The sequence below is a fragment of the Rana temporaria genome, chromosome 4, assembly GCF_905171775.1.
Source record: "Rana temporaria chromosome 4, aRanTem1.1, whole genome shotgun sequence".
Classification (NCBI taxonomy): domain Eukaryota; kingdom Metazoa; phylum Chordata; class Amphibia; order Anura; family Ranidae; genus Rana; species Rana temporaria.
The window spans coordinates 263,190,590-263,478,947 of record NC_053492.1 but is presented as its reverse complement, the minus strand read 5'-3'; the positions used below and the strand labels follow the sequence as shown (position 1 = coordinate 263,478,947).

General features: G+C 43.8%; 2 protein-coding genes and 2 long non-coding RNA genes across 4 annotated transcripts; 3 read left to right on the top strand and 1 right to left on the bottom strand.

The window, feature by feature from the left end:
• The first annotated feature begins 75,195 nt into the window (after positions 1–75,195).
• Positions 75,196–88,406, top strand: SESN1 (sestrin 1). Its single transcript, XM_040350209.1, has 10 exons — positions 75,196–75,433; positions 78,579–78,644; positions 80,833–81,033; positions 81,565–81,747; positions 81,838–82,074; positions 82,675–82,822; positions 84,102–84,211; positions 85,359–85,549; positions 86,034–86,178; positions 87,328–88,406. The coding sequence occupies exons 1-10, from the start codon at positions 75,350–75,352 to the stop codon at positions 87,412–87,414; spliced, it is 1,452 nt and encodes a 483-aa protein (XP_040206143.1). The 5' UTR covers positions 75,196–75,349; the 3' UTR covers positions 87,415–88,406.
• Positions 88,407–92,358: 3,952 nt separating this feature from the next.
• Positions 92,359–253,488, bottom strand: ARMC2 (armadillo repeat containing 2). The gene is given in 19 exon segments (XM_040350207.1): positions 92,359–94,096; positions 94,373–94,533; positions 105,378–105,510; positions 108,929–109,042; positions 112,280–112,402; positions 114,392–114,710; positions 138,123–138,222; positions 140,121–140,266; positions 148,268–148,488; positions 152,508–152,610; positions 153,702–153,877; positions 161,007–161,108; positions 173,125–173,201; positions 192,890–193,058; positions 195,129–195,297; positions 201,545–201,617; positions 250,430–250,517; positions 250,520–250,659; positions 253,396–253,488. Coding segments are annotated over 18 exon segments (2,541 nt in total). The 5' UTR covers positions 250,638–250,659; positions 253,396–253,488; the 3' UTR covers positions 92,359–93,947.
• Positions 176,873–177,384, top strand: LOC120937193. Its single transcript, XR_005748685.1, has 2 exons — positions 176,873–176,909; positions 177,088–177,384. It is a non-coding gene; the product is annotated as an uncharacterized LOC120937193 (long non-coding RNA).
• Positions 253,489–253,490: 2 nt separating the features above from the next.
• On the top strand, positions 253,491–269,640 carry LOC120937192. Its single transcript, XR_005748684.1, has 4 exons — positions 253,491–253,618; positions 254,939–255,067; positions 267,441–267,533; positions 268,234–269,640. It is a non-coding gene; the product is annotated as an uncharacterized LOC120937192 (long non-coding RNA).
• Positions 269,641–288,358: the final 18,718 nt, after the last annotated feature.

The following is a 288,358-nucleotide window of genomic DNA, read 5'->3' as shown; positions in this document are numbered from 1 at the left end:
CATAAAAGCAGTGCTTGTATTCTTTTCCCAGCTGGGATTTCTTTACATGCAAGATTGGGCAGGTGTCTCACAGACATACATGTGTGCTTTAGAAAGCTACCCTTCAACACCACACAATACCCACATATAACCTTCAATTTAGGGTGAGTATTAGAAAGACTAAGTTTGAAAAATTGGTTTGGTGTATTTAAAGAGGAGTTCCAGTCTCCGCCCCCAAAACAATTTAAAGTCAGCAGCTACAATACGATACTGTAGCTACTGACATTTAATGTAAGGACACTTACCTGTCCAGGAATCCAGTCCTGTCCTCTCCCGAGCCGATTCTTCAGTCAGCTTCAGGTCCAGATGCCGGCATCTTAACTAAGGTAAACCAACTTCACAGCCGGCCTCTAATGCCCTGTACACACGATCGGGCTTTAGGCCGACCAAACTCACATCAAAGGAATTCCATTGGAGGAAAAGAGAACATGTTCTCTATGTAAACTCCGATGGAATTCCTCGGAATATCCGATGTAAAAACTCAGATGGGGCTACACACGGTTTGAATTTCCGATGGAAAAAATCAGTCAGACTTTTTCCGTCGGAACTTCCGATCGTGTGTATGAGGCATTACTCTGCATGCTTTTTGTTAATGGTCCTGCAGTCTTTAAAGGGTTAAATATGTGCCTAGCCAGTGTTTTTGTGCACTGTGGCCCGGATTCACATACATCGGCGCATATATATGCCAGCGTAGCGTATCTAATAAACGCTACGCCGACGCACCGCAGAGAGGCAAGCACTGGATTCACAAAGCACTTGCTCCCACTCGCTCTTAAAGATATGCTGGGTTTCCTCGGCGTAAGCCGGCGTAGGTGGAAGTGGGCGTGAGCCATGCTAATGAGGCGTGACCCCATGCAAATGATGGGCCAAGCGTCATAGAAGTACTTAAAATGAACGGCGCATGCGCCGTCCCGTGGCCACATCCCAGTGCGCATGCTCAGAATCACATCGAAACAACTGCCTAAGATACGTCGAATCACTGCCTACGACGTGAACGGAACCTACGCCTAGTCATATTCACGTACTACGTAAACGACGTAAAATACGATAGCTGTGTTCCCTGGTCCATACCTTTGCATGGGTTGCGCCTCCTATATGGGGAATAACTTTACGCCAGACGTACGACTTACGCAAACCGCGTATATTATGTGCCGGGCATATTTATATGTACATAGAAAATCTATGGGAGCGGAAAATGCGCCCAGCGTAAATATGCGCCCATGATACGATGGCGTAGGCAAGTTACGTCGGTCGTAGATAGCCTATTTTTAGGCGTATCTCAGATTGTGTGCACGGCGCATAGATACGACGGCGCATAGTTATACTTACGCGGTGTATCTCGAGATACGTCGGTGTAAGTGCTTTGTAAATCCGGGCCAAAGTGTGTTGTTTTTAACTATGGGATGTGATGGATTTTATTCCCTACTTTGCTTTGCAGGGAAAGAAAATCCATCACATCCCTGCTGACAGAACAGAACGCTGCCTTGTTTGCATAGGTAGAGCTCCCTCCTGTGTCTCTCCTCGCTGATCAGCTGGTGCCGGCGGACATCCATTTGCCGGTACCCACTGATGGACTTGTGCTGTGTCTAATTACAGCACAGCCACTGTGCATGAAGTGACTGTACCCCCTATCCAGAAGTGCCGGATTACGTACTAGGTACGTGATCCAGATCAGGTGAGACACTCTGTTATACGGCCACTAAGTGGTTAATTAATTACTGTGCCACAATGAGGGTCTTACATAGTCTTTTATGCACACAGCCTACCTTAGAGAAAACATCAAGAGTATATTAGGTATTCACAGTGCAGTGTTGAAGAAATTTGTCAAATAAAGCCGAACATATAGGGTGCAGTGGTCAGGAGTATGAAATGTACAACATAGTGTCTATTTTGCAGGGCTCAGGAGTGCATAAGACACAGGGTGCAGAGGTCTACAGTACTCACCACACAGAGCACAGGGGTCAGGAGTACATAATCCGCAGAGTGCAGGGGTCAGGAGTGTGTAAAGTACAGAGTGAAGGGGTCAGAGGTACATAACACACAGAGTGTAGAAATCAAGAGTGCTTATAACACAATGTGCAGGGGTCAGAAGTGGTCATCGCACAGAGTACACAAAGCAGCAGTATGTAGTTCCAACAGTGCAGGGGTCAGAAGCACATACTGCATAAAGTGCAAGGATCAGCCGTGCACAATGCATGCAGTACGGTGGTCAGGAAAATGTAACTCAGAGAGTTATCTCCCCGAGCCTTTTTACGTCACCCCCTCCCCAATAGTCCCAACTTCCCACCCAGCACAAGTTCCCCCCCACAGCATAGACTCTCCCACCCCATCCATCAGTGCAGACCCCCCCCGTACAAGCCACTCCTTCAGTACAGACAGAGACCTCATCGTATTGGTCGGGAGGTCTACAGAAACAGGCCAAATCAGTTCTCTGCTCATGGGTATCTAAAAAAACATTGCACAATTCAGTATTTGTTTTCTTGGCTGTCGTAGAACTGATGTATAAAGACTGGAAAAGAACAAAGTATCAGTACTGGTCTACCGAGAATTCAACTCCTTGTTATCTGGTACAGAATAGAAAATGACAGCAAATGGCTATTTGCTGTTGCTAACATTTTTTCTTTTCTTTTTCTGCAGTTTTTATACAGGGCACTATTTTGTGTGCAATGCTGTCTATGTCATAAGGCTAGAAGGAATGGAGCCCATATACTGTATGTGAAGTTTGCATTACAAAATTGCATATACTGTAAAAATGATTTACCATTAATAATCTCCTTTACTTGTGTCATATAATGATTCAAAAAGCCAGGAGGCTCCTATTGGACAGACAGTTGAAATGTCATCAACAATTAGCATAAACTGGAAAAGATAGCTCTTTATATTCAAACATTATGGGCTAGATTCAGGTAGACTTACGACGGGCGTATCAGTAGATACGCCGTCGTAAGTCCGAATCCGCTCCGTCGTATCTTTAAGCGTATGCTGAAATTGAGATACGCTTAAGGGCTAGATTCAGGTAGACTTACGACGGGCGTATCAGTAGATACGCCGTCGTAAGTCCGAATCCGCACCGTCGTATCTTTAAGCGTATGCTCAAATTGAGATACGCTTAAATGTTGCTAAGATACGACCGGTGTAAGTGTCCTACGCCGTCGTATCTTAGTTGCATATTTACGCTGGCCGCTAGGGGCGTCTACGTCGATTTACGCAGAGAATATGTAAATGACGTAGATACGCCTATTCACGAACGTACGTTTGCCCGTCGCATGTAAGTTACGCCGTTTACGTAAGGCTTTTTCCGGCGTAAAGTTACCCCTGCTATATGAGGCGTAGCCAATGTTAAGTATGGACGTCGGGCCAGCGTTGAATTTTGCGTTGTTTACATCGTTTGCGTAAGTCATACGCAAATAGGGCTGTGCGTAAGTTATGTTCACGTCTAAAGCAATGACTATTTGCGGCGTAATTTGGAGCATGCGCACTGGGATACTTTCACGGACGGCGCATGTGCCGTTCGTTAATAACGTCAATTACGTGGGGTTACGACTATTTAGCATACAACACGCCCCCTACCAGCCTATTTTGAATTAGGTGGGCTTACGCCGGCCCATATACGTTACGCCGCCGTAACTTCGGGCGCAAGTTCTTTCTGAATACGGGACTTGCCTCTCAAAGTTACGTCGGCCTAGCGTATATGAGATACGCTACGCCGGCCTAAAGATAGGCGCTTGTATGTGAATCTAGCCCTATACCTTTTTTTAACAGAACTTCATTACTACCTTATAAATGAATAGCTCTTGATGATTGAAATGTACAAGGATCACAACATTGCCTTTTTTTGTTGTTGTTTTCCATCACAATTGTGTGGGCTGTGGTGCGCTCCTCCAAAATAATGCAATCAATCTTGTCAAGATTTGCGCCACTCCTTGTGTGCTCTAGTTGGACTTTGCTTTCACTTCCATGAATGTATCTTTCGTGGCATAATAAAATCAAGAAATAAATAAACTGTGGTTAACAGCTGCATGATCAGGACATAATGTCCCCGGCGTAGAATAAAAATAAACAAATATGTTTTGTAGCTAAATTAGAGAGTTACGTGAATACTGAAAAGCTCCTTTGTCAGTATTATTTCACATGTAATATTTGTGCACGGATGAATGCTTAGAAAATTAGAATGTACCGTACACACTGAGAAGTTCCGTTTTTAAATTTCAATTAAACCAGATGAAATTTGTATCGGTTTTCTTAGGAGGATCAATTTTGTTCAGTTTCTTTTTTTTTATGTTTGTTTATTTACATTGCGACAACATTATCTAGGGGGCTTTAATTAAAAAATATGTAAACCAAACATTTCATATTCCTGATATGTGTGTGCTGTACCATGAATTTGTATGGATAAGTATCATGTTCTCTTTGAATTGCTTCCTTTTTGTGAAATCTTGGGCCGCAAAGCCAGTCCCTCTGCCTTCCTATTAAAAACTGACCACACTAGGCATTAGAACACATTCTGGTCAGTTCTCTATCTGTGCTGGGAACTCAGTCTTCTCTGCTTCAATGATCTAACTTGTGCTGACACCCCCTTCCCCCCACCCCCACCCTCCTGCACAGTCATTCACTAGGAAGATCAGTGTGCTGCGGTTTTTCCTCCCCCAGCTCTTATGTAGCTGAGAACAGAGGGAATGTGATCACTTATATAAAAGGGAAAACAGTGTTTATAATTTCTTTTTATATCTATACACAAAAGTGTTGCCTTTCATTTCTATTTCAAACTGAATGGGTTGTTTTACAAAGTGAGGGTTTAAATACACTTTAACATGGTTCTAAAATCAAAAGGCTTCTCTAACCTTAATGCATTTTATGCAGTGAGGTAGAAAAAACTTTCAGTAGCTGTTCAAACCCCCCTCTATAAATACTCACCTGAGTCCTGTATTGATCCAGTGCTGTGCCCTTACAGCAGTGTTTTCCAAAGGAACCAGTCATATTCTAGCTTCTGTTTGTCTAGTCCCCATAAAAAATAAAAACGGGGATCTGGTTGTTTACTTTGGGTGTCCCCCCTATTTTTCATGTCCTTCAGTTTTAAAGCATGCAGTCATATTACTTTTAGTAGGGTTAGGTTTTATTCGGTTGTTGGTCTGAAACTTCAAGAATGGTGGTATTTGATAAAATGTCTTGTGTAGTTCTGGTGACTCTGGCCATTGGCTCCTGCTGCTGTTAATCATAGGCAATGAGCCAGTGAGGAGAGAGAGGGGGGAAGGGCTGAGCCGCAGCTCAACTGGACATGCAGAGCGGCAGCCCGGGACCTGCTTGCTGTGGGGGCACTCGGCAGGAAGGAAGGGCCAGAAGCGCAGGCAGAGGGCCCAAGAAGAGGAGGATCGGGGCTACTCTGTGGTAAGTTTAAAGCAGAATTCCAGTCATTTGTTTGTTTATTAAATGTGAGCAGCTACAAAAAGTGTAGCTGCAGACTTCTAATAAACAGCCACTCACCTGTTCCATGGTCCAGCGGTGTACTCACCACAGCTGTGTCCTCCCCGTGTCCTCCCTCGGCAGCACCGGCATCTCTACTATGGGCAACCGGCTGTGACAGCTTCCAGCTTCACAGCCTGGTGCCCACTGTGCATGCTCAAGTGGCACTGCGGTCTATGACTGGCTCTGAATACTTCTAGGACCTGCTATATGTCCCAGAAGACTTTAGGAGGGAGAGCTTCTGTGGAAGCGGGATCAGGTACCTTCTCTCCTCCTCCTCAAAAGCTCTGTTTCACAAACAGGAGTCGAGGAGGAGGCCTTAAAGTAGAAGTTACACTTTTGGGAAAAAAACAAGCCTTTATTACCTCTTTAACTTTGTGAGATGGAAAAGAGGGACATCCTTTATTACAAAATGTGTAGGTAAAGGTTGTACCTCTTTCCATGGCCCCATTTATGAGGCCCATGAAAAACTAATAAGCAAAAAAAAAAATTGGCTAAACCCAAAAGTGCTTTTTTTTGTGTTTCGTTTATACTAGAGCTATAAAATAATGGTATTTATTATATTGTAATATAAAGGCCTATACATCTGTCCAGAATGAGGGACAACTGAGAAGAAAAGAGAGGTCCAAAATGAGGACAGCCCTTGCAGATGATCCTTAATTTTCAGGGATGTTCCTCTTTTAGAGGATCAGTTGGGAGATATGCTTCTGTAGCACTACAAGTCCTATTATTATTATTATTATTATTATTATACAGGATTTATATAATGCCAACAGGCTTTGCAACATAAGGGCAGACAATACAATTTATTACAGTAGGAATCAGAGGGCCCCGCATTATTAGAGTTTACAATCTCATACCTCCCAACTTTTTGAGATGGGAACGAGGGACACTTGTTAGCAAAAGTATTTAGGCATAGGACACACCCCCTGCCACGCCCCTTAAATGAGAATAATACAAAAACAATATTAGTTAAACCCACAACTGCTTTTTTTTTTCTTCCTCTACTATTTCTTTATTTTGGCTTCTGAAATTTACCAATACAGCAATTTAGAAATTGGATGAAGGGTTTAGCACTGGGAAGCACGTTTTGAAAGATAAATAGTGCATTTTATATACAACTATATAGATCAGACCAAAATGAGGGACACATGGGGAGGAAAGAGGGACAGAGGGACATTGCTCCAAATCAGGGATAGTTGGGAGCTGTGCAATCTACGACACTATGGGGGTTACTTACGAAAGGCAAATCCACTTTGCACTACAAGTGTAAACTACAAATGCAAATTGCACTTGAAATTGCACTGAAAGTGCACTTGGAAGTGCAGTCGCTGTAGATCTGAGGGGTAGATCTGAAATGAGGAGAAGCTCTGCTGATTTTATCATCCAATCACGTGCAAGATAAAATGCTGTTTTTTATTTCCCTTGCGTGTCCCCCTCGAAACTACAGCGATTGCACTTCCAAGTGAACTTTCAGTGCAATTTCAAGTTCACTTTGCACTTGTAGTGCATAGTGGATTTGCCTTTAATTGATTGATTTAATAGATTTATAATGCGCCAAATACTGACCCGTCGTTAATAAATAACCCCCTATGACTTGCATTTCTTGTGTCTCTATAGAACTACAAATCCCAGCACTCTTTGCATTGCATGTCTCCTCTCTTCTTATACTGGTCACTATAATGTGTTCTGTGAAGATTATTAGGCAGCACTATTCTTGTTTACTGCATTACTAGACTTGGTTATGAAATGTATAAAGATTTGCTGACTTTTCCTGTCTGGGTTATAATTATTAGCCAAGAATGACTGTGTAAGTGTTCTTCACACTGTGCTCTGCCTTTGCAGTTCATGATAAGGGATTTGTTTCCCTAATGAACAAGCTCACCTTGTTTTCCTGTATGGTACAGTAATCACAGCAGTGATACCTAATAACAGTCACAGACCAGTCAGTACCTTTCCCATTAAAGGGGTTGTAAAGGTACACAGTTTTTCCCCCTAAATAGATTCCTTTACCTTAGTGCAGTCCCCCTTCACTTACCTCATCCTTCCATTTTGCTTTTAAATGTCCTTATTTCTTCTGAGAAATCCTCACTTCCTGTTCTTCTGTCTGTAACTACACACCGTAATGCGAGGCTTTCTCCCTGGTGTGGAGTGTCGTGCTCGCCCCCTCCCTTGGACTACGGGAGATATGGACTCCATTGACTCTTAGGAGAAACAGACTACACATCCCACAATGCCCTGCGACATTGGAACATGTGACACCTCCGCACAGACTTATGGGGGAGGCTACTTAAAGAAAGGGCGCGGCTGATCTCGCTCTCTCAGGACCTGCAACTTCTCCTCTGCGGAACGGCTGACATAGCCCAGCCGTGCGACTAGGCCACAAGCCTGGGCCTAAATTCACAGAGAGACCAGCCATCCAGAAGGAAGCAAGACTCCAGTATCCAGCCCGTGTTCCCAGAGATCGAAGAGGCAGCCCAACTGACAACTGAAACAGTGGAACATCCTCGTCCGGAACCCTTGTGCTGTGGAGTAGTGTTCTACCAACGCGCCCTTCTGAGACGAATTCAGGCGGATCGGCCTGTCGGGTGAGAGAGCACATGCTCGAATTTTGACTTCCACCTAGACAGACACCTTAGTGGCACCTCACAGGCCGCAGACGCACGTTCGCCTCCGGCTGTAGTTCGGAAGCCCAGTTAACTGCTTAAGTGTTCATAGGAGTGACTGACGCTGACGAGCGATCAGCTCACCAACGTTGCTGGTTCCAGATACTTTGTTGTTTAATTCCTTTCACTGATCACCACTTGTGGATTACAAATTTAATGTGCACCGACCGGCCGCAACGTGGACATTAACTGTTCTGCAGAACTGCTCGTTAGAGGGAGCTCGCGAACATAGACTTCCTACTTTAGCTTAAGGTAAATAGTACTATTCTCTGGTTTAAACTCTTATCATTAATGTTAATTGCTGGTTCCTGCAAGGGCCCTTGCGGAATCAGTGAGGTATTGTCTAACAGTTATCTATTTGTGATCTGAACTTACATTTGCTTCTTCAAGTTCACCCAAAGTAAACTCACCTTTCTGGTTTAAATATATTCACTGTGTGGAGTGTAATTTTTTCACCTGAGGGACCTTCCATGAAAGCAGGTAATGCTATTGTTTTATTGTCATTATATGCTGTGTGCCTGCTATTGTGACCCCCAGCCCAGCAGAGGTCACAATACCTTCCCTACCAGACTTCTGATGTGTCAAGGGAGGGTTCGAGTTAGTTAAACAGGGGCGAGCAAAACCAAAAGAGAGTAGATCCCAACAACAAATCGGCGGCTCCTTCGGGGGTAGCGCTACACAGGTTTTCCTCTAAAGCCCTGTACACGCGATCGGATATCTGATGGAATCTAATCCGATGGATTTTTTCGTCGGATATCCGATGAAGCTGACTTTCATCAATCTTGCCTACACACCATCAGTCAAAAATTCGATCGTTCCAAAACGCAGTGACGTACAAAAAAATGAAGTTTAATGCTTCCAAGCATGCGTCGACTTGATTCTGAGCATGTGTAGATTTTTGTCCGATGGAGTTCCACACAGACGATTGGAGTTTTCTATCGTTTTTTTAGCCATAGGAAAATTTTAAAACAAAACGTTTTGGAAAAAAAAATTAATGAAGACTTCTACCTGGTAGAGTAGAGGGTGTCAATCATCTGTGCCCAGTTTTGCCACAAAGAGTTAATCCAACTCTGGGCAAACCTCTTATCTTTTTTTTTCTAAGATAAAAAATGACACACAGATAAATCTGTTTCTCACTTCTCCCACTGCTGTGACTAACATCTGATTTCCTTATCTCATGAATGAGTATGAGAGCAGAGAGTGTCTATGCTTATGCTTAACTTATGCTTATATTCACAGAGACTGATCAAACCCCTCACAGAGTGTAAACCCCTTCCCTGCCAGTGACATTTATACAGAAATCAGTGGCTATTTTTAGTTCTGATCGTTGTATAAATATCAATGGTCCCAGAAAACCTGTCTGCCGCAATGTCGCAGCCCTGCTAAAAATCACTGATCACCGCCATTACTAGTAAAAAAATAATAATAATAAAAATGCCATAAATCTATCCCCTATTTTGTAGACACTAGGGCGCCGTCGTAACTCCTCATCTGGCCCCGGGTATCTATGCGACTGATTCTTAGAATCAGTTACGCATAGATACCCATTAGATCTGACAGGCGTAAGGCTCTTACGCTGTCAGATCTTAAAAGCAATTTTTTTTCCCGCCGCTAGGTGTCGCATCGTCGTTTTCCCTGTCGTCTATGCAAATGAGGTAATTACGCGAGATTCCCGAACATATGCGCGGTCGACGCTGAGAATTTACGTTGTTTCCGTAGCGTACGCGACGCGTAAGGTTGCCCCTGCTATTAGGAGGGGCAACCAATGTTAAGTATGGGCGTCGTTCCCGCGTCAAATTTTAAAAAAATTACGTTGTTTGCGTAAGACGTCCGTGAATGGCGCTGGACGCCATTTACGTAAAGTCTAGGCAAATGACGTTGGGGCGACATCATTTAGCGCAATGCACGTCGGGTAATTTACCCGACTAAGCATGCGCAGTACGCTCGGCGCGGGAGCGCGCCTAATTTAAATGGTGCCCGCCTCATTTGAATTGGGCGGGCTTGCGCCGAGCGATTAAACGATACACCGCCGCAAGTTTACAGGTAAGTGTTCTGAGAATTAGGCTGTAAACCTGTAAACCTGCGGCGGTGTAACGTAAATCACATACGTTACGCTGCCCAGGAGCAACGTAAATGTATGAGAATCTGGGCCTATAACTTTCGCGCAAACCAATCAATGTACGCTTATTGCGTTTTGTTTTTTTAACCAAAAATATGTAGAATATTGGCCTAAACTGATGAAGAAATTTGTTATTTTTTATTTATTTTTGGGGATATTTATTTTAGCAAAAAGTAAAAAAAAAAAGATAATTTTTATTATCGCTCCTTTTTTGTTTATAGCGCAGAAAATAAAATTGATCAAATACCACCAAAAGAAAGCTCTATTTGTTGGAAAAAAAAGGACATACATTTTGTTTGTGTACAACGTCGCATGACCGGCAATTGTCAGTTAAAGCGATGCAGTGCCGTATCGCAAAAAATGGCCTGGTCATTAAGGGGGCAAATCCTTCCGGTCCTTACAGTCCAGGCACCTGGCAGATCCAGACTTCATTGTCATGATGACGCGGTGCCTGGACTGATTCCAGTGACGTCAGCAGAGAGCGGACTTCAGACCACTCTCTGCTGAAAACGGGTCACAGGAGTACAAAACGAATTGCACTCTTGTGACCCAGAGGAGAAGCCCAGCCAAACGAGCTCAGGCTGGACTTCTCCTTTAAGTGGTTAAAGAAGCTGCAGTTGAATAATTTTATAAATACCTGTATAGTGGTAAATCATGTTGCATGCTAGGTTCTTTACAGCTATGTGGTATACTGATATGTAAGGGAAAGTACCTACTACTTATGAACTTTTTTATGAACGCGAATAAATAACTTCTGGGTTAACCAACAGTGATCCCAGCCAAAGTGCATGTTTAGCTTTTCACTTTTTTTCCTTTTTTTGATAATAACCTGTGAAATGTATCACATGTTTTATGAGGTCTGTGTGAAGGAAAAGTGTCAATAATATTTGCAGAGAAGATTAACACTCTCCTTTGAAAATACAGAATTCATGTGTGAGCTTTGACTTGTAATTACACAGCCTTGTATTGTAAATTTAGGTTGTAGAACATTTCTCTTGTGTTGTTTTCAGATGTTGCACAAGTGCATTTTTTATTATTTTTTATTTACTATAAGGCTTACCTTTTTTATGTTGTGTAGCATTACACTCTTCTTTGTTTAGCCACTCTAGATCTAAGGTTAATCCAACAAAACAACAAAAAAGCAAGAAAGCAGGAACTGTTTACAAAAATAGCAATATACTCTAAAAAATCTGGCAGTAATTTTCACTTGATTAGTGGATTGTATGTACAATAATCCAGCTGCATTTAGACAATAAGTCTGAAACTCACTAAACTCCATAGAACAATTAGTTTCACTTTTTAACACTGGAGAATGAGCATTCCAGCATGCTAACACCCTCTGCCCCCAGAGCAGTGGCGGCCTGTCCATTAGGGGTGCCCGGGCATCGCCCCCTCTATCCATGCCACCCCCTATATGTATAATAGATAGATTCATGTGTAGCACCCCGATGTTTAGGCAGGGTTTCTCCTAAATTTACTTGCCAGGTATAGTTGCCTTGGCCAATTGTTAGGGTTCAATTGATTTCACACTAAGTCTGGAATTGCTGCACATTTCTCTTCTGTCACTAGGTGGCTGGGTACTTGGTGGCATTAGCGAAGACAAGGACAATGCAAGGACAGATTAGGAGTATATGGGGTATCTCAGCCAACGGGCAGGGGTTTTAATTAATCCCTTGGCCTGCTGGGAGAACCTATATATTTGGGTGGAGTCAGGTAAATTCTGTTCTGTGCCACCTGGACAGCTGTCTGGGTGGACGTGTGTTGTACTGTCCTGGGCTGCTAGGCCGGAGTTTGGGCCTATCCCGGGGACATCTGGCTGCTAGGCTGTCTGAGGGCCTGTCCAGAGGCAGGAGAGCAGCGTGGAGTTGGGATTGCAGTCCAACCAGAAGTGACGGTTCTGTCAGACAGAGAACCTGTCGCGGTCGGTGGTAGAGGGGAAGCTATCGCCACTAAGGGACCATCCACGTTATTACCAGGGACCACAGTGAGAAGCTGAAGCAAGTACCGGAGCAGTATTCTCACCAAGAATTGGGAAACTTCAATAGGTGTCAAGCCAGGGACCCAGTCAGTGGAGGTGATGCTTTCAGAGCAGCTTTGTGTGCCAAGCCAGGGACCCAGTCAGTGGAGGTGATGCTTGCAGAGCAGCTTTGTGTGCCAAGCCAGGGACCCAGTCAGTGGAGGTGATGCTTGCAGAGCAGCTTTGTGTGCCAAGCCAGGGACCAAACAGGTCAGTGGGGTGATGCTTGAGAAGTATTTAGAGTGCCAAGCTAGGAACCCAGCAGGGAAATGGGGGTGACGCTGGAGGAAGATACTGAGTGAGAGGATTGGAAGAGCTCAGGAGGTTCAGTGGCAGTGGATCAGCAAGTCTAGTGAGAGAGACTCAGGCGCTCAGTTGAGTGAAGATCTGCAAGAGGAGATTGTACAGGGAATGAAGGAGTTCATTGGACCCTTTGTTAGGAACTGTTCAAGATTGTTGGCATATGAGACGTGTCTATACATGCAGATGTGGTGTCCAGTTGGGTACATTTACCTGCATGGCTGTCTGCCTATAGAAGTCTCGGTGTCTGCTAATTAGCATTGCATCTACTAAAGGGTGGCCCTAATCTCTTTCTCCCACAGTTCTGTTTAAGAGAAAATAAATCTGCATTCAAGAAGTGTCTGTCGCCCATGAATCTATCTTGCATTACACCCACCATGCTTTGCAACCCACTATATACAGAAGGATGTTAGCTGTCCCTGACTCTGGAGGTTTTCATTAGACTAAAGGAGGCCTGGGACCTTGTTAAATATGCATAGCATGAATCTATCCACAGCCACCTCCTATTCGTGAGTCCGGCCCCTTTCAGGACGCCGGGCGCCTGAATTACAGCAGCTGTTGAAACACTGATCCTCAACCCGGCCAATCAGAAGTGGGTGTGAGACCCGTTTTCCGTTTGGCCAAAAATAGAGGACTCCCAATTGGCCACCAAGGAGGAGGGAGGAAGACGCCGCCACTGTGATGATGGCATACTGTTAGCCACCCCCCAAAAAAATTACCACTGGCCGCTACTACCCCAGAGGTAAAGAATTTGTACAAGGGACCTAGGGAATCACGAAAGTCTAACTCCAGCTATTTTTTAATGTCGTTTTGGATAAAATGTGGACAAGTAACCATTCCTGTCTTATTAAAATAGAAGCACACAAGGTCAATACAGAGGACAAGGGGGCTATTGTTACATCTGGAGGAAAAGAGAATTAACCCCCGCATATGGAAAGGCTTCTACATAGTAAGAGCTGTGAAAAATTGGAAAAGACTCCCTCAATAACTGGTTCTGTCCAGCTCAGTAAATAATTTTGTCAAAAAGCAGGATGCATTTCTAAATCTACAAAGTATTGTAGCATTCAAACATTTATAAATAATAACACTAGAGATTGCTGATCCAGGGAATATCCAATTGCCTTTAGGGAATCAGGAAGGATTTTTCTTTTTCCTCGCTAAAACAAATTGTACTATGTGTCATGTGTTGTTTTGTTTTTGCTTTCCACTGGTATAGGGTTCTGCATATATTGGTTTTCTATTAAGTTATGTTTTTCTAATGCTTGTCTCAAACAGAATCTACTTACTTCCTCAAAGGTAACATCCCAGATATAAAAACACCCACCAACAGTAATGGGGCTTTAAATGTACCCAGGAGGAAAGTAGTAATCCAAAATTGCAAAATCACATGTACATACTTTACATTACAAAATAATGTAATTTTAAGTATGCACATATGATGTTGCAATTTTGGGTTACGACCTTCTTCCTGGGTTCAATTAAAGTCCAGTTATTGTTGGTGGGTGTTTCTATTTAACATTTCTGTCACAGTTTTTGTTTCTATCTAAGACAACATTTGTGGGATTGTGCTTCGATTTCCTTGAAGAAGTGAGGTGATATATATCACCTTTCAGCAAGTAGGGGAAGCTGACAGAAATAAAACCAAACAGACGTTCTGATCCTTCCCTGTTGTATCTGTAATGGAATAAAAAATATTTGGCTGAAGGAGGTCTGACTGTGGTCCTGGTTGTAATGTGATATGTGCCTTTCATGCTGTCATTTCTTGCCTGTTGGCTAACAGCAGTCAGATGTTCATTGCTGATTAAAAATAAAATGAAATTCAAAAGAATTCTATTGTTTCCACTGCACATTACCACTGAAATTGGATATTATATAGCAGCAGTATGTGTCCGTAGGTTTGGGCAGTGCTGTGTTATGACTCTTGCATCAGTTAGGACTGTGGTATTTTCCCAGAAGCTTTAAGGCGTGCTTGCTGAATTAGCTTGACAACATATGCAAGCTAAAGAATGGGCCACCTCATCAGATTTTCCCCTTTACATCAGCTGTCCCCGTCAGAGTCCTCCTTTACATCAGGTGTCCCCACATCAGGGGGACAGCAAGCAGCTTTATGGCATGCTTGCTGAAATAGCTCGACGACATCTGCAAGCTGAAGAATGGGCCACCTTCCTCTAATAAGGCTCCTTTCACACGGTCGGACCATTTAGGTCCGCCTTTCAGTTTTGTCAGCGGACCTGAGCGGCCATTCCATTCTTCTCTATGGAGCGTCGGATGTCAGCGGAGACTTGTCCCGCTAAAATCAGACGGATGGCGATACGTCGACATCAGTCCATGGTGGATCAGATCAGGTGAGATCTGATGAAAACGGACATGCTGTCCGTTTTCATCAGATCTCTCTATAGGAGACAGCAGTGCTGGACAAGCCCCTCCCCACTCAGTGAGCAGACAGGGACTTGTCATCCGCCGGCTCAGCCTAAGGCCCCTTTCACACTTGTGCGACCTGTCTTGCGACTTGGGACTGCAAAGCCACATGACAAGTCGTTCCCTATGATTTCCAATGATAACCATTCATATATGTAAGACTTCAAGTCGATGCCGACTTCAAAGTAGTCCCTGTACTACTTTGGCCCGACTTTCAGGCGAGTTGAGGTCCATAGACCTCAAGTTTACACAGGCATTAAGGAAGTATCACTCTGTAGAAGGCACACATCACCTGCTCATGGCTAGTATCTATAATTATTCTGTATATTAGTACTGAGCTGTTAGACTAGGTAACTGTGATGCCATGGCTGCCACATTTTTGGAGTATGCATACATCTGTTGCTGTGGTGACCCTTGGAAATTTACTTTTTTCCTGCTACTGGTGTCGCATACCATTGGCATTAAAGGGTCAGAGCCCTCTTGGTAATTGTTACCTTTTAATGTGATACTTTTTTAAAACTGCTTTTAGAACCATATATACTGTTTCATTAAAAAATATATAAATAATCTTAATGCAAATTGTTTGTGTAAGCAATAATAAAGCACTGACTAAGTGTTTTTCCTCTTTGCCTTGGAGATTGGAAAACCTTGTATGCTAATTTGTCAATATTCTTTCCCAGACAGTACTTTCCTGTGTAACTCTACTAAATCAGAAATTGTTGACTCTTTTGGTTCCTCATTTTACAAAACCAAGGCATCTACTTGTTCTACTTAGGCTGCTTTCACACTGAGGGGCTTTGCAGGCGCTATTGTGCTAAAAATAGCTCCTGAAATGCGCCCTAAAAGAGCCGCTGCTTTCTATTCAGTGTGAAAGCCTGAGGGAGAGACTGTACCATATTTTGTGCGCCATCTCGGCTGATAGGCTAGTGAGATGTAATGGGGTTTGTAACGGGAGGGCCCGTGGAACCCAGAATCCTTTAGAAAGTATGGGATACCCTTGCTTCAGATCCCCATGCACCTCTTATGTCTAAATCACCTTATGTCCATTAGGGGCATTGGGTGACTGAGAAAATATATCTCGGGCTACTTAAAATGGGACAGTAATATTCATTAATAACATCTCTCAAGAAATATGAGGATGTTATCCCCTGTACACTGTGAGGGCTATGCCCAGGAAGTATAACTCCTTATTTGGGCATTCCAGGAAGTTCAATGTAAGAGTCGTTAGATCCCCACTGTTGTTTGTGGTAATTAACTCTGCTATTATGTGAAGGAGTTCTGTGTTGATTTGTGATAATGTTGATTGTGTCTTCTGAGCTACCAGACGGCAAGTCTAGCCTAAAGGTCATGTCTCTGAGTCATCTTGGCTGCTTAAAGGGATTAGTTAATTAGCTCATGTTAATTAGGTCTGGTCACAGGTGTATTTTTAGAGTAATATGAGCAGGATATGTATGCACCTCCTCTTTTACTGTATATAAGCCTGTAGTCTTTCAATAAAGATTGTGATTCCTGCTTGAACCTCATACAGAGCCTCGTCTCGTATTTGGAGGGGAATTATTTGTATGGGTTTCTTGTTTGGCTGGTTGGAGTGTCCGGTAGCTGCCTTTGTGTTCGGAATGGAATATCCTAAACGACTTTAACCCATACATGGGGTGTCGTTACAGGGTGAAAGATAATTTGTAGTTGTACCACAACTGCTGTAGTGCTGTTGGGGTAAATGACACCCAAACACACATACATGGATCGAAATGTGGATAGTTCAGCAGGGCCAAATGTATGGGCAGGCATGTTGACTTGTGTACAACCAGCCTATTGAGTTTTTCCTGAACGATCAGTGCCATTGACTATAGCTTGTAACACTAATCATTGTATTTTGATGGCCTGGAAGAATCCCTGCTATCAGAAAAAAAAACACAGTGGGAAGGATTCCCCCATCCACATGGAATATGTCGATGATGAAATTGGATAATTCATTTTGTTCAACCTGCTCGTTGAATGAAAAAGATGATCAATGTATCTGCACTGCAGAGCTCTACTATGCACCTGCTGGTCATGTTTGATTTGGCAACTCATTCAAAATGAAAGAGCTGCTTTTACACAACAAACGTGAACACACTGCAACACAGCGTTGAAAGCTAGGCATTGTCTCTAATATTATATAGGTCATTAGATGCCTGGCCTGGGAATTATCATGGCCTACTCTACATGCTCATTGCCCGGTTGGTGCAGTGATCTCTAAATCCAGTGACTGAGTCTCTGTGTAAAAGTTGTTGAAGTGGCCTATACTCTCCTTTTTCAGGCCCATTTATAATTTGGCAAGATGTGTTGTATTTAATTAAGAATATCATCCAAAGAGATTTGAATGGATAAATGTGAATACATTAGGACTATGGTGCCATGGCAGTTCGACAAGAGGCCAATACCATGTAGACCGGGGTGTTCGAGGGGCGTGGTGTTATTTTTCATTCAATTTTTTCTGAAAAGGTGAACTAATCTTTGGATATAGGTAATGTTTTAACACATTTTGGTTACTTTACAAAGCTAAGGGTGAAATGTATATTATAGTGGGCGTATGCAATTTTCAATATTCATTTTAAGACGCATGTAAAATTCCTGCACAGGGTACAACTTTACACAGGTGAATTTACACTTTAAAGTTAAGTGCTGGGTCCAGCTTGCTAGAAGGTGCTGATTGCATCTTGTTACATCTCGGTTCATACTTCCTGGTCTATGGTGATTTTATCAGTCTTCCTGATTCCCAGTCCTGGTTCCACATAGAGCCTTGAATGTCTGAAGTCTTATGAAACTTTTATTCAGGGAAAGATGAAACCAGGAAGTATATCTACCTTTATGTTGTCTAAATAGTCAGTTATGATAGCTCCAGGATTCATTTCACATAAGGAAGGCAGTCTATTAGCTGGATTCAGATAGCGTTACGCCGGCGTATCAGTAGATATGCCGACATAACTCTGAATCTACGCCGCCCTAAATTTAAGCGTATTCTGGAAACCAGATACGCTTAAATTAGGCTAAGATACGAGCGGCGTAAGTCTCCTACGCCGTCGTATCTTAGGGTGCAATATTTACGCTGGCCGCTAGGTGGCGCTTCCGTTGAGTTCGGCGTAGAATATGCAAATGACTAGATACGCCGATTCAGAAACGTACGTGCGCCCAGCGCATTTTTTTTACGTCATTTACGTACGGCTTTTTCCAGCGTAAAGTTTATTTGAACAAATAGCTGGCCTAGTCAATGTTAAGTATGGCCGTCGTTCCCGCGTTGAAATTTGAAATTTTTACGTCGTTTGCGTAAGTCATCCGTGAATGGGGCTGGACATAATTTACGTTCACGTCAAAACCAATATGTCCTTGCGGCGTACTTTGGAGCAATGCACACTGGGATATGTACACGGACGGCGCATGTGCCGTTCATAAAAAACGACAATCACGTCGGGTCACCAATCATTTACATAAAACACGCCCCCCTCATCCTCATTTGAATTAGGCGCGCTTACGCCGGCCCCATTTACGCTACACCGCCGTAACTTAGGAGGCAAGTGCTTTGTGAATACAGCACTTGCCTCTCTGACTTACGGCGGCGTAGCGTAAATACGATACGATACGCCGCCTGAAAGATGCGCCGCCCTACCTGAATCTATGTGATGACCAGACAGCAACATTAGTACAGGCATACCCCACTTTTAAGTACACAATGGGACCAGAGCATGTATGTAAAACGAAAATGTACTTAAAGTGAAACAATACCTTTTTTGACTTATAGGGCCAGATTCACGTAGCGCAGCGGATCTAATAGATCCGCTCGTTCTACGTGAATTAAGATCCGCTCCCGCAAGTTTAGGAGGCAAGTGGCTAATTCACAAACCACTTACCTCCAAACTTGCGACGGCGGATCCTAAATCCCCCAGCGGAATTCAAATTCCGCGGCTAGGGGAGTGTCATATTTAAATCAGGCGCGCTCCCGCGCCGATTTAAATACGCATGCGTCGTCCGGGGAATTTCCCGGCGTGCATTGCTCCCACTGACGTCAATAGGACGTCAGTGGTTGCGACGGGAGCTAGACTTGCGACGCGCGTGTTCGTGAATCGGCGTACGCAAACGACGTAGGAAATTTCAAACTCGACGCGGGAACGACGGCTATACTTAACAATACTTACCCCTGCTTTTAGCAGGGGTAAGTATACGACGGGTACCGCGCTACGGAAACGACGTAAGAACACTGCGTCGGGTCCGCGTACGGTCGTGAATTTCGCGTATCTCGCTGATTTACATATTATTCAGTGTAAATCAGCGGGAACGCCCCCGGCGCCATTTTTAATTCAAAAAAAAGATCCGACAGTGTAACACAGTGTAACACTGTCGGATCTCAGCCCTATCTATGCGTAACTGGTTCTATGAATCAGGCGCATAGATAGGACCTGAAAAAAGCTGAGATACGATGGTGTATCTGAGATACACCGTCGTATCTGCTTCGTGAATCTGGCCCATAGGGTGTAGTGGGGGGTCAGGGGGTGTAGTGGGGGTGTTAGGAGCTGTAGTTAAGGTCTCAGGGGCTGTAGTGGGGGTGTCAGGGGCACACTGGAACAGGGCAGGCTATGCTCTCTGAGCTTCAGCTCCTTCTATTGCGGCTGCAAAATGTCTGTACAGTGCTTGTAAGGCACTTTACATACACTTGTGGGTATGTCCTTACTCGCGAGTGTATGTAAAGTGAGTGTACTTAAAGCGGGGTATGCCTGTATGTAATTATATTAAGCTGAATTGAATATTATTTAAAGGTAAGGGACTGATCATGGTCAGTGGTTTCAGTTTAGGAATATACTGTATGCCAGTAAAATAAAGACTGGGTGCAGATTCCTTTACTGTGTGAGTTTGGTATTTACAGTACATTTTATATATGTAGCACTACCCCCCAAGGAGCTGCTAGTTTGTTTTGGGTTGCATGTTACCTCGTGGCTCTTCCGCCATCCTAGGGGTGTATGGTGCATAAAGCAGTAACGGAATGTCCACGACAGGTGTCTTTTTCTCTGCTCTTTATTACCCAGCCGGGTAAAAACTTTAAAACTTGTGATGAAGAGTAAAGAAGAAGTAGCAGACTCAGGCGCAACAATAGGGAAACAGTCCTGCTCCCAACAATACTTCATGTTCTTCGCCACTCTCGCCAAAGTGGGTATAGCGTACCTGGACAGGCCCACTCTCACTGACCTGTCAGCCAGGGTATCGCTCGGACTTGAAGGAAAAGTCTCTGCCACAGACCCTCCTGAAATGGACTCAGGGAAAAGCCTCTGCCACAGGCCCTCTCTGTGATTATGATTACGGAGATGATCCTCCTTGATAGAATTGCGCCTGGATCTCCTTCAGATAGTTTCCAGGTACTGAATGACTGGTGACCAACCTCTCAGTGTCCGGCTACCGGCTACCTTGATCCCCGGTAGTTTGTCAAGACCCCACTGGATCGCCAACCTCTCAATGGCTCTCCTCAGATGGACTCCCCACCATACAGCTATCTCACTTGGGATCTTCAGAATTGGGAACCCAGTCGACTACTGGGCTCCCGGCCACAGTTCAAATTTTCCCGGACCAACATGGTCCCGGGAACCAGGAACACCGCGTGGCATGCGCACCCCGGCCTGGAAGACCATTTAGCCGGGGAACCGTGATGCACAGTCACCCTAAAGGTGGGTGCCGCACTCCGAAGAAGACCCAGACTAAATGGCGTCTGCCCCATAAATTCCCTCCCCCAGCATGCACAGTGAGAAAAACTCCTCACTGATTGGCTGCTAGGGAAAGGCACCCAAACCTCGACTCTACTGCTGCCACCTATCGTGCTGGGGTGAGAAGAGCACCCCAGGAACAACAGAATAAGCCCACAGAGACAGAGACCAGTTTTGAACATAATAATTGGATCAGAGTCAGTTAACACTCTGATCCCCCTCTTAATTTAACTAGCACCGGCACTTTTTAAGTAACCAGGCGCTACATATAGTTGTATTTCTGCTAGTAGCATTTACAGTTTAAATAACCTATTTGCTTGGCATTACGTATCACATTTAGCACAGAAACTTTTAGATGAGGAAAATACTTTATCTGTAAAGCAAATCAGCATGCAACAGATAAGACTTCATTTTTTTCTTCCTCCACTATAAGGCAATACATAAACAAGGAAGAAAATGCCGAACACAAAGGGTAATTTCAAGCTCTAGAAGCTCTAGATTGCATCAGAATCTAATCTGCTCACTGCCTTCAAAATCTGATGTGCTTTGCAGTTAGAGAGGTTTAAAATAAACCTAGATGAAGCAAGACTATGACTGTTCATAGCAGACATTAGCCACTTCAAGAAATGACTCAGGCAATTTTTACGCAAAATTAGGCATGGTAGTGATTGCACTCACTAACCTTGGCAGAGAAGACTACATGTCTTCCATATACAGTACTTGGTGAAGTTCTCCATCTTTTTTTTTTAGACCTCGGCTTGCATTTTCTATTAGCCCTCTGCTTGCATGAGTTGTTTAGATATTTGGTACTTCTGCTGGAGGGGTCACAGTATGGGGCCACTTTCTTGAGACTGCGGCCTCCCTAGCTTAGGTTATGGGTGGTAGTTGTTTAAGGTTTAATCAAGCAGCAGCTGTCCCTTTGATGAGCAAGGTGTGAGCGCAGCTGGAAGAGCCAATAGGGTTCCAAGGAATGTTCTGGTTCTGGGGAAATTGTCTATAAAAGGTGCTGCAGGTGTGGGGCTCTTCCTCTTTGCCGGTGGACAACGGAACAAGCTTGAACTTGAACTCACTCGTTTGACCTGCGAACGGTTCTTACCTGATTGAAGCTCTGATAAGGCAGCTCCTGGAAAAGGCAGGCAGCGCGGGAGGAGAAGCATGGCTCAAGCAGTGTCTAGCTGCTGCCCCGGAGAAAGACGCGCAGCATGCGGTTGGAGAAGGGGGCGGTGCGGCGGTAGGCGGAGAGAAAGTAATGGAGGCGGCAGCATGTGAAGTCTCTGAGCCTGCCCAGCGCGTCAGGACAAGGAGGAGCGCGCCACCGGAGAGGTCGGGTCTGGCTACGGAAGCAGCCGAAGTTGTCTGTTTGTCCCCGAAGCAGCCCGAGAGCGATGGAGTCGGAGGGGTGACGTCACACGGCCGTCGGGACACTAAGAAGAGGCGGACTGTTTCCCCGTCGCCAGCAAGAAGCAGCAGTCGGCTCTCACAGCCGCGGAAGACAGCAGGCACAAGAGGAAGACAGCCTGATCTGCAGGCTCCTGAGCTACAGGTTTCCACGGGCAGACAAGGCACTCAGCAAAAGGAGGTGTCAAGTTTACAAGCACCGCTTGTTCAGGACACTTCACTGATGGAGCAGGTGACTCAGCAGCAGGTGTAGCCTCCAGCAGCTGGTGAGTTGAACCAACTATCTGTCATATCTGGTCTGGTAGGCTCACTGTCTTCTTTAATACATTATCTATCTAATGTGTCAGTACCCTCTGTGCAAACTACTGCTGCTGTGGCTTTACCAGTTAACCCTTCAGTGTCTCCTCTTTCTGTCAGCTCTCCTCAGCTTTCTAACATGTGGAATATGGGTTTACAGCCTGACAGGTTAGCCCCTGAGTCATTACAGTCAGCTGCACAATTTAGAGCCAATTTCCCTGAGTCCTACATGAAAGAGGTTATGCCATGCAAGATGTCTCCGTTGGGTTACCATTTCAATAGTAACATTAAAGAAGAAATTTGGAAGGGTGATTACATAGACATTCTCTCGCTCTTGCCTGCTAATAAAGATCTCCCGGTCAGAACAGACAGGAGAGGAGAGGAGAGAGGTGAGGAGGAGAGGCGCAGGTCGATCCCTAGGTCTTTCAATAATTGGCTTCAGGCCTTTTGTATCTATTCAGGAATAATGGCTGAGAAGCACCCGGATAGGTGTGGGGGGCTTTTTCAGCACCTGGATCACATTCTAGAAGCTTACAAAAACTTTGGTGGCCTAGGGTGGTTCTACTATGATGGATCATTCCGGCAAAAATTAGCCATCCACCCGGCCCTTAGATGGGGAATGAAGGATGTGGGCCTGTGGCTTAACTTAATTTTGCCACAAAAACAGGTGGCACCTAGACCGCCCCCCCGGTCACCTCGGCCACGACAGCCTTTAGAAAAGGCTGCTGCTTTGCCTTTAATGATAGCCAGTGCCGCTGGAATAACTCATGTAGATACAGGCATGAGTGTTCAATTTGTGCGGGGACGCACCCAGGGGTAAAATGTTTCAAGAGGAATGCAGTGGCAGGCCCTAGTCAGCCGCAGCATATTTTTTCTAAAAGCCTGCATGCCAGTGAGGCTGGAAAAGTTACGCCCGTGGCTGGAAATCTACCCAAGCAGGGAGAAGGCATGTTTACTCAGTGAGGGTTTCGGTCAAGGATTTTCGTTACCCCCCTTTTTAGGGGAAGGTTGTAAAGTGGTTGATAATCTGAAGTCTGTGGCTCTACCTTCGAGGAGGCAGTTGGTAAGATCAGGTTGTTTGGTGCAGGGGCGTTATTGGCTAAGGCCTACATTAAATGGGCACTAAGGCTATTGCCCGTCTCCCCGGCAGCCTTTAATTCATTGGGTTTTTATTTTGAAGGTAACTATTTCTTTGACATGTGCCTCCCAATGGGTTGTTCTTTGTCTTGTGCATACTTTGAGTCATTTTCCACTTTTTTGCATTGGGTGTTGGGCGTTAAGTCTGGGTCTGATAGTATAGTACACTATTTGGACGATTTATTGCTCATTGGTCCGACTGATTCGGCGAGCTGTGCGGCATTGTTGGAGACTTTTCAGGGTATGTGCCTGGATTTTGGCGTTTCGTTGGCTGAAGAAAAAACCTGCTTGCCCAGCACAACATTGGAATTCTTGGGAATCGAGATTGATACCTGCAAGTTGGAATTTCGTTTGCCATTGTCAAAATTGGCCAAATTAAAATTTTTGATCGCATCAGTATTGCGGAAAAAGAAGGTTCAACTGAGAGAGATACAGTCACTCTTGGGGGCCCTGGCCTTTGCATGTAGAATCATGCCAGTTGGCAGGATTTTTTCTCGACGGCTCTACATGGCCACAGCTGGATTGAAATCCCCTTTGGACCATGTTAGGATAACTATACCCATTATTGGTTTGGTTTAGTTTTCTCGACAGCTATAACGGAAAGTCCTTTTTTCAAGACGAGTTTGTAGTGGCACGTGATTTTTGTTTATTTACGGATGCAGCTGGCTCCAAAGGCTTTGGCGCCATTTGGAGGACGCATTGGTGTTGTGTGGCCTGGCCAGAGGCCTGGGTGAGTTCTGGAGCTACCAGGAATGTTGTTCTGTTAGAACTATTTCCAATCTTGGTGGCGCTGGAGTTGTGGGGCGCTGAGTTTGCCAACAGGCGGATCCTGGTAGAGACAGATAACAAGGGGGCTTTGTATGCAGTGAACTGCTTATCTCCCAGCTCTTGGTTTGTAGTCAAGATCCTGCGGCAGGTGGTCTTTAGATGTCTCAAATTTAATGTGAGGTTGAAAGCGAGGTATACCCCTGGGATTTTGAATAACATTGCAGATTCTTTATCTCGCTTTCAGGAGGAACGCTTCGAACTCTGCTTCCAAAGGCGGACGTGTAAGGCACCCCTTGCCCGGCCCATCTGTGGGAAATGATCTGAGTGTAGTAATTGATGATATTAAGGGCTCCTTAGCCCCCAAGACTTGGGCAAGCTACTCGGCAGCTTGGAGCAGCTGGTTAAATTTTGCTAACAATGAAGGTTTTCAGTATAATAGGCCCTCTGAGGGCGCTATCTTAGCCTTTTTGGCCAGTCTAATGAGGCAACATTTTTCCAGCAGTCATGTGTCAAAAATGTTGGCCAGCGTTTCCTTTTTCTTCCACTTATTAGGCTTAAAGGCTTGTTCTTCTTATTTTTCGGTTAAGCAGGCACTGAAGGGTTACAAGAAATCGAATTTTGTATCAGATGACAGAAGACCAATTTCACTCGACATTCTTAAAGGTTTGTCCAAGGTTACTTCAGTTGTCTGTTTTACCTCTTATAAAGTTTTACTTTTTAGGACAGCTTTTGTGCTCGCATTTTTTGGAGCTTTTCGTATCTCTGAGTTGGTTCCGAATAACAAGAAAGGGGGCTCAGAGATTTGTTTCAAGCTGGTGCTGGTGGATCAATCAGGTGTTCACATATGGTTACAGCATTCTGAAACGGATCAGCTTGGCAGGGGTAGGTGGGTTGATCTAAGAGAGCACGAGGAAAGCTTCCTGTGCCCGGTAGCATTGGTTAAACAGTTCTTAGAATTTAGGCCCTGCGGGAAGGTTTTTTTTCTCATCCATGATACTCACCTTCCCCTTACTAAGTTCCATTTCGAAGCTGTCCTGAAGAAATGTTTGGTTAAATTGGGTTTAAATAACTTTAGGTTATCAACCCATTCCTTCCGTATAGGTGCAGCCTCAGAAGCGGCCCGGTTGGGTTTCCCAGAATCTGAAATTAAGGCAATGGGGAGGTGGAAGTCGAAATGTTTCAAAGTATATGTTCGTCCTAATCCGTTCATTTGATTTTTAGGTACCCAGAAAACAGTCTGGATACTGGGGCACTCTTTTGTTTACTGGGTGCAGAAAAGAGCGGCTCACCGAAGTTATTCTACGAATTTATCATTTCATCCGGATTCATTTTGCTTATTTTGGAAAGGTATAAGAGGCCTTCAATGGCCGCAGTTGAACTTTCATTTAACAAGATTGTGTCAAGTTTGGCCGTTGCCATCTATTTTAATAATTCACTTGGGAGGGAACGATTTAGTTAAAATTAAGACTTTAGATCTGTTATTTATGATTAAGAGTGATTTACAGCGTTTCTGTACAACCTTCCCAGATACAATTTTAGTTTTTTTAGAAGTAGTGCCTCGTCTTTCGGAGGGTCACGGAAAAAATGAGAAAAAGAGTCAATAGGGCTCTAGAGAAGTTTATGCCCCAGGTGGGGGGATTGTCCTACCGGCATGTGGACCTGGAGGGGGGTTATCCCGGGCTTTATAGGCAGGATGGTGTCCATCTATCTGAAGTGGGCATTGACATATTTAATGTGGGTTTACAAAACGTTATTGAAAAGGCCGCGACGCTTGGGGTGGGCCGGTCTTGATGCTCAAGTCCGGCTTGTGGGGACTTTATTATATTTGAAGTCAATCTACTGCTCGAGTTCTAAAAACTGAGCAGGTAGTAATATGTTATTGATGATTTATTGAAGTTTTGATGTGAATAAAGTTTTATGGATTATTATTTGTGAAAAAACAATAAAGGTGTCGCGGCCAAGTTTTTGCCAGTAAAGAAATGTTTTGAGTATTTATTAATTATTGTGTCTGGGAAATTTTTGGTTGGGCGTGTGGGGCCTGCAGTCTCATGACCTGTGGCGTATGACAACAGCCATAGAAAGATAGCGATAAGAAGGAAATGTCTTGTTTGTTTATTGTAGAGCCCTTATATTACTTCTCATACTTTCTTGCATACCAGGAAATGAGTGGAGCCAGTTTGGATGCCAAACCACAAGCCAATGCTTTACTGCACAGTGCTGTTAAGCCTCGTACACACGTACAGGGTTTCCAGTCAGGAAAACTGCCGGGAGAGCTTTTGGCTGGGAATCCCAGCCGTGTGTATGCTCCATCGCAGTTTTCCTGACAGGAAAACTGCCGTGAAAAAAAAGAGAACCAGCTCTCTTTTTTCCCGCCGGGTTTTTAAGCTGGCAGTTTTCCTATGGGAAAAGACTGCGGTGGAGCATACACACGGCCGGGTTTCCCGACCAAAGTTCTCATGGCAGTTTTCTTGTCGGGAAACCTGGTCTTGTGTAGGGGGAAAAAGTAACCAAGCAGGTTTTCAGTTTTCCCCTCGGGTTTCCCGGCGGTAAAAAGTCTGCCGGGAAACCCGTATGTGTGTACTAGGCATTAAACACTGGGAACTTGCTTACAGGGGAGGCATGGAAATAATGTACTTAGTATGTTGCTACTCCTGCATTGTCCATGTCAGAATGCATGGGATAGGGAGGTGGACAAGGAAGCAGAACTTCAACAGGCAAATTGACAGACACTTCCAAGATGCATGTTTTTCATTAACATACTTTTGGGGAGGAAGGGTGTTGAACCTAGGACATGGAGCATACATGGTACCATAGCAGCAAACTAGAGCAAATATTGTTTAAAGCCTCCCTGTCTCTATAGATTAGTTACTTAACCAAGGCATACCAGTAATAGATGACTGCAAATAATTCCCTTCCCTGCACCAAAGAATGCTGATTCAATCCTGACAAATGGTCCCTCTAAGCTCGCTGGGAAACTAACAATTCTGAATCTCCTGGGTACCCCTGAAGCTCTTGGGTTCCTCATGCTGACCTAAACAGCTGTAAGGTGTCCCAAAGTGTAAATTTCCTTGCAGACTTTTAGAGATGATTTTTCAAGAGTGCAGCTGAGTTTGTCTGGAATTGGCAATGGGAAAGGTAGGTACAGTCTTATATTACAGGTACCTTGTTTGAATAACTATTCTACAGAGACAGGTTTGGCTTGAGTTTACAGGGGATCAATAAACAGCGTGGCTGTTCATAACTGTTTAAAACTGCATGTTATAAAAAAAAAAGTTGTTGACTTGTCCTGTTTATGCACAGCACTTTCCACATACGGTAACTGAATACGTTAAGACAGGTGCAGTCAGCACATGATTTTGTCCACAAACTGGTTAAAAATACAAAGCACCACATCTAAAGAACTTGAAATTGAAATACTCAGTGCAATTTAAAAGTTTATTTTTTCCCATTCCATTTCCACAAATCAGCTGCAAAATGTATCAACATGTTCTTTCTAAAGACAGTTATTTCTTAGCACAAGTCAGCATGGGGCTTGCCCTGAAAGTTTTACCCTGATTGATGGCAGTGTGGAAAGAACGCTTTCTTAGTTAGAACATGTTGTTATAAGAGGCCCACAGAACATTAGAGATCCCACACACTACATATTCTCAATGAACATTGAGGGACTTTGTCCCTTCTTCCAATTCATGTCTTATTAGTGTGCAGCCAACGCTGTGTTTGCACCACAACATAGATGGCATGTCTGGCCTATTTTGAGTGTCATTGTTCTGAACCTCCAACTGAGATAAGCTGTAACTGAAAATAAGGGAAGTCAGAGAACAGTCATATGTCAGCAAGTGGTCCCATGGTTTTCTGGTTCTCTGATTTTACCCAAATCAGTATAGATGGAGGTAAGGCCCTCTTGAAGCTTCACCTTATTCCTGCATGTCAATTATGCTTTTATCAAGTAAAAACTAAAGGATAGAGCAAGGGAGAGTTATAACTCCTGTCAGATCTTTTTTTTACCAATCGTGTCCCATTACAAAGCTTTTCCTTCACTTCCTGTTCCATAGCCAAACAGGAAGTGAGACAAAATCCCTGCAAATGAAAGGAATTCCTTGAGGACCCCCAGGTCACAAGAACCAGTGTCCCCATTGGAAGATTTCCCCTCTAATTTTTTTGGGAAAACACAAAATTTGGGATTTTCTTTACTTTCATGCCTTGTACACACGACTGGTTTTCACGACGAGAAAACTGCAATTTTTTATATTGGTCGTGAAAACCGGTCGTGTGTATGCTCCCTAGCAGTTTTATTGATGAAAAAACTGCCCGCCAACAAATTTAAACCAGATCTCTTTTTTCTTGTTGCATAAAACGGTCGCATGCTTTGCCGAGGGGAAAAAAAACATGCATGCTCAGAATCAAGTATGCAGCCCAAAAGCAGCCCAAATGGTGGCTCCATTTAAAAGGAACTTTCCCTTTATAGTCCCGTTGTACGTCAACGCACTTTGGTCGGACATTTTTCTGCATGAACGTGTGTATGCAAGTCAGGCTGGAGAGGAATCACGTCGGGAAAAACATTGTTTTTTTTTCCTGCCGAGAAAAATGATCGTGTGTACGAGGCATCACTTTCAATGATAATGGTAAACAGGACAAATAGAGAGGGGCAATCTCTCTAACGGGGACAGCAAAAAAAAACTAATAGACTTTCTAATCTATCTAATCTATTTTTGTAACATACATGACGTAGCAAGGGCCCAAGCAAATATGACAGTTAACATTAACAGCATGTCGGGAAATTAACTGTTTTTTTGAAACTGTTAAATTGATGGGTTTAGTTCCACTTTAAAGTTGATAGGATAGGGATCTCCCCTGCCAGGTAAATTTTTTGCTGTCTGTGTCCTGGTTGAGGAGATTTCCCTTTACCTCCTGTACCAGAGACGCAAACGGAGAGGAAACCGCCCTGGGAAAGCTAGGGGAATTCCAATATGACGCAGCTGTAAGATGATTAACCCTCACCTCTTTCTGTCGTAACAACTCTCAAAATGTTGCATTTGCTCTTACTTTCTGTTTTGGTGACAATAATCACCAGGACATACAGAGGGGTGAATCTCCCCAGCCGGGACACAGACAGCAATAACAAATTTAATGAGGTCTAACTCGTCGCTCTCTATTCAAACCAAAAATGTTACTTTGACATAAACTTTAAGTTATGTATGCTGGAAATTTTTGAATGTATATAGGAGGATGTCTATTGACATTTGGGGTCCTCGCTGTAGCCGTCATTCAGCTATAGCGCGGGTACCAAGTGGTTAAACTGAATGGATTGTTTTACAAGGTGATTGTTTACAATCACTTTAATTTGTCTTACCAATACTCCTCTCGTTTTCTAACTGCTAGGGCAAGTTAGTATATCCAAGGGAAAGGCTGATTGTTTCCTAGGAGGGAAACATAAACTTTTCTTAAAGTGGTAGTAAACTACACTTAATACTCAAAGGTAAGCTTATAATCAAGCTTACCTGTAGGTAAAATGAATGTCTCCTAAACAGTCAATGTTTAGAAGATATTCTAGCAAGCAGCATCTGGTGACGTCACATGCATAGCTGTGTCGGTCCTTTAGAGCTGTGTGTTGTTGCTGAGACTTCCAAATCACATGTGCAGGGGTGACATCATTGCGGCTCGGCCATTCAAGTGGCCACAGCCAGCGAACCCGGAAGGAAGATTGGGTGAAGCCTTAGCAGCTGTAAAGGTGCAAAACTGGAGGGCTTTTGTTTCAAGGTAACTCTTTCATAATGTGCTAATATGAAATGCATACTAGCACATTATAATATTGCTTTGCAGGAGGAAACCTTTTTTTTTTTTAAGAGTTTACTGCCGTAAATTTAGATACCGTAAGGTCAGATACTTTACGCCTAATGCCTATGATTGGTTTCACATGGGTGCCGGATGCACAAAAGGACATCTCTGTACCAGGATGAATGAACTGTGCATGTGGGCTGGAGTTGCATCATTCTGCTCCAGCCAATCTAGACAGCTGAAGACCCTCTGAAGCAGACAGGAAGAAGATGTCAAGGGAGCTTGCTGACATTGTATAGCTGGAGGGGAGGTATTTGCAGTCTTTACTTCCACTTTAAAGTGAAACAAATATGAAATAACTCTACTACTATCCCTCTCAGTTTGGAGTTTCTCTCACACAAAAGGTCCACAGGTTTTTCCTATGGCTTTTCCAGCTGGGAGAGCACCCTAGCCACAAGCTGGACATGGCCTGTAAAAGAGCATTGCTTTGGGTGCTGCTTCATGTATATCATGAAGGAGGCCAAAGTCTGCCTTAGGCCTCGTACACACGATAGGTTAACCAGAGGACAACGGTCTGATGGACCGTTTTCATCGGTCAAAACCGATCGTGTGTGGGCCCCATAGTTTATTTAACCATCGGTTAAAAAAAAAGCCAACTTGCTTTAAATTTAACCGATGGATTCCTAACCGATAGGTCAAAAACGATCGTTAGTAGGCACAACCATCGGTTAAAAATCCATGCATGCTCAGAATAAAGTCGACGCATGCTTGAAAGCATTGAACTTCGTTTTTTTCAGCACGTCGTTGTGTTTTACGTCACTGCATTCTGACACGATCGTTTTTTTAACCGATGGTGTGTAGGCGCGACGGACCATCAGTCAGCTTCATCGGTTAACCTATGACAACGGTCCATCAGACCGTTCTCATCGGATGGACTGATCGTGTGTACGAGGCTTTACACCATCCAAAATCTCAGAAAAGTTTGGGCTGGCTGTATTATATGTATGGTTTTATTGTATACTGTGGTTTTAACTGTGTAACAATTTGAAAAAAAAGTTTTCTCATGACTGCCTAAATGAACCTTATGATACCAATTTCATTCACTGAGACAGTATCTTACTTGGTTATCACAGTGTGTGCATTTGTGTCAGATTTGTAATACACACTCCGGAATGCAGGAGACTGATGTAATACAACTAAGTGATTGCTCATGCTGATGCATTGATCATATCCTTTGACGTTTTTTCTTTCTACAGGGAGTGTAGACTTTAAACTCATTACATCTGTAATATGGTCTGTTTCACTAAATCATTTACATAATGCTGAATTTGCAAATAGAGTAAGAAAATAAAACGGTTTTTGGAGATACTCCTTTAAAAACTTCAGCTCATTTGCTATTAGGAACAGTGGCAGCTACTGTAAAGACTTGTACCAGATTAGAAAAAAATAGGGTGGGACTTTACATGTAATTTGCAAGGTCTAATAAAAACACAGATCATAGAGATTTGTGTAAAAATAAACATATCTTTATTCTATACATACACGTAATTGATAATAAAAAAAGTTCTAAAAGAACTAGTTAAATACAGTTACAATAAGGTTGTCCAAGATGTTGTTATCCCAACTGGAAAATCCGCTTCATCAGGGCCTCGGATTATAACACAGATTATCTATATACTGTAATGATATATTATTATTATTATTATACAGGTTTTATATAGCGCCAACAGTTTGCGCAGCGCTTAACAACATAAAGGCAGACGTTACAGTTACATTACAATTTGGTACAAGAGGAATCAGAGGGCCCTGCTCATTAGAGTTTACAATCTAAACATGTTATTAACACAAAAATTCATGTAGGAAACAAATACCAAGAAAAATATATACGATCATTTTATATTTCAACAATATTAATAAATTATATCACATCTAATTTACGTCACTTTTAATGATCTGTGATCTGGGATGCTTATTTGATATCTATGATTCTTTAAGGCAGGCATGTCCAAAGTCCGGCCCGAGGGCCAATTGCGGCCCACATTCTGGTTTAATGTGGCCCCCCTGGTCATTTGGATATACATATCTTTTGTGGCCCCCACTGTATTTATCAGTGCTGCCTGGAAGGGGACAGGGAGGGGGTGGGACAAGCGCCATCAGATTACATCTAGGAGAATCTCCTGTTTACTCTGCAGTGTCTGTAATTGGAAGTCCTGTATCCTGGGCTGCCAGTGGATGACTGTTCTGTCTATCATAGGAGGCAGGACTTTGTATTAAAGAGGTCGCCATGTAAATAGGAGATTCTCCTGTATGTAATCTCTCAGCGGTCGTCCCGCCACCCTGCCTGTCCCCTCCGAGGCTGCAGAGGGCATTAATCAGGCTGCACTGATGGCAATGGTGAGGCTGCACTGATGGCAATGGTGAGGCTGCATTCATGGCAATGGTCAGGCTGCAGATGGGCACTGATTAGGTTGCATTGATGGGCACTGACCCTTATTTTGCTTCACAGTTCTTTATTTAAAATTTATGTTTTTTCCTGAAACTTCCCCCGTAAAGTGAAGGTGCGTGTTACACGCCGATAAATACGGTATATCCAAATAACACGCCCAAACTCATCTCTTCATCACACACAGCCACAAAGGCAGGAGAATTCTTGTTGGGCAGTGTATTAGTGCCGACAACAAATGTTCGATGCAAGCTTGTTGTCGGAAAATCTGACCGTGTGTATGCTCCATCGGACATTTGCTGTCGGAATTTCCGACAACAAATGTTTGAGAGCTGGTTCTCAATTTTTCCGACAACAATTTCCAATTGTATGTAGCCAATTCCGACGCACAAAATTTCACACATGCTCTGAATCAAGCAGAAGAGCCGCACTGGCTACTGAACTTAATTTGTCTTCACTCGTCGTAGTGTTGTACGTCACTGCGTTCTTGGCGTTCGGAATTTCCGACAACATTTGTGTGACCGTGTGTTTGCAAGACAAGTTTGAGCCAACAGTCCGTCGGGAAAAAATCCATGGTTTGCTGTCGGAAGGTCTGATCGTCTGTACGCGGCATTAGACTGCATTTTAATGGTTCAAAGAATGTCAGGCAAAATGGTTGGCCCTCACGCATGTTCACTTCATCAAATCTGGCCCTCTTTGAAAAAAGTTTGGACACCCCTGCTTTAAGGTAAGGTTTCCTTACTTTCTTTCCTTTCCCATCTTTGTTTGTTTTCCCTATCCCTCCACCCCCTTCCCCATCATTCCTTTTTCTTTCTCTTCCTTTCTCTCCCCACATTTCCTTCTCCCCCACCTTTTCCTTTCCTTTCTTACTCCCTTTTCCCCTTCCCTTCCCCTTCCACTCCCCCTTTCTCTTTCCATTTCTGCCCTCTTTCAACCACCTCCTCCCCCTTCCCTTCACTTAATTTCCCCTCTCCTTGCTCCCCCTCCCCAGTTTTTACCACCCCCCACATATATTGTTGGAAACCCTCAACCCCTTATTTACCTTCCCCCATTTTTAGACATAACTGCCAATCCTACCTTTATCATTCAAAAACCCCATCAATATATAGGAGCATCCTTCCTTGTCAGGGGGATCAATTACATATTTATCGGCGTATACCGCGCACTTTTTTGCCCTGAAAATCAGGGCAAAATTGTGGGTGAGCGATATACGCCGATACCCGCTTCCCGCGCTGTGTTTGAACCACTGCGCCGACATATACCGAGCGCAGTACACTCGGGTATAGTCGGGCAGGCTCGGCTTCAAGTTCGGGGGGTGCGCGCTATACGCCGGGGCGCGTTATAGCAAGATAAATACGGTATGTTTTTTCTTTTCCTTGTTTTCTCTTTTCTTTGTTTTCTTTTTTTTTTTTTTATATATTTTTCAAACTACTGGTAGTTACATTATAGAATATGTGGGCACTTTGGTATAGGTGCTTATCCTGTTCCTCGCTCTCTCTCTTTCTTTCTTTTAATGTGCCATAGTGCATGTAACAAGCTTTATTGAATTATATTTTGTAGATTTATCAATTGATCATTAAAAGTGATGTAAATTAGATGTTATATAATTTATTAATATTGTTGAAAAATACAATGAATGTATATATATTTTTCTTGGTATTTGTTTTCTATATGAATTGATTCTGATTAAGCGGGTTATCCCACAACACGCGTAGGCCATATACCCGGATTTTTCAGTTGGGATAACAACATCCTGGACAACCTAACTGTTTTTAACTAACTTTTTTTATAATCAATTACGTGTATGTATAGAATAAAGTTAAAGCGGTGGTTCCCCCTTAAAAACAACTTTTTTTTATTCCACTGGCCCCCCACATTACAATCGAATTAAGGCTATTATTTTTTTTTTGCTGCTGTACATACCTTGATACAGCATCTTCACCCGTGCATCCGGGTTGCGAGTCCCGCGGGAGTGGGCGTTCCTCACATGTGTTTGATTGACGTTTTTCGGAAAAACGAGCTCCCCCCTGTCGCGTAAGCCGCGTCACGGTTGGCGAAAGGAGCCGAACGGCGAGTCGGCGCTATACTGCGCATGCGCATCGCCGTTCGGCTCCTTTCGCCAATCGTGACACGGCTTACGCGACGGGGGGAGAGCTCGTTTTTCGGAAAAACGTCAATCAAACACATGTGAGGAACGCCCACTCCCGCGGGACTCGCAACCCGGATGCACGGGTGAAGATGCTGTATCTAGGTATGTACAGCAGCAAAAAAATAATAATAGCCTTAATTCGATTGTAATGTGGGGGGCCAGTGGAATAAAAAAAAGTTGTTTTTAAGGGGGAACCACCGCTTTAATGTTTATTTTTACATAAATCTCTATGATCTGCGTTGACCTTGCAAGGTACATGTAAAGTCCCACCCTATTTTGTTCTAATATGGTTTATGTCTATTTTTTGGTACCTTAGTAAGGTCATAATTGTCTCACACTTGTCCCCCGTACCTCTTTACTACTGTATAGACTTGGCTCCTTTTTTCCCTGATACTTTTTTAACTACTTCCTGTCCTTAGGATGTACCCATAAGTCCCTCGATGGAAAGGGGTAATATCTCGGTCATCACTGCAGCTGCAGAGATGATCAAGGTATCATTTTTTTAGGGCCAGTGATTTCCTACAGTGCCTTGAAAAAGTATTCACACCCTTGAAATTTTCCAAATTTTGTTGTGTTACAACCAAAAACGTAAATGTATTTTATTGCGATTTTATGTGACAGACCAACACAACTGGCACATAATTGTAAAGTGGAATTAAAATAGTAAATGGTTTTCAAAATGTTTACAAATAAACATCTGAAAAGTGTGGCGTGCATTTGTATTCAGCCCCCTTTACTCTGATACCCCCAACTAAAATCTAGTAAAACCAATTGCATTCAGAAGTCACCCAATTAGTAAATAGAGTCCATTTAATAGAGTAATTTAATCTCAGTATAAATTCAGATGTTCTTTGAAGCCCTCAGAGGTTTATTAAAGAACCTTAGTGAACAGACCATCATGAAGGCCAAGGAACACACCAGGCAGGTCAGGGATAAAGTTGTGGAGAAGTTTAAAACAGAGTTAGTTTATAAAAAATATCCCAAGCTTTGAACATCCTACGGAGAACTGTTCAATCCATCATTAAAAAATGGAAAGAGTATGGCACAACTGCAAAACTATCAATACACGGCTGTGAAGGATATGCTTCAGTGTAATTCTCCCTGCTTGTTTAATGCTGTGTGTGTGTTAGAGGGAAGGTGATTTCAGGTGGGACTCACTCCTCTGCTAACAGGCTGTTAAAATGTTAATGACCCTTCTTCAGCCAGCCCTATGTTAAAGGGTAATTGATCTATTGTGTGTGTGTGAAGGAGACCTGTGTTTACTGTTTACTATGATTAGAAGGGGCTCATGTTAATTATTCTGATTGCTTCATTGTGGTAATTATCTCTTCTATATGCGGGGCCAGGCTGTCTAGCTAATGTATTCTGTTACAACCAGTAATTACCTTCACTGATGTCATTATCTAAAGAAATGTCTTCAGGGTCGACTCCGAAGTGTCTGCCTATAATCTGTATGAGAGCCCCACTGTGTGAGGGGGCAGAGATTGTCATTGTAACAGTTTTGTAAATTACATATAAGCTGTGTGTTGTACCATTAAAGTCTGTCTTGTTCCAGCAGTAAGCTCTGACTCATGTGTGGCTTATTGGGCGATCCCAGGAATATTCCTCCTCGTGGAATATTGGGGTGATTTGCTTTTATGGGAAGAAGGGAATGCTTGACGGGGATATTCTAATACCGTCACAATAGCCTTCCACCTAAACTGACAGGCTGACCAAGAAGAGCATTCATCAGAGAAGCTGCCAAGAGGCCCATGGTAACTCTGGAGGAGCTGCAGAGATCCACAGCTCAGGTGGGAGAATCTGTCCACAGGACAACTATTAGTCGTGCACTCCACTAATCTGGCCTTTATGGAAGAGTGGCAAGAAGATAGCCATTGTTGAAAGAAAGCCATAAGAAGTCCCGTTTGCAGTTTGCGAGAAGCCATGTGGGGGACACAGCAAACATGTAGAATTTTTGGCCTAAAAGCAAAACGCTATGTGTGGGGAAAAACTAACACTGCACGTCACTCTGAACTCACCATCCCCACCGTGGATGGAGCCAAATACAGGGCAATCTTAAAAGAAAACCTATTAGGCCCCGTACACACGGTCGGACAAAACCGATGAGAATGGACCGAGGTTCAGTTTCATCGGTCCAAACCGACCGTGTGTATAGCCCATCAGTCTGTTTTCCTTCGGTCCAAAATTTTAAAACATGCTTCAAAACCGAACCGATGGACCGCTGCCCGATCGGTCCAAATCGATGGTTAGTACAGAAAAGCGTCGGTTCAAAACCTGCACATGCTCAGAATCAAGTCGACACATGCTTGGAAGCATTGAACTTCGTTTTATTCAGCACGTCGTGTGTTTGACGTCACCGCGTTCTGACCCGATCGGTTTTTGGAACGATGGTGTGTACGCACATCAGACCATCAGGCCACTTCAGCGGTGAACCGATGAAAACGGTCCATCGGACCATTCTCATCAGTTTGGAACGACCGTGTGTACAAGGCCTTAGAGTCTGCAAAAGACTTATGAGTGAGGCAGAGGTTCACCTTCCACAACGATCCTAAACATACAGCCAGAGCTACAATGGAATGGTTTAGATCAAAGAATATTAATGTGTTCCAATGGCCCAAAGTTCAGCCTAATTCAATTGAGAGTCTGTGTCAAGACATGAAAACTGCTGTTCACAGACACTCTCCATCCAACATGACAGAGCTTGAGCTATTTTTCAAGAAGAATGAGCAAAAATGTCATTCTCTAGATGTGCAAAGCTTGTAGAGACATCCCCAAAAAGACTTGCAGCTGTAATTACAATGGAAGGTGGTTCTACAAATTATTGACTCATTTATCATTTTCCTTCCACTTTACAATTATCTGCCACTTTGTGTGGGTCTATCATATAAAATCCTAATAAAATGCATTTACGTTTTTGGTTGTAACATAACAAAATGTGGAAAATTTCAAGGGGCATTTATTTGGGGTATTAAACATCAAGACTTACATACAGCACCTTTCATTTGTGGTTGTGAATTGTAGAACATAGCTCCCAGCTCTGTGTCTCCGCTTTTTTCCCAAATCATCAGTATTTGCTGTGAATAACTCAAAACTGACAGTAAATGGCATCAGCCTTGTTTTAATGCTAAAATACACTATCTTTGCCACTTTCTTGCAAAGAGAAACTTTGTGTAGGTAATATTTAGGACCTCCAGTGGAAAGTGCTTTGTTGTTTTTTTGGTAAGCTTTATTGAACGTTTGCATTACATATTGAAATACTGACACAACATTTGTTAGGATGTCAAATATTAAATTGTGTATTATTATAGCTACTCTTCTTTTTTGTTTGGAAAGTGGCAAATAAAAAGAGAATTGTGGGAATCTTACCTAGATGGATGCAGCACTGATCCCAACTGCTTCTAGACCAAAACTGAGAGCTCAAAGACTGCTAATTGCTCAGCTCTCGGTCTTCAGTGAGCAAAGAGTCGTTCACTGGAGCTCCGGGTTGCAGAACGGGGACACGAGCTGAGTCACAGCTCCCTGTGTCCATTCAGACACGGAGCTGTGGCCTGGCCCTGCAATCTAAAAAACAAACATACATATTCACCTAGATGGCCGCAGCATGGATCTGATGCTGGAGCTGTCCCCTGCTGGCTATATACTGAGAACTGAACGATTAGGGACTGCTGATCCTTCATTTCTTTTTCTTTTTTCCAATTTTTTATTTATAACAGGGACAGGGCCCAACGGGCCAATACAGTACAGAGAATGCGTATTGTAATACAATAATCCATATACAGAACATAATAAGTAAAATTATGTCAAAGAGGACAACATGTCCGACAACTATGTACTTTATGACGGGCTACATCTATACATCCTGACAGTGAGGTGTCTTGCATGCCCCTGAAGGTTGTCTAGACATTACTTCTGACTGGAACATGGGATGCTAGCAGGAAAATACCTCCTACTCAAGGGAGGGTGTATATGTGACTGTTCCTATTAGGATACCGGGCCCCTGTGTCCAATCCCCTTATTTTCTCTTTTTTATCAGTGAGTGGAATAGAGAAAGGAGAAGGAAGTAGATAAGGGTGGTAATCAGATTCTAACGAGAGGGGGAGACAGAGAGAGAGAGAGAAAAAAATAAAAAAGGGGGTTCTGGTCCCTCCCTTGAAAGGATGCCAGGGGGGAAGCTAAGGTCATCCGTAGTAGCAATGTCAGGATGTGAGAAGAAGCAAGCTGTGTGCATGTTCACACGGTAGCAGCTGGTTCTCTCAACGCCTGACCCTCAGCCGAATATATGAAGATGTTCCACATCTGCCAAGTGTTCTTAAATGTTTCCTGTCTATTTTGTGCTGTGAGAATAAGATCTTCCATGTGCTTTATTGCTTCCACTTTTGTGAGCCATAAGGACACTGTTGGTGGATGTGTGGCTTTCCAGAGGAGTGGTGTGCAGGCCTTGGCTGCATCCAAAAGGTGTCTTATCACTGACTTTTTGTATACTTTCTCCAGGATGGTAGATGCATGAAGGAAAAATAATGCTGGCTCGTCTGGGATGGTGCGTTCTGTGAATTTCTGAACCACCTCTCGTATCACTTGCCAGAAGTGTTTCAGACTGGGGCAGGACCAGAAAATATGTACTAACGTGCCCTTGTCTGCCCGGCAGCGCCAGCAAATGTCCGACGTCGCTGGGAAGAATCTGTGGAGCAACGCAGGGGTCCTGTACCACCTTGACAAGAGCTTATAATTTGTCTCCTGTGTTTTGGCACATATGGAGGACTTATGCGTAAATCTCAGGATACGCTGTCTTCTGGGCTCATTGAAGTGACAATTTAGGTAAATTTCCCATTGGATGAGTCCCGGGGGTTGGAAGTCTACCTGTGGCGAGTTTAAAAGGCTGTAGGCCAGGGAGAGTGTATGTGTTATGGCGCCCGAGGTGTTACAGAGTTCCTCCAATGTTGTAAGGCCTCGTACACACGACCGAACATGTCCGCTGAAACTGGTCCGCGGACCAGTTTCCGCGGACATGTCCGACCGTGTGTAGGGCCTAGCGGACAGTTTTCCAGCCTAGCGGACAAACGTTTCTTAGCATGCTAAGAAACTTGTCCGCTGGAAAGATGTCCGTCGGACATGTCCGATGGTTAGTACGACTCATCGGACATGTCCGCTGGTTATGACGTACAACCAGCGGCCAGAAATCGCATTGCACTTCCGGGTTTGAGAACGTCGGTGTCGTCTACGTCACCGCGTTCTCTGTCTGCAGGGATTTTGGTCTGATGGTGTGTACACACATCAGACCAAAATCTCCCAGCAGACATGTCCGATGAAAATGGTCCGCAGACCGTTTTCATCGGACATGTCTGATCGTGTGTACAGGGCCTTAGAGGTTGGTCGTTGGCAGCAGGGGATCCTTCATTTCTTAGTCTTCAGTAAACAAAGAGCCAGTGGCTGTCAGGCACCAGCTCTCTGATCTGCCCCTCGAGTGCTCACTGGAGCGCTAGACTGTGGAGGGCCTGGAAGCAGCTGGCTCAGGCTCTCAACAGCCCACTGAGAGGCTGAGCAAGCTGTCGGTCAGGCATCTGGGTGAATCCCAAAATTATTATTGAGATCCCTGCAGGCCTTTAACCGGTTCTGTGACATCAGCCGACATGAGATTTTAGCCCTTTGTTGGCCGAATCTGGGTCACAGGAGTGCAAAATGTGCATTCCTGTGACCCATAGGAGAAGTAAGAGCTTTGGCCAAACTGTTTTCTCCTGATTTGGGTAACACTCCTTGTTGGTTATATATACCTCTTTGTTTTGAAAGAGAGAGCACAGTTTTAACTTAGTGTCCTAGGAGGTCCAAGTATTACAAAAGAAAAGGCTGGCTACATGAGATTTAGGAAGGAAAATTGTCTGACAAACACCTTGTAACCAGCACAAGTTTGAGTCATTGTCCTAATGCAGGTGTTGAGTTTTCATTTTCCTTACAGCACATGATGTTTGTTCAGTGATGTAATTGTATGCAAACTCACTGGGACAACTTCTGTCTTCCTGCATACCTCATTCACCTGTTCACTTCCACAGCCAAGATCAGGTCACACTTAATAAATATGGACAAACATTAGATGATCTCATGATCTCAGTTTTACTGTAAACAGTTTCTCAGAGCAAATTCATTTTTACAAATTGCATTAAGCTCTTAATACACCCCATATGTAGGTCTTGTATTGTCCATATCAACAAGTATTCCTTTGTGTTATTCCAACTCCACACTTTAGAGATTCATTGAAAATAGGTGGCCCAGTGGACCACTGTTTACTTAGTCCCCGTCTGGAGCCTAACGCCCCGGGGGTCAGGGTTGGGTCCTTTTCGGAGGACCACTTGACGTTGCACCCGTCGCACTTTTTTGTGTATCACTCTTTATGTGTGTGCACATTTTTTCTGCACCGGGTGAAGTTTTTGGGTTGTGTTATGCACGCCACAGGCTTTTCAATAGAAAAATGTTATAAAACTTTAAAAGTAGCTCTGGCTGTAATACCCTCCTCCCTTCTGTTACTGTTCTCTGCAGACTCCACTCTTGCCCAGCATCATTCAAACTTGAGCCCTGGCAGTCGTGGATGCCTACCTTGGGGTATGTCATAATCCTGCCCAGGACTCACAGTACTGGTGGACATCCTGGAGCTATCACATCATTACGTGAATGCCATACTATCCAGATGAAAAGGAGGAAAGTCCACCCACAGCTACCAAAGAAAAAAGCCCTGTGATGTCGCTGAACCAACCTAAAGACTGCAGGAAACATGTAGCTAACAATATTCTCACTAAATATATTACACTACCTACAAAGGCCCCCATGGATTTTGGTTTCAAGAGGTTCCACAGGGACATAGGGAACAATGTAAACACCAACACAGGTATTTGCAGGCACCACAAGATACATTTTTTTTTATCTCAAAGAACTTTATTGAGCAATTGAAGTAAACAGTACAAAGTTCAGAGCATATACAGTTTTGCTCATAAGTTTGCATACCCTGGCAGAATTTATGATTTCTTTGCCATTTTTCAGAGAATATGAATGATAATACAAAAACTTTTCTTTCACTCATGGTTAGTGTTTGGCTAAAGCCATTTATTATCAATCAACTATGCTTACGCTTTTTAAATCATAATCGCAACAGAAACTACCTAAATGACCCTGATCAAATGTTTACATACCCCAGTTTTTAATACCATGTATTTCCCCCTTTAACATCAACGACAGCTTGAAGTCTTTTGTGGATGAGGCTCTATATCTTCTAGATGGTAAAGATGCCCATTCCTCTTGGCAAAAGGAATGTCAATTCTTGGGCTGCCTTGCATGAACTGCACATTTGAGATCTCCCCAGAGTGACTCAATGATATTGAGGTCAGGAGACTGAGATGGCCACTCCAGAACCTTCACTTTACTCTGCTGTAGCCAATGACAGGTCAACTTGGCCTTGTGTTTTGGATCATTATCATGTTGGAATGTCCAAGTACGTCCCATGCGCAGCTTCCTGGCTGATGAATGCAAATGTTCCTCCGGTATCTTTGATAACATACTGCATTCATCTTGCCATAAATTTTGACCAAATTTCCTGTGCCTCTGTAGCTCACACATCCCCAAAACATCAGCGATCCACCTCTGTGTTTCACAGCAGGAAAGGTGTATCTTTCATCATAGGCCTTGTTGACTCCTCTTCAAATTTAGCCTTTATGGTTGTGGCCAAAAAGCAAAATTTTGGTCTCATCACTTCAAATGACTTTGTGCCAGAAGGTTTGAGGCTTGCGCTGTTTGGCGTATTGTAAGTGGGATACTTTGTGGCATTTGTGTAGTAATGGCTTTCTTCTGGCGACTCGACCATGCAGCCCATCTTTCTTCAATTGCCTCCTTATTGTGCATCTTGAAACAGCCACACCACATGTTTTCAGAGAGTCCTGTATTTCACCTGAAGTTATTTGTGGGTTTTTCTTTGCATCCCGAACAATTTTCCTGGCAGCTGTGGCTGAAATTTTAGTTGGTCTATCTGACCGTAGTTTTGTTTCAACTAGGTTTGTCCCAATACCGATACTAGTATCGGTATCGGGACCTATACTGAGCATTTGCGTCAGTACTGGAACTCGCGCAAATGCTCCCGATGCTTCACCGATACTTTTTTTTTTCGGAGAGGGGGCTGAAGAGTGAGTGGAGAGGGGGCGGAGAGCGGGCGGAGAGAGCTGCTGCCGCTGTCTAGTCCCCAAAGAGAAAGCCAAGCCCTCCCCCCTGCCACCGCCGTCTAGTTGATCAGCGCGGGGAACATAACAGCTTTCATTTGAATAGCTGTGTGTTCCCCGCCGCGCCTCATCATATATGGCCCCTCCCCCTTGTCCGGGCACTTTGATAGACAGATCACCCAGGATGGGTGCAGCCTTGGCTTTCTCTTTGGGGACAAGGCTGCATTTGGGGACAAGGCTGCATTTGGGGACATGGCTGCATTTGGGGACAAGGCTGCATTTGTGGATAAAGCTGCATTTGGGGACATGGCTGCATTTGGGGACACATGGCTGCATTTGGGGATACATGGCTGCATTTAGGGACACATGGACACATTTAAAAAAAAAGTATCGGTAATCGGTATCGGCGAGTACATGAAAAAAAGTATCGGTACTTGTACTCGGTCCTAAAAAAGTGGTATCGGGACAACCCTAGTTTCAACAGAACCCCCCACTTCTTGATTAGAGTTTGAACACTTCTGATTGGCATTCTCAATTCCTTGGATATCTTTTTATATCCCTTTCTGTTTTTATACAGTTCAACTACCTTTTCCCACAGATCCTTTGACAATTATTTTGCTTTACCCATGACTCAGAATGCAGAAACGTCAGTGCAGCACTGGATGAAAGATGCAAGGGTCTGTCAGGAGTCCAGGAACTCATTGACCTTTTATACACACCTCTGGGAGAATCTAGGATGGAAAAGGACCTTGAGGTCCTAGTAGATGATAGGCTCAGCAATGGCATGCAATGCCAAGCTGCTGCTAACAAAGCAAACAGAATATTGGCATGCATTAAAAAGCAATTAAACAATAACTCTCCCGCTCTACAAGACTCTGGTCTGATTGCACCTAGAGTATGCTGTCCGGTTCTGGAAACCAGTCCTCCAGAAGAATGTACTGGAAATGGAGCGAGTACTAAAAAGGACAACAAAGCTAATAAATGGTCTGGAGGATATTAGTTATGAGGAAAGGTTGTGAGCAGTGAACTTATTCTCTCTGGAGAAGAAATGCTTAAGAGGGGATATGATTTAAATGTACAAATAACGTACTGGTGACCCCACAATAGGCATAAAACGTTTTTGCGGAAGGGGGTTTAACAAGACACGTGGCAACTCATTAAAATTAGAATACAAGAGGTTTAAGCTTAAACTATGTAGAGGGTTCTTTACTGTAAGAGCGGCAAGAATGTGGAATTCCCTTTCACAGGTGGTAGTCTCAGTGGGGAGCATCGATAGTTTAAAAGAACTATTAGATAATAGACCTACATATGGGGTGTATTAAGAGCTTAATGCAATTTGTAAAAATGAATCTGCTCTGAGAAACTGTTCACAGTAAAACTGAGATTATCTAATGTTTGTCCATATTTATTAAGTGTGACCTGATCTTGGCTGTGGAAGTGAACAGGTGAATGAGGTATGCAGGAAGACAGAAGTTGTCCCAGTGAGTTCGCATTCAATTACATCACTGAACAAACATCATGTGCTGTAAGGAAAATGAATTCCCTTTCACAGGTGGTAGTCTCAGTGGGGACCATCGATAGTTTAAAAGAATTATAAGCACCTGAACGACCACAACATACAGGGATATACAATATAATATTGACATATAATCACACACATAGGTTGGACTTGATGGAATTTTTTCAACCTCACCTACTATGTCAGGGCTCAAAATTTCAAGCCCTGAGCTACTAGCCAGGCCTCAAGAGTTACTCGCCACCAGTTGCCCCACCTAATTCATACACTGCTTCACGCCTAATTGCACCCCTAAACATGCCCTCGTAGATTATCTCATGGAATGACACTGTTAAATGTTTTATGCAGAATCAAGTTACACAATTAAATATTACCAAAAACAACTTTAACAAAATGGGACAGGGCACTGGGGGCAGACCAGAGGGACAGGGCACTGGGAGCAGACCAGAGGGACAGGGCAGGGCACTGGGGGCAGACCAGAGGGACAGGGCACTGGGGGCAGACCAGAGGGACAGGGCACTGGGGGCAGACCAGAGGGACAGGGCACTAGAACTGGATCTCTTCCCCATTCTCTTGCTGTCTCCTCTGCAACTCCCATCCATCCATCCTCGCTCTCCCTCTCCTATTCATCACATCATCAGGAGCCTGTGTGTGCGGCTCCACACTTGCATGTCCCCACTTTCCCCTTTTATTCAGGCTGGCAGAGAGGAGAGGAGCTGCAGCACAGCGGGGGGGGGGGGGGGGGAGTGCAATTCAGCGCTGTGATCCACACTACACAGCCATTGATACCATAGCACAGCGCACACTGACAGCACACAGCACACATTGAGACCAGTCTGTTCACAGTGCTCAGGCTAAACTGCTGGACACTTACATAGAGTACAAGGAGAAGAAAACTGCACAAACTAGAAGGCTGACGCTCTCATGTCAGGGCAACTTTCAGTGAGCGCTGCACTGCCTACCTGGGACACCCGGAGTGGTAATTTTCGCAATCCTCCACCTGACTCATTACTTCCTGCTCCCTGCTCTCTGATCTCCAGCTACATTGGTCGGGGGAGGGGGGCAGGCTCAGAGAGGTCATACTGTTAGGTCCCATGGCTTAATAAGAATTGTAAGGAGAGCACCTGTGTACTGCTCTGCCTGTGCGCGGCTCACCAGACTACTTTTCCCGAGCATGCACCTTTCCTCTTCGGCCGCCAATCTCATCGGGACTCTAAGTGTAGGCACAGATTGCAGGGAGATTGGTCATGCAGCCCTGGCATCACTCGCCCCCAGCTTAAATCCACTCGCCAAATGCTAGCAGGCGAGTGGAAATTTTGAGGGCTGTACTATGTAACTATGTAACACACACAGGCCCAGATTCACAAAGACTTACGACGGCGTATCTCCAGATACGCCATCGGAAGTCCGAATGGCCGCCGTCGTATCTATGCGCCTGATTCATAGAATCAGTTACGCATAGATTTGGCCAAGATACGAGCGGCGTAAGTCTCCTACGCCGTCGTATCTTGGGGTGCATATTTACGCTGGCCGCTAGGTGGTGCTTCCGTTGATTTCTGCGTTGAATATGTAAATGAGCAAGATACGCCGATTCACGAACGTACGTACGCCCGTCGCAATTAGTTACGCCGTTTACGTAAGACATACGCCGGTGTAAAGATAAAGCAGGTCTCTAGGTGGCGCGGCCCATGCAAAGTATGGACGTCAGAACAAGCGTATATTTTTATGTTGTTTGCGTAAGTCGTACGCGAATAGGGCTGTGCGTAAGTTACGTTCACGTCGTAGGCAGTGTTCGACGTAGCTTAGCCATTCTATCCGACGCTTGCGCACTGGGATACGTCCACGGACGGCACATGCGCCTTTCGTTCAAAACGTAATTTACGTGGGGTCATGCTTTATTTACATAAAACACGCCCACCTCTTCACAATTTGAATTAGGCGTGCTTACGCCGGCAAATTTACGCTACGCCGCCATAACTTAGGACGCAAGTGCTTTGTGAATACAGCACTTGCCTCTCTAAGTTGCGGCGGCGTAGCGTAATTACGATACGCTACGCCCGCCCACACTTACGCCGCCCTACGTGAATCTAGGCCACACTAATTACAAGCAAACAGATCACAGATGAGAATGGATACCTTTAATAGCCATTCAAATCCCTTTGGCCCCGTACAGACGAGCGGACAGTCCGATGAAAACGGTCCGCTGGACCGTTTTCATCGGACATGTCCGCTCGGAGATTTCGGTCTGAACACACCATCAAACCGAAATCCGCGCGGACAGACAGCGCGGTGACGTGGCCGCGCCGTTGCCGCGACGATGCGCGACCCTGGAAGGTCAATGCTTCCACGCATGCGTCGAATCACTTTGACGCATGCGAGGGATGGTGGCCCAGCGGACATGTCCGGTAAGTCGTACAGACGACCAAACATGTCCGACGGACAGGCTTCCAGCGGACATGTTTCTTAGCATGCTAAGAAACATTTGTCCGCTGGAAACCTGTCCGATCCGCCGGACATTTGTCCGGTCGGCCGTACACACGACCGAACATGTCTGCTGAAACTGGTCAGTGGACCAGTTTCAGCAGACATGTTCGGTCGTGTGTACGAGGCCTTTGTGTCAACTTGTGTTGTGTTCAGGCCAAAATCACCAGGGTATGTAAACTTTTAATCAGGGTCCTTTATGTAGTTTCTGCTGTGATTATAATTTAAAAAGAGTAAAGACAGTTGATTGATAATAAATGGCTTCAGCCAAACATTAACCATGAGTGAAAGAAAAGTTTTTGTGTTATCATTCGTATTCTCTGAAAAAATGGCCAAGAAATCATAAATTCTGTCAGGGTATGTAAACTTATGAGCACAACTATATATCACACAGAAACAGCACCGATCTGCATCTTACATGGAGCATAATTACACCAGTAATAATAAGAAATCATCCAGCAAAATGTATAGACAAGTAAATAGGCATATCGAACAAACATATAGAAGGCCTCTGTGGTATGCAGGTGCAGCCCCAGCTCTATTAAACTAGCAAAAGGTCAATAAAAGTAGACAATTTATTTTGGCCAAACGCTTCATAAAGGAAAATTGTAACACCACCAAACTTGTTTGACTATCAGTCCAAAAAAAAAGAATGTCTGATTTTGGTAACTTGAAAGATGTTCAGTTTTATGTTTGTCAATCAGAATTTGATGTATAAAAAAAATAGCCAGAATGGCTGTTCCTAATCTGTCTGCTGGTTTAGCAGAGCCTGTTCTTGTACAACTGCAAAATCCAATATTCTCAAAAGCTGCTTAACCATGTCCTAATTTTTGTCTTTTGTTTTCAAAATAGTGAGAGCTTTAGTTAATAGTTTGGTATTAACATCTAAATTTATGTAGTCGGTAAATCTGTGCAGCTACAGTCATTATAAAAAAAAAGTTTAGTAGCATGGCAAGGACCCCTGGGAATGTAAGGTGGTAATGTTTGTTTTATATGCAGAAAAGAGCAATGAAAGAAGCAGCGAGTACATGCAAGTTTACAGGGTACTTAGTAAATCCTCAATGACGTCAAGGAAGCAAGTGACACTATATGAAAGTTTTGTCCTAACAAGCTTTATTTCAGCGCACTTTCACTAATTAACCCAAAAATCGTGCTACAAAAACTTAAACTAAACTAATATGATGCTATTTCTATTACAGTAAAATGTTATTTAGCTTGTAGGGCGATATGACCCATTTATCATGGCCTGTTCCCAATTCTTGAAAGCCTTGCACCATTTTCAGTACAGATACTGATACAGGAACCAGATTCTTGTAGTTCTTACCAATGCTGTATCTTGGCCTAGGCCAACAAGGCCCAGGCCTAGGGCAGCACTTTGCAGGGGGGCAGCACGAAAAGAGTCCCCGTAGCTTGAGCTACACTTTTAGTGTAGCGCCAGGCTTTGGGGGAATGGGCCGGGAGGCAAATCAGTCTAGTGCGCCCATAAAGCGACCACACTACTATCGGTATAATGATACTGGCAGGGCCACCATCGGGGGGGCCAGCCCATACAGGAGGCTAGGGAGTCAGACCCCAACCAATGAGTTGTTGTGTGGGCGGGTGGCCTTCCGCAACTGGGGGGCGGGGCTTTGTGTTTCTTCTAGTTTTGACTGTCCTATCATAACAGTGGACCTCCCACCTGAGTTCTCAGCTAGAGCAATGCTGTATCCTGTCCTAGGCCAACAAGGCCCAGGCCTAGGGCAGCACTTTGCAGGGGGGCAGCACGGACAGTGTTCCCGCCGGCTTGCGCTACACTGTTAGGCAAATTAGTTTAGCACCCCCATAAATCGGCCACACTGCTTTCCAGTATGTGGGCGGTTGGCATTCTGTAACTGTGGGGGGGGGGGGGGCGTCACTTCTAATTTTTTACCATCCCTTTCCCATTGCAGAGATTTCCCCTCACTTCATGTCCCATAGCCAAACAGGAAGTGAGAGGAAATCTATGCAAAATAAGGGAATCCATTGCCCCCCCCCCCCCCCAGGCCATCAGAACTAGTGTCCCTACTTGAAAATTTCAGGGTTGGTCTTAAACTGCAAGGGGTGTGGCCTTGACAGGAAGGGGTAGATCATATTTAAAATAGGGGGTGCACAAGTTTAGTCAGGCCTAGGGCAGCACAAAACCTAAATACACCCCTGAGCTAGAGAGAGACAGATGCCATGTCAAACAGTCAGCTGACGGGCTCCAAAGCAAGACAGGAAGTCAGAGTAAATCCCTGCAAATTTGGGGACTCTACTGCCCCCCCAAGGCCTTCAGAACTAGTGTCCCCACTGGAAAATGTCAGGGCAGGTCTTAAATGGGGGTGTGACCTTGGCAGAAAAGGATGGGAAGCTGTGGGTCATATTTAAATTAAGGAGGTGCACGAGTTTCGTCAGGCCTAGGGCAGCACAAAACCTAAATACACCACTGGTTCTTACTACCACCACTCTAAAGGCCCGTACACACGATCGGATTTTCCGATGGGAATTGTGTGATGGCAGGCTGTTGTCGGAAAATCCGACCCTTTGTACGCTTCGTCGGACAATTGTTGTCGGATTTTCCGCCAACAAATGTGGGATAGCATGCTTTAAAATTTTCCGACAAAAAATATGAGTTGTCTGATTATCCGAGCGTGTGTACAGAAGTCCTTTCTGAAAAAAATCCAAAGTACAAACACACATGCTCAGAAGCAATGCTAACCATGACACAACATTAGCAGAAGTTGCCCAAAGGGTGGTGCTAAAGAGCTGACAATTCATTGCGTCTGTATGCAAGACAAGTTCGTGGCCAACGCGCTTCGGACAAAAGTCCTACACTTTGTCCGCGGAAAATCTGATCCTGTGTGCCAGGCTTTAGGGGGAATCTAAGAGACTAGATCCTTATCAGCTCCACATTGCCTGTGATTGACAGTGGAGAGTGGTGGGCAGATTCCATAGCCCAGGGATATGCAATTAGCGGACCTCCAGCTGTTGCCAAACTACAAGTCCCATAAGGCATAGCGAGACTGACAGCATCAAGCATGGAACCCAGAAGTAGAGGCATGATGGGACTTGTAGTTTGGCAACAGCTGGAGGTCCGCTAATTGCATATCCCTGCCATAGCCACTGTTAAAGTGGATGTAAAGCCACTCTCATCCTTTCTAAACTACTGCCATAGTGCTGATCTATAAGGATATACATGCCTCCTGCATGTATCCTTACGGCCCCATACACACCATAGAATCTATCCGCAGATAAATCCCATCGAATGGGTTTCAGCGGATAGATTCTATGGTGTGTACACTCCGGCGGATATTTATCCGCGGATATTTCCGAATTCCAGCAGATAGATATTTGTCGACATGCACAGAATATCTATCCGCTGGAATCGGATCCCACAGATGGATCCGCTGGTCTGTACAGACTCACCGGATCCATCCGTCCAAAGGGATTCCCCGCACGCGTCGTAATGATTTGACGCATGCGTGGAATTCCTTATATGACAGCGTCGTGCCCGTCGCCGCGATGGCGCGACACGTCATCGCCAGAGGATTTCGGCGCGGATTTCAATGGGATGGTGAGTACACTCCATCGCATTAAAATCTGCTGAAATCCTCGATGATTTATCCGCGGAAACGGTGCACTGGACCGTATCCGCGGATAAATCCTCCCGTGTGTATGGGGCCTACCTGTCAAATGTCTCCCCTCTGTCTGTTATAAGAACTGAAAAACTGCAGATCCTGTGGGTGGATCTGTTGTCTGGAGCTCTGTGGGTGGAGTCATGATGTCAGTAGACTCCCCGCCCTCCTCTACACTCCCCTTGTCAACATGCATTTTTTCCTGTGTATTTCTTGCACTGAATTCTGCTATGATCACTAACATCCTATCAAAATCCAGAAAAGTAACCACATGACTTCAGAAAAGGAGTGGGGGTGGGAATTAAAAAAATAATGCCTGTCTCCAGGCTAGTGCATGAGATATGTAAATAACCTGTCACTCACAGCAAGGGGGTGGAACGGACTAAGGTTTTTCTCTGTAAGTCCGTTTTATTTCACTGAAAAATAAAAGAGGATTGCTCAGAGCTGGATTAACTCTGTGTGGCAAGACTGGGCACAGATGATAGGAAATCTTATACCCTAAATTGTGACATAAAAAAAAAAAAAAAAAGTTTCGGGTTTACATCCACTTTAATGCAATTTTAAACCCAAAACTAAAAATGTAATATATTGCAGCTTATCAATCTTTAGATGTGGTAGCTGCATCCGTTTTCTTTTCTTTGGCTTTTCCCCTCTGTTTTCACCTGGTTATCTGGCAGGTAACACATCCCCTATAAAGCCACGTACACACGATCGGACATGCCGACATCAAAACCGTGGATTTTTTTCAGACGGATTGTTCGCTCAAACTTGTCTTGTCTACACAAGGTCACACAAATGTTGTTGTAAATTGCGAACGTCAAGAACGCGGTGATGTACAACACTACAACGAGCTGAGAAAAATGAAGTTCAGTGATTTCGAGCATGCGTCTAATTGATTCCAAACATGCGTAGGATTTTTGTGCATCAGAATTAGCTACAGACTTTCCAGGGGGAACTTTTGTTGTCGGAAAAATTGAGAACCAGCTCTCAAACATTTGTCGGAAATTCTGACCGTGTGTACGCGGCATAATAGTGGGACACAACTCTGGAGGAATGAACAAAGGAGGCACAGCTGACAGTGGCATTGTCAGTCTGGGGGGGAGGTGAATGTTAAATGTCTTAGTAGTTTTAGAGCCACTAACAAATTGAAGCCAAACTCCAGCTCACAGTTTGTAATCAGTTACAGCAAACAGTTTTTTCCTTTTGGGATAAAGGTTTTGCATGAATAAATAAAAGCTAATCATTTGAATCACCTATGCCAGTGTTAAGTGGTTTGTTTCATCTGTGTAACTGATACATTCTGCTGGAGGGGCAGTTCACACTGGTGCAATACTAGACATGGAATGTGATTCCCACCGCATTGCTGTGCAGATCGCATGCGATGCCTGTGTGATGCAAATCCAGCCATACAAACTGTATGGCTGAATTTGCATTGCATTTGGACCAAACTCGTGCAGGACCCTTTTTTTGTCCGCACCAGAATCCATGTGATCGGATACCTGTCTGAATTTACAGTTCGCACTGTGATCTGCGAACTGATCAGGGGGTGTCAATAACTTTGTATTGACACCCACAGCGGTTCGCAGAGGGCAGTGTGAACCGCCGGTGATTCAGGTGTGATGCCGCACTGGATTTGCAGGGTTTCCTGCATCGCACCGGTGTGAACCGGCCTGGAGAGTTTTTGCTGTGAAAAACAACAGACTTCCTGGCTGGAGTTCCAGAAGAAAGAAAGCCTACAAAAGGAAACTAATACAGACAATCACATCTAAGCTGAAATATAATAAATGTTTGCTTTTGGGTTTAATACTGCTTTAAGTCCAATAGTGGATTTGAAATCCACCCAATGCCATTCGCTGTCATCAGTGGAACTGATGGGGAACTAATCTCAGGCCTCGTACACACGACCGAGGAACTCGTCGGAAAAGACACATCGTTTTCCTCGACGAGTTCCTTGTTATGCCGCGTACACACCATCACTTTATGTGATGAAAAAAAACGACATTTTTAAAAACGTAAATTTAAATGACCGTGTGTGGGGGAAAAAAGAGATTTTTAATACAGCTTACCTGTAAAATCTTTTTCTTGGAGTACATCACGGGACACAGAGCGGCATTCATTACTATATGGGTTATATGGAGTACCTTCAGGTGTAGACACTGGCAATCTCAAACAGGAAATGCCCCTCCCTATATAACCCCCTCCCATAGGAGGAGTACCTCAGTTTTGTAGCAAGCAGTATGCCTCCCAAAATGGTCCTCAAAAAAGAGGGGTGGGAGCTCTGTGTCCCGTGATGTACTCCAAGAAAAAGATTTTACAGGTAAGCTGTATTAAAAATCTCTTTTTCTTTATCGTACATCACGGGACACAGAGCGGCATTCATTACTATATGGGATGTCCCAAAGCAATGCTTACAATGAGGGGAGGGAGAACATCTCCAAGACAAAAGGATTTAATTTAGAGATATACTCAAATCATAATAAATCCAACTTAGTTGAGAAAAATAATTTTAAATTTTAAATTTAACTCAAAAAAGAGGAGCCCCCGGAATCCGAGGGTCTCAAACTGCAGCCTGCAGCACTGCCTGCCCGAAGGCAGTATCAGTATTCCTTCTTACGTCCAACTTGTAGAATTTTGTAAACGTGTGGACAGAAGACCAGGTTGCCGCCTTGCACACTTGAGCCATAGAGATCTGGTGGTGTGCTGCCCAGGAGGCGCCCATGGCTCTAGTAGAATGAGCCTTTAATGATACTGGAGGAGGCAACCCTTTCAAGCCGTAGGCCTGAGTGATTAATTGCTTAATCCACCTAGAAATGGTGGACTTTGCAGCTGCCTGCCCCTTCTTGGGCCCATCCGGTAGAATGAACAGCACATCTGTTTTCCGGATCTTCTTTGTAGCTTTAAGATAGGCCTTCATGGCCCTGACAATATCCAAGGTATGCAGCAACCCTTCCTTTCTGGAAGTAGGTTTAGGGAAGAAGGATGGTAATACCAAATCCTGGTTCAAATGAAAACTGGATATGACCTTCGGTAGGAAGGAAGGATGAGGGCGGAGAACGACCCTGTCCTTATGAAAAACAAGATATGGTTCCTTACAGGATAAGGCCGCTAGCTCCGAAACTCTTCTTGCGGAAACTATGGCAACCAAAAATACTAACTTCCTTGTCAGTAGAACCAAAGGAATTTCAGCCAACGGCTCAAACGGTTGTTTCTGTAAACTTAAAAAAGAAAAAAGAAAGAAAAAAACAGTGCAGCGCTAGTGAGTGATATTGTGCTCATATAAATTAATAATAAACAAAAAAAGTCATTCTGGAATAAACTGAAAATATAGCCAGAATAGGAAAAAACATAAAAATGCATCTGCATTTTTATGTTTTTTCCTATTCTGGCTATATTTTCAGTTTATTCCAGAATGACTTTTTTTGTTTATTATTAATTTATATGAGCACAATATCACTCACTAGCGCTGCACTGTTTTTTTCTTTTTTATGTTACCAAGTTGTTGTACACAATTTAGTGCTAGCAGCTATTTACATTTATAATTCAATATTTAATTTAGCGCAGCGTCAACCTTTTGGTTTTTGTTTGTTTCTGTAAACTTGACAGAACAAGATTTAAATCCCACGGACAAAGCGGGGATTTAACTGGAGGTCTAATACGTAAGACCCCTTGAAGGAAGGTCTTAACCAGCGAGTGGGTGGCCAGCGGCCGCTGAAACCACAATGACAGAGCAGAAATCTGTCCTTTGATTGTGCTTAATGCCAATCCTTTATCCACTCCTAGCTGGAGAAAACTTAATACTCTATCGATGGTAAATTTGCGAGAAAGCCATCGCTTGGACTCACACCAGCCTACATAGGCCTTCCAGACCCTGTAATAAATCACCCTAGAGACCGGTTTCCTGGCTCTGATTAGGGTAGAGACTACTTTCTGAGACAGACCTCTACCCCTGAGAATCAGGGATTCAGCTTCCAGGCCGTCAAATTTAGATGCCGTAAGGCAGGGTGGAGGATCGGACCTTGCGATAGCAGGTCTGGCCGTAGAGGAAGAGTCCAAGGGTCTCCCACTACCATCTTTAGGATGAGTGAGTACCATGCCCTTCTGGGCCATGCTGGAGCTACCAGGATGACTGGTATGTGTTCCACCCGGATCCTGCGCAGCAGGCGGGGTAGTAACTGGAGCGGGGGAAACGCATAAAGAAGTTTGAACTGATGCCAAGGGCAAACCAACGCATCGGTTCCGCAGGCCATCGGATCCCTTGAGCGGGATATGAACCTGTCTAGTTTCTTGTTGAGTCTCGATGCCATGATATCCACGTCCGGCACTCCCCATCTTTGGCAGAGTGCTTGAAGACTTGTGGATGCAGAGACCATTCCCCCGGCCATAGAGTCTGGCGGCTTAAGAAGTCCGCCTGAAAGTTGTCCACTCCTGGAATGAATATTGCCGATATGCAGGGCACATGCGCCTCTGCCCATAGGAGAATCAAGCTCACCTCTCTCTGAGCGGCTTGACTCCTGGTTCCCCCTTGGTGATTTATGTATGCCACGGCCGTGGCATTGTCTGATTGAATTCTCACCGGGAACCCCTGCAATTTTGACGTCCAAGCCCTGAGGGCTAGTCGAGCAGCTCTGAGCTCCAAGATGTTGATGGGCAACTGCTTCTCTGGCTTTGCCCAAGTACCTTGGCGAGTGCAACCATCCAAAATTGCTCCCCAGCCCGTCAGGCTGGCGTCTGTGGTCACTATCTTCCAAGCCACTGGGCTGAAAGACTTCCCCTTCAGTAGATTCTGAGGGTCTAACCACCAACACAGACTTTGTCGGACTCTTGATAAGAGCGGCAACGGGATATCCAAGGCCTGTGGCCTTCTGCTCCATGCTGACAGGATGGCTGCCTGTAGGATGCGAGTGTGGCTCTGGGCGTATGGTACCGCCTCGAACGTGGCCACCATCTTGCCTAGTAACCTCATACATAGGCGAATAGTCGGTTCTTTCTTGCTTAGAACCAGTAGGATTAATTCCTTGATGGCTTTTACCTTCCTCAGAGGTAGGAACACTCCTTGTTGTTCTGTGTCTAATCTAATGCCGAGATATTCCAACTGCCTTGTGGGCTGGAAAGCTGACTTTTCTCGATTTAGGACCCAGCCGAACCTCTCGAGGTATTGGACCGTGAGGGCCACTGCTCGCTCCAAGCCGGGAGACGAGTGGTCTATGACTAGGAGGTCGTCCAGGTATGCTAGGATCGTGACCCCTTGGATCCTTAGCTTGGCTAGGATCGGAGCTAGGACCTTCGTGAACACCCGGGGGGCCGTAGCCAACCCGAAGGGAAGCGCCACGAATTGGAAGTGACGCGAAGCCACCATGAAGCATAGATATCTTTGATGTGGCTGATAAATTGGAACATGAAGGTAGGCATCCTTTATGTCTATGGACGCCATGAAGTCGTCCTTCTGGAGTGTGGCAGCTGCTGACCGCACGGATTCCATCCGAAATGAGCGGATCTTTAGATATGCATTTACCATCTTTAGGTCCAAAATTGGCCTGACATCTCCATTGGATTTTTGGATGATGAATAGGTTGGAGTAGAAACCCAGCCCCTGTTCCAGGACTGGCCGGAATCCGAGGCGGATCGTTTGGAATCCTCGACTCCTGGAAATGAGGAGGAGGAAACCTTAGGAAATCTAATTTATAGCCTGTGGCCACGGAAGACCGTACCCACTCGTCGGGAATGCTGGCTTCCCAAATCTCTGAAAAGAGTCGCAGCCTTCCCCCCACCTTCGTGGGTGGGGGCGCCCCTTCATAAGGTTGGCTTGGGGGCTGGTTTTGCTGGTTTGCGAAACCACTGCCTTTTGCCTCTAACAGCCTGTCCTTGTGATTTGCTGTTGAAGCCGAAGTTTGCTTTTGCAGGAGGCCGTCGATACTGCTTGGCATTAGAGGGCCCCTGCCCAGGGGAATACTGTCGTTTAAACGCAGGCCCCTGAACCTTCTTCTTAGTTGGCAAGAGAGTACTCTTGCCGTTTGAAATGGTCTGAATGTATTTATCTAGGTCTTCTCCGAAGAGTCGTCCTCCATGGAAGGGGAACCCTACCAGGAGATTCTTGCATGGGGGCTCAGCCTCCCAGCTTTTTAACCATTAGAGTCTTCTCATATGGATAAGGGATAACGATAAACGTGACGCTTGCTGGATAGAATCCTTGATTGCGTCTACCGTAAAACATATGGCCTTAGGGACATCCGAAAATTCTTCTGCCTGCTGGGCAGGAATAAGTTTAAGCATCTGCTTAAATTGATCCGATAATGCTTGAGCGACCCCAATCGCAGCCACAGCTGGCTGTACTACTGCCCTTGCAGTAGTGAAGGAGTTCTTAAGTAGTGCTTCCAAGCGCTTATCAACTGGATCCTTGAACACCTGTATGTTTTCTACAGGGCATGTTAACGATTTGTTAACACATGAGATGGCTGCGTCCACTGCAGGAGTAGCCCATCTTTTGGAAAATTTTTCTTCCATAGGATATAGGACAGAGAACTTCTTAGGTGGTAAGAAGATCTTATCTGGCTTGTTCCAATCTTGGAACAAAACTCCCTCTAATAGAGGATGGATCGGAAACACAGCATTGCTTTGAGGCGCCCTCAGTGAGCCCAAAGCTGAAACCGTCGATACCTGGAGATCTGGTACTGGCAAGTTGAATGCCCTATGGACCAAGTCCGACAATCCTTGAATCCACCAGCTCTCCCTCAGGGAGACTGCCCCAGACTCCTCTGTATCCGGATCTTCGATCCCTGAACCTACTTGGTCCTTGTCCAAGAGGTCGTCCAATTCCCCTGAGGAAAGGACCTCCTCTTCTGAGGGTCCGCGCTCGGGCGACGGAGATCTATTCCGCTTACTGCCCCGCATAGCTGCGGCTATCATTTTTCCCATGCTTTTCTGCATCTCTTTTAAAGAGGTGAGTAATACCTCCTCCGTGACCATCTTAGGGTTGGACTGACCCGCGTCAGCTCCAGCCCCAGATCCCGATGGCCCCAAGGCTCCCTGTGGGGAAAGCAGCGGCATAGCTTTGTCCGAGACCTCAGACTCTCTGGGGGAATCCCCACCTCTTGTACCCTCGTTTTTTGATGCCATGGTACAATACCGAGGTACACCTGCTACTTATTGGTACCTGGGACTTATAAATAGTTAAATGCCCAAACACCTGTTTGGGGGATAAAAAAATGCTTCCTCTCCCCTAGATGACACTTTTTTTTTTTTTTTTTTTTCAAAAAAAATCTTTTTTTTTTTTTTTTTTTTTTTCAAATCTAGGAAAGAAAAAACATTCTGTCCCCCTGAGTAGTATTGCAAGAAAAACTATGAGATGGAAAAGAAACAGCCTATTCCTAGGCTTGAAAACAGTCTTTCTGAAGACTGCAATATTCTTTCTGGCCACTGTGTGTCCTCGGCGCCCCGTGCTTGCCGTTCTGGTCTTTCCTCCTCAGTTCCAAAGTATTGAATGAGCTATATGGAACAAACAAGGAAGGGCCGCCCCTTCCTTAAGCCACTGACCCGCCCTTCCCCCCCAGCAATCTCAAACAGGAAATGCCCCTCCCGACAGGGGGGGGGTGGGGTTGGGAGGAAGGGACCTCTCTGCTCCAGCAAACTGCAGCCTGGAACCATGAGGAGGTCAGCGTTTTGCCTGCTTTGCAGGCCGTGAGGAGGAAGACTGAATGGAGCATCGCCTGGAGGCTTGCAGGTAAGCACAGCTCTCTGACACACACATATACTTTTATATCACACAGGCCCCACTCAATGCTTTTCCAACACTACAAGGGAGGTCACATCTTATGGGGAATAATACATATAGAGCCATCCTATCTTTATGATATGTGACTAGTTTGCCAGATGCAGTGCATAACTTTAGGCATGTCCCCTGTGACCCCCCAGAAAAAACCTGCTAAGAACCAAGTTCCGCAAGTTTTCCCCTCACTTACCTGCTCCATGCCGCAGGACTTTGCCAAGCAAGAGGCCCAATCTTCCCCCATCTCGGTGGGGATGTCTAGACCTTCAGGCCCTGGGTTCCTATGAAGGATCCACTGTCCTGGGCCCATATAGCACTCTGGCAACAGAAACATTAGGCACCCAAAGGTTTCTAAGTTCTGGGCCCAGGGTCCAGCTCTCTAAAAAGAAAAGCATTATGGGCTATACCCCAAGGGTTTGGGGTCCGGTTACTGACCACTTTAGCGCTGAGGCTTTTTTGGACAGAACCGGTTAGCTCACCTAATCCCAAGGATGTGGAGGCAAGCTAAACCATGACTAACACCTAAGACACTGGCGGAAAAACTGAGGTACTCCTCCTATGGGAGGGGGTTATATAGGGAGGGGCATTTCCTGTTTGAGATTGCCAGTGTCTACACCTGAAGGTACTCCATATAACCCATATAGTAATGAATGCCGCTCTGTGTCCCGTGATGTACGATAAAGAAACGTAGTTTTATGTCTTGTGAAAAACGACAAAAAAAAATTGAAGCATGCTTCAATTTTATGTGTCGTTTTTCAAAACGTCGTTTTTTGTTTCACAGAAATTGACCGTGTGTAGCAAAAAACGATGTTTAAAACGACGTTGTTAAACCCACGCATGCCCAGAAGCTAGTTATGAAGCGAGCTTCAATGGAAAAAAGTGCTGAACGTAACCTCACTTTGCTAGAGCATTGTGAAAAAACGATGGTGTGTAGGCAACGTCATTTTTGAAAATTGAAGTTTCAAAAACGTCGTTTTTTACTTCACGGAAAATGTTGTTTTTTTCCTTCACATAAAGTGATGGTGTGTACGCGGCATTAGGCTTGTCGAGAAACTTGACAAGCTTTCTTTGCGTACACACGGTCAAGAGCAAATCTCCTTGTTCTCAAACGCGGTGACATACAACACATACAATGGCAGGGGAAGTTCGATTCCACTGGCACAACCCTTGGGGCTGCTTTTGCTAATCTCATGTTACTGCGTGTTAAAGTGGAGGTTCACCCAGGAATGTTAATTTTTAACATTAGATTCAAGCTCACTTTGTCAAGGGGAATCGGGTAGTTTTTTTAAAACCCGAAGCAGTACTTACCGTTTTAGAGATACATCTTCTCCGCCGCTTCCGGGTATGGGCTGCGGGACTGGGCGTTCCTATTTGATTGACAGTCTTCTGAGAGGCTTCCGACGGTTGCATCTATCGCATCACGATTTTCCGAAAGAAGCTGAACGTCGGTGCGGCTCTATACGGCGCCTGCGCACCGACGTTCGGCTTCTTTCTGCTACTTGTGACGCGATGTATGCGACCGTCGGAAGCCTGTCAATCAAATAGGAACGCCCAGTCCCGAAGACCATACCCGGAAGCGGCGGAGAAGATCGCTCTCTAAAACGGTAAGTACTGCTTCATTTTAAAAAAAAACTACCCGATTCCCCTTGACAAAATGAGCATCAATCTAATGTTAAAAAAAAAAATTCGGGTAAAAGTTTGGTAACAGACGATTTGCACTTATCAGTCTGTTACAGCGTGACAAATGTGTTATCTCCATTACAAATGCTACTTCTACTCCCGTCTCATACTTTATTCTGAGCAAGCGCGGGTTTTTTAGCATACACACGCTCGAGTTTCTCGTCGAAAACCAGCCCGACGAGGAACACGACGAGGAAATTGAGACTCCCGTCGAGGAAAAAGAGAACTTGTTCTCTTTTTTCCTCGTCGAGTTCCTCGACAGTTTCCTCGATAAAAAACATACACACGACCGTTTTCCTCTGCAAAAAAGCTCTGCCACCAAGTTTCTTGATGGATTCTGTCGAGTTTCTCGGTCGTGTGTACGAGGCCTTCGAGTTTCCCATCAGGATCCGCTGTGCCTGTTGGGTGGACAGAGCCTGCTAGGGAAATCTAAGAACAGTTCCCTCTCTGGACCTCCATGCTTGTGATTGACAGTGCACGGAGGTGGGCGGATTCAAAGGCCACTATTGGAGTTAATATCGGCTATCGTTCCACCTACTGCTGTGGATTGTCAATCAAAGTAAAGCGGACCTGATGGAAAACTGGTCTCTAAGGCCCCATGTACACGAAACGCTGCTAAACTCGAGTTCAGAGGCATTTGGGCATTTTTTTCAACTGCCCCTGAACACATTTAATGTTATCCTATGTGTCCATGCACACAATCAAGTTTTTTGGCGTTTTAAAGCAGTTGGGTTTATGTCCGTTTTTTCAGACACAAAATTTTGGGTTCAGAAGCGTTTTATTTTTGCGTTTTAAACTTTGGGATGGTCTACAATGTCTTTGAGATGAGCGCTGACAGCCGCAAACGCGGTAAAACGCTGCGCAATTCGCGGCAAAATGCTGCGCAATTCGCGGCAAAACTGGGCGTTTTAAACGCCGTTTTTTGCCTTTGAAAACGTGAGTTGCTTCTCGTGTGCATGGGGCCTTAGTTCTCCATCAGGCTCCGCCCAACCTTAGTGCAAGACTCCTCAACCATGTGCCTGTCAGTTTGATGGGTGTAGTGGCTGGGGAGGGAGGGCATACAGGTACTGAGGAAGGTATGTCCAGTATGGACACTCCACCCTCACTGCCGTCACCACCAGATTCCTATACATGATTCTGATAGGTACATGAATTGGGTGCACGAACTGCCCCTGACAGAGTTCCAAAGGGTGTCTACCACACCCTTTATAACTGTGTTATGGGTGCGTATTACAGGAGCTGTAAGGCTTCTTTCACACTTGCGGAGCCTACCTGCTCGACAGGAAATATGTCCGCTGATTTCTGCTTTTCGGTCGGATTGCTGGCCTGTGTCTGCTCTGCTTATGCAGAGTGGACACAGACACAGCACACTCTCCTCTATGGGGTTAATAAAGGTGGTTTTGAATATTTAATCCCTAGTTTATAAATGTTTTTTGTATTACTCCAGAAATAGGAATTTGCCTTGCCCTGCCCCACATATTACATTTAGTCAAATCCAGATGTATTTTGTTAAACTATGCCTCTTTTCATGCCTCAGAAAACACACGTTTCCCTTCTAGAGACAGAAACTTATTACTTACCGTATATCTTTTTCTTTTTTTTTTACTCCTAAATACAGGAACTTTTCTTTACAGATAGCTACTCGGACTTGCTCAATAAAGTGTTCCTTCCATAACTGCAGGGAGGAGATATGACAAAAAAATAAATTAAATAATTGTGGAATCTCATTCTTAGCGCACCTCACAAGTATTTTACCTACCGTAAATGTCACTTCTGCTCCAGCTGCTTATATTTACAAATGCCTTATGTAGGTGCACCGTCTTGCTTTTTTACTACATATTTGTAAACCAACCCCAATGTAACTGTAGTATGAGGTCTTTTACTTTACTTAGAGTCATTTGTTAGCAGTGGGGAAAATAAGCAGACAGTGATTTTTTTCTCCATCATAAAATATGCATGCTATTTTGTTCTGTGTGTACTGTGTTCAGTTCATAAATCTCAGTTACCTGGATTACTAAATTGTATAATTCCTGTCAGATTAGACAGCCTAGCATCAAATATTCAGGTGCATCAAAAATTTGTTGGTAACATTTTTCTGATAAGATCAATATCCAGTTACTTAATAGAGCTCTAAGCCAATGAACAAAGATTTCAGTCTGCCAGTTTCGAATTCAGGGATCACTTCCCTCAATCTTTCTTCCAAGTGTTTGGTAGCGTAGTTGGCACTTGCCTGTAGTAATAAACAGCATTTGAGTGAATTATCATGTTTTGGTGAAAAGTTGTGTCCACATTTTCTATGAAGAAACATTATCGGAAAAACATACAGTACATGTGAAAATTATATGAGCCATCAGTTGGAGGGCTAAGCCTTAGATGTTTTCATGGGCTGAAAAAACAATCAGCTTAATGAATTAATAACATTTAAATAAATTAATACTTTTTTAGCAGCATGATATGATTCAGAACAGCAGGAAAAGAACTTTATAAAACAAAGTAAATAAACCCCAAATAAACTTGCGCCATTAATAAAGGTCTAACAAAATTATTTCAAACTGCATCTTTCGCATCAGAGTACCCCCTCACATCAGTGTCCCCATCAGAGGCTCTCCTTTCATTAGGATTCCCATCATTGTCCTTGCTTACATCTGGGTCCCCATCAGAACCTCTCCTTTCATTAGGATTCCCATCAGTGTCCCCGCCTAAACCAGTGTCCCCATCAGAACCTCTCCTTTCATTAGGATTCCCATCAGTGTCCCCCCCTACATCAGGGTCCCCATCAGAGGCTCTCCTTTCATTAGGATTCCCATCATTGTCCTTGCTTACATCAGGGTCCCCATCAGAACCTCTCCTTTCATTAGGATTCCCATCAGTGTCCCCGCCTAAATCAGGGTCCCCATCAGAGACTCTCCTTTCATTAGGATTCCCATCAGTGTCCTCGCTTACATCAGAGTCCCCCCTTACACCAGGGTTACCATCATAGCCCCCCCTTTACATTAGGGTGCCCATCAAATTCCCCCTTTCATCAGTGTCTTCCTTACAATAGAGCCCCCCCCCCCCCGCCTTACTTCAAAGACCTCATCAGAGCCCTCACTTTTATTGGTGTCCTCAACAGTGTCTCCCCTTACTTCATGGTACCCTTCAAAGTTCCCTTTTACATTGGAGTCCCCATCAGACTTCCCCCTGGCATCAGAGACCCCATTAAAGTTCCCCCTTACATCAGAGTTCCCTGTTACACCAGGTCCCCTAGCAAAGTCCCTCTTATATCAGGGTCCATACCAGTGCCCCCTTACATCAGTGTCTCCAGCAGAGTCCCCTTTTACATCAGTGTCCCCATTAGAGATGCAAAGATTGTGCACATCCACTGTTGGGGGAAGGGAGAGCATAAACTGTGCACCAAATAAAATCTTGTGGTGGGCCACATGTGCCCCCTTGGCCGTAGTTTGAAGACCCCTATTTTACAATGAAATAAATCAACATTTTGCTGTCACAATTTGATTAGAGTTGTTTAAAGTGCAGGGACAACGAGAAATGTGCCTGTGCTGCAAGCACATGTGATACTATTTGGCAAGGAAAGGATACATTGCACACCCTTCCTCTGCTGCTGAAGTAATTGACCTTCCACACAACTGTTGCATGAATACAGAGCTGAAAGGGAAGCACCTTTGGTCTAGTCAGGATATTGAACCCAAGCAACACTCTAGGAACTCAGCAGTTATATTCAGCTCTCAGCTGGGCCTCTCACTGTACTAAGAATATAAGGGTATAACATATAAATGGCATCACATTTTCTGCTTATCTATGTTTCTTCACAGCATTAAAGCTATTCATATCTTGAGTAAAGCTATGTAAGTGGCAGAAGAACCATATAGCAAGTCTGGATCCACATCTACATGTTGCAGTAATCTGTGCAAAAACCTGCCTTTAACGTAAGGTAACACATACTTTACTTTACATAGCAACAGTAGGAAACATGCACCTGCACTATAGCTCAACGTAATGCACCGATGTGAATACTCTATGGTTGTGGTGGGTTGCATTGACAAAGAAAATGCAGGTGCACTATTTAGTGCCCTGACAGCCCATTCAAAGTAAAATGGCTGCACTAACACAATGCATGCAAAGCCTTAAAAGGGCCTAATTGATGTCTGGCCATGTCCCTGATCAATGGTGAGGTACACATTGCAATGGATTTGGCACAGCTCCAACTATAGGATAGCTTTAGGTTCTCCTATCATTTCATTCATGTAATCCAAGTTTCGTATGTGCTATGTTTTCTTGCTTGGAGTCATACACTTCTTCATTATTTCCTTGTAGTTATCAGTTTACCTAAGAAGGAGTCAACTAATCTAGATTACTGAGAATGTATCGTGCACTTCCATTTTAATGCTTGTATGTTTGAACAAGGAAAGGAGATTTAATGCTTCTGAAGGATTTCAGTGTGGTCATTTGTCTTCAACAGGGGTGCCCAACCAGTGGCCCGGGGGCCACATGTGGCCTGCGGAGCCCTCTGATGTGGCCCGCGACCTCCTGCTCGGGGATGGAATAGAATACTGTTATGAAAGATAGGTTTATTATTAAAATCAGGAGTGTATATTTGGGCATATCTGTTCTGCAGTGGTTACTGGGCTGCTTTCAAATCTATCCGCACTGAGCCATAGACTTCTATTTCCTGTGAGTTTGGTTTGCTTTCTGAAAGTGCAATATACCTACAGGATATAATAGAAGTCTATGGCAAAGTGCAGCTAACCTGCAGGAAAGCCACAGGTGAACTGTGCTGCATGGCTGTCTTAATGAGAGGGCACACCTGGGCACTGCCCAGGGGCCCCAGCTGCATGGGGGGCCCCTGCACTTTCCCCAAAGCAGGGTGTAGAGCGGTCAGAGTGCTGGGGGGGATATCTGGGGTGTAGAGGGGTCAGAGTGCTGGGGGAATATCTGGGGTGTAGAGGGGTCAGAGTGCTGGGGGGATGGATATCTGGGGTGTAGAAGGATCAGGGTGCTGGGGGGGATATCTAGGGTGTAGAGGGGTCAGAGTGCTGGGGGGATATCTGGGGTGTAGAGGGGTCAGAGTGCTGGGGGGGATATCTGGGATGTAAAGGGGTCAGAGTGCTGGGGGGATATCTGGGATATAGAGGAGTCAGAGTGCTGGGGGGATATCTGGGGTGTAGAGGGATCAGGGTGCTGGAGGGGATATCTAGGGTGTAGAGGGGTCAGAGTGCTGGGGGGATATCTGGGGTGTAGAAGGATCAGGGTGCTGGGGGGATATCTGGGGTGTAGAGGGGTCGGAGTGCTGGGGGGAATATCTGGGGTATAGAGGGATCAGAGTCGAGGGGGGATATCTGGGGTGTAGAGGGATTAGAGTGCAGGGGGGATATCTGGGGTGTAGAGGGATCAGAATGCAGGGGGGATATGTGGTCTGTTTACCTGCGCTGTCTCCATTGTAGGGGCCCCAGAGAATTACTTTTCCCAGGGGCCCATGATGCTATTAAGACAGGCTCCAGGGACTACCCTGCTGGGCGGCTGCGAAAAGGCTGTGAGTGTTGTGTGGTTCAGGAACAGCCCAGGATTTGGTGACCCCTGGCAAGTTGTCATTTGATCCCCGAGGGGGTCCCGACCCCCAGGTTGAGAACCACTGCCCTAGGGTACCACATGAATAGATGCAGTGTTGAAGACTGTAGTTTCTGTCCTCTTTGTCTTATAGGCTAGTTAAATGTTTTAGCTTGTAACTATAGGGTGGACATGGCTTTTAAATGTATTTAAAATTATTATTTGATTATGATTTTAAAAAAAATTTAGGTTTTTAATAAAACTGATTTCTGCTGTATCTTATGCATTTATTGCACCACACAATTAATTTATGTATGTTTTACTAGTCAACAGCTCCAGTAGTGATACAGTGGGGTTCAGCCATGTCATGTTGCTCTTTTTGTGCCTGATACTTTATAATCACATCAGACACATTGCACCAGATCAAGAGGGCAGAAAAGTTTAGTTACATGCCCTATTAGACCATATTTGATTGTGTCTTATCTATGGCTGCAAACATGTATGCTGAGAATGAGTGTCAGAATTCTATTTTATCTATGCTTGTTCCAGGGCAGGGGCTCAGAAAGCACAGAATCCAAAGTATCTCTGTGACAGCTAGGGAATTCACATTTTCAAAACGAGAGGACAGCATACATAATCTAGTGACAAATATGCTTTAAACTGCTGTATTTCAGCTTCTACATTGTCAGCACCACCTTCGGCTTGGATTTACTGTGTAGCCCATGAAATATGGCCAAAGTTTCAGGTTATAGCGGGGGTGTCAAACTCCAGTTCATCTCAGGTCACATTGGCAGTATGGTTGCCTTCAAAGGGCTGGTTGTATCTGGGGTGTATTACGTACAGAGCGTAAAGTTCAGGGGTGCATTATGTACAGAGTGCAGGGTTCAGTGGTGCGCTGTGTACAGAGAGCAGAGTTGAGGGTTCTCTGTGCAACTCCACCCCGCCTCCTCATCTCGTCTGTAGTGTGGTGTCTCCTCTGTTTTGTGGTTCCTGTGGTGTTTCCTCTGTAGTGGGGCCCCTGTGGTGTTTCCTCTATAGTGTGGTTTCTCTTCTGTTTTGTGGTCCCTGTGGTGTTTCCTCTGTAGTGGGGCCCCTGTGGTGTTTCCTCTGTAGTGTGGTGTCTCCTCTGTTTTGTGGTCCCTGTGGTGTTTCCTCTGTAGTGGGGCCCCTGTGGTGTTTCCTCTATAGTGTGGTTTCTCTTCTGTTTTGTGGTCCCTGTGGTGTTTCCTCTGTAGTGGGGCCCCTGTGGTGTTTCCTCTGTAGTGGGGCCCCTGTGGTGTTTCCTCTGTAGTGTGGTGTCCTCTGTTTTGTGGTCCCTGTGGTGTTTCCTCTGTAGTGGAGCCCCTGTGGTGTCTCCTCTGTTTTGTGGTCCCTGTGGTGTTTCCTCTGTAGTGGGGCCCCTGTGGTGTTTCCTCTGTAGTGTGGTGTCTCCTCTGTAGTGGGGCCCCTGTGGTGTTTCCTCTGTAGTGGGGCCCCTGTGGTGTTTCCTCTGTAGTGTGGTGTCCTCTGTTTTGTGGTCCCTGTGGTGTTTCCTCTGTAGTGGGGCCCCTGTGGTGTTTCCTCTGTAGTGTGGTGTCCTCTGTAGTGGAGCCCCTGTGGTGTTTCCTCTGTAGTGGAGCCCCTGTGGTGTTTCCTCTGTAGTGCGGTGTCTCCTCTGTTTTGTGGTCCCTGTGGTGTCTCCTCTGTAGTGGGCCCCTGTGGTGTTTCCTCTGTAGTGGGGCCCCTGTGGTGTTTCCTCTGTAGTGTGGTGTCTCCTCTGTTTTGTGGTCCCTGTGGTGTTTCCTCTGTAGTGGAGCCCCCTGTGGTGTTTCCTCTGTAGTGGGGCCCCAGTGGTGTTTCCTCTGTAGTGGGGCCCCTGTGGTGTTTCCTCTGTAGTGTGGTGTCTCTTCTTTTTTGTGGTCCCTGTGGTGTTTGCTCTGTAGTGGGGTCCCTGTGGTGTTTCCTCTGTAGTGTGGTGTCTCCTCTGTTTTGTGGTCCCTGTGGTGTTTCCTCTGTAGTGGAGCCCCTGTGGTGTTTCCTCTGTAGTGCGGTGTCTCCTCTGTTTTGTGGTCCCTGTGGTGTCTCCTCTGTAGTGGGCCCCTGTGGTGTTTCCTCTGTAGTGGGGCCCCTGTGGTGTTTCCTCTGTAGTGGGGCCCCTGTGGTGTTTCCTCTGTAGTGTGGTGTCTCCTCTGTTTTGTGGTCCCTGTGGTGTTTCCTCTGTAGTGGAGCCCCCTGTGGTGTTTCCTCTGTAGTGGGGACTCTGTCCAACAGCAGCGCAACTCCTCAGTAGACTCCACCAATGAGCTGCCGCTAAGGTTCTGACCAATATGGGTTATAGGGAGACATGAAAACTCCCCCTGGGTCTCCCACAGTGCTTGCTAACAAGGGGGCAGGGGCCCCAGAAAGGTGGTATTTGTGTAGCATTGTCAGGAAGCTTTAGACATACATAGACAAGGGCTTTGATAAGGTGCCTGCAGTACAGCTTTGGTCTTAGTTTGATTTATGTAATGTTGATTTGGGTTTACTATCAGAAGGAATATTTTGTGCTAACATAACAGAGAGCATGATTCTGCCCTTAGGTCTAGGTCTGTATTTTGGCCTAGCCAGGGGAAGAAGATCAACCTAGTTTCTTTAAGAGCCCTTTCACACTTGTGCGTTTTTTCTGCGTTTTCGCGGTGAAAATAGCGCTATTAAAACGCTCCAAAAACGCCCCTCTCCATTGAAATGAATTGAAAATGCTGTAAAACGCGGTAAAAACGTGGTAAAATCACAGTAAAAACACAGTAAAATTGCGGTGTTTTACCGCTATTTTAACGCTCCGCTATTAGCGTTTCCAGTGTGAAAGGGATCTAAGGGAACCTGTACTTTTGGAGATATGTCAGCTTTTGCTGGTGACATCCTCCCCTGGCTGTTATAATGATCAAGTGGAATCAGATGTGGGAAGGAAAGCAGCAATAAACAAAATACAATAGTCAATTATTAGAATTTCTTTTTCTTGATTTTTATACTTAGCAGGTTGTTTCTTTATTTTCTTTGTCGAATGTAAGTAGAATGAAAAAGGAGATTTTTTTTCAGTTTGGTGTAGTTTTAGTTTGTTGTGTTTAGACCCTTTGTCTGGTTTATTGCTGTCTGTATCCTTTAACACAGATGGCAATAAAACCAGCCTGACAGATGTTCTGCACTCCTACTTTATCCAAAGCAAACAATAAAAGTTTTGGGTGGAGTTTCACTTTAGCCTATTAACACGTCACCTTGCTGTATTCGTGTTTATAAGCATATGTAAGTCAGTGTACTAGTTAGGATCAGACTGTATAACCATTACTCGACAAATACACAGTGCTGACTCACACCTTACCTGCAGGCTATGTTTCAACCCATTCCTACCTACCTAAATTCTGCTTGTGTTGCTGTTTCATTATGACAACCATGTTACAAGGGACACAGGGCTATCATATTGAAGAGAGATGCATGTTATGTTAAAATCTGCAGCCATATTACACGTGACTGTGAGGCTCGGTTCACGCCTAAACCGGCCGCAGATCGCACAGCAGCTCTGTCTGTCCCTGTTCTCCGTTTAAGGGACAAATCAGGGCAGAATCTTTGCCTGAAACTGAGGCAAAGACGCACAGCGTTTCTGTACAGTGCGCTCCGCAGCCGCCTCAGAGACATGTGAACCGGCTCCATAGAGAGGCGGTTACATTCTCCTGCTATGCAAATTGGATGCAGGGAAAACCACATCCAATTTGCATAGGTGTAAACCCAGCCTTAGAGAGTGTTTCCTAGTTACATGAAACTGCTAAAGACTCCATCCAAATTATAGCCAACGTTTGCCATACCACAAGAATTTAGTAGGCTGATGTTAGAGCCTAATGCAAGGAAACCTGTCATAAGGGAAACCAGGAGGCTGCCATTGCTGAGGACATTGGACTTTACTTTCCTCATCTGCATACCTTTTCCAGGTCAGTGACTCAGAAAAGTACTGAACCACAAGGTCAGAATAACAGCCAGGCAACTAGCACTTCCAGATGGAGGCCAGAAATGACAGCTCCTCTTATTTCTCTTCTGGCAGGTGTACTGTAAACCAAAGCAGGCTCTGGTTCTGACTGGCCTGCAGAAGTACTATACTGTAAAGACACCCTTGGTCAGATTTGTCAACAACATTTTTACAACAAGATACTGACTTGGCATTGCACGGAACCTGTAGTTGCTTAAAGACGTAGTAAACACTGCTTGCTCACTTGTACAGTACCTACAAGGAAGCCTATAATAAAGCTTACCTGTAGTTATAAGAAATATCTCCTAAATGTGCACCGTTTAGGAGATATTCACTACTTCTGCAACCGGTGATGTCACTGGGACATGCGCTCTGGAGGGACAGCGTGACGTCTCTTTAGGGCGCTGAGCTGCGATTGCAACAGGAGTGATGTAATCGCAGCTCCGTTATTCAAACAGCCGGAGACCATGAACCCGGAAGGAAGACTGGGTGAAGATGGTAGCGGTGACAGTGCGTCGCTGGAGGGCTTCGTTTTAAGGTAAGTCTCTCATAATGTGCTAATATGAGATGCATACTACACAATATGACATTAACTTACATTGGGAAAGTTTTTATTTTTGGAAACTTAACTACCGCTTTAAGGGTTGTAACGTTCACATCATCAAAAGAGAGTGACAGCTGAGTCAGGAGTATTTCATGTATGAAAACAGCTAGGAGTGAAGACTGAATCAAGGGTAAACTGCATGTTTCATAGTTAGGAGTGAGGGCTGAATCAGGAGTACTTCATGTATGAAAACAGCTGGGAGTCAAGACTGAATCAAGGGTAAACTGCATGTTTCATAGTTAGGAGTGAGGGCTGAATCAGGAGTACTTCATGTATGAAAACAGCTAGGAGTCAAGATTGACCAGGAGTACTTCATATATGACAGTTAGGAGTGAGAGCTGAATCAAAAGTACTTCATGTATAAAAACAACTAGGAGTGAAGACTGAATCAGGAGTACTTTGTGTTTGCCAGTTAGAATTGAAGGCTGAATCAGGAGTACTTCATGTATGGCAGTTAGGAGTGAAGGTTGAATCAGGAGTACTTCATGTATGAAAACAGCTAGAAGTGAAGACTGAATCAGGAGTACTTCATGTATGGCAGTTAGGAGTGAAGGCTGAATCAGGAGTACTTCATGTATGACAGTTGGGAGTGAGAGCTGAATCAGGAGTACTTCATGTATAAAAACAGCTAGGAGTGAAGTCTAAACCTGGAGTACTTCATGTATAAAAACAGCTAGGAGTAAAGACTGAATCAGGAGTACTTCATGTATGGCAGTTAAGAGTGAAGGCTGACACAGAAGTACATCATGTATGATAGTTAGGCGTGAAGGCTGAATCAGTAGACCTTCATGTATGACAGTTAGGAGTGAAGACTAAATCGAGAGTACTTAATGTATGAAAACAGTTAAAAGTGAAGACTGAATCAGGAGTACTTCATGTATGGCAGTTATGAGTGAAGGCTGAGTCAGGAGTACTTTGTGTATGGCAGTTAGGAGTGAAGGCTCAATCAGGAGTACTTCATGTATGAAAGTTAGGAGTCAAGGCTGAATCAGGAGTACTTCATGTATGGCAGTTAGGAGTGAAGACTGAATCAGAAGTACTTAATGTATGACAGTTAGGAGTGAAGACTGAATCAGGAGTACTTCATGTATGAAAACAGCTAGAAGTGAAGACTGAATCAGGAGTACTTTGTGTATGGCAGTTAGGAGTGAAGGCTGAATCAGAAGTTCTTCATGTATGACAGTTAGGAGTGAAGGCTAAATCAGGAGTACTTCATGTATGGCAGTTAGGAGTGAAGGCTGAATCAGGAGTACTTCATGTATGGCAGTTAGGAGTGAAGACTGAATCAGGAGTACTTCATGTATGAAAACAGCTAGAAGTGAAGACTGAATCAGGAGTACTTCATGTATGGCAGTTAGGTGTGAAGGCTGAATCAGAAGTTCTTCATGTATGACAGTTAGGAGTGAAGGCTAAATCAGGAGTACTTCATGTATGGCAGTTAGGAGTGAAGGCTGAATCAGGAGTACTTAAAGTAGTTGTAAACCCTTACAGACCACTTTATGCTACTGGTAAGTCTATAATAAGGCTTATCTGTAACTATCCAGGATATCCCCTGTCCCCTACATGTGCCAAAGCAATTGCACGTATGTGCCGTTGCTTCAGAGAGCGCGCCGTTACCTGCGGCTCCCACGCATAACGGAGGTGGCATCATCATGGCTCCAGCCAATCACAGCGCTGAAGCCGCGATACCCAGAAGTAACCCCCGAGAGAGAAGTCGCCGGCCAGAGGGGGGTACAAGGACCGCTGCAGGGGCATCGATATAAGGTAAGTAATTCATAATAAGCTAGTATGCTATGCATACTAGCTCATTATGCCTTTGTCTTTTAGTTTGTTTGTTTTTGAGGGTTTACAACCACTTTAATGTATAGCAGTTAGGAGTGAAGGCTGAATCAGGAGTACTTCATGTATGGAAGTTAGATGGGAAGGCTGAATCAAGAGTACATCATGCATGACAGTTAGGAGTGAGGACTGAATCAGGAGTACTTCATGTATGACAGGAGTGAGGGCTAAATCAGGAGTACTTCACATGTGACAGTTAAGACTGAGGGCTGAATGAGGAGTACTTCATGTATGACAGTTTAAGAGTGATGACTGAATCAGGAGTACTTCATGTATGGCAGTTAGGAGTGAGGACTGAATTAGGAGTATTTCATGTATGACAGGAGTGAGGGCTGAATCAGGAGTACATCACGTGTGACAGTTAGCAGTGAGGGCTGAATCAGGAGTACTTCATGTATGACAGGAGTGAGGGCTAAATCAGGAGTACTTCACATGTGACAGTTAAGACTGAGGGCTGAATGAGGAGTACTTCATGTATGACAGTTTAAGAGTGATGACTGAATCAGGAGTACTTCATGTATGGCAGTTAGGAGTGAGGACTGAATTAGGAGTATTTCATGTATGACAGGAGTGAGGGCTGAATCAGGAGTACATCACGTGTGACAGTTAGCAGTGAGGGCTGAATCAGGAGTACTTCATGTATGGCAGTTAGGAGTGAAGACTGAATCAGGAGTACTTCATGTATGAAAACAGCTAGAAGTGAAGACTGAATCAGGAGTACTTCATGTATGGCAGTTAGGAGTGAAGGCTGAATCAGGAGTACATCACGTGTGACAGTTAGCAGTGAGGGCTGAATCAGGAGTACGTCACGTGTGACAGTTAGCAGTGAGGGCTGAATCAGGAGTACTTCATGTGTGACAGGAGTGAGGACTGAATCAGGAGTATTTTATGTATGACAGGAGTGAGGGCTGAATCAGGAGTAATTCACGTGTGACAGTTAGGAGTGATAGCTGAATCAAGACTACTTCATGTGTGACAGTTAGGAGTGATAGCTGAACCAGGAGTACTTCATGTATTGCAAAGCTGATCATTGTAAGCATTTGAAAGATAAATGGTGCTTTGTATATACAATTATATAGATCAGAACAAAATAAGGATGAAAGAGGGAGAAAGGGACTTCACTCCAAATCAGGGACAGTCCCTCGAAATCAGGGACAGTTGGGAGTTATGCAGTAATAGGGTGTACCTACAACAAGCCTGTACTGTACTGGGGTGAACCTACACCAAGCCTGTACTGTACTGGGGGTACCTACACCAAGCCTGTACTGTACTGGGGGGTACCTACACCAAGCCTGTACTGTACTGGGGGTACCTACACCAAGCCTGTACTGTACTGGGGGGTACCTGGACCAAGCCTGTACTTTACTGGGGGTACCTACACCAAGCCTGTACTGTACTGGGGTTACCTACACCAAGCCTATACTGTACTGGGGGTACCTACACCAAGCCTGTACTGTACTGGGGTGTACCTACACCAAGCCTGTACTGTACTGGGGGGTACCTACATCAAGCCTGTACTTTACTGGGGGTACCTACACCAAGCCTGTACTGTACTGGGGTTACCTACACCAAGCCTGTACTTTACTGGGGGTACCTACACCAAGCCTGTACTGTACTGGGGTTACCTACACCAAGCCTGTACTGTACTGGGGTTACCTACACCAAGCCTGTACTGTACTGGGGGTTACCTACACCAAAACTGTACTGGACTGGGGTACCTACACCAAGCCTGTACTGTACTGGGGTTACCTACACCAAGCCTGTACTGTACTGGGGGTACCTACACCAAGCCTGTACTGTACTGGGGGGTACCTGGACCAAGCCTGTACTTTACTGGGGGTACCTACACCAAGCCTGTACTGTACTGGGGTTACCTACACCAAGCCTATACTGTACTGGGGGTACCTACACCAAGCCTGTACTGTACTGGGGTGTACCTACACCAAGCCTGTACTGTACTGGGGGGTACCTACATCAAGCCTGTACTTTACTGGGGGTACCTACACCAAGCCTGTACTGTACTGGGGTTACCTACACCAAGCCTGTACTTTACTGGGGGTACCTACACCAAGCCTGTACTGTACTGGGGTTACCTACACAAAGCCTGTACTGTACTGGGGTTACCTACACCAAGCCTGTACTGTACTGGGGGTTACCTACACCAAAACTGTACTGGACTGGGGTACCTACACCAAGCCTGTACTGTACTGGGGTTACCTACACCAAGCCTGTACTGTACTGGGGTACCTACACCAAGCCTGTACTGTACTGGGGTGTACCTACACCAAGCCTGTACTGTACTGGGGGTTACCTACACCAAAACTGTACTGTACTGGGGTACCTACACCAAGCCTGTACTGTACTGGGGGTACCTACATCAAGCCTGTACTGTACTGGGGGGTACCTACACCAAAACTGTACTGTACTGGGGGTTACCTACACCAAGCCTGTAGTGTACTTGGGGGGTACCTAAACCAAGCCTGTACTGTACTGGGGTACCTACACCAAGCCTGTACTGTACTGGGGGTACCTACATCAAGCCTGTACTGTACTGGGGGGTACCTACACCAAAACTGTACTGTACTGGGGGTACCTACACCAAGCCTGTAGTGTACTTGGGGGGGGTACCTAAACCAAGCCTGTACTGTACTGGGGGGTACCTACACCAAGCCTGCACTGTACTGGGGGTACCTACACCAAGCCTGTACTGTACTGGGGGTACCTACACCAAGCCTGTAGTGTACCTACACCAAGCCTTGGGGGGTACCTACCTACACCAAGCATGTACTGTACTGGGGGGTACCTACACCAAGCCTGTACTGTACTGGGGGGTACCTACACCAAGCCTGCACTGTACTGGGGGTACCTACACCAAGACTTGGGGCCCCATGTTCTAGGAACACCCAGAATGAGAAGTGAGCAGAGCCTGGGCCTACAGAATAATAACAAGGGCGTCTCTCCTCGTTTCTCTGCCTTGTTTTTCTATGCAGTCTCTTTGTTCCATGTATTTCTCCCAATCCTAGGCAGACCGCAGTGTGGAAGGAGTTAACCCCGCACAGCACTGTTTGCAGAGCCTGGTGTTTTTCAGAGCATCTTGTTTTTCACATACTGAAGTTACACCCCCATTACATCAGGGGACTGATAACCCCGCCCACACCGCATCAGGCTGTCGCTGAGCCCCAATTGGCCGCCCGGGCCACCCTCATTGGTCAAGCCTCCAAGGTAGGCGTGTAGGAGGCGCAGAGCCTGCCTGGCTAGGACTTGTTTATGAAGCAGAGTGCGGGGCATTGGCTGGCTGTGTGCTGAGAGTGCGGGCACTGAGGAGAACATAGTCCCGGCTACAAGTCACAACAATAGGAGAAGCGCCATCTCTCTACTCACTGGAATAAAGAGTCTTCTCTGCCTATAGGAAGCATGAGGTTGTCACCACGAGCAAGTGTGCCGGTCCCTGAGATCATGTGCAGCCGCTGCAGGGGAGTGTGCAGCAACAAGGCACAGGTGAGCCTACCTACCATTCATTGCAGAACTCTGCTCTGCCAGTCATCGGTCCTGGCTCAGGTTCCTCATTGTACTCTGCTGTGTGATCGGGGTGCACAGAGATCTGCCTGTGTGTGGTCACATCATTGTTATTCTACTGTATTGTCCCTGCAATCAGACCTGTTTACTGCGAGAGATAGGCCCCTCCCCCTCTAATGGACACAACATGTATGGACTTGTCTGGGCTGCCCATATAGTGGGGGGTCTCATAGTGCCAGTGCATTTATATCAGCTTGGTATCTCTTCCCATTGTGCCAATGCATTGTAGCCATTCAGTGTTCCATTGCTTTGCATGCATTTCTGCTAGATAACTTGTCTTATTATTATTATTATTATTATTATTATAATACACTATTTTATAGAGCGCTAATAGTTTACACAGGACTTTACAATGTATATGGGGGGGGGGGGGGGGGCACAATTACAGTACAGTTCAATACAGGAGATATTGTAGAGCTTATATTCTAAAGTCAAATATACTTTAGTCCTTGCAGTACAATTATCCATGCATTGATTGTTGCAGGACAGTAGCACACGCAGCGAGCGTTGCAGGACAGTAGCGCACGCAGCGAGCGTTGCAGGGAAGTAGCGCATGCAGCGAGCGTTGCAAGAAAATAGCGCACGCAGCGAGTGCTGCAGGAAAGTAGCTCACGCAGCGAGCGTTGCGGGACAGTAGCGCGTGCAGCGAGCGTTGCGGGACAGTAGCGCGTGCAGCGAGCGTTGCGGGACAGTAGCGCGTGCAGCGAGCTTTGTGGGACAGTACCGCGTGCAGCGAGCGTTGCGGGACAGTAGCGCGTGCAGCGAGCTTTGTGGGACAGTAGCGCGTGCAGCGAGCGTTGCGGGACAGTAGCGAGCGTTGCGGGACAGTAGCTCACGCAGCTAGCGTTGCAGGACAGTAGCACACGCAGCGAGCGTTGCAGGACAGTAGCACACGCAGCGAGCGTTGCAGGACAGTAGCACACGCAGCGAGCGTTGCAGGACAGTAGCCCACGCAATGATTTGTACATATACATTGATCTGAATGTCGTGCATGCACTGGCGATGTGAATAATAAATTGGCCCAGACAAGGACAGAAATGTTCCCCATGTGAGCCCCCACTTTGTATTGGGGTGTAGAGTCCTGGTGGTGCATTGCTCTGCAGCGGGCATCATAACAGGAGCTACCTGTTGGGAACAAAGGCATCTGCAGAGGCTTTGTCTTTGTGCGGAGCGTACCTGTGTTCAGCACTTACCAAGTCACTTAGGTTGGCTACACAGTGTACACTTTTCTTTGGCTGTAGTGTAGGGCTGCCTGATTGCGTACTAATTGAAAGTGTTTAGATTTCACCTCATATTAGATGGTTTTGGTATATTGTATAATGTATGGCCAGTGTAACTGCTACTGACCTCAGTAATGCGCCTGTATTGTCTATTTTTTGTTTTTGTATCAATGACTGGCAGTTCTTTGTGTACGCCAGTGATTTATATATATATGGAATTACACGAGTGAGTGTGAGCGTTGAATGAGGCACAGCCAGCGGAGCATCTATATATATATATATATATATATATATATATATATATATATATATATATATATATATATATATATATATATATATATATATATAGATGCTCCGCTGGCTGTGCCTCATTCAACGCTCACACTCACTCGTGTAATTCCAAGAGTAGTCATCTATCTATCTATCTATCGTATGTTCTTACAATTGAATGATTGGCCAGTCTTTCATATCGATCTGGTCCAGTAAAGACCCATTTCTGATTGGTGACTTGCAAAAGCCCAAATGGATGTGATTAGTATTCCAAGTACATGTCTGGGCAATGAGCAGGGAAAACATTTCTTCTTTGTATGAGTTGGCCTGTTCAATGCAGAGCTAGGCATCCGAATGTTTGCTTCTGCGAGTAATCTTCTGTCCCTACCATTATTCTTGGGTTATGGCACGCTGGGTGGGCATGAAGAATTTTACCTCTTCTAACTACTGGAGCCCGAGGTCTTCTGCAAATACACATCTAGCTAGGGGAAGGCTGCTTGCTGCATCGCAAATGTTTAGCTCAGGGAATAGAGTTCACAGGGTACGGAAGTGCCACTTGAATATGAATGGAAAAAAAAAATTGATTTATTTTAAAAAATTGTTCATGCAATGGTACTCGCCTTAAAAAAAAACAAAAAAAAACACCCCCCCCCCCCCAATTTTTTGAATAAAAAAATGAATAATAAAAAAATAAATAATAAAAACAAAAAAAAAATCTTATTTAAATTAGTTTTTTTAACAATTTAAATGATTTTTTTTTTTTTTTGTCTTTTTTTTTTTATTATTTAATTTTATTCATAATTTTTTATTTATTTAAAATTGGGGTGTGTTTTTTTTTAAAAAAAAACACCCCCCCCCCCCAATTTTAAATAAAAAAAAAATGAATAATAAAAACAAAATATATTATTTAAATTGTTTTTTTAACAGTTTTAAATGACTTTTTTTTTTTTTTTTTTTTTTTTTTTTTTTTATTTATTTAAAATTGGGGTGTGTGTTTTTTTTTTTTTTTTTTTAAGGGGGATACCTTGACCATTTAGGAGGAATCCGAGAGAACATTGGGCTTGATTAACTAAAACTGGAGAGTGCAACTCTGCATAGAAACCAATTGGCTTCCAGCTTTATTGAACAAGCTGAAGTTAGAAGCTGATTGGCTACCATACACAGCTGCTCCAGACTTTGCGCTCTCCAGTTTTTTTAGTAAATCAACCCCAATGTGCATTAATTGCTAGGAGAGTGTCCACGTTTTTAGCTTCTTTTTTTTTTTGGACTGTTCTCTTAAGTGCAATTTCTTAGAAATGAAGATTTTAGTGTCTGGTGTTCTTGGTTGGAAACTCCCGATGTCGTCATAAGAAAAGTGCAACATGCCAGGAAAATAAAGTGAAAGCAGCACACAAAGCGTTTCCCAAGTGTATGAATTGTCCTCTGCATTGGAATTCCAAGTCATAGAGCAAATGGATTTTTTTTTTTTTTTATATATAATTTAATTATGTTTTATTTAAAAAAAATTTGTCATATGTAAGATTAGTGATGTGTGCTTTTTACATTTGTATGAACATGGTGACTTTTTCTTGCAGGAAATGGCAGTCCGAATCCCTCGCCCCTTAGGACAAGGTCCCAGCAGATTCATCCCTGAAGAAGAGGTTGGTGCCATTTTTGTGTCCCATCATGTGAAGAAGGTCCTTATTCCTTAGCTGTCTAATTCAAGGATCTCCAAACTAAGGCCCTCCAGCTGTTGTACCACTACAGGTCCCATAAAACTCTGACATGACTAGGCATGGTGGGAATTGTAGTTCTGGAAACACTGGGGGGCCGTAGTTTGGAGACCCCTGGTCTAGTTCGTACACCTTTTGAAGGAAAATCTATATGTGTATGGCCAGCATAAGTTTGGTTAGCAACTTGCAGGCTTTGTTTTCCAAGGCTGGTTGGATCCCACTAATGCACACATCTTTAGTGTAGGATCTTCACATCGCCTACTCGGTCACAACCTAAGCAGACTGCATTGGAACTTGGTTTTCCAGGATGTAGGTCAGCGCCATTCTTGTAGCGGTCTCCTTGCACGTAGTTCTATTTAAGTAATGCATTTTCTATTCCGAGCACATACACATTCCCTTTCAGCCATTAAGAAAAGACAGTTATTTTGGGAAGGTATTTTTGGCCTGTTTTACCTACTGAGGGATTTGTCATTTTAAAACCATTTAATGATTCAGAAAGCACGGCCATTGGCAGAGCCAGTTCTGGCACTTAAAGGGGTTGTAAAGGTACAGTTTTTTTTTCCGCCCCCCCTTAATGCCTTCCTTCACCTTAGTGCAGTCCTCCTTCACTTACCTCATCCTTCCATTTTGCTTTTAAATGTCCTTATTTCTTCTGAGAAATCCTCACTTCCTGTTCTTCTGTCTGTAACTCACCACCGTAATGCGAGGCTTTCTCCCTGGTGTGGAGTGTCGTGCTCGCCCCCTTCCTTGGACTACAGGAGAGTCAGGACGCTCTCTACGTTGCAGATAGAGAAAGGAGCTGTGTTAGTGGGCGTCCTGACTCTCCTGTAGTCCAAGGGAGGGGGCGAGCATGACACTCAACACCAGGGGGAAAGCCTTGCATTACTGTGTGGAGTTACAGACAGAAGAACAGGAAGTGAGGATTTCTCAGAAGAAATAAGGACAAAATTGAAGGATGAGGTAAGTGAAGGAGGACTGCACTAAGGTAAAGGATACATGTAGCACGCAATGGCCTGGATAGGACACGTTTCGTCTGCTAAGACATCATCTGGGGGAATGTTGTATTAGTATACACCAGGCATATGCAATTAGTGAACCCCTAGCTGTTGCAAAACTACAAGTCCCATCATGCCGCTGACTCTGGTGTCATGCTTGTGGCTGTCAGAGTCTTGCTATGCATTGTGGGAATTGTAGTTCTGCAACAGCTGGAGGTCCGATAATTGCATATCCCCGGTATACACTAATCACTTATATTGATATGTGTTAGTTTGTGATATGTATAAGGCCCCTTTCACACGGACGGATAGAATGGTGCTTTTAGCTGCGGATTTTCTAGTTTTTCTACTGCAGCTAAAAGCACACAATGCTTTCCTATGGCCCCATTCACACACAGCTTTTAGCTGCGGTTTGGTGCGAATAGAAAAAATAGAATTGAATGCGTCCAGGTGCGATTTGGCGCAGCTGTATGCACATAAGAGCAGATAATCGCAGTCTTTTGTGTCAACTGCGGATAGCAGCATGGGAAAAAAACAAAACAGGAAGCACATCATAATCCCAAAAAATAAAAAGGGTTGCTATGGGAATGACTACCGCAGCTAAACGCGGCCGCATGTAATCGCAATGTACAATTGCAGCTAATCGCAGTGCCCGGAGCCTTGCATTTCACAGAACATATACATGCTTTTAACTGCGGCAAAACAGCCGTCCGTGTAAAAGGCGCCTTAGTGTTTCCACGCTATATATTGTTTTTATTTGTATGCAATAGTGTTTTCACACTAAATTGCTTTTAATAGCGCTGCACTTTTATAACAGAGTTTCTTTGCACAATGTCCGTTGTAATGTTAGCGGCTACAGATCTTTAAATTAGTTTTAGAGCTGTATTTTCCACAATGGAAACCTATAATGCTCTTTAGACTTCATCTATAACTGTAATATACACTTTTGTGTGGACTTGCTCTTTAATTCTCTTATCATAACGTAATAAATACTATAATGTTTACAACTCACTTGCTGACATTGAAGTACAGTATATTGGGAACCACATTTTTTATTCAGTGTGAAATTTGCGTTAAAGTGCCTAGGTGAAAAGCCCATTTCTTTTTTAATATATCCACAGATTCTACAAGTGGGGAATGAAAATTCAAATATGCATTCAGTATTTGCCGATGTGTTTGCTGACTTGGGCCGCCTGGATAACATAACCCTTCTGATGGTGTTCCACCCCCAGTATTTAGAGAGTTTCCTGAAAACACAACATTACTTGTTGCAGATGGATGGTCCCTTACCTGCCTATTATCAGCACTACATAGGGATCATGGTGAGTTTAGTTCTTTGTGTTTACTTGTCTAAGAGTGATTATGGATGGAAGGAATTGATGCCCCCAATGTTGAGCATTCTTGGCCAGTAATGAGCCCCTTTGGGGAAATTTCTCCTCAAAAGAGCCCAATCAAGGTACTGCATGTTCACTGCTGGTCCTCAGACTGTTAGAGGACAAACAAGTATCCCACCCCCTGTTCTCTTATGCCGCGTACACACGATCAGGCTTTTGCCTGGCCAAATCGCATCGGAATTCCATCGAAAAAAAAATAGAACATGTTCTATATCTAAACTCTGATGGAATTCATCGGAATTTCCAATGAAACTCCGATGGGGCTACACGTGATTGGAAAGAGTCCATCAGACTTTTTCCATCGAAAATTCCGATCGTGTGTACGGGGCATTAGAGATTTCTTCTATAAAAGACTGAATATTTTCACACACAAAAATTGTGTTGGGTGCAGTTTTTCCAAGTTCATCCAAGCCATCAAGAGGCTTACAGTTCATTTCATGTAAAATGTTTTTGTTTCAGGCAGCAGCCAGGCATCAGTGCACCTACCTGGTTAACCTGCACGTCAATGACTTTATCCATAGTGGAGGGGACCAGAAGTGGTTAAATGGCCTTGACAATGCTCCACAGAAGCTACGTAACCTAGGAGAACTAAATAAGCTACTGGCACACAGACCTTGGCTGATCACAAAAGAACACATTGAGGTAAATGGTGGCTGAGTACTGACATTGGCATTGTGTGATGCGAGATAAAACAGTTTGATAGACCGACTTGTTATAATTTTGTATTCCCAGCAACTGCTGAAAACAGGAGAGCACAGCTGGTCCCTAGCGGAGCTGATCCATGCTGTAGTCCTTCTTGCACACTACCACTCCTTGGCTTCTTTTACGTTTGGCTGTGGAATAAGTCCAGAAATTCACAATGATGGAGGCCACACATTCCGTCCCCCTTCCGTCAGCAACTACTGCATCTGTGACATAACAAATGGCAATCATGGGGGGAATGAGAGCCACCAGACAACAGGAAGTATGGTAAGTTAGTACATTACTAAGCTTTATGTATAGGTCCTTTCAGAAGCACCAGATCTCTAAAATCTGTCTTGAAAGCCTCGTGACCTCATGTGGTTGGAACTGTTGAAGTCCTAAGTAATTCAATAGAAAGAGATGGGAAGAGTTTAACATTGCTGGTGGTTAATTATTCAAATCATGAAGTGCCCTGAGATATAGAGCTAGATCAATGGTCTCCAAGCTGCGGCCAAATGTGGCCCCTTGCATGCTTCTATCTGGCCCTTGGGGCACTATTCCATCCACATCTAACACTAAAGATGGGGCATCATTCCTCCCACTGACATCAGTGATGGCTCCCTCTTCCTTCCACAGACACCGCTGATGGGGTGGTGTTATTCCCACTGATGCCAACAATAGGGCACTATTACTCCCACTAAAACCACTGATGGGCACTGTTTACTCCCACTGAAGCCGAGAGATTTTCCCACTGGCCACAGTCTGACCCCCTCTAAACTCTGAAGGGCTGAAACTGGCCCTTTTGTTTAGAAAGGTTGAGGACCCAGATCTAGATTCTGGTAGCGGTAGGCAAATATCTGATAGTTTCTGTATCTCTGACTTTTGCAGGGCTTAGATTCTTCTTGTGAAGTTGAAGTTTTGATGGAGAAGATGAAGCAGCTCCAAGAATGTAAAGATGAAGAGGAGGCAAGCCAGGAAGAAATGGCCACGCGCTTTGAGCGAGAGAAGACCGAAAGCATGCTGGCTTTTGCTATAGGTACATTTAACTTGAAGCTCCACTTATGCCCTGGTGTTGTATGTTCTGTTCTAAATCTATAAGCCTTACTGGTTAAACTTGGCACAAAACTTGTTAGAAGTTTAACCACTGAATGACCGGAAGGTTTTACCCCCTTAATGACCAGGACGTTTTTTGCAATACGGCACTGCGTTACTTTAACTGACCATTGCGCGCGAAGCTGGACCCAAATAAAATTGTATTTTTATTTATTTATTTTCCCATAAATGGAGCTTTCGGTGGTATTTGATCACCTGCGGTTTTTTATTTATAAAAAAAAAAGACGGGCAATTTTGAAATGAACAATATTATTTAACTTTTTTGCTGTAAATACATATCCAAAAAAAATATATATATATAATCTAATGTATTCATCAGTTTAGGTCAATATTTATTTTTGGTAAACAAAATCCCAATAAGCATATATTTATTTGTTTGCAACAGTTATATGTGTACAAAATGGGGAAAGATTTATGGCTTTATTTCTTTTTTTTGCGGGACAGATAATGCAGCGTACAGATCAGACACTTTTAACATTATTACAGTGACCAGTGCTAAAAATATGCACTGGTAGGGTAGAGGTTAACATCAGGGACAATCAAGGGGTTAATTGGGTTCCTTGGGTGTGTTTACTAACTATATGGGGGGGCGGTCTGCCGGGGACAACAGAGTTCCGTCTTTCTGCATAGCAGGAAGGCAAGATCCTGTGTCATCCCCTGTCAGAACAGAGATCTGCCTTGTGTACATTAGGCATCTGCTGTTCTGTCTCTGTAGGGAATGATTGTGGGCGGCCATCGCGTCCGCCGATTGGCTTCCCGCTGGGCAATCGGCACGCCCGCCCGCCCACACAGGCCAGTGCATGAAACGTTATACCACTTGCCGCAGTATAACGGCGGTGGGTGGTCGGGAAGTGGTTAAAGATTATGTTTGATCATAAAATGTTTTTTTGGGAAAAGCTATCAAATATTAAGTTATTGACTAAAAACTAATACTGGTAGGGTCTAATGAGTAGTATGTTATTCTCACTCGTACTAAGGTAACAGTAAAGCTGAGCCCTCTAGCTCTGGGATTGTGACAGTTGCAAAGTCCTATCTATTGTGATAAAACCTGCTAATTCCTACATCACACAGTATTCTGCAAAGATACCCCTAACCCTTGTATTGCTCAGCTTTCTAGCATGGTATTGTTAGCCTTTCTTATTGGAGTCTAATCATTGGTACATGATGATAAATTGATTTTGTATTGATCTGTTTCCAACAAGATGAGGACCCTCCGCCAGCACGAGAAGTCTCCAGACATTTTGAAGACACAAGCTATGGTTACAAGGACTTTTCTCGGCGTGGAATGCATGTTCCCACCTTTCGAGTGCAGGTAAAGGGCCATCTTTTTTTTATTGTACAGAAAAATTGCTCAATTCCTTATTTAAATAATGCGTACTCGCACCTAAATCATGGTTTGAATGAATACCAGATCGTTTTTAAGCGATGTAAAAGTTTACAATGATTCTGCTGTACATACACTAATATTTCTGCCGGCTGGTCTGTCTCGGAGGACTGGGCAAATAGCATTTGTATTTATGGAAACTGAACACGCCAGAGAAGTAAAAACTCTTTAAAATATAATAGAGCATATTCTAGCTTCTTTAACAATTTGTAGAAAGAAAGTTTCCATTAGCCATCAAACTCTCTGGTTTCTTTGTGCAGCAGGGATATATATACATACACACACACACACACACACACACACACACTTTCTTGGTTATTAATATTGTCTGGAAGCTGTATTGGTGTGGGGCAGGGATTTGAGATCGACTGTTCCTCTGTGATGTTTATTGGTGATATCCTTAGACATTAATGTGTAGGGACTACACCGCAAAGCAATGCAACCAAAGATTGAATGGTGTAAACCAGGGGCCTCCAAACTTTCTAAACAAAGGGCCAGTTTACTATGCTTCAGGTTTTGGCGGAGCCAGACTGTGGCAGTGGGAGTAGAAAATCTCCTGGCGTTGGTAACGGAGCCCCATCGTTGGTGTCAGTGGGAGGAGTAGTGCGCCATCATTGGTGTCGGTGGGAGGAGTAGTGCGCCATCATTGGTGTCAGTGGGAGGAGTAGTGCGCCATCATTGGTGTCAGTGGGAGGAGTAGTGCGCCATCATTGGTGTCAGTGGGAGGAGTAGTGCGCCATCATTGGTGTCAGTGGGAGGAATAGTGCACCATCATTGGTGTCGGTAATTGTGCCCCATTGTTAATGCCAGTGGGATGAATAGTGCCCCAAGGGTCGGATAAAAGCAACAGTTTGAAGACCACTGGTGTAAACTATATATATATATATATATATATATATATATATATATATATATATATATATATATATATATATATATATATATATATATATATATATATAAAATTATACCCAGAGACTTGCAAATCTCTATTTACAATATGTTACTAAAAAAAAAGCATTTTCTTTACTGCAATTTTGTGTTTTTAAAACCCATTTCAATGATTTTGTTGTAGGATTATAGCTGGGAAGACCATGGTTACTCCTTAGTTAATCGTCTTTATCCAGATGTTGGGCAGCTACTTGATGAGAAATTTCACATGGCATATAATCTCACATATAACACGATGGCCATGCACAACGATGTAGATACCTCAACGCTAAGACGGGCCATATGGAATTATGTACATTGTATGTTTGGAATAAGGTGAGGTCCTAACTGGTACTATTTTGTATTGAGAATGTGATTTTAAACTTTGGTTCATATAACATTTGAAATTGACATACGTCGGTAATCTACCCTCCTATGAAGTAATGGCTGTCTTAGACAGGGATATATATTCTTGGCTAGCGCATAGTGTAAAGGTACCTGTACAAGTTATGCTTTTTAATGTAATGATTCAGACTTAGCTGGTCAAAGACGGCCATAACTTTGGGGTTTTGCCCATGCGTAGTCGGCTTTGGACTTGCAAAGGGGTCAATTTACTAAAGGACTTGAGACTCTTCACTCAATAAATTGTAGCTGTGTTTGCTTTCAATACCCGATCATGTGCAGATGACATTAACAGAAGTTTGATACTTGAAGTGAATCGTCACTCTTTTCTTTAGCTTGTGAAAACTGAATTTAGTTTAATAAAACTATAGCAATAGAATGTTGTTCATTACACCTTTTTTTTGTCTTTTTGCGGCAGATATGATGATTATGACTATGGAGAAATAAACCAATTATTGGACCGAAGCTTTAAAGTTTACATAAAAAATGTGGTGTGTAGTCCACAAAAGACGACAAAACGAATGTATGATAGTTTCTGGAGGCAGTTCAAACATTCTGAGAAGGTGAGTACAAATGAGATCTGTTTTTAATGGATGCATATGTAATCTTTCTAGCTGTAAAGGAAATCTGTGACACAGCAGTGCCTATTAACAGGGCATAGTGAATACATGTCGCAGAATTCAAGTAAACGTGTGGGGATCTTTACAAACTTTAAGATTGATCAGATTAGGAGTAAGGTAGCAATATAAAAAAAAAAAATGATATATAGAAATTTATATATCATTTTACATTGTGACCTTTTTGATGCACTTTATTTAAACAGTCACTTATTTATTTACAGATGCAGGACAGGCAGACAAACTGTTTTGTCAGGGTATTCTATATGTTTAAAATATGTAAACACTAGGTTCTATATACATCGATTTTCCAAAAATGTAATGTGTATTGGCAGTCTCTGCCTAAAATGACCACAGCTTTACTACAAACACCAAAAATCCTGGACCATATAAATATCTGTCATGATTGTAAACAAATGCCATTGCAGCATGGGACCAGTTGTACATGATTCTCTGACCTCTTCGGACTTGTACATATGTCTCATATTCTGTGGATCCTTTTATGAAATCCAGCTTAGGGATAGTAAAAGAAGCAGGTGGAGACCAACATATGGGATAGAAAAGTATCTCTGCAGAAAGAAACAAACGTGCACTAAGAGCCGGTTCACACTGGGGCGGCACGACTTTGGGGGCGACTCGGCAAGGCGTTCAGAGGCAACTTGCAAAATGACTTCTGTATACAAGAGTCGTACAAGAACCTTTTTCTAAGTCGGAGTGACTTGCGTCGCTCCTATTAGAACGGTTCTATTGAATAGAATGGGACGCGACTTGTCAGGCGGCTGAGTCGCCCCAGTGTGAACCGGCTCTAAGGAAACCTGTGCATATTCTGGGTTGGTGACCATGGACTCCAGAGCCAGGCAGGACTTTCATGAGGGTCAACAGCAGAAACATTTTATCAGTATAGGGTGGGGGTTGTGATTTTATTTATTTTTTTCTTGGCTTTTAACCAGTAAATGTCTTCATGGTGACCTTTTTGCTTTATTTTTGTGCTGCTTGCAACTTCTTCACAGAAGCTTTATGATGGTGCCTAGCAAAATATAGCATTTGATTTTAGAAGGGAATTTTGATCTGAAAACTTGTCTTTCTGTATCGCAGGTCCATGTTAATTTGCTTCTTATGGAAGCGAGGATGCAAGCTGAACTACTGTATGCTCTGCGAGCAATCACCTGGTATATGACCTGATTGGTTTATCTGAAGCGGTCGCCCGAAACGAATGTTCAACGGGGAAATCTGCTTTCTGCACTGCCGACTTCCCATGCCTTTCTGGTAGTTAACTTTTCTCAGAAGTCCATTGTGCCATAATTGCCATCATATCAGCTGTTTGGTTTGTGCTCCCGATTTCTCACATTGAACTGACATTTGAATGTCCTAAAAGAGATGATGCCTTGCTATCCTGCTTCGAACACCTGCAAGTCTGGTCTTTGCCATCCAGTGATGTTGCGTGTCTTTGCAGTGATGGACACTTACGAAGTATTGAAGATAAGGGGCGGAGGAAACGTGCACTATGATTTCCCATTCGGTCAATAGTGGTGCTGCTGATGTGTTTGATGAGACGCGGGCCTCCCAATTAAGCTATATAAATAAATGTACATGAACACTGCTACAACCTGAGCCTTGTTATAGAACTACACACCGAACGTGTGCATTCCCATACATTTTGTGCATGTTTTCTGCAGCAATTAACCCAACATATGTTGCTGATTTCAGTTATTGGCTTTATATAGCGCTGGAGGAAAAAAAAAAAGCTGTGATCAGTGAGTGTATATTATATATCAACATATTATATATGCTCAAATTGTCTTCCTGAAAATCTTCTTCTTTTTCCAGTCTTCAGAAGGTATGTTACCATTCTCTGACAACAGAGAGTGAAATACCCCTTTGGTTGTGGGGTGCACACTTAGTTGTATCACACTGCTGTCTGTATAGCAGTGCTTAGGGTGGAGGGATGTAGGTAGCTTGTGTGGCTTAACCATTCATAAAGTCATTTGCAGCTGCTGAAATATCACCCGCAGTTTACAGTTTCAAACTTGATCAAGATGTGAATGTTAAGTTTAAGAAAAAAAAAAAAAAAGTTATTGGAAAACTAATGTATGGAAGGGTTTGTATTATGAACGTAAATATCTTTTTCAGTATTAATGACTTTTTGTTTTTTTATTAAAGAACATACATGTTGATTTGTTTGTTTTTATTCTTGACCACTGGGCACTTAAACCCTTCCTAACCAGACCAATTTTCAACTTTTGGTGCTCTCACAATTTGAATGACAATTACTCAGTCATACAACATTGTACCCATTTGAAATTTTTGTCCTTTTTTTCACACAAATAGAGCTTTCTTTTGGTGGTATTTGATCACTTCTGGGTTTTTTATTTTTTGTGCTATAAAAGAAAAACGACAGAAAATTCTGTAAAAAAATAAAAACTTGTTTCTGTCATATTAGCAGGTTATTTCTCACACACAGCATATGCATACCACAAATTACACCCCAAAACACATTCTGCTATTCCTCCCGAGTATGCCGATACCACATGTGTAAGACTTTTACACAGTGTGGCCACATACAGAGGCCCAACATGCAGGGAGCACCATCAGGCGTTCTGGAGCACCCAAGCCAATACTGACATTTTTCTCCTACATGGAAAAATCATCATTTATTTGCTAGAAAATTGCATAGAACCCCAAAACATTATATATGCTTCTTTAGCAAAGACCCTAGAGAATACAATGGCGGCCGTTACAACTTTTTATCTCGCATGGTATTTTCGCAGAAATTTTTTGAACGCGTGTTTTTTTAAAAAAAACGTGTTTGTGCTTAAAAAAAAAAAAAAAACAGTAAAGTTAGCCCAATTTTTTTTCATAATGTGAAAGATGAAGTTACGCTGAGTAAAAAGATACCCAACATGTCACACTTCAAAATTGCACACGCTCGTGGAATGGCGCCAAACTTCGCTACTTAAAAATCCCCATAGGCGACGCTTTAATTACTTTTACATGTTTTTAGTTACGGAGGAGGTCTAGGGCCAAAATTATTGCTCTCGCTCTAACGTTCGCAGAGATACCTCACATGTGTAGCTTGAACACCGTTTTCATATGTGGGCGGGACTTACGTATGCGTTCGCTTCTGCATGCGAGCTCACGGGGACAGGGGCACTTTAAAAAAATTAAAATTATTGTTCATTTTACTTTATTTTGACACTTTTTTCCCCAAAAATATATTTTTTTTTATCACTTTTATTCCTATTATAAGGAATGTAAACATCCCGTGTAATAGGAATATAGCATGACAGGTCCTCTTTACAGTGAGACGTGGGGTCAATAAGACCCCACATCTCACATCTAGGCTGGGAAGACTGAAAAAAAAATATCCTGGCTTCGATCGTAGCGGTGAGTCTGTAAAAGCACCGGACGTATTGGTGGTATTGCAGAGTATTGGTGGTATTGCAGAGTATCGCGCAGGGTATTGCAGAGTATTGCTGGGATGGATGGCTGGATCTGTGACTGCAGTTGTCACAGATCCAGCCACAGCGCTGCTGCTGACACCCCCTCTCCTCTCACGCCGTACCGAACGGTACAGAGAGGAGAGGGAGGAACCGGCGTCATCAAATGACGCCGGTTTGTTTACAAGTGATTGCTCCGTCATTTGACGGAGCGATCACGTGGTAAACGGCCGCTATCAGCGGCAATTTTCCGTGATGCACCGGGTCTTCTAGACCCGGCGAGCACGGACACTTCCGCGAGCGCGCCCCAGGGGACGCGCAAACGCGGAAGTGCACGAAGACGTCGTGTCACAGTAACTCGACCGCGCTGTAGCAGGATTTTTGCTATAGCGCGGTCGGCAAGTGGTTAATGAGAAAAAAAAATTATATTTTTATAATATTTTATATATATATATATATATATATATATATATATATATATATATATATATATATAATTTTTTCTTTCATTTGAATGAGTTTACTTAAGTGTCATACTATATAATGGTTGTGTATAATTGTTTTGAATGTGGTGACTGAGAAGAACAATATTTCAGAATTTAACCTATGAAGAAAAGATCTGAATAAAAAAAGTCCACTAGTGTAGTTTAAAAGGAAGTATATGTAAAGTTGGCAAACCCATAGAATAAGACCTACTTACCCACAACTGTATTGCAGATAAAAAAAGTTGCCTTGCAACAGAGGTTCATCTTTATCAACAGGATGCTTTGGCGCAGGGAACAAAGAAAGGACAGTGTCCTCATTAGAGCCCTTTCACACTGGTGCGTTTTTGCGGTAAAAATATTGCTATTGACCTTCTGAGCGGTGTTCCCGAGTCTGACTCGGGGTGAGATTTTTTTTTGTCTACTATCGGTAACCCCGAGTCAGACTCGGGCTCGCCTCGCAGAATCCACAGGCATGGTTTACTCACCTTGTCCCTGGATCCAGCGATGCCACTGTGCTGTGTGAGCGAGGAATTGAAGGACCTCATCAAAGACGAGTGGGAAAAAAACAGACAAGCGGCCTGGTCTGTCCAATAAACTAGCTAAGTTATACCCTCTGAAGGAGTCTAAAGTTTCCTCCCTCATCAACGCTCCCATCGTTGATTCATCCCTAATGCGGCTCGCCAGGCATGTCACGCTGCCTATAGAAGATGCGGTCTCGTTCCGAGATGTCCTCGACCGCAAGATTGATTTGGAGCTAAAGAAGGCATACTCTACGGCAGGGGGAGCATGCAGACCAGCCATTACCACGGCGGCTGTCGCCAGAGCCATTTCCACATGGGCAGCCAATGCTGAAAAGGCCCTCCTGGAAGGTACCGATCAGGGGGAGGTGATATGCACTTTACAGGAAATCAGACTGGCTGGCAACTTTGTGGCAGGGGCTTCAGTAGATGCCATTCGCTCCTCGGCTAGATCCATGTTAGCCTCAGTGATGGCCCGCAGAGCCTTATGGCTGAAGCCCTGGGTCGCTGACACAACATCGAAGTCAAATTGGTGCAAGATACCGTACGATGGCACAAACCTGTTCGGCGCTAAATTGGACTCAGCGATCTCCAAGGTCACAGGAGGAAAGTCCCTGTTCCCTAAGTCTAGCCCTCTCAACCTCCAGGCTGTCAAGTGGAGCCTGTCTGGAGCCGGATGGAGGAGCTGATCTTGGTGAAGGAGGTCTGCTGAGACCGGTAGGTGGATTGGAGGTCGGGTATTGAGCTGCAGGAGAGTCGTGAACCACGGTCTCCTTGGCCAGAATGGTATTATTGCGATCACTGTGGCTGATGACCTTCGGAGCCGGGATAGAAACCTTGCTATCAAGGGAGTTGGGGGAAATATCCCCAAAAATATATATATAAAAACATTTTTTCCTCAGTTTAGGCCGATACGTATTCTTCTACATATTTTTCGTAAAAAAAAAAAACACTAAGCGTTTGATTGGTTTGCGCAAAAGTTATAGCGTCTTCAAAATAGGGGGTAGTTTTATGGCATTTTTATTAATATTTTTTTTTTTACTAGTAATGGCGGCGATCAGCGATTTTTATCAGTACTGCGACCTAATGGTGGACACATCGGACATTTTTGGGACCATTGGCATTTTTATAGCGATCAGTGCTATAAAAATGCATTGATTACTATAAAAATGCCACTGGCAGGAAAGGGGTTAACACTAGGGGGCGAGGAAGGGGTTAATTATGTTCCCTGTGTGTGTTCTAACTGAAGGGGGGGGTGGCACTGACATGGGGAAATGACTGATCGCTGTTCATACATTGTATGAACAGACGATCCGTCATTTCTCCCCCCGACAGGACCGGGAGCTGTGTGTTTACACACACAGCTCCCTGTTCTCGCTCTGTAACGAGCGATGGCGGGTGCCCAGCGGTGATCGCGCCTGCCGGGCACGTGCGTCAGCACCAGGGGCGAGCTCGCGCCCCTACTGGCTGAAATGCGAGATGACGCATAGCTACGTAAACTCGCGCAGCCGAGCCGACCTGCCGCCGTATAACTGCGGCGGCTGATCGGCTAGTGGTTAATTCAGCCACCTGCCATTGCTCTAATTGTGACTTGCAGTGGAAAAGTATTTTGTTCCCTTTACTTTTAGAATACTGTAGGTCTGAATACAATGCATAATATACAGTGCTTAGATAACAATACATCAGCATTGAACAAAATAAAGTTTTATTTCTTAACACCACCAGAAAATAATGCATTTAATTTAAATTAGTTATTAAAGCGGAACTTTACCCATAACAACATGATAAAAACAAAACAAAAAAAACAACGTTCTTTAGCAAAGAACATACATTCCACATTAATTATGCTACCAAAACTAGTGTGTGCTGTAAAGTGTCTCCAGCATTGCTCCAGTCTGTTCTTGCTGGAAACTGCCATTTTGTTGAAGCCCAGAGCCCCTGAACAGCAGTAAATTGTATAGTGGAACTAAACCCATCAGTTTAATGGTTTAAAAAAACAGTTACATTCCTGAAATGCCTGGATTGCCAACTGTCGTCATATTTGTTTGTGTCCTTAACCAAACCATCAAATGGCTGGTGTCTTGTGATCACACGTGGAGTACCATGGCAGTTGAATAGAAGGATTTAATTCCGCTTTAAATCGGTCAGCAGATCGGCCTCCTCAAACTCAGCAGTGCCTAAAATATAGATAAACTGAGCATGTGCAGAGCAGGGTGAGAGAGTGTATTATTGGGTGTTTTTTTGTTTTCAGGCCTGCAAGGCAAGGGCATAATGTGCTATCACATAATAGCACATTATGTGAAACTTACCTGAAAACAAAGCCCTCCCGCAATGCAATGTGGAACGGCAATCTCTGTGTTGTCCCAGTTAGCCCATCTTCCAGTTAGCTGCTGGAGGCAGCGTCCATCTTCACCCTTCTTCCTTTTGGATCCATGGACTCCGGCAGTGTGACTGGCCTGGAGCCGCAATAACGTCACTCCCAAGCGTTCGCGAGCTAACCGTCATTCACGGCACAGGTATCTGAAGGAAGAGCATGGGTGGCCGTTTCTTCAGAGCTCATGCGCCAATGACATCATCGGCTGCATTCAATGTAAATGTCTCCTAAACGTTGCACGTTTAGGGTATATTTACAGTACCTATAGGTAAGCTTTATTATAGGCTTACCTATAGATACATATTATGCCTTTGAGTTTACTTCCACTTTAAACAGTATAGACACTTATTTTTAATAGTTTACATCCCCATACCTGCAAAGGGGGCCAGCCTTAATTGATCTAGCATGATTCAATTTTCCAACTATAGCTCCACTTTAAATAGTAACTTCTCTGTTTAGATTGTATGAAAAAAAGTGCAGACTTCCAGAAAAAAATATTTCCGTTAAACAGCAGCCAATATCAATTTGAAACTTTTAGGCTGGGTTCACACTATTGCGAATTGGATGCAGGTTTTTCCACAGTCAATTCGGATAGAAGCAGGAGATTGTGACCGACTCTCTATGGAGCCGGTTCACACATACCAGTAGCTCCAGTGCGAATTGCACAGGAGGCCTGTGCGTCTTTTCTTTTTCGGACCAAAATTCCGAATGAAATCGGACCTGAAATAGTGAATGGAGACGCATCAGACTCCTGCTGTGAGCCGCTGCGTTCTCAAGTGTGAACCCAGCCTTAGGGTTGAGAAGACTGAGCATGTACTTGTAGAGTCACTTCATTTTATTAGGATTTTTTTGAAAAATCTCCACAAATATTTCCAGTACACATGTGCAATCAGTAAAAAGTCTAGAAAGGCAGAGGTTCCAGATGGGAATGATGATGGTGGATTTTGTCCAAGAGCTTTATGGCCACAGGTTTAAATTCTACTTCCCAGCATGTTCTCTGATATTCCAGTAAATCTACATTCCAGCAGCAATCCTCAGCGATTTGTTCATCTTAAGAAAAAAAACAAACAAACAAAAAAAAACACAAAATATATAAATTCTACTTTAAATGTAATTTCAAATAAAAAATATGGCAGAACTACTTTTACAATTCACTTAAGTATTTAAAACAATTTCTACATAATTACATGCCCGATAATGCATTTATCTTTTCATGCGGTTGTTAGATTGGGGGCCAGGTTTTTATTATTGCAGAAAAAAAAATCACTTGGTTTCTGCAACACTACCTTGTTAGACCACAGAGTATATAAATGGTGCTTTACTCACCAAGAAAAGAAGCCAAGAGGTTCAAAAGTGTATTGGTTTCTTCATTACCAATAACCATTTCTGCCTCATTTACGTCCTCATTGAAGTTCCATAAAGCTTTGCATACCACTGTGGCCAGCTGCCAGTCTGAGGGCCCAAAGTCTCGTAAACATTCCACCAACCTTTATGAAGTACATTAAAGTGGACATATCATTACAATTCACACTTTATACATCAGAATCAATAGGGTACGTAAGTATTATCACATTCATTCTTTCCTGCCATGAATTAAAACAGGTTACTTCCTTGTGTAACCTGCCGCTTAAAGTGGAGGTTCACCCAACAAAATCAATTTTTAACACTAGATTGAGGCTAATTACGGGAAGCAGAATCTGGTATTTTGTTTAAAATCAATGCAGTACTTACCGTTTTAGAGATAGATGTTCTCCGCCGCTTCCGGGTATGGGCTGCGGGACTGGGCGTCACCAATTTCGGAAAGTAGCCGAACGTCGGTGCGCAGGCGCCGTATAGAGCCGCACCGACGTTCGGCAACTCGCGACGCGCTGTATGCGACCGTCGGAAAGGCTGTCAATCAAATAGGAACGCCCAGTCCCGAAGACCATACCCGGAAGCGGCGGAGAACATCTATCTCTAAAACGGTAAGTACTGCATTGATTTTAAACAAAACACCCGATTCTGCTTCCCATAATTAGGCCCAATCTAATGTTAAAAATGTTTTTTCGGGTGAACTCCTGCCTTAAGGATACCCTGTAAGGACTTTATAACTGTAAAATCATTATTCCCCTGCAATAGAAAACAGCAAATACTCACCCAGTTTTCCAAACCAGACTGTAGCCTTGGAAAGCCTATTCATCATTCAATATTTCCCAGAGCATAGGAGGCATGTGTTCCCTGCTACAAGTTGGTCCCTTTCACTAACCCTCCATAAGGGTCAAAGGACACTGTATTCTCACCTATCACCTCTGTCGGTCTGGGCCCCTGGCCTCAAACTTTTTCAGTGCTTCAGCCTACGCAAATCAGTTTGCGCATTCTGCACTCCCTGCCGGATACTGCAATTTCTTCCTCTGTGCCCTCTAGGATTTAACAGTTATGCAAGGTTTGGAAAGAGGACCCATATAAGTAGGAGACACAGGTCACTAGTGAGGTAAATCTGCAGTGTCTTCTCTGCAGGGAACGCTTTTTCCCAGATGGTTCAAGTGACAATAAATAATATGTCACAGCATATCCTCAAACGTATTATATCCAATACTAACCTTATAAAATTTACTCTCCCTTGTGCCCCCTCAGCTGTGCCCTTCTCAGTTGAGATCAATGGCACAGCTATCAGTCCCTCCCCACATGCCAGAGTGCTACGTGTAAGCCTGTACTTTGAACTTTCCTTTCAGCCCCTCATCCAATCACTGTCTTTCATTAGTCCATCTTAAATGCTGCTGACAGGCTCACCCACCTTACCAACCATTCATTGTCTTCTACCTCTCTCTACCAATGCTTTTACTGACTTTTACTCGCCCAACAAATAAAATTCAAACAACCACCTACCAAGCCATCCAAAACTCTGCACCTAGCTACTTCCCCCAACCCTCTCTCAAAATACCAACCAAACCATCCTTTCTGCTTCACTCAACACCTTCTGCTCTCTAGCTCCCTTGTCACCTCTTTCCACGTTTTCTAACAGGACTTCTCCAGAGCCTCTCCCTTCATCTAGAAATTCATACTCCAATATGTCTGACTATCTCCTACTCTAGCTGCTTGGAGCAATCCCTGAAAACCCATCTTTTCAGAGAGACCGATCTTGTCTCTTAACGAATATTAGTATACTTTTACCTTCTCAATCAGTTAACTCTGTTCAGTTTTTACCGGTTGTATTGCTTAACCCTTTCTTTCAGATTGTAGTCTCTAAAGAGGAGAGCCCTTTGATTCCTCTTGTGTTAAATTGCATTGTAACTGTACTGTCCCATTTTGTTGGTGCTATATAAAGCCTTATTCTCCAAAACTATTTCATACACCACTACTACTTAATGGTCCTCTGTGAGCTCCTGAATGTCTCCTTTTCCCTCCTCACTTCTGTTTGTTTGGAATAAGCAGTGGATGTTCGTTGCAACCATGTACACTGCTCTATGTACACTTCACATCCCATAATCGCTAGTTGTTGTCCATCTCAGGAGGTGGGAGCAAGAGAGGTGCTACATACGGATGGGGAAAAAACATTGCCATCCTCAAGTTAAATCACAGAAGAAACACACACACACTCACTTGGAGGGTGATGAGAGCAATTTAACAAAATCATCAATTGAACATTTTTGTTTAAACTAGAGTTTATCATCACTTTAATGGGATGACAGAACAATATTTAAGTTTTAAAATCAAAACGTAATGTAAGCAATGAAACCAGACAACAAAATTCTGCAGATCCACCTAGAGAGAAAAATCCCATAAACACACGGGCCTAGATCCACGAAGAAGTTACGTCGGTGTATCTATTGATACGCCGCGTAACTTCTAGGATGCTCCGGCGTATTTTGTTTTGTATCCACAAAACAAGATACGCCTGAAGCTGGGCTAGATCCGACTGACGTACGTCTTAGTACGCTGTTGGATCTAAGGTGCATATTTACGCTAGCCGCTAGGTGGCGCTTCCGTTGATTTCCGCGTTGAGTACGCAAATTAGCTAGATACAGCAATCCACAAACGTACGTCCGCCCGGCGCATTTTTTTTTTACGTAAGGCTTTTTTCGGCGTAACGTTACCCCTGCTCTATGAGGCGTACGCAATGTTAAGTATGGACGTCGGGCCAGCGTCAAATTTTCCGTCGTGTACGTCGTTTGCGTAAAACGTTCGCGAATAGGGCTTTGCGTAAATTACGTTCACGTCGTCTAGGCATTGAGCGGGCGTAATTTAATTTGAAAATTCAACGTGATACTGAGCATGCGCCGTACGAAAAAAAGCGTCATTTACGTGGGGTCAAGCTTATTTTACATAAAACACGCCCCCCTGTTCCTCATTTGATTTAGGCGCGCTTACGCCGGGAGATTTACGCTACGCTGCCGTAACTTTAGAGGCAAGTGCTTTGTGAATACAGCACTTGCCTCTCAAAGTAGCGGCGGCGTAGCGTAACTACGATATGCTACGCCTGCCTAAAATTACCCGCGCTACGTGGATCTGGCCCACTGGCTTTACATCTACTCATCCGAATATTATTCTCTACATTTAATGTCACTACCCCTGTGCCAACAGTATTGTTTATGTTGATTTTTGACATGTTGTGAAAACTTGGTTTTAAGTAAATAAGCCAATGTGTTCTCTATGAAAACTGAAAAGTACTACGTGATCTCAGATTTATATTTAGCCAGCGGAAGAACATATGGAGCGGTTTCTTAACATAGCTACTGAGGTAAATAAATGAGGAAGCATTAATACTAAAAAGGAGAAAATGACAACAGGGAAATTGGTACTTTGAAGAACATAATGGATTCTATGTTTTAAAACCAACGGCAGCAAACACTGTATTACCTTAGGAAAAAAAACAGGATGACAATAAAATGTGTTTTTATTAGGGCCAGTGCACACCTGAATCAGACAGGACCACGGCCCGCGTTCCTGTGCAGCCAGCAGCGATCACCATAGGTCATTTTCTTACTGTGCAGACAGCTGTGAATACCTGCGGGCACCGACGAACTATCATTATAGTGAACAGGGCTGGCAGCCGTACCAAGCTGCTCAGAGTCGCAGCAGAAATCAGAAGATTCTTGTGCTTCAATTTGCACTGGCCTAAATCGCAAGTGTGAATGTAGCCCAAGAGAGCCTTAACCACCTCAAGACCAGACACTTTCACCCCCTTCCTATCCAGGCCATTTTTCAGTTTTCAGTGCTGTCACACTTTGAATGAAAATTACTGTACCCAAATTAAATTTTTATCATTTTGAAACAGGTTACCAAATTGTTAACACAATGGTCCTCTATCCCCTTATCCTTAACAGGCAAAATTAATGTAATCTAGATGGACATTTTACCCAAATTCTTATACCTTTTTAGAGTCCTGCCCATTTCAGTACATCCCATTTCTCACGACATATTCAGCGTAGAATTATCTCCTTTATCTGGGGCACAGCTAAACCGAATACCTCTAAATCCACTCTATCTTCCACAACAACACGGAGGCTTAGGTCTCCCCAACTATTATCGTGCAGCTCACCTTGCACATTTACAGTACCTTAATACCATGCAGTGAAAGAAGTTCCGCTATAGGTAGCAATTGAATCTGTCGACTGTGACCCTATCTCAGTAGCCAATTTGTTATGGTTACGTCCAGTTGATCGTACCTGTATCCGCAATCCTATCACAAAACACTTTATCCATCTGGGAATCGATTCAAAACCACTCTCGGCCTTCAAATCGCTCCATATACCACGATTACCCTGCAGCTTGTTTTCACGGCTGTTCAGATCCTGGCACCCAACTCCATATAGGGTGGGATTGTAATAGCCCCAAAATTTTGGAAGGGAGTTTTTGATTTAGCTTCTAAAATGTTCGAAACTTCCATACAACCTATTACTGCTATAGCTCTTCTGAATATAAAACCAGACTGAATTACACAGAATCAATGTTGCCTTCTTTACAGCTCTTAAAGCGGTTGTAAACCGCATATATAATTTTTTTTTTTTTTTTTACCTGTAAGGCAAAATGCATAATCAGCTAGTATGCACCGCATAATAGCTGATTATGAAATACTTACCTCAAAACGAGGTGAACGACACTTACCTGGTTCACGCCGAGCGAGATGTCATCTTGCTCCGGCGTGTCTTCCGGGTATCGCCGCTCCAGCGCTGTGATTGGCTGGAGCGGCGCCGCTCCAGCGCTGTGATTGGCTGGAGCGGCGATGACGTCACTCCCGCGCATGCGCGCGGGAGATTTAAAATCGGCAAGGTCCGGCGGCTGCCGGATCTTCCGCCGTGGATCCCTCCTGCGCATGCGCCGCCCGCATTGCGAGGGGAATATCTCCTAAACCGTACAGGTTTAGGAGATATTCTTTTTACCTACAGGTAAGCCTTGTTATAGGCTTACCTGTAGGTAAAAGTGCAAATTTAAGGTTTACAACCACTTTAACAGCCACAAAACAAACCATAGCTATGGAATGGCATACTCAAAATTTGATTGTAGCCAAAACCATTCACAGAACCAATAGAGCCCTCATCCATGCTAAAATGGAAGCAATTGGGAGTGAAATTTGAAAAAGTTTGGCTACCTTGGGTTAAACATTGTTTGCCTCCAGACTTTGATGACACTTTACTATTGCCATGGTAAGAATACTTAATTTACCCTTTCATCACCCTTCATTCAGTTGAAGCCACACTACCTCTATCAAATTTAACCTTTACTCCCACTATATGTTTTCCCTCTCTTTACTTCTTACTCCTCTTTCACGACCCATTCCCTTTTGCCTAGGTTCACACTGCTGCGAATTCAAAATTGCGGTAAAATGCGCGATTTTACCGCAATTTCGCGGCCGCGATTTTGGCCGCAATTTAATGTAAATCACGGCCCGAAATCGCAAAAAGTAGTACAGGAACTACTTTTTGAAATCGCAGATGCGGCGTCGCACTGATTAGGACAGTGCCATTGCCGACAATTGCAGGCAAATGCCGCCGATTTGAGATGCGATTTGACATGTCAAATCGCATCTCAAATCGTTCCAAATCGTACCCAGTGTGAACCAGGGCTTTATCAGTTCTTATGTGGTACTCACAGGGTTGTTCTCCAGACCCATTAAAATGTACATTTGCTTTACTTATTTATTAACCACTTCCGTACCGTAGGATGTCATATGTGGGGGATATCTGAATGATGCCTGCAGCTACAGGCATCATTCAGATATCCTTCTCTTCAGGCGGCGATTCTGCGTACCATAAGAATGATCATAGCGGCGGTTCTGACGCTTGATTGTTCTTACAGGCGGCCGGAGGGGACATCCCCCCCTCCCGCCACCATCCGGTGCCTCTCCAGGCTCTCCTGTGCCATTGGAGGCCCGGAGAACGAATCGGCCACCGCCGGATGAGGAGGATAGAGATCTCCGGTGAACATTTCTTTCACTCATGGTTATTGTTTGGCTGAAGCCATTTATTATTAATCAACTGTGTTTATTCTTTTTAAATCATAATGGCAACAGAAACTACCCAAATGACCCTGATCAAAAGTTTACATACCCCAGTTCTTAATACCGTGTATTGACCCCTTTAACATCAATGACAGCTTGAAGTCTTTTGTGGTATTTGTGGATGAGGCTCTTTATCTTCTCAGGTGGTAAAGCTGCCCATTCCTCTTTGCAAAAAGCCTCCAGTTTCTGTACATTCTTGGGCTGTCATGAACTGCACGTGGCTCAATAATATTGAGGTCAGGAGACTGAGATGGGCACTCCAGAACCTTCACTTTATTCTGCTGTAGCCAATGACAGGTCAACTTGGCCTTGTGTTTTGGATCACTGTCATTTTGGAATGTCCATGTACGTCCCATGAGTAGCTTCCTGGCTGATTAATGCAAATGTTCCTCCAGTATTTTTCGATAACATGCTGCATTTATCTTGCCAACCATTTTGACCAAATTTCCTGTGCCTTTATAGCTCACACATCCCCAAAACATCAGTGATCCACCTCCGTAACATTCATCATAGACCTTGTTGACTGTTGATTGTGGCTTTGTGCCAGAAGGTTCTCTGCGCTGTTTGGCGTATTGTAAGCAGGATGCTTTGTGGCATTTGCGTAGTAATGGCTTTCTTCTGGTGACTCGACCATGCAGCCAATCTCTCTTCAAGTGCCTCCTTATTGTGCATCTTGAAACAGCCACACCACACGTTTTCAGAGAGTCCTGAAATTTCACCTGACGTTATTTGTGGGTTTTTCTTTGCATCCCGAACAAATTTTTCTGGCAGTTGTGGCTGAAATTTTAGTTGGTCTAACCTGACCATGGTTTGGTTTTAACAGAATCCCTAATTTTCCACTTCTTAATTAGAGTTTGAACACTGCTGATTGGCATTCTCAATTCCTTGGATATCTTTTCATATCCCTTTTCTGTTTTATACAGTTCAACTACATTTTCCCGCAGATATATTAACAATTATTTTGCTTTCCCCACGACTCAGTTTCCAGAAACATCAGTGCAGCACTGGATGAAAGATGCACTAACCATGAGTGAAAAAAATGTTTTGTGTTATCATTCATATTCTCTGAAAAATGGCCAAGAAATCATAAATTCTGCCAGGGTATGTAAACTTATTGTAACATTTTATCTTATGTATCACAAAACTCAACCAATTGTCTCAAAACCAAATGTCATGTTTAGGGAACATACAGTTAGATTTATATATATTTGGACACCGGCACAATTTTAGATTTTTACAGGTATTTACCAAAACATATTCAAGCTATAGTTCTGTAATGAATATGCAAATACCACAAGGTGCAAACCATTCATAAGCCTGAAGAATAGAAAAGCCAGATTCGACTTTGCCAAAAAACATCTAAAAAGTCAGACCAGTTCTGGAAAAGCATCCTCTGGGCGGATGAAACTAAAACTAATCTGTACCAGAATGACGGGAAGAAAAAAGTGTGGCGAAGGCTTGGAACAGCTCATGATTCAAAGCACACAACATCATCTGTAATACATGGTGGAGGCAGTGTGATGGTATGGGCATGCATGGCTTCCAGTGGCACTGGGTCATTAGCATTTATTGATGATGTGACAGAAGCAGCCGGATGAATTCTGCAGTGTTTAGAGATATGCTATCTGCCCAGATTCATGCAAATGCAGCCAAGTTGATTGGATGGCATTTCACTTGCCGAAGGAAAAACTAAAGGCAGAAAGACCCACAAACAAAGAATAAATGAAAACAGCTGCAGTTAGAGCCTGGCAAAGCATCAGAAAGGAGGAAACCCAGTCTTGTAATATCCATGGGTTCCAGACTTCAGGCAGTCACTGCCAGTAAAGAATTCTCAATAAAACTATTAAAATTAACATTTTGGGGGGCGGAGCCAGTGGCCAACACGTAAGCAGCACTGTGAATGAGCTCTGGTTGGGACAAAATCTCCTGCTAATATCCTGAATGCCAGAGACACCGATCCTGCACCACACCGGACACCTAACACTCCACAGAGCTGGCAGTACTAATTGATATGGTGAAATACAGACCAGCACCCATTTAATCCGCTGTGGAACGTCTGTCCAGTTATGCCTGGGGATCCCAAGATGGCAGCAACCATGGGGAGGAGGCTCAGGGTCCCAGCAGCACACAGCGGAATGGAGCCAATTGTTCACCCACTGACCCCAGGTAAGCCCGCTGCCCCGCAGGGTTCATGGGCTGAGAAGGGGCTTCTGACTGGACAGACTATCCCAAAAAGACCCGGGGAACATAGCACTGACAAAGGAGGGCACAGAGCCCGCTCTGAAACAAATTATGAAGGCTATACACACCTGCCAATCTACCCTGACTAAACACATAGATGGCATGAGGGCTGAAATGTCTTTCCTAAAGCAAGATGTGCAGAACATTAGGGAGAGGGCCACAGAAGCTGAGCAAAGAATCAGTGATCTGGAAGATGTAGTCCGTCGATTAGAAGACACAGTGCAAACTATACAGAGAGAAGTCAATGCACACACTGACAAATTAGGAGACATGGAAGACCGCCAAAGAAGAAACAATATTAGATTTGTAAGATTCCCTGAAGGGGCAAAGGGTAAACAACCTCAAGTTTTCCTGGAACATTGGCATGGTGGAAACCACTTTCTCCCGCTTATTTTCTATTGAAAGGGTGCATAGGTTCCCTTCCAACCCCCCCCCCCCTCCTCAGGGGCGCATCCTACATTTTAGAGATCGTGAGAATATCCTCAGTGCCGCACGATCCATGGGCGACTTACAGTATAATGGCAATTACGATTGTAACCTTTAATTTTTTCTTACTATATATGTACACTTGGCAAATAAAAACGTTTAAAAAAAATTGTGCCTGTGTCCAAATACGGTTCAAATCTGGACCGGTTCAGCAAAAAACTAACGAGATTCGAACCATGCATGGGCAGGCTGAATGTACCAAGTTGATTGATCAACTTGAGTACAACCAGCCTGTCATATTTTACGTCCGTTTGTCTTTTCCCTTGTGGTGACGCCTTCCCTCAACGTCCCCGCCAGTAGAATACAATGACTTAGCGGGAGGGATCCCCCTGTCAACACTGTCCGTGGTTGCAGGAAAGAAATTTACTCCATGTATCGCCTGCCTTAGTGTAGCATCACCTATAGCAGTCCCAGTTTCTATAAGCCACAGGGGATGGCTGGGACTGGTGTCTGGCAGGAAGTGCAGATGGGTCAGTTCAGGCTGCAGGCAGAGACATGGTCAGCAAACAGGCAAAGGATCAATTCCAGACAGCAGGCAGAAACGTGATCGATAAACAGGCCAGGTTTAGTACAGGCTGCAGGCAAAGGAAACAGCTGCACTGCTGTGGCGGTGATCAGGAAAACAGCTACTAACTTACACTGGTCTGGTGACATTGGGACTGGTGTGGCGACAATCATAGACACGGTTGCTGGCTTACACTGGTGTTTTAGAAACTGTGACTGGTGTGGTGGTGATCAGGCATAATACGACTGGTGATGTGGCGGTGATCAGAGACAATGTGACTGGTGTGGCAGTGATCAGAGGCATCGAGTGGTGCGGCAGTAATTAGGGACATGGAGTGGATGGTGGCGATTAGGGACACTGACTGGTGAGGCAGTGATTACGGATATTGACAACACTGGTCTGGTGACATTGTTCTGCTGTGTCAGTGATCATAGATAATGGAGGGGATATCAGAGCATCCAGCCATTATACATGATCAATGCCACAGCAGTACGATGTCACCATAGTGACACTGCATTTGCTCTGATGACAGTATGTAAAATAATAAAAAATATATTTTTAACCCGTGCGTTCTCCCGGAACAAAGCTTGTCCTGCCTGGCTGTATATGTAGTGGCTAGGTGGAAACTATTAAGCCCTTGTTGACCTTTCTAATTGAGCAATGTGAGGGCCACACCTTTCAAGCACACCTGTGCCCTGCACATACCAAGTGGCAAGCAGTTGTTGTGAATGAGAAGCTAAGGGAATGGAGGCAATCTGCTTGCTTTATTCTAGGAAACTACCACTTAAAAGTGTTTGTAAAACCCAAATCTATTTTAAAGCAGAGCTCCAACCCAGAGGGGAAGCTCTGTTTGTATGCCTCCTCCTCCTCCAGTGGGTTCCTGGTTTTGACTCCCACTTCTGCCTGAGCTTGCGGCGGCAAACTCAATTGAAAGTTCGGCCCTCCTTCTCCTTCCCATGTCGGCAGTCTATTCACAAAGCGCATCGCAGTAGGGAACCGGCTGTGAAGTCACAAGACTTCACTGCCGGTTTCCCTTAGCCGAGATGGCGACAGCAGCACCCGAGAGTGGACTGAAAAACTGGCTTGGGTGAAGACACCACTTTATTCGAGGACAGGTAAGTATCCCAATATTAAAACTTCAGCAGCTACAGTATTTGTAGCTGCTGACTTTTCATTTTTATCTGAAGAAGCCTAGAGTTATGCTTTAGGTATGCTTGGCCTTATGCCTCACTGTATACAGCTTTAAGTCTTAACCCTATTTTTTATTTATTTTTTGCGAGGCAGTGGTTTGACTTTTTTAGCTTGAAATAGAAAGTGCAAGAGATTTTGCAACAGTTTTACAAAAATGATTTGCATAGGAAAACTGTATGCAGTGTGGCAAACATACTGCAACATACTGTACAGTGGGTTTACATACACTTTAATAATCCTTAACACTGACAATTACAGAGTATAACCACGGACTCCTGGACCACAATACAGGGCCAAAAACAGATCCACATTCCACCACTACAAATGCCACAAGCCCTTCACTTGCTCACTACTATTAAAGTCTCCAATATGATATCTAGAAAAGCTAATAGCTTCCAAAATAGAATGCAGATAGGAGTACATTTCCTTACCTGGTAATTGTCCCTTCTTCTTTCAGTAGGATTCTACCAATGCGGTCGGAGGTCAAATTAGTCAGTACCCCACAGGCAAAGTAGCAGACATTTTGGTGGCTAGAGTCCAGTAAGGTAACTAGGAATTTATACACTAGGATAGGAAATAAAAAATAAACACTTTTAGGAATCGCATTAAAAATTACGTTTTAGTGATGTCCTCCTATCATCAAATGACTACAGTGATGCAGTGCTTCAAAAGGAGGAACTAATAGATAAAAAAAAAAAAAAGAAGCAGAAACTTTAACTGTATTCATCTGAAAGATAAGCAGTAGTAATACTACACAGAGTCATATTATTTAATTAGAACTCAGTAAAAAGATGCTCACTTTATTGTTCATTGAGGGAAACAGGTTTGAACAAGTCTTGCACATATGGGTTATAATGCCGCCTACAGAAGATTTAGGTAACAGCTTAAATAACCATTAAGCCAGCCCCCATATAACCCTGCCTTGAACCACTATGTTTTTGCTAGTGTCCTGCAGTGGAAAACTCAAATTATATTTTTTACTGTGATTTTTATTTTCATCGATAATGTCTTTGAGAACTTCAATCAAGACCTCAAACATGCTGCTTAAGCCAGTCTCTTCACAGCAGCCACCTGTATTGGTAAATCCTCAGAAACACCTTTTGGAGGCCATACCTGTACCCTGCTAGACTGAACATTGTGGGGCTAGCCTGGAATGTGACCTTCAGGCACTAGGCTCTGCATTTTGGCATAATCCAGACCTTACTGTAACGTACGTTATCCACTAGGCTATTTTCAAGTCCAGAGCTGTGTCAAAGCCTCTAGTGTCATCCAGAATCACTTTGTGAGTAAGCCTATGGACATGGCAAAAGATATGATTGTTGTATCATCATGGAGCACTGAGTTCTGCATTGTGGTACTTTGTACACTGTCAGCTGTAGAGTATTTTATCCAGGTCTAGAGCATACCCACTGGTGTGACCCAGTCTCTGAAGACTCACTTTGCACATAAAGCCTTCAGATTTCATGTGGATATTTCCTCAGTATAGCTATAGAAGTCCGACTGGTACTTTGCAGGTTAGTCTGGTGCATGACCTTCACTCACTAAGTTCTGCAACCTTTGGGCACTGGACTTTGCTTAGGACACTTCCCCAAATTTAGTATACTGTTTCAACTACAAATGGTTTTCAACTTCAACTTCCAGGTTCAGAGCGAAGGCATATCCTGCAGTGTGCCAGTCTCTAAGAACTAAAACAGTGAGTATAGGTAGGTCAGACTGAAGCACTGGAAGCTACTTCGCAGTTGCAGACTTTAAAAATGTTTCCACCATCATTACACTGGTTCTCATGTTTAAGGCCAAGATAAGGAGCACTGAGGTTGACTACAAGTTAGAGTGTTAGGATTGCGCAGTTCACATTCTTTCTCCCACATTTGAGCTTAGAAGTGCACTGTCCTGTTGTGGCTCCAGCTTCTCTGATATCCAGTCTCTAATTTGGCTCCACTGCCTGCCTACAGTGACTTGGTCACCTCTGGCCACCTGCAACCCTTAACACCAGCTGTTAGCAATAGTCACAAAGCCAGGTAATTCCTCATTTTGGGCCTAGTTGTTCTCTGCTACTTGTGGCAACAAAGATGCACTGAGGACAGTTCTGCTACAATGGGTGACCTTAGCCCATATCCCTTGATTGCTAAAAGCAGCAACTTCTTTTTTTTTTTTTTTTTAAGTTAAAATCTTTTTCTGAGCCAAGAAAAAAGATAAACAAGATTAAATATGAACTGGGCCCCGGATGTAGCTCCTCCACAACTGGCCCTAAATAGATTATTGCAATGCTGATTATTGGGATAGATGGGCCATCAGGTGCTGACCAGCTCTAATGCCCCGTACACACCATCACTTTATGTGATGAAAAAAAAAATGACGTTTTTGAAACTTCAATTTTAAAAGACGAAGTTGCCTACACACCATCGTTTTTCTCACAATGTTCTAGCAAAGCGAGGTTACGTTCCACCACTTTTTCCATTGAAGCTCGCTTCATAAGTAGCTTCTGGGCATGCGCGGGTGAAAAAACGTCGTTTTAAACGACGTTTTTTACTACACACGGTCAATTTCTGTGAAGTAAAAGTTGACGTTTTGAAAAACGACACATAAAATTGAAGCATGCTTCAATTTTTTTTGGTCGTTTTTTAGAAGACATAAAACGACGTTTTCCCCCACACACGGTCAATTAAAGTGACGTTTTTAAAAACGTCATTTTTTTTCATCACATAAAGTGATGGTGTGTACGCGGCATTAAGGTTACAGGATGGGTGGGTATTGGGTCAGGTGGTTTGAGAAGTGCTTTGCTGGTATCGTCAGGTTGAGGTGGTTTATGTTTTGTTTTTTCCCCCCTTTTTTATATATTTTTATTTTTTATGCCTCGGTTTCTCCTTTTGCAAGCTAAAGTGAGGGGTATGCTGGAAGTTGTGCTTGGTACTTATTTCAGGGATATTTTTGTGTTTATATAGTGCTCCTTATATTTGTACGACTGTCAATGTATCCTATGCGGCCCTTCTTTTCCTTTTCTTGGCTGCTGACTTGTTATGTATGTGCCCTTTTACTTTTCTACAATGAAACACCTTTTTTGATTTAAAAAAAATATGAACTGGGCAAAGAATCTATCCTCAGTAAGATATGGTAACGGTTACATTTTTTCTTGCAAGTTGAGGGGTTCTGGGTTCAGCTTTCACCAGGGGTTCTATGGGCATGTATCAGTTATAACCAGGGCTTTTTTTCAGGGGGAACTTGGGGGAACTCAGTTCCACCACCTTTGGCTCAGACCCTTTGATGCCTGCTCACCACAATCACTTGTAAACACAGAAGTCTGGTTACTGTGTTTACAAGTGACAGCTTTGTAATCTGCTGAACTCTGCACTCTGTATGTAATGCAATTCTGGTATTTAATGCCCCTTTAAGACCCTTCTACTGTTTGTGAAATCTAAACGGGTCGTGGTTGAGTTCCTGCACCTATTTTCTGAGAAAAAAAGCTCTGGTTATAACATAAGGTAAACCTGGTGAGTTTGGCATGGAAATATTTTGGATTCTCATAAACATGTGCAGAGATCACACAACTGACAAACCCTGACTGCCTGCATTTGTACTTGAGGATACTTTGTGTAATTCCCTATCTGAAAAAAAAAAAAAGCAAAATACATGTTTTAGCAGAAAAATTTCACATAAAAAGATGTCACCAGACAAATGTCATAACATAAAGGGATTTACATATGAAACGTAGCTGGTATAGCTGAGAGGGCCAATAGTGTATGTAAACTACAAGGAGGAAAGTAGTACACAAAAAGGTTTACTGCAGAATGAAAAAAAATAAAGGTTTTGGTTTCAACTCAAGCTAACACAATAGGACAAAGATTATTTTCCAAAAAGTAAGTTCTCAGCTTAGTCAAATCAGAACTGTTCTTCTGTTAAAGCTTTGTGTATTGATCTTATTGTATGGCAAAATTACATAACATATTTTATGTTGATAGTGGGTAACGCAAGGCATTGGACATACCTCTGTTCTCAACAATGAAGTCCCGAACATCTTGGTAGTGAGAGAGATTGGCAAATACTCGGGCTGCTTCAAGAATTCCCTCCATGTTATTTGAAAGCAGCAGTTTGAACATCACTGTTGATTAAAGAAAAATGTTTCTTTGCGTGTTCCCAAATCTTCAAAATATAAAATATATAATTTGGTTCTATGCCATTTCAGTATACTGTATGTCACATTTCACAGTGGAACACATACAGCATAGTTGTCATTTCATATGTCTGCACCTGGTATAGGCTGCTCTTGCTCCAATCAGGAGGAGGGTAGATCGATGCCTATGCAAGAGCCCCTGCTAAGATAAGGCCAAGCACTAGCATACAACTCCACCCATACAGTGACCCCGCCTCAAACACCATCTCGTCTCCCACTATCTTTTCCCCCAAACATTCTGTCACCCTCTCACTCATTATGTGTGTTGCAGCTGGTCATATCAGTTAAAGACCCTCATGGGAAGAAGAAGAGCATTGTGATTAAAGGATTAAAGTGGTTCTAAAGGCTGAAGGTTCTGCAATAAGGTAACAAACAGAGTGCAGCCCCCCCCCCCAGCCCCCCTTATACCGCGTTTCCCCGCAAATTAGACCTACCCCAAAAATAATCCCTACTGTGATCTTCAGCCCTAGTTTAAAGTGGTTGTAAAATCCTAAAATACACTGCATTACAGTATTCTATAATGTAAACTGTATGTTTATGTAATATATTTGTGATAATGTGATAAATACCTTTGTTACAGTGTCGCTTGGCACTCAGCTAATTCCCCTGCTGCTCTCCTCCTATTCTGGCAGCTGTCATTGGGGGATCTCGGCCCCCCTCCCTGCAGTGCTCAGAATGGGGAAGAGCGATCAGGCGGGTCACGGAAGCGCCGAGCGGCGTTATAAGAGGGTAGATTACAGAAAATTGCACAGTTTACATGATATAATACTGTAATACAGTGCATTTTAGGATTTAAAAGCATTTTTACTCAGTTCCACTGGCGATTCCTGACAGGCAGGGAGGGAGATGGGGAGAGACAGCACATGACAAGCCCAACCCCGAAAATAAGCCCTACTGGGTCTTTTGCTGCCAAAATAATATAAGACCCACGCTTATTTTCGGGGAAACACGGTACAAACCTGAGCCTGATCTCAATCCAGTAATGTGCACGGAAGCAACAGCTCTCTCCCTCCTCATTGGCTCAGAGACAGCAGAAAGAGCCATTAGCTGTTACTGACTGACTGCCTGTGAAGAGGCACAGCCGAGTCATGCTCTGTGTCTATGGAAACACAAAGCCAGCACGGGAGCAGGCCAGCACAAGTGTCCCATAGTGAGCAGATTGATATGGTGGGTGCTCGGTGGGGAAGGGTGAGGAGGAGGACTGGGGCTGCTCTGTCTAAAACCACTGCACAAAACAGGTAAATAAAACAAGCAATATACTGTTAAAAAAATAATAAGCGTTTACAATTACTTTAAAGTGTCACCAGCTTTAGTTTACATTTCATTTAGAATAGAGGGTTTGCAGAGTCCCTTACATAATTGTGTTGTTTGACACTTCATTTAGTTCCATGTGCCAGGGTGTACCCTCTGTTGCAAAAGTCAGGCACCCAAAATCAGTACTTTACTGCTGGAGGGCCACGGTGCCTAATGCATAAGGGTCTAAAGAACTGTGTGCATTGTCCAGACAATATACGGTATAACTGATATACTGTATAACCTATAAACAGATACAGTATCTCAAAAAATGGAGTACACCCCCTCACATTTTTTGTAAATATTTTATTATATCTTTCCAACACACAGCCACTAATGTTTAAACCGCTGGCAACAAAAGTGAAAATGTCCAAATTGGGCCCAAAGTGTCGATATTTTGTGTGGCCACCATTATTTTCCAGCACTGCCTTAACCTTGTTGGACATGGAGTTCACCAAAGCTTCACAGGTTGCCACTGGAGTCCTCTTCCACTCTTCCATGATGACATCACAAAGCTGGTGGAAGTTAGAGACCTTGCGCTCCTCCACCTTCCATTTGAGGATGCCCCGCAGATGCTCAATAGAATTTAGGTCTGGAGACATGCTTGGCCAGTCCATCGCCTTTACCCTCAGCTTCTTTTGCAAGGCAGTGGTCATTTTTTAGGTGTGTTTGGGGTTGTTATGTTGGAATACTGCCCTACAGCCCAGTCTCCGAAGGGAGGGGATCATGCTCTGCTTCAGTATGTCACAGCACATGTTGGCATTCATGATTCCCTCAATAAACTGTAGCTTCCCAGTGCCAGCAGGACTCATGCAGCCCCAGACTATGACACTCCCACCACCATGCTTGACTGTAGGGAAGACACACTTGTCTTTGTACTCCTCACCTGGTTTATCTTGGTCTCGTCAGACCACAGGACATGGTTCCAGTAATCCATGTCCTTAGTCTGCTTGTCTTCAGCAAACTGTTTGCAGGCTTTCTTGTGCATCATCTGTAGAAGAGGCTTCCTTCTGGGACGACAGTTATGCAGACCAATTTGATGTAGTGTGTGGCGTAAGGTCTGAGCACTGACAGGCTGACCCCCACCCCTTCAACGTCTGCAGCAATGCTGGCAGCACTCATATATCCATTTCCCAAAGACAACCGCTAAATTTGACGCTGCACTCAACTTCTTTAGTCGACCATGGCGAGGCCTGTTCTGAGTGGGACCTGTCCTGGTTAACCGCTGTATGGTCTTGGCCACCATGCTGCAACTCAGTTTCAGGTTCTTGGCAATCTCCTTATAGCCTAGGCCATCTTTATGTAGAGCAAAACATTTTTTTTCAGATCCTCAGAGTTCTTTGCCATGATGTGCAATGTTCCAGTAACCAGTATGAGAGAGTGAGAGCAAAAACACCAAATTTAACACACCTGAGACCTTGTAACACTGACGAGTCACATGACACCGGGGAGGGAAAATGGTTAATTGGGCCCAATTTAAACATTTTCACTTGGGGGTGTACTCACCTTTGTTGCCAGCGGTTTAGATATTAATGGCTGTGTGTTGAGTTATTTTGAGGGGGACAAAAAATGTACACTGTTATACAAGCTGTACGGTCACTACTTTACATTGTAGCAAAGTGCCATTTCTTAAGTGTTGTCACATGAAAAGATAATAAAATATTTACAAAAATGTGAGGGGTGTACTCACTTTTGTAAGATACTGTATGTCTTTTGTTTTTCTAGAGCACAAAAGGTACAATGTTATGGGCTGCTATGGGAGGCACAGCCAGTACTTCAGTTTATTTAAAGAAGGGTCATTTTCTCTATATTCTAGATGGGAATATTTAAAATTACACTGTACATTACATCACCGTACAAAGGAAGACTCACATTTGGAAATCTCAAGTCTCCTCTTGGTAATAGCAGAGCTGTCATTTTCATAGAAAGATAAATTACTGAGCGTTGCTACAGTATTGATCACCAGTTCCTCACATTCATCTATCGACTTGTACTCTAATTGTAAAAGACAGCCAAGAGCAATGTAAAATGTGAGATCATTATAAACACAGAATATAATCCAAGGTTAAGCAATAAAATAACAAAATCAAAACAAATATGCAGAATCTGGCTCCAGCTGAGAAAAGGGACCTGAAGCATTTACAGAAATAAGCCATGTGATCAGCACAAGCTTTAGCTTTATCAGGCTTTTCAAATCAGCAAAAAAAAAGCATGTTGTGTATTATCAACTTTCTGCACATCACAAAGCTTCCTGTTTTTCATTTATTTAAAAGTAGAGGTATAGGAAGAAAAAAACGAAACAAAAGAAAACAAAACAACAGCCATACTCACCTCTATGGCTGCAGCAGGTCCCCGATCACACATGACCAATGACAGCTCAGTTCTCAATGCATTCTAAGAAGAGAGCAGTGACTGGTCACCGCTCTCTGCTCTGCCCCTCAAGCGCTCACTGGAGTGCTGGGCTGAAGAAGGGGTGGGAGAGGCTGAGCCAGCTGACGATCAGGCATCTGGGTGGATCTCAACATGATTGTCGAGATCCTTTTGGAGCCTGGAGAGGCTCCGTTATGTCAGCTGATAGCGGGCTATAATGCTAATATCAGCGTGAATTATAAAGGTCCGATGTCCAGAAAAAATAGTACTATTAATATGAAGACATAATTAAAGTCTAAATTAAGCTAAAGTTTTTTTACTTGGCTAGAGTAGGGACAAGTTAATATTTATATTAAGGCTTTTACTCCTGTGATTCCAACAGGAAGATTTTCCTCTGGTTTGTATATTTGAAAATTCCCCATAGCCTTCTGTGCAAGTATGAGATGAGGTATGGAGATGTAGAGCTGAAAGCTTGCAGGGAAACTTCAGAATGAGAAGTGACAGAGCAGGAGTTGCAACCATGTCATCCTAGGGCACAGCACCAGGTGGAAAACAGGTTTTATAGAGAGGTCCTTTAAGACAAATTTGCATGTGGGACATTTTTTACTTTTTTAAGTTGTATGTTATCCCCATAAACTTGAGAAGAGGTGACCCAAAGATTGTTAGGCCAGCCAAAGACAGCTTGAATCAGCAGGAACTGACCGATATTCAAACAGTGTATGGGCAGGCTGAATACCAAGTTGATTGTTCAATCAACTTGGGTACAACCAGCCTGCCAGATTCACTTGTGATTATCATTAGCGGCTGCTATAGCCACTAGCAATAATCATTGTCTTCTCCCGGCGGGGACAGCTTCTTCCACGAGCAGACAATAGTTTAGCAGGCAGCATTCTCTAGTCAGCACTGACTGTGTTAATGGGGGAATCGCGCAAATTTCTTTGGTTGCAGGAAATAAAATTGTACCCGCTATGGCCTGTCTTATTCAACCAGGACTTTCATTTCTCTGTATAAATAGACAAGCTCATCATCTGCTGAGATTAACCTACATATGGCTTTTTTTTAATGGGTTCAGTGTAAAAGGGCCACTAATTTAATCAGATATTATCAGGAACTGCTTTTTCACCTGTAGAGGGCATTGTAGCAGCTGCTAAAGAGCTGTAGCAGCCTCGTTACCACCCCTTGCTGCATATTTACTGCAGTTAATAAGATAAAAGTGTTTGCATTAGCAGCAGTGCTCGAGTCTCTGGCTGTGTACTTATAGCACCAAGGGGTAGAAGTCTGTCTTCCCCTTACTTAAAGGGTCATGTTTAGCCAGACAAAAGATTATTCCCACTGTGAGTTAAAATTACTATTTGTACATAATGCTTTAAGTCATCCAATTGTTAATTCAAACTTGCACTTGAGCAATTTGTTGTTGAGGAGCAGAAACAGAACTAAATCATACACTTAGAAAGGAAGTGCCTCCCTTAGACATGTCAAGAGCTCTTTCTTCTATGAAGCAAAAGAGGTATAAAAAGGAACAGGTTTACAAGTGATGGAAATATAAAGGAGGAAAAAATGTATTAAACAAAAGTAAAAATATTAACATTTACTGAGAATTTTCACAGGACTCACCTAGAACCTGAATTAAATGAGAAATACAGTCTTGATCAGCAGCCAAATATTTGCCAACGTTTGGATGAACAGACAGGTTGGCCAACAGGTTTACTAATTTTATCAACATATCCTCAACTTCAGAAGGTTTTTTCTGTTTTTTAGGGTTCTCTTGTTGAATAGATTTTGTTGGTTGCATCTTTACATCAAGTTCACAGTAAAAATGTAATAAACGTATAAGTGTTGTAATGCTTCCTTTTACTTTATAGAAATCCTCACGTGCTGTACTTGTCTTGGCAGTTAAGTTACTAAGCGTGAATGCTATCCGAACAACAAGGTCCTAAAAAGAATGGAAATACATTTTAAATATGGATATTACTTTTGAGGAAAAGAGCTACAAGATAGGGTTCCTTGTTGTTTAGCACCCAAGTTGATTTAAATCCCATGTGCCCGTTGACACCTGATATCACCAAGAAAGTTCATATTTCATGCATTTCAATGTGCATCCGACATTGAGGCCTCTCATGAAATCACATTTCTGGCAATAATTCCTGGGTTAATTTCCAAAATAAAAATGGCATCCTAAGACACTGCCCCCCCCTCTCCTGGAGTGGGTCCATATTCTCAACAACATCACGTGATGGAGATGCTGGTGGCAGAATATAGTGTAGAACCTGAAAAAAAAAATCTTTATGAGGTGAACCTGTTGGTGGGCCTTTAGTGATACGGCGGACTTTTGAGCCCTTATTACACAATAACCTATCCAGCTTATCTGATCTCCGTCAGTCTCCAAATGCCTCTGGAATCCTTTTAACTCCCATCATTCTTCAAATCTCTGTTATCTTGGGTGGACCATGTATGTGTCTTCCAAATAGTTTCCCTCTCCTGTCATTTACATTGTTACTTTCTCTTGTTCCTTTTTTTTTTGTTTAATTATGCCCCCCCCCCCCCCCCCAGGTTCTGAAGTGGCCTTCTAATACTTAGTACTTCTTGCATTTTCAAATGTTTTCATTTTCAAATGTCTGAACTTCCCCAAACAGTTATTTAATGGAACCATTTGTGTATTGCTCATTTATTGCAGTATGTATGTCTGTTGACAGTATTCATTGTATTTTTAAAACTACTTGAATAAAAAAGTTATTTGACAAAAAAAAAAAAAAGATATAATTATATTAAAAAATAAAGACTATTATGCAATGACAAATTGATTACCGTATACAACTCACAAACTGAATCTTAAATATGAACAATGGAAGCATATTTAAGCGAAGCTTGGAATTCATTCTCATCACACTGAAAACAGACTTGTCTGTTAACTAAAAATAATGAACAGGCTACAATTCTAAAATATAGGTGAATAGCGATCAAAGCACATACTTGCAGATGTATTTATCAACAGTCTCTGTAATATTTAAGTGGCATCTGCTCCTTTTGCAAACGAGTAACCAAGTTGATGGGTCATAAATAAACAATGTTTATTAAAAGTAGCAATTGCTCAGCTTACACCGAGGTCTTAGAACAGAGGTGGAGAGGTGAGGACAATCTACACAGAGAGCAGCAGCACGAACTGTAAATAGCAAAGAGCTGGATAGTGGGGAGGTGGACCGTGACAAGAAATGCAAGCCGCCTGTCAGCATGTGTGAGGTGGTGTCTGCCTTCCGAGGTGAAACCCGAGCCGCAACAGCGGTGGACCGCATTCACTGGCACGATGATACCAGGGGGCTTGAGACAGCAAAGAACAATTCAGGACTTGCCGGGCAAGGATGTTGTCAGACATTAATGGGACCAAACCTCAAACTACATCCATGGTATGTCCTCAAGCACACTGTGTGGGGGATTGTAGTGGGTTGGCATTAGCGTTTCAGGGCACCGCCCCTTTGTCAATGTCATCCCATTACAGTGGTTGTTGGGAGGAATACTGTATTTGGAGGAAAAATCCCTTTGCCATACACTTGGTTTATTTTGGAAGATACATAGATGATTGTTATTATCTGAGATGGTTCCCTGAAGGAGGTTGAGGCCTTTTCCCAGCACTGCAACGACAACCAAATGGGTTTAAACTTCAGTCATGTTTATGATTGGGATACCTTGACATTTCTGGATCTTGAGTTAAGTCATCAAAACCACCAATTTATATCCAGACCACACTTCAAGATCACAGCTGCCACCATCCAAAATGGATTTAAAACATTCCGAAAGGGGCAAAAAACACTGGGTTGAGGAGAAACTGTACTTTTGATACAAACGACACCATTCAAGGAGCCATACTTAAAACCTAATTTTTAGAAAAAGATTATGATGAGGACTCAATCTGTAGGTCTAGCTGGCCCAGCTTCCAATGGAGATTAAAAATAGTTCAACCCTTCCAAAATGATCTGAAGTTCATCACCAATTTTCGCTATAAGTACCGGCAGGTGGAAATGATAATATTGAAATAGTGGACCATCCTAACTAAAGATCCCAAACTCAAATCAGTGATATCGGTAAGATCTTGTTTTGTATACAAAAAAGCTCCCAGTATAAAAACATCATAGCCCCCCAGTAAACTTAAGAAGACCATATAACAGTACCATCCCCTGGCAAAATTTTCCAACACACAGTGTAAAAATAAGCCCTGTAAGGCTGGATTCACACCTATGCATTTTTTGTGCTTTTTGCATTTTGGCGATTTGCACCACAGTCCATTTAACATGGTTTCCTATGGTTATCGAACAAATTCCAAGTGGTATCCCGTTTGTATAAAGGTTCCAAAAACATCATCTATGTAAATCATTCTGGATCTTCACACTTAACACTTTGGCACTGAAAGGGCTGAATGAAGAACTTGAAATTTACACCATTCTCCTTCTTTTAGCCTTGTTTACCATACCTTGCTGGTACAGCCCTCTCACACCAATTTGTGTATTGTTACTAGTTTGTTATTACATCTGATGTGAACATTAAACATATTCAGTGATAAGATATTTACGAGAGACAGACCTTTTTTCTTTTCCTTTTTCTCTAGATCCAAAAAAACCCCCCCAAAAAAACAAAACAAACATATAAGTTGAGAAAGACTGAAGCTGGACCTCAGAGTGGTGGCCACATCTAAGAACAGCTGAGTATTTCCAGCCAGAGCTGCTTGTGTACTATTACTGTTTTTTAATGATACTAGAATCGGGCTTTAATGTTTAATACATTTCAAAGACAAAAAATATGTTCCTTTCCTAAACCGTAGATATAAAGCACATATTTTATTCTGAAAGCTGTGCAATTTGATCATGACACCAATTGGTACAAAGAGGCCAAGATATTAAAAAGAGAAATTACGTATTTTTTTTTACTTTCTTCCTATTGTCGGTAAATATTAAAGCGGGAGTTCACTCATAAAACAATTTTTTCAAACAATCCCCTTAAGATGGATGCTCATTTTGTCTAGGGGAATCGGCTAGTTGTTTTAAAATATGAGCTGTACTTACCGTTTTCGAGATGCATCTTCTCCGTCGCTTCCGGGTATGGGTCTTCGGGAGCGGGCGTTCCTTCTTGATTGACAGTCTTCCGAGAGGCTTCCGACGGTCGCATCCATCGCGTCACTAGTAGCCGAAAGAAGCCGAACGTCGGTGCGGCTCTATACTGCGCCTGCGCACCGACGTTCGGCTTCTTTCGGAAAATCGTGACGCGATGGATGCGACCATCGGAAGCCTCTCAGAAGACTGTCAATCAAAATAGGAACGCCCAGTCCCACAGCCCATACCCGGAAGCGGCGGAGAAGATGCATCTCGTAAACGGTAAGTACAGCTCATATTTTAAAACAACTAGCCGATTCCCCTAGACAAAATGAGAATGAAGCTAAGGGAAAAAAGTGTTATGTACGGGTGAACCCCCACTTTAAAGACATATGAAAATGAGTCTGACATGAATGGGTTTGGAGGACTGGTATTTAGGCAAGGATGGACATTTAACAGCTAATTTTTTTAACCTGTTTGGGCAGACACAGGGTGACCAAAACTAAAATTACTTCTCATAGGTGACACATTTGAGTTTTTACAGCAAAAGGCCAACTTGGCACATAGGCTATTGACATTTTATCTTATGAAATTTGTTTTATCACTTTTTCAATCACAGGTTCAATCATTTGTTTTTTACTCATTTTTGTATTTTTGTATTTACTAGTTCACCTGTGTGGGTCAGTCACACTATAGCGCTGTTTATATATTTTGAATTCAAATCACTTTGTTTGAATACACTTTATACACTTTTTCTATTGACATTTTATGACATCACAAAGAGCAAATATTTCAGTAAATGCAATACATGTCTCATGTTTTTAGTTTGGGGATGCTTTAAGTTATATAATACACCATGTTTAAGTCATATGCTAAATCAATAGTCTATTACTGCCAATTTGTTCTGGCTAACATTTTTTTTTCTCCCTTTTAGCAATCAGAACAAGCATGGATGAGCACCAGTTTTCCACAAAGTGAAAAGAAACGCCAGCAGAAGGTATGCAGTACATAATATTTTCCTTGTACACTCTTCCAATAACAAACGGCAGATATTCTTGGACTCTGAAGATATACATGATTAACATCTGCCCTGACCACAAGTGTCAGTGCGCCCAGGAAAATGTTGCGGTAAGATGGGATGAACCAAAACGAGTTGCCTAAGCTTATTTAACCTATAACATTCCAGGATTATAGGAAACATTTATATCGTTTTCTATTTAACACATAATGTTACATATTTTAGGTCTCATGTAAACACTTCTACTATTTCAACTTTCTCGTCATTTCTTTTACGTTCTGGTCACAAACTTCCTTATGAACATAAAACAATCACAAATGCAAATGGTTCCAATAGGATGGAAGTTTTAAAATTGACACCAGAACTAACGTTTTTTTTTAATGCCAACACTAAGGGCCAGATTCACAGACATTTGCGGCGGTGTAATGCATCGCATTTACGTTACACCGCCGCAAGTTTTACAGGCAAGTGCTTGATTCACAAAGCACTTGCCTGTAAAGTTGCGGCGGCGTAGCGTAAATCCCTCCGGCGCAAGCCCGCCTAATTCAAATGGGGCGTGGATCATTTAAATTAGGCGCGTTCCCGCGCCGAACGTACTGCGCATGCTCCGTTTTGAAATTTCCCGCCGTGCTTTGCGCGAAATGACGTCGCACCGACGTAATTTTTTGAACGTCGATGTGAGTTACGTCCTTTCCTATTCACGGACGACTTACGCAAAAAAAAATGTAAAATTTTGATGCGGGAACGACGGCCATACTTTAACATGGCAAGTCTAAATATAGGCCAAGAAATAGCAGCTTTAACTATACGCCGGGAAAAGCCGACTAGCGACGACGTAAGAGAATGCGACGGCCGTGCGTACCTTGGTGGATCGCCGGAAAAAGCTAATTAGCATACCCGACGCGGAAAACGACGCGAACTCCACCCAGCGGGCGCCAAAGTATTGCACCTATGACCCGAAGGCGTACAAAGCCGTACGCCTTGTTCGGATCGAAGCCAGAAGCTGTCGTATCTTGGTTTGAGGATTCAAACTAAAGATACGACGCAGCAAATTTTAAAATACGCTGGAGTATCAGTAGATACTCCGGCGCATTTCTTCTGTGAATCTGGCCCTATAATTGTAAGTTTAAGTGTTTGTAAAGGCAGACTTTTTTTTACTTTCAATAAGTTTTTATTAATATTTCAGTTAGGATTACAGTCATCATATATACTTTTCAAAAATAGATATGGCCCCTAGGAGCAATACTTAGCAGACTGCTAAGAAATCTTGAAACAGTAAATACAACAAAATAAAATAATTCCTGGGGGAAAGAACAGAGGAAATATTGATTGCCCGGTAGGCTAAATAAAGTTGAAATAGTTGCTACCCTCAGGACCTAAGAAGGTCAATCCAAGTAAACTTTGGCTCGGATTCGAGGGCAACTCGGAGTCCAGACCCTCAGCACCCCACTTGGGAACCTGCTGTGCTAAGGGAAGGGTCCCCGACCCCCGTTCCTCGCCATCCCCCCCCCCCACCACTCTCACTAATGTGGGCGGGGGGAGTGCAGTGGGATAGGAAGGGTCTACCATGCACTTCCCCCCACAAAACATGCCACAAATAAATGAGTCTAACAAGATATTAAAGTGTCAATACCATCGACCGTAACCCTGTAAAGATCGCTTGGGTAATAAATCAAGAGGATCCTGTACCAAAGGGATAGCAACATAAAGGAAAGAGGTTAGGAAATAGAGAGAAGAAGAGGGATAGAGGGCAGGGAAGGGTGGGGAGCTAAGATGTCTAACCTATATCTATACGGCAGTCAAGCTTTGACATAAGCGGGTGCCAGAGGAACACCAATATAGTCAGCCCAAGGGCCCCAAGTTTCATGAAACCTCTCAGAAGAGTCATCCAGTATGCTGGATAACTTTTCTTGGGTCATGACCCATGAAATTTTTTGCTTGGCTACCGAAACCAACGGCTTGGGTTGTTTCCAGGATTTTGCAATGGCAATTTTGGCCCCAAGCAGAATAAAGTGCAGTAATTTTTGAGTAGGTTTGGCCAGGAGAGGGATATGGGCATTCAGGAGAGCCACTTCTGGCGTCCTAGGAATCCGGCTCCCTGTCACTTTGAAAATCATGTTGAAGATGATTCGCCAGAAGGAGCGGATCCTAGGACACTCCCACCATATATGAGCCATAGTGCCTCTCAGCTGACAACCCCTGAAACAATTTGGGTCTCCACCTGGATACATGGCCGCTAATCTGGAGGGTGTGAGATACCATCTAGTAATGACTTTAACACTTGCCTCAATCAAGGACGTTCCCTGGATACCTCGAAATGATCTAAAGAATGCTTTATGCCAAGATTCTTGGCTAATGTTCAATTGAAAGTCAGCCTCCCAAGCCTCCATATAGGATGTTTTGGTTGATGGGTGAGTGAGGGTCGCATAGATTGCCGAAATACCACCTCTCCGCTCCATGGCCTGACCGCACCAGATCTCATATGAGGTAAAGTTAGGGGGTAAAGGCTTAGATTTCCAGATGGCATGCAGGAATTGTGAAATCTGCTGAAAGCGGGCTTTCTCCGATTCAGGAAGTTTCAGGGTGTGAATACAGAAAGATAGGGAAATAGGACCACTAGAGGTAAAATACTGTCCTATCCGATACAGCCCCTTATCCATCCACCACCTAAATTCCTCAGGTCGTAATCCGGGAGGGAAATCAGGGTTATTAAAAATATGGGCTAAAGGACGGATAGGGGAGGTAAGGCTGGTGTTTTGTCTAAGGCAATCCCATAGGGCAAAGGATTGGGACAACACTGGGGATAAGATAGCTGGGCGAGATTTGCTAGGGATCCAAAGAAGGCAGTCCAGAGGTGTAGTGGGAATCGCCTGTTCCTCTATGCTGACCCAATCTGGTATATTGTGTTTGTCATATATAGATGAGAGCTGTGCTAATCTAGCTGAGAGGTAGTAACTGTGAAGATCGGGAAGTCCAAGCCCTCCTTTGCGTTTGTGTCGAAAGAGTGTGTCCTGAGGTATACGATACCCCGATGAGCCCCATACGAACTTAAGCAGTTTACTTTGAAAGGACTTTAAGTGATTCCTTCTGATTGGGATAGGGAGGGAGCGAAAGAAATATAGGAGTTTAGGGAACAGGGTCATTTTGATCGAGTTGATCCTACCTATCCAGGATAGGTTAAATTTAGACCAAGTAAGCAGGTCAGTTTCTAATTTTTTGTATATGGGGGGATAATTAAGGTTATAGAGAGCCTCGGTCTTGGCTGCTAAGGTGACGCCAAGGTATTTGATATTTGACTCACTCCAGGTGAATTTGAAGGACTGTTGGAGGCCCTGAACTTCTTGGGGACTTAGGGATATATTTAGTGCTTGCGATTTGGAGTAGTTGACCGAGAGACCCGAAATTTTAGAAAAGTCGTCCAGGGTACGACATAGGTTGGGGAGGGAGGAGATGGGAGAGGTCAAGAACAATAGTATGTCATCCGCAAAGAGGGCACATTTATGGGTCTGTTCCCCACATTTGACTCCTAATATATTGGGATTCTGTCGTATGGCAATAGCAAGAGATTCTATTGCAATAGCAAACAATAATGGCGACAGAGGGCAGCCCTGTCTAGTGCCTCTCTTAATTTCTATTGGTTTGGAGTAATGACCATTAATCCGAACCAGCGCCCTAGGGTGTGCATACAGGGCTCTGATAATACCCAGAAACCCGGTCCCAAATCCCCAGCGTTCAAGAACGCTGAAAATGTAGGGCCAGGAAACAGAATCAAAGGCCTTCTGGAGGTCCAATGACAATAAAAAGCCCTTCTGGGGGGTCCCTCCCGTCCAATTGGTTTGTAGGATCGATATTAAATCTATTGCACGTCTAATTTGGTCTGGGCCTTGTCTGCCCGGTATAAACCCTACTTGGTTCCTGTGTACATATTGTCCAATAAACCCCGCCAGTCTGTTGGCTAGTATTTTAGTTAGGACCTTAAGGTCGTTGTTGATAAGGGAAATTGGACGGTAATTTTGGACATCTTCTGGGTTTTTGTCAGGTTTGGGTATAACTGTGATGAAAGCCGTGTTAATCTGGGGATCAAAAGGGTTGCCCATGGTTTTGGAGTTAAAGAATTTGACCATATGCGGTGTGAGTATATCCACAAAGGATTTATAATAAGGAATGGAGAGACCGTCCGGTCCTGGAGCTGACCCCTTGCGGAGACCCTTGATCACCTCCCTTACCTCATCGTCTGTAATAGGGGAATCCATTATGTCCCTGTGAGCCCTCGAGAGAGAAGGGATGGGGAGACCATCAAAAAATTGTGAATGTAGGTCCGTCGAGGGCGGTGTATGAGAGTCATAGAGGCTTGAATAGAAGCTGTGAAAAGCCTCTAGAGTCTTGGAGGGATTGGTCGTGGGAGGATCCCCCCCTATTTTGATTTTAGGCATGGATATCAGTTTGGTTTTGGGGGAAAGTTTAGATGCTAGCATGGTGCCGATTCTATCGGCTTTGGTAAAGAATTTGTGTGCGCCCCATCTAAGTGCTTTTTCTGCACGGGTCGTCAGGGCTAGGTTCAGCGCCAGTCTGGCATTATCAAGCAGGGTAGTCGGGACCCCAGTCGGATTCTTTTTATGCAGTTCCTTAAGAGAAGTATATTCCTTTTCTAATTTATCTATGTCTGCTAACCTTTCCTTTTTAACACGCGATGAGATCTGGATAAGCTTACCCCTGATAAAGGCTTTGTGGGCCGCCCAGAGTGTTTCTTCGGAGACTTCCCCAGTGTCGTTGAGCTTAAAGTAATCCAATAGGGCTGCACCTATCTCCTTGACTCTGGCCGGCTCAGAAAGTAGCGACTCATTCAATCTCCACAACGTACGCGATCCTTCCCTGATGCCTAGCTTAAGTGAGATAAAAACTATGGAGTGGTCTGATAGAGCGGAGTCCCGTATGGATGCAGACAAGACTGCCGGCAAAATGGTGGAAGGTGTAAGAATGTGGTCAATGTGAGCATAGGTAAGTTGTGGGTGGGAGAAGTGGGTGTAGTCTCTCTTAGAGGGGTTGAGTTCTCTCCAGGCGTCCGCTAGGCCAAAGCCATGCAGAAGCCTGGCTATTTTAAGACTTTCTCTCGTTGGGCGTATCAGTCTGGACCCAGGAGGTTTAGTTTTGTCCAATCCTTGGTCCAAGGCCATGTTGGAATCCCCGCCAAATACAATAGTGCCTTCTAAATTAGGGGATAGGGCTTCTAACATTATTTTAAAAAATTTTGCTTGCCCCCTGTTAGGTGCGTAATAGGACACAAATGAAAATAATTGATCCCCTATTGTGCCTTTTATTAATAAAAACCTCCCATCCGGGTCAGAGATGTCGGAAATCTTAACGAATGCACATTTTTTGGAGAATAGAATAGCAACCCCTTTTGTTTTGTTTTCTGCACTGGCTAAATAAAATTGGGGAAAATGCTGATGAAGAAAAGTAGGGCTGTATCGGATAGGAAAGTGAGTCTCCTGTAACAAAATGACATCAAAATGGAGAGCTTTATAGTGATCCAATACCTTCCTTCGTTTAATCGGGGAGTTTAAACCTTGGACATTGTGGGATGCGATGCGGAGCTTAGAATCCAAGGAGTTAGCCATGGAGTTCAGAGGTGGCTTCCCAGCACGAGCACCCCACACTCACCTGCTGCAGTGTCGGGTCCGGGAAGGAACTGGCCCCAATCGCAGGTACCGTCATGAGGTCTGAACCCCCTGAGTTTAGTCGGATAACTGAGGGACCAGAAAGCATGATACATGTTAGACAAGCAAAAAGATACATAGGGATCAAGGGAAGAGGGTGGGGTAGACAGAAAAGAACAGAACCAGAAAGGTCTCCTGAAATAAGGAAAAGGAGCGCTAGGGAGGAGAAGCCCCAGTCACTCATGACAATGAATTCGTAAATAGCTCTCCCTAAACCAGGGAAAGCCGTCCATCCCTCGGAGACCATAAGGCGTCCGAAGGCTGGAAGGAGGCGCATAGGAGCCAGGCCCAGACCGGGCGCCCATGAGAAAAATATGATCACAGAAGATTAATTGAATTGGTGCACGACACACAATAAATCCTGCACAGGGGTGTAAGAGCGAAAAATCCCCGACCGCCGCCGCGGACCCCCCCCCCAAAAAGGGGAACGGGGGGAACCCGCCCCGGCCACTGGGGAAACCCAGCAACAAAACTTCGTTTCACCCCCATAACAATACGAAAGAGTCTTACCAACTGCGGGAGAAAAAAATAAGAAACCCCGTAATATTCCGGTAGTAAACTAAAAAAAAAAAAAAAATATGCAACCTCCCTAAAACCCAAAGGGTTTAGCTTTAGTTAAAAGGCCGGTACTTAGTAATCAGGGGGGATACATATGATATAGATAACAATTCTAGCATATCTGGGAGTATATATTTCACACTTAAATCCGGAATCTACATTACAGTAGAGACTAGGATAAAATAAAAAAAAAAAAAAAAAAAAATGGGAAGAGAAAAACACCACACAATGGAGGAAATAGAGTTAGATAAGTCAAGTCAGAATATTCAGCTCAGCCAAGGCTCAGCTTGACGTTGAACAAAGACCTGCTATTCAAGAAGGTGAGGCACTACTTCAGGTTTCTCCATCATCCTTAGCCTTCTTATTTTTGTTCTTCACCCATAATGGAGATGGAGGGCTAGTAGGAATGGCTCGTCTATTAGAACCCTGTCCAGTGTTGGAAGTGTCCATATCTGCTTCTTGTGCAATGATCTTCAGGCGTAGGAGTAAGGCCTCTCCTTCTGACAGATTGGAAAAAGCGTAGGGCTTGCCTTTAAATTCAAACTTGACTGCGAATGGGAAGGCCCATTTATATTTGATCACTTTCTGGGTTAGAGCTAGGAGTAGAGGTTTCAAGGATCGACGTCTCTGGATGGTGGATGGAGAAAGGTCGGTGAAAAGTTGTACCTGATGTCCCTGGCACATTATGTTCTGATTAGATCTTGCTTGCCTCATGACCTCCTCCTTTATGAAATAATGATGGGGTTTGGCAATGATATCCCTAGGGAAACCGTCTTTCCTGGGAGGTCCCAGGGCTCTATGAGCTCTATCCAGCTCCAAATGATGGGGAGCAACAGAAGGGATGAGATATTTAATAAGGTCCTGCACTGCCTCTGGCACATTTAGAATGGTCTCAGGGAGCCCGCGGATTCTTATATTCGATCTTCTCGATCTGTTCTCGAGGTCATCTATACGAGACATTGCAATGTCCAATTGGTCTTGTAGTGTTTGTATTTGGCTGAAGTTCTGTGAAGTTGCAGCCACTGTCTCCTCCATTTTGCTTTCAATAGCTTCAATTCTGGAGCCTAGGGAATGGAAGTCTGCCTTTAGGTCCCCTGTTATTTTAGCAGCAGTTTGAGACAGTCCTCTCTCCAGAAGCATAGAGAATTTGAGGAATAGGTCATCCATTGATACTGCAGAGCCCTGTAGCTGCGTGTCATGGCTGAGGGAATTTTGTGTTAGTAGTATATTAGCCCCCATTAGTAAGGGAGGTGATTCAGCCCCCTCTGGCATTTTTAACAGGTTGAAGGCTTCCTGGGATAAAGAGCTCTTCTGAGGGGAACTTCCCACTGCCTCTGGGGAAAACTGCTGGGGGGAGAGGAAGGGCTGCACCGGCCTGTGTGTCCCTCTTTCAGTCAGGCTGTGTGTGAGGGCTTTAGACTGCTGCGTGGCGGCCATCTTGGATTTACCTCACGGCTCCTCACCTCTCATAACTGCCCAAATCCTCCTCCTTTTCGTCCGCCGATGGCACCAAAATGTGCCCGCTAGCCCGAGGAGTCCGCTCGTACTGTCCGTGACGAGCTACGACGGCCGTGGACCGAGCTAGGGGCGCCGCTGTCTGAGCCTGGAGCGGAGCGCACGGATCAGGCGTCCATCACCGCCGCTCGCGCATGCGCACTCAGGCAGACTTTTTTATCTTAATGCATTCTATGCATTAGGAAAAAGCCTTCTGGGTGCAGCAGCCCCCCTCAGCCCCCTTAATATTTACCTGAGCCCATCTCAATCCAGCAAAGTTGTACAAGAGATTCCTCAGTCCATGACTGTTCCTCCTCATTAGCTGAGACAGCAGCAAAGCGCCATTGGCTCCCGCTGCTGTCAAAGTCAGTGAGCCAATGAGGAGAGAGGGGCGGGGCTGGCCACTGCTCCATTTCTGAATAGACACACGGAGCTGCGGCTTGGCTCAGGTGTCCCCATAGCAAGCGGCTTGCTGTGGGGGCACTCAACAGGATGGAGGAGCTAGGAGTGCCAAAGAGGGACCCGAGAAGAAGAAAAACAGGGCTGCTGTGTGCAAAACCACTACACAGAGCAGGTAAGTATAACATATTTGTTATTTTTAACAGAAAAAAAAACAACACTTTAGTATCACTTTAAAACTAGTGCATGTATGCTAAAATCCCAAACTGTGCTTTTTGCGGCATTCTTAGTTGGTCTTTTGGCTGCAGTGCCTTAGGCTGGCCATAGATGGTTCAATATTTTTTTTGAACAGCCAGTGGGATGACCGAAAAAAAAAAAAAAGGAATCCCATATCCCCACATGTGAGGTAGATGGAAGAATCCTCACGGCTGTGCCATTGTATACTGACAGACTCTGCTATCAGAATACACAGATCCGTGGCTGCAGCCAATCAACAAAAGTTTCCCATTCAACAGAAGTCGGTCATTTGATCGACTTCTTATCAGCAGAAATGGCCATAGATGATCGAAATTCACCCAGTCTTTACTGGGCAGCAAAAAGTGGAGTTTCACTCGTTTTTCAGTTTATTAAAAGTCAGCAGCTACAAATAGTGTAGCAGCTGACTTTTAATAGACACACACTTAACTTCGACCTCCTTAATGCTGGAGTTCCTTCCACTTTTGGGTGGAACTCTGCTCTAAGATTCTCTACGACCTCTGGTTTACACTGGCATCAATGACTACAATTGGTATTTGAACTAAAACTTCTTAAAGGGGTCTTAAAGGTTTGTTATTTATTTTCTAAATAGCTTTCTTTAACCACTTCATTACTGGGCACTTAAACCCCCTTCCTGCCCAGACAAATTTTCAACACTCACGCACTTTGAATGGTAATTGCACGGTCATACAACACTGTACCCAAATTATATTTTTTTCATTTTTTCCCCACAAATAAAGCCTTCTTTTGGTGGTATTTGATTACCTCTGCGGGTTTTATTTTTTGCGCTATAAACATAAAAGTCTGAAAATTTTGAAAAAAAATCAATATTTTTAAATTTTTGTTATAATAATATCCCAATTTGTTTTAAAAAAAATTTTTTTCCTCAGTTTAGGCCGATACGTATTCTTCTACATATTTTTGGTAAAAAAAAAAATCGCAATAAGCGTTTATTGATTGGTTTGCGCAAAAGTTATAGCGCCTACAAAATAGGGGATAGATGAATTTTTTTACTAGTAATGGCGGCGATCTGCGATTTTTGTCAGGCCTGCGATATTTTGGCGGACACATCGGACACTTTTGACACTATTTTGGAACCATTCACATTTACACAGCGAACAGTGCTCTAGTAATGCACTGATTACTGTATAAATGTGACTGGCAGGGAAGGGGTTAACACTCGGGGGCGAGGAAGGGGTTAAATGTATTCCCTGGGAGTGATTCTTAGTGTGGGGGGAGGGGACTGACTGGGGGAGGTGACCGATCTGTGTCCCTATGTACAAGGGACACAGCATCGGTCTCCTCTCTCCCTGACAGAATGCTCCAAGTCCCTGCTCTGTCACTGCCGATCGCGGGTACCTGGCGGACATCGCGGCCACCAGGCTCGCGCATCACCATCTCAGCGATGCGCCGTACACAGTTTTTACCCCGATGCGCGCCCCCAGTGTCGCGCGTGGGGAATGCAAATAAAAGGACGTCCACCGGCAGTTGAGACCTGCGCTGTGGACGTCTTTCGTCTACAGGGCGGATCTCAAGTGGTTAAGCTAGTGCATTGTTGGTTCACTTACCTTTTCCTTCAATTTCCCTTCTAAATGTTTTTCTTCTTTGGTTTTCTCTGTCTGAATTTCTCACTTCCTGTTCTTCCACAGTAAGCTGTTCTAAATGACTTTCCACCGCTCGGATGATGGTGGAAAGCTTACTGAGAAGAAACAGTAAGTGTGAAATTCAAACAAAGAAAAAAAACATTTAGAAGGGAAATCGAAGGAAAAGGTAAGTGAACCAACAATGCACTAGCTTAAAAGGAACCAATTTAGAAAATAAAAGACGAACCTTTACAACCCCTTTAACTAAATTTTCTGAAAGCAGAGGTATGGTCTTTGACACATGTGTCGAACACCAGGCCTATTAGTGAATCCATTTCATGTTGCCCAAGCACACCAAGAACAAAAACATGCTCTGCTTCAAAAAAGGTTCTGAAGCTTCTCTGGGGCGCTTGTTGCATGTAGGGCAGCCCATAGAGATATGAACAGGGCCTGACAATCAAGTGTCTCTGTCCACTCCGACCTATGTACTTGTATAAAGATGGCCATACACTATGCAATCGGATGTACAATTTCCTTAATATTTACCAGAACTATTGAATAGGAGGACCCACCCAAACAATCCATTCTATTTGTATCAAATAAGGTAGTTCCTTGTACTACATAGCTGATGGGAGATCTAAAGGAGATGGTACAATCAGAATGTATAGGAAGTGAGTGGAGGGTGGTATTGTATTGAGGCAGGTGTGGTCCAGAGTGGTGAAGACACCCTATCACACCCTCTTCTATGATGCAAGGAAGTGAAAGCTTCTCAGAGATGGCCTACAGGAAGTGAACGCTGAGACAATCTAAAAGAAGTGATGGAATCTGAATTAAAAAAAAAAAAAATCATATAAACTGACAAGAATTTAAACCTCCTGTGGATAAGGTAAGTAAAATATAAGCACATTGGGATGGCTGGGCCAGAAATGGCACTGGAAAACACTTCCAGTTCTTATGAAAAGTGAAATTTGGCCCGAAAAGGTCAACTTAAATCTTGGGATTCTCCCCTGTCTGCAAGAAAAGGGTAAGAATAACCACTGCTGTGCAGAAAAGGTAGACAGTGCTTGTGATTTGCTCCTTGTGCATTTCAGTACGTGATAATAAGACATTGTAAAGGTTATGATCTTAGCAACAACCAAATGCATGGAAAAAAAAATACCCTGGTGTAGAAAAAACTAGAAACATTTTGATTTCATTCAGCTCTACTTCATGACATTAAATCAACCTGTAAGTGGAATACATGTTTGTTATACCTGTCCCAGCACCATTTACTGGTTAAGATTTAAATTTAAATCGATCACACAAGCATTCAATAATAAAGCCCCACTCCCTGTCATTCTCGAGGGTCTCACAAAGCTCAACTCCTGGAAGCAACAAATGTCTCTTTCCATATACGACAGTTATGCCAGTCTCTCCTCCTTGCCATCAGCCTACACAGTATGTGATAAATGAAACTTACTTCCAACTACATCCCACAACACCCACACAATGTTAAATGTCAGCTGCGTGTGTTTCTCTGCACCTGTGACACACATAAATAGCATATATCTAAAAAATAATATGCACATAATTACTTTAACTGTCGATATTCATTGTTTGATAGAAAGAAAGAATACTCGTTATGTCATGTTATATGGGAACTGAAAAACTGCTAATGTCACACCATTCAAGGACAGAAAGATCATTAAAGCTGTTAACTTTTAGCAGTAATACAATACACTGCCAACATTTCTTCAATTTCTAGGAAATGTTTGTGTCTGTCTCCAGTGCTAGCAACTTTTTCAACTCTGGCTTTTCTTCTGCGGGAGATCCCATCTCGACTTTATTAAATGCTAGCAGATGTATTGCTTCCCATAATTCTGTTGATGTTGTTTTTGTTGGGACGCTCAGAGGCTAAGGGCAGGGTGTGGAATTCAGCGTGAATTTAAATCTACTTGCGAACATATTATGCACAAATGTCTTTTCCAAAAATATTCTGCATGTCATGCATAAAATCATAAGTATGGCTTCATGCACATGGCAATACAGGAACATCATAACATGCAGAGCCTGTGCAATCACTTTCCTAGGACCTGCTGTGTTGTCTGCCTATGAGATGAATGACGCACCAAGAGTGGTGTAGAGCACCCAGGGCCGTCTTTAATATGGTTTGGGCCCTGGGCAAACATTTTTTTTGGGCCCCCCTCCAGAATATTTTGGGCCTGGCTGGTTCACATGTATGTTTTGGCGGCCCTCATTTGTGCAGGCACAGCAGCCCATTGATTTGAATGGGCTGCCATGCCTTAGTTTCCTGCAGAAAAAAGGTGCATTCAGCATTTAAAAAATACAGTTGCCTTGAAATCCATTCTGCTTTTGCACCATGCTACTTACCTGTAGTTCTTGCACACACAAACGCACTGTGTTTTTAAAAGCGTGACCTAAACGTCTAAAAATGCAGCAAGTTTGACAGTGCAGGAACTGCAGATAAGTCACAGCAGACAGCAGAATGGACAGACAGTGCTGTATTTCAGTGCTTGATGGGCATAGACGTGCCGTGTGCGCAGCCTATTACATGAGGCATGCGCTTTTCTTTGCAGGAAACGCAGGCATGGCATCCCATTCAAATGAATGGGCTGCTGTGCCTGCGCAAATGTGGGCCGCCAAAACACATACATGTGAACCAGCCAGGCCCAAAATAAGCCCATCAAGCAGTTAAATACAGACAGTAATGCCATGTGATCTGAGGCCTTACTCAGCCTGGACTGCAGGTCTGGTCTGTGATTTAAAGAGTTCCTCTATTTTACACATGGCATGGCACGGGGTCCCATGGTGCTACAGCAGAATGGACAGAAGGTGCTGTGACCCCCATGCCATGCCATGTGTAAAATAGAGGAACTTTTTAAAACACTGACCAGACCTGCAGTGAATCATCAAATATTATAAAGACTTTGGGCACACTCTACAGAAAACTTCTATTTACAATATAGATTAGCAAACAATGACATACCTTGAGGAGCAGGACATGAAGAAGTCAGCCTCGGGAAGAGCAAACTGGGGATGTTATAAAATCACATTCTAATTCACTTTTATATACAAGCAGCACCCAGTGGCAGGAAGGGAGAAGTGCACGTCTAAAGGGAAGCCAGGGGTGCTGTACATTTTAAAACACTGGAAAGGGAAGCAGTACTGTCACTGGCTGTGTGCCGCTGATGATTTTCAGCCTGATTTGTGGGCAGCACAGGGGCTTAACGGGCGGCAGGGCCGCCATCAGGAATTATGGGGCCACTTACACAGCTTCAGGCATGGGCCCCTCTGGAGCAGAGAACCGGGGGGGGGGTGCTGCCGCCTGAAATTGAGAAGCGGTGGGGGGCTGCCACGAATTTAGAAGCGGGGGGCCCTTTACAAAAAAAGAAATAAAGAAAGAAAGAAAGAAAGAAAAATATATTAAAAAAAAGGGGTGTAGCCATCCGGGGCCCTGGGGACCTCTGGGCTCTTTAATAAAAAGAAAAAAAGAAATAAAAAATATATATAAATATATATATATATATATATATATTTTTTTTTTTTTTAAAGGGGGTTGCCATCTGGGGCCCTGGGGACCTCTGGGCCCTTTAATAAAAAATTTTTATAAAAATAAATTACAAAAAAAAAGGGGGTTGCCATCCGGCAAAAAAAAAATATATATAAAAAAAACATTTATAAAAAAAAAAGGGGGGGGGTTGCCATCCAGGGCCCTGGGGACCTCTGGGCCCTTTAATAAAAAATAATTAAAAAAAATATATAAACAAAAATAAAAAAGGGTGTTTGCCACATGGGGCCCTGGGGACCTCGGGGTCCTTTAATAATAATAATAATATTATATATATAATAATATATAAATATATATATATAAAGAAATAAAGAAATATATAAAAAAAGATTTTTTTTATAAAAAAAGGGGGGTTGTCATCCGGGGCCCTGGGGAAATACGGGCCCCTGGGGACCCCCAGACCTTTAAAAAAAAAATTGGCCCTTTAATAAAAAATAAAATAAAAATATATTAAAAAAAATATATTTTTTTATTTAAAAATAAATAAAAAAGGGGGGTTGCCATCTGGGGCCCCAGGGGGCCTCCGGGCCCCTGGGGACCCCTAAAAAAAATTGTCCCTTTAATAAAAAAACCTCTAAAAAAAATTAGGCCTTTAATAAAAATTAAAATAAAAATATATTAAAAAAATATATTTTTTTTATTTAAAAATAAATTAAAAAAGGGGGGTTGCCATCTGGGGCCCTGGGGACCTCCGGACCTCTAAAGGGGGTTGCTTTGGGCCCCCAACAGTGACAGGGCCCTGGGCAGCTGCCCCATTTGCCCTGTGGTAAAGACGGCCCTGAGAGCACCCACATGGATGTATTCTCTGAACGTGTATCATCTACGTTAATCGCATATGTCCGTTTATGTGCTTTTACAACCCCGGGTACATAATTGCATACAGCTGCATCTTCTAATCCATTGCCGTGGGTCTCGGGAAAGTGAATATGCAGGCTTTGCACGCTGTGCAGCCCCTGTATGGCCATATTTATGAGACCTATAAATCATGATTTCCTACATGAAAGCAAATTACTTTTGACATTTACAAAACTCAAGCTAAAATTAGCCTAGGGTGCACTACTTACACACTGAAAAAATAATTAGGCCCAGATGTGTGGATAGGCTACACAAAATATAAACTTAAGGACAACACTTAACTTAAAGTGGACATTCAATCAGGGACATCAGGGTTTAAGCTAAAACAGATTGAAATTTGACGCCAAAATGAACACTAGTGGGGAATCAGAAAACCAACACTCCTGAATGTGTTGAATGAAGAGAATTCTTTGGCTACTATAGCAAAAACAGAAGATCGCCAGCATGAGCAGTGGGACAAGTAAGTATAATATCTCTTCTTTATAGGGAAACCTTTGTTTTTAATTTATTTTTTTATTTTGTATTTACATTTTTTTAAAGTTTTAAAATTTAAAGTAGAAGACAAACAATCAGATTGTCAGTTGCATGTACAGAAAAAAGAAAATAGATTCGGAGGGGCTCCATAAAAGACAACAGGTCTTGTGCACAACTTAGTTAGATCTTTTAACAGCATATACATGTATATGCAAACAAGTATAAAAGTCACATGGACCAGATATGCAGTACTTATAGCTACAAAATTCTGCAAAAAAAAAAATCGAATTGTTGTTATGGAGGTACAGCGACCTCTCTTTTCTACCCAACAGTTTACACAGTTGGACCTCCTTGCATAGATACTTGCCAAGATCAGGAAATCTCATGGAATATCATTAATATGTAATTGGGTACAAGGAAAAGCTTAAATAGACTTTAAAAAAAAAAAAGAAGTGAAATATTAAGCGAATGTGAGGGAACAAGAAAACGGAGACATAGGAATACAAGGAGAGTTGTAGGATGTAGTAGGGATAGATTGAAATGTGTGTGTGTGTGTCACTTCATGGCAATCTCTGGAAAGTACTCAGGAGAGTTGTATTTTGCTGTAATTTGGATATCAAACCAAGATTCAAACAGTCAACGGCTGGCCTTACTTTGCCAGCTTTTTGTTGCCCTATCCCAACTTTTTTGAGACATGTTGCTGCCATCAATTTCAAAATGATCTTATTTTTTTTTCTTAAAATGGTACATTTTCACAGTTTAAACATTTGACATGTTTTCTATCGTAAATAACATTTGGGTTTATGAGATTTGCAAATCAATTTGCAATTCTGTTTTTATGTAGACTTTACACAGCATCCCAACTTTTTATAGAAATTGGTTCTGAGGTCCCCAAACCAAAGAACCAAAGAAAGGGGGGGTTGGGCCATTGTTGGACTATCGCGGTACTGGTAACATAAATATATGATGTACAAAAACAAGTAAATGATATGAAAAAACATTTTTATTAAATACAGTATCAGTGAAGACACAATGGGGGGTACAAAATTAAAAGAATTAACGACCAACGCAACACCAGTATAGTAATCCCCTGGAGGGGGATAATAATAGTGGGTTGAGAGTCATGACGAACATCTTGACTAGTTTCGCAGGCGGGCGGGGCGGGTGCCACCACACACAGTCCCGCATGGCAACCAGGGGGCATGCATATGAATGGATGGACCTACTTGAGTACAAGGGAAAGTGTTACATGTAGGGGGCCCCGGGAACGGGAGCCCAGGTTGAGACCTGTGTGTAGAGCCACATATGACCTCCACAGGGAGTGTTCATGGCAATGGACCAAAAAAGGAGGGGGACCGCATTGGGTCCCAGGGTGGCGTCAGGATGGTGACACCTACCAGTGGCACTGTGGACTGGGTGAGGCCACAGGAGTCCCGGGGTCTGGCATCCATTAGCAATGGGTGAAAGTGGGTAGGATGGTTGTGTCAGATTCTTTCCCTCTTTTGGGATGACTGTAATTGTGGCCTTTAAAGTGTCATGTGGGCAATGGTGTCTCCATGCATTGCAGTTCAATGCTTTTACAAAGGATTTAGCTAAAAAAAAAAAGTCTCTCTCAATTTTTATTTTGCAAAATGGTCATTTTAATTTGGCCCTCCCAAGCAGCATATACTCACCTTCCTTTCACTGCCCCTCTACTGGGTCCAGCTGCCAGGAACAAAGGAAGTCCTTTGTTACCTACAAGTTACCAGAGGCCTCAGTTACACAGGGCTATGATATTCTACGTGACAGTGCCAATTCACCCAGCTCTGTCATCACAAGTGAATCACATGAACCTAAAAAGTACCAAGCATTTCCTTTAGCTCCCCCCTCTGAACAGATCAACAGGGAACTGAAGGAAAGGCAAGAATATGCTGTTGGGGGGAGAAGGATTAAAGAAAACCTGGTGCTTTGACCTGAATGAACAAGGCAGATATGCTTTGTCCACATACACAGTCATCCTGGCACACAAGCAGTGTGCCAGAATGTAAACTGAGCTGCGCATGTGCAGCTCAATGTACATTCTGCAAAGGATTGCAAACAGGCAGATAAGTGTATTTCATTGCAGAAGAGTTATTGCATGTCTCTTCTGCAATAAAAAGCATACCTGCGTGCAATTTTTAAGTTTAGTTCAGCTTTAACCACTTAAGCCCCGGACCATATTGCTGCCTAAAGACCCAAGGGGTTTTTACAGTTCGGGACTGCGTCGCTTTAACAGACAATTGCACGGTCGTGCGACGTGGCTCCCAAACAAAATTGGCGTCCTTTTTTCCCCCACAAATAGAGCTTTCTTTTGGTGGTATTTGATCACCTCTGCGGTTTTAATTTTTTGCGCTATAAACAAAAATAGAGCGACAATTTTGAAAAAAATGCAACATTTTTTACTTTTTGCTGTAATAAATATCCCCCAAAAACATATATAAATGTTTTTTTTCCTCAGTTTAGGCCGATACGTATTCTTCTACCTATTTTTGGTAAAAAAAAAACGCAATAATCGTTTATCGGTTGGTTTGCGCAAAATTTATAGCGTTTACAAAATAGGGGATAGTTTTTTTGCATTTTTATTTTTTTTATTTTTTTTTACTACTAATGGCGGCGATCAGCGATTTTTTTCGTGACTGCGACATTATGGCGGACACTTCGGACAATTTTGACACATTTTTGGGACCATTGTCATTTTCACAGCAAAAAATGCATTTAAATTGCATTCTTTATTGTGAAAATGACAGTTGCAGTTTGGGAGTTAAACACAGGGGGCGCTGTAACATTTAGGGATCACTGTGTGTGTGTTTACTAGTGTAGGGGGGTGTGGCTGTAGGAATGACATCATCGATCGGATCTCCCCTATAAAGGGGATCACCCGATCGATGCGCCGCCACAGTGAAGCACGGGGAAGCCGTGTTTACACACGGTTCTCCCCGTTCTTCAGCTCCAGGGAGCGATCGCGACGGAGCGGCTAAAAACAAATAGCCGTGCCGTCGTCCCGGATCGCTCCCCGAGCGGACCCGACCTCCGCATGTACCGGGGGGGGGGTCCCGATCGGACCCCCCACCCACGTCTAGCAGAGGACGTACAGGTACGTACATGTGCCTGTCCGTGCCATTCTGCTGACGTATATGTAAATGAGGAGGTCGGGAAGTGGTTAATGCCGCGTACACACGATCATTTTTCAGCATGAAAAAAAAAAAACGTTTTTCAGCATGTAGAAAAAACGTTGTTTTCCCAACTTCATCATTAAAACGACATTGCCCACACACCATCGTTTAAAAAAGCGCGGTAACGTACAACACGTACGACAGCACTGTAAAGGGGAAGTTCCATTCGCCTTTGGGCTGATTCAGCTGATTTCGTGCTAGTAAAAGACGATTCACGCTTTTCTGTCTGTTACAGCATCCATTATGAATGGTAGTTTTACCAAAACGAGCTCTTCCGTCTCATAACTTGCTTCTGAGCATGCGCGGGTTTTTAACATCGTTTTAGCCACACACGATCATTTTTTACAACCTGAAAAACGACGTTGTTTAAAACGAAGTTAAAAAATGCAGCATGTTCGAAAAATTATTTCGTCATTTTTCAGAACCTGAAAAATTATGTGAAGCCCACACACGATCATTTTAAATGACATTTTTTAAAAACAAAGTTTTTTTCATGCTGAAAAATGATCGTGTGTACGCGGCATAAGAGTTTAACGTAGAACTAAAAACACAAAAGGTTTTTTCATTGTGGACAGGGAAGAATACTTGTGAATGTCCTGCGATCCAGACCCCCTTGACGGACAACACAGTCAAGTTCTGTACTACAGAAACTCACTGGTCTGTGGTTGTAGGGTACACTAAAGGAATACAAGGGACTACCTGCAGCTGATGTCCTTAAGAGTTGTAACCAGCTCTGTATAAACCAAGAGAAAAGAAGCAGAAAAGGAAGGAAGCTCCAGCTAAGTGTAGTATCCCAGTTACTAGTAAAGTACTAGTTATTCAGCTATCAACTGACTGCAATGCAAAAAGCTGGTGAACCCTGATTAGCTCAGAGTGCTGCACCTTGCTCTCTGTGCAGGACATTACAAGAGGCTGATATCAAGACAGGTTTCAACACTAATGTAAGTTGTAGGTGAAAATGCATTTCATGCTTTTTTTTTTTAAATACATACATACAGTACCTTGTCTATATAGTTTTTTTTTAAATAGGTTTGAAGTTCAGCTTTAACATAACTATAACTGCAGACAACTTAATAGAGTGAATTGTTTAGCACTGGCATCTTATAAGGAAAGAACAGAACAACTTAAATCAATGTACAGAAAATCTAGACTTACCTGTTTCTTTGGATGTTTATTCAGTACAGCTAAGGACACTGAGTAAAACTTGGAACAATCTGCTAGAGCTGTGCAGCAATCATTGTATGTAGAAAGTTTGCTGAAATAGCAACATCAAAAGTTATTGCAAACATCAAAGCTAATTTGACCTATGTTTATATAAGTAATCCATTTTACTTGCAAAAAGATTTGCAATTCTGTTCACTCGGTCTTGTGATTCACAAAAGAAAATGGAGATACTGGCGCACAGAGTTTATATATAGTCCAGCCAGCAGTAATTCTCAGGGTAGGGAGTAATCCATAAAATGTCACTGGTCTGTGGTTGTAGGGGTACACTAAAGGAATATATGGGACAACCTGTGACTGCTGTTCTTAGCGTTGTACCTAGCTCTGTATAAACCAAAAGGAAAGAAGCGCTAGCTAAGTGTAGTATCCCAGTTAAAAGGTTTTAATAGCAAAAGTTTAATAACACTTACAAGAGGTGAAATATAAAAGTGCTCATCTGGTATCAAAGTCTGTGGATGTGAATCTTCCTACAGGACCACTGTCATCTGTTCCAGCTGCTGGGCAGAGAGATGGTTGGCTCAGGAGCCTGGAGGAGCCCCAGGAAGACACACCAACCAGCGTAGAAAGCACAGCGAAAGTGACGTCACTGGAAGGATAGGAGGTACTAGATGGGAGGAGAAGCAAGGCTACGCACTCGTAGCATTTGGCCTTGCTTCTCCTCTCATCTGGCACCTCCTATCCTTCTGGTGATGTCACTTCCGCTGTGCATTCAACGCTGGTTAGCATGGCTTCCTGGGGCTCCTCCGGCTCCCAAGCCAACCATCTCTCTGCCCAGCAGCCGAAACAGATGACAGCGGTCCTGCAGGGCATTTTTAGGAGGATCCACAGACTAATACCAGGTGAGCACTTTTATATTTCACCTCTTGTGAGCGTTTTTAATCTTTTGCTATTAAAAACTTTTAACCGGGATACTACTTAGCTGGCAATTCCTTTTCTGCTTACTTTCTTGTGATTCACAACACAGTTGTGGCTGTGTAGTATTACACTACACAGCCAGGCAGGTTAAACTTTTTTTTTACTTGTTTAGGTTTGCAAATCCTTTTTGTAATTTCGTCACATCCAGCCTGCTTCCTGGACAATAAAACAAGACTACTATATTTCTCCAATGAGCAGACTAGCTACAAAAGAGACTGTGAAGCTGAATTATGGAAAGTGCAAAGTCATCTTTCTGACAATGCAGTGTTGCAGAATTGTGGCAATTACAAAATCATAAATAACAGAATTACGCATCTTTTGATAGGTAGAACAGTTCACATATCTGTATTTCAACTGCATATTTAACCTTGGGTTTTATACCTCTTTGCTACTCTAGAGTCATGTTAATTTTTTGTAAGGTATACTTTTAAGTCATGTATTTAGATTCAAGCTTAAAGGAGAAGTATAGTCAAAGCTTGTTTGGCTATACTTCTCCTATCGGATAACAGGAGTGCAGTTAGTTTTTCTCGTATAGCACTCAGCTGGTGCCATATGGTCGGAAACCACTCAGATGCCTTGACCAGAAACTGTCTCAGTCTCTCAGCGATCCACCTAGAGCCTGAGCCATCCCCTCCAGCCCCCTCCACAGCTCAGCACTCCAGTGACTGACAGTGATGGCTCTCTGCTCAGAGAGGAGGGGGAGAATTTAGTGATCAGTGGTCTTTGATGGCTCAGTTTTTAATGCAGAGTCGGCGGATCAATACTGCATCCACCTAGGTGAGTAGAACGTATTTTTTTTTTTAATCCTAAACTTCTCTTTTAAGATTATTCCACTCTATATATAAATTATACAGGTAACATATTTGTTTTACTTACACAAAAAACATACACAGACACATTGCTTTTTAAAGAGCAACCATCAATTGCTTGCGTTCAAAAGTCTCACTCATTTCCAGTATAAACACACATATCCTTTAGTTCAAATAGACGCTTACTAGAGAAAGTATTGTTACTCACCTGAGTATCCGTGAAACATTTGTACAGACGTCCTTATCATTAATGTATATCTCCATAAGAATACATAAATCAAGTAAGGCATTGCATGCAAGGAACTTTAGCCTCGACTGTGAAAGATCAGCAAGATTCCGTAATGTTGCAGTCAGCTGTATAAAATATGTATCAATATGTCAACACCATTACAGAAGATAAAATGCAATAAGGTTTGGCGATATTGTCTAAGTAATAGGAATCTTTGCTCAAAAAGCATTGTATGTTTGAAAGTGGTAAAATAATATTTGTCGGTCAAAATTCACAAACCATAGGGTTGGATATTTTTTATAGAACATACATTTGCCGTTTGCTTTTTAATACATACATTTATTTGAGAATACGTTTGTATTGAAAAAGGCAGAAATATTTCTAGTCATTTTTATCTGGCCGAGTCGATTCTTAAAGAACATGTACATTAATTCTCCCCCAGTAGCCTCACATCCATAAGGTTACATCATAACACTTATCTAGCAATTACAGACATTGAGTGGCTTTTCTATTAGGTGAAGAACAACATGACGCTTTTAACAAGTGAGAACTGATAAAATTAAAGTATAGCTAAAGCCAGCGGCTTTCCTTTTGGCTAGCAATGAAAGGAATAAAATCCCTGGCATGTTTCTTGTCACCTGTGTCCCATTTGCAAAATTTACTTTCACTTCCTGTTCTGTAGACAAACTAAGTAGTGAGAGAAAATCCCTTTAACGTCAGAAATGCCCAGATTTCCTCTCTATTCCTGTTTTGATGACAACAGAGATTTTGGAATTTTGTCTTTTCCCTGCTTTAAGTCCCAGAGACAATGGCCAACTAGAAAAAGGTTCTAAAAGAGATCATAAATCTTTAAATCTTTTAAAGGATAAGTTCACCTTTGTACAAAAAATAATAAACGTGCATATTTTTGCAGGTGACAAAATACACATTTACAATTTTTTTGTATTAGGAGCGTGTAGAGAAGGGGTGTCAAACTCAGTTTCATCACGGGCCACATCAGCAGTATGGTTGCCCTCAAAGGGCCAGTTGTATCTGGGATGCGCTACGTACAGGGTGCAAGATTCAGGAGTGCATTGTATGCAGAGTTCAGGACTACAGACAGCATTTACAGAGTGCAGCGTTCAGGAGTGCGCTACGGGCAGGGTTCAGAGGTGCATTATGTACAGAGCGCAGCAGTCAAAGGTGTGCTGTGTACAGAGTGCAGGGTTTAGGGGTGCACTGTGCACAGTTTGTAACCCCAATCCCCCATAAACTGTCCTTGCATCTTTCACCCAACTGGCCCAGCTCTAGTACTTCCCTGTGGCGGCTCTACTACCTGTGTATTTGCAGGCAGATCGTTTTCTCTTTTAGATTCTGGAGATCTGTCCCCCACTGTGAGCGCATGCAGGAATCTGTTAGATTTGGGAGCCACTGAGGGCAAAGCTTTCCCTTGTACACACAGAAGGCTTCTGTGCTTACAAGTGACAGCGGGGAGCGGAGGGTGAGGGCCGCATGACAAGGCCTGGAGGGCCACATTCAGCCCACGGGCCTTGTGTTTGACATATGTGCTGTAGAGCATTGCACCAGCGATCAGGAAATCACAGATGCCATGCAGGTCTCCTGCATACTGTCAGTATATATGCCTACCCGTAACCCCTACGAGTAAGCCGATACTCACTGACTGAAAGACTCAATGAACTACCATAGCGCCGTGGTAGTTCATTGAGAACTACAAGCGGACAGCCGCTAAGGCTCTCAAGACGGGTAGTTCCATTCATACACAGAGCTCTGTGTATAAATGACGTGTCTGTGTGGGTGGAGCCTCGCACAGCCATGCTCTTTCAAAAACTGATGGCTAGTATGGGGAACTTCTCCTGCCCGTACTGCTGTCATAGAGAGGAGGGCCAGCAGGTGGAACATGTAATGTGTTCCCAAAGGTGAACTTATCCTTTAAATATAACAACTTTTATTTAATAAAAGTAATACCTAAACCCCAATTGAATGTTAAGTTTAAATTAGCTAAAATTAATTCCAAGTTTATCAAAACAGTAGGTGTAAAAAGACTTAAAATAGTAAGTAAACCTCTCTCTAATGTTTGTACCTTAAGGTACTGTAAAGATCTCCTAAACTTTCACAGTTTAGGAGATATTTACTGTATTCTGCACCAACTACGTCATCAGCGCATGCGCTCTTAACCACTTCCAGACCTTAGGTGTTTTTCAGATTTGGTGTTTGTAAGACTAAAACATTTTTTTCTGCTAGAAAATTACTTAAAACCCCCAAACATTATATATTTTTTTTCTAACACCCTAGAGAATAAAATAGTGGTCATTGCAATACTTTTTGTCACACCGTATTTGCGCAGCGGTCTTACAATCGCACTTTTTTTGGAAAAAATTCACTTTTTTTAATTAAAAAATAAGACAACAATACATTTGGCCCAATTTTTTTACATATTGTGAAAGATAATGTTACGCCGAGTAAAATGATACCCAACATGTCACGCTTAAAAATTGCGCCCGCTCGTGGCATGGCATCAAACTTTTACCCTTAAAAATCTTGATAGGCGACGTTTAAAAAATTCTATAGGTTGCATTTTTTGAGCTACAGAGTAGCTCTAGGGCTAGAATTATTGCTCTCGCCTTAACGATCGCGGCGATACCTCCCTTTTGTGATTTGAACACCGTTTTCATATGCGGGCGCTACTCGCGTATGCGTTCGCTTCTACGCGCGAGCTCGTCGGGACGGGGCGCTTTAAAAAAAAATTTTTTTTGTTTTCTTATTTATTTTTATTTTTTTATTACTTTTTACACTGAAAAAAAAAAATTTGATCACTTTTATTCCTATTATAAGGAATGTAAACATCCCTTATAATAGAAAAAAGCATGACAGGTCCTCTTAAATATGAGATCTGGGGTCAAAAAGACCTCACATCTCATATTTACACTAAAATGCAAGAAAAATAAAAAAATGAAACTCATTTTTTCAAATGACAAAAAAAAAAATGTTTCTTTAAGAGGCTGGGCGGGACTGACGTTTTGACGTCACTTCCGCCCAGCAGAGCTATGGGGACGGGCGAAGGAGATTTTTCCTTCAGTCTCGTCCCCAGTCACCAGCCGAACGGTCCCGATCGCCTCCGCCGCTACCGACGGCTCCGGTAAGCGGCGGGAGGGGGGCCCTCTCCCGCCACCGATAACGGCGATCTTGCGGCGAATCCACCGCGGAGACCGCCGTTATCGTGTACCGGACCGCGCACACTAAAGATCGATACCTCGGTTGTGGCAGCAGCTGCTGCCGTTACCGAGATATCAATCTTTAAAAATAGGATGTACATTGCCGTGCGCAGGTCTGGAAGTGGTTAAGGAACGGCCGCTGGTGCCATTTCTTCAGAGCCCTGTGCCGTGACCGGCGGCTCCCGCACAAATGCGCAGGATTGATGTCACATGTCTCTGGCCAATCACAGAGACCGCGAACCCGGAAGAGAAAATGGCGAAGATGGGTGCGGCCTGCAGCAGGGACGACAAGGGTTTCATTTGCAGGTAAGTGCCACATAATGGATGGAGCTGTACAGATGCTGCGGTCACGATACTTTGCACCCATGGGTGCAGAGTTTATGGGGGCACTCAGCAACCGCTTGCAATGTAAGAAATTGTGGTGCAGTAGTGCAGCATTATAGGGGTTAAAATCAGGCAAAGAGAAGGCGTTCTACATTTTTTGCACGTCTGTCAAATGCCCGCTAAAATGCATGCCACAGCAAGTCTGAAAGAGCCCTTAAAAATAGCATGAGTGCTACTGGCATTGAGCACCTTTTGTTTTTGAACACCTGCCATTTATTTACCATTACAATGGTTTTCATTTTCAGTCAAGTGTTCAGATTCCCTTTCAACACAAACTTTCATTTTTAAGAAACCTCTGTTCATGCCAGATCAAGACGCACACGCATATTCATACAAATTAGTTTCCAAAGTTGTGCTTCTATATTATATGCCAATATAACTACATACAATATCTCACAAAAGTGAGTACACCCCTCATATTTTTGTAAATATTTTATTCTATCTTTCCATGTGACAACACTGAAGAAATTACACTTTGCTACAATGTAAAATAGTGAGTGTACAGCTTGTATAACAGTGTAAATTTGCTGTCACCCTCAAAATAACTCAACACACAGCCATTATTGTCTAAACCACTGGCAACAAAAGGGAGTACACCCCTAAGTGAAAATGTCCAAATTGGGCCCAAAGTGTCAATATTTTGTGTGGCCACCATTTTTTCCCCAGCACTGCCTTAACCACTTAAGCCCCGGACCAATATGCAGCCTAAAGACCCAAGGTGTTTTTACAGTTCGGGACTGCGTCGCTTTAACAGACAATTGCGCGGTCGTGCGACGTGGCTCCCAAACAAAATTGACGTCCTTTTTTCCCCACAAATAGAGCTTTCTTTTGGTGGTATTTGATCACATCTGCGGTTTTTAGTTTTTGCGCTATAAACAAAAATAGAGCGACAATTTTGAAAAAAAAGCAATATTTTTTACTTTTTGCTGTAATAAATATCCCCCAAAAACATATATAAAAACATTTTTTTTCCTCAGTTTAGGCCGATACGTATTCTTCTACCTATTTTTAGTAAAAAAAATCGCAATAAGCGTTTATCGATTGGTTTGCGCAAAATTTATAGTGTTTACAAAATAGGGGATAGTTTTATTGCATTTTTATTATTTTTTTTTTTTTACTACTAATGGCGGCGATCAGCAATTTTTTTCGTGACTGCGACATTATGGCGGACACTTCGGACAATTTTGACACATTTTTGGGACCATTGTCATTTTCACAGCAAAAAATGCATTTAAATTGCATTCTTTATTGTGAAAATGACAGTTGCAGTTTGGGAGTTAACCACAGGTGGCGCTGTAGGAGTTAGGGTGCACCTAGTATGTGTTTACAACTGTTTGGGGGTGTGGCTGTAGGAATGACGTCATCGATCGTGTCTTCCCTATAAAGGGAATGACGCGATCGATGCGCCGCCATAGTGAAGGACGGGGAAGCCGTGTTTACACACGGCTCTCCCCGTTCTTCAGCTCCGGGGAGCGATCGCGACGGAGCGGCTATAAACAAATAGCCGCGCCGTGGTCCCGGATCGCTCCCCGAGCGGACCCGACCTCCGCATGTAGCGGGGGGGGTCCCGATCGGACCCCCCACCCGCTAATAGGCGAGGACGTACGTGTACGCCCATGTGCCTGTACGTGCCATATTGTGGACGTATATGTACATGCGGGGGTCGGGAACTGGTTAACCCTCTTTGGCATGAAGTTCACCAGAGCTCCGCAGGTTGCCACTGGAGTCCTCTTCCACTCCTCCATGATGACATCACAGAGCTGGTGGATGTTAGAGACCTTTCGCTCCTCCACCTTCCGATTGAGGATGCCTCGTGGATGCTCAATAGGGTTTAAGTCTGGAGACATGCTTGCCCAGCAAATCACCTTTACCCTCAGCTTCTTTAGCAAGGCAGTGATCATTATGTTGGAATACTGCCCTGCGGCCCAGTCTCCGAAGGGAGGGGATCATGCTCTGCTTCAGTATGTCACAATACATGTTGGCATTCATGGTTCCCTCAATGAACTGTAGCTCCCCAGTGCTGGCAGCACTCATGTAGTCCCAGACCATGACACTCCCACCACCATGCTTGACTGTAGACAAGGCACACTTGTCTTTGTACTCATCACCTGGTTGCCGACACACACGCTTGACACCATCTGAACCAAATAAGTTTATCTTGGTCTCATCAGACCGCAGGACATGGTTCCAGTAATCTATGTCCTTAGTCAGCTTGTCTTCAGCAAATTGTTTGCAGATTTTCTTGTGCGTCATCTTTAGAAGAGGCTTCTTTCTGGGATGACAGCCATGCAGACCAAGTTGATGCAGTGTACAGCGTATGGTCTGAGCACTGATAGGCTAACCTTCCACCCCTTCAACTTCTGCAGCAATGCTGGTAGCACTCATACATCTATTTCCCAAAGCCAACCTCTGGATATGATGCCGAATTTGTGCACTCAACTTCTTTGGTCGACCATGGCGAGGCCTGTTCTCAGTGGAACCTGTCCTGTTAAACCATTGTATGGTCTTAGCCACCGTGCTGCAGCTCAGTTTTTATAGCCTAGGCCATATTTATGTAGCGCAACAATTCTTTTTTTCAGATCCTCAGAGAGTTTTGCCATGAGGTGCCATGTTAAACTTCCAGTGACCAGTATGAGAGTGAGAGCGATAACACCAAATTTAACACACCTGCTCCCCATTCACACCTAAGACCTTGTAACGCTAATGAGTCACATGACACTGGGGGAGGCTAATTGGGCCCATGTTGGTAATTTTCACTTAGGAGTGTACTTGCTTTTGTTGCCAGTGGTTTAGACATTAATGGCTGTGTGTTGAGTTATTTTGAGGGGACAGCACATTTACACTGTTATACAAGCTGTACACTCACTACTTTACATTTTAGCAAAGTGCCATTTCTTTAGTGTTGTCACATGGAAAGATATAATAAAATATTTTCAAAAATGTGAGGGGTGTACTCACTTTTGTGAAATACTGTATATGTACAGCATATAAGCTGAACCTAAACATAGCAATTTGAAGAGCACCAGACTCAAGGTGACTATTTCAGCAAAAGGACATTTTTTTTATTTTTTTTAGGCCTCATGCACACTGGACATTAAAATAACATTATAAAAATGCCAGTAGCTTTGCAGTGAGTTTTTCAACATTGCGTTTTTTTGTTTTTATCATCGTTTTTAATGTTCGAGCATTTTTACAGCTGAAAAACTCCTCTCAGAACCCACTATTTTGGGGGGGTTTTTAAAGCCAAAAAACGCCCAACCAAAAACTGCTGATCACAGCCTGTGTGCACATGGACACATAGGATAACATGGAGAGTTTATTGACTGTAGAAAAAAACGTCTGAAGCCAAAAACAGTTGCTGTAAAAACATCCAAAAATGTCCAGTGTGCATGAGGCTTTAGATTTTCCTGGTGTCGTAGTTTTTGTTTTTTTATAAAGTTAGACTTCTACTTCAATTAATACAAATGCCTTCCGTCAGATTTCTGGCTTTCATTCATAACAGATTATGCCAATAAACAAAAAAAAAAAAAAAAAAGTATTTTATAAGGTGAGCACATGACCCATGTTCTCAGTTGCATTAGGGGCTCAAGAGGGTCGGGGGTAGAGAAACAGCAGTACACTGATCTTGCCAGTGAATGGCTGTGCACCAGTCTTGGCCACTAGATGACAGTCAGGCTGAGCTCCAAGCACAGCCTGAAAACTGGCCACATTTGGATGGATATGCCTAGTGTGGTCAGTTTGAAATAGGAAAGAGGGAGAACTGGCAGGAACACCAAGTATTTCACACAAAGAAGCACTGCAAAGAGAACAGGGTACTTTTTGATAAGTACCTGGTACAACAAACACATATTAGGAATAAGGATGAGCTCCAGCGCGTTTGCATCGTACACGTGTAGAGCCCACCAGGAAGTCTGCACGGCGCTGCGCTAATCACAGCCAGGGAGAAATTGTCCCGATGCTCGGCTGCAGAGGTCGGGAAATGTCTCCCTTTCTGTGATTAGCGCAGCGCCGTGCAGACTTCCTGGCGGGCTCTACACGTGTATTATGTGAACACGCTGGAGCTCATCCTTAATTAGGAATATGAAATGTTGCGGTAATAAATTCATAATTGTAAACAGAGTTTAAATTCATCTCTATTTTTCCTCGCACTGTGAATACTTTCACCAGTCTCCATTGTGCTTGAAAGTAGATCACACAGACTTCTGCAAAGACAACATTCTACTTTGCATTTAACTTTCTGTGGTCTGGTAAAACCTTAAACTCAAAACATGTGAATGAACACCAAAATCTGTATTATTGAATTTGCACTTTCAGGTAAGACACGTGTTTATTGGGTCATTTGTGCAAAGACAAATACCTTCAATAGTCTTGTCAGAAGTGTATTTGTATTCGCAATTTACAGATCGCCAGCAGCAAAACAAGATAACAATCATGTATAATCCAGTAAGAGACCATTTCTTTTGCCAGAAAAAAAGGAAAGGCCTACAAAAAGCAAACAAGATAAGGAAATAGCTATGAGAAAGAACAGACCTGTACTACCAGATGGCTCATATCAGAAACCATTTCTGGGCTGCTGTTGAAATGGATGATCTGCTTCATTAACTCCAATAGAATTTCCACTGCTTGTTTTCGAAGCAACACGCTACGGAGAGCTGTATTCCCAGACAGAAATTTGATAGTTCCCAAACAGTAAAGGAAGGCTTCACGGTTAGCCTGGGCATCTTCATTCTGTAGGACCTCTAGTAACACACCTGAGGAAAGCAGAAGATTAGGTATCAAAACAAAGTAGCAAGAAGCTTGTGTAATGAACAGACTCTATATATTAAATCTAGCAAGATAAGTGGGTTGTTTTTTTGTTGTTGTTAGCAACATACCATTGCGAATAGATGTCCCTCATTCCCATTAAGCCCCGTACACACGATCAGGCTTTTGCCCGGCCAAACTCACATCAGAATTCAGACAGAATTCCATCGGAGTAAAAGAGAACATGTTCTCAATCTAAACTCCGATGGAATTCCTCGGAATATCCGATGGAAAAACTCAGATGGAACATACACACGGTCGAAATTTCCGATGGAAAAAGTCCGTCTGTCTTTTTCCATCGGAAATTCCGATCGTGTGTACGGGGCATTACTCATTCAAAAGTTGGGAAGTATGCAATATGCTCCACCCAGGCCTTAAGATCTTTAACCCCAGTACAGAGTGCACACATCTAGTTTATAATCGATAATGAGATATGCCAGCACAGTACGGATAGGATTAATTATGCCAAACATAGCTCCCCAGCTGCCTTCTAAATATTACGCAGAAAGGGCAAGCTAAGTAGGATTTTTAAGCAGGTTAAAAAAGTAACCAGCAATTTTTTAATATATTTAACTTTTGCTATATGAATGAGAACATGTAACAAATATAAGGTAGGTTTTATCCTGATTTGGCTGTAAAAGTCAAAATACACTTAAAAGCTCAATTTAGTATATTGGTAATAAAAGTAGCAAGCTGTGACTGTTGCAATAATAAACATTTCGCTCTGTCATTATAAAGGGCAAAAAAAGAGGAAATTAGTCTGAATACCAACAATCAGTTTCAAAAACTCAGTTCATTTTATGCCTTTACAAAACTGAGAAAAAACTAACCCAGAGTGCATTTGTAATCAGGGCAGACTCTGTAGCACTGACCAGTATGCACCAGATAATTTTCATCTATCTTTGTAAATATGTTGGACAAATGGTTGCTCATAGCCAATTAATGTGCCTCCATACAAACTGACCCTTCTAGGGACATCGATGCATTTATTCAATGCTATATAGCAGGGGTGTCCAAACTTTTTTCAAAGAGGGCCAGATTTGATGAAGTGAACATGCGTGAGGGCCGACCATTTTGCCTGACATTCTTTGGACCATTAAAATTTGGTCTAAGTGTGTTCGTCCGAGCACTAATACACTGCCCAACAAGAATTCTCCTGTCTTTGTAGCTGTGTGTGCTGAAGAGATGAGCTCAGGTGTGATATTTGGATATATGTTAATCTTTTGTGGCCCCAACGAATCCCCAAGCGCTGCTGAAAACTAAGGATGAGCTTGGGCATGTTTTTTGGATATACCGTATTTATCGGCATACAACACGCACCTTCACTTTAAGAGGGAAGTTTCAGGAAAAAACGTTAATTTTAAATAAAGAACTGTGAAGCAAAATAAGGGTCAGTGTCCATCAATGCAGCCTAATCAGTGCCCATATGCAGCCTCGCCATTGCCAAGAATGAAGCCTCACCATTGCCATCAAAGCAGCCTGATGCCCATCTGCAGCTTCGGAGGGGGCGGGATGAGCGCCAACAGATTACATACATAAGAATCTTCTGTATACTCGGTGGCCTTTTTAATACAAAGTCCCGCCTCCTATGATAGACAGAACAGTCGTCCAATGACAACCCAGGAGACGGGACTTCCTATTATAAACGCAGCAGAGAAAACGGGAAATTCTCCTTTATGTTATCTGATTTCGCTTGTCCCGCTCCCTCCCTGTCCCTTCCGAAGGCAGCGCCGATAAATCTGGTATATATCTTTTGCGGCCCTGAGGGCCACAAAAGATATATGTATACCCAAATTACAAGGGGGCCACGTTAAACTGTAACACGGGCCGCAATTGGCCCGTGGGCCGGACTTTGGACATGCCTGCTATATAGCCATGACCATGACCATTTTTATTTACACCACACTATACCCACAACAAGTTTTCTCCACTAAAGGTGTCCCCCTTTCCCAAGTTGTGAGATACGTGCAATGTTCTAACCAAGCCTTGAGATCTTTAGCCCTTTGTTAGTACAGTGAGTGCACATCTAGTTTGCAACCGATGAGATATGCCAGCACAGTTTAGATAGGGTTAATTATGCCAAGCATGGCTCCCCAGCCTCCTTTCAAACATTACATAGAAAGGGCAAGCTAAGCAGGATTATTTAACCACTTGCCGCCCGCCAATGACAGATTGACGTCGGCAAAGTGGTTGTAGAATCCTGACCGGACGTCATATCAGTCTGACACCCCGCAACACCGATCTCGGTAAAGAGTCTCTGACGGATCAGCCGTGTCCAACCACGGCTGATCACGATGTAAACAGGAAGAGCCGTTGACGGCTCTTCCTCACTCGCGTCTGACAGACGCGAGTAGAGGAGAGCCGAACGGCTGCTCTCCTGACAGGGGGGGTTCGCGCTGATTGTTTATCAGCGCAGCCCCCCCTCGGATCGCCACACTGGACCACCAGGGAAGGGCAAACTGAAAAAAATGCCCCCCCCCCAAAAAAAAAAAGCTAAAAAAAAAAAAGGCTGGAAAAAAAACATTAAAAAAATAAAAGATGCCAATCAGTGCCCACAAATGGGCACTGACTGGCAACATAGGTGCCGCCCCACAGTGTCCATCAGTGCCACCCCACAGTGTCCATCAGTGCCACTCCACAGTGTCCATCAGTGCCACCCCACAGTGCCCATCCATGCCCAGTGCCCACCTTTCAGTGCCCATCTGTGCCACCCATGAGTGCCCATCTGTGCCACCTATGAGTGCCCAGTGCCGCCCATGTGTGCCCATCAGTGCCGCCCATGTGTGCCCATCAGTGCCGCCCATGTGTGCCCATCAGTGCCGCCTATGTGTGCCCATCAGTGCCGCCCATGTGTGCCCATCAGTGCCGCCTATGTGTGCCCATCAGTGCCGCATACCAGCGCCGCCAATCAGTGCCACCTTATCTGTGCCCGTCAGTACTACCTCATTGATGTCCATCAGTGCCATCTCATCAGTGCCGCCATATCAGTGCCCGTAATTGAAAGAGAAAACTTACTTATTTACAAAAAAACTAACAGAAAAAAATAAAAACGTAATTTTTTTTCTAAATTTTTAGTCTTTTTTTAGTTGTTGCGCAAAAAAAAAATCGCAGAGGTGATCAAATACCACCAAAAGAAAGCTCTATTTGTGGGGAAAAAATTACGCCAATTTTGTTTGGGTACAGTGTAGCATGACCGCGCAATTGCCATTCAAAGTGCGACAGTGCTGAAAGCTGAAAATTGGCTTGGGCGGGAAGGTGCGTAAGTGCCCTGTATGTAAGTGGTTAATCAAGTTAAAAAGGTAAACAGCAATTTTTTTTTCACCTTGTAGACACTGGTAAAAAACTGATGTGCTTCCCATATAGAGAGGGGGCACCCAGCAGGTAATGAATATATATATTTCCCTTTAATGTCACTCTTGTTGCAACACGGATTTACAAATATGAGAAATCGCTGAGGTGCAACATTTTTAGTAGAAGCAGAAACGATTCCCCAGGCTTAGGCCTCATTCACATGGACACTGAGGCTCGAAATCTGTGAAAGGCCATGTGTTTAGGCAGCCCGGGTGCCAGGTGCTGGTGGCAGGTCCATATAAGTATAAAGGGACCATGGTCACACAGACATAGCAGCTCATCCCAATTTGACAAGTATGACGGTGCGAAGCCTTGAACACATACTGTCTGCCTACATGCAGCACATGCTGTCTCAAGCCACAAACATACGGCCCATTTACAACCTGTGGGCCTTAGTGCCCATGTGAATGGGGCCTAACCTTTTTTCAGAAATGCAAAAATGGTTTAATGTCTAATAAGGGTAAAGTTTACAGTTAAAACACTTTGTAAGCTCTACTAAAAACATGTGACAAATGATAATGTTGAGATGTGTTAAAAACTGCTGACCTAGTCTAGTGAGCAAAATAAGGAAGAATAAAATCAGGCGTTGCATTAAAAGAGGAATAAATTATCTCACCCAACAGGTCATCGTTTTGGAAAAGACGATCATTGTTTTCGCTTCTGCTTATTTTGAATATAAGCTTGCAGATGTTCAAGAGGTTCTTGCCGCTCACTTTAAGCTGAAGATGAAGGAACACATGTACATATTGTGCAAGTCAAATCACTGAAAGGCTTTTATATGTGTAGATTTCTTTATTATGGCAGAGCAAGCAGCTATAATGGTGTATAGGGTTTGGTCACCCACAGCAAGCACATTTAATCTTTTATTGTGTTTGACTAATTATCACAATTTAAGATAATTTTACAGGTCAGTTGGCATAGGATCCTGCAATGGATATACTCACAGATCTGATGACTTACATACCTAGCATTATTTTCCAGGAGGGCTGCAATATAAGCCCTACCCTGAAAATAAGCCCTAGTTAAAAATGCTTGTAAAATCCTATAATCCACTCTATTATAGTAGTATATAATGTACAATGTGTGTGTTTCTGTAATATAATTGTGGGGGAAGAGAGCTCTGGCGGGTAACAGAAGCACAGAGCGGCTCTATAACAAAGGTATTTGGCACAATTATATTACAGAAACACACACATTGTACATTATATAATACTGTAATGGAGTGGATTATAGGATTTTACTAGCATTTTAACTCAGTTCACACTGAGGATTCCTGACAGGCAGGGAGGGAGAGGGGGAGAGAAGACATCACATTACATAGTAAGACCTACCCCGAAAATAAGCCCTACTGTGTCTTTTGTTGGCATAATTAATATAAGACCCGGGCTTATTTTCGGGGAAACACAGTATATCAAAAATGTGTGTGTATGCACAGAAAATCGTATTCTTTCCTACAGAGAAGCTGTTCATTGGGATAAATAATTTTACGTGTGCATAAGAATAAAAAAGGCCTGAATGGGAGAGTTTGAGCAGCTGCTGTATGGCTGCACAGGATGGACATGTCATGAGCACAGACAAATGTAAGGTTTGGTTCATAGACATGAGATAATCAATTGAACCAAAAACCGTGAATTTTTTACTTTTCCATTTATACTGCCATCAAAGGTAGAACTTGATTTATGGCCCTTTACAATTACCTCCTGACAACTAGGTTAGAAAGACCCATTGCCAAATCCACCCAGTGCCCTTTATTAAAATAAAGTACAAAGTTTAAATTTTAAAGGCTACTTTGTATTCCTAAAAATCTTACCGCTAAAATGAGCTTGGCCAAGTTAAGACAGAGTCCATCAGAACCAATGTCTATCAGCTTGTACATCGTCTTCAGAATTATAGATCGCCATTTGCATTGCTTGCCCAACATATTGCCATCTTCCAAGGTCTTCTGCAATCTGACACATAGACTGCAGAGGTCTTCAACATTTTTATCTGCCAAAAAAGTGCAAACTTGTTACATCTGGATGATTCCTGTTGTTTGTTTGTTTTTTTGGTATATATGGTCTTTTATTTAAAAGAAAATACTTTAAATTAGCCAGTATTAGTCACATTTAACTGTATTTTTCAGGTCAAATGGGTGTCAGGAACATACCCCAGTATGTGTTACTGATAGTCAACAGAACTAAAGAATTGGGTTGAATATGCTGCTAAATGTTTTCAACATTACTGAACAAATCCAGTTTAATGAAACTAACTACTACTAGCTATACCATGACCAAGTGAGAACCTCTAAATAAGATTCGATATATATCCCTTATATGTATCTGTTAATGGAATATTGAGTCAAATAACGTGTAACTGAGCTTTGCAATATGTTTTATAATAATAGTGTTAATTAGGGTTCAGTTTTATTCTGCACTGTTCAGACCAAAACCAAAAAATGAATAGGAAAAGTTGAAAAGAGACTAAAAAAACACATACGTTATATAGTATTGAAATAAAGTTGAACAGAAAATTATAAAACCAAGAAGTTCACTATCCCAACCAGATGAGATTTCTCAACCTCGGTCCAAAATAAGAGTCTAATAATGGAAGTCTGTCTTCAAAGATTGGAGAAGCTTCAGCTTTGTAAGGATAGTTGTTCAATCACATTCCTAAAAAAAAATTAACTCTTGACCTGACGATGAGTTCAGGCAAACATACACCAATTAGCCATAACATTTTGATGACCCACCTAATAAGTAGGTCCCCCTTTTGAGGTCAAAACATCCCTGACTCATTTCAGCATGGATGCCAGTAAACCTCTAAAGGTATGCTGTGGTATAGGACACCAAGCCATTACTAGCAGATCATTTAAGTCCTGTAAGTTACAAGGTGAGGCCTCCATAGATTGTGGGACTAGAGAATTTAGAGGCCAGGTCTGCACCTCAAACGCAATGTTGTTTACTTCAAACCATTCTTGCAATGTGCATTAACCTGCTGAAAGAGGCCATTACTATCAGGGAATACCATTTCCATGAAGGGGGTACTTGGTCATAAACAATGTTTAGGTAGGTGGTTCTTGTCAAAGTAACACCCACATAAAGTGCAGGACCAAGGTTTCCCAGCAGAACATTGCCCAAAGCCGGATTGCCTTCTTCCCATACTGTATATTGGTGTCCTCCCTTCCCCAGGAAAGAGACACACACTCGGCCATTCATATAATGTAAAAAAAAAATGTTATTCATCAGACCAGGCCATCTTCTTTCATTGCTCTATGGCAGTGTTTCTCAACTCTAGTCCTCAAGGTGCCCCAACAGGTCATGTTTTCAGGATTTCCCTCAGATGAAATGGCTGTGATAATTACCAAGGTAGTGAAACTGATCAAATCACCTGTGCAAAATAATGGAAAGCCTGAAAACATGACCTGTTGGGGCGCCTTGAGGACTGGATTTGAGAAACACTGCTCTATGGTCCAGTTCTGATGCTTACTTGCCCAATGTTGCCACTTTTGGCTGTGGACATGGGTCAGCATGGGCACCCTGACCAGTCTGCAGCTACACAGTGCCCTATACAAGAAACTGCAATGCCCATTTTTTCTGCTTTCAGCACATCATTTTCTTGGACAACATGTTTATGTGCTGCCTGATATATCCCACTGACCTTCAGATGCCACTGGAATGCAAAAATCATGTTATTCACTTTACCTGTAAGTGATTTGAATGTTAGGGCTGATCGGTGTAAATGTCAAGCCTGATACGGGGGGGGGGGGGTGTGACAAGAAGTCTATTTAAGAAATAATACCTCCATACATTTCTCTATATAAAGGATTATTCTAATTGAATTCATTCACACTCACCCAAGAAAAATGTGAATGGCTTCCCTGACCTGAACACAGCAGAATTACGATTTAAAATTTTAACTGCTATTTTGTATCACCTACCCCAACGTACCCCAAGGTGGGTTAGAAAGATAGAATGGGAATCATCTGTTACTTTTTTGCAATGTAAATATTCAAAGCCTAACTCCAGACTGGTGAGCGCTCTTCTCCAAGGCCACTCCAGCCCCTGGAATGTAAGTTGGCCCACAACTTCCTTACGTACAATGCAGGATCGCTGGTCTTGCATTGTAGAGTACAATGCTGGTGAGGGAGCAGCCACATAACCAGAGAAGAGGAGTGGCGAGTGTCTGTGGGAAAAAAAGTCACCATCCAAAAACTGGCAGAAAAGTATTCATCGATGTTAAACTTCCCCCACCTAGACCAAATGAGCACCGAACCCATGTTATACAAGGGAAGACTTGCACCTAAAGATTTTATAAGTTGACCACAGTAATGCTTTAAATATAACTTTTTCCATTAAAAAACTAGATCACATGAATGTCACGTATACTGTGCCCTTTAGAATGGTATACTTGGGACAATTGTTTGGCTCAATATGAAAAATGTAATTTCCAGATGTAAATTTGACTTGAAAAATCTTAGCATTGGTAAAACAATAAGCTGTACTTGACATATATGCACTTCGTATATTTATTACTTCTTTTTACATCTACAGTATGTCTGTGTACAGGTATGGGGTTAGCCTGTTATGTGCACAGGTTTTATTTCAGATAACAATTGAAAGCAGTTCATAGAACTGAAAACTCCTAGAACTACAATAGAAGTTAGATCCAGGCCTAAGAAGAACATTAACAAAAGGTAATAAAGCAAAGGAACATTCCCGTTTCCTAGATCTGATAATCATCTAAATACTTAACAATATAATAAAAAGAACAACTTACGTTCTGGTTAAAAACAAGCCAAACTCAATTTTTATCAACAATGGCTGTACTTTACAAACTCATATCATTTATAAGGAACTTTTAAAAAGAGGCAGCTGCCAAAGGGAACTGTCCTCAAACAGCAAAAAAAAACTACATCCAAGAAACTGGCTCTTTGCCAGCCATCACATGCAGTAAAATGCTTGGTGGCACAGAGCTAAGAAAATACAGATACCGCGATCTTTCATTTTAAGTGTATTGCAAACAAAATGCGTGTTTATGCATAATAAAAGGCTTTCATTTTTTTTTTTTTTAATATGACTTTCAGTGCATCAGCGGTTTCAGTCTGCAACACAATTTAAAACTCCAAGTAATGGTGTTGAATGAGTAAAATGTTCATTATAGTCACAAGTGCTTTATTTAATTACTTGTACACATAAGCTTTGTTAATTCATAGTGCAAAGGCATAAAGCTATACGCTGCCTTGTTTAGGCATTGTATACATTTCCAAACATGCTGTCAAGTCTGCATATCTAAGCTAGTTATCTACAGTGCTTTCTTTGAGTACTATCAATCACAATTATAATTGCAGAGTGGAAAAAGGACCTAGTGCTCAAGGCACGGTGTAATCCCTCTGGATTTTGAAAGGCGAACCAGGTGTAAATATATAAAATATGGCCCGGATTCACAAAACACTTACGCCGACGGATCTCAAGATACGCCGCTTAAGTGTAAGTATGCACCGTCCTATCTGTGCGCTGTGCCCACAAAACTAGATACGCCTGAAAATAGGCTTCATCCGACCGACGTAACTTTTCTACGCCGGCGTATCGTTGGCGCATATTTACGCTGGCCGCAAGTGGTACTCCCATTGATTTCCTATTCACCTATGCAAATTAGGGAGATACGCCGATTCACGAACGTACTTGCGCCCGGCGCATAATATACACGGTTTGCGCAAGTCGTACGTCCGGCGTAAAGTTTTTCCCCATATAGGAGGCGCAAGTCATGCAAAAGGTACAGAAATTTACTGATTGCACCATGCAAAGTATTCCCTCCAGGTGCAATGGTATATTTTGCAAGAATTTGACTTCCTAGCATGGAGAAGTGTTGGGATAACCAAATCCAAAAAAAAACTGTAAAAGCCAGTGACCGGAAGCAGGATGGTAGATCGGGTCTTGAGAAAGAAAGTCAATGCAGTGAGACATACTACTGTATGTCCACCAAACTTGGTAGACATACAGGTACTTCAGGACAGGACCAAGATAGGGCAAATGCAAACTTTCTGAATGATTAGCAGATTATTATATATCTCTGCCCTGTAGACATGGAAACAATTAACCACGAGATGAGCAATTGCTGACGAGCAACATACAGATCTTTCAGCGTTGGCAGAATTGAAGGCATGAATCAAGGTGGAAGGAGAGAGTCAAATTGGAGACATCAACCAGCAAAAGGACAAGCGCTTTTTACGGTCTGGTTCAGCAGACTGGTATTTAAGCCCAATAATCTAGTGCACCTGAACAGACAGAAAGCCAAGTCTGGACATCTGCTGGATAGAATTCCAAAGACCATTAATGCAATGCCGTGTAGCATTTGGAAGAAGTTCTAAGACCCCTTTTACACTGAGGCAGTTTTCAGGTGTTTTAGCACTGGAAATAGCGATTGTAAAGCGCCTGAAAACTGCCTCCCATTCATTGTAATGGGTGCTTTAACACTGCGGTGCGCTTGCGGAACATTAGAAAAAGTCCTGCAACCCCCGGGAGGAAGTGGGAGCTGGATGCTTCTAAAAAGAGGGTATCCGCTCCAAAAAAAAAATTACATGCCAAATGTGGCATGTCAGGGGCTCACTGTCACTTAAAGTGGAAGTTAAATTTTTGGGAGGAACTCAGCTTTAACCACTTAAAGTGGAGGTTCACCCTATAAAAAATTTCTAACACTACATCCAGCCCAGTTCTGCAAATAAAATGACACTGACCTTTTTTTTTTTTTCGCCGTAGATAGCGTTTAGCCTTAGAATTCACCGCGGCTTCCGGGTAGGGAATCCGGCGGGAGTGGGCGTTCCTATTGGCATGTCAATAGGAACGCCCACTCCCGCGGGATTCCCTACCCGGAAGCCGCAGTGAATTCTAACGCTAAACGCCATCTACAAAAAAAAAAAAAAAAAGAAGGTCAGTGTCATTTTATTTGCAGAACTGGGCTGGATGTAGTGTTAGAATTTTTTTATAGGGTGAACCTCCACTTTAAGGACCGCTCACTGTATATATGTGTCATTTTTTTAAAGATGGATATCTCGGTAATGGCAGCAGCCGCTGCCACAACCGAGATATCCATCTTTTCAGTGAGCGGTCCTTTAAACGATAACGGTGGTCTATGCGGCGGATTCGCTGCGAGATCACCGTTATCGGCGGCGGGAGAGGGTAGCCCCCTTCCGCGCCCTCCGCCGCTTACCAGAGCCATCTGCAGCGGTGGAGGCGATCGGGTCCTTCCTCCTGCTCGGCTGGGATACGAGTGAGGGCAAGATGGCCCCCACCCTTCTCCATAGCATAGCAGGGCACAAGCGACGTCAAAACGTCACTTCCGCCCATGCTTCTTAAAGGCATATTTTATTGTTGTCATTTTTTCAAATGACAATTTTTTTTTTTTGCATTTTAGTCTAAATATGAGATCCGAGTTCTTTTTGACCCCAGATCTCATATTTAAGAGGACCTGTCATGCTTTTTTCTATTACAAGGGATGTTTACAGTCTAATAGTAACCTATATTTTTTTTTTAATTATTAAAATAAATAAGAAAAAAAAATATTTTTTTTAAAGCACCCCGTCCCGACGAGCTTGTGCGCAGAAGCGAACGCATACGTGAGTAGCGCCCGCATATGAAAACGGTGTTCAAACCACACAAGTGAGGTATCACCGCGATCGTTAGAGCAAGAGTAATAATTCTAGCCCTAGACCTCCTCTGTAACTCAAAAGATGCAACCTATAGAATTTTTTTTAAACGTCGCCTATGGAGATTTTTAAGGGTAAAAGTTTGACGCCATTCTACTAGTGGGCGCAATTTTGAAGCGTGACATGTTGGGTATCATTTTACTCGGCGTAACATTATCTTTCACAATATAAAACAAATAATTGGGCTAGCTTTACTGTTGACTTATTTTTTAATTCAAAAAAGTAAATTTTTTCCCAAAAAAGTGCGCTTGTAAGACCGCCGCGCAAATACGGTGTGACAAAAAGTATTGCAATGACCGCCATTTTATTCTCTAGGGTGTTAGAAAAAAATATATATAATGTTTGGGGGTTTTAAGTAATTTTCTAGCAAAACTGTTTTAATCTTGTAAACACCAAATCTGAAAAACAGACAAGGTCCTTAAGTGGTTAAACAGAGATTTACGTTTTTTGTCCACAGTGTCCTTAACCACTCTACAACCGCCTAACACACATGCAGTGGAAAAAGGGTGGTCTTTAATGCCCTCACACAGCCCATATGCATTTTTGGGCCCTCGTTGCTTATGTACTCATTGTAGGCTCCCAGCACAAAGACAGCTCTTGGTGTGGACTAAAGATTGGTAGCTGATGGGACAGGTGCTTAAAAAAGTACTGCCATTCAACAAAGATTCTTGAACCGGAAGCTAGGTGTAAAAAAAGATAGAAATTATCGAAATTCTGGGCCAGATTCACAGCTGAAATACGCCGGAGTATCTGCTGATACTCCGGCGTATTTTCAAATTTGCCGCGTTGTATCTTTAGTTTGAATCCTCAAACCAAGATACGATGGCTTCTGGCTTCGATCCGACAGGCGTACGGCTTTGTACGCCTTCGGATCGTAGGTGTAATATTTTGGCGCCTGCTGGGTGGAGTTTGCGTCGTTTTCCGCGTTGGGTATGCTAATTAGCTGTTTACGGCGATCCACGAAGGTACGCGCGTTCGTTGCATTCTTTTACGTTGTCGCTAGTTGGCTTTTCCCGGCGTATAGTTAAAGCTGCTATTTCGTGGCCTATCTTTAGACTTGCCATGTTAAAGTATGGCCGTCGTTCCCGCATCGAATTTCACATTTTTTTTTCTCCGTAAGTCGACCGTGAATAGGAAAGGACGTAACGCACGTCGCCGTTCAAAAAATTACGTCGGTGCGACGTCATTTTCGCGCGAAGCACGGCGGGAATTTTCAAAACGGAGCATGCGCAGTACGCGGGCTTGCGCCGGACGGATTTACGCTACGCCGCAGCAAGTTTACAGGCAAGTGCTTTGTGAATCAAGCACTTGCCCATAAAACTTGCGGCGGTGTAACGTAAATGAATTACGTTACGCCACCGGAATTCTCTGTGAATCTGGCCCTCTGTTCTTTTGTCAGACAGAATACTGGAGAGATGAAGGAAACATGCCTACCTTGCTCTGCTGCCTCCAGGTCTTTAAGAATTGCTGATATGTTCTCATTCCAGTAATCTGTCTCCCATTCTGTCTCGGTTTCGTTACTCATAGGTTCAGCTTCTAGGTAGTCAATAGAAACAGAAAGTATGTGAGCAAAACAAAAACAGGCAACTAATAGTGTATTATTAGTTTTACTCTGTACATGTGCATTACACTAAAGTGTTAATTTTTTTTAATTTATACAGAGGCTTTTTGACCTTCATGGAACCAAACACACAATGCACCATGGATTTGTCCTGTACTATTTTTGCTACATCTTATTTTTAGGCCCACACAAATGTGTACTATGTGGACTCAATGTAAATACCAAAGGGAACTCTATAAATGCAGTTATGGTGTTGTCACTGTATGGCAAATGACCTGACAAAATACAATTACTTTGCAGCAGCTGTCAATTTTTCAAACCACATAATGAATACTAGAAGTGACACAAGCCCCTTTGATAGTGTGGTGCACCAGGAACTTCCCCTATTGCTGCGTAGCAGGTGCCTTCCACTGAACCTATGCAGAGACATCAGATGTCACATCTTTTCATATATAGTGTGACAGGAAGTCAGGTAAATCTGTGGGTGTTGTCACTTATGGGACATACATTTCTGCCTTGTTTAGACGATACACCGATTGTTATCGGGCGTTGGCTACAAACGTAGCCAGAGAAAGGCTAAAGGCCGTTGAAAAACTTCAGCTGTTTAGAATGAGGCAATTAAGGCCTCTATAAGTAGTCCAAAGGCTTACCACTGAATGGCTGCATCATTCCTAAGGCTTTGTGAGTAGGAGAGCAGCACTGAAAGTCTTCTGAGGAGGTGAGGAGAGGAGTGATTTTTCTGTGTGATAAAAATCAAAAGACTATTGTTTTGTGCTGTACGACCAGCACTGTCTTCCCTGCGCTAGGCCGAGTCAGACTCCATAGATAGGTTCCTGTGTGGAAGGTAGATGCCCAGAGTGGCTAGGGTTTATTTTATGTTTGATTTTGTTTATGCTGTTTGGATGCTTGCAATTGTTTTCCAGCAAGATGGAAAAATAAACCAAAAACGTTGTTTTCAACCGTCTTCGACTGCCAGTCTGTATAAATTCAGTGTGTGGTAAACCCATCCAAGGGGTCACACACCCCGCTACCGAGCTAACCCCTTACAATAGGCAAACCCAGATCTGTGGACAGGCCAGGGCCTATGATAGAAATAAAAGGGTAACATGGTGGCTTTCGTGTTTTTAATCTCTTACTATGTAAATGTCAAGGTAAAAAGACATGTTATAAGGATTTAAGTAAGTGCACATTCTACCCTACATTCTGTGAAGATGGATAGCCACAACTCAGATCTTATCCATATTTGAGGCTTGGGCAATGGGCATTATTGAATGTCAATCTCACCACTGACTTCTCAATGTTTTACCTCATGTACTTAAATACTGTAGCTAATACTGTAGCAATTCAAACCTACATTCAAGCAATAGTCTAGATCTCAGACTTTACAGAAGCGATTGTACTCCTTTTGTACCTGTGGTTCCTTGAAGCTCCTTGCTTCTCTGCAGCTGCTGAGAATACCTGGTACTTTTGGTTTGGGTGAGCATGTGACCTTCTTTCCTACGAAGGTTCCTAACCTAGCCCTAGCAGCCAATAGCCAGATATGCTAGGTACAGGTAATGTCACATGACAGGGGAAGTTACATCATCGCTGCCATAGAAATTGTCAAAACAGACAGTTTCAGTGTCAACTGCAGAGGAGCAAGATGCTGCAAATACATAGCTAGAGTATAGGTGGGGGTAGATGCCCTTTGTATGGGCAGGATGACAGTGTCTCTTTATCACCAGTTGCCGATTTTAATCTATAGCAAGTCCAGTTGATTTAAGAAGTGAGGAAGGTTTTGTCCCACGGAGATGGAGTCTTTCCATCTGTATGTGCAATACAGTGAAATGGTGCTACACATTTTGCAATTGTTCAATGTGGTTGCTTTTGAGTGTCTCTACTGTATTGCCAACGTGTGTGGTTTTCTCTTTGGGGTTGACGATTTCTTGTTTAAACATTCATACAACCTCTAAGTTTTAGAATATCAGCCTTAGTGGCAAGAAACCTAATGTGTTCTTCATTCTACATTTCAGTCCTGATCCAGGTCCTCTGATTTTAAAGGCTGCGTACATTTTACTCAGGGATCTATGAGAACAAGTGGGCCTACTTTCCCATACTGGGCATCCTGGAGGGAAGCAGGAACCTACCCTTTGATATCAGAGTAGTAGAGGGCTGAATTGGCCCCACGTTGCCTGTGGTCCAGCTGTAGATGGCAAGGTTCTTAAAGAAGTAGGTTAGCACTCTACAATGCGTTTGAGGTGTTTGGTAAAAATATCTGTATTTCTCGGGCATGCCACCAGCTGTAAGGTCTGTCCAATCAGAAGCAATTAAAAGCATAGAACCCTTGGTAATGGCAGGAGTTTGCCAGCCACACATCTTCATGTCCAGACCACTTCCTGATTTAAATGTATATTTACATACCTTTACCGGTTATGATACCTTACTCCAGCCTGCTCTCATACAGAGGATAGGAAGAAGAAGACTAGGTGCCAACCAGACTCCGCTGCACACACATTTGCTGAAAGGAAACATGCTAAACACAAGTAAAAAGCAGAGCGAACAGAGCCAATATGCTGCTGCTTGTCCAATCAGCAGGCTTGTGGCAGGCAGGCGACACCAATATATTTATTAACTCTAACAGCCAAAATTTGCTTTCTGGCAGTGGTGTATGAACTGGCTGGACAGAATTATACTTCCTGATAAGACAGTCCACATATCAGTGTATATTTTATTGTGTTAGCCGTTTGCCTGGAGTTCTGCTTTAATTAGGAACTACAAAACAAAAGGTTTTTATTTTGATGTGGGCAGATTAAGGAAAGGTTAATTTTTCTGTCAGGTTTTTAAGGACATCCTTGTCCCCAATGAGGAGAATTCTCCCTTGTGGTCTGGTTGGTCACTAGGACAATAAATTAGCCTTTTTTTCAAATGGGGACATTTCCAGAAATAAGGTCATTTATTAAAGAGGGAGAGAAGGGTGGAAACTTCAGTCAAGTTTTCACTGCAGTTTGTATTCCTGCTGGAAGGATGCTGCTCACTTTCGGCAAGATAACACAGACGGCAATAGAGATTTTACCAGGTCTAAAATGAAAAATTTCTGAAATTCTAGGCGTTATATTTAAAAATCCTCATTTCATTCGTCTAAAAAAATATATGAACAGTGGAAAGCCATATTTTAACTTAAAGGGGTAGTAAAGGCTGGGGTTGTAAATGCATCCTATGCATTAAGGTGAAAAAACACCTTGTACTCTCCGATCCCCCCAGCCCCCGCTTTACTTACCTGAGCCCCGAACTTCCGTGGGCTCGTTCCCGCGTCACTTTTCAATCAGCTTGTCAGCTGTTCATTGGTTAGATTGATAGTAGCGCAGCCATTGGCTCCAGCTGCTGTCAGTCAAATCAATGATGCGGCACGCCGGGGGGGCTATGGCCACCGAGTGCATCACAGGGGAGCGCGCCCGCAAGGTAACCCCCTCAGGAGAATGCTTCCCAGGAGGGGGTTAGAGCGAGAGCCGCCGTGGGACCCCAGAAGAGGACAATCAGGGCCAATCTGTGCAAAACGAACTGCACAGTGGAGGTAAGTATAACATGTTTGTTTAAAAAAAAAAACTGAACCCATACAACCCCTTTAACACATATGCAGGCTCTGAATCCTGCCCAGTAGCTACATGGTTTCTCTGCCTAAGTGCAAGCCATAAACTATATAATGCTTCTCAACCAATGTAAAAGCAGGCTTGCTAATCACATTTGCTACTATACAGATGACACAAAAACAATGATAAACAGTGGCGCTAGACTGATGGTTATAGATAAATAGCAACTTAGATGAATTAGGTTAAAAAAAATGATTAAAAACTCATATAGGTCATCATAGTCCATAGAATAAGTCCATGGTAAGTGTTCAATCAGCACTTGGAGACAGCACCCTTAGACCAAAGCAGTGGACTCTGCAGGTAAAAAGCAGGAACAAAGGGGCGCCAGACTAAGAGCAGCATTAAAATAGTTGGTTTAATAGATTAAAAACAGAATGGCAACTCACAAAGTAGATGAATAATATGGGCATATCAAATGGTAATCGTCAGTCCCAGAATCTCTCCAAGCCGTCCTGATGGGGATTGACGATTACCATTTGATATGCCCATAATATGTGTCTACTTTGTGATTTGCCATTCTGTTTTTAATCCATGAAACCAATGATTTTAATACTGCACTTAGTCTGGCGCCCCTCTGTTCCTGCTTGCTAGTTGCTACTATACAGATGACCAAAGTTACATCAAAAGAGTAACTAGGGGTCCTAGCATATCATGTTAGCTTGCAGATGGTAGGGCATGCATGTCACTTTTAAGTCCTCAACAACTGGTGGTACAGCTATGACTGCTCAGACATGATATACTAGCCAATATACAAGCAAGCTCACCTTCCTGTTTCACACCAAATTTTTAATTAAAGCGGACCTTCAGTAATTTTTTTCATCTTTCCATCTATTAAATCCTCTGCCGTTTTTGTTTTATCTTTGGATAGTAAAACATTTTTTTTCTGCCAGTAAATGCCTTATACAGCCCACTTCCTGTTTCTTGTCTGGTAAAAAGCCTAGGATTATGACATAATGCACAGCTGGGGGGGGGTGAGTCATAAGAGGACCAATGAGATCTACAGAGCTGGAGGTGGGTCTCTGTGTAAATCCAGGAAGTGAACAGGCAGCAGCTTCAGCTGCCCACAGTTAAAATGGATGCAGCCAGACTTAAGCCTTGTTTCCACTGCACGGAACGGTTCGGGTCAGTAAGAATGGAGCGGTTTAGAATGGACCGGTCTATTCTCGTGAGCGTTTCCACTGCAAATCGGACCGTCGGGGACCATTCAGGATTTAGAAAAAATGCCTAGCACGTCCACCAATCAGTGGAATGTATTGCATCTCCTCCCCTAATGGAACCGTTCCATTTCCTATGGCCCCACATCTGAAGCAGGACCCAGAATGGTCCGGTACGGTTCGGTTTAATGGCACACTTTCGTAGTGGAAACACCCAAAATAGCGTACCGAACCGATCCGCTCAGTGGAAACGAGGCATTAGTGGAGGGAGATTTCTGCAGCATATTTTCGCAAGTACAGAATTACAGTATATATAAAATAATATGCAAAGTGGCTGGAAGGAAGCTTCATAAATGGCAAAGATGTTTTTATTACAAATTATGTGAGCAGACTGCAGTTCCTCTTTAATATCTGGGCAGTTTTCAAATATATCAAGAATGATTGCAAACATCTCATTATTATTTTTTTGAGCAAGCCATCTTTTTTTTAGCTGTTTCTCTATTTCAACCACGTGAATAATCTCGAGACAAGTGGTTTTGCATCTATCACTTTGGGTTTCAGATAATGAACAGGAAACTTAAAAAACAAAACAAATGAGAACTGAAGATTTTGAGTTACTGCGGTCTTTGTGGTGTACTTACAACACACATAACTCTCTTGACTGGTCACAAAAAACACTACCCAGTCTTTTGCTGATTGGCTACTGTTTTTAGCAGCAAGGTTCAGGAGCCTTAGCAACACTGCAGCAAGTTGAAGTCTCTCCCACAAATACTAAACACATCCTTCTTCTGCCTGTCGGTCTTCTGTACTTAACACTTGTACATGTACTTAGTATACGGACATATATTTCCTAACTCATAAGCTTTGTGGTACACACACTGTATGTGTATATATATAACAATATGGGAAGGGAAGAGAATGGGAATAAAAAAGCAAAAATATTGAATGTTTGAAAACCATACACAATGCATGTAAAACATTAAAGGATCTTTGCGTTATTTACTCAACAGGGCAGTAGTAAACAACCTGTCAGAAAAGCAAAACCAAAAGGTGATCACGGACATCACCAAGGGTTTGCACATGATCTTAAGCATTGCCAATGCCATAAAAGACTTTTAGTGATTATATTAGAACAAAATGGAGCTCTAAATTAGCCCAGTCACAACAAATAGCTCTATACAATATATTTTACACTATTGGTTTTGCACATACACAACCTGTAATTTTTCTTTTTACATTTTTTAATCGTGCTCATACCGTACGTAACTAGTAACGTACATCTCCATTAGCCATAGGGGTGAACACTTCTTAAACCTTTTAATATATTTTAATATATATATATATATATATATATATATATATATATATATATATATATATATATATATATACACACATACACACACACACACATATATATATATATATATATATACACACATATATATATATATATATATATATATACATATACATATACATATACATACACACACACACACATATACATATACACATACATACATACATACATACATACATACACACACACACACACACACACCGGTATATAGTGCATTCATGCATTCATAACGTATTCAGACCCCTTAAATTATAAAATGTTGCCCGATACTACAGTTGTTTACATTCTCATTTAGCCTTCCGACGGTTGCATACATCGCGTCACGAGTTGCCGAACGTCGGTGCGGCGCTATACGGCGCCTGCGCACCGACGTTCGGCTACTTTCGGAAACTGGTGACGCGCTGTATGCGACGGTCGGAAGGCTGTCAATCAAATAGGAACGCCCAGTCCCGTAGCCCATACCCCGAAGCGGCGGGAGAACATCTATCTCAAAAAAGGTAAGTACTGTATTGATTTTAATCAAAACACCTGATTCTGCTTCCCGTAATTAGGCCCAATCTACTGTTAAAAATTGATATTTTGGGTGAGCCTCCACTTTAAGTGGAGTTCCACCCAAAAGTGGAACCTCCGCTTATCTGCTCCCCCCTCCGGTATTACATTTGGCACCTTTCATGGGGGAGGATATCCGTTTTTAACAGGTACCCTTCCTCACTTCTGGGAGACTGCACATGCAGCCTCGGAAGTTCCGCCTATCTCCTCCACTGCCGAGCCAGTTAAAAAACACAGCATGCTTCGCACATGTGCATTAAGGAACCAGCTGTGAAGCCGAAAATGAATGGTGGCGGCAGCACCTGAGAGCTGATCCGTAAAACCGCTTGGGTGCCGTCATTGCAGGAACCCTGGACAGGCAAGTGTCCCAATATTAAAAGTCAACAGCTACAGTATTTGTAGCTGCTGACTTTAAATTTTTTCGTGGGGGGGGGGGGGGCGGTTGGGGCGGAACTCCTCTAAGTATTCAGTACTTTGTTGAAGCACCTTTGGCAGTAATTACAGTCACAAGTTTTTTTTGGTATGACGCTACCAGCTTTGCACACCTGGATTGGGAGATTTTCTGCCATTCTGCTTTGCAAATGCTCTAAAGTTCAATTAGGTTAGATGGGGACTGTCTGTACAGCCATTTTCAGGTCTTTACAGAGAGGTTAAACAGGGTTCAAGTCAGGGCTTTGGCTGGGCCACTCTAGAAGATTCAGAGTTGTCCCTAATCCACTCCTGTGTTGGCTTTGTGCTTAGGATAATTGTTATTGATTGATTGATTGATTTAATAGTTTTAAATGTTGGAAGGTGTACCATCGGCCTTGTCTGAGGTCATGAGTACTGTGGAACAGGTCATCATTGAGGATATAACTTTGCTCCATTCAGCTTTCTCTCAACCATGACCAGTCTCCCAGTCCCTGCTGCTGAAAAAAAATAAAAAATAAAACACGCCATAGCATGATGCTGTCACCACCATGCTTCAGTGTTGGGATGCTATTGGGCAGGTGATGAGCAGTGCCTGGTTTCCTCCAGACATAATGTTTAGAATTGTGGTCAAACAGTTAAATCTTTTTTTTTCACCAGACCAGAGAATCTTGTTCCTCACAGTTAGAGTCCTTTAGTTGTTTTTTTGCAAAGGCAAGGGGCTTTCGTGTGTTTTGCACTGAGGAGAGGCTTCTGTCTAGCAACTTTGCCATAAAGCCAAGATCAGAGGAGGGCTGCAGTGATGGTTGTCCCATCTCCACACTGGATTTCTGAAGCTCAGAGTGACCATTGGGTCCTTGGTCACTTCTCCTACTAAGGCCCTTCTCCCCTGATTGCTCAGTTGCAACCTTCCCCAGATCTGTGCCTTGCAATAATCCTTATTAATTAGAATCAGTGGCATGATGGGGTGGTGACGTCACAAGGGAGAGGGGCCTCCAGATGACGTCACTGCGTGCCCCTGCCCTTTGGCTAAGTAATGGCACCCAGCAGCCCTAGCATTACAGTGGGAGAGAGCATTGAGAGAATATCGGAGGAAAACGGAGGGAGAAGACAGCGGAGAGAGGGGAACCAGCAAAGGGAGAACACAGCGGAGAGAGGGGAACCAGCAGAGGGAGGAGACAACAGAGAGAGGGGAACCAGCAGAGAGAGAAGACAGCGGAGAGAGGGGAACCAGCAGAGAGAGAAGACAGCGGAGAGAGGAGAACTGCCAGCGGAAAAAGACATCAGCGGAGGGAGAAGAAATCGGAAGGAGAAGAGAGACGACGGAGCTGCTTCAATAAATTACTTTGTCAAAGACCTGTGTACTGTTTTTATTTTTGACACTTTTTTTAGGGGGCACACACTCATCCCCCTCCTTTCCTGGCCTGAAGGGCTGCGTGCTTGGATAAGGGGCTGGTATGGATTGTGGGGGGTTCAGCTTCTTGAGCTACTTCAAATCAATGGGCTCTCATAGGAAACCACAGATTTTGAATAGAGGCAGAAAAAGCTAGCGCGGCTAAACGTGTATTAACACCCATGCAAAAAGCTACTAAAAGCAAGTTTTTACCGCCGCTTTTCCTGGCTTTGGTAGTGGCTTTGTAGTTCGTTTTTTTTTTCGAATGCCCTGTGTGCAAGAGGACCTACTCTGACCTGCAGGCAGTTCCTTTGACCTTATGGCTTTTGCAGTATGCATTTTCAGCTGTGAGGCCTTTTTAGAGAGACGTGTGCTTTTCCAAATCATGTCCAATCAATTTACCACAGGTGGACTTCAATCAAGGTGTAGATACATCTTAAAAGATCAAGAGTAATGTGAGGAACCTGAGCTAAATTTCAAGTGTTGCAAAGGGTCCGAATACTTATGCCAACGTGATATTTAAGTTTTTCCTTTTTAATAAATTCACAGACACTTCTAAAATTCTGGAAAAATGGAAAGAAACTGCGCTAAAATATCAGAAAAAGAAGAGAGAAAAGAACCTGCAACGTAGTCACAGTCTATTCACTCCGAGAGCTGCGATTACCATGTAAACAATAGATACGAGAAAAAGATGCGAGAAGAATATAAATCGCGCTACCTCTAAAGCAGAAAACACTTATTGAAAACACAAAATTATGAATTTACAAATAGGTGATATATGACGATATATATAGAACTCACTACTATATCAAAAACATTGGAGTTTGATGGCCACTAGGGTGCACTATACAGCAATCTCAAAAAACCCTCAGTAATAATGAAAAGTGATATAATGGTGACTAATACAAGAAGAAAAAAATCACCTATTTGTAAATTCATAATTTTATGTTTTCAATAAGTGTTTTCTGCTTTAGAGGTAGCGCGATTTATATTCTTCTCACTTCTAAAATTCTGTTTTCATGTAGTCATTATGGGGTAGTGAGTGTAGATTATTGAGAAAAATAATGCATTTAAACAACTGTAGCATCAGGCTGCAACATAACAAAATTTGGAAAAGTAAAGGGGGTCTGAATAGTGTGCGTGTGTGTATACACACACACGTAAACACTACAATGCATTCCATAGGCAAGGTAACCTTAAAAGGAAGCCTGTAGGCTCATCACAGCTGATATTTTCCCCACTACTGGCTTGCTATGCTTTGGTCTGTACCATCTCTGTGTTTTAGGGTAGACATTTTGGTAAAGTACAGGGCTTTGCTTCTTCATGTCAGAGCTGCGCTCCTGATAACGGATTTTAAGACAACTAGTTGGGCAATATTCAAGAGACAGCAATAGAGGTGGAAGTACAGATCCACAAAATAATGGATGAAGAAGCATGGAGATGCATGGTTCTCAGGTACAGGTTCCTTGCAGCAACGAGATCAGTGATCCTCCTCCTCCAAACATAGTGAGTTGAGTTTATGCCAAAGAGCTCGCCTATGGTACTTTCTTGTGGAGGGTGACCTTGCAGGCACTGCAGGATTTCAGTCCTTCACTGCATAGTGTGTTACCAATTGTTTTCTTGGTGACTATGGTCCCAGCTGAGAGATCATTGACAAGATTCTCCTTTGTAGTTCTGGGCTGATTCCTCATCGTTCTCATGATCATTGAAACTCCATGAGGTGAGATTTTGCATGGAGCCCCAGACCGAGGGAGATTGACAGTTATTTTGTCTTCCATTTGCACATATTTTCACACCTACGGTTGTCACCCTTTCACCAAGCTGCTTGGCGATGGTCTTGTAGCCCATCCCAGCCTTGCGTAGGTCTACAATCTTGTCCCCTACATTCTTGGACAGCTCTTTGGTCTGGAATCTGAAATCTGATTGATTGCTTCTGTACACAGGTGTCAAGATGAGATTTGGAGCACTCCCTTTTAAGAGAGTTCTACTTCTTTCTAATCTCAGCTTGTTACTTGTATAGAAGACACCTGGGAGCCAGAAAGCTTGCTTAATAATAGGGGATCAAAAACTTTCACTCATTAAAATGCAAATCAGATTATAACGTTTTTTAAATGCATTTTTCTGGATTTTTGTTGCTATTCTGTCTATCACTGTTAAAATAAACCTACCATTAAAATTATAGATTTATAATTTCTTTGTCAGTGGGCAAACGTACAAAATCAGCAGGGGATCGAATACCTTTTTCCCCTCACTGTAGCACTTTATACTTACTGAATAAACCTGCAACTACACATCTAAGTGATATTTCAAAAACCTTGGGAAGCCTGAGACTCCAAGCAGATAGAATCCACCAAGGAGGCCCAATAATAGGGCGAAACATGTTGGAAAACACGTTTATACCGCTATAAAAAATATAGAAAAAATTAACTAAGGGACCTGGAGGACCTTACAGCCACTTTCCATAAGCAGGAGGAGGAGTCCTTCTGTGATACATGGAGACCGTGGCAAAACTTTGTTTTCACCGATGCCTACGTGCAGGAGGTCTCGTAACATGGCTGATTTCTTTACGACTGTTGCTAGACCCTGGGTGAAAGACCCCATCTTTCTGTTTCTTCTGGCTCTCCAAACTCTAACCTTTTTTCTTCTGCCCCCACCCGCCCTTTTTTCCTTTTCCCCTTGTACACATTTTCTTGTCCCTATGCCCCTCCATTTAATCCACCCTTTACTTTTACTACTGTTATCCCCCCTACTGAGTGTATACCTTCAGTGTGGAGACTCTTCTCGGTTGTTTCCGTGCTGTCCATCGGTATTTGACCATATAGGAAAAAATTGTTCTATTATTGAGTTAAGTTGGCTGCCGGGGATCCCCTCTGACCCCGGCTCTTTTTATTTTTTATCCCACAGGATTGCGTTATTACATTAGGGCTTTTTTCACAGACGTGGAAAGTTGGGGACAATTATATCAAGCCCTCCCAGTCCAGAATCTTTGACATGCCATAAAACTTGATACATTTTATATGCTTTGAATCTGCTGAGATGCCTTTGAAGCTACAGAGGTCATTCATTATTTGTTTTTAGCATGTGTATGTTATTGTTACCTGCCTTCCTTATATCTTAATTTGTATAATGCAACTGTTGGCTAAATAAAGAAATTACAAAATAAAAATAAAAATATGGACCATAATATATGGGTTTTATGAATACGATGTTTTAGACCTTTGTTACTAAAATCCAATTTGTTCTCTCTTTCAATTCTAGATATGTTTTATATTGTTGAGAATGCAATAGAAAGGGTTGAATCTTCAGACAGACAATACATTTTGTCAGGACAATCCTGCTGTTGGGAGTATCCAAGACATACAAGAGGACAAGAGGTCTCAGTTCCCAAGACGACAGTTATAACTTACATATATAATATATTCCTTTTGGGTCAACCAACCTTTTAATTTTCTTAATGAAAACACAAAAATGGATGTCATATATGTAAAACATTTGTACCTGCGTTATAATTTCGGGCAGTGTCATCAGATTTCGTTGTGCATTGCAAGCTTCTGCTCATGCTTCCAATGTCCCCCCTTTCAATAAAAATAAAAATAAAAATGGTAAAGCATATTTAGACGTACATACACAAAAAAATGTCAATTAACTATTTGATGCATTTTTTAAGCGTATTTCAACTTTTGCCACCAAACTGGGATAATATTTACTTTATATTCACAAATTATACCTTGCAAAAAATAAATAAAAAAAATGCAGCTTACATTTTATAGATGCTCTTTTTTTAATTCTCCAGCAAGGAAAAAAAACAACTTTGTTTTCATGGGGGCTGGGCAGCTGTTTTAGCCATAATTAACTCCGTTTGTACTGTGCAGGCAGATCTTCATGATCATTTTTAACTATATCTAAACACTGTCTGTCATAAGTAGGGGTTAAAGGTTTAGAGGCTAGGCTTCTTGCCTTTTAATAATGAGGACAGACTTAAAGCAGAACTCTGGGATTCTCCAAGCTTAGCTTTTTCAGACCCTTTCCCAAGGCTCTATAAAAAAAATCGTAAGGTTAAATGAAGGTCTTACTTCTCGCGTTTCACCCCACCCCCCATGATGTCATCTTGCCATAGCGTCATATCTCTGTTCCATGCTCCGGCAGGAGGACTTTCTGCCCTGCAGCGCGTCACATCCGTTCAGGTATAAAGAAAAAAGATTTTATATTCACCATAAAATCATTCTCTGAGTTCATGGACAGACACAGCCTTAATCTTGACAAAGTGGGTATTAGCCTTCCTTTAGGAGTGACTAGGCAGAAACTTAAAGTAAATGTTAAACACATCATACACACCCTACAGCACCGCCCAGGGGGCGGGCCCTCTGGGTATAACCCCTCTCTCTGCATCTCGCAGATCAGTTCCTCAAAAAGCAGTACAAACATAAAAGGAGGGGTGGGTGCTGTGTCTGTCCATGAACTCAGAGAAAAAGATTTTACGGTGAGTATAAATTCTTATTTTCCCTTTCGTTTATGGACGGACACAGCCTTAATCTTGACATAGTGGGACATCCCAAAGCAGTGTAAAAAAAAAAAAAAAACACACAAGGGGTGGGAACAGCATAAAATTAAACTTCACCCCAAAACAAGCAGAGCTCCTCAACTGGGGTGATGCAACTCTAAACAGCCGCCTGCAAAACTTTGCGGCCGAAAGAAGCATTCGAAGATGCACTCACATCAACCTTGTAGAATTCAGTGCAAGTGTGAACGGACGACCAAGTCGTCGCTTTACACACCTGGGAAACAGACGCTTGATGTCAGAAAGCCCAAGAGGCACCTATTGCCCTGGTCGAATGCGCCGTGACAGGAAAGGGGGGCGCCGACCGATTATGGTGTAAGCCTGAATCACTATCTGTTGGATCCACCTTGAGATGGTGGCCGGTGAGACGGCTAGGCCCTTTTTGGGACCAGCCACGAAACAAACAGTGAGTCTGACCTCCGGAACGGAGCAGTAGCAGATAAGTATACTCTTAAGAGCTCGGACAACGTCCAAGGAATGTAACGCCGCCTCTCTAGGGTGCGACGGATGAGGACACAAGGATGGAAGTACATTGTCTTCATTGAGGTGGAAGGCCGAGACGACCTTAGGTAGAAAAGGAAAGCTGCGGACGCAGCACCACCTTATCCTTGTGGAATATCAGGTAGGGAGCCTTGCATGACAAGGCTGCCAGCTCCAAAACTCCTCTAACTGACGTGACCGCCACCAAAAAGACCACCTTCTGAGAAAGTGTCAACAAGGTGGTTTCTGAAGCACCGAGGAAGACCAAATTCAAGTCCCACGGAGGTAGCGGAGGACGGACTGGAGGGGCCACATGCCGAACCCCCTGTACAGATGTTCTCACTAGAGAGAGTGAGCCACCAAGGGTTGCTGAGAAAAAACAGCCAGGGCAGATATCTGCCCCTTAATCATGCTTAACGCAAGCCTTTGGTCCACCCCACGCTGTAAGAACAGCAGGACTCTGGACACCAAATAAATCTGTGGATTCCACCTCATTTCCTCGCAAAAGGCCAAGTAAGCTTTCCAAGTGCGATGGTAAATCCTCCTAGAGGATAACTTCCTAGCCTTTCTCATGGTAGGAATCACAGAATCCGATAGGCCCCGGTCTCTTAGTACCTGGCTTTCAATAGCCATGCCGTTAAAGCCAGTGACTGTAAAGCAGGATGCAGTATGCTCACATCATCCGCTCCAGCTAACTGTTGGAGAGGGAAGACAGTTTGCTCCACTCTGGCTAACTTTTGGGAAGGCAGAACAACAAACTCTTCTCCTTTCTCCCCCTGATGCTAGCACTTCTGTTGGAGGCTCACTCGGTTCTTTCTCAGCAGAAAAATCAATTAAATCACAAGTCTCTGGAATTGCTGAAAATCCAGGGCACAGGTTGGCTGCACTTGGACACAGTGCCAACACTTTGGCAGGTGATTCATAATCTATAACATTCTCCTATGAACAGTCAATTAAATCCATACATTCTGTGGTCTGTGGCTGGAGAGAAGAGCCGTACTCTCATCCAGCTGCTGAACAGACGCATTCCTCCATCCAAGATCATCCCATGCAAAAACAGGATCATCAAAGTCAGTCGGCAATTTCTGCATCCTCCAAAGGACCTCTGCATCCATAGCTGTGGGCGGAGATGGCTAAAGTACACCATTAGTCTGACACATTGCCCACTCTTTAGCCAGGATTTCAGAGTTGTCAGCTGGTATTTCCTGATGGTCCCAGGCAAAGGGAGCCCAGACCTGCTGCTGTGCAGAATCTAGCAGCAGTCTGTAGGCGTTCTCCAGCTCCCATTCCTGATTGGCTAGAAACTTCAAATCTTCCGGTGCCCAGGGAACTTCTTGGACATTCAGCATCCATTCTCTGTATGCCGAGATTTCTTACAAACGTCACTCCAAATCGCTCCCAAAGTCAGGATCCTGTGACAGCCTCTCTAATAACAGCCCCAGGCCGCCGTATCCAAAGCTTTTTAGGGGTGTCATCCGCTGTCCACGGGCACACTTGGGCTACATACCAGTGGGGCTCTGTAGCTCTTGTCCAAATGCATCTCCACCTGGACCAGCCTGGTTAACTCAGCTTTCCATTCCTTGTGCGATTGTCTCCTCAAAAACACCATTTGCACTTTGTACTGCAACCAGTACCTTTCCTGGAAGGAGGAGAGAACTCTTCCCTGGTGTCGCTGCTCACGGGCTAGCGCTTTCTTCCAGAGTTTCCAGCAGACAGAATCATACCATCCAGCAGGACCTGCTCTGAGAGTGGTCCCCTGTGCTGTATCCGCAACCTCCTTCTGAACTCCTCTTTCATGGCGGCTGGTATCTGTACCTCTCCACTCCTGCTACCCAGACCTTGAATCCAGGTGAAGGTTTGGATGTCCCAGACTGCAGAAAGCATCCCACTGCTTGTCCCAAATGTAATGTCATACACCTCTTCCTTCCAGTCTGAATATAGATATCAGATCTTCCAACCGCTTGCAACCACAAACTAGGCAGTACCTGTTTTGAGCTAAAACCTGTTCCAACGTCAATGATAGCCCCTGCGTAGGCAGAGCTTTCGCATATTAACCACTTGTTAAAAACTGAATAAAAAAACATTGAAATAGAAAATGTAAAGTACATCTCAAGTCATAACGCGCCCCCACCCCCTCCCCATTATGAATAGAGTAGGAAATGATGAAAAACGAGCAAATAGTTTCAGGGTCTCAGGGTCCAACATCCATGGACCCTGAGACTCCTGTGGCCTTACCTGGTGCACAGTACCACTGGCGGGCGTCTTTACCCCGACGCCACCATGGGACCGTATATGGTCCCCCTCCCTCCGGGGTCCAATACCTTGGATCCCCCCCTGTGGAGGTTACTAGTGGCCCGAGAAACCCCTACCTGGGCTCCTGTTTTTGGGGCCCCCTACTTGCACTACAAATCCCTGTATTCAAGTAGGTCCATTCGCCCATGCACGTGCCCCATGGTCACTACACGGGACCCTCTGAGGTGGCGACCGTCCTCCCCGCTGGTCAATGTGGGGGGGTTTTTAGACTCTTCTGATGAAGTGGCGTACAGCCACGAAACTAGTTAAGATGTCGTGATATGACCTTCTACCCACTATGCTTCTCCTCCTCCTGGGGACTACTATACTGGCGATTTGTTGGTCATATATGTTATGTTGATGTTTGAATCATGTATCCCCTTGGTGTCGTTATCGACATTTTTTTATAATAAAATTGTTCTCTATTATTTTTATTTTTTCCTTTTGCACACTACCCACACTTATTACCAGTACCGCGATAGTCCAACAATGGCCCAATAATTCTCCTCAATTGGCTCTCTGGTCTCGGGGACCCTAGAGCTAAATTCTATATATCTAGATTCTGGATGATGGTACACCCCCCTAAACTGTTAAATATCCACACCTTCAGAGGCTATATATCAACCAGGTAAATTTGTTTTTTTTTTAAAACCTAACTCTACCAGTTTGGCAAACCTTATGAGATCAGCGCTATTTTCATGCTCTATTGTTCATAAAGGTATGTGACATTCTTAGGGTAGATGTGTCTGTTGCTTTACAATACATCTTTAATTAACTAGTTCTGTCAAGACTAGATAAGACTGATGGTCTACCAATCTGGAGAAAGGGTAATACTGTATCTCTTTAATTATATTATGTGATAAATACGAGTACCTTAATATTTCTAAGAATAGATAATTTCTGCAAGCGAAAAACGTAATGCCTCTTGCCACTAGAGGTCTGTCTTGCCAGTTGATAAAGTTAAGACCAGGAAAAATGAGTCTGCACAATTCCCCTAATTTTTTTTAATGTTATATTACGGTCACCTCTCTAATGTTATTTAGTGTTCATAATTTTGCCTTATTTTAACAGATGCTGGCAGATATATCTTCAAATACTAACCATGGAAAGAATGTATGCCATAATGCACATTTTGTTTTCGTAGGATCTATTTTTTCTTAATCCTTAAAACCTGGCACTTTAAAGCTTGATTTACACTATGAACTGCATGTGAAGTCGCACAGGAACTGCACCGCGTTTCTGTTCATTTCACATGCGATTCAGTGCAGTGTTTTGAATGGACTCAAATAGCACTGCATCGCACCAAAGATGTGCATGCAGCCATTTTGCGAACCGCACTAAAACCAGAATGCATGGTCATTTTCTATCATGCAATCCGGTGCCAGCAAACACACACGACCTGCTTTTGGGGTGTTGTAAATATTGCACTGACACGTGTTGCGGATCGCAAGGGCAGTGTGATTTGAATGCGGGGCGAGATACGCGCACAAATCGCATCATTTCGCACATCTTTTATATTGGCCTAAACGATTTTCAGACCATAACAATTTTACACTAAATCATGGGATATATTCCTATTTCCCAGACCAGAGTAAAAGTAGTTCTCCCAGCTATCCAAATAAAATCTACTATTATGGGTGTGACAGCACTTCTCTCTAGATGCAAGTAATATATTTTCTATATATTTAGGTCATTTGAAATACTTCTAAAATAACAGGAAATTTAATCAATCTAAATAATTCAATTTCCCTTTTTTCTAAAGTGTAGAGTTGTTTTTTGTCTGTTTTTACAAACTGTATGTATTTATTAGTTACACTGCATACTGATAAAGCATTTAGTAATATTTTATTGTCAACAGCTACAAGGTAGGGACAAGTTTTATTGCAGGGAAACCAGATACACAGTGCACAGGACATCTTTTATAACCACTCTTACCATGGAAAATAAAAAAAAGTTACACAATAATGTCTGGTCATCTAGGTTAGTGAAAGTGTTGGTGTAAGAAAAAAAAAATCATCAATGGTTTTCAATGGTATGCAAAACTTTAAATAAAACAAATATTTTGGCATACAAAAAACGGAAAATTGTATACTCACCTTTCCGTAATTTTCCTTTCCTGACGCATCTTCATGGCAGCACACAATGGGTTGTGACTCCGCCCCCACAACCTGACAGGATTGGTTACCTATAAATTTGAAGAGGGAACACCCCGCACCATTCTCTGTATATATCATCAATAAACAGCAGGGTGGGATCTGTGTGCTGCCATGAAGATGCGTCAGGAAAGGAAAATTACGGAAAGGTGAGTATACAATTTTCCGTTTTCCTGACGCATTCATGGCAGCACACAATGGGAAATAACTCGCCAGTCGGGAGGGTTTAATGCAATAGTATTTATTTCCTAGTGAGCGGAAGAATTGGCCCTGATGATGGATCTACCAAAGTCGGCTGTAGACAAAAGAGCAGCGTCCACTCTATAGTGGGATATAAACGTATGCCTGGAAGACCAGGTTGCTGCCCTGCAGACGGATTCTGATGAGACACCACAATATGCTGCCCAGGATGTTGCCACTGCCCTGGTCGAGTGCGCTCTGATGCCCTCCGGAACTGTAAGTTGTTGAACGGAGTAGGCCTTCTCGATAGTTTTGACTAGCCAGGAGGCGATGGTACGAGAAGTAGCTGCTTGGCCGCGTCTGGCTCCGTGTGGAATGATCAGGAGAGCCTCTGTCTTTCGAAGGTGAGTGGTAGCCGAAAGGTAGCTGGATATAGTAGTCTTAATGTCCAAGGCGTGGGGTTCGCCGTTCTCGTCCGTAAGGTGTGGAAGGACGATATCCTGGTTGTAGTGGAAGGCCGAAGCAACCTTTGGCAGGAAACGATCTGAAGGCCTTAGTACCACTCTGTCGGATAGGAAGACTAAGTAGGGCTCCTTGGCCATCAGAGCCTGGATCTCTGACACCCTTCTGGCTGAAGAAATAGCGATGAGGAAGGATAATTTCAGAGTCAAGTCCCACAGGGAAATGGAGTCAAACGGAAAAAAGGGTGGTAAGGAGAGAGCTTCTAGAACCACCGAAAGGTCCCACGTAGGAAAGGATGGTCTTCTGGGGGGTCTGATCTTCAGACAAGCTCTCATGAATTGAATAACCAAAGGGTGAATAGCCCATCTAGTGCCTGTTTTGGCGGACAGGGCGGATATCTGTACCTTGAGGGTACTTGAATTAAGTCCCTTATCAACGCCCGACTGCAGGAACTCCAGAATTTGGGATGGAGCTGGAGAGACAGGATCCCAGCCTTTTAATTGTGCCATCAGGAAGAATCTTTCCCAAACCCTAGTGTAGGTGGTATTTGTGGAATTTTTCCTGGCTTGCATCAGTGTCGTTATCACCTCTTGGGAGCAACCTTGTTCTCTCAGCCTAATCCTCTCAACCTCCATGCTGTTAGGTGCAGTCTGTCCGGGGCCGGATGGAGGAACTGGCCTTGATATAGGAGATCTGCTGAGAACGGCAGGTGGATTGGAGGCCGGGTGTTGAGCTGCAAGAGGGTCGTGAACCACGGCCTCCTCGGCCAGAATGGCACCACCATGATTACTGTGACTGAGGATCTCCGGAGCCTGGCTAGGAACCTCGCTATTAGAGGAGTTGGGGGAAAGATGTACCCCAGGTTGAAGTCCCACGGGTGTACTAGGCAGTCCGTCCCCTCGGCTGACCGAAAGGGAGCTCTGGAGAGGAACCTCGGGCATTTGGCATTCGCTGGTGTTGCTGCCAAGTCGACCTCTGGGATGCCCCATGCCTTCGTTAGGAGGGAGAATGCCCGGTGGTTCAGAGACCACTCGTTGTTCGAGAGCGATTCCCGGCTCAGATAGTCGGCTAGCACATTCTGCGCTGCCGGGACATATACTGCATTCAGATCCAGAAGGTGTACCTGAGCCCACTCCACTATGGGACGAACTTCTTCCGACAGCGTGCGACTCCGGGTACCCCCCTGTCTTCGAATATAGGCCACCGCGACCTTGTTGTCTATCCGGAGAAGGACACTCTTCCCTCGTAGTAGAGGTGCGAAGGCCAAGAGGGCTTGGAAGGCTGCTCGTAGCTCCAATACGTTGGAGACTACACCCTGGGCTGGAAAGTGCCAACGACCCTGGACCGCGTGGTCCTGATAATGAGCCCCCCAACCTCTCTGACTGGCGTCCGTAGTCACTATTTCCGGACTTGGAGGGACTATAGGCCTGAATCTTCTGAGGTTGGGGTGGTGAGTCCACCACCAAAGTGAGTGCTTCACCCAGTCGGGAATATGGATGGACTGGGACATTGAGGTCCCGTTCCACTGTCTGAGGAATGCGTTCTGCAACGTTCTCATGTGCCACTGGGACCACTGCACCATGGGTATGGTTGATGCCATGGAGCCCAGCATGCTCAGGCAGGTTCTGGCTGACGGACGTCTGGACGACATTAGGTTTTGTACTTTCTGTACCAAAGGTACCACCTTCTCTGACGGGAGCTGTACCCTGTTCCGCTTGGTATCCAGCTCTGCTCCCAGGAATATCATGACCTGTGAAGGTTGCAGGCTGCTCTTCCGCCAGTTGATCAACCAGCCAAAGTTCTGGAGGGTAGATATTAGGGTCTCCCGCTGGAGGAGCAGAGTCTCCCGATCTTCTGCCAATAGGAGAATGTCGTCTAGGTAGTGGTGCACCCGTAGCCCCTTTTCCCTGAGGAGTGCAATGAGGGGAAGGAGAACCTTCGTGAACGTTCTGGGTGCCGAGGAGATGCCAAATGGTAGACATCGGAACTGGAAGTGGCACTTGTTGATGGAGAAACGGAGAAATTTCTGGAAGGCTGGATGGATTGGCACATGGAGATAGGCGTCCGACAAATCTACGGACAGCATCCAGTCTCCCAGATTCACTGCCAGAAGGATGGACTGGAGGCTCTCCATCTTGAAGGCCTCTATTCTGATGCTTGCGTTGAGCCGTTTGAGGTCCAGAACGGGCCGAAGATCCCCCGACTTCTTTCGCACCAAGAATAGAGGGGAATAAAATCCCCTGCCCCTTAGGTGCGGAGGAACCTCTATGACTGCCTCCTTCTGAATTAACTCCGAGACGTACTGCAGGAGCAGTTTCCTCTTGTCCGGGGAAGAAGGAACCTTGGTAGGACGAAAGAAACTTCCTGGGAATGACATAAAATTCCACTTGTGGCCATATCTGATCTTGGAGAGTGTCCACGGGTCTCTTATGTGCTCTGCCCAAATTCGTGCAAAACTCCTGAGCCTGGCGCCCACCTGAGCTGGGTGGGCAGGCGAGCTTTCAAAAGGACTTCTGCTGGTCTCCGGCGGTGAAGGCCTTGGATTTCTGGACCCTCGCAAAGGAAGGACGAGTCGACCTCCAATCCCTTCTGAAATCCTTGCCCGGGTTCTGCCCCCAGCGGTAGGATCTAGTATCCCTGTACCTGTCCGGCAGATTGCGCCTGAAGGCAGGGCCCTTCTGAGGCTTGGGCTTTCTGTCGGAGGGAATAAGTCCAGACTTTCCTCCAGTGACTTTAGAAATTGCTGAGTCCAGTTTCGCACCGAACAGATTTGTGCCGTCATAGGGTATTTTACACCAATTAGACTTGGAAGCAGAGTCAGCGACCCAGGGCTTCAGCCATAAGGCCCTGCGGGCCATTACTGAGGCCAACATAGATCTAGCGGCGGAGCGAATAATGTCCACTGAGGCTCCTGCCATGAAGTCGCCTGCTAGCCTGATTTCTTGTAGGGAGGAGAGCACTTCATTCTGGTCAGTCCCTTCTCGGAGGGCTTTTTCCGCATTGGCCGCCCATGCAGAAATGGCCTTAGCCACGGCCGCTGTGGTGATGGCTGGCCTGCAGGCCCCCCCTGCCGAGGAGTAGGCTTTTTTCAGTTCCAAGTCGATCTTACGATCGAGGACATCACGGAAGGTGACCGCATCCTCTATCGGCAAGGTGACATGCCTAGCGAGTCGCATGAGGGATGAGTCCACAATAGGAGCATTAATGAAAGAGGTGACCTTGGACTCCTTTAGAGGGTACAGCTTTGCCAGCTTATTGGACAGGCTGGGCCGCTTGTCCGGCTTTTCCCATTCGTCCTTAATGAGATCCTCCAGTTCCTCAATGAATGGAAATAGCTCAGGATCTTTTCTTAATTCAGGGAAGTATTTCCCAAGTTTTTGGGGCTCTTCTATGGCTTCCTCCCAGCCGATAGCCTCCTTAACAGAGCGGGCAAAGGGCTCCACTAAGCTGAAATCAAATCCTGATGTTGGCTCGCGTTCTCCGAAGTCAGAGTGGGTCTCTGCTAGTTGGGCATACGAGCCATGCGCAGATGAAGGACCCGGAATAGGGTTAGTAGGCATGGCCGTGGTCTCCATGAATGATTCCCGTACCGACTCTCTTAAGATATCCGTGGCCATTCTGGCGTCAGCTTCCTTCTCTCTGGTTGCCTCGGCAAAACAGGAGCGACAGGCTAATTTTCCTGGCAATGCAGCAGCACCGCACACCCAGCAAGCATTTGCTGCAGGACGGGTCTGAAAATGCTCGCGGTGAACTGACGGTGACCGTCTGCGGTGAGACCGGCTTCGACGGGAGCGGCTGCGATGTGATCGGCTATGCCTCCGATAATGGCGAGAGGGTGATCTTGACCGACTTCTGCGTGAGCGTTTGCTGGATGCACGGCTGGACCTCCTTCTTTGCCGTGGACTTGCATCTCTAGGCCTGATGGGACTGCAAAAACAATGCAGTGTTAGTGGCCGGCACTCTTTTGTCTCTTCACTACTTACCAACTTGGACGGCCTCCTTACCTTGTTTGCTGGTGGTGGTCTGCTAGGGCAGTGGACTCCATGAAAAGGATGCAGGGACAGCAGCAGGTGTCTGAAAGGAGAAAGGAAGATGTTAGCTTAGGAGAATGAGAAAGGAGCAGAAGGGCCTGAAAGGAGAGAAGCCCCCAGGTACCTGGATAGCTTTCCTGAAGTTTTTTAGGCAGAGCAGCAGCCTAGAGAAGGAAAAAACAGATTTCCCTGTTTTTAAAATTGGCGCCGTAGTCGCGGCGCTAATGACGCGTCCGCGCATGCGCAGTAGCGTCCCGCGCCGACCGCCGCCATCTTGGGTGAGGGCGAAAGGAACCGCCGACGTCATCAGCCTGCTGCGCGCATGCGCAGAGCGGCCGGGAGATGCGGCGGTGGCGGAGAGAGGGACAGCAAAGCCCAGCAAAGCCAGCAACCCAGGTAAATCATTGCAGGGGCCAAGGAACAGAAGAGCCTAATAAGACCAATAATCAAGCAGCAGCAGCAGCCTCTGGGGAAGCCATGAATATAGTAAAAGGAAAAAAGGGGGAGCCATGCCATATTAAGCTTATTTAAAGCTTGTAAGATAGCCAGGAAGAGACCTTGAACAGACCCCTGAGACCACCAGAGCGGGGTTCCCACCATATAGCTCTATTAGAGACTGTACAGGAGGGACTTCCAACAGGAGAGGCCTGAACCTGCTGGGGCGATTGCGGTAAGAGGCAAATCTTCTTGTAATGTCCAGTCTTGTCAGGTGAGGATAAAAAAGAGAATGGTGCGGGGTGTTCCCTCTTCAAATTTATAGGTAACCAATCCTGTCAGGTTGTGGGGGCGGAGTCACAACCCATTGTGTGCTGCCATGAATGCGTCAGGAAATATATATTTTATAGCGTTGAAAAAAAAAAAAAAAAGACACAGTTCAATGTGTGTGTTATTTTTATTCTCTAACAATTCCCAGGGCCCTGTATATTCTGTTCCTGAGGAAAATGTCTAAATGATTTTTAAAGTTGTCACTCTGCGCTAGTTCCAGTACCTGGTGGAGGGAGTTTACCATATTACTGCTCTTAGGCCTCGTACACACGGTTTCCCGGCTGACTTTTTCCCTGCTCGGTTCAGTCTTTCCTCTACACACGGATGGTTTTCCCAACAGGAAAACTGCGATGGAGCTTTGGCCGGGAATCCCGGCTGTGTGTATGCTCCATCACAGTTTTTCCCATAATCCAAAAATCCGCCGGATTTCCCGGTGGAAAAAAAGAGAACTGGTTCTCTTTTTTTTGTCCGACGGATCTTGGGCAGTTTTCCCATCTGAGAAACTGAGGAGCATACACATGGCCAGGATTCCCAGCCAAAACTGATCGTGTGTACGAGGCTTAATAGTAAAGAACAGTAAAGAACCGAGATAAAATCTCCTTTCTTCAAACTTCAAATCATGGCTGGGTGTCCTCTTCAAGGACCTTAGAGTAAACAGTTTTTTTTACAGTTACTCGAGTCACCTTAAATATACATATGTCAATAATGTAATTATATCCCCTCTTAGGTACCTCTTCTCCAGAGTGAATAAGTCGGGGCTTAACAATTTTGCTTTGAATCTAGAAGATACCTAAAAAAGTTAGGAGCCAGTTTTTAACTAACAAAGATCGCTCAACTGTGTGCAGAACCCTCTGTGTTTGTAAACACAGGGCTCTGTGCTGTGATTGGCTACAGCCGATTAGCAGGTCTCAGCCATAAATCATTGGTCGGGACCTTCTGACAATATCCCGCTATAGTTAGTGTCAGCGCAGATCAGCAGGGAGCACACACATGCGTGCATGAAAATGGAACAGGCTGGATGATGTTCATGTACCTTATCCAGGCTGTTCGTGCCACCCGCCCAGAGTAAATGTACTGCGGGCGGGCAGGAAGCAGTTAATATAATAAGGGAGAAGTTGCGCTGCATTTTTAACATTTTAAAGTTTATATAAGCGAACCTCCCTTAGAGACTAACCGTTAGTCTCAAAGTAGGGGGGGGAGGTCACTGAAAAACAACACAGCATCCTAAATCACTACTAGAACACCATCATCCACTCCCAGACATTGGCTGCTTCCGGGACACACTGATGCTGCCTGCTCCAAACCCCCCCCCCCCCCAGCCTGCTCTGACCCAGGATTGAGCAAGTAAATGAGAGCATGACCCTTCCATCTCACACCCTCCTGTTCAGCCTACCAGGTAGGACATACACATACAGTAGAGCCAGCAGGAACTACAGTAGCATGGAGAAAGATGGGGAGGAGGAAGGACAGAGAGGCGCTCTGACAGCTACCCAGGTCAGGCACCTCTCCTCACCCTGATAACAATAAGGAGCCTGGGGGGGGGTCAGATGAGGGGAACGCTGGGTGGACACCAAGCTACACCAATGAGTATTGTGATCAATAATTATAATGACACAAATAATGAATACACACAAATTATGTATATATATATATATATATATATATATATATATATATATATATAGTCCGTGTGAGGGCCTTGAATCTCAAAACTTGTGATGCTGAGTGAATCAGTAGATCACACCAATGAGTGAATACATTCAAATTCCAAAAAGAGGTGATAAGTGGATGTATCAACGTTGAGTATACAGTTGCCTGAAGGGATCACCAAGGCATCAAATAGAAAAGGTAAGTATAATGGGTACTCTTACCAGAGGGTGTGGACTTAACTGTTTGTGATAACAGCAAGTCTTAAAGGCGTAGTGGTCTCATCAGACCTGAATCTCTGCATAGACGACCTCCCCGGACGGCGATGGCTGATGAGACGGATACCACCAATCACAGAAACCGGACGGATGCGACTTCCAATGCAGGACATATGGAGAGCCCCAGTGGGCTCACAAGGCAAAATGGGCAAAAAAATTGAAGAAAAAAGAAGAAAAAGATACTCCAAATGGTGCAGGTCAAATTAAACCGTGACAGGTTTTATTTAAAATAAACAAAAGCATCAAATAAAAATAAGATTACGTGAATAGTAATAAAAGCAATATGGGATGCTGTAAAGCGGACCTGGCGCGTTTCGGCTTAGAGAGTGCCTGTTGACGTCTCTAAGCCGAAATGCATCGGTCCGCTTTACAGCATCCCATACTGCTTTTATTACTATTCACGTGACCTTATTTTTATTTCATGCTTTTGTTTATTTTTAATAAAACCTGCCACGGTTTAATTTGACCTGCACCATTTGGAGCATCTTTTTCTTCTTTTTTCTTCTATTTTTTGCCCATTTTGCCTTGTGAGCCCACTGGGGCTCTCCATATGTCCTGCATTGGAAGTCGCATCCGTCTGGTTTCTGTGATTGGTGGTATCCGTCTTATCAGGATTCATACAGCCATCGCCGTCCTGGTAGGTCGTCTATGCAGAGATTCAGGTCCGTCGAGACCACTACGTCTTTAAGACTTACTGTTATCACAAACAGTTGAGTCCACACCCTCTGGTAAGAGTACCCATTATACTAACCTTTTCTATTTGATGCCTTGGTGATCCCTTCAGGCAACTGTATACTCAACGTTGATACATCCACTTATCACCTCTTTTTGGAATTTGAATGTATTCACTAATTGGCGTGATCTACTGATTCACTCAGCGTCACAAGTTTTGAGATTCAAGGCCCTCACACGGACTTTATATATATATACATAATTTGTGTGTATTCATTATTTGTGTCATTATAATTATTGATCACAATACTCATTAGCGCTGCACTATTGTTTTACCATTTCTTTTTCACTTTGTTTGTTTGTTTGTGTGCTGGCAGCTTTTTCACGTATAGGCTTGGTTTCGCGCAGTTTTTTCCCCTTCTTTCACCAAGCTACACCAACCACACTATTCTCCTGACACACGGTCCTCTCTGCAGGATGGCGCCTTTCATACAGCTCTATGTCCCAGGCTAGGGAAGACACAACCACCACTACTGGCGATCACGACGACAACCGAGGAGAATCAGAACAACTCCCAGACAGGGCTCAAAGCTGCTTCTGCCCATCCGACTGGACCAGTCACAGCCTGCCAAGCCAAAAAGCAGATTTAGGGAGAGATGTGGGTAGTCCAGCCAACGACACCTTGTCTGACTGAAATCCGCCAAGGCCAATAGCAGGTGGAAATCCTGCAGCCCGTCCAATCAGCACATGGAATACAGGAGCGGGCCTTGCTTGTGAGGAAAAAAAAAAATAAGATGGCCAATAGGGTTGAAGGACGAGGGACTTGATGGTAGTATCCTGCTCATACCTGCTGCCAACAGCGAATGGGCTGACAAAAGCCCAGGCACCAGAATGCAATTTCCAGTAAAAAAAAATAAAAACACACACAAGCTTCCTACTAATTTATTAAGGCTAGCAGCATAAGGAAATCAGTTATGAGGCTTTAATAACCTTTTAACTTTTGATAATTAAAAACATTTTTGGATTGGTTTTATTTGCTTCAGCAAAACGTTTCTTGTATTATAATTGATGTTGTATTTATGATAAATCAAGAATGTTCATGGTTCACTTTCTACTTTATTCATAAAACGGTAATTTTTTTTCTATTTTGTTTTTCTTACATTTCTGCATTTTAGGTTTGTTACCAAAAAGGTATAGAATGACTCATGCACTTGTTTAATTGTTCTTGAATGCCCCATGCACACTGGGCTCCTGCATTTATGTGCTGGCAGAGGGCACAGGTTCACCATCCAGCCCCACTGCTGGCAGCCTGTCAAACACTATGAGAGGCATACAGCTGCTATGGCTAGTAGTAATATTTAGGGAAGTATGAACCCATGGATAAATGCCCAGAATGCAAGTAGTCTGTGTTCTGGGCATTGGTCCCTGGACACATACTGGTCTAAACATTAGAACCACCAAGTGCACTGTCCAGCCCCAACCAGCTTCAGCAGCGGTCAGCCTCTCAGAGTTTGACAGACTGCCACCAACGGGGCTGAACCCTCCGCCCACACGTAAATGCCAGAGCCTTATGCACCATGGCTAAATGCTTAGTGTGGATGAGGCCTAAAACATTCCCACTTACCTTGTGTGCTTTTTGTTGCAAATATCTGGTCCTATCGAGTGTCAGACAGTAAGGATCATAGCTTATTGAAGTTAGCATTTTTTTAAATTTAGAGTTCTTGTCATACCAACATACCTCTCTTTTCTGTAATTTATAGCAAATCTGACTACACTGTGATCATTATTACCCAAGTTGCATATCTGTAATAAGCTACAGTGCCTTGAAAATGTATTCACACCCCAATTTTCCACATTTTTTAATGTTACAACCAAAAATGCAAATGTATTTTATTGGGATGTTGTGTGATAGACCAACACAAAGTGGCACATAATTGTGAAGTGGAAGCAAAATGATAAATGGTTTTTCAAATTTTTACAAATAAATATCTGAAAAGTGTGGCGTGTATTTGTATTCAGCACCCTTTACTCTAGTGAAACCAATTTTCTTCAGGACTCACCTAATTAGTAAATAGAGTCCACCTGTGTGTCCTTTAATCTCAGTATAAATAAAACTGTTCTTTGAAGTCCTCAGAGGTTTGTTAAAAAACCTTAGTGAACAAACAGTATCATGAAGGCCAAGGAACACACCAGACAGGTCAGTGATAAAGTTGTGGAGAAGTTATACGGTTCCCGACCGGCTCACGTCTTTTTACAGAGGCAGAATGGCATCCCTGCGTGAAACCCCGTACGGGATTTGTGTGTGCAATCCCTGTGCTGTCAGGGCAGAGGAGAGTGAGACATGTCATTTGTTCCTACCAAGTAGGAACAGTGATATGTCTCCTCGCCTAGTCAGTCCAATCCCCATAAAGTTAGAAGACACTGAGGGAGCACACATTTAACCCCTTGATCGCCCCCTAGGTTTAACCCCTTCCTGCATAATTATAGCACTGATCGCTGTATAAATGTCAATGGTCACAAAAATGGGTCAAAAGTGTCCAATCTGTCCGTCACAATGTCGCAGTACTGCAAAAAATCGCAGATCGCCGCCATTACTAGTAAAGAGAATAATAATAAAAAAAAATCCATAAATCTTTCCCATAGTTTGTAGATGCTATGACTTTCGCGCAAACCAATTAATATACGCTTATTGCGATTTTTTTACCAAAAATATGTAGAAGAAAACATATCGGCCTAAACTGATTTTTTTTTTATTCATTTCTGAACTGGCCACCGGCTCTGGTTAGATGAAGTCAAAAAACACTTTATGTAGTGGAAAACTAACACTGCACATCACCCTGAACACACCACACCCACTGTGAAACACGGTAGTGGCAGCATCATGTTGCGGGGATGCTTTTCTTCAGCAGAAACAGGGAAGCTGGATAGAGTTGATGGATGGAGCCAAATACAGGGCAACCTTAGAAGAAAACCTGTTCGAAGCTGCAAAAGTCTTAACTGCGGCGGAGGTTCACCTTCCAGGAGGACAACGACTCCCAACATACAACCAGAGCTACAATGGAATGGTTTATCTCAAAGCACAATCATGTGTTAGAATGGCCCAGTCAAATCCAGACCTAAATCAAATTGAGAATCTGCTTTTCACAGACGCTCTCCATCCAATCAGCCAGAGCTTCAGCCATTTTGCAAACAAGAATGGGCAAAAATGTTACTCTCTATATGTGCAAAGCTAGTAGAGACTTCCTCAAAAAGATTTGTAATTGCAGTGAAAGGCAGTTCTACAAAGCATTTTCCTTCCACTTCACAATTATGTGCCACTTTGTGTTGGTCTATCTATAAAATCCCAATAACATACATTTACATTTTTGGTTGTAACATGAACAAATGTGGAAAGTTTCAAAGGGTATGAATACTTTTTCAAGGCACTGTATGTGTTGTTTGAAATGAATAGATCCAACAGAGCATTTTTCCTTGTTAGGGCTGGCACTGTCTGCTCCATGAAATTGTTCTGTAGTAAGTGTAAGAAATTACAAAGCTTTGTAGAATGTGCAGTTCCAGTGGCCCATTCAATATTACAATAAATACAATCACCCATAATAATTTTGGCCTGCTTCTCAGTCATTTCAACCTCTGAAAAGAGCCAAGACGCTTCCTCATGTTTTATGTTAGGATACCTAGAACATGCCAGCACAAGTAATTTACTATTTGTTGAACTCTTATGGACCTCCAGCCATACCGACTACGCAACATCGCAGTTCTCTGTATTTATATCTCTCAAATTAACTTTCAGATCGTTTTTCACATACATGCATACCCTTCCACCACTTCTGTCAATTCTGTCCTTCCGAAATAGAGTGTACCCCTCAATATTAGTAGCCCAGTCATGTGAGCTGTCTAATCAGGTTTCAAATATCCCATGGAGTCAAATTGCTCCTTGAATAACAGAAGTTCTAGTTAATTTATTTTGATTGCTAAGCTTTTTACATTTGTAAACATATCTTTTAGTTTTGTATTAGCGTTTAAATATTCTAATATTACTCATTTGTCAGCTATTGCTTGATTCTACTACTCTTTTTGTATTGGATGTAGATGATGCAATTTCTCTGTTCCCTCCCACTATTACAATGACCGCTATATTCCATTCCCTGGTAGACACATGCTGTACACATGGCATATTCTTTGTTTTCCCTCTCTACCAGATCCTAGTTTAAAAGCTCATCCAGCCTTTTAACCATTTTCTTCCCCAACAGAGCAGCGCCCTGCCAATTTAGATGCAGTATGTCCCTACAGTAGAGCAAGTAAGTGATCGAAAAGGCAGTCCAGTTCTCCAGGAAACCAAATCCCTCATTACTCTAGTCTCTCAGCCACTTGTTCAACTCCCTAAGTTCCCTCTGCCTTTCTGGTGTGGCTCGTGGCATGGGAAATATTTAGAAAAATAACCTTGGAGGTTATTTTTCTTAACTTGATACATAAGTCTGTGAAAAGTTTTTTTGGATGCCCCATCTTCCTGTGATTTTGCCAATTGTACCAATGCGCAGCATGATAGCTGGGTCTTCCCAAGCCCAACCCAACAATCTGTCAACATTCAAAACACGTTGAATGCCAGCACTCAATAAGCAGCAGAAACTTGCAAAATCAATGAAAGTGGTTCTAAAGTCAAGACATGTTTTACTTTAATGCATTCCCTGCATTAAAGTGTTACTAAACCCACAACAGTAAATTCAGTCTGTATATGCAGTAAAGCATGCTTGTTATACTCACTTTGGAACCTAAGGGGTTAATCCTCTGTATTGTGTAAAAGGCAGTTTGATCCTCCCCATCTTTCACTGTCTCCAATCTTTCTACTGATAAGATAGAGCCTCTGCACATGCGCCATTTGGTGTAAATTGCTAGAGGTTAATTGTTTTCCTTGGAAGGGTGCATGTGATCAGCACAGGGCCGATCAACCCTGTCCAGACAAATGGTCAGGGGTCTTGCAGCCTCATAGGCCAGTCAGAAGAGAATAAAAAACTCCTCTTACAAGCTTTAACCAGACACTAATAGAAGTCACAAGACTGCAGATGAGAAAAGGTATTTAGCAGTTTTATATTTACTAAAATAATTGCATTTCCATGCTCTCTGTACTGTGGGAGACCAGATATAGTGAATGCAGGGCCCTGTGATTAGCAACACTTAAGGTAAAAATGTTCCAGTAGCTGTATCTCCCTTCCACCTCCCTAAAAACTTACTCAAGTACTCTCTTGAGCCAGTGCTCTGTCTGCAGCGGCATTCACCATCTTCTCGCAGGAAACAGAGGCTACAGCAGGAACCACTGGCTTCTGCTGCCGTTAATCAAATCCTGTAAGGAGAATGCAGGGGGCGGGACCAAACCATGTTGTGTGCATCTTTGGATGCACACAGCCCAACCTGGTAATATGCCCATACGAGTGTCCCAATGGTATCCAGCTTGCTATGATGGCACTTGCAGAAAAGTAGGAGAGGAAAGCGCCGGTGGGGGACCCCAAATAAGAAGGTAAGGTACCACTCCCATTGTAACCAGTATAACTTGATTATTTAAAGTGGTTATAAAGGTTATTTTTTCCTGTAATTAAAAGAGACCGTATAAAAAAAAAAGGCAGAAAAAAAAATTGTAATGGACATCCAGCACAAGAACATTTTCACTTTTTTCTAGTGAAAGCAAGGCAGTGCAAGTACACAGTACCACCATATAAAAAACATGTATGAAATAGAGAAGTGTATACAAACCGTTTTTTCCTATTGTGGAAAACGCTTGGCATCTCTGGCGATCTCTGATGGTCTGGTGTAACATTGAGATTTTGAAGAAGTTGGATTGCGGGGTTATTTGTGGATAAGGAAGTTGAGCCCTCTTCAGAGGTGCAATCTGTACTAAGCCTTTTGTTTTCAGAAATCTTTGCTGTAATACAAATAAGAACACTTAAATTTAACTATGTAGTATCCACATATCTAAAAAGTAAAACCAGCAAAGTTCCTGCATCTTGTGGGCAACCGGGAAGCCTCAAAATGCACATTTTCCGAAATGCTCAACTTTTCTACAACTTGGAGCATCAGCCCAGTCTTGCATGAACATAGTGGAATACATGAGCCTCGGCACCCCAATAATCAGTATGAGCAAGCAGGGGCATAGTCAGAATTACATTTTCCTTACTATTAAACTTGTTTTAACCCTTTAATATTTCCTTTAGACAATATCAGACCTATTCAATAAGACAGTAGGTACAATACACTGCTTTGCAGGATTGCTTGTAGATCCCAAACTAAATCTTAGTGGACGCTGGTTGACTGACTGCTATACTTTGATGAATATTTTATGATATACCGTATATTGTACAATAGGCATACAGTTTTCTCATATTTTGAAAAAAATCTAAGATCTTGCATTCTGTTGCCAATAAATATTATAGTTTATTTTTGTTACATAATTCAGTTACCACTCACAGACACTGCTACATTCATTCTAATAAAGGCAAATGTAGTACACATCCATATCCTTTGACAAAATATGCTCCTTGGCTTTTTGAGGAGACTTTAGAGGCCACGTTTAAATTCAACAAGTGGTACTGTAAAAAACTACATTATGAAACAAATACATTTAAATAGTCACAGTTAAAAAAAAAAAACCCTACAATAATATTGTTAGAGGGTCCAACCCTTTATCCACACCAGCTGAAGTAACTTCATAAAAATCTAATTCTTTTTGATGTTACATCCTTTGAGGGTGTCCTTATTTTTTGTTTGACTACCTTCAGAGTTATGCCTAGTACACACGATGAGAAAATCTGACGTAAAATACAGATTTCGTATCGATTATCCGATTATCTGGTCATTAGTACACAGCTCTCAAGATCCCAACAGTTCATGCAAAATTATCCAAAGGGACAAGCATGAAAGTTTTTCTTGTACAATAATAGAAGGAACAATCTTTGTGCAATTAGTATAATATGCGTACAAAAGACGACGCATGCTCGAAAAAAGAAAAAGAAAAAAAGAATGCAGTACAATACAGTACATTACTTCCACAGTTGTATTCTGTCATACAAGAATTTTCGGAAGAGTATTTTATTGGTTTATCATATGAGACTAGCAATATCGCTCAATATTCTTATCGTGTGTACTGTTAGTACACCTCATATACACATACTTATTCCAGGTCAGTGGCTCATTAAAGAATAAAGAATCAGAATGGCAACTTCAATATTTGTAACCTACAGGTTCGATTTGAAAACGGATCTAGGACACCTAGCAGAGAATTGTTAGCATTTTGAAATAACTACTATCACTGTAAGGCCTCCTCTGCTTTTTCCATTTTCTCATAAATGGGGAGAATCAAAACTACTCATGCAGTATTTTCCTACCCTTAATTTGGATTTTGACAACAGCAGCATTTCTGTCAATGAATGTTGACCATGTGTATGTTTCCTTACGGTCAGGCTAAGGCTCTAAGTGCCTCAATCGGCTTATGCATTATACTAAAGCTAGGACTGAAGAAAAATCACTTGATTTCCCCATCCAAACTTAAATAGTATAGATGGGAAAAAATTCCCCTGCCAGGTATTATATACAGACAGTCAGCCTGCAACCAAGGCTGTCTGAATACCTTGACAGTGACTGTATTTGATTCACGTTACACTGGTGGCAGCAACGTAAGGCTTAAGGCAGGGGTAGACAACCTTGGCCCTCCAGCTGTGGTGAAACTAAAAATCCCATCATGCCTCTGCCTCTAGGAGTCATGCCTGTGATCGTCAGGGTCTTGCAATGTCTCATGGGACGTGTAGTTTCAAAACAGCTGGAGGGCTGAGATTGCCTACCCCTGGCTTAAGGGCTTCAAGCAAGCAGATTAAAGCTTTCCAAATACTTGCTGAAATTTAAACAAGAATGAAATAATGCCCACATAGCTCCGACGAGAGTCTATTCAGAACTTCCAGTTGTGTAGGTGAACCTGTGACAAAATAAACTATGTACACACCTTCCACTTGAGGAATTTCAGAGTCGGTCAACAGATTTCCCTGAGATGTAGCTCTAAACAAGCGCGCACGGGATATACTGGGCTTCTGTACTGGGCTATGTGAAGGTGGTTGAGGAATGGTTTGTATAATACCATCATCTGTGACTGAAGACAGAGGAAGCTTGGGTTTCTGGAAAAATCAAAACAAAAAAAAAACTTTATCATACATAGTCAAATGTATTATTTTACTGTATATAAACTGAGATAAACAAGATTATTTTTTTGCCATTAACTAGACATTAGTTTTTTTTGCCAGTATTTTTAAGTATTATTTTATACCACATCACTGAACACTGCTGCATTTCCAAAACTCTGGCTGGCAAGAATATGTAAAATAACTTGTACACGGCTAAACTGCACATTTTAAATGTAAACCCTAACAATTAACTTCTTTTATTTCCCCATATTTTGTCTGCTAAATATACCACTGCACTGTGTTTAGTCTTATTTGTTTTATAAGTGCATAAAATAACTGTTGACTTTTTCCAGAAATCCTGAGAGTCATTCATTTTCTGTGCTCATTGCGAGTGATGAGGAGGTGAGGAGATGAGGAGGGGAGGAGATGAGAAGGTCTGTGTTCTTTGCAATGCATCAGAAATCAAGGCTGTCAGCTTTTTTTTTACAACTCAGAGCCAATAATACACTTTGCGGTGATGTAAGGGAATGGTTTTAATGGAAATTACATGTTTTTACCATGGTTTAAAAAAAAATTATATATATATTCATTGAATTTTTTAGATAATTTTTGATATAGTATCCTATAGTCAATTTAATATTTTTGAATTAAATCCATATTAGTTCATTAAAACATTAAAAGAAGTGTTTGCTTGTGGTGTCTGGTTTCAATAGGTCTACTAGGACGTAAGACACACACACGGGCCGAATATCGGATGGTTCAACGTTCTGTCAAACAGGCAGCCCCCTCCCTGTGAGAACAGAATATCTCAGTGGGTAGATTGATGTACTAACATTGGATAGTTAGTACAGTGAGCTCCTCCCATGCTCCTTGTTTTGTTTTTTTCATTCACCTGCTGGGTTAAATAGAATTTTTTTTAATGGATAGTGAGTACCAGACATTATAGGTTTTTTTTTTTTTTTTTTTAATGCCTTTAAACCTGGGGAAAAAATATACAGGATTAACATTTTCACTGCCATAAACATCATAGGCCACAAGAATCTATGACCGCCAATACAGATGGGGTGGTCAACATTTTTACTGCCATAACCATCAACAGAGGGGGAGATAGGAGGGGTTACCTTTCACTGCCACTGATCTCCAATTTGTGTTAATGTTAAAGAATAATTTAAAGGAGAGGTTCCGCTTTTTCTCCTCTACTACCTTCGAATTATTTTTTCTTCTGGGAGCGGGTACCTATTTCTGGCAGGAACCCTCTCCCGCTTCCACTTAGCTAGACTAGGTGAGTGGCCCCCCCTCCCCAACCTCCTGGGAGACATCACATGCAGGTCCGGTTAGAAAGCGCTGCACTGTGAGAGGTCAAAATCTCTGATGAAGTCCCGCCTGTTGACGGAACACATCAGGTGTTCTGCCTCGCATGTCATCATGCTAGGAAGGATGTTCTGTCAGAGGAGCGCTTACACAATGTGACAAGTCCATGTTTAGGATTTTAAATAAGAAAAATAAACTTTTATATTTTATGGGTACCACTTAGATTGGGCCTTTCTACTGTAATATGAGGAAATAAGGTGTTTGGTGTACTGAACGTGGAGGAGTGCTTATGGAAGCCTTATATACAAGTAATGTCTTCTGGCTCTAAATGCATATGACATCGCATCTTCTGGTGCGCAGTTCTTTTGCACAGTGTGGAGAGGTAGAGAGAGAGTCAGTCTCTCTCTCTCTCTCTCTCTTTCTCTCTCTCTCATAATACGTATTCATTAAAGAAATGTTGAGTAAATAAAACTTGTGTGCTATTATGTTAAGAATATTTTTTGTAAATGTAGCACCCCCTTACTTTCAGTATGGGCACTACGCTAAAGTTATTGGGGGAATGGGAGAGTTATTTTGCTCCCATTCATAATTTGTTAAATTTTGGGCTGCCGTCATTCCAGAACTATCCTGTAGGTCAGTCTGCGCTCCAGGGATGCAATCCCATCCCTGGGCGACAGTTGGCGCTAGAGGGGTTCTGGCAGAGCCACTTTTCCCCAGCAGCCAATTAGAGGAGTTTTCCCTCGCGGAGCATGCTGGGGGAGGGTATATCTGTGGCGGACGCCATTTTTGTGGGTTCTTCGAGGGTTCCTGGTTCCATGTGCGGCACCTACCTTCAGGGTGTGCGCACATCGCGGGCCCCACCACTATGGCCTACCTGGCCTGGGGTCACGTGCTACTCGTAGTTCCAGACTCTGGGCCCTGATGCTACGAAGGGGCCCCAGTGACTTACTGGGTCCCCCATCTACTGAGGAGATCCCAGGCTGTATGCCGCTAGGTGGGGAATCGGCTTGAGGAGAACCCGGAGGCAGGGATCTGGTGACCGGGACATTGACAGGTACACTTCAACTGTCACCCAGTGACCCTGACTTAATTTACTGGGAGGATTTGCTCAATCCATTTAGCTCATCCAAGTACTAGGCCTGTGGCAGAGGTCCCTATAGCCAGGTCTGTGGCAGAGGCCTGTTCCTCCCAGCAACCTAAAGTGACACTTCGACTGCCAGGCTCGTGGCAGGAGTCTGTCCGGGGGCGCTTCACCCACTCTGGCTAGAGTGGTGACGAACTGTATCTACTACTACTGAGAGGAGTATTGCTCCTTTTCATATCCAGGCCTGATACTGCAAAGTTCTCTCTTGCTTCATCAACCTTTTCTCTCTACCTCATGTTGATGTTGGCCGCGTTGGGCCGAAAATAAAGCATTCAGAAAACCTTTATTTGATGACTGGACATTCGCTTACTAATCTACTCATCCACTTCACCCCTAGACAACGATAAAAGGTAACTTAATACGCCGATCCCAAAACAACCAGCGGCTCCTGAGGGGGTAGCGCTACATAAATTACTGTGGTCTAGTTAAATATCAGGCCAGATATTAAAAACCAATAACTTAGAATTCCATGCAAAACTTTTTTTTTTTTTTAGTTTTGACCAGAGTAGAGAAGAAAGATGAGAACATCCATTAGGTTTTTATTGCTGTCTGCAGGGACATTTTTAAGGCAGGGCAAAAGGGGAAGCTGCCCTGGGCCCCATCATTGTTCTGGGGCCCAAATTACCTGCCTCATATTTGCCAACCATCCCAGTTTTAATTCCCTTGTCCCTTGAAGTTTCAGTGCCATGCTGTGTCCCAATAACTCAGTGTGAAGTTCTGTTACTAATGCTGCCAAGCTCTGCCCTATTGTCATGTACAGATGACTCACCTACAGACCCTGTGTTTATATATAATTAACCTGCATTGATATGTAAATAGCGGTGGTATTAATATGTAAATAGAGGCTGCATTCATATATCATGCCCCCCTGAGGTCATACCCAACATCACCTCTGCTGAATGCTGCCCACTGGGGAGGTAAAGGGGCACGCTTGGGAGTCCTGCCTACAACTGTGAAAACAAAAAAGTGTAGCGCTAATTTAGTTAGGTTGGCATACAACTTCAAATTACAAATATGACAATAAAAGTGAAGTGAAAATGTCCACATAAATACATAAATATATAAATAAATGTCCATATGTGAAAAAACACGAATAGTGTAAAAATACAAATCTGACTATAGAATAGTCCAGCAATAATATTGGTGAATTCCAAAGCCTGGTGATAACTTCAAAGAGGTGCTAGAGTTGAAGGAGCGTTGAAATGAATTAAGGTGAAAAGAAACCACCACCGATAGGCAAGGGGCTTACCAGAGATTTTGAACCCAGGAGAACCTACGTTCAGATGATGATGTCATGATGTCCTTGAGACAAAACGCATCGGGAGGACCCCACTGTTGCTACTTCTTTGCACAAAGCGCTTGTACATCCATCTAAATGTAAGTGTTCTTGCTACAAAAAAATTTCAACAGTTATGCTATGTGGATGTTTTTTCTTCCTAATCTATGGTAAACACCCTTCCATACACATCCGGGATTTATTTTCTGGACCATCATGTCCTGTGAGACCATCGGGTAACCAGCTATCTTTATCTGTGGTATACTCCATTCCTCTGCCGTTTGGTCACTCTTGCTACAGCCATTGGAGACACATACAGGATTGCCCAGGTTCCATCGTGGTTTCACCACACAAAGCTCTGTATGACCCAGCTGAACGTGGGTTCAAACGCTCTGGTAAGCCCCTTACCCATCGGTGGTGGTTTCTCTTCACGTTAATTCATTTCAACGCTCCTTCAACTCTAGCACCTCTTTGAAGTTATCACCAGGCTTTGGAATTCACCAATATTATTGCTGGACTATTCTATAGTCAGATTTGTATTTTTACACTATTCCTGTTTTTTACATATGGACATTTATTTATATATTTATGTGGACATTTTCACTTCACTTTTATTGTCATATTTGTAATTTGAAGTTTTATGCCAACTTAACTTAATTAGCGCTACACTTTTTTGTTTTCAATTTTTTTTTGCCATTTGTCCATTTGCAGTGTTAGCGGCTTACCTATAGGGCAGTGCAGTATTTTTCTGTATACTATTCCTGCCTACAACTGTGGCCATTAAGACTAACATCAGCCCGTTCTGCATAAGGTAAGCAAATTGGAGGTGGAACACTTTTTCAAAATAACATGGTGCCACCATGAATTTTGGTGCATGTGAAGACGCACATCTCAGCAGATGCGTTAGGGTGTCATTAACAATTAATGGCACAGCTGTATATCAACTAAAAGGCAGCACGTTTACATTGGTGGTCAGTGTAAATCCCCCCTAACATTCGTGGTCGGTGTAGAAGTGTCACCCTACATGGTAGTCGTATATTCCCTCTTACACTGGTGGTTGGTGTAAATGCTCCTATTGTATTGATGTCCGTGTAGAAATCCCCCTTTATATTGGTGGCTGGCATAAAGTCCCCCGTTACATGGTGATCAGTGCAAATTCCTGCTCATATTGGGGGTCATTGTAAATTCCTTACTACATTGGTGGTCAGGGTAGAATCCCCCACTATTTACTTGCCAAAGATTTCCAGCTTTGCTCTACATGATTCAGAATATGCCACATCATCCCACCACTGCTACTGATCCCATCAACCCTCCAGTATTGCCACTGATCACACCCCCCCCCCCCCCCAGCATTTCCACTGATCCTAGGAGTTTTCATGGTGTGCAGGCAGTGAGGAGATGGTGTGCTATAAGTTTAGCAACCAATCAGTGAGCAGTTATGATGTGCACTAACCTCTTGCAACCAATCATTGAGCGGTAATGTGCAGTAACCTCTATCAACCAATTGGTGAGTAGTAAGGATGTCCAGTAACCTCTAGCAACCAATCAGTGAGCAGTATTGATGTACAGTAATCTCTAGGAACCAATCAACAAGCATAAGTCATGGGCTGTAACTAGCATATAATCAGTGAGCCATAATGTGTGCTGTTGCCTCTAGCAGCCAGTCAGTGAGCGGAAATGATACACTGTAACCTCTGGCAACCAATCGCAATTGCTGCCTGATCTGAGTCAGTAAACTGATTTTGCATCTAGCTGCTATTTATTGTATGTTTTTAGAGCAGGTGGAAAGTGAAATTGCATGGAGGGGGGCACAAGAAAATGTTTGCCCAGGGTCCAACCAATATTAAAGATGGCCCTGGCCGTCTGCACCCCAGTTAGAGAGATTCACCCTCACCCTATCTCTTTGTCCTGTTTACCATTATCATTGAAAAGTGAAGTGAAAAGAAAATCCATAATTTTGTGTTGTCCCCAGAAAAGTAATTGGGAGGGATATCTTTTAATAGAAACACTAGTTCTGATAACCTGGGGACCCTCCAAGAGATTCCCTTAATTTGCATGGATTTCTGCCAACATCCTGTTTTGGCTTTGGGATAGGAAGTGAAGGGAGATCTCCCCAATGGGAGTTATAACCCTGCCTAATTGTATTCAAAATTAAAAAGAAATTGGGAAAAGTTCTATCTTTTTGAAACTGTACACATACTGGAAAGGAAGAATAATGTAAACAATACACATAGAATGCACTCAGAAGTCAACTTACATTTTCTGACCCAACACTGAAAAAAATGTTAGCTGAAATATGGAGGTTAATAGAATGCCAACATTTTAATTTCCTCTGATTTGAATAAGGAACACTAAGATCCATCATATAAAGAGAATAAATAACTGGGGAATATACCGGTAAGCAATAAGTCTGCTAATTGTCATATTATGCCTTGGTACAGCAGCAACCTGTCTATTGTCTGGCTCAATGACATGGTAAAGAATCATACTGAAAGCACACATCAACTCACATTCGGCAAGGGACTCAAACGTGTTCCAGACACTGGTCTTGAGTCAGAGGAATCAAAGCTGGAGGCATGTAAGCTAGAGGGGGGAAAAAAACATTGTGAGTGAAAACAAATATACTGTAGGTAGGACAAGATAATATGAGAATGTGAGGGCTCTGAAAATGCTTCTATTGCAGGATTAAAGAATCTACAGAACAACAATTATGACATCACAAATGAGCCATCTCAATATACTTCTGTTTATCAACCACTAAAAGAGTTTTAGAAGGTCAGACCATCCAAGGCTTAAAGTTTCAGTTTTGTAAAAAAAAATGAATTTGTAGTCTTTTATCTCTTGTAGACTGCAGTGGAAGATCTCTGTTGTAGAATTCTTAAAGGGGTTATAAAGGTTTGTTTTTTTATTTTCTAAATAGGTTCCTTTAAGCTAGTGCATTGTTGGTTCACTTACCTTATCCTTCCATTTCCCTTCTAAATGTTTTTTTTCTTTGTCTGAATTTCTCACTTCCTGTTTCTCCTCAGTAAACTTGCCACCATCATCCGATCTGGGGATAGTCAGCCAGAACAGCTTACTGAACAGCTTACTGAGGAGGAACAGCAAGTGAGAAATTCAGACAAAGAAAACAAAGAAAAACAAACATTTAGAAGGGAAATCGAAGGAAAAGGTACAATGCACTAGCTTAAAGAAACCTATTTAGAAAATAAAAAACAAACCTTTACAACCCCTCTAATCCTTGGTCCTATTTGGCCTTTTGCATTTTTATGTCATTTGTATTTTAGAAAATGGGATAAGGAGATAGTCAGTAAAAGAGCTACAAATTGTGGCAGTCACCACTGAAGTCAAAGCAATAAAAGAGTAGTGTGGGCGAGACAGTCCACCAACCTCCACATATAACAGAAATATAATTTCTGGGTGGACTGACTCTTTAAAGTACATGTAAACTCAAACGGAATCACAACTGGTTTGCCAAGAGCCGGTTTACACAGGGGCGACCTGGGATCCGACTTCAGGTCGCCCCTAGTCGTGCTGCATGAAGAAATGAATGTAAGTGAATGGAGTCGTCTTAATGCACACTACTGCAGTCGCTCTGACTTGAAAAAAGGTTCCTGTACTACTTCAATCCGACTTGTAGCCATTGATTTCAATGGAAGTCGCCTCCAAGTCGGATACCCGTTCACAGCGAGGCAACTTTAGAGGAAGTCGCCCCAGTGTGAACCTGTTCTAAGGTAAACTCCTCCCTTTCACAGGGGAACTCCATGCCAAATTTTAAATTAAAAAACAGCATGGGTTCCCCCTCCAAGAGCATACCAGGCCCTTAGGTCTTTCAAGGGGAACCCCCCATGCCAAAAGAACAGCGTGGGGGTCCCCCCCAAATCTATACCAGACCCTTATCCGAGCACGCAGACCGGCCGGTCAGAAAAGGGGGTGGGGACGAGCGATGGTGCGCCCCCCCACCCCAAAGCACCTTGTCCCTTCTGCCGGGCACCACCGCTGTCTTCTTACAGCTCTTTTACCAGCGGGGGCCCGGTCTTCTCCCGACTTCGGGAGGTCTTCTCTCGCTCTCCGGGTTCTTTCTCTCTTCTGCCTGGCACCACCGCTGTCTTCTTTCAGCTCTTTTACCAGCGGGGGCCCAGTCTTCTGCCTTCTTCTCTTCTTCGATGTTGACTCGACGCTCCCTCCGCCTTTAATCCGGGTGTGCGGTACGCAACGATTTATATAGGCCTCTTATGATGTCACAGTCCCAGCATACTCCGGGTGGTGACGGCATAAGGGGGCGGGGTAATTATGAGGTGGGGGGCTGCAGGGCACCCCCCTGCCCCAAAGCACCCCCCCCCCAAGTTGAGGGCATGCCGCCTGGTATGGCTCAGGAGGGGGGGCGCCCGCTCATCCCCACCCCCTTTCCTGACCGGCCCGGTCTGTGTGCTCGGATAAGGGTCTGGTATGGATTTGGGGGGACCCCCCATGCCGTTTTTTCAGCATAGGGGGGTTCCCCTTGAAATCCATACCAGACCTAAGGGCCTGGTATGCTCTTGGAGGGGAAACTCATGGCGGTTTTTTATTTAAAATTTGGCGTGGAGTTCTCCCTTCTGGAGGCGACTTCAAGTCGCGCTGAAGTCACCCCAAGTCGCGTTACGATTCATACTCAAGTCGTGTTGAAGTTGCCTCCCAAAGTCACGCTGAAAGTCGTGTTGCCCCTGTGTGAACCGGCTCTTAGAGCCCTTTCACACAGGGGCAACACGACTTTGGGAGGCAACTTAGACATGACTTGAGTATGAATCATCAGGCAACTTACAAGGCAACTTCAAGTTGCCTCCAGGACAGTACAAGGCAACTTCAAGTCGCCTCCAGGACAAGAGGCTTTCCAGTGGCCAATCAAACAACAATAAGCTCTGTGGAAGGGAGGGGGAGGGAGGGGTTTGCCTGAGAAATGTATGTTATCTTCCTGTATTGTTGCTTCAGTTAAGACAGTGAGGCGACTTCCATTGAAATCAATGGGTACAAGATGCCTAGAAGTTGGATTGAAGTAGTACAGGAACCTTTTCTGAAGTCGGAGCGACTTCAGTAGTGTACATTAAGATGGCTTCCATTCACTTCCATTCATTTTCTCGACCGCGCGACTTGGGGCAACTTGAAGTCGGATCCCAGGTCGCCCCAGTGTGAACCGGCTCTTAAGCACTGTGTGCATCTTAAACAATTGCAATTGAGTCAACATTTGTTGTTACGATTTTTAATCCTTCCTTACATCTAAATGTTGCTGCTCACCTGCAACCTCTTTCAGAAAATTTCATTGCATTTTTAGGTTGGATTTCCTGAGAGTGGCAATAGTGGACCATGCCTGTAAAATGTGTGATGAACTGGCCACTTGTCTCCATTGGAAGACAGTGTGGCAATGAAGGGGCACAATGAGCAAACAGGGACAGGGCAGTGTCACCCAATAACATGCTACATATATGTATTTTAAAGCAGTTTATGGCACCACATTGCAGTGTTAATGGAGAACATAGAAAACAATTGTTTTCTTTGTGTCCCAGTGGTGACTTGTATTTATCCAATGTGGAAAGCGCCAGTCACCACACTTTGCATAAATAAGACCATAAAATGGCTTATGAAATGCAAATAATTTCGAATAAATTTGATTAAAACTGGCGATCCTGCCACACTTCCAGTCCTAGGGTGACAATGCCAATTCCCTGAACTGTAGCCATAGGAGGTGCAGGATTGTCACACTAGTATAGAACCACATAACAAACCCCATGCTTTTCTCCATAGCATAGAGAGTAGGCCGAGCTGAACAGGACTGATGTCTGCTTGGGGTAGAATTCAGGGCAGATTCCACAGGACACAGTTAAGCACTAGATTTCTAACAAGATGAAAAAAAAAATTCACTAGTCATAAGATATAAACAAACCACTTTCCATTCACAGGAGCACGGCTTAGGAACAAGCCTGCTTGAGTGTCCCATAGCAAGAGGCTTGCTATTAGGGGCGCTCAGCAGGGGGGGGAAGGGGGGGGCAGGACCGCCACCGGGGGACCCAAAAAGAAGGAGGATCAGGGCTGATCCATGCAGACCATTTCGCAGAGCAGGCAAGTATAAAAATAAAAATATATTTTTTAAAACAAGGCAAGCTTTAACAGGAAAAAGGGAGCAAATAAGAAAAGTTTATTCTTAGGGTTTACATATAGCATATTTTAACTTTAAACTATACAGTTTAAGCTTTTCAAAAAGTACTTTACATAAATAATGCATTGTTTCATCTAGTCTCTTTTCAAATAAAACATGACTTTCTTACATGGGAAAACAAGAGCATGTGTGAATTTAAGCAATACCACAAATTACTCAACTGAAACCATATGCTTTTGTGAAATAATAACAGATCTCCAAGATGCTATTTGTGGTTGGCATAAGCTGTCTGCATTTGCGCTGGCTAGATGTAACCTAAATTAACTTTTAGAAATATCAAAAATTCACAGTGATCTGTGAATAATTAATACCAGGGCTTTTTTTTCAGGGGGAACTTGGGGGAACTCAGTTCCGCCACCTTTGGCTCAGACCCTTTGGTGCCTCCTCACCACAATCACTTGTAAACACAGAAGTCTGGTTTCTGTGTTTACAAGTGACAGCTCTGCACTCTGTGTGTAACCCCCTGAACTCTGCACTCTGTATGTTATGCAATCCTGGTATTTAATGCCCCTTTAAGACCCTTCTACTTTGTGAAATCTGAACGGGGTCGTGGTTGAGTTCCTGCACCTATTTTCTGATAAAAAAAGCTCTGATTAATACGATCTCTGCAAATACATTTTAAATAATTGCAGCTGTAAAGTACAGGGTCACGGGTCACCAACACATATAGTATATACTGAATTAAAACAAAGCTCACACACCATGCTATTTTTTGCTTTCTAAAAAGGTTGTTTTTTTTTTTAGTCAACGTCCAATGAGGTTTAAATGATTACAGTTACAGATTAAAATAAAGTTCCTTATCCTTAAAGGGGTTGTAAACCTTCATGTTTTTTCACCTTAACGCATCCTATGCATTAAAGTGAAAAAAACACCTTGCAGTCACCGGCCCCCCCCCAAGTCCCCGTTTTTACTTACCTCCCGAATCTCCGTGGGCTCGATCCCACATTGCTTTCCCCCAGCTCTTGTCGGCACTTCATTGGATGATTGATAGCAGCGCAGCCATTGGCTCCAGCTGCCGTCAATCAAAGCAATGACGCGGCGCGGCCGAGTCATACACTTGGCAGCTATGGCCGCCGAGTGTATCACATGGGAGCACGCCCTCAAGGTAACCCCCTCAAGAGAGAGCTTCCCAGAGGGATCCCAGAAGAGGAAGATCGGAGCCACCATGTGCAAAACAAACTGCACAGTGGAGTAAAAAAACAAAACAAAAACACAAACCTTTAGTATCCCTTTAACAAGAGCCTATTAAAGGATCCGCTCACTCTGGCAGATGTTTTTAAAGAAATAGCCCTTTATCCTAAATGCAGCTCTGGGCTGTGACCCGCTACTTTTTTGGGAAGCCCATAAGACCATTATACAGGGCCTCCTCATTAAGCATGGCACCAGACTAAACGTGTGAGAGCAGCTGAAATGGGTAAAATCTTAGATGACATCCGTCATCTGGAACTCTGGAACATAAGGCTAAACAAGACATCTTTATCACATTGGAACTTGTCTCGCACCGCAATCACCTCAATGCCCTGAATACCCACAAGGCTAAGGCTGCATTCACACCTTTGCGTCGGCGTTTTTCAGCCTTTGTTTTTGCTGGAGGGGTGATTTTACACTGTCCGAACACCGAAGCCGCCCGAAAAAAATGGTCCGGGACTTGTTTTGAGCTTCAGGCGTTTCGGCGTTCGGCGTGGAGATGTGAACCATCTCCATAGCCGACAATGTAAAATCACCCCTCCAGCGTATTGCAGGCTGCAATAGCGTCTGGCGTGAAAACGCCTAGATGTGAATGGAGCCTAAAGCTTCTCTTATGCAATGTTGCAAATTCTTCCATGCCAATTGAGGCGAATGTGGCGGGTTCTTAGACATTGCCCTAAGACACCAATGTCTCATGTCCTCATGCAGTGCCGATCCTGACCTCCCTGGGGCCCTAAGCAAAGTGACATGTCACATTAAAGTTGAGAAGCAGGGGGGGGGCTGCCGACAGTAGCATGTCACATTAAAGTTGAAAAGTGGGGGGAGGGGTGTTCTGCTGTTGGAAATGACAGTGAGCTGAGAAGTGAGAAGCGGGGTGACGGGGCCTCTAGTAATTTGGGGGGCCCTCCGTAGCTTTGCGGGGCCCTAAGAGGCTTGCATAGTGAGCCTATAGGGCGGATCGGCCCTGTCCTCATGTGTCCCCTTCATTAAGGCTCCCCAAAGCACTAAAGGTTATCAGCCCAAGGACATTACTAATTAATTTAGGCCTTTTTACTCCTCCATGTACAACTAATACAAACAGGACAAGACAGAGGTGCCTTCTGCCTCCCCTCCTATTCATCCCATTTCAGGAACCTTTCCCTTCTAGAGTATGAGTAAATCCAAACATCTAGCGTATACCTGTAGGAGACAAGCAATGTACTGTATGCAGCTTTCTCCATTATTTCTCCACATACGCCTCTTCCCAATCTCCCAATCTCTTGAGGAACTGCAAACTTATGGCGAACGTAGCCTTGCCGCCCTCTCAAACCCCCACTCTAAATCTAGTTTCAAATTCCACTGGGCTCCTAAAGCCTTGAAATAATTTGGAACCCACATCCCAGTCAACCTGAAATATACCTTTGACTTGAATCCCCCCCCCCCCCCCTCTGCTCCACAACACTTGTCAGTTCCATTTCTGCAGGAGCTGACAATGCTTCCAAAATGTATACACTTCTCATCCATGTCCCCCTGCCTTATTTTAATTAGTAAATTCAACTTTCTCCAAATTCTTATGGTCCCAGAGATCATATATGTTCTCATCTCTCGGCCTAAAACTGTCCCACATTTCTGCCCAAATGGGAAAATATTTTCAACTTAACTTTATCTTCACAGCTAAGACACAGAACCGTCCACCCTGCACAAAAATCATCTATCTGCACACAGATTTAAAAAAAAAACAAAAAAAAAAAAAGGTATACACAAAATGTTACAGACTGCCTCCAAAACGCCACAGATTTGTGTTGGAGGTGTAAAGAGTCCAAAGGCCTTCACATATATTTTGGCTTCTGGAAAGAGGGCAGAAGATATCCCAGAAATTCACAGATTTTATTGTCTCTGATTGCCCATCATTCTTTTTACTGCATCATTCCTCAGTCGTACTTAAAGCAGAACTCCAGGATCAGCAAAAAATCCTCCATTAGTACACCCCCCCCCCCTTCCCCCCACACACACACACACAAAACCCCGTTGGGCCAGCTTCTGTCAGACACCTATGCTGGAAAACCTTCAGCCGACTTCTATAGTGTGTGCCCAGCTTTAATATATTTTATGTGTGGCCCAAGACAAATCCTCTTCTTCCAAAGTGGCTTGAGAAGGTCACAAAGTTGGACAACCCTGATTTACATTACATGTACATATACTGCGTTTTGGAAACAACACATTCCTTATATGCATTCAGACAATTTTATTGTTTTGTACAAAACATGAAATAAAGAATTTCCAAAAAGATCCTCATCTTTTTGTTCAAGCTTTATTAGTGGGAATGCTTTAATAAGCATTCCCAGTATTGATTTTCGTTTTTTATTAGTGGGAATGCTTTAATAAGCATTCCCAGTATTGATATTCGTTTTTTATTATTAGTGGGAATGCTTAATAAGCATTCCCAGTATTGATATTCGTTTTTTAGTGGGAATGCTTAATAAGCATTCCCAGTATTGATATTCGTTTTTTATTATTATTATTCCGTACGTTTTTTGGCTCTGCGTAACTTCTGCATACTTTCAGCTATTGAGACCATTCAACTATTAAAATGTTCGTCTCGTTCAGCTAACGATGGGACTTCTTCAAGTTTTTTTGTACTATTTATACTTTTTAAAATATTAAGCTTTTAGACACTTTTTTTTAACATTGAAGTCAATGAGAACATCCTTTTTCCCTTTGAAATCACATGCCCTGCCAAAAGTTTCAGCTCCTTCATACTTTCACTTACAGACACCAAACAAACTTTAAAGCGGTCACAAAATATTCAGGTATCCGGCTATGACTTTTCAGATTGATATCTTTTACGGTTTTTGTGAAAACGCAATTTACGTTTAGCGATTTTTTCAGAAAATGGAATCGGTTATAATGTAACCCTATGGAAGGGATTTAGAGTGTGTCATTTGACCTTTAGAGTGGAGATGATTGAAAAAAAAGTTATCTTTAAAAAAAGGGGGAACAAATTGCTCTCACGCCCACAAGATCTACTTGTCATACACAATTTATATATCAAAACGTAGGTATGCTTGTCTGGTTTCAGGCAATGTTATCAGTTTTGTGATACGTATTTTATTTTTAGTTCCAGGAGCTTCTAAAGGACAAGAGGGACAAATAAACTCTCATTGACACTCATGTTAAAAAGACTTTAAAATGTTTCTGCAAAACACACAAACACGCTCTTTTCTAAATCGCTGACATGGCCACATTTTTAAGTTTATCAACATAAATTTCATATCGCTGCGTTCACAAGGGCCGTGTCTTTCAAACGGTGTAGTCGCTGTATCGATCGCATGTACGGTTGTGGATTTATTAAGCTTTGTTTGAAGGCGTAATTCATGTATTTGGTCTGTGAATTAAAAGCGTTTGTAATGGTATTTCTTTCCATAAATGGCTTTCCTTACCTCAGCGAAGTCCTCCTCACTGACCTGGGGGAGGGGGAGGGGAAACCTCTTGAGGGGGGAGGGGCGACCAGGAAGTCAGCATACTCTCTACTTTGCAGATAGAGAAAGGAGCTGTGTGTCCTAAAGATAGTGTAGTGGTTATGGTGAATGGCTTTGGTGCGGGCTCAGCAAATCAGCATTCCCACTCGCATTTTCCTCAGGAAATGCATTTTCTAGTTCTTCTTCTTAATTTTAATTTTATTCCGTACGTTTTTTGGCTCTGCGTAACTTCTGCATACTTTCAGCTATTGAGACCATTCAACTTTTAAAATGTTCATCTCGTTCAGCTAACGATGGGACTTCTTCAAGTTTTTTTGTACTATTTATACTTTTTAAAATATTAAGCTTTTAGACACTTTTTTTTAACATTGAAGTCAATGAGAACATCCTTTTTCCTGCTTCAAAACACACGTTCTGCCAAAAGTTTCAGCTCCTTCATACTTTCACTTACAGACACCAAACAAACTTTAAAGCGGTCACAAAATATTCAGCTATCCAAACATGACTTTTCAGATTGATATCTTTTACGGTTTTTGTGAAAACGCAATTTACGTTTAGCGATTTTTTCAGAAAATGGAATCGGTTATAATGTAACCCTATGGAAGGGATTTAGAGTGTGTCATGTGACCTTTACAGTGGAGATCTTTGAAAACAAAAATTATCTTTAAAAAAAGGGCGAACAAATTGCTCTCACGCCCACAAGATCTACTTGTCATACACAATTTATATATCAAAACGTAGGTATGCTTGTCTGGTTTCAGGCAATGTGATCAGTTTTGCGATAGGCATTTGACTTTTAGTTCCAGGAGCTTCTAAAGGACAAGTGCCCCAAACGCCCTCCCATTGACCGTCATGTTAAAAAGTCTAAAAAAATTCCTGCAAAACACACAAAGACGCTCTTTTCTAAATCGCTGACATGGCCACATTTTTAAGTTTATCAACATAAATTTCATATCGATGCGTTCACAAGGGCTGTGTCTTTCAAACGGTGAAGTCGCTGTATCGATCGCATGTACGGTTGTGGATTTATTACGTTTTGTTTGAAGGCGTAATTCATGTATTGGTCTGTGAATTAAAAGGCGTTTGTAATGGAATTTCTTTCCATAAATAGCTTTCTACCTCAGTGCAATATTCCTCCTCACTGACCTGGGGGGGGGGGGAGAAAACCTCTTGAGGGGGGAGGGGCGACCAGGAAGTCAGCATACTCTCTACTTTGCAGATAGAGAAAGGAGCTGTGTGTCCTAAAGATAGTGTAGTGGTTATGGTGAATGGCTTTGGCGCGGGCTCAGCAATTCAGCATTCCCACTCGCATTTTCCTCAGGGAATGCATTTTCTAGTTTTAATTTTAATTTTATTCCGTACGTTTTTTGGCTCTGCGTAACTTCTGCATACTTTCAGCTATTGAGACCATTTAACTTTTAAAATGTTCGTCTCATTCAGCTAACGATGGGACTTCTTCAAGTTTTTTTGTACTATTTATACTTTTTAAAATATTAAGCTTTTAGACACTTTTTTTTAACATTGAAGTCAATGAGAACATCCTTTTTCCTGCTTCAAAACACACGTTCTGCCAAAAGTTTCAGCTCCTTCATACTTTCACTTACAGACACCAAACAAACTTTAAAGCGGTCACAAAATATTCAGCTATCCAAACATGACTTTTCAGATTGATATCTTTTACGGTTTTTGTGAAAACGCAATTTACGTTTAACGATTTTTTCAGAAAATGGAATCGGTTATAATGTAACCCTATGGAAGGGATTTAGAGTGTGTCATGTGACCTTTACAGTGGAGATCTTTGAAAACAAAAATGATCTTTAAAAAAAGGGCGAACAAATTGCTCTCACGCCCACAAGATCTACTTGTCATACACAATTTATATATCAAAACGTAGGTATGCTTGTCTGGTTTCAGGCAATGTGATCAGTTTTGTGATACAAATTTTAGTTTTCGTTCCAGGAGCTTCTAAAGGACAAGAGCGACAAAACCACTCTCATTGACCGTCATGTTAAAAATTTTAAAAATGTTCCTGCAAAACACACAAAGACGCTCTTTTCTAAATCGCTGGCATGGCCACAATTTTAAGTTTATCAACATAAATTTCATATCGATGCGTTCACAAGGGCCGTGTCTTTCAAACGGTGAAGTCGCTGTATCGATCGCATGTACGGTTGTGGATTTATTACGTTTTGTTTGAAGGCGTAATTCATGTATTGGTCTGTGAATTAAAAGGCGTTTGTAATGGAATTTCTTTCCATAAATAGCTTTCTACCTCAGTGCAATATTCCTCCTCACTGACCTGGGGGAGGGGAAACCTCTTGAGGGGGAGGGGCGACCAGGAAGTCAGCATACTCTCTACTTTGCAGATAGAGAAAGGAGTTGTGTGTCCTAAAGATAGTGTAGTGGTTATGGTGAATGGCTTTGGTGCGGGCTCAGCAATTCAGCATTCCCACTCGCATTTTCCTCAGGAAATGCATTTTCTAGTTCTTAATTTTAATTTTCTCCTTTATTCCGTACGTTTTTTGGCTCTGAGTAACTTCTGCATACTTTCAGCTATTGAGACCATTCAACTTTTAAAATGTTCATCTCGTTCAGCTAACGATAGGACTTCTTCAAGTTTTTTTGTACTATTTATACTTTTTAAAATATTAAGCTTTTAGACACTTTTTTTTAACATTCAAGTCAATGAGAACATCTTTTTTACCGCTTCAAATCACACGCAGTGCCAAAAGTTTCAGCTCCTTCATACTTTCACTTACAGACACCAAACAAACTTTAAAGCGGTCACAAAATATTCAGCTATCCAAACATGACTTTTTAGATTGATATCTTTTACGGTTTTTGTGAAAACGCAATTTACGTTTACTGATTTTTTCAGAAAATGGAATCGGTTATAATGTAATCCTATGGAGCAGGTTTAGAGTGTGTCATGTGACCTTTAGAGTGGAGATGATTGAATAAAAAGTTATCTTTAAAAAAAGGGGAAACAAATTGCTCTCACGCCCACAAGATCTACTTGTCATACACAATTTATATATCAAAACGTAGGTATGGTTGTCTGGTTTCAGGCAATGTGATCAGTTTTGTGATACGTATTTTATTTTTAGTTCCAGGAGCTTCTAAAGGACAAGAGGGACAAATAAACTCTCATTGACACTCATGTTAAAAAGACTTTAAAATGTTTCTGCAAAACACACAAAGACGCTCTTTTCTAAATCGCTGACATGCACAGATTTTTAAGTTTATCAACATAAATTTTATACCGATTTGTTCACAAAAGCCTTGTGTTTCAAACGGTGAAGTCGCTGTATCGATCGCATGTACGGTTGTGGATTTATTATGTTTTGTTTGAAGGCTTCGATAACTGATTTTGTGTGTGGATGAAAGCGTTTCTAATGGTATTTTGATTCCCTAAATAGCTTTCCTTACCTCAGTGCAGTCCTCCTCCCCCGCCTCATGTGGAGAAAGCCTCTTGAGGGGGGAGGGGCGACCAGGCAAGTCAGGACACTCTCTATTTATTGCCGATAGAGAAAGGATCTGTGTGATATTAGGCTTTATAAGTACTGAAGGAACACTGCTTGTATGTCCTAAAGATACTGTAGTGGTTATGGTGAATGGCTTTTGTGCGGGCTCAGCAATTCAGCTATTCAGCATTCCCACTCGCATTTTCCTCAGGAAATGCATTGTCTAGTTTTAATTAGTGGGAATGCTTTAATAAGCATTCCCAGTATTGATATTCGTTTTTTATTATTCTTAATTAGTGGGAATGCTTTAATAAGCATTCCCAGTATTGATATTCGTTTTTTATTATTCTTCTTCTTAATTAGTGGGAATGCTTTAATAAGCATTCCCAGTATTGATATTCATTTTTTATTATTTAGTGGGAATGCTTTAATAAGCATTCCCAGTATTGATATTCGTTTTTTATTATTCTTCTTAATTTTAATTTTATTCCGTACGTTTTTTGGCTCTGCGTAACTTCTGCATACTTTCAGCTATTGAGACCATTCAACTTTTAAAATGTTCATCTCGTTCAGCTAACGATGGGACTTCTTCAAGTTTTTTTGTACTATCTATACTTTTTAAAATATTAAGCTTTTAGACACTTTTTTTTAACATTGAAGTCAATGAGAACATCCTTTTTCCTGCTTCAAAACACACGTTCTGCCAAAAGTTTCAGCTCCTTCATACTTTCACTTACAGACACCAAACAAACTTTAAAGCGGTCACAAAATATTCAGCTATCCAAACATGACTTTTCAGATTGATATATTTTACGTTTTTTGTGAAAACGCAATTTACGTTTAGCGATTTTTTCAGAAAATGGAATCGGTTATAATGTAACCCTATGGAAGGGATTTAGAGTGTGTCATGTGACCTTTACAGTGGAGATCTTTGAAAACAAAAATTATCTTTAAAAAAAGGGCGAACAAATTGCTCTCACGCCCACAAGATCTACTTGTCATACACAATTTATATATCAAAACGTAGGTATGCTTGTCTGGTTTCAGGCAATGTGATCAGTTTTGTGATACGTATTTTAGTTTTAGTTCCAGGAGCTTCTAAAGGACAAGAGCGACAAAACCACTCTCATTGACCGTCATGTTAAAAATTTTAAAAATGTTCCTGCAAAACACACAAAGACGCTCTTTTCTAAATCGCTGGCATGGCCACAATTTTAAGTTTATCAACATAAATTTCATATCGATGCGTTCACAAGGGCCGTGTCTTTCAAACGGTGAAGTCGCTGTATCGATCGCATGTACGGTTGTGGATTTATTACGTTTTGTTTGGAAGCGTAATTCATGTATTGGTCTGTGAATTAAAAAGCATTTGTAATGGAATTTCTTTCCATAAATAGCTTTCTACCTCAGTGCAATATTCCTCCTCACTGACCTGGGGGGAGGGGAAACCTCTTGAGGGGGGAGGGGCGACCAGGAAGTCAGCATACTCTCTACTTTGCAGATAGAGAAAGGAGCTGTGTGTCCTAAAGATAGTGTAGTGGTTATGGTGAATGACTTTGGCGCGGGCTCAGCAATTCAGCATTCCCACTCGCATTTTCCTCAGGGAATGCATTTTCTAGTCTTAATTTTAATTTTAATTTTATTCCGTACGTTTTTTGGCTCTGCGTAACTTCTGCATACTTTCAGCTATTGAGACCATTCAACTTTTAAAATGTTCATCTCGTTCAGCTAACGATGGGACTTCTTCAAGTTTTTTTGTACTATTTATACTTTTTAAAATATTAAGCTTTTAGACACTTTTTTTTAACATTGAAGTCAATGAGAACATCCTTTTTCCTGCTTCAAAACACACGTTCTGCCAAAAGTTTCAGCTCCTTCATACTTTCACTTACAGACACCAAACAAACTTTAAAGCGGTCACAAAATATTCAGCTATCCAAACATGACTTTTCAGATTGATATCTTTTACGGTTTTTGTGAAAACGCAATTTACGTTTAGCGATTTTTTCAGAAAATGGAATCGGTTATAATGTAACCCTATGGAAGGGATTTAGAGTGTGTCATGTGACCTTTACAGTGGAGATCTTTGAAAACAAAATTATCTTTAAAAAAAGGGCGAACAAATTGCTCTCACGCCCACAAGATCTACTTGTCATACACAATTTATATATCAAAACGTAGGTATGCTTGTCTGGTTTCAGGCAATGTGATCAGTTTTGCGATAGGCATTTGACTTTTAGTTCCAGGAGCTTCTAAAGGACAAGTGCCTCAAACGCCTCCCATTGACCGTCATGTTAAAAAGTCTAAAAAAAATTCCTGCAAAACACACAAAGACGCTCTTTTCTAAATCGCTGACATGGCCACATTTTTAAGTTTATCAACATAAATTTCATATCGATGCGTTCACAAAAGCCTTGTGTTTCAAATGGTGTAGTCGCTGTATCGATCGCATGTACGGTTGTGGATTTATTACGTTTTGTTTGAAGGCTACGATAACTGATTTTGCGTGTGGATGAAAGCGTTTCTAATGGTATTTTGATTCCCTAAATAGCTTTCCTTACCTCAGTGCAGTCCTCCTCCCCCACCTCATGTGGAGAAAGCCTCTTGAGGGGGGAGGGGGGAGGGGCGACCAGGCAAGTCAGGACACTCTCTATATTGCAGATAGAGAAAGGAGCTGTGTGATATTAGGCTTTATAAGTACTGAAGGAACACTGCTTGTATGTCCTAAATATACTGTAGTGGTTATGGTGAATGGCTTTGGTGCGGGCTCAGCAATTCAGCATTCCCACTCGCATTTTCCTCAGGAAATGCATTGTCTAGTTTTAATTTTATCCTTTATTCTGTACGTTTTTTGGCTCTGCGTAACTTCTGCATACTTTCAGCTATTGAGACCATTCAACTTTTAAAATGTTCGTCTCGTTCAGCTAACGATGGGACTTCTTCAAGTTTTTTTGTACTATTTATACTTTTTAAAATATTAAGCTTTTAGACACTTTTTTTTAACATTGAAGTCAATGAGAACATCCTTTTTCCTGCTTCAAAACACACGTTCTGCCAAAAGTTTCAGCTCCTTCATACTTTCACTTACAGACACCAAACAAACTTTAAAGCGGTCACAAAATATTCAGCTATCCAAACATGACTTTTCAGATTGATATCTTTTACGGTTTTTGTGAAAACGCAATTTACGTTTAGCAATTTTTTCAGAAAATGTAATCGGTTATAATGTAACCCTATGGAAGGGATTTAGAGTGTGTCATGTGACCTTTAGAGTGGAGATGATTGAAAAAACAGTTATCTTTAAAAAAAAGGGGGAACAAATTGCTCTCACGCCCACAAGATCTACTTGTCATACACAATTTATATATCAAAACGTAGGTATGCTTGTCTGGTTTCAGGCAATGTGATCAGTTTTGTGATACGTATTTTAGTTTTAGTTCCAGGAGCTTCTAAAGGACAAGAGCGACAAAACCACTCTCATTGACCGTCATGTTAAAAATTTTAAAAATGTTCCTGCAAAACACACAAAGACGCTCTTTTCTAAATCGCTGGCATGGCCACAATTTTAAGTTTATCAACATAAATTTCATATCGATGCGTTCACAAGGGCCGTGTCTTTCAAACGGTGACGTCGCTGTATCGATCGCATGTACGGTTGTGGATTTATTAAGTTTTGTTTGAAGGCTTCGATAACTGATTTTGTGTGTGGATGAAAGCGTTTCTAATGGTATTTTGATTCCCTAAATAGCTTTCTTTACCTCAGTGCAGTCCTCCTCCCCCACCTCATGTGGAGAAAACCTCTTGAGGGGGGAGGGGCGGCCAGTCAAGTCAGGACACTCTCTATATTGCAGATAGAGAAAGGAGCTGTGTGATATTAGGCTTTATAAGTACTGAAGGAACACTGCTTGTATGTCCTAATGATAGTGTAGTGGTTATGGTGAATGGCTTTTGTGCGGGCTCAGCAATTCAGCTATTCAGCATTCCCACTCGCATTTTCCTCAGGAAATGCATTTTCTAGTTAGTGGGAATGCTTTAATAAGCATTCCCAGTATTGATATTCGTTTTTTATTATTAGTGGGAATGCTTTAATAAGCATTCCCAGTATTGATATTCGTTTTTTATTAGTGGGAATGCTTAATAAGCATTCCCAGTATTGATATTCGTTTTTTATTATTATTATTCCGTACGTTTTTTGGCTCTGCGTATCTTCGGCATACTTTCAGCTATTGAGACCATTCAACTATTAAAATGTTCGTCTCGTTCAGCTAACGATGGGACTTCTTCAAGTTTTTTTGTACTATTTATACTTTTTAAAATATTAAGCTTTTAGACACTTTTTTTAACATTGAAGTCAATGAGAACATCCCTTTTCCCTTTGAAATCACATGCCCTGCCAAAAGTTTCAGCTCCTTCATACTTTCACTTACAGACACCAAACAAACTTTAAAGCGGTCACAAAATATTCAGGTATCCGGCTATGACTTTTCAGATTGATATCTTTTACGGTTTTTTGTGAAAACGCAATTTACGTTTAGCGATTTTTTCAGAAAATGGAATCGGTTATAATGTAACCCTATGGAAGGGATTTAGAGTGTGTCATGTGACCTTTAGAGTGGAGATGATTGAAAAAAAAGTTATCTTTAAAAAAAGGGGGAACAAATTGCTCTCACGCCCACAAGATCTACTTGTCATACACAATTTATATATCAAAACGTAGGTATGGTTGTCTGGTTTCAGGCAATGTTATCAGTTTTGTGATACGTATTTTATTTTTAGTTCCAGGAGCTTCTAAAGGACAAGAGGGACAAATAAACTCTCATTGACACTCATGTTAAAAAGACTTTAAAATGTTTCTGCAAAACACACAAAGACGCTCTTTTCTAAATCGCTGACATGCCCACATTTTTAAGTTTATCAACATAAATTTCATATCGATGCGTTCACAAGGGCCGTGTCTTTCAAACGGTGAAGTCGCTGTATCGATCGCATGTATGGTTGTGGATTTATTACTTTTGTTTGAAGGCTTCGATAACTGATTTTGTGTGTGGATGAAAGTGTTTCTAATGGTATTTTGATTCCCTAAATAGCTTTCCTTACCTCAGTGCAGTCCTCCTCCCCCACCTCATGTGGAGAAAGCCTCTTGAGGGGGAGGGGCGACCAGGCAAGTCAGGACACTCTCTATATTGCAGATAGAGAAAGGAGCTGTGTGATATTAGGCTTTATAAGTACTGAAGGAACACTGCTTGTATGTCCTAAGATACTGTAGTGGTTATGGTGAATGGCTTTTGTGCGGGCTCAGCAATTCAGCTATTCAGCATTCCCACTCGCATTTTCCTCAGGAAATGCATTGTCTAGTTAGTGGGAATGCTTTAATAAGCATTCCCAGTATTGATATTCGTTTTTAGTGGGAATGCTTTAATTTATTATTAGTGGGAATGCTTTAATAAGCATTCCCAGTATTGATATTCGTTTTTTATTATTAGTGGGAATGCTTTAATAAGCATTCCCAGTATTGATATTCGTTTTTTATTATTAGTGGGAATGCTTTAATAAGCATTCCCAGTATTGATATTCGTTTTTTATTATTCTTCTTCTTAATTTTAATTTTAATTTTAATTTTATTATTCCGTACGTTTTTTGGCTCTGCGTAACTTCTGCATACTTTGAGCTATTGAGACCATTCAACTTTTAAAATGTTCATCTCGTTCAGCTAACGATGGGACTTCTTCAAGTTTTTTTGTACTATTTATACTTTTTAAAATATTAAGCTTTTAGACACTTTTTTTTAACATTGAAGTCAATGAGAAACATCCTTTTTTCCTGCTTCAAAACACACGTTCTGCCAAAAGTTTCAGCTCCTTCATACTTTCACTTACAGACACCAAACAAACTTTAAAGCGGTCACAAAATATTCAGCTATCCAAACATGACTTTTTAGATTGATATCTTATACGGTTTTTGTGAAAACGCAATTTACGTTTAGTGATTTTTTTATCGGTTATAATGTAATCCTATGGAGCAGGTTTAGAGTGTGTCATGTGACCTTTAGAGTGGAGATCTTTGAAAACAAAAATTATCTTTAAAAAAAGGGCGAACAAATTGCTCTCACGCCCACAAGATCTACTTGTCATACACAATTTATATATCAAAACGTAGGTATGCTTGTCTGGTTTCAGGCAATGTGATCAGTTTTGTGATACGTATTTTAGTTTTAGTTCCAGGAGCTTCTAAAGGACAAGAGTGACAAAACCACTCTCATTGACCTTCCATGTTAAAAATTTTAAAAATTTTCCTGCAAAACACACAAAGACGCTCTTTTCTAAATCGCTGGCATGGCCACAATTTTAAGTTTATCAACATAAATTTCATATCGATGCGTTCACAAGGGCCGCGTCTTTCAAACGGTGAAGTCGCTGTATCGATCGCATGTACGGTTGTGGATTTATTACGTTTTGTTTGGAGGCGTAATTAATGTATTGGTCTGTGAATTAAAAGGCGTTTGTAATGGAATTTCTTTCCATAAATAGCTTTCTACCTCAGTGCAATATTCCTCCTCACTGACCTGGGGGGAGGGGAAACCTCTTGAGGGGGGAGGGGCGACCAGGAAGTCAGCATACTCTCTACTTTGCAGATAGAGAAAGGAGCTGTGTGTCCTAAAGATAGTGTAGTGGTTATGGTGAATGGCTTTGGTGCGGGCTCAGCTATTCAGCATTCCCACTCGCATTTTCCTCAGGGAATGCATTTTCTAGTTCTTCTTCTTAATTTTAATTTTAATTTTATTATTCCGTACGTTTTTTGGCTCTGCCTAACTTCTGCATACTTTCAGCTATTGAGACCATTCAACTTTTAAAATGTTCATCTCGTTCAGCTAACGATGGGACTTCTTCAAGTTTTTTTGTACTATTTATACTTTTTAAAATATTAAGCTTTTAGACACTTTTTTTTAACATTGAAGTCAATGAGAACATGCTTTTTACCGCTTCAAAACACACGTTCTGCCAAAAGTTTCAGCTCCTTCATACTTTCACTTACAGACACCAAACAAACTTTAAAGCGGTCACAAAATATTCAGCTATCCAAACATGACTTTTTAGATTGATATCTTATACGGTTTTTGTGAAAACGCAATTTACGTTTAGCGATTTTTTCAGAAAATGCAATCGGTTATAATGTAACCCTATGGAAGGGATTTAGAGTGTGTCATGTGACCTTTACAGTGGAGATCTTTGAAAACAAAAATTATCTTTAAAAAAAGGGCGAACAAATTGCTCTGACGCCCACAAGATCTACTTGTCATACACAATTTATATATCAAAACGTAGGTATGCTTGTCTGGTTTCAGGCAATGTGATCAGTTTTGTGATACGTATTTTAGTTTTAGTTCCAGGAGCTTCTAAAGGACAAGAGCGACAAAACCACTCTCATTGACCGTCCATGTTAAAAATTTTAAAAATTTTCCTGCAAAACACACAAAGACGCTCTTTTCTAAATCGCTGGCATGGCCACAATTTTAAGTTTATCAACATAAATTTCATATCGATGCGTTCACAAGGGCCGTGTCTTTCAAACGGTGAAGTCGCTGTATCGATCGCATGTACGGTTGTGGATTTATTACGTTTTGTTTGGAGGCGTAATTAATGTATTGGTCTGTGAATTAAAAGGCGTTTGTAATGGAATTTCTTTCCATAAATAGCTTTCTACCTCAGTGCAATATTCCTCCTCACTGACCTGGGGGGGGGGGGAAACCTCCTGAGGGGGGAGGGGCGACCAGGAAGTCAGCATACTCTCTACTTTGCAGATAGAGAAAGGAGCTGTGTGTCCTAAAGATAGTGTAGTGGTTATGGTGAATGGCTTTGGTGCGGGGCTCAGCAAATTCAGCATTCCCACTCGCATTTTCCTCAGGGAATGCATTTTCTAGTTAGTGGGAATGCTTTAATAAGCATTCCCAGTATTGATATTCGTTTTTTATTATTCTTCTTCTTCTTAATTTTAATTAGTGGGAATGCTTTAATAAGCATTCCCAGTATTGATATTTAGTGGGAATGCTTTAATAAGCATTCCCAGTATTGATATTCGTTTTTTATTATTCTTCTTCTTAATTTTATTCCGTACGTTTTTTGGCTCTGCGTAACTTCTGCATACTTTCAGCTATTGAGACCATTTAACTTTTAAAATGTTCGTCTCATTCAGCTAACGATGGGACTTCTTCAAGTTTTTTTGTACTATTTATACTTTTTAAAATATTAAGCTTTTAGACACTTTTTTTTAACATTGAAGTCAATGAGAACATCCTTTTTCCTGCTTCAAAACACACGTTCTGCCAAAGTTTCAGCTCCTTCATACTTTCACTTACAGACACCAAACAAACTTTAAAGCGGTCACAAAATATTCAGCTATCCAAACATGACTTTTCAGATTGAAATCTTTTACGGTTTTTGTGAAAACGCAATTTACGTTTAGCGATTTTTTCAGAAAATGGAATCGGTTATAATGTAACCCTATGGAAGGGATTTTAGAGTGTGTCATGTGACCTTTAGAGTGGAGATCTTTGAAAACAAAAATTATCTTTAAAAAAAGGGCGAACAAATTGCTCTCACGCCCACAAGATCTACTTGTCATACACAATTTATATATCAAAACGTAGGTATGCTTGTCTGGTTTCAGGCAATGTGATCAGTTTTGTGATACGTATTTTAGTTTTAGTTCCAGGAGCTTCTAAAGGACAAGAGTGACAAAACCACTCTCATTGACCGTCCATGTTAAAAAATTTAAAATTTTCCTGCAAAACACACAAAGACGCTCTTTTCTAAATCGCTGGCATGGCCACAATTTTAAGTTTATCAACATAAATTTCATATCGATGCGTTCACAAGGGCCGCGTCTTTCAAACGGTGAAGTCGCTGTATCGATCGCATGTACGGTTGTGGATTTATTACGTTTTGTTTGGAGGCGTAATTAATGTATTGGTCTGTGAATTAAAAGGCGTTTGTAATGGAATTTCTTTCCATAAATAGCTTTCTACCTCAGTGCAATATTCCTCCTCACTGACTGGGGGGAGGGGAAACCTCTTGAGGGGGGAGGGGCGACCAGGAAGTCAGCATACTCTCTACTTTGCAGATAGAGAAAGGAGCTGTGTGTCCTAAAGATAGTGTAGTGGTTATGGTGAATGGCTTTGGTGGGGGCTCAGCTATTCAGCATTCCCACTCGCATTTTCCTCAGGGAATGCATTTTCTAGTCGTTTTTTATTATTCTTAATTTAATTTTAATTTTATTCCGTACGTTTTTTGGCTCTGCGTAACTTCTGCATACTTTCAGCTATTGAGACCATTTAACTTTTAAAATGTTCGTCTCATTCAGCTAACGATGGGACTTCTTCAAGTTTTTTTGTACTATTTATACTTTTTAAAATATTAAGCTTTTAGACACTTTTTTTTAACATTGAAGTCAATGAGAACATCCTTTTTCCTGCTTCAAAACACACGTTCTGCCAAAAGTTTCAGCTCCTTCATACTTTCACTTACAGACACCAAACAAACTTTAAAGCGGTCACAAAATATTCAGCTATCCAAACATGACTTTTCAGATTGATATCTTTTACGGTTTTTGTGAAAACGCAATTTACGTTTAGCGATTTTTTCAGAAAATGGAATCGGTTATAATGTAACCCTATGGAAGGGATTTAGAGTGTGTCATGTGACCTTTACAGTGGAGATCTTTGAAAACAAAAATTATCTTTAAAAAAAGGGCGAACAAATTGCTCTCACGCCCACAAGATCTACTTGTCATACACAATTTATATATCAAAACGTAGGTATGCTTGTCTGGTTTCAGGCAATGTGATCAGTTTTGTGATACGTATTTTAGTTTTAGTTCCAGGAGCTTCTAAAGGACAAGAGTCATGTTAAAAAGTCTAAAAAATGTTTCTGCAAAACACACAAAGACGCTCTTTTCTAAATCGCTGGACATGCCACATTTTTAAGTTTATCAACATAAATTTCATATCGATGCGTTCACAAGGGCCGTGTCTTTCAAACGGTGAAGTCGCTGTATCGATCGCATGTACGGTTGTGGATTTATTACGTTTTGTTTGAAGGCTTCGATAACTGATTTTGTGGTGGATGAAAGCGTTTCTAATGGTATTTTGATTCCCTAAATAGCTTTCCTTACCTCAGTGCCAGTCCTCCTCCCCCACCTCTGTGGAGAAAGCCTCTTGAGGGGGGAGGGGCGACCAGGCAAGTCAGGACACTCTCTATATTGCAGATAGAGAAAGGAGCTGTGTGATATTAGGCTTTATAAGTACTGAAGGAACACTGCTTGTATGTCCTAAAGATAGTGTAGTGGTTATGGTGAATGGCTTTTGTGCGGGCTCAGCAATTCAGCTATTCAGCATTCCCACTCGCATTTTCCTCAGGAAATTGCATTGTCTAGTTTTAATTTTATTATTCCGTACGTTTTTTGGCTCTGCGTAACTTCTGCATACTTTGAGCTATTGAGACCATTCAACTATTAAATGTTCGTCTCGTTCAGCTAACGATGGGACTTCTTCAAGTTTTTTGTACTATTTATACTTTTTAAAATATTAAGCTTTTAGACACTTTTTTTTAACATTGAAGTCAATGAGAACATGCTTTTTTCCGCTTCAAAACACACGTTCTGCCAAAAGTTTCAGCTCCTTCATACTTTCACTTACAGACACCAAACAAACTTTAAAGCGGTCACAAAATATTCAGCTATCCAAACATGACTTTTTAGATTGATATCTTTTACGGTTTTTGTGAAAACGCAATTTACGTTTAGTGATATTTTATCGGTTATAATGTAATCCTATGGAGCAGGTTTTAGAGTGTGTCATGTGACCTTTAGAGTGGAGATCATCCACAAAAAAAATTATCTTTAAAAAAAGGGGAACAAATTGCTCTCACGCCCACAAGATCTACTTGTCATACACAATTTATATATCAAAACGTAGGTATGCTTGTCTGGTTTCAGGCAATGTGATCAGTTTTGTGATACGTATTTTAGTTTTAGTTCCAGGAGCTTCTAAAGGACAAGCCAACGTCATGTTAAAAAGTCTAAAAATGTTTCCTGCAAAACACACAAAGACGCTCTTTTCTAAATCGCTGACATGGGCCACATTTTTAAGTTTATCAACATAATTTCATATCGATGCGTTCACAAGGGCCGTGTCTTTCAAACGGTGAAGTCGCTGTATCGATCGCATGTACGGTTGTGGATTTATTACGTTTTGTTTGAAGGCGTAATTCATGTATTGGTCTGTGAATTAAAAGGCGTTTGTAATGGAATTTCTTTCCATAAATAGCTTTTCTACCTCAGTGCAATATTCCTCCTCACTGACCTGGGGGGAGGGGAAACCTCCTGAGGGGGGAGGGGCGACCAGGAAGTCAGCATACTCTCTACTTTGCAGATAGAGAAAGGAGCTGTGTGTCCTAAAGATAGTGTAGTGGTTATGGTGAATGGCTTTGGTGCGGGCTCAGCAATTCAGCATTCCCACTCGCATTTTCCTCAGGAAATGCATTTTCTAGTTCTTAATTTTAATTTTAATTTATTATCCGTACGTTTTTTGGCTCTGCGTAACTTCTGCATACTTTCAGCTATTGAGACCATTCAACTTTTAAAAATGTTCATCTCGTTCAGCTAACGATGGGACTTCTTCAAGTTTTTTTGTACTATTTATACTTTTTAAAATATTAAGCTTTTAGACACTTTTTTTTAACATTGAAGTCAATGAGAACATCCTTTTTCCTGCTTCAAAACACACGTTCTGCCAAAAGTTTCAGCTCCTTCATACTTTCACTTACAGACACCAAACAAACTTTAAAGCGGTCACAAAATATTCAGCTATCCAAACATGACTTTTTAGATTGATATCTTTTACGGTTTTTGTGAAAACGCAATTTACGTTTAGTGATTTTTTTTATCGGTTATAATGTAATCCTATGGAGCAGGTTTAGAGTGTGTCATGTGACCTTTAGAGTGGAGATCATCCACAAAAACTATTATCTTTAAAAAAAGGGGAACAAATTGCTCTCACGCCCACAAGATCTACTTGTCATACACAATTTATATATCAAAACGTAGGTATGCTTGTCTGGTTTCAGGCAATGTGATCAGTTTTGTGATACGTATTTTAGTTTTAGTTCCAGGAGCTTCTAAAGACAAGAGTCATGTTAAAAAGTCTAAAAAATGTTTCTGCCAAAACACACAAAGACGCTCTTTTCTAAATCGCTGACATGGCCACATTTTTAAGTTTATCAACATAAATTTCATATCGATGCGTTCACAAGGGCCGTGTCTTTCAAACGGTGAAGTCGCTGTATCGATGCATGTACGGTTGTGGATTTATTACGTTTTGTTTGAAGGCTTCGATAACTGATTTTGCGTGTGGATGAACGCGTTTCTAATGGTATTTTGATTCCCTAAATAGCTTTCCTTACCTCAGTGCAGTCCTCCTCCCCCACCTCATGTGGAAGAAGCCTCTTGAGGGGGGAGGGGCGACCAGTCAAGTCAGGACACTCTCTATATTGCAGATAGGAGAAAGGAGCTGTGTGATATTAGGCTTTATAAGTACTGAAGGAACACTGCTTGTATGTCCTAAAGATAGTGTAGTGGTTATGGTTGAATGGCTTTTGTGCGGCTCAGCAATTCAGCTATTCAGCATTCCCACTCGCATTTTCCTCAGGAAATGCATTGTCTAGTTAGTGGGAATGCTTAATAAGCATTCCCAGTATTGATATTCGTTTTTATTATTCTTAATTTTAATTTTAATTATTCCGTACGTTTTTTGGCTCTGCGTAACTTCTGCATACTTTCAGCTATTGAGACCATTCAACTTTTAAAATGTTCGTCTCGTTCAGCCTAACGATGGGACTTCTTCAAGTTTTTATGTACTATTTATACTTTTTAAAATATTAAGCTTTTAGACACTTTTTTTTAACATTGAAGTCAATGAGAACATCCTTTTTCCTGCTTCAAAACACACGTTCTGCCAAAAGTTTCAGCTCCTTCATACTTTCACTACAGACACCAACAAACTTTAAAGCGGTCACAAAATATTCAGCTATCCAAACATGACTTTTTTAGATTGATATCTTTTATGGTTTTTGTGAAAACGCAATTTTACGTTTAGTGATTTTTTTATCGGTTATAATGTAATCCTATGGAGCAGGTTTAGAGTGTGTCATGTGACCTTTAGAGTGGAGATCATCCACAACAAATATTATCTTTAAAAAAAGGGGGAACAAACTAGCTCTCCCGCCCACAAGATACTTGTCATACACAATTTATATATCAAAACGTAGGTAAGCTTGTCTGGTTCAGGCAATGTGATCAGTTTTGTGATACGTATTTTAGTTTAGTTCCAGGAGCTTCTAAAGAGACAAGAGTCATGTTAAAAATTCTAAAAATGTTTCTGCAAAACACACAAAGACGCTCTTTTCTAAATCGCTGACATGGCACATTTTTAAGTTTATCAACATAAATTTCATATCGATGCGTTCACAAGGGCCGTGTCTTTCAAACGGTGAAGTCGCTGTATCGATCGCATGTACGGTTGTGGATTTATTACGTTTTGTTTGAAGGCGTAATTCATGTATTGGTCTGTGAATTAAAAGGCGTTTGTAATGGAATTTCTTTCCATAAATAGCTTTCCTTACCTCAGTGCAATATTCCTCCTCACTGACCCTGGGGGGAGGGGAAACCTCTTGAGGGGGGAGGGGCGACCAGGAAGTCAGCATACTCTCTACTTTGCAGATAGAGAAAGGAGCTGTGTGTCCTAAAGATAGTGTAGTGGTTATGGTGAATGGCTTTGGTGCGGGCTCAGCAATTCAGCATTCCCACTCGCATTTTCCTCAGGGAATGCATTTTCTAGTTCTTTTTATTCTTAATCCTTTATTCCGTACGTTTTTTGGCTCTGCGTAACTTCTGCATACTTGAGCTATTGAGACCATTCAACTATTAAAATGTTCGTCTCGTTCAGCTAACGATGGGACTTCTTCAAGTTTTTTTGTACTATTTATACTTTTTAAAATATTAAGCTTTTAGACACTTTTTTTTAACATTGAAGTCAATGAGACATGCTTTTTACCGCTTCAAAACACGTTCTGACAAAAGTTTCAGCTCCCTTATACTTTCACTTACAGACACCAAACAAACTTTAAAGCGGTCACAAAATATTCAGCTATCCAAACATGACTTTTTAGATTGATATCTTTTACGGTTTTTGTGAAAACGCAATTTACGTTTAGTGATATTTTATCGGTTATAATGTAATCCTATGGAGCAGGTTTAGAGTGTGTCATGTGACCTTTAGAGTGCAGATCATCCACAAAAAATATTATCTTTAAAAAAAAGGGGGAACAAATTGCTCTCACGCCCACAAGATCTACTTGTCATACACAATTTATATATCAAAACGTAGGTATGCTTGTCTGGTTTCAGGCAATGTGATCAGTTTTGTGATACGTATTTTAGTTTTAGTTCCAGGAGCTTCTAAAGGACAAGAGTCATGTTAAAAAGTCTAAAAAATGTTTCTGCAAAACACACAAAGACGCTCTTTTCTAAATCGCTGACATGGCCACATTTTTAAGTTTATCAACATAAATTTCATATCGATGCGTTCACAAGGGCCGTGTCTTTCAAACGGTGAAGTCGCTGTATCGATCGCATGTACGGTTGTGGATTTATTACGTTTTGTTTGAAGGCTTCGATAACTGATTTTGTGTGTGGATGAAAGCGTTCTAATGGTATTTTGATTCCCTAAATAGCTTTCTTTACCTCAGTGCAGTCCTCCTCCCCACCTCATGTGGAGAAAGCCTCTTGAGGGGGGAGGGGGCGACCAGTCAAGTCAGGACACTCTCTATATTGCAGATAGAGAAAGGAGCTGTGTGATATTAGGCTTTATAAGTACTGAAGGAACACTGCTTGTATGTCCTAAAGATAGTGTAGTGGTTATGGTGAATGGCTTTGTGCGGGCTCAGCAATTCAGCTATTCAGCATTCCCACTCGCATTTTCCTCAGGAAATGCATTGTCTAGTTCTTCTTCTTAATTTTAATTTTATTCCGTACGTTTTTGGGCTCTGCGTAACTTCTGCATACTTTCAGCTATTGAGACCATTTAACTTTTAAAATGTTCGTCTCATTCAGCTAACGATGGGACTTCTTCAAGTTTTTTTGTACTATTTATACTTTTTAAAATATTAAGCTTTTAGACACTTTTTTTTTAACATTGAAGTCATGAGAACATCCTTTTTCCTGCTTCAAAACACACGTTCTGCCAAAAGGTTTCAGCTCCCCTTCAATACTTTCACTTACAGACACCAAACAAACTTTAAAGCGGTCACAAAATATTCAGCTATCCAAACATGACTTTTCAGATTGATATCTTTTAAAACGGTTTTTGGTGAAAACGCAATTTACGTTTAGCGATTTTTTCAGAAAATGGAATCGGTTATAATGTAACCCTATGGAAGGGGATTTAGAGTGTGTCATGTGACCTTACAGTGGAGATCTTTGAAAACAAAAATTATCTTTAAAAAAAGGGCGAACAAATTGCTCTCAACGCCCACAAGATCTACTTGTCATACACAATTTATATATCAAAACGTAGGGTATGCTGTCTGGTTTCAGGCAATGTGATCAGTTTTGCGATACGTATTTTAGTTTTAGTTCCAGGAGCTTTCTAAAGGACAAGAGCGACAAAACCACTCTCATTGACCGTCATGTTAAAAATTTTAAAATGTTCCTGCAAAGCACACAAGACGCTCTTTTCTAAATCGCTGGCATGGCCACAATTTTAAGTTTATCAACATAAATTTCATATCGGTGCGTTCACAAGGGCCGTGTCTTTTCAAACGGTGAAGTCGCTGTATCGATCGCATATACGGTTGTGGATTTATTAACTTTTGTTTGAAGGCGTAATTCATGTATTTGGGTCTGTGAATTAAAAGGCGTTTGTATGGTATTTCTTTCCATAAATAGCTTTCTCCTCAGGGCAATATCCTCCTCTCACTGACCTGGGGGGGGGAGGGGAAACCTCTTGAGGGGGGAGGGGCGACCAGGAAGTCAGGATACTCTCTACTTTGCAGATAGAGAAAGAAGCTGTGTGTCCTAAAGATAGTGTAGTGGTTATGGTGAATGGCTTTGGTGCGGGCTCAGCAATTCAGCATTCCCACTCGCATTTTCCTCAGGGAATAAAATACAAGAGGATTAAAGCGGGCCCTGCTCAGAAGAGCTTACAATCTAATATAGTTTATGAAAACTAACCCTCAGGTTTCTTTTTCTCAGGTCAGTCGGAAACCGTGAATTAGCTTAGGAGTCCTTCAGCAGACCACTCCAGACTGTTCGTTGTGTACAACCTCTGATAGTCCGCCTGTTTTTGCATATTTTCTTTTATCTTTATTTCTATTTCTTTTTTTTGGCAGCTACAGCGTCCGCAATTTAATTATTGCTCCTCATACTGTATATGCACTTATTATAGAATATGCTTGGGAATGTTTTTCTTTATTTTATGTTTATTTTGCTGTGGCAAATCCCCATGCCACTGTTTTCTCATGTCATGTAGGTTACATGTTGATTCTGTTTCATGGACTGTTTTTCCGTGGTGCCGGGGTCCGGGGATCCACCCTGCCCGGCGAACTTCACTGTCCCCCCCCCCCCCCCCCAGGGTTTTTTTCTTTTTTGCAGCGTCACCAGGAGCTGTTTGGTTAATGGCTATATGCCTTGCTGTGAGGTTTTTTTCCTCCTTCCTTACAGCTTTTTGGAGCCACCTAGTGGCCTTTTTTGTTATTACCTTTTCTTTTTCATTTTTATTATTTTTTTTTCCTTTTGTTTGGTTGCATAGGTCGCCCTCACGCACCCATCACCTCTGTGTATTCTCTATCCTTCCTGCTCTGTGATAGGGGTGTGCTGCGGACGGTGACAATGCTTCAATCTTGTCTCTATTTAATTTCGGGATCTTATTACCTTGTACCCTCCCCCTGCTCTTTTCTCCGCTTTCTACTCTTCTCTATTCCTTCCCTTCACCCCCTTTCCTCTATATCTTCTCTTCCCGGTCCTGTGCCGGCTGTGTTTCTGCTCTAGTGGGCTGCTGACAAGTAACAATCCTATTCCATGTGCCCTTCCTCCTCTCCCATTCCCCTCGCCTACATATACCATGGCCTCTGTTTGCCCTATAACGTTAGCATCTTTCAACTGCAGGGGGTTTAATACACCCGAGAAGCGGAGCCAGATTCTCTACCATTTCCACAAAAAACATTCTAATATTTTATTGTTGCAGGAAACTCACTTCCGTACTGATGCCGTACCGGCTATGCGTAACAAATATTACACACAATGGTTCCATAGTACTAACTCCAGGGCCAAATCAAAGGGTGTATTCCATAGCGTTCCATAAATCCTTCAACCCAGAGGTCCTGGACACCCTTGTTGATGTTAATGGCCGTTTTCTTTTCTCAAACTGAAACTAAACAATTTTCTTTTTACAGTGGCCAACATCTACGTACCTAATACTGGTCAGGCTCGGTTCCTCTCATCGGTTCTCACCAGACTGTCTTCGTTCGGGGGGGTCCCTGTTACATCATTGGTGGAGATCTTAATGTCGTCATGTCCCCGTCTGCTGACACATCCTCGGGTAAGTCTTCCATACCACACTCTACACTTACACGCATTAGAGCTCTCTTTCACTCCTCCCTTTTGGTGGATGTTTGGCGTATCCAGCAACCCCACGGAAAGGGACTACAGCCATTACTCTGCGGCACATAACTCATACAGCAGACTAGACCATTTTCTGATCTCCCAATCTTTGTTAGATACTCCCATTCAGGCATCCATGGGTCAACTGCTCTGGTCTGACCATGCGCCCGTTTACTTGACCCTTGCACGCCCCCCATCACTACGCAGAGGAACAAGTTGGAGGCTGAATGATAATTTGCTGCGGGACACCGTGTGCGTGGCGGAGGTTTTCTGCCGCCATACAACACTTTGTCTCTGATCATCTCTCTGACACCACTTCCCCTGTCATTCAATGGGAGGCTTTGAGGTGTGTAATCAGAGGGGTTCTCATTCAACATGGCTCCCGCCTTAAGAAAATGAGATCGGGGGACATCTGTCGTCTTTTAGCCACTATAGCGGAGCTCGAGCCCCTCCACAAACGGGATTTGGATCCTGCGGTTTTTGTTCGACTTTCGAATGCCGCAGGGACCTGCTTCAACTTCTTGATTCACACTCGCTCGTAGCTCGGGATCGGGCACGCAATTTTCATTATTCGCTGGCCAACAAGTGTGGCAAACAGCTAGCTCGGGTCCTACACCCTAGATCTTCGCGATGGCAACATCCCCTTTATTCACGCCCTGATCACACCAAATCATTCCATACGACGGGTATATCCTCTGCCTTCCGGGAATATTACTCTCACACCTTTATAATCTGTCGCCCACCGACGCCGGGGGCCGCACGCTCCATTCCTTCGGGGGGCGACATGTGGGGACTATATCGTCGAGACTTGCGTTGCCCACCATTTGTCCGCCTCTGACCGTAGTTGCACTGGATAAACCCTTAGGCTCGTTTGAATTTCTAGGTGGCCATCAAGGACCTGAAAATAGGCAAGTGTCCCGGCCCAGATGGGTATACCCCCCGCTTTTATAAAACCTTTGCCCGTTGTTGGCCCCTTTGATGGCTAAAACATTCAAATGCCATGGATGATTCTTTCCCCCCCCACCTAAGACATTATTATCCGCTAATATCTCCATTTTGCCCAAGCCGGGCAAAGACCCCTCCCTTTGCAGTAGCTACCGGCCGATATCCCTTCTTAATGTTGACCTAAAATTGTTCGCTAAGGTTTTGGCCAAACCGTTTGTCCCCTCTACTTCCCCGGCGTGATCCATAATGACCAGGTGGGGTTTGTCCCGGGCCGAGAAGCCAGGGACAACACCACCAAGACAATCCAATTAATCTCCCTTATCCAGCGCAAGGGCCTGAAGGCCTGCCTCCTCTCATTCGATGCTGAAAAAGCATTCGATCGGGTTAATTGGGATTCTCCGACTCTCGCTTGAACAGTTGGGGATAGGTTCGTCCTTTATCTCTAAGGTGATGTCCTCTATTCGCATCCCTCGGCCTCGTCTTGTTAATGGCTCTACTTCAGAAGCTTTCGACATCTCCAATGGCACCCGGCAGGGCTGCCCCTTATCCCCCCTCCTTTTTGTCATTGTAATAGAACACTTAGCCTGTGCCATTAGACAAAACTCTTCCATACATGGATCCACACACCTCCGCCCATCACAAGCGTTTTCTCTTAACGCGGACGATCTCTGGTATACGTACAGGACCCCTTCTTTTCCCTACCGTCCCCTCTTCGCGGAATTCCGCCGTTTTGGCTCATTCAGCAATTTTAAGCTCAACGTTTCAAGACCGAGGCCCTCAACATTTCCCTTCCCCCTGCCACCATGACATGTTAAAAAACAATTTCTCCTTTCAGTGGCAAGCAAGGGGGATTTCGTATCTTGGGGTCATCATCCCGTCTAACCTCGCCAACCTATTTTCCCTCAATTATGTACCCTTGCTCTCACGCGTCCGAAGGACTTAGAGGAATGGGGGAGGGTCCTCTCTGCCGTGGGTTGGCCGGATCAACACACTCAAAAATGGACACTCTTCCAAACTTCTTTATCTTCTCCAAACTATTCCAATTGTAATCCCCAAATCCTTCTTCACTTCCCTACGCTCTCTTGCCATTAGATCTTATGGATTCGTGGGCTGCCCAGGGTGAAGTACAAGTTGGAAGGCTGGACGGAGGCCGGCCTGTGTTGTAGGCGGAGTCTGGGGGAGTACTTATCCTCCCTTCTCTGCCGGGTCCAGCGTCGGTCTCTTTCCTGTGGATGTGTCGTCACTTCCTTCCCCGCCGCGACCGCGACGTCATTTCCCCGGGCGCCAACCAGCGTGGAGGGAGCTGAGATCGCGGCTCCAGTGCTCTCTCAAGCCTCGAGGGCTTCAGGTATTCTGAGGGGGGGGGGGCCCGCGACCAGCACTGGGGACATTTCACCTGTGTATTCGCCTCGTGGCAGCGGGGGGGGGGGCCGCCTGGCTGACAAGGGGGGGCTGGCTGACCGGGGGGGGGCCTGGCTGACAGCTTTCATTTCAGCAGCCACAGTCCCCACATTATTCACTCTGTGTATTCGCCTCGTGGCAGCGGGGGGGGGGGGGGGTCGTAGGGGCCGCCTGGCTGACAGGGGGGGGCTGGCTGACGGGGGGGTGGCCTGGCTGACAGCTTTCATTCAGCAGCCACAGGGGAAACCCGGGAGCCTCACAAGGGGGGGGGGGGGGGTATCATACATGTCGCCAGTTCTGGGCCGGAGGGGCTAGGGGCCAGGGGAGGGGGGGTTCCTAATATCTGCCTGCATTTGTGTTATTTATCTGGCTTGTCATTAATGTTATTGGTTGACTGCTGACCACCCTGTGTCATGTATTCCCCATACAGATTTGCCAGTCTTGGGAGGGGGGGGGGGGGGGGGTAAGATCGGTCTCAGTCAGTAGTGGGGGGGGGGGCAATTCATCATGTCATCTGGCACGACCACACGATATCTCGCAACAGCCGTGCGATTTGCCTTTGATGAATGGTCATACGTTTGTCAGATAAAACGGTCATGCGATCTGTCTGACGAAGCGGTCATACGGTTTGTCCGATGTATCGATCATGCGATTTGGTCTGATGTACAGTCATGCGATTTGGTCTGATGTACAGTCATGCGATTTGGTCTGATGAACAGTCATGCGATTTGTCTGATGAACAGTCATGCGATTTGGTCTGATGAACAGTCATGCGATTTGTCTGATGAACAGTCATGCGATTTCGTCTGATGAAACAGTCATGCGATTTTGTCTGATGAAACAGTCATGCGATTTTGTCTGATGAAACAGTCATGCGATTTTGTCTGATGAAACAGTCATGCGATTTGTCTGATGGGAACGGTCAGGCGTTTGTCTGACAAGATGGTAATGCGATGGGGGGGGGGGGGTAACTGCACGGTTGCCGTGCACAAACTACCATCCGATTTGTCTGGTCAGGACGGTCTTGCGTTTGGCTTGGCAGATCGTCTTACCATTGGTCTTCTGGGATTGTCATGCAGCATGTCGGCTGTACGTGTCATAAGTCAGGTTCGGGGGAATCGCATGCGATCTGTCAATGGTAAATTGTCATGCGGCTTTCACTGATAGGTCGGTCATCTTCAGTGTGTCGGACGTGCGGTTTTTTCATTGATTAATCGGTCATGCGTTTGCTTCAATCTTACAAGGAGGGCAGTTGCCACCTCACTGGGCATTTCGGGTGGGGGATGCGGTCGCTTTAGGGCGGCAATTTCACATCGTTACCACATTCATTTCTGTTGTCTGGTTATACATTTCTTGCGCTCATTTCTCCGTCGGTACATGGTATTAACTCTTTCAGGTCGGATTACAGTGTCTTCCCGGTGTCAGCTGGTACGTATTTGCTCGCTTTTAGGGGTATAGTTAGTTTTCCAGGTCCATATTGCTTTCTGGTTCTGTCACGTCTACAGTTCCGTACAGGCTGAGGGTCATTAATTGATTGTTGGACCACAATCTTCTCGCCGTACATCTCATGTCTGGTATGGCACCATCATTTCTCATTTATACATACCCACCACGCTCCTGTGGGTATCGTAGCCCTGAGTGTTCGTTTTTAATTACCTGTTGTCGCGCTGCAGGTCGCTCGGGCTCACTCATTTCACTCATTTCGTTTCATCATTTCAGGGTCGGGGTCCCGCTTGGTAGATCACGCGCTATTTCCGGCCACCTAGGCTGTCACGCATTTGGGCTGGCTGAGGGGCGAGGGCTTTCATGTTATTCTTTGAAGTTTGTCTCTTTAGATTTCGGTATGTCTCAAGTGGCTGATAGCGAGGACTTCTCGTTCGTCCCACCTACACCGCCTCGCGGGGGTTCGGAGCTCGGAAATTCACCATCCTTGAGAAGTTGGACCGTACCCAGACTCATGGCTGAACTCCGCCGCAAAGGCATTCCTTTCCCCTCTTCGGCTAGGAAAGCAGAACTGTTTAGGCTATGCTTCCCACCCCTGTCACAATCATCTCCCGCCACCAGCGCTGAGCATGCGACGGTGCATAACGCATTGGTACAGGTCCATGCGCTGCTAAACACACTGGCTACCTCCATGGTCCAGTTGCAGGAAAGGATGGAGGTGATGGAGGCCCGGGCCGTGGCTAATACAGTAATACCAGCCTCTACCGTGGTGGATGCAGCATCCCCAGCGTTAGCGCTCCCAAGCCCAGCCGCAGGTAATGTCGCTACTTTCCCTTCAGCGGTACCATCTCCGTCGGCTGCCCCACCTGTTGTATCTCCAGCCCATTTCATCCCGGCCAACATCAAAAAGGACATCTTGGAGGGGAAAGATGTTAACTTGGCCTCCCTGCTCATAGCGGCTCAGGATGTGTCGGAGAACAAATCTTTTTCTTGTGGGGAGGTATCGGTAGTTCTAAAGACCAAAGACCCCAGGCTGAGTCGAAAACTCAGTGTACCGGAATTTGTGCTGGCTTTTGGTATTTTTAGGGATATCATCTGCGCTGTTAGCCCAGGTAGAAGGGAGGAGTTGGACCTTTATCTTCATAAGGTTGTGGATCTGGCCCATAAATACGGTGGCACTATTTTTTATGATTACCACCGATCCTTTGCGGCTAAGGTGGCAGCTACCTGGGCTCAGTTCCAGGTGGTGTCATGGTGGGGGGCCATTGACATGGAGCTATTTTGCAGACACTTTGCTGGTCAAAAATCCCCGGTATGTACCAGCTGCCAGTCCTCGGCTCATACCACGGCCTGGTGCTCCAATGTGGAAGCCTCCAGTCAGGTAGGGCCCTCCAGGCAGGTGGCAGGGGGGTCTGCTGGAACCCTGGGGCAGGTGGACAAATTGGGTAGACCCATACGATACCTTGGGAAAGCGCAGCTGTGTAACAACTACAATTATGCAGGTTGCAATTTCAACCAGTGTAGATTGTTGCATGTCTGCGCTAACTGCTTCAGGGCCCACCCCAAGTCCGCCTGCTTGATCAAGCCAATTAGCACAGCCTGACTAAGCCGAGTCAACGTTTCTTTGCTAGGGGATCTCCTTGAGGACCACCCAGCACCAGCAGTCAGGCAGTTTTTGCTGGAAGGGTTTTCTGCAGGGTTTCATACTGGCCTCATCACCCTGCCAACAGAAACTTTCGAGTGTAATAATTTAAGGTCTGCAGAGAACAACCCAGTGATGGTCGACGAGTTGCTTCTAGCAGAGCTGGCCAAGGGGTTCCTCATCGGCCCCTTTTCATCATCCCCCTTTTCCATGTGGAGGGTGAGCCCCATCGGGGTGGTCTCCGGCAAATTTTCTAATAAATTCCGTTTAATTTACGATTTGTCTGCGCCTCATTCCTCTCATATTCCTAGCCTCAACTCACTCATCCCCTCCGAGGAATTTTCACTAAAATATGCATCTGTTGACTTGGCTATCCAACACATCCTACAGTTGGGTAGGGGTGCTTGGCTTTCCAAAGCGGATATCACTGACGCCTTTAAACTACTTCCCATTAGTCCGGCCCTCTGGCAGTGGCATGGTATCAAATGGCGAGGGCAGTATTTTTTCGCTACCAAATTAACATTTGGTTCAAAAAGCAGTCCGTTTTTGTTTGACACCTTTGCCCGGGCATTGCATTGGATCCTGGAGGACTACGGTAGTTGTCAAAGGGTCATTCACTACCTTGACGACTTCCTGTTGTTGGAAGACCCTGGGCGCCCACCCAGGGATCTGCAGGTGCTTACGGGTTTATTTTCAGGGTTAGACGTCCCGCTAGCAGCTCATAAAATGGAGGGCCCAGCCAAGGTCATCACCTTCTTGGGGATCACGCTGGACTCTGAGCTTATGGTCGCTAGCCTGCCCTTGGAGAAACTGGCCAGGATTCGTCAGGTCATCCATCAGTTTGTCCGTTCCCCGGTATGTTCAAAAAGGGACTTGCAGTCTCTTTTGGGGATGCTCAACCATGCCATGAGGATCATTCCTCAGGGCAGGGCGTTTGTGTCCAGGTTACTGGCTGTGCTTCCCCAGGGTCAGGATTCGGACTCCCCGGTCAGGTTGCCAAGGGATGCCCAAGCCGATTTGATCATGTGGGATCAGTTCCTCTGTCGCTGGAATGGTATCTCCATGTTCATCCCGCAGCCTTCAGAGAATTCCCCTCGAGTTTTTTCGGATGCTGCCGCTTCGGTCGGGTTTTCCGCCATCTTTGGTCAGCAATGGTTAGCTAGTCGCTGGCCCCCAGAGGTGTCCCATCTGCCAAAATTTGCTCTCACTTCTGCATTGTTTGAGATTTACCCGATCCTGGCGGCGGCAGTCACTTGGGGCCCTGGCTGGGCAGGTAAGTCAGTCATATTCTTTACGGATAATTTGGCTACAGCCAGAATTATCAATAAAGGCAGGTCAGGATCCCTTTTGATCATGTCATTTATGCGCAAGCTGACTTGGCTGGGCTTGTCGTATAAATTTCATTTCCAGGGGGAGTTTATTAGGGGAGATCAGAACGGTGCAGCAGATGCCTTATCTCGGCTCAACATGCCACAATTTTTCTTTCAGCATCCGGCAGCAGATCGGACGGGCCAGCCAATTCCCCCCTTTGCACTGTTGGTCATGGATTAAGTTTTTTCCGGTCTCAGGCGGTCGAGCTGGCCAACAGGTCGTTGTCCAGGAACACGCTGAAGGCATACACCACGGGTTGGAGGGTTTTTCTCAGATTCATGTCTCTATTTCCGTGTGAGGGTCCCACAGATTCTTCATACTTCATGTCGTTCTCTGCGTATTGCCATAGTGAGCTAACCTTATCGGCCAGAACCATCAAAACATATTTGGCAGGGGTTCAGCATTTCAGGTCCCTACAAGTGCCGGACAGGCCGTCCATTTTTGCTGCTCACCCTCTAAAAGCCGTGCTGAGGGGTATCCAGAGTACTCAGGGGTCCTCACGGTTATCCCGTCAACCCATTACCGGGCAGATTTTCCGCGACCTGTCGGATATTCTGTCCTCTTCCCCTTTTGGTATGGGTCCCAGCTTGGTCCTTAAAGCTGCCATCCACCTCAGTTTCTTTGGCTTCCTCCGTCCCGGGGAGGTGGCCAGAGCCAGCTGCCATGCTCCAGTTTTGCTCAGAGGGAGTCTGACCAGGTTTCCCGAGCATTACGAGCTACAGCTCCCCAACAACAAGACCAGGCAGATTGGTCAGGGGTTTGTGGTGAAGTACTATCAGACTCACAATCGCTGGTGCCCGGTTGAGGTGCTCGACTCTCTCTGCAGGGTATTCTCAAACTCACCCCGGGATAGTCCGTTGCTCCCCTTTCCTGCGCATCCTATCACCGCCAAACAATTCATTGGGCACGTCAGGATTCTTCTTGCCAAACTGCATCTGAATCCAGGGCGCTTTTCCGGACATTCCTTTAGAATTGGGGCAGCGTCCGCAGCATCCAAGCAAGGGGTCCCGTCATACATCATCAAGCACATGGGTCGCTGGAGTTCCTCCTGCTATAGTAGATATATCCCTGAACCTCACTTGGAGGTGCGTAGGGCGTTTGCCACCCTGTTGGATTAAATATACTCTGTTTTCAATAAAGCTTCATTACCTATCTTGTGTCTTTTGCCCTCTTTTAGGCGTACCGTCCAGCTAGGCCAAGGCACGCCACAGGCCTTGGTGGTTGGGGTCACTACGTATTACGGGTGAAGATTCTGACTACAAGTTGGAAGGCTGGACGGAGGCCGGCCTGTGTTTGTAGGCGGAGTCTGGGGGAGTACTTATCCTCCCTTCTCTGCCGGGTCCAGCGTCGGTCTCTTTCCTGATTCCCACCCTCCCGGCCCCCCTTTTCAGGTATAGGCTTCATTTTTCATTTCTCATTCATTCATTTCTCATATTCTCATATTCAGGGTATGCCCTCTTTTAGGCGTACCGTCCAGCTAGGCCAAGGCACGCCACAGGCCTTGGTGGTTGGGGTCACTACGTATTACGGGTGAAGATTCTGACTACAACTTGCTCACCCGCTCGAAGTTGCAGGGTGGAGCCGGTCTCCCTGACTTTGAAACGTATTACAAGGCCACCCATGTAGCACGAGTACTGGAATGGTTCCCTCGTCCGTTTTTAAAGGCCTCTGTTGCCATAGAACAAGACCTGGCCCACGTTGATCTCCGGTCCCTATTGTGGGGATATAGGTCTGACTTGACACGCATGCCTCCTCCATCCCCACTTACTCTGGCTTCCCTTAGGATTTGGTATAACAGGGGGTTGTGCGCCCTTTTATCCTCGGATCCCTCTCCACTGACCTCACTGTTTGATAATCCATCCTTCCCTCAGGGTATTGGGGTACCGTTGTTGGGTCCCTTTAGAAGGACCGCATGGCCTCAAGCACGCTCGTTTGTTCACCCGACACTGGGGACGCCGGTGGTACCGGAGGGGACGCACGATTGGCTAACTGCTATACATCTCTCTACACTCACTAAGCACCTACACTCTTCTTCTCAAATACACCGTCCTAATACCGAGTTTGAACGTCTGTGTTCTCTCTCTGAGACCCCTAGACACCTTCTATCAGCCATATATAGTCTTCTCCAGTCACTCACACACTCCGAGCTCCCGTCTTACACTAGGATGTGGTCCGCAGACCTGGGTGAAGACATCCCACGTTCAGATTGGCAGACTTCGTTTCACTTTACCCATAAGTCCACAATCTCCTGCTACTCGCAAGAAAAGAACTACAAGATTCTCTCAAGATGGTACAGGGTCCCCTCCATGTTGCACAAAATATTTCCGTCCACCCCGGCATCCTGCTGGCGATGCTCTGCAGCTACGGGGTCTTATCTACACGTCTGGTGGGAATGTGAGAGGATCCGCCCCTTCTGGACTCAGGTATTTGAGTGTTATAATAAGACTTATAATGAATCGTTGGTTCCCTCCCCCAAAATTGCTCTCCTTTCCGTTCTGCCTGGCTCCATTGCATCGCAGAAGCGGAGTCTCCTCCGCTTCTTTATGTCATCAGCGAGGCAGCTCATACCTTCCTACTGGAAATCGACCACCACTCCTCCCTTGTCACATTGGGTCTCAATTATGAATGACACTATGAGAATGGAGGAGATGTTAGCTCTGGACAATGATACCTACGAGAAATATAAACAACTGTGGCTCACCTGGCTCCACTTCTCTTCGTCTGATACTCTGTTGAGCATGTTGTCTCCCGCAACATGATCGTAAGTGTAATGTTTTATTCCCCGGGACGGGTTGGGGCCCCGATGTGGGACCTTCCGCCGTAGATACACCTTCCCTCACCCTCCCTCTAGATTGTCCTGTCGGCAGCCCACGCATTCCCCCCTTCAAATCCCCTCTCACCTGTGTCTCATTCACTTTCTCCCTCTCTCCTCCTTCTCTCTCCTTCTCCTTTCTCATTTCAACTTTCTCTACACTCCTGCTCTTCTTTTCCTCCTTGTTTCTCTTTTTTTTTTTTTTTTTTTTCCCCCTCCCCCCCTTTTTTTTTTTATTTTTCTCTTGTCATATCAATACAGTAGTTTTACAGTCACAGCTCCACTAAAAAGCAGAGACCCTAGTGGTCACGCATAATTTCCTTTATTACTGGTTCATTTTATATAAAGTTGTAGCCATGTCTATTGTTTTGCTTATTGGTGAGAGTCTAGCTGTAGGCGATAGCCACTTGGCTGATTCTTCCCTCCAATCATTATTGTGACTGTATGCGGACTGTGCCTTCTAATGTTTATTGTCTTTTATCTGTTTGATATGTCGAAAATTTTCCAATAAACATATTTTCAACTCTAATATAGTTTATGAACTGAGCCTACAGTCTATACATAAAAGTGAGCTCAACTATGTTCCCCCGTATTATAGATCATATTTTTTATGGCACCACCAGGGGCGGACTGACCATTTGGTCCCTCGGGCACTGCCCAAGGGCCCCATGCCACTAGGGGGCCCCATCAGGGTTGCGAGCCTCAGTAAAACTAGCGACAGTATGTAAAAATCAGTGTTTTTAAAAAAAATCCCAAGTTTATAGCTTCCCCACCTCTCCAGTACCTTTTCAGTGTGTGTGTGTATATTGTGTGTGTATACTGTGTATGTATACTGTATGTGTGTGTATACTGTGTGGCCCCATAATCTCCTATTGCCCGGGGGCCCCATGAGTTGTCAGTCCGCCCCTGGGCACAACCCATTATGGCCAGCATTTTAATTAGCTGATGAAAATAAGGTGCAATGTAAGGAAAGTAGGGGATATCTTTATTCTCTAGGTATACTGTTGTATGGTGTTGAAATGTCCAGGCTGGCCAGCAGCCATACTTGCTTTAAGAATGGCTTTCGAACAGTGACAGAATATGATTTGCACAGACACAATATTTCCTATCAGATTCAAAACGATTATAAACAAACATTCCTACATCCCTTAGAAGTTATAGTTATTTGTGTAGTAAAGAAGGCACCACAAGCAAATATTTGTATAAAAAACAAAAAACCTGTTAGGATGAATGAAAGTTGTTTTAAAGTCGTTGCAAACCCACTAATTAAAAAAAAAACTACAAGACAAAGGCATAATGAGCTAGTATGCATAGCATACTAGCTCATTATTAAATACTCTCCTTAGATTGAAGCCCCCACAGCGGCCCCGGCATACTGCTCTGACCAGCGACATGTCTCACTAACTTATTTACGGGTATCGCGGGCTCCGGCGCTGTGATTTGCCGGAGCCGCGATGACGTCACCCCTGCGCATGCATGTGGGAGCCGCCAGTAACGGCACACCAGCTGAAGCAACGGCACAAACGAGCCGTTGCTTCAGTGCACAGGTGCCGATGATGTTGGCATATGCTGATACACAGGATTACTCCTAAACCTTATTATAGTCTTTCATGTAGTGAAAACTGGTTGTAAAGGGTTTACAACCACTTTAAATGCTAAAGTAAGCTAAAAAAAAAGGAACATCAGATAAATGTCCTTGGAAGTGTAAAAAAAAACTAATGGGAGATGCTGGTAAATGCAAATATACACAGATGATCCAAAACATTATAACCACTGATAAGTAAAGTGAATAACATTGATTATCTCCTTACTATGGAACCTGAAAGTGGGTTGAATATACAGTACTCTGCATAAATGAGTACACCCCTTTTCAAAAGTAAGATTTTAATCAATATCTCAATGAACACAAGAACAATTTCCAAAATGTTGACAAAACTGAAGTTTTATAGAACATTTATTTAGCTCATTACATGAAAGTAAGGTTAATAATATAACTTAAGCCCTGTACACACGATCGGATATCTGATGGAATCTAATGCGATGGATTTTTTCATTGGATATCTGATGAAGCTGACTTTCATCAGTCTTGCCTACACACTATCGGTTAAAAATCTGATTGTGTCCAACGCGGTGACGTAAAACACTACGACGTGCTGAGAAAAATTAAGTTCAATGCTTCCGAACATGCGTTGACTTGATTCTGAGCACGCGTGGATTTTTGACCGATGTACTTCCCCACAGACGATCGTTTTTTTCTATCAGTTTTTTATCCATAGGAAAAATTTAAAACAGGGTCTATTTTTTTTCACCGGTCCATCGGTCCGTTTTCATCAGACAAACCGATCGTGTGTACAGGGCTTTAGATTACAAAATCTTCAGTTTTACTCAAATTAGTTGATGTAAAAATGAGTACACAAAAACTACTACATGTATTATTTTGTATGACCTCCATGATTTGTAAGGACAGCACCAAGTCTTCTAGGCATGTAATGAACAACTTGGCAACATTAAGCAACATCTATAATTTTCTGGAAAAAGAGAGATACCCCCCAGATGGGAGTTTAAAGGCCAAACCACAATATAGGTATAAAAAATATATATTTTTATTCGGACAAAGTGGACCTGTTGACATTGGCTCAGAACGCACATTGAGCACCTAAGTACATAAAAACAAAAAAAACATATTCCATAGCCATATGGAATCACCAAAAAATATAATAAAGCGTGTGCCGAGTGGCAAAAAGAAAAAACATAACAATACAATACAAAACAAAAACTGTAACATCAAAAACACTCTCCAAATGGTAGATAATGCCCGACGCGTTTCTGGTTCTTATCAAACCATCATCAGGGGCTTCAGGAATGGGCATTATGCGAGATTTGCTGATAAGTTAGATGTAGGTCTCCCCAGTGTTGTTCATGTGCATAGGTTAAATGCACGAGAAGGTAAATACTGGTAGCTTCACACAGAACACTCCCAAAAGAATATATGGAGCTAGGGTGAGGTCCAAGCCCTGCTGACTGGTATACAGACAGGTGGTTGTCCAGATGCCCATGGAAATTCTAGGACACAATTTCTATATTGGTCAAAGTAGACCTAGGAGGTTGTGAGGATCGCTCAAGACGTTATCCCCAATGTGTTCTTGAAGAATAATTTTCCATTCTTCAAAAACAACTTCTTTTAGAGCCTGCATGCTGGATGGAGAGTGATGCGCGTCTCCTCAAAATTCAATAGTTGTTCTCCGATTGGGTTCAGATCAGGAGACATAATTGGCCACTGAATCGCTTTCACCCTGTTCTTCAGAAATGCAACAGTGGCCTTGAAAGTGTGTTTTGGATCATTGTCATGTTGGAAAAGTGCACAACCGCCAAGGGCACAAAGTGATGGTAGCATCCACTCTTTCACTATAGACCAGTACACTGGTGAATTCATGATACCATCAATGAAATGCAGCTCCCCGACACCAGCAGTACTCATGCAGCCCCACAGAAGACACTGTCACCACCATGCTTCACTGTAGGCTCCATGCATTTTTCTTTGTAACTCCTCACCTTTGCAACGCCATACAGTTTTGAAACCATCAGTACCAAAAACATATCTTGCTCTCATCAATTCAGAGAACAGGGTCCAAGCAAGTAGTCTTTTTATGAAAGTGCCCAGGCAAATTCTAATTAGGCTTTTTTGCGCATGGGCTTTAAGAGAGGCTTCCTTCGTGGACGACACCCATTCATGCCATTCCTCTGCAGTGTACGCCGTCTTGTGTCACAAGAAACAATCGCCCCAGTTTGGCTTTTTGCTTCTTCAGCTAACTGCAGCAAACTTGCATGATTTTCTTCGACCCTTCTCATCAGAAGACGCTCCTGTCGAGAGAACTTCCGTGGACGACCTGGAAGTCTCTTTGTTGAATATTTGTATCACTTTTGCTATAGTATTCTGACTAATAGGTAAAGCTTTGCTGATCTTCATGTAGCCTTAACCTTTATTGTGTAAAGAAATGAATTTCTTTATCAGGCCTTCTCTTCTATGTGTTGCCAATGCCGACAGCATGAAATGGGAATGGGTCTTCTTTACGTAACAGCCTTTTTTATAATCAACTGTCTTGTGGACAACCGTTTAATAATAATTAGACTCACCTGTAGTTGAATTCTTGTCAATTAGGAATTTGTTGACTAAAATTTAGCTTTGCTCCAGACTTTCATTGGGGTGTATTTGTTTTTGCAACATGGTCTTGAATGAATTTGTTAGGAAAAAATGTTTTGGGCGTGTGAAAATGAACAAATCATGGTTGCAATCAATGTCCCGCATTTGTGGGAGTATTTTGTAATATAGTGTCCCATAGAAAATGCTGATTCTGAAAGGAAAGTAAATGTTTTCTGACAAATCTGTTGGGGTGGACTCATTTATGCTAAGCACTGTATTAGGCAGAAAGTGAACATGATGTTACATCATGTGGATGGTCAGGTGCATGTGTGTCGCTTACCAGGGAAATAGTTGCAGTATAGGAAGAAGGCAGTGCGATACTATTGGCAATATTCTGCCGGCAAAACACTGCTGCTGACCAAGTACCCCCCTTCATGAAAACAGTATTCTTTGATTGCAGTGGCCTCTTTCCGCAGGTTTTGGTGTCCTACCACACTGCAAATATGGATTCAAGAATGGTTTGAGAAAGACAACAATGAGTTTGAGGTGTTCAATCCAATCGAGCATCTGTGGGTTTGTACTGGAAAAACAAGTCCAATCCAAGGAGGCCCCACCTCGCAAAGTACAGGAATTGTGTTACTAAACCCACAACAGTAAAACCAGTGTGTACATGCAGAAAATCATGCTCGTTATACTCACTGTGGAACCTAAGGGGTTAATCCTTTGCATTGTGTAGAAAGGCTGTTTGACCCCGTCTTCTCTAAACCCCCCCTTCTTTAACTGACTCCAAACCATCTACTGATAGAACAGAGCATTATGAGTCAGGCTGCACACGCTCAGTTTGGTAGGTATTGCTAAAGTTATTTTTTTCTTGGAAGGGTGCATGTGATCAGCACAGGGCTAATCAGCACTGGCCAGACAGAGGATCAGAGGGAAATGAAAACTTATCCTACAACCTTTATTCAGACACAGTTACATTCATAAGACTGCTATATACTGCTGATAAGAAAAGGTGTTAAGCAGTTTATATTTACAAAAAAAATTGCACATTCTGTGTACTGTGGGAGACCAGATTCAGTGAATGTAGGGTCTTGGGTTTAGTAACACTTTAAAGGATCTGTTGGTGACGGCTTGGTGTCATATCACTGCATACCTTCAGAGTTCTTGGGTTGTCCAGGCCTCCACAGGTCAGGGCTGTTTTGATGGCCAAATGGGGACTCGCTCAATTTTAGGTCCAGGGCTGGACTGGGACAAAAATTTGGCCCTGGACTTCATCCACACCGACCCACTTTAATTTTGCAAACACGCACAAAAACAGTATATAAAACTATACGCAATTGTGCCAAAAATAAATTTCTACTAAGGCCTCATTTACATGGGATGTACTAAAGCGTGAAGGCCATGTTACAAGCATGGGGATGGACAGGTGTTCTGTGCATCCCTGTGCAGGCAGTCCCATTCATGTCAACTGGGATGCAGTGGCTGCAAGGACACTGCTACCTAATCTTACATGTGGGTGCGAGTGCACAGACCCGAACATAAACAATGTGAGTTCAGGGACATGCACCCAAACGGATGTCAAATTGAGAGTGCTGGCTCTGTCCATTCAGCAGCTGCATCCCAATTGACATGAATGGAACTGCCTGCATGGAGATGCACGGAACACCTGTACATCCGTGTGCAGGTAAACATGGCCCTCACATGGGTGAACGCCATAGTATGCCCTGTGTGAACAACAAGGCCTCACTATGTTTCTTCATTTTTTTTTTTTATAATGTTATTTTTAATATATTTTACCTTTTTCCAGTAAAACATGAGAGGTCTAAAGAGATTTTTGAGACAGAGAAATGGTCTGAAGACATAGAGTCCCATTCCCTTTCTGTGCAGCCTCAGCTGTACTGCAGTTAAATGAATCGATGCTCTGTACAGAGGCTCCTATTCATTCACAAACTGAAGGATAGTAAACTGTTTACTATGCTTCAGTGATAAATAGACATAGGAGAGATCAGCACTAATCGCTCCTGTGTCCATTCAGGAAGGGGCTGGTAAACACTGCACAGATCATTAATCTCATCCCAGCAACAGCTGCAGCTGGTGGGACGGGAAGGAGGGGAAACCAGGCAGCAGTGCTGCATGAAGGGGGCAGCAGGTAAACCCTGAGACGGTGGAGCAGTAGGAGGGAGTAAAAGCAGTGGGGGAGGGACAGTTTTTACACTTAAATCCCACTGTGGCTCCCTTGCCACACCTAAAGCCAGCAGGAGGGAAGAAGAGGAGAAGCTGGTAGCTGCAAGAGAGCCACAGAGGTTCCTGCCGTGTGGGAGGGAGATGATGAACGGCGGCCATGATGGGAATTGCATATCATCCATTGCGTGGTGTGTGACAGGGCTCAATGGATGATACAACACAGAGTGTGAAGTCCTGTCCCAGACAGTTGGGGTCGCTTTGGGGGTGATGCCCTCACCTTCTGGGAGGTGAAGAAATTAACCACGAGCCTCATGGGGGCCCCAACTGGCCCCTGGCCTTCAGGCAGTACCCAAGGCTCGAATGGTCAATCTTCCCCCGATTTAGAGTAATAATAAACGTATACTCTTGGTGTGGAGTGGAGTTTGGTGTACCTTGTATGTGGTGCTTCATGACACTCTCCAGGTGATCCACCCTCTTGATAATCCTCAGGATATCCCCCATGTCCTCTGGCTGCCATGTAGTTGGTCACCCAGCCCACATGGCCCAGAATATAACGCGTCTCGCTCAGAATGAAACCAGCGGTTTCGTTTTCCTGCTACCATCCTCAGCTGCCTCCATAGACTCGGGCACCGCCACAACCCACTCCACTCCCACAGCTACTTCTCATCGCACTGAGCGGACACAGAGCAGAGCGTGCTGCGCCGAGCCCACAGAAGGGAGAGGCGAAGGAGGCGCAGCGTACTGAACGATCGCTTAGGGTAGGCTTCGCCAAATGGAAAAAACTCACTTCTGGAGCTTCTTCGGCTGTGTTCAATCGCTTTTTTCCCTGCAAGTCCCTGAGAGCACCACCATCCTTGCGATCACCCTAGTACTTTCTTTGCCAGGAGCCTCTAAAAGAGCCCCCTGCTGGTCGGGGGCCCTCGGGCAGTGCCCAAGTGCCCGAATGGTCAGTCCGCACCTGGGCAGTAAAGCGGTGCTCAATTAATGACTGCGCAAGGCACGCGGCCTTTACTTTGACAGGTTGTCACTCAAACCAGCCCACCGAGCCATCGGCCCACCAGGAAACTCCCAGTAGTCCTGATGGCCAGTACATGCCCGGTTCGGTCCTCTCAATATATTGTTATGGTGGGTGAGCATAACGTTATGGCTGATTGGTGTATATTTTTATTGCAAGTTTGAAATAGATGTTGAACATGAGTGAAGAGCAAGGAAAGTCAAATGCAACTATATTTTCTTCTAAAAATGTTTAAAAAATTTGCTTGACACCAATATGTTTATCTAAATAAAGAAAAATTGAATCATGCTATTACACAGTTAAAATAAATACTACTGCGCTCCTTTCATTCAAGTTCACCAGAAGGTGAGCCAATCCCAGACAGCGGAATATGTCCTCCAAAGTCTATGTACTGAATAGTAAAACAGACAGATTTTTCCTGACAACAAAACCTTTTCTAGATAGTAACAGCTCTTTCCTCTGGGAGGTTCAGCTGAGATAGCACCTAGAAGTCTCAGCAATTAACAGGCTTGTGCTGCCATCATTCAAAGAAGAAAATAGCACATGGAAATGGAGATAAATCCCCACGCTATAAAGCGTGAATGTATTATTTATACATATAATATATATATTTAATTTGAGCTATAATGGCAAGTGACAATACATAGGTTTCACATTAGAATGCCTGGGTCACGTCTCGTTTTCAGACAGTATACAGATTAAAATCAAATAAAAAATAGGGCTTGTGAAATATGTGAAAGGGTAGCAGAGCAGATGTCATCTCACCACTTACATACAACATAGTGGTATATGCCACTTTAGTAGCACTGCCTGAATATTCCAAACTCCAATTAAAATGAAAAAGGTAAACCGTTCTTTTAACGGAGCTGAAACAGGCTAATGTGAGCTCTTAGGTCCTGTACAACTCAGCATCAAAGTGGGACAATTAACCACTTCCGGACCGACTCACGCCGATACACATCAGCACTTCCAAGAGGGATATCATTGTTTTGGCAGCAGCTAGCTGTCATAACTCCAGTATCCTCTTCTTCAGTGAGCAGTCCATTTTCAGATAAAAGTGGTCTCTGCGGCGGATTCACCGCAAGATCACTTTTATCGCAGCGGGAGAGCGCAAGATAGAAGAGTGGCATGTTGGGTATCAATTTACTCGCTTAACATCATCTTTCACATATAAATAAGAAATTTTTCACCTTCACTGATGTGCGCTGATGAGCTCCCACTGATGGCACTGATGATATGGCACCAAGTATTCAGCACGGATAGGGACTGAAAGGCAGCACCGATTGGTATCACTGCTGGGGCTGCATTGATGATCAGTGTTCTGATTATCTGTGCAGTCTCCCCTGTGAGGAAATGCAGCTGATCGTTCTCCTTTCCTCACACTGTCAGTTTGGGGAGAAGAAAGCCGATAACAAGCATCTCCTTGTTTTACATGTGATCAGCTGTGATTGAACACAACTCATCACATAGGTAAAGAGCCACGTCATCAGCTCTTTACAGAGATCGGGGATGCGCTCGTGTCCTAGTGACACAGCGTGCCGCCGATTTCCGCACTTAAATGCCGCAGAGAGTAGGACGATGTCAAATGATGTTGTCCTAGGAACAAGAGCGCCACCCACCACCATTTTGCCATATGGCGGGTAGGAGATGGTTAAGATTATCCTTAAAATAATTTGTGATGTATTTTCACAATTTTACATATTTGCTGTCACATATTTTTTGTTATTGTATTAAATGTAGAGATGAGAATAACTTCCATGGAGTGAGTCCACCCTTTTTAATTTAGGAAGGTAGGTAAGAAAGTGTGGGAGGTTACCTCAAACACCTCTAATGACTAAAACCATTTCTACATTTTAAAAAATAACAAAAAAAAAAACATTTTTTTTTTGCACTGACGTGGCACTTCCTGTTGGCTGTTCAGAAGTAGGGGTTCTCTCGGATCCAGAAGAGGAGTGATGTCAGCGGAGAGGGAGTGTAAGGGACCAGTGTACTCACTGTGAACCTAAACCAGCTTTAGGGTACTCGACTCCGGCATCTATGTCCTCTATTTAGTGTATTCCATTGAGGGTGCAGCTCAACTCCATCCAGGCCACGCTCCAACCGTTTTGTCCCACCCAGGCATGGCCTGGATGGAGTTAAGTGGAGGCTGTTATCACCTATTACATGCTGGCTAAGTATAATGTGCGGTGGCTGCGATTTTTCTCTTATTGACCAGTGGACTAATTTCATTGTTGGATTAGCGGCCCCCCCACAGCCTAAAACAGCAGCAAACATGTAACCTGGAAGGCAGGCAAGTAGATCGTTCTTCACCAGATAAGGTAAGGTTGGTTCCACACTGTCAGGCAAGTCCTATGGCTTCAGAAGATTCTGTGTCAGCAATGACCATAACAATCACATAAAAAGGGAAGTTCTGCCTTTATTTTCACAACACCTACCTGGATGCAGAAGGGGGTCTGCTTTCTGGTGTCCTTGTTGAAAGTGGTCCAAAGAGTTTCCTCTGGTCCTCTCTGGGAGTAAAAGGCTTTGAGTTTTTAGTGTCCTCAAGGAATTCCTGGCTTCATTAATTATTTCAGCACTTGTTTTTTGCACTGAAGCAGGAGGTTTGTAAAAAGGGTCTGTTTTTCGATCACGTGATGAATTCATGGTCTTCTTGCTAGAACTGGCATTACTGGAAGTTAAAGACAGGCCTGAATCAATACAATCTTACCCAGAACTAGGAGCCAGTACTAGGCAACATGCATAGGACTACATAGGTAAGCTGAAAATATATAGCGTGGTATTAAAGCCAAAAACATTTCAGCTTGCCAATTCAAACACTGCATTTACACCTGAGCAGAGATGATTTTCAGTTTTCAGACACGTTGAGCATTTTAGAAGCAAATGTTCACACGTGTATTCAAACTTCAGGCATTTTTGTTTTAGCCAATGAAAGCACTATGGAGAGGAGACAGTTCTTAAAAATAATAAACCTGTTATACTTACCTGCTCTGTGCAGTTGTTTTGCAAAGAGCAGCCCAGATCCTCCTTTTGTGTCCCTCCTTGGTGATCCTGGCCCTCCCTCCGGTTGAGTGCCCCCACAGCAAGCAGCTTGCTATGGGGCACCCAAGCCACAGCTCTGTGTCTCCATTCAGACATTGAGCTGTGGCTAGGCCCACGCCCCTTCTCTCTCATTTGCTCGCCGACTTTCATTGACAGCAGAGGGGAGCCAAATGGCGCTCCACTGCGGTCTCAGCCAATCAGGAGGGACAAAACTAGGACAGCCAAGTCTCTCCTGCATCATAGCTGGATAGAGTGGACTCGGGTATATATACGGGGGGGCTGGGGGAGCTGTTGCACACAGAAGTTTTTTTTTATCTTAATGCATAGAATGTATTAAGATACAAAAAAAAAACTTCTGCCTGTACAACCACTTAATCCCTTTGTGCCGGGTGCATGCAAAGTCTTGTTAACTTGCTGCATATTTTCATTGGCAAGTTGTACACTTGCAGAGCACTTTAAAGTGGAGTTCCAACCCAAAATGGAACTTCCACTTTTTGGATACCTCCTCCCTTCCGGTGTCACATTTGGCACCTTTCAGGGGGAGGGGGGGGAGCAGATACCTGTGTAATACAGGTATTTGCTCCCACTTCCTGACATAGATCACTGCGGTGACCTACGTCATGTCCGGCACCTACACTGTCCTCCCCTGCTGTCTTCTGGAAAACACACAGGTCCCAGAAGATGGGACCAGTGAGGAGGCGCAGCACAACTCGCGCATTGCGCAGTAGGGAACTGGGAAGTGAAGCAGCAGGCTTCATTGCCTAATTCCCTCGCCGAGGATGGTGGCGGGGGCAGCCGAGAGCTGAGCGATTGATCGGCCTCGGCTGCAAAAAAGGCACCCTGGACAGGCAAGTGTGCATTATTAAAAGTCAGCAGCTGTTAGTATTTGTAGCTGATGGCTTTTAATATTCTTTTAGGCGGACCTCCGCTTTAAGCACAAATTCCTAGTTGACACATTTCCATTTTGTATCAAGTTTGTGTGTCAAGTCTCTAGAAAGCGCAAAGTTGTGGTGCAAGTCTAGCAATAGCTTAGCAAGTCAATATGAAACATTGCAGAACAATTGCTTGCTATGTGAGATGATTGTCGCTTGCGACAAGCTGCTGCAGGTGTACTGCGACAGATTCGCTCGGCTGCGTGAATCATCATCATTGTACATTGGGCGCAAACAACTGCGATCTGTGGATGCGTGCATGCCCAGTCCGCTAGCGGGGGAGCCAACCAGTGGTCCAGCAGACTCGATGCCTGCTGGCCACCTCCTATCGCTCCAGAGCAAGGCAGAACGGGGATCTGCCAGTGGTAAACATACAGATCCCCGTTCTGTCAGCGGAGTAGAGTAAGATCGTCTGTTCCTAGTGATTAGGAACAGCGATCTCTCTCCTCCTCCAGTCAGCCCAGCCCCCTATACAGTTGGAAACACTTTCCAGGGAACACATTTAACCCCTTGATCACCACTTAGTGCTAAACCCTTCCCTGCCAATGTGAGTTATACAGTAATCAGTGTATTTTTATAGCACCAACCGCTATATAAATGTCACTGGTTTCCAAAAACGAAGTGTCAAAAGCGTCCGATCTGTCTGCCGCAATGTCACAATCCCGCTAAAAATTACTGATCACCGCCATTACTAGTAAAAAAATAATAATGAAAATGCCATAAAGTTATCCCTTATTTTTTCAAATGCAATAACTTTTGCGCAAACCAATCAATATCCGCTAATTGGGATTGTTTTTTTATACATTTTTTTTTTGGTTATAGTATATTATAGCAAAAAGTAAAAAATATTGTTTGTTTTTCAAAAATGTACGCTTTTTGGTTTATAGCGCAAAAATTAAAACCGCAGAGGTGATCAAAATACCCATTTGTGGGAAAAAAAGGACATCAAGTTAGTTTGTGAACAACGTCACACGACCTCGTAATTAAAGTTGCAATCAGTTAAAGTGACGCAGTGCCATATCGCAAAAAATGGCCTGCTCATTAAGGGGGTAAATCTTCCGGTCTGTAAGTGGTTAGGATGTTTTGGTGTGTCAAAGGCCCTTTGATTGCAGCGTTCAGCTGTAATCCAACACCACACATGCAATACCCACACCGCACAAATGTTTTTATTTGTTACTTGCAGGATAAAGTCATTATATTGGTGCACCTGAGGGGAAAGAGAAGCACACGAGAGCCCAGGAAACACTACTAGTACAGGAGGAGGTTTGCACAGCAACAGTAACATGAGCAGAGCGGCGTGAGCGGTCACCATGGTAACACCTGCCCACCTCTCACTAGAATCCCACCGTGTTCAGCGGGCACTGCTCTGCTTGTTACTGCACTCTTCCCAGTGTGGGACTGACTAACTCACCCATAACCTCCACACTAACTTACCAGTGCCGGTCACATTCACGTTCTTCGGTGTGCCTATAACACCGAACAGCCCTCCTCATCAGAGCCCGTCCTCTGTGAGGCATGCGCAGTGCTTGGGCGGGGTCCGTGGTGTTTTCTGCTTGTTACCTATGTGACTGGGATCTAGTAACGGGAATAGTGTTACCTAAAGGCGTGACAGAGGCATGAAACCTGAAGCTAACCCAACACAAAACCGTGTTTGTATGTTTGCTTGATTTAAAAATGTGCCTGACAGGCAGATAGCTTTCTTGGTTTGTATTTTGTCAGGAACAAAGGGGGAAATACGTCATTTATAGGGTATATATCCATTCTATAACACAAGGCATGTGTTGTAGCAGCTGAACCAATTCACATGGGGCTGAAAAAATGCCATATTGACTGCGGTTTTGAAATTGTGCGACCTTCATCAGATATCAAAGCCACGTGTCACCTCAGGAAGACATCAGTGCGGCTTCATGCCACAGATGTCTATGCAAGTCACACCCAAAATGCCAAAAGTTTTGCAGGGAACTACTTTTAAAAAATTAACGTGACACCGCAAAGTTGGCGTTTTAAACAGTACGATTGCAGGCACTAGGCTGCAACTTGACATGTGCTCCAATCTGAACAAGGGGTTGTAAACCTTCGTGATTTTTCACCTTAATGCATCCTATTCATTAAAGGTGAAAAAAACTTCTGGCAGTGACCGGCCCCCCGTTTTACTTACCTGAGCCCGTATTTCCCTCAGCAGAGACACGCTGTCCTTTCTCTGCACGGGGTCCCAGCTCTGATGGATAGATTGATAGCAGCGTAACAATTGGCTTCCGCTGCTGTCAATCAAATCCAATGACGCAGGGGGGCAGAGTCCAGCATTCACGTCTATGGACGCAAATGCTTGACTCAGTGAGCGCGCCTGCAAGGAACCCCCCGAGAGAGCGCTTCTCCTAGGGGGTTATCTGATGCAAGGAGGAGCTGCTGCCGGGGGACCCCAGAACAGGAGGATCGGGCCACTTTGTGCAAAAGCGAGCTTGCACAGTGGAGGTAAGTATGACATGTTTGTTATTTAAAAGAAAAACTTGAAGCTTTAACAATCACTTTAAGATCCATACCAGCAGATTTGTAGGCATCTAAAGTTTGCACAATAGTAATCAATGAGCCCACATACAGCTAAGTATACGGAAAAAAATTTGTTTTTTAGTCATGCGGGGAAAAAAAAAAGGACACAGTTATTGATTTTACGTGTGTAGATTAGCGATGGGCTTGGGCGTAGGGGTTGCCGCGTCCTCCATTTAAAACCCGAACACATATGAATTACACAGGTTCTTAGGCTAATTTAATGTAGATAACGCACCAAGTGAGTTTAATTACCACCTTAATCAGCCACAGAACCTGTGTAATTAATATGTGTTTGGTTTTAAAGGGGACGCGGGTGGCAACACTAATCCCGATATCTCCACTCAAAGTACATGACATTCACTTGGGGGGGGGGGGGGGAATTGGGGTTAACGATAACAATAATATCATTATTTTTTTTATTTGCAGGAGCCAATCAGAGGATTTGTGCCAATATGATGACAGGCAGCATAATGATCGAGGAGAGAGCAGAGTGATGCTGGCTATGAAATGTTCTCGGATACCTGCAGCAGTATTCCTGTTATCAGAGAACAATAGGTCAGTAGAAATCCCCATCAGTGTCATGATGGATGGGGGGGGGAGTATCGATGTAATATTCCTGCTGGGGGGAGTATCGATGTAATATTCCTGCTGGGGGGACTTCATGGTCCCGGATGGTGGGGTGTCGGTGTAATATTCCTGCTGGGGGTGTATGGGTGAAATATTACTGCTGGGGGGCGTATCGGTGAAATATATACTGCTGAGTGAGTGAGTACCTTGTATAGCGAAACAAATGCGAACTTAAGCGCCTCAAGGCGCTAGCAGCCAGTGTCGTACGGTCCTTCAGAAGAGGTGGGTCTTTAGTTTTTTCCTAAAAAGCCCGATGGGTTTTCTTCCAGCGGATGGTAGTGGGTAGAGCATTCCAGAGCCGTGGTCCCTTGGACTGGCAAATCTACGTTATATCCCTTAGATTTGTAGCGGTATTAGGAGAAGGTTTTGGTTTGGTTGGACCGGAGCACGCGCTTGGTGACGTGGGGTTTTATTTTCTCACTTAAGTATTGAGGAGCGTTCCCTGGTGTACATTTGTGCGTGAGGCAGAGTGTCTTGAATGTCACCCGGTCCTGTACGGGCAGCCAGTGAAGGGACCTCAAGACCGGGGAGATTGGTTCCCATGGCTTTTTACCTGTTACCAGTCTGGCTGCCGTGTTCTGGACGACTTGTAGACGTGAAATCTGGTATTTCGGTAGTCTTAAAGCGGGAGTTCACCCATTTGTAAAAAAAAAAAATTTCTCCCCCTTAGATTCCTGCTCGTTTTCTCTAGGGGAATCGGCTATTTATTTTAAAATATGTGCAGTACTTACCCGTTTTCGAGCTGCATCTTCTTCCGTCGCTTCCGGGTATGGGTCTTCGGGAGCGGGCGTTCCTTCTTGATTGACAGCCTTTCCGAGAGGCTTCCGACGGTCGCATCCATCGCGTCACTCGTAGCCGAAAGAAGCCGAACGTCGGTGCGGCTCTATACTGCGCCTGCGCACCGACGTTCGGCTTCTTTCGGAAAATCGTGACGCGATGGATGCGACCGTCGGAAGCCTCTCGGAAGGCTGTCACTCAAGAAGGAACGCCCGCTCCCGAAGACCCATACCCGGAAGCGACGGAAGAAGATGCAGCTCGTAAACGGGTAAGTACTGCACATATTTTAAAATAAATAGCCGATTCCCCTAGAGAAAACGAGCAGGAATCTAAGGGGGAAAAGTGCCCTCTAAGGGTGAACCCCCGCTTTAAGTAGAGGAGTTTGCGTAGTCGAGTCGTGAGTTGACGATAGTTCCAACCACTACTGCTGTGTCCTTTTCCGGATGAAGGGGATGAGTCTACGTAGCATGCGGAGCAGATGATGAGAACCGCTGACGACTGATCCTATTTGTGCATCCATCGTCATGTCTGAGTCAAAGATGACTCCGAGACTTTGACTTTATTGCTTGGTGCGATGGATCGATTCCTTCCCCGGCAAGAATATAAACATTCCTGCTGGGGGGGGGGGGGGTCATCGGTGTAAATATTCCTGCTGGGGGGGTGGTTTCGGGTAGTAATATTCCTGCTGGGGGGGGTAGTCCGGTAGTAATATTCCTTCCTTCCTGCTGGGGGGGGGTATCGGTTGTAAAATATACCTGCTGGGGGGGGGTATCGGTGTAATATTCCTGCTGGGGGGGGGGTATCGGTTGTAATATTTCCTGCTGGGGGGGGGGTTTGGTTATCGGTGTAATATTCCTGCTGGGGGGGGGCATCGGTGTAATATTCCTGCTGGGGGGGGGGGTATCGGTGTAATATACCCTGCTGGGGGGGGCATCGGTGTAATATTCCTGCTGGGGTGGGCATCGGTGTTATATTCCTGCTGGGGGGGGCATCGGTGTAATATTCCTGCCTGGGGGGGGGGCACGGTGTAATATTCCTGCTGGGGGGGGGGGCGGGGCATCGGTGTAATATTCCTGCTGGGGGGGGGCATCGGTGTAATATTCCTGCTGGGGGGGGGCATCGGTGTAATATTCCTGCTGGGGGGGGGGCATCGGTGTAATATTCCTGCTGGGGGGGGAGATATCGGGTGTAAATATTCCTGCTGGGGGAGTATCGGTGTAATATTCCTGCTGGGGGGGAAGTATCGGTGTATATTCCTGCTGGGGGGGGGGTGGTATCGGTGTAATATTCTGCTGGGGGGGGGCATCGGTGTAATATTCCTGCTGGGGGGGGCATCGGTGTAATATTCCTGCTGGGGGGGGGGGCATTGGTGTAATATTCCTGCTGGGGGGGGGGGAGTATTGGTGTAATAGTCCTGCTGGGGGGGATTTATCGGTGTAATATTCCTGCTGTGGGGGGGGGGTTATTGGTGTAATATTCCTGCTGCGGGGGTAGTATGGTGTAATATTCCTGCTGGGGGGGGGAGTATCGGTGTAATATTCCTGCTGGGGGGGAGTATCGGTGTAATATTCCTGCTGGGGGGGGGAGTATCGGTGTAATATTTCCTGCTGGGGGGGAGTATCGGTTGTAATATTCCTGCCTGGGGGGGAGTATCGGTGTAATATTCCTGCTGGGGGGGGAGTATCGGTGTAATATTCTTGCTGGGGGGGAGTATCGGTGTAAAAATTCCTGCTGGGGGGGGGAGTATCGGTGTAATATTCTGAACTTCATTCATTCCACTAGAGCAAGAGCAGAGAGTGCTTCCAATTGGACGCCTAGGAGGAGGAGCCGCACAAGCGGAAGCCACCGTAATACAGAGAGGACGCAGGAGCCGCCACCCTGTAGAAGCCCACACAACCTCCCATAGGAGCCCCCGCAACCCAGCTACCTGCCCGCCGTCCATAGGAACCTGCAACCCCCCGCCCATAGGAGCCAACAGGACTTCTCTGCAATCGCTCAGCAGCTGTCCTCGGACACTGTGATAAACACCGTCTCTATTGAAGGATGGTCACAGTCTCCCTGACACTGCAAATAGATGAGTCCCTGAAAAACCTGCAGATTCTGGTGGGTGGGTCTGTTGTCTGGAGCTTGGTGGGTGGAGTAGTGATGTCAGTAGACTCTCCGCCCACCCTCTACACTCCCCTTGTCAACATGCATTTTTTTCCATGTATTTCTTACACTGAATTCTGCTATGATCACTAACATCCCATCAAAATCCAGAAAAAGTAACCACATGACTTCAGAAAAGGATAATTCTTTCAGTGGGGTGAGAATTAAAAAATATGCCTGTCTGAAGCTAGTGCATGATATATGTAAATAACCTGTCACTCACAGCAAGGGGGCGGAACGGACTAAGGTTTTTCTCTTTAAGTCATTTCCACTGAGGCCTCGTACACACGACGGAGAATCTCGTCGTAAAAGAAACGTTTTCCCTCGACGAGGTTCTTGTCAAGCTTTCCTTGCATACCACTGTCAGACCCAAAATCTTGTGTTCTCAAATGCGGTGGATGTACAACACTTACAACGGGCACTATAAAGGGGAAGTTCGATTCCACTGGTGCCACCCTTGGGGCTGCTTTTGCTAATCTCGTGTTTACCGCGTGTTAAGTAAAAGTTAGGTGAGAGACGATTCGCGCTTTTCAGTTGTTACATCGCGACGATGTGCTATCTCCATTGCGAACGCTACTTTTACCGAAGGTGCGCTCCCGTCTCATACTCTTTATTTGAGCATGCACGGGTTTTCTGAGCATTCACACGAACGTGTTTCTCATCGTAAACCAGTTTGACCCGAGAAACACGACGAGGAAATTGAGACTCCAGACGAGGAAAAATGAGAGCATGTTCTCTTTTTTTTTTACTCATCGAGATCCACGCGTTATCGCAATCCGAGGTTCCACTGTAGTGACTTTTGCTGTTGTTCTGGGAGTTGGCATTTGGGCGGAGCGACTGTCTTGCCGTGTTACTTCTTACCTTTCTTCTTTATTACATTCTGCCTCATCTGGAAGATTTTTATGTGTTATTGCACTGTATGAGGTGAGAAGAGTTTTTTTTTTTTTTTTTATTCTTCTACAAAATGTCAACTGCTTTGAGGCGCATTCAGGTTCCAGTGGCCTGAACGCTGGTTACTATTGAGTCGCTGTGTTTTTGAGTGGACTAACCCTCTCGGGTTTACTTCATTACCCTCCTCTTATTATGGTTCTTCTGATTCATTGATACAGATTTTTTGTTTCAGGAACTTTATCTGAGGGTTCATCTTTTAAATGATTTATTCTGGCCAATGAATTTAACACCCAAGAGCTTGATGCCTGTAAAAGCTCCTAAAAACGTTGTAGACCACTTTTACAAGCGTCAGGCATTTTTTCTGCAAAAGAGGAGAGTTAAATAAACGTCCTGTGTGCATGCGGTCCTAAAAAGTCATGGCTTTGTCCCATTCTGACTTGGGTGTGATGCCAAGCTCCAAGCTGTGATGCCATTTGTTGATAGAGTTAGGGAGCTGTTAGTGTTAGTATTTTTTTCTAAGTTTTGTTTATGGTCCCATGCTGGATTTAAGGGGCATTAGGGAGTTTAACCACTTCCATACAGGGCACTTACGCACCTTCCCGCCCAAGCCATTTTCAGCTTTCAGCACTGTTGCACTTTGAATGGCAATTGCGCGGTCGTGCTACACTGTACCCAAACAAAATTGGCGTCCTTTTTTCCCCACAATAGAGCTTTCTTTTGGTGGTATTTGATCACCTCTGCGATTTTTTTTTTTTTTTTGCGCAACAACTAAAAAAGACAGAAAATTTTGAAAAAAAAAATACATTTTATTTTTTTCTGTAATTTTTTTTTGTAAATAAGTAAATTTTCTCTTTCAATTACGGGCACTGATATGGTGGCACTGATGGGCACAGATGAGATGGCACTGATGGACATCGATGAGGTAGTACTGACGGGCACAGATGAGGTGGCACTGATTGGCGGCGCTGGTAGGCGGCACTGATGGGCACACATAGGCGGCACTGATGGGCACTCATGGGCGGCACTGAGCACTCATGGGCGGCACTTATGGGTGGCACAGATGGGCACTGTGGGGTGGCACTTATGGGTGGCACAGATGGGCACTGTGGGGTGGCACTGTGGGGTGTCACTGATGGACACAGCATTGTTATCTACTATATTGAAGACCTCATAGAGTTTGATATCTATTGAAGACCTCATACAGGGTGATTAATTCAAACAAAAACTCACAATTATGTTGCCCAACAGTCAGGTGCTAGGTCTTCTCAACTTTGCCAATAATAACACTGTCCAGCACCTATAATAGTCCAAAGTTTCATGGAGGATTACCGTATATACTCGAGTATAAGCCCAGTTTTTCAGCACATTTTTTTTTGTGCTGAAAATGCCCCCCTCGGCTTATATTTGAGTCACCTTTTTGCGCCTGATCTCCCGGACTTTGGGGACCCGGTACACATATAGCCCCACTCTTCTTCTACAGGTGTGCAAAGTTTGCGGTCTAGGGGACCTACGGCCGGGGAGCACCGATTTCTTTATCGTACATCACGGGACACAGAGCAGCATATTCATTACTATGTGGGTTATATGGAGTACCTTCAGGTGATGGACACTGGCAATCTCAAACAGGAAAATGCCCCTCCCTATATAACCCCCTCCATAGGAGGAGTACCTCAGTTTTTATGCCAGTGTCTTAGGTGTTGGTCATGGTTTAGCTTGCCTCCGCATCCTTGGGATTAGGTGAGCTAACCGGTTCTGTCCAAAGGCCTCAGCGCTAAAGTGGTCAGTAACCGGACCCCAAACCCTTGGGGTATAGCCCATAATGCTTCTCTTTTTAGAGAGCTGGACCCTGGGCCCAGAAACTTAGAAACCTTTGGGGGCCTAATGTTTCTGTTGCCAGAGTGCTATATGGGCCCAGGACAGTGGATCCTTCATAGAGAACCCAGGGCCTGAAGGTCTAGACAGCCCCACGGAGATGGGGAAGATTGGGCCTCTTGCTTGGCAAAGTCCTGCGGCATGGAGCAGCGTAAGTGAGGGGAAACTTGCGGAACTTGGTTCTTAGCAGGTTTTTCTGGGGGGTCACAGGGGACATGCCTAAAGTTATGCGCTGCATCTGGCAAAGTAAGTCACATATCTTAATGATAGGATGGCTTTATGTGTTATTTCCCCATAAGAGGTGACCTCCCTAGTAGTATTGAAGCATTGAGTGGCTGTGTGTGTGTGTGTTAGAGAGCTGTGCTTACCTGCAAGCCTCCAGGCGATGCTGCATGGGTTTCTTCCTCCCTAGCCTGGATGACAGGCAAACGCTGGCCTCCTCGTGGGCTCCCTTCCCCCCACCCCCCCACCCCGTCGGCGGGCGCGCGCCCCCGTTTTTATGAGCGCAATTTCGCGCCGTTAGCTGAGGGGGGAAGGGCGGGTCAGTTGGTTTAAGGAAGGGGCGGCCCTTCCTTTCGTTCCATCAGCTCAGTTTATGCTGGAACTGAGGAGGAAGAGACCAGAGGGGCAGCACGGGGCGCCGAGGACAACACAGTGGCCAAAAAAGATATTACAGTCTTCATAAGACTGTCTAGCCTAGAAATAAGCTGTTCTTTTTTTATCCTCAGCAGTTTTTTGGCAATACTACTAAGGTGGACAGAATGTTTTTTCTTTCTTGGGTTTAAAAAAAAAAAAAGAGAAATCCATCAAAGGGAGAGAAGGCATTTTTTTCCCCCCAAAGGGTTTTTGGACAATAATGTTATAGTTCCAAACACCGACAAGTTAGGCGGGCGTACGCTCGGTATTGTACCATGGCATCGGGTCAGAGGGTACAAGAGGTGGGGATTCCCCCAGAGAATCTGAGGTCTCGGAAAAAATTATGCCGCTGCTTTCCGAGAGGGAGCCTTGGGGCCATCGGGATCTGGGGCTGGAGCTGGCTCGGGTCAGTCCAACCCTAGGATGGTCACGGACGAGGTATTGTCCACCTCATTAAAGGAGATGGAAAAAAAGAATGGAAAAGATGATAACCCATGGCTCTGCGGGGCAAGAAACGGAATAGATCTCCGTCGCCCGAGCATGGACCCTCTGAGGAGGAGGTCCTTTCGCAGGAGAATTGGAAAACCTCTTGGACAAGGACAAGCAGGTTCGGGGATCGAGGATTCGGATACAGAGGAGTCTGGGACAGTCTCCCAAAAGGAGAGCTGTTGGGTTCAAGCCTTAACGGACTTGGTCCATAGTGCTTTCAACTTGCCAACACCAGATCTCCAGGTATCGACTGTTTCAGCTTTGGGCTCACTAAGGGCGCCTCAAAACAACGCAGTTTTTCCGATCCATCCTCTGCTAGAGGAAGTTTTGTTCCAAGATTGGATCAAACCAGACAGAGTCTTTTTACCACCTAAACAGATTCTCTGCCTTGTATCCTATGGAAGATAAATTTTCCAAGAGATGGGCAACCCCTTCGGTGGACGCAGCCATCTCATGTGTTAACAAGTCTTTAAACATGCCCTGTAGAAAACATACAGGTGTTCAAGGATCCGGTTGACAAACGCTTGGAAGCACTACTTAAAAACTCCTTCACTACTGCAGGGGCAGTAGTGCAGCCAGCTGTGGCTGCGATTGGGGTTGCACAAGCATTATCGGATCAAGCTAAGCAGATGCTTAAACTTATTCCTGCCCAGCAGGCAGAAGAATTTTCGGATGTCCCTAGGGCCATACGCTTTACGGTAGATGCGATTAAGGATTCTATCCAGCAAGCGTCACGTTTATCGTTATCCCTTATCCATATGAGAAGACTCTTATGGTTAAAGAGCTGGGAGGCAGAGCCCCCATGCAAGAAGCTCCTGGTAGGGTTTCCCTTCCATGGAGGACGACTCTTCGGAGAAGACCTGGATAAATACATTCAGACTATTTCAAGCGGCAAAAGTACTCTTTTGCCAACCAAGAAGAAGTTTCAGGGGCCTGCGTTTAAACGACAGCACTCCCTGGGCAGGGGCCCCTCTAATGCCAAACAGTATCGACGGCCTCCTGCAAGATCAAACTTTAACTTCAATAGCAGATCGCAGGGCCAGGCCTGCTAGAGGCAAGAGGCAGTGGTTTCGCAAACCAGCAAAGCCAGCCCCAAGCCGACCTTATGAAGGGGCGCCCCCACCCACGAAGGTGGGGGGAAGGCTGCGTCTCTTTTCAGAGATTTGGGAAGCCAGCATTCCCGACAAGTGGTTACGGTCTTCCGTGGCCAACGGGCTACAAATTAGACTTCCTAAGGTTTCCGCCTCCTCATTTCCAGGAGTCAAGGATTCCAAACGATCCGGAGAAGGGAGCCGCATTAATGACGGCATTAAATCACCTACTCTCCCAGGAAGTAATAATAGACGTACCAGTCCTAGAGCAAGGGCTGGGTTTCTACTCCAACCTATTCATCGTCCCAAAGTCCAATGGAGATGTCAGGCCAATTTTGGGCCTAAAGATGGTAAATGCATACCTAAAGGTCCGCTCATTTCGGATGGAATCCGTGCGGTCAGCAGCTGCCACACTCCAAAAGGACGACTTCATGGCTTCCATAGACATAAAGGATGCCTACCTTCATGTCCCAATTTATCAGCCACATCAAAGATATCTACGCTTTATGGTGGCTTCGCGTCATTTCCAGTTCGTGGCGCTTCCCTTCGGGTTGGCTACGGCCCCCGGGTGTTCACAAAGGTCCTAGCCAAGCTAAGGATCCAAGGGGTCACGATCCTAGCGTACCTGGACGACCTCCTAGTCATAGATCACTCATCTCCTGGCTTGGAACGAGCAGTGGCCCTCACGGTCCAATACCTCGAGAGGTTCGGCTGGGTCCTAAATCGAGACAAGTCAGCATTCCAGCCCACAAGGCAGTTGGAATATCTCGGCATGAGGTTAGACACAGAACAACAAAAAGTGTTTCTACCTCTGATGAAGGTCAAAGCCATCAAGGAATTAATCCTACTGGTTCTAAGCAAAAGCGAACCAACTATTCGCCTATGTATGCGGTTACTAGGCAAGATGGTGGCCACATTCGAGGCGGTACCGTACGCCCAGAGCCACACTTGCATCCTGCAGGCAGCCATCCTGTCAGCATGGAGCAGGAGGCCACAGGCCTTGGATATCCCTTTGCCGCTCTCATCAAGAGTCCGACAAAGTCTGTGTTGGTGGTTAGACCCTCAGAATCTAGTGAAGGGGAAGTCTTTCAGCCCAGTGGCTTGAAGATAGTAACCACAGACGCCAGCCTGACGGGCTGGGGAGCAATTTTGGATGGTTGCACTCGCCAAGGTACTTGGGCAAAGCCAGAGAGGCAGTTGCCCATCAACATCTTGGAGCTCAGAGCTGCTCGACTAGCCCTCAGGGCTTGGACGTCCAAATTGCAGGGGTTCCCGGTGAGAATTCAATCAGACAATGCCACGGCCGTGGCATACATAAATCACCAAGGGGGAACCAAGAGTCAAGCCGCTCAGAGAGAGGTGAGCTTGATTCTCCTATGGGCAGAGGCTCATGTGCCCTGCATATCGGCAATATTCATTCCAGGAGTGGACAATCTTCAGGCGGACTTCTTAAGTCGCCAGACTCTGTTGCCGGGGGAATGGTCTCTACATCCACAGATCTTTCAAGCACTCTGCCAAAGATGGGGAGTGCCGGACGTGGATGTCATGGCATCGAGACTCAACAAGAAGCTAGACAGGTTCATATCCCGCTCAAGGGATCCGATGGCCTGCGGAACCGATGCGCTGGTTTGCCCTTGGCATCAGTTCAAACTTCTTTATGCTTTTCCCCCGATCCAGTTACTACCTCGCCTGCTGCGCAGGATCAGGGTGGAGCACATACCAGTCATCCTGGTAGCTCCAGCATGGCCCAGAAGGGCATGGTATTCACTAATCCTAAAGATGGTAGTGGGAGACCCTTGGACTCTTCCTCTACGGCCAGACCTGCTATCGCAAGGTCCGATCCTCCACCCTGCCTTACGGCATCTAAATTTGACGGCCTGGAAGCTGAATCCCTGATTCTCAGGGGTAGAGGTCTGTCTCAGAAAGTAATCTCTACCCTAATCAGAGCCAGGAAACCGGTCTCTAGGGTGATTTATTACAGGGTCTGGAAGGCCTATGTAGGCTGGTGTGAGTCCAAGCGATGGCTTTCTCGCAAATTTACCATCGATAGAGTATTAAGTTTTCTCCAGCTAGGAGTGGATAAAGGACTGGCATTAAGCACAATCAAAGGACAGATTTCGGCTTTGTCAGTGTGGTTTCAGCGGCCGCTGGCCACCCACTCGCTAGTTAAGACCTTCATTCAGGGGGTCTTACGTATTAATCCTCCAGTTAAATCCCCGCTTTGTCCGTGGGATTTAAATCTTGTTCTGTCAAGTTTACAGAAACAACCTTTTGAGCCGTTGGCTGAAATTCCTTTGGTTTTACTGACAAGGAAGTTAGTATTTTTGGTCGCCATGGTTTCCGCCAGAAGAGTGTCGGAACTGGCCGCCTTATCCTGTAAGGAACCATATCTTATTTTGCATAAGGACAAGGTCGTTCTCCGCCCTCATCCTTCCTTCCTACCAAAGGTTATATCCAGTTTTCATCTAAACCAGGATTTGGTATTACCATCCTTCTTTCCTAAACCTACTTCCAGAAAGGAAGGGTTGCTGCATACCTTGGATATTGTCAGGGCCATGAAGGCCTATCTTAAAGCTACAGAGAAGATCCGGAAAACAGATGTGTTGTTCATTTTACCGGATGGGCCCAAGAAGGGGCAGGCAGCTGCAAAGTCCACCATCTCTAGATGGATTAAGCAGTTAATCACTCAGGCTTACGGCTTGAAAGGGTTGCCTCCTCCGTTATCATTAAAGGCTCATTCTACTAGGGCCATGGGCGCCTCCTGGGCAGCACACCACCAGATCCCTATGGCTCAAGTTTGCAAGGCGGCAACCTGGTCTTCTGTCCACACGTTTACAAAATTCTACCAGTTGGACGTAAGAAGGAATACTGATACAGCCTTTGGGCAGGCAGTACTGCAGGCTGCAGTTTGAGACCCTCGGATTCCGGGGGCTCCCTTTTGAGTTAAATTTAATATTTAAAATTATTTTTCTCAACTAAGTTGGATTTATTATGATTTGAGTATACCTCTAAATTAAATCCTTTTGTCTTGGAGATGTTCTCCCTCCCCTCATTGTAAGCATTGCTTTGGGACATCCCACATAGTAATGAATATGCTGCTCTGTGTCCCGTGATGTACGATAAAGAAAAAGGGATTTTTGATGCAGCTTACCTGTAAAATCCTTTTCTTGGAGTACATCACAGGACACAGAGCTCCCACCCCTCTTTTGGGGACCATTTTGGGAGGCATACTGCTTGCTACAAAACTGAGGTACTCCTCCTATGGGAGGGGGTTATATAGGGAGGGGCATTTCCTGTTTGAGATTGCCAGTGTCCATCACCTGAAGGTACTCCATATAACCCACATAGTAATGAATATGCTGCTCTGTGTCCCGTGATGTACTCCAAGAAAAGGATTTTACAGGTAAGCTGTATCAAAAAATCCCTTTTTTTCAAAGCCGGGCACCCCTTCTATATACTCCCATGTTAAACGTAAGTCTAGCAGGAACAAAAATTGTCTCTGGACAGCCGCACTCTGAACAAATTGTAGCCTTTATTAAAAAGGACAGCACTACAAGTCACAGCAAAATGAAATAAAAACCCGACCACTGACGTGTTTTGCGCTGAAACTAGTGCTTAGTCATAGCTATGACTAAGCACTAGTTTCATTGCGAAACGCAGCAGCCTTGCCTGGACCTGAGTTATCTGCAGCGGAGGATATTCATCTGGGTTCCCACCTGGAGCGGCTACTTCCTTTTCCCTTAAACGTAAGTCTAGTCATGGGCACAGTGAGGCATGCACATGGACACAGTGAGGCATGCACATTGACACCCTAGGCTTATACTGGAGTCAATACGTTTTCCCAGTTTTTTGTGGTAAAATTAGATGCCTCGGCTTATATTCGAGTATATACAGTACTTTTTTGGTTAAACCGGTGCTTCTAAAAACAACAAGCAGACACCAAAACGTCACCTAGCGTATTTATTATTGAATATACAGTATCATGTTTCACATTAAGTTGCTTTCTAAAGCTTGCTAATGCATTCCCATTTATAAGTGAACCTTAGCTTGGGAAGAATGTTCCCAATGACATATATAAACTTTTCCATATCACACCTACATATAACTCATTGGTATAGCTGTGACTAGAAAGAACAGGATACCAAGTGTAATTATGTGTACATAACTAATTATATAGCTGTAATTATACGATGATGTATATCTATTCCACGGACTGTATAACCTACACTAATTAAATGGCATTCCATAGTCCACCCAAAATGTGTTTTTAATTATGGGTAGATTTAGCCTAAAAAAAAGTTTTCTATCTTTTGAAGTTCTCACAAATGTTGAATGTGATGTGATTACTTTCACTGGACAACTGCAGTGAACTGTCCCCTAATGCTCTGTTTTATCAGAAGATGGATTGGAGTCAGTGGAAGAAGAGGAGGATCTGAGGAACAGGATTACACAGCCTCTATACACAATGGAGAGGATTAACCCCTTCCACAGTGAGTATAAAAAGCATACTTTACTGCATATACAGACTGAGTTTTCAGTTGTGGGTTTAGTAACACTTTAAGTATATACCTCTGTGACTCTGTGATGTTCTTTTCAAGTAAAGCAGCCTATAGACGACTTGATTTTATTTCCTTCCACCTGACTCCCGCGGTGCTATTGTGTTCTGCCGGCAGGAGGGTGCAGGGAACCTTCCTGGCCAGGAGAACACAATGATTACTGCTAGCGGCTATAGCCGTCCGCAGTAATCGTATGTAAAAAAAATCTGACAGGCTGGTTGTACCCAAGTTGATTGATATTTTAACTTGGGTACAATCAGCTTGCCCACACATGGATCGCCTCTTGGCCGGTCCCTGCTGAACCAGCCATATTTCGACCCATGTATGGCCAGCTTTACGGTTTTCCAAAAACTGTGCTTAGTGTAATCTCTGAGAGGTTTCCTTACTCTACTCTTGCATTTTCCCTCCCAACCAAACACAACTAAAACCTATTAGCCTAAGTTTAGGACTAAACTGCACGTCAAATACCTTTGCAAACCCTGATATTACATCGTAAATGTACTAGAGATCTAATCACTGAGATGTGCATAGCCTGTGCAGATAGCAGAGCTGTGGGAGGGTCTCAGAGGGGCGGATACAAGACCAGTCACTCTGCACAAGGAGAGAGTATAATAGCGACTGTTCTTTATTACAGGAAGCTCCTGCACAGAGGCAAAGTTTCACACTGGATTATGGCACGGATAAAGAACAAATTTGTAAAGTACACCAAGAACCAGTGTTGCCAACCACCCGTAGATTTACAGGCAGCCCATAAAAACAGGCACTTTTTCTTCTGCCTGTAAAAGTCTGTAGGAGAGGAAATGTGCCAGTAAAAATTGCTGCGATCGTCGCGGGTGTGAACTGTGCAGACGCAGCTCCGAAATTCCCCGATCCGATCCTGAGACTGTGCCGCCCGGCCCGCCTCCGCCTGCTGATGATGTCATGTGCAAGCCGCATTTCCCGCTACACAGCGCCCGCCAGAAAATTTAAAATGCCAGGACATGAGGACAGGAGCCAAGCAGAGCAGGCTAATGGTGGAGGAGCCTGTGCAGTGCGCTGCAGTATGTGGACAGCACAGTGGAGCTGGAGGACATGCGGCACCAATACACCATCACCGTGAGAGAGATGGATGGACAGAGCTGACCTGCCCCGGACGGACAAGTGCCCTGGCTGCAGTCCCCTGAGTCGTGAGTGGAGTTCATATACACACACACACACACACTAACTTGAACTTGGAGTCCTACCACCAAAGCCCTGGCCTGACTGCAACATCTATCCATCCTTCACCTGGGATGGATGCTCTTTATGTGATGTCTACAGGCAGGCACAGGCAGCAGTTATCAGACAAGAATGGTAGTGGTGTAATTGTACAGTATTACAGATGTTCACAATCTCTGTCTTGCTATCCCCTGGCTCTGGTGACCAGAGTCCCCCCTTGGATCATGATAACGTCAGAGTTCACTTTCACTGTAAGGGGGAATCCTGCACACTCTGCTATATGTTGGATCTCTGTGCTGGCTGGGTTATATTAATCTGACCTTCATGTAACTTGAGAAATATGTTTTTTGACTTTTGTGAAACTTAAACATATTGCTAATAGCACTAGCTACATGTTAAAAGATAAATATTAACATTTGTATGGTTTAGCACTGAAAACTTAAATTTTAGGTACTTTTTTGCAGTGTCAGTAAAAAGTGTGGCTCTGACAGTAAATTTCATGACTATTTGCCAGTAAAAAATTGGTGCCGTTTGTACATTTTGGCTTTCTGCCAGTAAATTTCACTTCGGGGGGTTGGCAAACACTGCCAAGAACACACATGCCTTTTGTGCATAGACAAAATTTGCTTATCTACAAACAACATCTTGTTCATGAACATATTGGTCTAATAATCGGCACATTCAAATCAAGTTCTCCCAGTGTCCAAATTATATATAACTACTGTGCATCATTGTTTCCATTCTAGCCTTTAGTAACTCTATATTCTGCCGGAGTAGTTCCATGCTGAATCTGTTCCTTGACTTCCAGGCAGGGCCATCTTTTTTTTTTTTAAAGGTAAAAGGCAGGGCCATCTTTCATATTTATTGGACCCTGGGCAAACACCCAAGAGTGTGTATACTTACCTGTCGCCGTGGAAACCCGCGAATGCTCGAAATGACTTAGACGCATGCGGGTAGCTTCCATGGCATAGGTAGGGTGAAGCAAGATGGCGGCGACGGCATCGAATGTGATGAGCGCATGCTCGTCATATGCAATGACGTCATTGCGTTCTTTCCTTTCAAGATAACCGCGGTTCTTTTGAAATGAAAGTCAGTACACTCGGGCGGCAAGAGTTTCTTGCCAAGAATCTCGTCAGGAAAAACGACCGTTTTTCCTGACGAGATTCTCGGTTGTGTGTACGAGGCCATCTTTGCACCCACCTTCTATACCTCTATACATCCCCCTCCTTGCTCACCTGTGCACCCCAAATGGTAATTCCTTCTCTCCCTACCTCTGCACACCCCAAACAACCCTCCTCCACACTAAATTGCTTACCTTTGCAGAACAGGCTGATATTGGGCTTAATGACCACAGTTGTAGGCAGAACTTTCAAGCATGCCCCTTTACCTCCCCAGTGGGCAGCATTCAGCAGAAGTGATGGTGAATATGACCTCAGGGGGACATGATATACATATAAATGCCGCCTCTATTTACATATCAATTCTGCCGGTGCGCCACTATTTACATATGAATGTCGCCGGTCCACCACTATTTACATATGAATGCCGATATTTACATGTAAACACAGGGTCGGCAGGTGAGTCATCTGTACACAACAATAGGGCTGGGCAGCATTAGTAAGATAACTTCACACTGAGATATCGGGACACAGCACATAACTAAAACCTCAAGGGATGAGGGAATTTAAACTGGGATACTTGGCAAGTATGAGGCAGCTGCTTGGGGCCCCACAACAATGACAGGGCCCAGGGCAGCGGTCCTTTGCCCTGCCTTAAAAACTGCCCTGCTTCCAGGTCTAGACCTTGCAATGCCTATATTAACCACCTAAGCCCCGGACCATATTGCTGGTCAATGACCGGGCCACTTTTTGCGATTCGGCACTGCGCCGCTTTAACTGACAATTGCGTAGTCGTGTGACGTGGTTCCCAAACAAAATTGGTGTCCTTTTTTTCCCACAAATAGAGTTTTCTTTTGGTGGTATTTGATCACCTCTGTGGTTTTTAGTTTTTGCGCTATAAACAAAAATAGAGCGACAATTTTGAAAAAAATGAATATTTTTTACTTTTTGCTATAATAAATATCCCCCAAAAAGATGTATAAAAAAAATTTCTTTCCTCAGTTTAGGCCGATCCATATTCTTCTACATATTTTTCATAAAAAAAAATTGCAATAAGCGTTTATTGATTGGTTTGTGCAAAAGTTATAGCGTTTACAAAATAGGGGATAGTTTTATGGCATTTTTATTAATATTTCTCACCTCGTCTTTCAGGACAGCACTTGGAGAGAGCGCAGCTCCACCCACTTCCCAGGAAACACTGCAGCCATTGCTTTAAATTCCTCCCACTTCCACCATGACCTCAGTTGTTGTGTTTCCTCCGGCCATGGTGGAAGCGCTGCAGGGAACCAGGGGTGTGCTGTACTCTCTCCAGGTGGAGGTGGCTGAGGCATACCTGCGGTCGGTTGGTTTTACTTCAGGACCCAGCATCCCCTCTGACGGGTGGGGGATGCTCCGGTGCTCTCCCCTTTTTCGAGCCCGGCGAGGGCGAAGGCTGCTGGAGGTCTCTGCTCCCATAGACCGGGCATCGTGAGCTAATGGAACAGGTCGGGTGCCTGTTCCGGGTTCACGTTGAGCCGTTCCGGATGGCGGGCGACGTCATTTCCGGGGGGGGGGGGCGGAACTTCCGGCGGCAGCTTCCATTTCCAGCTGCTGGAGCGCAGAGGGGGAGGCGGCCTTGGCGGTGCATTTCCAGTCCTCGTGGCGACGAGTTTGACCGGGAATATTTAAATGGAACGATCGGACGGACGGCTGCTACACCCTGGGAGATATGGAGCCAGAAGAAGCAGCGGAGGTGGCAGGAGCAGGAGCCACAAGCACCAGCCTGGCCTAGGTAGGAGACAGCGGTTTCCATATTCCTGGGATTTGTGTCCCTCCTGTTGCCCCTTAAGGGGGAGGGGAGCCTGCAGCACTATCCCTAGTAATGTCTTTGGGAGAAATGCTTTATTTGTTTTTTCACAGCGGTGATGGGATTGGTTGTTTTGTTCACTGACTGTTGGTGGCATATGTTTTTGCTATTATCTGATACACAAAAGTAAGAGTCGGTTCACACTAGGGCGACACGACTTCCAGCGCGACTTTCAGAGGCGACTCCAACACGACTTGAACATGAACCACAGGGCGATCTGGGGCGATTTACAACACAACTTGAAGTCGTCTCCAGGACAGACTTTCCAGTGGCCAATAAAACAACAATCAGCTCTGGGAGAGGGAGGGGGAGGGAGGGGGGCAGGAGAGGTTTGCCTGAGAAATGTATGTTATCTTCCTGGAAAGTCGCTTCAGTTAAGACAGTGATCCGACTTCTGAGACGATTTCCATTGAAATCAATGGGTACAAATCGCCTACAAGTCGGATTGAAGTAGTACAGGAACCTTTTCTGAAGTCGGATCGCCTTGAGTAGTGTGTATTAACACCGCTCCCATTCACTTCCATTGTTTTTCTCTACAGCGCGACTTGGGACGACTTGAGGCGACATGAAGTCGGATCGCAAGTCGCCCCAGTGTGAACCGGCTCTAAGCATAGTGTTGTTCTTTTTCTCAAGTCGTCTTCCAGGACGGCACCTTGAGAGTAGACTGGCTCCACCTGACAGGAAACACAATCAGAAAGAGGTTTAAAAGCCCCGCCCCTCCCCGTGCACCTCAGTTATTGATTGTGTTTCCCACCAGCGAAACAGTTTGTTATTTTTTATCAGACCTAAGGCCTGGGGCTGGTGGTCCCCCTCCGGGTACTGAGCAGTGGGTCCTGGGGGCCGTCCCTGCCTCAGCTAAAGGTGTAATGCCTGTCCCGGGGGGTTTTCCCCGTGTGATAGGGGGGGGGGAGGAAGATTGCAAACAATACCCCCCTTCTTTCCTTTCTGTAGGAATCCCTGGGATAGTGGCTATTCCAGTACTCCTATGTGGCCATGTTCCCTCTCCTCCAGGACCCCTTACCTGCTGGGCGGGTGTGAGGGCTTCCTCAGCGTGGCTCCGGTGTACTGTCCTCCCGGGGACATTTTCGAATGGAGCCAGCAGTCGACGCCGCGTCACAGGCGGCGCGCGGTGATGACGAAGTTCCGCTTCCGGTCTTCACCAAAATGGCGGCCGCCAGCGGCGTTGGCTCCTCGCTGTTCTCACTGCAGCAAGGAGGAGAGTGGCGCCTACACGACTTCGCTATGGAGCGCAAGGATCGTTCGCTAGCAGCCGCTGCCGAGGACACCACCAAGGGTGAGTCTGCCTCAGAATGTCAGGGGGGCATATTGGACTGGGTCCTCTCCCCCCCCCCCCCTCTCCTCTCCTCTCCTCTCCCACTTGATGTTTGAACTGTGATATTTTTTTCTCTCCCCTTACAGGGGAGGAGGTTTCTGCCCAGGGGGAAGCTGCTATTCTCTCCCTAAAACACACTTCCAAAACCAAGAGGTGTGGTAACTGTAGCGTTAAGCTGGCTGCAGATTACTCCAAACTTCTTTGTGCCAAATGCATACAAAAATTGACAGCAAAGGAAACTTCCCTGATTATGAAAGAATTCCTAGCTGTCCAATCCCAAATGCTCTCCACATTAAAGGAATTTAAGGACACCTTAAAAAATAGGGATCCTGAGCCCATAGCAGCCGGCCCCTCTTCTCAAGAGAGCTCATCCACCCCAGTGCCACGAGTTTCCAGGGCTAGGGAGTCTCTCCTATCTGACACCGAAGATTCAGAGGCTCCAGAAGATGGGGTAATTGATAGTCATTCTGAGGATGAGGATGAGGATGCCAGGTCAGGCAAATATATTTTTTCTACAGATGACATGGGGGGTCTGCTGTCTGCTGTCTATGCCTCTGAGGGGATCCAGCAGCCAGCAGAGCTAGTGTCACCTCAGGACAGAATGTACCAGGGTTTAGCTAAACCCCAGCCAAAGGTTATCCCAGTCCATCAGTCACTTAAAGATATAGTTCTGAGGGAATGGGCTGAGCCTGAAAAGAAACTACTAAGGTACAAGACCTGGAAGAGGCGCTGTCCCTTTAAGGAGGAGTTAGAAAATACTTTGTTTAAAACTCCTAAACTAGATGCATCTCTAGCCCAACTCTCCAGGCAGTCTGACCTCTCGTTTGAAGATGCAGGGAACTTAAAGGATTCCTTAGACAGGCGGGCAGACACCTCCCTTCGCAGGGCCTGGGAGGCTAATACGGCTGCCCTTGGACCCGCTTTAGCCTCTTCCTGCATCGCTAGGAATGCAGATACCTGGTTAACCAGACTTCTGGAGCATGTACCTCAGACCTCCAAGTTTAAAGAAATTAGAGATTCTCTTACAGTCATAGGCAGTGCGGTTGCCTATCTTGCAGACGCATCGATTGAAACAGTCCGATCCTCTGCTAAGACGGGTGCTCTCGTCAACGCCGCCAGAAGGGCGGTATGGCTCAAGACGTGGGAAGGTGATCTTGCCTCCAAGACCCGTCTATGTGCCCTGCCCTTTGAAGGTACTCTTCTCTTTGGGGCAGGACTTGATCAAGCTCTGACTAGGGCCTCAGAAAAGGGGAAACGGTTCCCCCCAAAACCTAGACCTAACAGGAGAAGATTTTTTCGAGGCCCCCAGAATAAAAACCGACCTTCTGACCGAAGATCGGCCTTTAATAAGCGTTGGATCGCGGGGAAGGATAAGCCAAAAGGGGGTATCCTTTTCCCCGATCCCAAACCCGCAGGTAAGGACTCCAAGTGACTTAAGAGTCGGGGGAAGACTCTCCCAATTTTTTCCAGCCTGGGAGAGTATAACACGGAGTCCTCACATTCTGCAAATAGTGAGGGAGGGTTACAGATTGGAATTCCGCCAACTTCCCCCCCCAATATTTCTCCTCACTCATCTACCCCAAGATCCCCTCAAGGCAGCTGCCCTTTTGGGAAGTGTCACAGATCTAGCTCAGCAGGCAGTCATAATCCCAGTTCCGCCAGGACAACAGGGTCAGGGGGTGTACTCACATATTTTTATGGTGCCCAAACCTTCGGGGAAATTCCGATTGATCATAAATTTAAAACCTTTAAATACCTTTCTCCTCTACAAGAAATTCCGCATGGAAAACATTTACAGTCTCAAGGGACTGTTGTTAGAAGGAGTCTTTATGGTAACCATAGACTTGAGGGACGCCTACCTCCATGTCCCAGTCTTCAGGGACCATCAAAGGTTCCTCCGATTTGCCATTGCCTCCCCTCAGGGGATTCAACACTGGCAGTTCACCGCACTCCCCTTTGGTCTGGCCTCCAGCCCAAGGGTTTTCACGAAGGTCCTGGCAGAGGTGGTCGCCTTTCTACATCTGAAAGGGATCTCCCTTGTCCCCTACCTGGACGACCTACTGCTTTTCAACCCCAGCCGAGAACTCCTTCTCTCGGATCTGGCCACCGTCCTGACTACTCTGGAATCTTTGGGATGGATTGTAAACAGAGAAAAATCTTCTCTCCTCCCAGAACAGAGAAAAATGTATCTGGGATTCCTGATAGATTCCATAGAGAAAAAGCTGGTTCTTCCAGAGGACAAGATCCAGAGACTCGGGTCAGTGGTCAGGTCCGTCATGGGGTCAATAGAAATTTCCCTCAGACAGATCATGAGGTTACTGGGACTGATGACCTCATGCATCCCAGCGGTCCCATGGGCCCAGCTTCATTACAGATCCCTGCAGGCCTTCCTGCTCTCCTCCTGGGACGGAAAGGACTCATCCCTAGACTCCAGGGTCAGCATCCCGGAGTCAGTAAAATGCACACTGGGGTGGTGGCTCATTCCTCAGAATTTGGAGGAAGGCCTCCCATGGAACCAGACAAATCCTCTCAGGATAACCACGGATGCCAGCTCCTGGGGGTGGGGAGCCCACATGTCGGGTCTCCAGGCCCAGGGGTGCTGGGATCGACAACAGAGCAGGTCCTCTTCCAACTTCCGCGAATTATTAGCGGTCGGGAAGGCCTTGAAGGCGTTCGAGGAGAGAATCATAAACCAAGAAATACAGATTCTCTCCGACAACGCAACCACGGTGGCGTTCATAAATCACCAGGGAGGCACCAGGTCCTGTTCCCTCCTAAGGCTGTCCTTAGAAATTCTGAGTTGGGCAGAAGAGAGAGTCCTCTCCCTTTCAGCAATCCACATCAGGGGAGTCCTAAACTTAGAAGCGGACTTTCTAAGCCGCCAACCCATCCTCCAGGGGGAGTGGGAATTAAATCAAGAAGTCTTCGACTGGGTTCGACATCGTTTCGGCAACCCAGAGATAGACCTCTTCGCGAACAGGAAGGTAGAAAGGTTCTTCTCCCTCTCCCGGGATCAGGGATCGGAGGGTGTGGATGCGTTGGCCCAGGCCTGGACATTTCAGCTGGCCTATGCTTTCCCTCCCCTGAGTCTGATCCCAAGGGTCCTACAGAAACTGAGTCGCTCACGAGGGAAGCTGATCCTGATCGCTCCCCAGTGGCCCAAAAGAGCTTGGTTCCCAATATTAGAACGTTGGTCAGTTCTTCCCCCCCTTCCTCTCCCGGTCCGAGTGGACCTTCTGCGGCAGGGACCGATCTTTCACCCAGAGCCCGACTTTTTCAGTCTGACGGCCTGGTACTTGAGAGGTGGAACCTGCAGCGGAGAGGTTGTTCGGAGAAGGTAATAAATACCCTTTTGGCTAGTCATAAGGAGGTCACTAGGAAAATCTATGCTAAGACCTGGGGGGTTTTTTCACGCTGGTGTGCAGCCAGGCAAGCCCCACTACCTGAAATATCTGTCATCCTGGAATTTCTCCAGGAAGGAGTTGATCTAGGACTAGCCACAAGAACCTTAAGAGTACAGGTAGCTGCCTTGTCCTACTTTTTAGACAAGAGGCTGGCCCTGGATCCGCTGATCAAGAGGTTCCTGTCGGCTAGGGATAGGTTATCCCCTATTCAAATCTCCAGGGTTCCCCCCTGGGACCTCACCTTGGTTCTAGACCATCTATCCAAACCTCCGTTTGAACCGATAGACAGCATTCCGGTTAGGCTGTTGACATTTAAATTCTCCTTTCTTCTGGCTATTACTACGGCCAAAAGAATAGGAGACATGCAGGCGCTCTCAATCAAAGAGCCTTATTTTCGTCTTTTTGAAGACAGGGTAGTCCTAAGTCAGGATCCCCTGTACCTACCTAAGGTGGCAACGAAATTTCATAGGTCACAAGAAATTATTCTTCCTTCATTTTGCGCAAATCCACAGAACGAAAGGGAAGAGACCTTCCACTGTTTGGATGTAAGACGCTGTTTGTTAAGTTATTTGGAAAGGGTGAGCGAGTTCAGACGCTCATCTCACTTGCTAATTAATTTTTCAGGACAGAAAAAGGGTTGCCAAGCATCTAGAGCCTCTATATCTAGGTGGATAAGACAGGCAATTTCATTAGCATACATTAAGGCTGGCAAAACAGTACCTAAAGTCAAGGCACATTCCACGAGATCTATAGCAACCTCCTGGGCAGAGAGAGCAGGAGTTTCAGTGGAACAAATCTGTAGATCAGCAACGTGGTCAAGCCAGAACACCTTTCTCAAACACTACCGAGTGGAACTTCTGTCACCCCAAGACTTGACGTTTGGCAGAAGAATCCTGCAGGCAGTTGTCCCGCCCTAAGGTAGGCCTGAGGGTTACTTGCTTATCTCTCAAGGTGCCGTCCTGGAAGACGACTTGAGAAAATACCAGTTACACTTACGGTAGCTGTTTTTCTGTAAGTCTTACAGGACGGCAGGCCTATTTCCCACCCTGAGGAATTTATATGGTTTGTATTTTTATATACTGGTTCCCGTGCTCTTATGGTGGTTACTTTATCACTAACTGAGGTGCACGGGGAGGGGCGGGGCTTTTAAACCTCTTTCTGATTGTGTTTCCTGTCAGGTGGAGCCAGTCTACTCTCAAGGTGCCGTCCTGTAAGACTTACAGAAAAACAGCTACCGTAAGTGTAACTGGTATTTTTTTTGTGTTTTTCAGAAGTGTAAAGAAAAACTTAAGGATGCATTACCGCCACCTAAGAAAAAGTGTGCTGTTTGCAAAACTTCCCTTAAGGGATCATGGCATAAGCCATTATGCAAAACCTGCATTGCAGATTTGGTTAGAGAGGAAGCCTCCGCTAGTGCACCCTCTGAACAACCAAAGGAGATGCTTTCCTCCTTCAGGAAGGAATTGGAGGATACTTTTCAAACGCTCCGTTCCTTCCTAGAAAAACGTCCGGTTTCACATTCAACTCCTAGAGCTTCCACTAGTTCCCAGGGGGGGGGCAGCTAGTGAGTCTGAGGATGAGGAACCTAAAAGTGTGGTTTCAGGGTCTGAGGCAGAGGAGGACGATGATGGAGATAAATCTTCATCACGCTACAAGTTGTCTTTGGAGGAGGTAGATGACCTCCTAAAAACCATACATGCTACCCTTAATATTAAGGAAGATAAGGCCCAGTTGTCGTTACACGACAAGATGTACCAGGGGTTAGATGAGGTTGAACACAAAACCTTTCCGGTACACAAAGTGTTGTCGGATGCTGACAAAAGGGAATGGAAGGACCCAGAGAGGGCCTCCTTCTTCTCTAAATCTTTAAAAAGAAGGTTCCCTTTTGATGAAAATGAAGCGCAGGTCTGGAATAAGAAACCCAAACTTGATGCAGCTTTTTCTAAAGTGTCACGTAACACAGATTTGGCTTTTGAGGACATGGGTGCCTTAAAAGATAACATGGATAAAAGAGCTGGTGCTCTTTTGAAGAAGGCGTGGGATGCCACACTAGCCAACCTCAAGCCTGCTATGGCGTCTACAGTAGTAGCCAGGAACCTGGAACATTGGCTGGATAAGTTAAAAAGCCATATTGAGGCAGGTACCCCTCGCAGAGAACTTCTAGAGTCCCTTCCAGTCTTGGTGAACGATGTAGGGTACATGGCGGATGCCTCAGCCGAGTCGATAAGGATGTCGGCCCAGTCCTCGGCCTTGATTAACTCGGCTAGGAGAGCCTTATGGGTTAAAACCTGGTCAGGGGACGCAGCTTCGAAGGTGAAGCTGTGTGGTCTGCCTTTTGAGGGGGACCTAGTGTTTGGTTCTGGTCTAGAGGCGGTTCTAGACAGAACAGCAGACAGGAAGAAAGCTTTTCCTTTAAAGAAAGTAGTGCCACAAACCAAGAAGAATTTTCGTTCTTTTTTCCAGTCCCAAAATTCAAAGGAGGCACAAAGAGGTGGAAATTCCTGGCGGCCCCAGAGGGGCCGAGGGAAGCCAGGGGTGTTGTTTCATCCCACCAGTCAGCCCACAAAACTCCAATGACGGTCTCTCGGCTATGGGAGGGCGTCTTCTGTAGTTTCTTCCACAGTGGGAAGTGGCGACTTCCAGTGCGTTCCTTCTCAAAGTGATCGCAGAAGGCTACGCACTGAAATTTTCGGAGAATCCACCGTCCCGTTTTTACGTGACTCAGTTGCCCAGACATCAGGAGAAATCTCGGGCAATGATGACACTAATAGAAGAATTTCTTCAACAAAGAGTTATCACTCCTGTACCCCAGCATGAGGAGGGTTTGGGGTGTTACTCCCATGTGTTCTTAGTGAGGAAGCCGTCAGGAAAGTTCAGATTGATTCTGAACTTAAAAATCCTAAACAAGTTAATCCGTTACAAAAAGTTCAGGATGGACTCCATCTATTCAGTAAGGAAGCTTCTCCCAACAGGATGCTTTCTTGCTTCGATAGATCTGAGAGATGCATACCTGCATGTCCCAATAAGAGCCTCATCGCAACGCTTCCTACGCTTGGCGATCAGGACGGGGAAGGAGGTGAAACACTTTCAGTTCAGAGCCCTCCCTTTCGGGCTCTCCTCCTCCCCCAGGGTCTTCACGAAGATAGTGGCAGAAGCATTAGCACCACTCAGGTTGGAGGGAGTATCTGTGATCCCATACCTGGACGACCTCCTGCTGTTTGCCAAATCAGAGGATCGGTTGCTCAGAGACCTGAGGAGGACCCATTTAGAGGAATTAGGTTGGATTTTAAACAAGGAAAATTCTAACCTGGTTCCCTCTCAGGTGATAGTCTTTCTGGGGTATTCCATAGACTCGGTTCAGGAAAAGATTTTCCTTCCGGAGGAAAAGATAGTCAAAGTACAAGCAGCAGTAAAGGCAGTACAGACAAATCTCCCAGTAACTGTCCGGACAGCTATGTCCACTCTGGGTCTCCTCACAGCCTCTATCCCAGCAGTTCAGTGGGCCCGTCTCCATGCAAGAGATCTCCAGCTGGCGATCCTTCAAAACTGGTCTTTCGGGGAATCGCTGGAAAAACAGTTTTTGATCCCACCTCAGGTAAAAAGAAAACTTTGGTGTAGAGGACTCGGGCAAATCTGAGTCTGGGTCAGTTATGGACCTTCACCACGATGAAGATCCTATCAACGGATGCAAGTTCCTGGGGGTGGGGCGCCCATCTCGAGGGCCAGATGGCCCAGGGATCCTGGTCAAGGGAGGATTCCAGGAGATCCTCCAATTGGAGGGAGTTGAGAGCCATTTTCATGGGACTAGGAGCCTGTAACGGATCATGGACTATGCTGCCGGGACAGTTATAATCTTCATGAGGACTACAAGGAACTGCATGGCTTGTCACAATTGGATGTACCACATTGTATTCTGAGATCAAAGGGTTAATTGGACAAAGGTCTCTTTCATTGCTGAATGCTAATGTACCCTTCGCATAGCTAATGAACTCTCTCTTTTGTGGAGGTAACAGTCTCCTGTGAGGTGTCTGCTGAGGGGGATTATGTGTGAGTGATAATTGTTTTAAAGGTTAATTGAATTCTATTGTCTGATCAAGTTAAGGAGCCAAAACGGCTAGCGGCTGATTGGCTCAAGGGAGTGTCATTGTTTCAAAGTGTGTGTATTGAAGTCCCCCCTGGGGGGGGGGGGGGAGTGTCATTTGTTTCTGTACAGTTGTAACCAGATATAAGGAGGAAAAATGTGGCAAATAAAGTCAGTCTGCTTGACCCTTCAAACGTAGCCCGTCTCGTTTCTTGGAAGGGCGTTCGATGGGATTTACCGGCGGTACCTGCATATCGCATTTTGCCAGGGAAAAGGACATCTCCAACGGCTGAGACCCTCACACTACTTGGGTAGCCGTTACATTGGTTGGCAGCGGTGGGATGGTCCTTTTATCCAAAGAGCAAGTGCTGAATGGAGTCGCAGTACGCCAGGCTGAAAAGATCCACACTAAAAGATCTATTGGAGAGTCGTGGTAGGAGCGCCAGCAACAGACCACGGAGGGAGCTGATAGCTGAACTGCTGGAGCTGGACGAAATGGATGGATCCATGGAAGGAATGGAGCCCCTTGCACCTGTCAGCAAAGAAGATGTAATTACTGGGATTGTACAGCGGAGATTATCCTTGTATCCAGAAACGTCCGTGGAACTAATCAACCAGCTGTTCCGGGAAGCAAGGGAAGAGATGCAAACGAAGAGGGGACAAGAACTGGAACTGGTAAGAGCGAGACAGCCCATTACACCTGCAGTTCCTACCCCCCCCCCACCTGCTGCTACAGGAAAGAAAATACCGTTCACTGCATTTAAAGCTTTTGTAGAAAGTGAGGAGGAAATAGATGGATATTTGGCGGACTTTGAGAGGCAGTGCTCACTACACCAGGTACCACCAGACCAATGGGTCACTATTTTGTCGGGGAAATTGTCGGGCAAAGCCAATGAAGCCTTTCGGGCTCTTGCTCCAGAGGATATTTTTCAATACCAGCAAGTTAAAAAGGCGCTGCTAACCCGATACGCCGTAACTCCAGAAGCCTACCGCCGGCGCTTCCGGGAGTCCAAGAAGATGGCTGTGGACTCCCACATGGAATGGGCCAACCAGTTACAAAGGGTGGCATCCCTTTGGGTCCAAGGGTGCAAGGCCAACACCGGGGAGGAAGTATTGCAGCTGTTCCTAATGGAACATTTCTTTCAAGACCTGGCCGCAGACATACAAGACTGGGTACGAGATCGCCGTCCCGCTAACTTAAACGAGGCGGCTCGGCTAGCAGATGAGTACGCGGAGACAAGGAAAGTAAGCCAGGGTACTATGCGGCTGGCTCAGAAGGTAGAACCGCGTACTCCAACCGTCACCCCACGCCCAGAGTTTCGGGCTCCAGTCCCACCACGTCCTCAGGGGCCTAGCAACTACCCCCGGGATTCGCCTAGGGTGACGTGCCATCACTGCAGCGACACTGGACATATTGCTCGTTATTGCCCTTTGAGAGCTACAAATAACAATTGGAGACGCACAACACCCAACACAGAGGTCACTCCATCACGTCCCTCTGCGGCCCACTGCCTGGAGACCGAGGGGGGCCCTGAGGAATGTCTGGGAATTTGGTATGAGGCAGACCCAATACAAGCGGCCTCTCCGGATAACCGTCAGCATCACCGTCAGGAGGTACGAGTGAATGGACAAGTAGCACAAGGCCTAAGAGATTCCGGGACTACTATTACTCTGATTCAAAAACATCTGGTAAAGCCAGAGAACGTGTCCACTCGCACAGTTGCCGTCCGGGTCGCAGGGGGTGCTGTATTTCGCGTACCCACCACCCGGGTGCACTTAGACTGGGGAGCCGGGTCAGGAAAGACCACAGTTGGTATCATGGACAACCTACCTGCCGAGGTGGTGCTGGGCAACGACATTGGCCCTCTGACTTCGGCTTATTTACCTACACCTGCTGCTGCTTGTGCCGTGACCACCCGCGTTGCTGGAATCAACCCACTTGCTGCTGAGAACCGGGTAAGACTACCTTCCCCGACATGTACTGTAGATCCGGCACAATATCACAGTCTAAAATGGGAATGTGACAAGTTGGCCAGTGAGAAATCAGAGATGCAACGACACTATGTCACGTATTATGAGATGTCCCGTGGCTTGAACATTGAAATGCACAAACAGGCGGAAATTGTCAAAAGATTAAATGGGATTTGCATCCAGGTGGTGCCGAATCTGTCCCAAGAGCATCAGCAACAGGTTTTGGGAGCCATTGAGAGAGCAAAGCAAGTGACTGTTCCAGAATTGAATTCTATTATTCACCTTCACCACCAGCTACCGACCTGGTAAGCCAATGGGAAGGCCGACGGACTGTCCAGGCAAACGGAACTTTTACCCTAACAGCAGACCGGACATCCCCAAGTTGATCCGAAAAGGATCAATCCGGGTCTGCTGGAGTGTTCCACAAAAGGGGGGCAGTGTAACGGATCATGGACTATGCTGCCAGGACAGTTATAATCTTCATGAGGACTACAAGGAACTGCATGGCTTGTCACAATTGGATGTACCACATTGTATTCTGAGCTCAAAGGGTTAATTGGACAAAGGTCTCTTTCATTGCTGAATGCTAATGTACCCTTCGCATAGCTAATGAACTCTCTCTTTTGTGGAGGTAACAGTCTCCTGTGAGGTGTCTGCTGAGGGGGATTATGTGTGAGTGATAATTGTTTTAAAGGTTAATTGAATTCTATTGTCTGATCAAGTTAAGGAGCCAAAACGGCTAGCGGCTGATTGGCTCAAGGGAGTGTCATTGTTTCAAAGTGTGTGTATTGAAGTCCCCCCTAGGGGGGGGGGAGTGTCATTTGTTTCTGTACAGTTGTAACCAGATATAAGGAGGAAAAATGTGGCAAATAAAGTCAGTCTGCTTGACCCTTCAAACGTAGCCCGTCTCGTTTCTTGGAAGGGCGTTCGATGGGATTTACCGGCGGTACCTGCATATCGCATTTTGCCAGGGAAAAGGACGTCTCCAACGGCTGAGACCTTCACACTACTTGGGTAGCCGTTACAGGGCCTTCAGTCAAATTCTCCAAAGTCAACATGTCCAAGTTCTATCGGACAATGCCACGGCAGTGGCATACATCTCAAGGCAGGGGGCACGAGAAGCAGGTGTCTCCTGAATCTGGCCTTGCAAATTCTGTATTGGGCAGAAGTAAACGTGGCATCCTTGTCTGCGGTACACCTGAAGGGCAACCTGAACCATCTGGCGGATTTTCTAAGCAGACAGAGGGTTCTGGAGTCCGAATGGAGCCTAAACCAAGAGGTTTTTCAGGAAATAGTGGACAGGTGGGGAACTCCCCAAATAGACCTGTTCGCATCCCAAGCCAATGCAAAGGTCCCACGTTTTTTTCCCTCAACAGGCTGGACCAAGCAGAGGGACTGGATGCGTTAGCTCAGCGTTGGTCCTTCCGCTTGTGCTACGCTTTTCCCCCCGGTACAATTGATCCCGCTAGTTCTCAGAAAATTGCAGGAGGAAAGGACGACTCTAATTTTAGTAACCCCTTATTGGCCCAAGAGACCCTGGTTTTCAGGCCTGTTGGACCTAGCAATAGAAGCTCACTGGCTACTTCCAGTCAGGAGGGACTTACTGTTCCAGGGTCCCCTTCTACATCCCGACGCAAGTCATCTAAAGCTTGCGGTTTGGCTACTGAGGAACAAATCCTAAAGAGTAAGGGATTATCCAAACATTTAGTTGATACTTTGCTTAGTAGCAGGAAAGAGCTTACCAGGGCTATTTATTTTAAGACCTGGAACATTTTAAATTTTTGGTGTGAGTCCAAGGATTGTTCTCCTTTAAGTAATTTTTCTGTCCTGGAATTTTTACAGGACGGGATGGACAAGGGTCTGGCAGCCAGCACCCTGAAATCTCAGGTTGCTGCACTTTCGGTTTTTCTAGAGAGAAGGTTATTTCTGGATCCCTATATTATTAGGTTTTTTAAGGCTTTAGCCAGGGCTAGGCCTGTACCATTTAAATTTTTTCCCAAATGGGATTTATCAGTTGTTTTGAGAGGTCTGACTAAAAGACCCTTTGAACCACATATAGAGGCCTCACTTTAAATTTTGGACATTGAAGCTGGTTTTGCTAGTAGCAGTCACCTCAGCTAGGCGAGTCAGTGAACTTCAAGCTTTGTCCATTATTGAACCGTTTTTGACCATCTTCCAAGATAGGGTAGTGTTAAAGACCGATCCGAGTTTCCTACCTAAGGTAGCATCAGCATTTCGTAGAACACAAGAGATAGTTCTACCTACATTCTGTCCAAATCCATCTGGTCCGAAAGAGAGACTTTCATACTTTAGATGTGAGAAGATGTTTAGTACACTATCTAGCGATCACTAGTGAATTTAGGAAAGCAAATTCTCTCTTTGTGTTTTTCTCGGGAGCTCGGAAAGGCTACGGAGCTTCCAAAAACACTTTGGCTAGGTGGCTTCGTATGGCTATTCATGAGGCTTACAAAGCCATGGATATAGAGCCTCCCACGGGAGTGGTAGCTCATTCTACGAGGGCAGTGGCAACATCCTGGGCGGAACGAGCTGGGGCTTCACCAGAAAATATCTGCAAAGCAGCCACGTGGACGAGTTTCTCTACATTCACTCGCCATTACAGAATGGATTTGCTCGCAGCAGCAGAGCAATCTTTTGGCAGGAAAGTCCTGCAAGCGGTGGTCCCACCCTAGAGTAAGTACTCGGTTATCATCTCCAAGTGCTGCCCTGAAAGACGAGGTGAGAAAACCTTAGTTAGACTTACCGGTAACGGTATTTCTACGAGTCTTTCAGGACAGCACCGATAACCCTCCCTTTGTATTATAAAGGCTAATGTATAAATGCTAATGTGTATAGTTGCTATGTTCTGCTTATCTTATTTCAGCATGGCCGGAGGTACTCGTTAACAACTGAGGTCATGGTGGAAGTGGGCGGAATTTAAAGCAATGGCTGCAGTGTTTCCTGGGAAGTGGGTGGAGCTGCGCTCTCTCCAAGTGCTGTCCTGAAAGACTCGTAGAAATACCGTTACCGGTAAGTCTAACTAAGGTTTTTTTTTTACTAGTAATGGCGGCGATCAGCGATTTTTATCGGTACTGCGACATTATGGCAGACACTTCGGACACTTTTGACACATTTTTGGGACCATTGGCATTTTTATAGCGATCAGTGCTATAAAAATGCATTGATTACTATAAAAGTGCCACTGGCAGGGAAGGGGTTAACACTAAGGGGCGAGGAAGGGGTTAATTATGTTCTCTAGCTGAAGGGGGGGACTCACTTGGGGAAATGACTGATGGCTGTTCATACATTGTATGAACAGACGATCAGGCATTTCTCCCCCTGACAGGATCGGGAGCTGTGTGTTTACACACACACACAGCTCCCGGTACTTGCTCTGTAACGAGCGATCGCGGGTGCCCGGCGGTGATCGCGCCCGCCCAGCAGAGCTGACCTGCCGCCGTATAACTGTGGCGGCTGGTCGGCAAGCAGTTAAGTACTATATACATTTTTCTGTTTTATTAAAATATCCAACTGAAGTGATATTTTAGTTATAGGTGGAATCTGGTGGAATGAGTCAGCCTCCGGCTTCTTATATGTCTTGGATATGACAGCAGCCAGATCTCCCTACAGTTCCTGTCTCTTTTATGCCCACCTAGGAATTATGAGTTTGCATGCCCTAGTAATGCTAGTTGCATTAAAAAAATGTAAATCTAACCAGTAGAATAGGACCCTCATAACAGCATAAACAGGTCACAGAGATCCCAAAAGGTATAATAAGCTGTTTTGTAAGTTAAAGGTCAAGTTCACCTTTGTACGCTTTTTTTTTTCCTTCCTAATTTCCAGCTTCCCTATGCACCAATATATAGCATTCATGTACTTTTTTTGCAATAAATCTATAGACACTTGCTTTTCTTGTGTTAATCCATGAATCCTGATGTTTCCATTAGTAATGTTGTTTTCCTCACAGACTTGAGATCATGACACAGGAAGGAGTTGACCAGCTGACCTCATTAGCACACACCCTGCATCATCCACCCTCCCATTCCCAGCTGCATGTTTTATAAATGAAATGCAATCAATCAGTGATCACCCTTCTCACTAAATACACCACATACAATCAGATTGCATAGTGTATGGTCCTCTTTGTACAAGTACAGTGGAACCTTGGATTACGAGCATAATGCGTTCCAGGAGAATGCTCGTAATCCAAAGTACTCGCGTATCAAAGCGAGTTTCCCCATTGAAGTCAATGGAAACTAAAATAATTTGTTCCGCATTGACTTCAATGTAATGCAATACAGCATGTGGCCAGAGGTGGGGGGGGGGCACTTGAGAGCCGAGGTTCCACTGTACATAAAAGGGAGTGAACAGAAACACTCAGCTATCAAGCCCCATTCACATCTCTGCATAGCAGGAACTCGCATTCCCACATGCGTCTTTTTTTTTTTTTTTTTTTTTTGCTAGGTGGGAAGGCGTTTGAGCATTTTCACGCTTTACACATAGGGCAGCCCACCCATCTGAATGGGCTGCCCTGCACACAGCAATCACCCCAAAGAAGCTTCAGAACTATTTTTAGAGCGGAGCTTGGTGCGTTTTTTACTGCGATTTTTGGTGCAGTTCATTTCTGAAATGCAAGGAAACGCACAGATGTGAACGGAGCCTCGTTGTTCTTGTGTTATCGCACCAATTTCACTTTCGGGCCCCATTCACATCTAGTGCACATTTTGTGGCTCGTTTTTCCTGTGACATGCATAGGGCAGCCTGTTGGTTACATGTGGTTAATGGGACATTTTGTGGGTTGTGTGTTTTTTTTTTTTTTTACTGTGCGTTTTGCAGCATTTGCATCTCGTTTTTTCACATGGCAAAATGTGTGTTTGCTTCTGTGTTTGGTGTGCCGTTACCAATTAATGGCACTGAAAGCACAACTAGTAATTCTAGGTGTATAAACATGGCCATACACTATACAATCTGATTGTACAATCTCCTTTAGATTTATCAAATTTATATAATAGGAGGAAACACCTATCCAGCCTATCACTCTGTATCCAATCAGGTAGGTTCTTGCACTACACAGCTGATGGTAGATCTAAAGGAGATTGTACAATTAGATTGTATAGTGTATGGTGAACATTACAGAACCCAGGAGATCCTTCTCCTGTTTTTAATACTACAGCTCTATCCACATAGACTGCTATCTCATCTCCTGTACACTTCAAAACGCCAAATGAAAGATTGATGCAAAATTAAACTTAAAGGCTAAGTTTACCTTTGTTCACCTTTTTTTTCTAAATTTTAGCTCCCCTATGTACCAATATAGCATTAATGTACTTTGTTTGCAAAAATATCAAAGCTTTCCATTAATTCTACAGACACTGACTTCACTGTCTTCATGGATGTTTGTACAATCAGATTGTATAGTGTATGGCCATGTTTATACACCTAAAATTACTATATAGAAGAGAAGGGTTTGTGGGACTTTAAATGAGGGAACGCCATGTCAAAGGGAATAATAACATAAAAATGAAGTAACAGTACATGATTAATTTATTACAATCTTAAATCGGATATTTTGTATCAAATAGATAGGTAGTCACAAGACTTACTCTAAATATGCTGCTCATAGCATGCAATACAAAAATAAAAAACAGACATAGCAGATATACATGGTAAAATAAATCCATTAGAAAACATGAAATATAAACAGGTAACTGTTGGCATCTAGTGGCACTCTACGCGTTTCCTGGCATTTCAGCCATTCATCAGGAGTGTTATAAAGTAGTATACTGGAAAGAAAAATAAACAAGGATAAATA

Bases quoted from the DNA above. Each gene is read 5' to 3' on its own strand.
- SESN1 (XM_040350209.1), top strand. From the start codon at position 75,350: ATGAGGTTGTCACCACGAGCAAGTGTGCCGGTCCCTGAGATCATGTGC. The intron at 85,550-86,033 runs GTGAGGTCCTAA...TTTTTGCGGCAG, and splicing joins CATTGTATGTTTGGAATAAG to ATATGATGATTATGACTATG. The intron at 86,179-87,327 runs GTGAGTACAAAT...TCTGTATCGCAG, and splicing joins AGTTCAAACATTCTGAGAAG to GTCCATGTTAATTTGCTTCT.